The sequence below is a fragment of the Fringilla coelebs genome, assembly GCF_963513975.1.
Source record: "Fringilla coelebs genome assembly, chromosome: 12".
Classification (NCBI taxonomy): Eukaryota; Metazoa; Chordata; class Aves; order Passeriformes; family Fringillidae; genus Fringilla; species Fringilla coelebs.
In genome coordinates, this window is record NC_140038.1 from 20,255,038 (window position 1) to 20,543,395 (window position 288,358).

At 43.7% G+C, this 288,358-nt stretch overlaps 2 protein-coding genes across 3 annotated transcripts; one reads left to right on the plus strand and one right to left on the minus strand.

The window, feature by feature from the left end:
- Positions 1–4,612: 4,612 nt before the first annotated feature.
- RAB11A (RAB11A, member RAS oncogene family) lies at positions 4,613–22,196 on the plus strand. The gene is made up of 5 exons (XM_084213873.1): positions 4,613–4,743; positions 12,485–12,680; positions 13,598–13,791; positions 14,734–14,814; positions 20,516–22,196. The coding sequence occupies exons 1-5, from the start codon at positions 4,704–4,706 to the stop codon at positions 20,653–20,655; spliced, it is 651 nt and encodes a 216-aa protein (XP_084069999.1). The 5' UTR covers positions 4,613–4,703; the 3' UTR covers positions 20,656–22,196.
- Positions 22,197–26,321: 4,125 nt separating this feature from the next.
- MEGF11 (multiple EGF like domains 11) lies at positions 26,322–210,471 on the minus strand. Of its 2 annotated transcripts, XM_084213616.1 has the most exons (22): positions 210,396–210,471; positions 191,166–191,258; positions 117,385–117,631; positions 115,340–115,460; positions 110,194–110,330; positions 105,059–105,271; positions 97,549–97,723; positions 77,424–77,544; positions 75,808–75,971; positions 75,309–75,411; positions 61,486–61,632; positions 58,819–58,953; positions 55,500–55,628; positions 52,387–52,515; positions 51,566–51,694; positions 48,947–49,075; positions 48,582–48,815; positions 43,649–43,767; positions 37,522–37,588; positions 32,829–32,885; positions 26,778–26,984; positions 26,322–26,538 (listed from the first exon to the last, which is right to left on the minus strand). In XM_084213616.1, exons 1-22 carry the CDS (start codon positions 210,454–210,456, stop codon positions 26,378–26,380), a joined length of 3,078 nt encoding a protein of 1,025 aa, XP_084069742.1. In that variant the 5' UTR covers positions 210,457–210,471; the 3' UTR covers positions 26,322–26,377. The 2 variants fall into 2 exon arrangements, with proteins under 2 accessions (XP_084069742.1, XP_084069743.1); XM_084213617.1 differs by lacking the exons at positions 37,522–37,588; positions 43,649–43,767.
- Positions 210,472–288,358: the final 77,887 nt, after the last annotated feature.

Sequence of the window (288,358 nt, forward strand, 5' to 3'; positions counted from 1 at the left end):
TCTAATGATCTTAATGAGCAAAGTTTTACAGCCTCAGCCTGGCTCCCAGTACAGTCGTGCAGCTCCACAACAACATGGCCATGCTGAGCACAGCCAGCCGGCCCCGCCGGTTGTTTCAGCAGAGAATGACTTGGCCACAGAACCCAAAGTGCTTCTTCATTCCCCAGGGCTGATCTTTTGTATCCAAATTAGGAGATGATGGGCCATGTGATAACACCTGCGCTGCTGTCGCTGCTTTTGCCCGGTACCAACTCCAACATCAAGCAAATTTTGACCGTAGATAGGGAATAAACCCCTCTGGCAGGGTGTGTAAGAGGAAGAAGATTTTGAGTGATGATTCTGTGAAATTATATCTTGGCTAGCAATTATCCTGGGGCTGCCAGGGTTATCTTGCTGGTGTCTCTGGAGGCAGCAGACGCAGACAAAGAGATAAGTGATGAGTCCAAAATGGATTCAGGAAACTGATGACTTCATTTTGACAGTCATCACAAGGAACAGCAAGTCATTGAGTCTTGCACTCAATTCCTGTTTCCAAAACACTCTGAAAACTTTCCTTCCTTTCTGCTTACCATAATATTGTCCTAGTGAAAAATGTCTCCAGAAGATGGTTCATTTTTCTGTTCCCTTCCCACTCTTTCTGCAGTGCTGCAGGGATTCCTGAAGAACAGCCAAACCAGAATGAGATTTGATTTTGGATAGAAAATCTGTTCAGATGCAGGTCTTTTTTTTATTCCAAGTTCAAAGTTAGGAAAGGAATGGCTAATTTAGAAATTAATTTTGATTTGGTCTATTTCTTCTTATATCTTTTCTTCTTAGAGCTGTAGAAATCAGAAAGACGTAGCACATGATGGAATGCAAATGAGTTATGAACAGAAAAATTCATATTAACTCCTTGTATTTTCATTATTCCTACCTGTGGCATTGAATTACCTGAAAAATAGAATCCTTGCACATTGTAAACCCTTTAAATTGGTCTAGGGTTTTGAAACAGATTTTTTTTTTTTTTTTATTTCAGTGCATGGATTTTATATTTGAAGAGGTTTTTTTTCTGACTGACATGTCAAACTGGGGATAGTGCGTGCTAAGAGTAGACTTTTCTCTAATTTAGCAGCTGGATTGGAAAGCTTGAATTATCTCTGCATAATTGCAATGATTAATGGATTGTTAGGAAATTGCAAAGTATTGATTGAATTTTCCCCTTAGGAAATATTTCTCCTCTGATAAAACACAGTTCTGGGGCTTTGCTTTTGTCCTTCCTGCTTTCTGCTCCAGGGAAGCCAGGGGCTGTTTTTATCTGGGAAATGGGAATTTGGGTCAACAGTCCTTCAAGGACAATTTTGAATTATTGTGATTTCCAATCCCAAATCTTCTCTGAGCTTTGCAAGGAGATGGATTTGCAAAGTGTGAACAGGGAGTTTAGAGCCAGAAAAGCTCTTTTTTTTTTTTTTTTTTTTTTTTGCTGGGACCAGCAGCAAATACTGGCCATCCCTGTTTCACAGTCTGCCATTTCCATGTCAAATACCAGCAGTGCGCTCTACAAAGACACCTTGACCTTGTTGTGGGAATGCCACAACCATCAAAGATGGTGGCAAATTTTCCACTTTATTAGGCCAGGATTACTCTGGGGGATCTCAGGAGCTGGTGGGAAGAGGGAAGTGGAGAATGAAGTAAGAATTGGATGCAGAGAGAGCTTGATGCACAGTGCCTGGGGCTGGGCAGCTGAGAGCTGGGAGCCCTGACACACATCTGCACCTTAATGGTGCTGGGCTCTTTTTGGCAGCTGCTCTGGGAATTTCCAGAACAGACCCATAATACACAGTTATGAGTGCGACCTCTGCTTCTTTTCTTCGCTAAATTGAACATCCAAGGCCCAGCTGAGTATCATTCCTTGTCTCTGCTCCAGTTGCTTGGGACGTGCTGCCTGTGCAAATGGTTCTGCCTAAGTTAGGAATTATGAGAGCGTGCTAATTCAAGGTTTGCCATGAATTTAGTGTTCCCGCAAGGAGGACACTAATGGCAATTAATGCAGCAGAAATGCCAGTGCTGAGTGACTGTTCTCACATTAAAAGCTGTCAGTTTGAGAGCACACAGTCTCTGTTATTCCAGGCCTGACCTCTGCTTTCTGGCTGTGTTTCCTGTGCACGGCAGGTGTCCCAGGCCATCCCATCACTGCAGCAATTTGCTCTGGAAGGGGACACAGGGAAAGAGCAGAGTAGTCCAAACCAGCCTGTGCTGACAGTGACATTTCCTGATGGTTTGGATGTTCTCCTCTGGGGCTTGAACAGCAACAAAATTAACTCAGGACTGAGCAGAATATAAGACTTTAATTTCTGGAGCTCCTTGCTACTTCAATGCTCTCCTCATGTCTTGCTCTATTGATTGCTGGTTAGACACAGAGCTCTTTCTACTGTTTCAGTTTCCACCATGAAGAATCTGATTTTAAATTATCAATTGCATTTAAACAGGCTTAGCTAGAAGTAATCCCTGCTGCTGCCCAACTGCATAGCAATCTGCACAACTTTTCATGTTTTGCTAAAAATAATTGGTAAAAATACCTTTGCTTTACAATGGCTGAAGTTCAACAAGTGACAGTGCTGCAGCAGTGTGAGGACTGTGACTTTTACCTAAGCCAGAAGAGCCACTGTCCTCACCCTGTGCCCTAAACTCTTGCGTAGGGTAAGTCAGTTCCAGATGAGGAACATCTGCAATATGCTGCAAGAGGAAGTCATGCTTGCACACATGAAAAATGCAAATAAAGGGCGTTTCTAGGCTCACAAACACAATCCAAAGCATGAAAAGGAGAACAGCTCTTACAGGACGATAACTAAAAGTACTTAGTGTGTGGTATTTTAAGGCTTTTTAGCACTAACAGCAGTTCTGGAGGATGAAACCACGTTTGAGAAACATCAAGTGAAAATTAATAGCTTTTTAAAAACAAAGTTCAATGGACAAGTGCAAATAGGATATGAGATGGAAACCTGAGCTCCTGAATTATAAATATACCCAGCCTCTACACAGACAAGTATCTGTTATCCATTTGATGTACTACTCAATGCCAGAGGATTGAGAAAGGTGGCAGGAACAGGATGGGCATTTTCAGGCTCAAGATTTTGTGTGTTCTGGGTTTGGCTGGAGATAAAAAGGATGAAACCAAAGACAACTGAGATTCCTATAGCCCTCACTACTACACCACCCCCTGTGAGGAGCAGGAGGTGCAGGGCACATCAGAGGCTGGCAGCAGGATGTGGGTGAGCCCAGACTGATGCTCCTGGGGAGCCTCTGTCCTCCTGTGGAGGGACACACTGCAGTCACACATCGGGTGTCTCTGTTACTAGTTTTGTTTTCCCCATTCAGAAGCTCTGAGGCAGCAAGAAGTATTTATCTTTAAATGCAGAGGATCACGTTCTGGCTCTTTATGGTGCCAGCAGACGGTAACTGATGCGCAGCACTGCTGCCCGTGCCCTGGGGTTACTTTCCACACACAGGAATGATGACACAGCCACTGACTGCAGCGATGGCAAACATGCTGCTGCTGAGGGCAGGCTGGTGGGAAAAGAGCAGTTTTAAGGGATTTGGTTTAATCATCTGGACACAAGTGCTATTTTTATCCTCTGTTGCTTAGATCTGAAGCCTGCACCAGAAGAAGCTGATGACAATGTTGGTGTCTCCTATGGCACAGGGGCAGACAAGGGGAACTGGACAACCTTTTGGGGAGGGAGAAGCAGGGTGGGCAGGGGTGGCAGTGGGAAAGGGGCCTGTGCTCATGGCTTCTTTTCACCTCATGAGCTGAAAGAGCTTGTTGGCCTCTCTGATACCTCCACCATAAGCTCATATGCCTCTCTCAGCTCAGTTCACAGGAGGAATCTTCTTGGGGGACTTCCCACCATCCAACGCCAAGCTTGCCTGTGCTTGTGGGTGGCTTTAGGGTGAGCCAAGTGCTCACCCCTGAGGCAGGAGAAGGGCACCCACCCCATGGTGGGGGTTAAGGTTAAGGTTGGTGAGCCCCAGGCAAGAGGTGAGGTGAGATTATCACAGTGTGTGAAGAGGCCTGGGAAGCTCAGAGGATGCCCAACCATCACCTGGGCACAGGACTCTTGGGAGCTCAGTGTGCCCATCCCTTGTCTGGGAAGAGGCTCAGAGATGCTGGATGGAGCGTGCCTGGGAATTGTTTGAGCACAGGAGTCCGGGGAGCTCAGTGTGCCTATCCATAGTTCGGGCACACGGACTCGTGCGGACCGCTCAGAGAACTCCTGGTATCGTTTGGGCACACAAAGCCGAAAAGAAAAAAACGAAAGGGGGGAAGAAAAGATTCAGGTTCCACCGAGATTTGAACTCGGATCGCTGGATTCAGAGTCCAGAGTGCTAACCATTACACCATGGAACCGCTCTGTCACCTATTCCTCCCGGTGGCCCCTAATTCCTTTCACCGCGCCCCCGCCTCAGCATGGCCGCTCCCCTCAGGGGTGCCGGAGGGGGGATCCGTGCTGAGGGGCCGCGGGGCCGGGTGGGATCCCCGCTCGCTTTAACCCCGCTGAGGGCGCGGCCGCGGCGCTGCCCCGGGCGCGGTCGTGCGGCGGCGCCGCTGCCCCGGAAGCGCCTGTGGGCGGGCGGGCGGAGCGCGGAGGGCGGAAGAGCTGCGGCGGCTGCAGGGAGGGTCCGGCCCGCTCCGCTCCGCTCCCTGTCCGGCTCCTCCGCCACCCGCCATGGGCACCCGCGACGACGAGTACGATTATCTCTTCAAAGGTGAGGCGGGCAGGGCCCGGCGGGCGGGCGGGAGAGCAGCGGAGCTCGCGGGCGGGGCCGGGGCCGCTCCCTGACGCGGGGCCCGGCGGGTGGGGGGAGCGCTCCGAGAATCGCCGGGCCCCGCTCGGGTGTCCCTCCCTCAGCCCAAAATGTCAGCTCTGGGCCGGGTTTGGCAGCGGGCATTTGGTGTCAGCGCCGGTCCGAGGCTGCCCCGGGCACCGGCTCAGGCGGCGGCCGGTCTGCGGGATGGCGAGCAAAGATCGCCAGAAAGGATGCCCAGGGCTGATAAGGACTCGTCAAGGTTGATAAGAACCCTTTCCAGCTGTTAAGTAGAGCTTTAGAGTGGGTGAGATATACTCAGCATTGGTAGATGATGCGCTAATTTAATCAAGTAGTCCGACTTGCAGCCTTCTGTGTTCAGAGCCCTTGGCGAGGAGTGGAATGTCCCTGCTGCTCCACACCCAGAGATCATAAAATGCTCCTGGAATCATGGAATGGTTTGGGTGGGAAGCGCCCTTAAGATCATCTCATTCCACCCCCTGCCCTGGGCAGGGACACCTTCCACTGTCCCAGGTTGTTCCAAGCCCTGTCCAGCCTGGCCTTGCTCTGTCCTGGCTCCCCCAGGGAAGGGCAGGAGTACCTTGTTTTCCAGGGCTCATGTTCCCCCCCGGTCTGCCATGCGGTGCCTAGTTGGGTTAAACCTTCCAAGTTGTTGTTAAATACTCAATTTTCACTCCCTGCAGAGTAAAACACCAGCCTGCTGGACATGTTCATGTAGCCTGCTGTGAAATGTGTGCAGAAGTGCTGATGTTTTGAAAGTTCACTATCCAGTTTTTTAAATCCCACTGAAAAAGCAAGCAAAGTAGCGTAAAAAAGTCATTGTTTATTGTGATGAGGTATTGTAAATTTGAATTTAGGATTAAGAACATTGCTTGTGTTGTAATGGTGAGAGACTCTTTGAAGGTAAAGGAAAACATTGATGTTTTTTCCTGTACCTTTAAGCTCCTGTAATAACTTTGAGGAATTACATTCTTTTTGTTGTTGGCTGTTTTATCCAACTGCCTGTGGAAAGTGGCATTATTTCTACCTATAAATCAGTCATCTGTACTGCTATGGAAATCAAATCAGGAAGTTCCAGAACAGGCTCTTTTCTCAGCTTGCCGCCCTGGCAAGAACCTTGCTGACCACTGGTTTAATGGCATCAGGCAATGTTATTGTAGGTACTTGTGTGCAGGTTATCAAAGCCATTGAATTACCCTTGTTCATGCACTTCTGTCAGTGGGCTTGTAATTAATGTTTTAGCTGTGAAAGCCTGGGAGTTTCAGTGACACAGGGTTTGTTGGGGGAGCACCTATCTTCATTTGGCCTGCTTCCTTTTATAGTGGGAAAAAACAAAGTTGGAATCCAGTTATAGGGAGAAGTGCAAAGCTGATTTAATTGATTGCCTTTGCTAAAGCTTTTTCTGTTTAGCTTGGTTTATAGAAGCTGTTGGGGATGCAGGGAATGCTGTGAAAATGCTGTTGTGAAGATAAATGATTTGGGTTTTTCCAGCCTAAAGTGGACTGCAGGAAGTTGATGCAATGCCACTTAACTGGGATTGATGTGGCAGCTGAAATAACACAAAAATGCAAAGTAATAAACCGTGGAAACTTTTGTAACTTCCCAGAGGTGATGGTTGTTCTAAACAAGCTGTCACCGCTCTGGAATGATCAGGAAATTATTACAAGTAGGTCTCCGAACTGAATGTCTCCTTGCCAGGCGCTGGTCAAAAAGGCAAGGGATAGGTAAATCTTTTGAAAAAGGGAAAGGGAACTTGGGGACAATGTTAAGTCAGTGTTTGAATTTGAGACATGAGCATCTTGGGAATTGAGGTGAAATGTAGGCATGACAGACATATCCATTTTGAAAGGGATGTTCTAGAATTAAAAAAGTGGAGAAAGACATCAAAATAATCAGAAAAGAGACCTAATGGATTCATAGCCCTTATACTGAATTGATGTACAGCTTGATTAAAATTTAAACAGTGAGTGATAAGGGCAAATAGGGGAAGTATCTCCTGTTTGTCATAATTTCTCTGGATATCTGTAACGCTTCTTTTATTGGGCAGCGGGTGAAAGCAAAAGGACAAAGTCCCTCAGGTGTGTATGCAAATTTTGGAGTGGTGCATTGCCATGCATATTATAAATGGATTTGAAAGCCTACACAAATTCATAGAAGCAAGAAAATCTTGTTTTGGGCATGTCAGTGTGATGGTTACAATACAAGTCTGAAGGCATTGCTTGTTTGAAGATGCAGGGGCTGGCTAGGACAGCGATCAGCCTGTTTGTTGTGATACATGTCATGGGTTTTGGACATCACTTATTTGGAGTCAGACTCTGCGTGTTGGACACTTCATTCAGCAGGACATTTCTGGGCTTATGAAGGGACTGTAGGGGTAGGTTGGTGAGACTGAGTTCAGAGTTTGACCTGGTTAAAACAATCATGTGATATTCTCTAGTCTGGCTGTCTTTTACTGCTCCTGGGCTGAACTGCCACGTTTCTGTTTGTGAGACCTCTGGTTTTGTCCTGTCAGCCCCTGACTGCAGCTGTGTGTTGAAATCTGGCTGACTCTGCTGCTGGGTGTAAGCTGAGCCCACCTGTGCTGCTGTATGGTAAAATCCAGGGACCTGTTACAAGATACACTTCTCCTGACTATGTTGCAACACTTCAGCATATAGGAAAGACTAAGCCTAGCTTGGAAGAAAGCGGTTCCTGTTAAATTCTTCTTGTCCAGCTTCCAGTCTTTGTATTCCTCCATACTTTTGGGGTCTGGCTGAGAGCAGTGCTTGCTGTTCCCAGAATGGCCCCTGAGGAAACACAAGGCCTATGAAGTCCAGTTCATAGAAATCTGGCTCTAATTTTAGTAGGAGGAAAATATAATAATGATATAAAGATATTACTTTATTACTTAATAAATTAAGCCTGGCTTTAGCACAGGAACCTGTTGCTCTTTTTGATCAATGTGCTTGCAATAGACGAGCAGTTATCAAAGGAACCCTCACTTGTAGAAGATGTTGAAATTTTTTTCTATGGACAAAGCTCAGGATGATTATGTCTGCACCTGGACCATCTAGGACTGGATTTGGGGCAGACTCATGTCATAGACCTGACTTGTGGTGATGTTCAGTTTACTGCTAGGAAAATCTCCATCTTCAGCTCTCTGCTTCTTTGCATCATGTTCATTTCTCCAACTTCTCCCTTTGATATTGAGGAAATGCTCTGAAACTGAACCAGCTTGCTGGTTTGGGGTTTAGAAGACACATTTTTGCTTGTGTGTTTAGATAAATGTGTGGCTGCATGACATTTATTGGTTTGACAGTGGTAGAAGCCCTTGGCTTGCACTGCCTCAGATGTGGAGGCATTTTGGTGCTGCAGCGAAGCTGCTGGTGCAGCCTTTTACTGCAGAGCTGTTGGGAGATGTTACTGATTGTATGGAGGGTAATCCCTGCCCCAAAGGCCTCTGGGGTGCCAGTTCTCTTTTTGACAGAAAAAGAGTGAATAAAATGGAGCACAGCTGAGGAGGGTGATTAAAATAAGTCATGACCATGTTGGGTTTATGGCCAGCTATGAAGTGTAGGATCAAGTCATTTTTTTCACATGCCCTTCGAACTGCAGCTGAAGTGGGCAGGGAGAGGTGTCCGTCAGCAGGTTCTTCTGGGGATCATGGAAACATGTCCAAGCTTTCTGTGGATATGTCTCTTAATGGCAGAGCTCAGTGCAGAGACAAGTTTTAGACATGGTGATTTCTTTGTACTGGTGTACTTGTCCTAGATCATGTAATATGTGACTTGTGTAATAACTTTTGCCACAGACAACACAAGCTAGTGCTGCTGGACTCTATTTTCAACCTGATCTCATATTTCATGAGATGATTAAAATATTTTCTGAAAATTTAGACTTAGAGGTTTTACAGAAATAAAAATTGTGTGAGTGAGCTAGAATGTTGGTGAAAAATTAATAATCCTTTCTTGACATAGTTCTCTAAATTGCTTCTCATGCAGCATGGGAAATTGAGTTCTTATTTTGGTCTTCTACAGAAATAAATCTGGAATTACAGAGTGAAATTTATACAGTACTGTGGACTTCATACTCTTTTTTTTTTTTTTTCTCTCTCCACTGAATGCTTGTATGCTTGTCTTAAATGTTTGGAATGGTAAATGCTATAGAAAGTCAAATGCATTGATTGAAAGCACGTGGTTGCAAGTATTGAACTGTCCCACCACTGAATCAGTCACTTGAGGCTGGGAGATTATTTCCATGACTTTCAGATGCGCCAGTACAATTTTCCTTGGTTCTGCAACTTCCTAAGGTGCTGCTCCTGTGGGGGAGGGGGTGCTCCACAGCTGGTTATTGATTAACCTCAGGACTGGGTCTTGTGGCTGAACTGGCTAATATATTTCCTTCAGACCTTCCTCCTTCCAGTGCTGATGTAGAAAAGGAATTTGTGGGTGATGCAAGTTGGGTGGGACAGAGGAAGTGGGAGTGTGGCACTGAGAGAGCTGTGTGCAGATGAGGACTGTGGTCCTCCAGATAAGCTGGGATTTGGGATGTAAGGGTTTCTCCCTGAGGACTTGGACTCCGGTAAAGTAAAAGTTTGCCAAGCTAAAGCTGAACAGTTAGGTCTGATGACAGGTAGATAGAGCCATCAAGGTGAAATGGTCAGGAGAAATAATTCCAGCTCCAGGTGTGCCTAACACGCAGAGATGGAAATACTGAAATTCTTGTCTGCATCACAGGGAAATCTGGCTTAGAACAAGGTGTGCAGTTCTCACTGTGCTGAAAAGAATTTGAAAAACTTGTAGGGAAGGTGTTTGGGGAAATGAACAATGTGTTTCTGTGGAACCATTTGACAAGTTTTTGTATTTAGCAAATATAGCAAAGCCCAGACAAGCTGTGGTTGCTTTCTGTAAATACCCCAGCCTAAACACCACTGGGAGAAGACACTAATAAGCTAATGGAGAATGCTGGCACATGGACACCACCATCAGCTGACCACTAATTCCTTCTGAAAATCAGAAGGTAATTTCTAACCATTAGGAGCGAGTTTCTGGAAGGAAGGCCCAATTAAAGGGATAATGTGCAGGAAAAATTAACTTTATCATGGCCTAGATAACATCATTTCCCTCCTAGGACCTGTTTGCTTGGGGTGTTTAGTATGGGACTTGGCCATCCAGGGTCATTCCTACTGCATTTCTATGTTAAGAATGTAATACATGGGAACACTGTGTAGTATAAAATATCAAAACATGGTGTCTTGATAAGAAAAGCAAAACTGAAATTAATAACACAACCTAAGTGGCTTTTAGAACTGTTTCAGTTCATAATTTTATTTAAAGAGTGATACTTACCCAGACTGGCAGAAATGCAGAAGGTGTGAGGAGTCTTAGGCTCCTGCTGACATTCCAAGCTGTCCTCGTGCCTGTGTTCAAGAGGAGCTGCAATGGCCCAATTAAGTAGAGGAAATAGCTGACTTCAAGGAGGAAGGTATTATTTTCCCCTTATAATTGGGACACATTAATCTGGTGCTGGAAACCATTCAGAACATAAGCAGTGTGGGATTCAGACACGGCAAGGAAAAAAACCTGGCAGAGGAATTAAAGAGATTCTTCTATTGTTAAGTGACTTAAAAGTGGGCTTTGCACTGAACTATAAGAACAGGTTTGAGGGAGTACTTAACAGGTATATGATGCATCCTGTTGGGAAAAGGAAATGGTGAACATGTATTGGAATAATATTCCAACACACTACAACAAACATGGATTGCTTTTCTTGCTTAGAGAAGCTTCTGGCCACTGCTGGGTGATAGCAGGACTGAGCTCTGCAAAGGACTGAGCTGTCAGCCTTTCCCTCCTAGGAACTTGTGTGTCCCAGTGAATACAAACGTGATGTCATCTAAACCCATGGTCCAAACCTGCCAAAACAGTGTTGAAGAAGTGACTTGCCAGTGGCAGAGAAAAGCTGTGGCTGTTTGCCAGGGGTGGTGATGCAAGTGGTGCCCTGTCCCCTGTACTGGGCTTATCAGGATGCAGCATCTCTGTGCCAGCAGAGCTGTTCAGCAGCGACCTGGCACGTAGGAAAGCAGACTCCTGTTTGCATTTAGCGCAGGGCCTTGCCACCTACCTGCACTTGTGATCTTCATACACAGGAGAGGTTAACAGAGGGTGCTTTCTGCAACTCCTGTGCTTGGCCGGCTGCGTGCTGAGTCGGCTGGCACGGGCAGCTGGGAAGATGTTTGTTTTGATGAAGTATTCTGCACGAGGCTGTGCTTGAAGCCAACATTTTCTGCAATTTTCATTTATGGTGGGAGTTTAAAAGGTGCTGCTCTGCCCTTCCAGTCAGAGCAAAGAATTGCTCTGCATTATTTAAACAGAAGCTGCAGAGGGCTGCAGCAGCAGATGGTAGTGTTTCTGCTGCTAGACTGAGCTCCACGGGGGGTTTGTGTCATTGAGTGTGTTTGGTGCACTCGTTGCTTTGTTGTACCACACAGAATCTTTAACTGTGTTGTGGTGTCTTAACAGTTAATGATGTATGTTACTGAGCAAGTAATTGTTTTTTCTAATTAAATAAAGACACAATATTTGTTGTTACCTGATTGTGCACTTTTTTGCTTGGACTGATGTTAATTCACTGCTGATCTTCATTATTGGCCTTTCTTCTCAAAGATTTTATCTTATTTTTCTTCCCTTTCCTTCACTACTGGTTTGGAACCTTACCTGGTTTGGAACCTTATCATCCTTAAGGCCATAGGATCACCTGACGTGACTGTGGTTGTGAGCACATTTCATCCACTGTTCTGCCTCTTGGTACTGAGTTTTAAGTTACAATTCAACTTGCACCTTTCAACTCAGTGTTACAAGATAATGCAGTGAATCCTCGTGATGCTGTTTTTCCTGCAGGAACTGGACTTTGAACCTTCTGTCAGTGTCTTGTCAAGCATAGCTGAATCCTTCCAATTAGTTTGCTTGGCACTGGTGCTGGGATGAGTCAAGCTGAGCCAGGGAATGGTGGATCCAGTTGTGAGGCTCAGCAATCCCCTGGCAGCTTTTTTGAGCAGTTTGTCTGTGGCCTGATGTGTGCAGCACATCCATCAGGCGCAGCAGCAGTAGAGACTGCAGAAAGGCAGAGAGCTGTGGCTCAGCAAATGTTTCAAACTGGCTGGCAGGGTGATGGTGGCCTTGGGGGTTCTTTGGTTCGCTTCTCTTTTCATTCACAAAGTTTTCTGCCCCAGTGGGGAAGCCCTCTTCTGCAAAGGCATGAGGAGTGTAAAATGAAAGCAGAGTCTGCTGCTTGCCCTGTGTTTTGGACTTCTTCAGCAAAGCAGATTTCAGTTGTGTGGTTGTAGGGTTTGTGTTTTGGTTTTTAGTTCTAGTATTGTTTAAGAAAATATAACTGGTCACCAATGTTTGCAGTGACAGCCATGTATATTGTTTCTAAAAGAGTAATGTTGTTCCATGCTGGGCAAAGGAGGCTGAAATATAATCATTGAAAGTCAAATCTAACATCTGTTCAAAATGCTAGTGAATGTGCCAGCTCTGGTTTTCCAGATATATTGAGACTTGGATAGCAGATCCATGACAAGGATGGTGCCATTGACATTCTTTTCCTTCATGCTTCCTTCTTTAAAAGAAATATTTCTTGCATGTGATTTTCAATGTGTCATCTACATCTGGAGTCTGAGTCTGATGTAATCTTTGTCTTGCAGTTGTACTTATTGGAGACTCTGGAGTAGGCAAGAGCAACCTTCTGTCTCGATTCACTCGCAATGAGTTTAACTTGGAAAGCAAAAGCACCATTGGAGTGGAGTTTGCAACGAGGAGCATCCAGGTGGATGGGAAGACAATAAAGGCTCAGATCTGGGACACAGCGGGGCAGGAGCGATACCGAGCCATAACCTCAGCGTAAGTGCAGCCCGGGTGGCTGAGGACGAGCTTTGGCTGAGGAGGGCATTTTGGGCCCTTCCAGTTCCTCACCAGCTGCAAACAGGGTGTTCGTGTTTTACTGGGTAATACCCAAAACCTCTGGTGTTGGGAAGGTTAAATATTATTCAGCCCAGAAGCTCGATCTGGTGTGTTCCTGCACAGACTGATTTCCTTTGCAGTGCTCTCATGACATGTAACTGGGAGCATTTCAAGTTTAGAATGCAAGAGCTTTGAAAGACTCATTTCCATGGATGTGAATGATAAAGGAATATCAGTGTTCCTGGTTGTTTTATCAGTGGTAACCTAAGAGCAGAAACCTTCCTGTAGCAGCCAGGAAAGACTGATCACTTGTGTGCTTGTTTGATTGTTAAAAACCAGCATAGCAAAAGCTGGATTTCAGTAGAGCTGGAGGGAACTGTGGGGTGGGAGAACACAGCCTGTTTCCTTTTGAATGCATTGCTATGGCTCTCACTTGAAAGCAGCTGTGGCCTTTGGTAAAGGGAGTAGATCACGCTGACATTTTTATGACCCAGTGAGTCACTCTACAGTCTTCTTATCACTCTGGGCCGTTCCTGTGCTGCACCCACAGTGATGGGTGGGGGAGAATTTTCAGGAGTGCATCAGAGTTTTCAGGAGCGGCTTCCCACAGAGCTCAGAGTTTCATGTCTGAGATGCAGGGTTCCCCCAGAGCCATGGGGTTTGCCTCACTCCCAGGCTCTGAGCTGGCCCTGTGGCGAAACTTTTTCCCTCTGCTCATCTTCCCTGTGTCCTGTCCCACGGCCCTGGGGAATTGCCCTGGGCACCGTTTGCATAGCTGGCCTAGGCAGAGCTGTTCCCCACCATGGCACGGCCTCCTGTGACCTGACGGTGTCTGGCTGGCTGTCCCCTGTGCCCAGGTACTACCGGGGAGCCGTGGGGGCACTGCTGGTGTACGACATCGCCAAGCACCTCACCTACGAGAACGTGGAGCGGTGGCTGAAGGAGCTGCGGGACCACGCCGACAGCAACATCGTCATCATGCTGGTGGGCAACAAGAGCGACCTGCGCCACCTCAGGGCCGTCCCCACCGACGAGGCCAGGGCTTTCGCAGGTGGGGAGCTCAGGAATTTCCTGCTGCTGTCTGGGGATCTGCCCACCTGGCTTGGGGAGGGTGTGGGGAGGAGGAAAAAACCTGCGGCTGCTCATGTCCCTCAGAGTCACATCTCACATTCAGTCAGAAAGCAGATCTTGTAGAATATGCATGTTGTTTCAAGAATCAGCCAGAGGCACCTGAACACCTTAAACCAGATTTATTCTCTTGGCTGGGCACTGTTCGTCTTCAGAAACTGTGCCTGTGGCTTTAGGTTTGAATTTCTTGTGTGGTGGTAGCTTTTCCTTTAGTGTTCCAACTGACCTGTAGCCTTACACAGGTGCTGAACACTTTTATTAAACTGGCCCTCTGACTTTTGTTATGTAATTAAGATCCGTGAACAGTTGTTCTAGTTTCTGTAAGCCTTGCTTCAGGCCCAGTCTGAACCAGTCTCTGGTTCAGTCTCTTTCATCCAGGAGTGTAGCTGGGTTCCTCACAATAAAGTTTGCTGTAGCTCCACTGGCAGAGTTTATGGCCAGTGAGGATCCCTGCCTGCAGCTGGAGGAGTGTCATTCCCCCTGCTGCTCTCTTCCTGTCCAATAAACTGCTGTGATATATTAGCAGGTGGGAGCTGGAGAAACTTGATGAGGTTGAAGAAAATCTCAGAGACTTTCTCACACAGAGAAACTGCAACAGATTATCCCTTTCAGTGATGCAGGAAAATGTGACTTAAAGTAACACAGCATTGAGCTGATACCTGTGCTTGGGAGTGGGTGTAAATTCTGGTGTTGGTGTCACTTTCCCATCACTTAAGGGGGAAAACCCCACAACTTGTTTTACTTTCTCTTGATACCTGGGTGTCTCATCAGGAACACTACAAATATTATCTGGTACAGAAGCTTTTCCAGATGGGAAACAGATATGTGCTGTACCTCTCTAATTATAGTATTTCTGTCCAAACAGAGAAGAATGGTTTGTCATTTATTGAGACATCTGCTTTAGACTCTACAAATGTGGAAGCAGCTTTCCAGACTATTCTGACAGGTGAGTCATTCAGGGCTTTGTGCTTCAAGGGGGAAGGGCAGAAGGCTGCTCAGATATGATGCAAATAGGCATTTCTTTGCCTATAAAGCGTTTAAAATGTTGCTATTTAATCGTTCTTCATTAGCCATAAGATTTGGAGTCCAGTTTCAAAGAGTCACAGTTGAAAGGCCAGCCTTGAACTGGGGAATGAATCCTTGTTCACTTTGATCTGCCCAGGGTTTCTTGTCAGCCTGGTTTGTGTTTCAGTTTCCATCTCCCATTACAGGGAGTGCCCACGGGAGGGAATTGTCTCATGCTGGCATCAAGTGAGAACAGCCATTGTTTATCAAGGAGAAGTCAGTCCAGTTTGTTTCCACCTTTAATGGTGACCATAGCAGTTGCCAAGGAAAAAGGGATGAAAGAGCAGAGATTCTTCCTTTGAGACACAGTGACTCCTGAGCTGCAGGAGTTGCTGTTGTTGCATTTAAAAGTGCCTGGACTTTTGGCTTGTGTAACATGTGACAGCAGTCAGTGCTGCATTTTTATGCTCTGTGGATAAAATACTTTCTTTTTGTTTAAAACTTTGTTTAGGTAGGCAAAACTTGTAAAGCTGAGACATTCAATTTGGAGAACCTTAACTTAACCTTGCCTTATAAAGGTGGGGTAGGAATTCACAAATTGGTGTGGAAGTCACTCACTGTCATGAGGTTTCTCTATTTTTGAGCAGCCAGGGCACAGTGGGACACTGTGGCCTCTGGTTTTGGGAGTTTTCATAATTCTCAGCTTTGGCAAATACTCTAGTCTGTTTTCAAAACATCTGAGACACTCCTCTGCGTGCTGTGTCTCTGTTCTAGATGTGCCAGGCAGTTTCTTGTTTTTTCCAACTGCCTCCAACGTGTTTTCCAGTTGCAAATTTCAAGTCCCTCCTTCCCAGTGTAGCATGTGCCAGGCTACATGATGTGCTTGGTATGAGCAGTGGCCCCACTTCCAAACTGTCCATAAATCAGATCTGGTTGCTGTGACATTGATACCTAGTTAGTTCTGAAGGAGTTTCTTCTCCTCTTTGGCACCTAATTTAGACATTCCTTTAAAAACGCACCAGAAAGGTCCTGCTAGCTATACTGGAACATGCATGCGAGGATAAAGCTAGGAGGTTATTTACTGTAGTAGAAGTATAAATCCTGTAGCATTTCTTCAGTTGTTTGAAATGCTTTATGGACAGCCTGGCAGTGGAGAAAGGTGTTAGGCTGCTGGGGTATTAGCTGCCTGTGTCCATCTGTTTCTTGTTTCATCTGAGTTGTAAGAGGCCTCTAACAGTTCTGACTCTATTGTGTTCTTACCCTGAGTTCCTAAGCAGTAGTGCTCCTGTGCAGATACCAGCTAAAAGTGTGTTTGTGTTAGATGAATAAAGAACTTTGTTTCCTTTTTGATTGAACCATGTGGTTCCCTTTTAACTTCAGTGTAGTCATTCGGTTGTAATTCCAGCATTGCACAAATTTGTTTCAAAAACAAAGAAGCTCTGTTAGCTCACACATTTGTTCCCTATATGACAAACTGCCAGTGCCATCAGAGGGTGGATGACTAAGGAGTGGCTGAGGTGTTGGGATGCCTGCTGCATTTCCTGTTTTCCTCACATGCCTAAAGGCAGTCCTGTCAAAAATGCACATGAATTTGGGCATGGATTTTTCAGGAGAAAGACATTGCTCACTTGTCAGTGCCAAAACCTGAGACTTTCTCCTTTATGCCCACATCCTTGGTAGCCCTTCTCTCAGGAACACCTCGATTCTGAGGTCAGATTTGGCCAAATGTGCTGTGTGTCGTGTAGAACAAACCTTGCTCCTCCCACTTTCTGTTTGCAGGGGGTTTGGGGCTCTCAGATGCAGGTTGGTTAATTAACTCATATACCAGCACTAATAAAACATCAGATAAATCAGGCAGTGTTTATTCCCTCCTGAGGTGGCTGTTAGGCTGTCATGGCCACGTAGTCTGGTCATCTCACAGTCCCCATCTCCTGCTGGCCTGTTGTGTTCTGTGTGAAGCTGGAGAGGTGGGAAGTTTCCTGTGTGCCCTGGGCTGCCTTTGGAGCCGTGTGATGCTCAAAGGATGCACTGCTGCTGCCATGGGAAGCACCTCACCTCTCGGGCCAGGGGCTGGGCTTTCTTTATCTCTCCTCACATATCTCCCACAGTACCTTTTATTCCAGAATTGTATTTGGATTCTAATCTGTGGAGGTTTGATTTATTTTTCTGGTTTAATATGTCTGTAAGCAGAACTGTCTGTAATGGGTGAACAGGTGATAAAACTTGCTCTTGGTGGGCTCTGACAGATTCTTGAGGCTGTTGCTTTTCCATGGATGTCCGTGTTGCCTGCATGTTGCTGTGACAGAGTTTGGGATGAAGAGCTCTTGGGTCTGTGAACAGGATCCTTGTGATCCTTGTTCAGGAGGGGTCAGTTCAGCTGTGCTGGAAGAAACACTTGTGCTTAGTGGGCACGTGCTCTCTCCAGACAGGGGCTCCTGTTTGGGGGAGATAAAGGTGCAGTGTGGCTCCAGCTGGGCTGTGACCGGAATGCTAAGGAGGGCCGTTCTGGAGCTCACTTCACAGCTGGCTTTTTCTCTTAATGACTTACTTTGGAAGAAAGAGGGGGGGCAGTCATCTGAGGAATGTGGTTTTTGGAGTCACCCTGCAGAATCCTGGCTGCTGTGTTTGGCAGGGCTGCTTCCCAGCTCAGTGCCTGTGGGTGGAATGCTGGCTGTCCTTGGGAGCAGGAAGCTGGGGAAGCCAGCAGGCTTTGCCTGCGGCTGCAAGCAGAGCTGGCTGACAGGGGCAGGACGAGCTGCTGCACCAGCCCTGTTGGTATTTCCAGTGCTGGGAACTGCACCACAGACACCCCAGGCTGCTCAGAGCCTTTCCCCAGCTGCTGGGATTTCTCCTGAACTGGGTGTTGTGACCAAGATCTGTAGCAACCCACCTGTCTTTCCAGCCCTCCTGAGGCTGTTCTGGTTGGGACAGTGATGGAAGTTTTTGAAGGTGCTTCCCTTGGAGGTGTAGCAGGGTCCCTGTTAAGCTTATCCGCACCTGGATTCTCAGATCAAGCACTCTGGGTAGATGGCTTTGGCCATGGGAAATACAAATCCAGTCGTTAGCACAGCCTGAGGATGTGATCTATGGCTACAGGTGGAATAAGGGACAAAAGCTCTTCTTTCTTCTCCCATATATAGAGGACTTTTAGAGGGGGTGTATCATACATGTGGTGGGCTTCCTGTCCTGCTCTGGATTCCAGATGAGGTTTTGAGGACCTTTCCCATCTGTGACTTAGAGTAATAGTCCCTATCCAGATTCTTCTGTTCCAAGATGTCTAGACTGCCAGGGCTGATTGTTGTGCACACAAAGCTGCTTTGTATCATCTGGCAAATAAGAGAGACTGGTATTATGATCCCAGCCACCCTGAGCATTCACAGCAGGATAAAACATCCTTAAAGTAAACTGGAGTCTGCCTCCCTTCCCTGCCTGGCTCTGTGCTGTCTCTGTTCCCACACCGCATTCTGCCTTGGTTTCATCTCTAAGGAATCCCATCACCAAGGAAACAACATCAGAGAATTAACATAAAAAAATCGAGGGATTTCCTCTTTTGTTGCCTCTGTACACCTGAAAATGAATGGAACCCCAGTGCAGGCTGAGCAGCCAAGGCCTGGCCCAACTCCTCCTGGGCAGCAGTGTTCTTTTTCCCAGCTCTCACAGTGCAAGGCCTGTCTCTCACAGTTCCCTATTATGCAGTGATGCATTCTGCTAAATATGCCCTTAATAAGATCCCATTCAGCTCCTGAGCAGAGCCCAGAGTGCTGTCTTCATTAAAAAGAGCACGTCTTCATTAGGCCAGAGCTCTTGGGGCACAGCACTTGGGGTGCAGGCTTGGCTGTTGGGCATTCTGCCCCTGTGAGAGCAGGTTTGGGCTGTTCCCCCTCCCCTCCCTTGCCACAGCTGCACAGCACAGCTCACCAGGGAAAGACAGGTTTTAGTATTTAGGCTTTGGCTGCACCAAGAGGAGGGAAAAGCAGCGGGAAGGAGCAAATTTGGGGCTGTTGACAGTGGATTCACTTGCAGGGCTCTTGGGGAGGTTGTGGAAATGAGGATCATAGGAAGATGTTCCCAGAGTCAGAAGGAGTAGATTCATTATCAGTAAGAGAATTGGTGCTGTTAAGATTATTTTTAAGGCTTTGGGGCTGTTTGCTGAAGATCTTTTCTGTCAGATGAGGCTGTTACCCAGAGGGCACCCTGTGTGAGTCCTGGCTGGTGGGGTGATACGTCAGGGACTTGTATGAACGTGTTCAGGAAATTCTCTGTGAAACTGAGAATTGCTGCTGCTGGAGGTGCTACTGGAGAATTCCCAGTAACAAAGGTGGCCAGAGGCTTTTCCTGTTGATGGGAACAGCAATTGTTCTGCACTGGGAGTGAACTGGCTGCCAGCCCTGAGCACGAAGCTTGTCCTGAAGGTGCAGGGCAGATTTCTCCAGCTCTGCTCCTCCCACCCCACACACAGGCTCTGCTGAGCACTGCCACGGGGCCAAGCTGAACCCTGTCTGCACATTCACACATCAGGCTGCAGGTGGCTTTGCAGGTCTGGTTTTATGGGTTTGACTTATCTTGTGAGGTTGTTTATATGTAAGATGGTTGGAAAGAAGAGTAAGCTTGAGAAGGGGTGAAATCAGAAAATCCTTTAACCTGTTCAGCTCTTGTTTGGTTGCCTCAGTGACTGATCTGTACCCGACTGCCTATGAAAAAGCCATTTTAATGTACAGTTTGTTCCTTCTGAGTTTGAGCTGGGGCTTTTTGTAAAACTGAGCTTTAGCAAGCTTTTATTTTTTTAATGGTTTTCAAATTCAAATTTGCAAGTGAGTTCCCCACATTCTATTTTTGGTGTCCTGTGTTTCCTTTCTGGGGGTGAAGTGCTACACACACTTTACTCTCTCAGCGCAGTTGAAGTGCTGCTGTAGCTGCTCTGAGTTTTTGTGCAGCACCATCAGCCATGACAAGCCCTAGGAACAGGGCAAGGCTCTTGGTGTAGGTGTTTATCCCATGCTTTCTGATTCCTCTGTTAAGGAAGGAATCAGAGAGCATGGGATAAACACCTGCACTTGTTAAGATCTCTTCATCTGGAGCCTATATTTCTCACACAGCACCTTTTGTAAAGGCTTTCTGTGCTGCTGCACAGGCTGAGTCTCCCCCTTTGGGCCCAAATCAACCTTTTCTGAAGATTTAACACTGCTTGGATATGACAGACGTGATGGGTGTGCTCAGCAAGAAGAAATTGCCCTTGCAGTCCTATCAGGGAGAGAAATCTGGAATGGTTCCCTTTAATCCTGTTTGTGGATACATCAGCAAACAGGTGACCTTGTCCCCGGACAGTGTCCTTGGAGCTTAAGAACCTTCAGAAGGAATGGATGGGCACATAGTTTCTCATTCATAGCATGGAGATTTGTGAATTCCGGCCATTTACTGAGTCTTATCTCCAGGAAAGTAAAACAGTTGTTAAAAAAGTAATTTCTGTTGCAAAAATACATTTTATTTTCTGTATCTAGAAAACACCACAATTGAACTTTGTGTGGAAGCTTCCTTGCATTACTTATGTAATTGCAAAGCTATGCCTGCTTTCCCCCAGGTTTAACTCTTTGATGGCATTTTGCTGGTGTGCACGTATTGATCAGCTCTTTCTCCTCTTCCAGAGATCTATCGGATTGTTTCCCAGAAGCAGATGTCTGACAGACGTGAGAATGACATGTCCCCAAGCAACAACGTGGTTCCCATCCACGTCCCTCCAACCACTGAAAACAAACCAAAGATGCAGTGCTGTCAGAATATATAAATTGCCCATTCTTTCCTAAAAGGCTGTGTATATTCCCCAGGTCCAAGATTTAAATATATTTGTAATTCTCGTGGTTACATTCTTGTGTTTAGTTACTGCTTATTCCTTCTCCATGAATTTCTCCATGTCTTAAACACTTTGATTTCAGTGTTTATCAATCTCTTACTTGGATGTGGCTGCAGTATTTTCCCAACACCGACCTGTCGGTTTGGGCTCAGTAAATTGTTTGGAACTCAGCTGATCCCTTCCCAACATGATGCCCACTAGTCAGAGCACTGACACCTTTGGAGAGCACTTGAAGACATTATCCTGCTCCTCACAAAGCAATTACTGTCAGGTTAACAAGGAAAATCTCTCTGGGCAGAATAATCTTTCTTTGTCTTAAGGTGTATTCTGCATCTAAAGCTCGGCAAAGTTCTGAAGTGCAATTTTATTGTAAGTTAAATGTTTTTGGCTACATCTTCAGATTGTCAAGTGAAGTTTTATAGGATATTATGGGGGAGAAAAGATAATTTCTTGCGAACAAGCAGCAGTTAGCAGCAGTTCTGGCTACGTGTGAGTGAGGTGCTGTGGTTTGGCACCTGCTGCAGAGGAGGTTGATGTGAGGCAGAGCTGCTGGGACCCCACAGAGGTGCCCCTTGTGAAGGAAGTGAATGCAGGAGCCACGTTCGTGAGGAAGGGTCACTCCAGCTCTGGAACTTGCAGCATCTTTGTGCTGCTGGAGGCTTGGCCTCCACAGTGCTGGTGGTATCAGGATTTGAGGATGCCTTTTTTTCTTTCATGGGACACAGACTTGGAGGGTGTTGGCACGTATTACATATCACATCTATTAATGCATGCCACATATATTAATATATACAAGTGCTTGAGTTGATGAATGAATAACCTCCACTACCTGGCCTTGGTTTTCAGTTCTGGTTGATCCAATATTTTTAAATTATTCCAGTGGTTTCCTGTATGTTCTTTGACAAAACCCTCTGGAGTAGTTTTCTGTCTGGATGTGTTCCTCCTGTGGTCTGTTGCTCCGTACCAATCCTGTCCAATCTGCCTGTTCAGGGATACATGAACTGTGCCTTCTGTCACTCGCTCTGTGCTGTTCCTGAGCACGCCTGACACTGGCACTGGGGGCCACAGCCCTGCATTCCCACAGGATTTAAAGGAACTCTGTTGTGCAAATGCCTGCAGTTATTTATAAAATTACAGGGAAGTAACTGATTGTAGGGGACGTTTCTCAAACTCTGATATGACCCACTTGGAAGATCCAGATGTGGTTGGCACTTCCAGCTGTGTTCTGTTCCCAACCTTTCTGTCTCGCGGTGCTCATGATGTGTGAGGCACACGGAAGGCATTGCTGTAGTCGGTCACTTCTTGTTTTTTACTCCATTTCTCCTCCTGGTATTAGTTCTGAAGATGCTATTTTGATCTGTTTGTAAATTACTTTGTATTTTATGCATGTACTGTACTTTGATTCATTATTTTTTTAGATTGATTTAAAATATATTCATCCACGATTCTAATAAAGAATTACAGGGGACAACTCACTGTGGTGTTGGGTGCACTTCTTGGGAGAACTGGGATTTGACCTGAAGGTTTTACCTTATGAGCTTCTTGCAGGAGGCAGTGAGAAGACAATGAAGTGGAAGTGTCCCTGGAAGAGGAGCTGAAAAGGTTGTGTAGCACAGTTGCCTTCCCTAAGAGCAGCTTTGAACTTCCTGGGGCTGCTGCAGGGCACTTTGGCAGCTTCACAAATCTTTGAAGCTTAGAAAATTCTGTGGGTTCACTCAACTCAAACCTCTGAATAACTTTTACAAACCTTTTTTTTTTTCCCCATGTTGCCACAAGGAAGAAGAGCCGGTGGGAGACGAACTCCTGCCTTCTGCAGCAGATGGAAGCTTTGGATCCTGCTGTGGTGTCCTGATGAAAGGTGCTATCTCTCCTGAACAGGGTGTTGTCACCAAGGTGTGTGACAGGGTTTTGTGACCATGAGCACCAATGGGGCAGCACTGGTGGCCTTGGGGACTGCTCTGAGGGTGACCTGTGAGCCCAGCCCCTCGCTCACTGCAGGAACTGTTCTTGCAGATCATCCTCTGCCCATACTGGAGCAGATTTTGGAACTCATTGATTTCCTTTGGCAGCCATGTTCTAAATTTGTTAGCTGGAAATTCAGGATGAGTTTCACTCTGCTTCCTTTTCTCATTCCTGTAAGCAGGTGGTTTGACTCTGCTGTCACATCAGTCTGGATTTTGTATGGTTTTAGGCAAAACTCTTCCTCCTGCAGCAGATGGAATTGTAGTGCAGATGGTGGGAGCCCAAACCACTGTGGGAGGCTGAGGACATTGAAAGCAAAATCCAGTGGGGTGTGCCCAGAAAAGGAGCTTCTCACCTGGGAAATCCTTTACCTCCTGTTCTGGGGGTCTGTGCTGTGTTTTCCTAAGGATTGCAGAGATCTGGATGCAGATCCTGGCCTAGGCTGGGTGACACTCCTGGGACAGGAAGGTGCTTCCAGAGGTGTTTTGGGAGAAGCAATGCAAGTAATTACTCCATCTGAATGCTTTCCAATGGGGGATTGTCCTGTTCAGCTACTGATTAATCCTTCTGTTCCATAACTGGCACTACTTGTGTACTGAAGTGTCTCCTCCCTGCTCATGGGAGACAGCTGATGGTAACAGACACTGCTTTGGGCCCTGGAAAGAGCTATCTGAGATTCTGGGAATTCCATACAATGCTTCAAAATGGGCTTTGCTTGCCAAAAGTTTTTGCTGTCATCTACATACTCGAAAGCCCCAACTTTTAACAATTACTCAGCGAGTGTCAGTGGTTCCTGTCTTTGATGGGAGGTTTTGACTCTAAAGCAGAAAGGACATGGAATTGTTCTGATTTAAAGGCATTTTTATTAAGCTAGAATTACTTATTCTATAAATTCAGACCTGATGAATTTCCAGCCTTAAATAGCTTATTGAGTGTGGCTTGTCAAATAAGAAGATTACACGCTGGGCTTTAGTTAACAAGATTTTTAGAAATATGAAGCACAAATATTGAAAAGCTTCAGCACGTAACAGTGGCTGCATTGCCTGGAACTCATTAATTCTGAAAGTGTTTCCACTGCAATCTGTGATTTATTCACTGGGAGCTGCTGGGCTGCCTCGTGTCCTGTCCCATGGCTGCTGGGTGACCGTGGTCCCCAAGTGTCCACCCGAAGGCCTGGGAACCTGTGAGTGGCCCAGGGCAGTGTCACCACAGCTGGTGGGTGTGCAGGGCCTCTTCCAGCTGGGACTGAGCATTCCCAGGAGTCTCACTGAGGTCAGACTGCTGAGGAGCTGGGAGAAGGGTGTGCAGAGCTGCTTACCTTTGGTTTACTTCAACTTGGAATGGCAGCACTGGGTTTGCTGAGCCATCCTGCCAGTTCTGTCCTAACCTGGTGCCTGGGGGGTTTTGGCTGAGGGGAGCAGCCACATCACCCGGAGAGCTCGGATCTGTGCAGGGCTGGAAGTTTGGCTCTGCAAATGAGTACGTTGGAGAACTACATGTTGAGAGAAATTCAATTTATTTTGTACAAGGTAGGATACCTTTGCACAGTGAACAAATATATTACAAATCTGTCTTGCCTTAAAAAAGTATTGCCATTTTGGTGCCTGTTTCCTAAGCTAACGCTGATATACAAGAAGGTACTTTTTATTGTTGGTTTTGTTGGCTTTTTTTTTTCCTGTTAAGCTCTATGCACATCATTGCATTTGGTTTCAAAATCCTGCTTTGAAAAAAAACCAAACCAAGCAACTGAGCACATCTCTGCTCTCTGGAGTCTCATTGCAAACTACAGCAACACACAAATGTGGGTCAGGCCAGCAGCTCAGGCTGCTTGTGCTGGGTGCCAAGGTGGGTCCTAACAAGAGTGTTCCTTATCCAACTGCCTTTCTCTTGATATTTTTGAGGTAAATCTTTCTATTCATGTATGCAAAATATATTCCTACTGGGCCTACAAAATAATTGTTTCCTTACATCTCAAATAAGGCTTTCCTGGAAAACAAAATTGCTATTGCTGATCAGCCATGGCCCCCATGCACACATGCAGCATTTGGGAAACCTCGTGGGCAGGATCCTGCGGGAGCCTGGGGGTGTCCTGGGGTGTCCAGGCTCAGGCTGGGAGTTCAGAGCCAGCCTGACCACCTGGAGAGTCCTGGCTCCAAGGGGAAAGGCTCCCAGGGGCAGAATGCCCAGAGCCAGGGGCTGTGATCCCAGGTGTGAGGGCTGAGCCCATCTGTGGGGACACAGCTGGGTCCCACCATGGTGCTCCAAGGATCCAGGAGTATTCCCAGAGCTGGGATCCAGCTGCTGCCCCAGCTGGAGGGCTCCTCTTGCCAGTCCTGAGCCCTGCAGGTCACTCCTGGGATCCTGCTGTGAGCAAACCCACGGGGCTGGTGTCATCCTCTTCTGCTTCCATCAGACTGTGTATGTGCAACAGAATATTTTTTATATTCAAAAGGCAATCAACTTGCTATTTCCACGTTTGCCTAATAAAATTACATACTTAGAGTCAGTACTACTTCATGCTCAAAATCTACAAGGAACTAACGGCAAGTACTCTACTTTCTAGGTCAATAGAGATTATAAATTAAAAAAAATATCATGGTGGCTCAGTCCAAAATTTTACCATGGGTCAGACCCTTGATAATTACTTCACAAACAGCTGCTGAAAAAGAAAACCCAGTTTCAGCTCCATTTAATGACATTTCAGGTAGAATCCTCAACGGATAAAGTTGCACTACATGGTAATGCACATCAGATTAAGAGGTGTCATCAGTGGCATGCTGACAGTGAATCATGAGGAGATGGTTTGGGAAGATGGGAGAGAGAAGCCGATGTGGCTCAGCTTTGAGAAAGGAAATGAAACCAGGGCTGGTCTGTGCAAACCTGCAGCGTCCCAGGGCAGGAATTGGAGGGGCAGCAGTTTAAACTGCCTGACAGATCTGCTGGATTTAGCTACCAAAAGAGAAGCTGCATAAGGAAAATCAAAGCCTACCTGTGTCAATCAACATTAAAAGTGTGGTAAGTGGGTGTGAGACTCATTACGGAAACTCCATTTGTTAGCAAAGATCAGGGGATGTGTGGAAAGATATAAAAAACTGCACAGAAAGTGTCTGTGTTAATATTCCTCAACTCAAATTCTCTGGTACTGAATACAGAGATGACAATCTCAATGCTAATTACCAAGCATGATCTGCAGAGGTTGCACATGGTGATGGCAGTAAATGAGCTTTCCAGACAGTGAAATGACAAGTTTCCCTGCTCTCATTCAGAAAAATGTCCATTCCCATGACAAAGATGAAAATAAATTCCAGCGTATTCCTAGTCACCTTGTTCCTAACAGTAAAAGGTTTCTTGCTGCAGTCAGTAGAAATGTACAACCTGAAGTCCTCCTACTTAGCATGTTTTTGTGGATTATTTTACAGCAAAGCCAGGGTTAGAACACGCCACGGAGAGTTTTTGCCTGGAGCATGAAGACACCTTCCTGGGGTGGTGTGCTCCAGTCCCACGTGGAGGAGGCTCTCGTTAGTTCCAGGTACCCATACAAAAATGTCTTTATAAATAACATCATGCAGCAGCAGTTGGCCCAAGCTGATGTCATGGTAAGTCCTTGCCAGTCCGCAGAAAAGGAAGGAATGCCTTCTCCTCTGCTTCCTCACAGTCTGTGTTGGCAGCACAGTGCCCAGTGAAGTCCATCCCTCTAGGACTGCTTGTCCCAGGAAGGCCCGTGCGTGGGGCTGTGCCGGACGGGCAGCAGGTCGTAGTGCCCAGGAATGTGACTGTTCCTAGGCAGGTCATAGGGGTTCTGCAGGTAGCTGGCGCTCCGGCTGCGGGCGTCTTGGACTATGCTGACAGTGGGCTCTGCGGGAGCAAGGAGAACTGGCTTGTGGTGACCAGCAGCAATCCCAAAACTCCTGATCCTCATGGGCCCCTTCCAGCTCAGGACATCCCCCACTGGCTCAGCTCCCCAAACCAACACACCAATGCTCAGCCCTTCCCCCTGCCAGTTCGTCCCTGTGCCACGCCAAGCCCAGGATCCGTGTGCCAGGACAGGGGAAAACCAGCCTCTCCACCAACCCCCCGTGCCACCCACTGCTTACCAACTTCGTAGATGTTTTTGTTGGCTGTTGATGAGGTTGGCATTTCGGAATACGGGGACTCCCTGTGACCAGGTGATTTCATTTCCACGTAGCTGCTCTCGGAGTGTTTGCAGGTTAAAATGGGGGGGTCTTTAATGGTGGCGTATGGGTTTTCACTGCTGTTCAGGGAACAAGTGCTGGAGCTGCACACAGATTCTTTCATATAATCTGCAAAACAAGAGCAAAGTGGGTGCATTAGGATCATTAGTTTAATTAGGTTAATTACAACTGAGCCTCTGCAGGAAGGCTGGGGGGGACAAGGGGGCAGGGGATAAGGAAGATCCTTGAAGCCTCCAGCACAGACACCCGGTGCTCGTGCTCTGGGTGTTCCAGACCATTGCATCCACCACTCACTAGCAGGAAAGAAATGAAAACCTGCTCAGTACTGAAGGTTTTCCTGTGAGAGGTCCTAGCTGCCGTTTACTGCAATACTTAATTCTGAGGTGGCAATCCCTTCCCTCCCTCCCCCTCATTCCTACGGAGCCGTGTTCATCCCAGGCGTGGCCACGGGCAGTCGGCTCTGCAGGCAGGAGCTGCTGCTGCTGGGACCTGGGCTGCTCAGCCAGCTGCAGGGTGAGTCCCGGGGCCTCGGCTCATCCAGCGCCCTGTGCTGGAGCGCACGATGCTGCCGCAGGCTCTGAACTGCACCAGTGCAGCCTCTGCATGTGCAGCCCCAGCCGGTTTTGGGGTTATCCAACATCCTACAACTGGGGAATGCTTGGGTTTCCACAGAGGAGGACAAGCCTCCATCTGAGCCTCACTTTTGCTCTGCTTTATTCCCCCCTTTGCTGTAGACATCTCCTGCTCCTCTCCCCTGGGCTGGAGAGGAGGTGACAGAGGCACTACTTGGGGAGAACAAGGTTGGCATGAGAGCTGTGACCACCGGCCTGCCCGCTTGGTGACCCTGGCTGGGATAGGCCAGCCTGCTGCAAGGTACAGTGCCAGTCTTGCTTTAAAAATAAAAAACAATAGAGAATAAATAGGTCTTAACATTGACATTCAAGAACGTGCCATTGCTGCTGTGTGCATCCTGCTGGGCAGTGCCAGTAATTTAGAATTAGAGCGATGCAATGAAAGATGAGGCATTTTCTTGTGCTGGGTTAGAGTACAAAGGCAGATCCTGGTATATATGAAATACTCCCGGTGAAATAGGGGGACTTGCAAAATAGCTGCAATCCCAGCTGCCCCCGCTGTCTAGTATGGGAGACAAAAAGAGAAATTCAGGTTAAGAAATAGACAGACAACACGACATCACTTCTCCAAACCTCGGCTCTGAGCCTGCCAGCCCCGTCCTGCTCCCTCACGTGCCAGGTTTGCTCCACTGTGAGTGACTGTCCCTCCTTCAGCTCTGGGGTTGCGTCTGTGTCTATGTCTGTGTGTCCATCACCCCTGGCCTGGTGCCCCTGGTGCTGGTTCAGCCCTGAGGGAGGTGCCAGGTGTAGCCTTTCTGGGCTCTGATTTCAGTGGTACCAACAAGTCTGGAGAGCCCTCAGCTCCCAGGGTCAGTGAGAGCAGCTCACTGGGGAGCTCCACTGCACACAAATAGCTGGGACCATCAGGGAGGGGGAGGCTGGCAGAGGCCTGGCACCAGTGCAATGTTCATTTAATTAGAAAACTTAGAAACTCCCTGTCTGACATCAGCCTGGATGAGATGAGCCTCCAAGTGAAACATGCCAGGTTTGGTACATGACAGGAGATGGGAACCAAAGCAACAGTGACATTCCCTGGCTGTTGGCTGCAGGGTTTGTCCCTGCAGTGTCACCAACCCCAGCCCAGTACAAGTGAGTGGGAAGCTGCCCCACCCCATCCTTCTACAGAGAGATGGGGCAGCCCTGTGAGACCAAAGGCTTCTGCACATGAGTGAGCTCAATGTTGGCTCTTGCTGTGTATATGACTTAAATCCAGGTGGCCCAGTCTGGGATCTGTTGGTGTTAGAGGTGAGGAAACCATAGACAGACAAATGAAAGGCTCAGCTCCACCTGCCAGCGGCTTACAGCTCCTGGTGGCTACTCCAGGAACATGGAGCTCGTTAGGAGAGCCTGGGCAGCCTCTAATGAGCCAGCTCTGCATTTTGGGGTGAGGGACATGAAGTTTATCTTCAACTTGCTTCTGCATTTCCAGCAGTGCTGCTGAGCAGATGCTGACAGGGTAAAAAGCAGGATTCCCTCTGTGCCCCAAGAGCCCCCGGCAAAGCGTTCCCTGTCACGCCATGGCTGGGAGGGAACAAATCAAACCAGAGCTGGGCATAGATGCAGGAAATGTTGATTATAAAGGACTGCTGGCTGCTACAGCAAAGAGCAGAGTGAGAACTCCTCCTCCTGAAGAGCTGCAGCTGCAGGTAAATAGCTGTGTAGTTTATGGAATTGGGCATATTGGAGCTGGCAAAGGCAAAAATCCCAGCACATCAGCAGTTTTATTTCATCCACCTCAGCTACTTTTATCTCCCTGAGCTAAAATCCACCTGTACTGCAGTTAGGGCTGACATTACTCCCTCAGCTGTCCCTCAGCCCTTCCCAGGACCAGTTGGAAGAACCAGTGAATGCCACTCGGGCTGCCCAGACGTGTCTGGCCTCTCCCAGGAATTGCCTTTTCCCAGGAGATATTGAGAAACAGTGTGAGCCCATTCCTGCTGACGTAAACAGAGCTCTGTGTCTGCCTGGGACCAGACCTTTGCTTGGGACACAATATATTTTCTGGAGCACCAGTGGATGTTTGGGATTCTGGGTACACCAGGGAGTCATTAGCCCTCAAGAAACATTATGTGCAAGATCACAGAGGATTTAACTCTGAAGGCTGTAGAGTTATTTGTTATTAAGGTAATTTGGGGATAATTAAGAAGTCTGGCATCAATTGTCAAATTTTGTTTCATGAATTAATTTAAGCAGAACAAGCATATTTAGAGATTCTCAGCCCATGGTGCTGCAGCCATGTGTGAGCTCTGGCTGTGCTGCCTCCTCATCCTTCCCTGCCACAGGGTCCTGCTCTCATGGAGGTGAAAGCCTTGCCCCACAATGCTGGGGCTCACTGGAAGCACTCAATCAGCTGGACTTCCAGAGAAATATTGGGAATATGCTCTAATTTTGAAGTCCCTGCCTTCTGTGTTGCCTAGATACCAATCACCAGACCTTTGGAGGGTTTATTTTTGTTAGCAGGGACTGTAAATGTCCCTCCCCCAGACTGGGTTCCTCTCTTCTGTCCTGAATTTCCCCTGGCGTGCTGCAGACAAGCCTTGGATGCCCCAGCCAGGTGGAAGTGCTGAGGGGAGGTGCTGTGAACAGGTAGAAGGTGCTCTCCTGTTTAACCCTTGTTGGGATGAAGTGTCTGTGCTGGCTGCTGTCCCTAACCTGGCCAGCCCTGGCTGCTGCAGGGACAGTGACACTGTGAGGGGCCATTGCTGCTTCTCAGAGAGCCACAGGAGTGGGGACACATCCAGTACAACAACCAGGGGAACCCCTCTGAGCCCAGCCCTGCACCCCTGGGATCACTGCTTCTCTCTGCTGAGGTTTTCCTGGCTCTTCTGCAAAGCATAGGTGTTTTTCCTTAAAATGGTCATGCCTGAGGTGACATCATTCCATCAGTGCAGCACTATTCATTTAAAAACCAAATCTCTAAAAACAGAAGGACTCGGCTAAAAGGAAGAGCTCAGGAATGGCATCACTGAGCACCATGCACAGGAAAGAAACTGCTCAGAAACCTGCTCTAAAAACCCTTGTGTCTGGTGAGCCCCTGCCACCAGGTGCCACAGGGCTGGCATTGTGACAGCCAGCCCCTCTCTGCTGCTGTCAGACTCTGGCTGTGACACCTGGAGCCCCAGATCTCTGTGCCCAGCACCTGGAGCTCCACAGCAGCTGAGCCACCACGCCCCTGGTGCCAGGCTGCAGGGACACCTCTCTGCTGGTGCCCTGCTCTGGGCACAGCCCCCAGCCCTGGTCTCCTCAGAGAACTGGGGCAGCAGGAGGTGGCCCAGGCTCTCCACAGCCTGGCCTCAGCCTCAAGCTCCCTGTGCCCCTCCCTGCAAGGCTCTGTCTTCTCCAGGGCCACCAGAGACCACTTCCAACTGCAGGACAGGCTGTCCCCAGGTAGACCACAATGGTGGAAAATACATGGTTTTAAATTGGATGAAAGGAGCTAAAAACCAGGCACCTGCCTGCCAAGGCTTTTTGCTGACAGAATCCAATTGTTTGAGACTGGGAGTTTCTTCCTCTCCATTTTCTGAGGAATGTAGTGAGTCAGGGCCTGGCAGGGCAAGGAGAGCTCACTCTGAGCATTGGGCACATTCCCAGCTCCTCTTGGGAGGAGACTCCCCTGGGACTGGGGGTGCCCACGCTGCCACAGAGCCCTGAGGCTGCCTGAGCCCAGGAACTGACCTTCAGAGGGGCCTTGGGAACCTTCAGCCTGCCTCTGAGAAGGTAAAGCAGCTGCTTCTGAGAGCCCTCAGCTCCTAAGTGCCTGCAGGTGAGCTCCCAAACACACCTGGGAAGCCAGGTGTGCCCCTGTGTCCCTGCCAGTGCCAGCCCTGCCTGTCTGAGGCAGCTGAGCAGCCACAAAGAATTCCAGCTGTGGCTTCTGATTTTTCAATTTACAAAGAGATAAACATGTAAAGGAAATGGTTCAGATCCTAAAAATTAAAGAAAATATGTAGCAGCTGAAAATGCATTTCCCAGTTCTCTGTCACTGTGATTCTTTTTCTCTGCCCCACTGGTCTCCCTGTGTGTGACTGTGCCTCTGGGTGGGAGTTCCTGCTGCACGTGCTTAAGGTACCTTTAAACTTTGTAAACACAGTAAGTTAGTTTAAACTAATGAAGTTAATAGCTCTGAGTAGAGGGAGCAACTAGCTCTATTATAAGATTTTTCTTTTGAAAAAGGGAATCATTGAAGTAGCTGAAACCAGTGGATTGAGTATTTTGTATATCATAAATCATATATATCATGTACATACATAATCCATTCAATATTTTTACTTTAGCTTTATCAACAAAGACTTGGTTGTTGGTTCTTGGTTTCCTTTGGTGATTCTGTGTGGTAAGGTGGTGTTCTACAAATATTGCATCCCTGTCTTTTGAAAACAGCAGCTACAAAGTGAATATTGATCTCTAGGCCTGGCTATAAGCTGGTTAATGTTTTTTATGTGGAATAGCTTTTGATATTCCTTGTTGGCTGTGCCCAAGATGTGGCTCTGGAACACCTGAGCCATGGCAGAGCAGGGGGTCTGGCAGCAGCCCCAGGGCACTGCAGGAAGAGGCTGGGTGGTGTTTCCCTCCTCAGCTCCCTGAGGGACATTCCCAGGCCTAATTCAGATCCAGGACCTCGGCCTGAAAGCTGCCTATTCCCCAGGAGAGAGATTCCTTACTCCATCTCCTGGAGCACAAGCTCAGTGAGCTAAACCCCAGCCCAATCTGCCAGGAGCGCTGTGCCAAGTGTTCCCGTGGTCCAGATGGAACTGGAATATTGAGCATGTAAACGTGGAGGAAAGTGAAATGTAAAACCACTGGGCCCTGTGCTCGTGACTCATCTGAGATCCTGTTTTAGACCTGCCCTGGAGTCAGTGCCCACAAGTGCTGGTGCCAGCAGGAGGGGACCTCAGCCTCAGGGAGGGCTCTTCTCCAGCTCTGCTCTAAATCCCTCTCAGCAGAGGGCACGAGCAGGGGCAGCTTCTTTCCTCAGGGCTTTCTTTTAGCTCAGCATGGCCAGAGCCAAGAGCAGGGAACCGCAGCACTGTGCCACCAGCAGCTCCCCCAGAGCCCGTGTGGCCGGCGGCTCCTACCTGAGTGTGCCCTGGCCAGCTCCACCTGCCCCTCCTGCCCTGAGCTGAGCCCTCCCTTTCTCCCTGTGCTGCAGAGCCCGTGGCCCTGGGCAGCTTTGCATCCATCATCCATGGCCCAGGAGCGCTGGGAGCCAGGCAGGCAGCTGTGTGGGTGGTGGCTCTGTCCCTCCCTGCCAGGCTCCTATCTCACCTCTTCTAGGACACCCTCCTCACACCTGGGCAGGGTTCTGCAGCTCTGGATACCATACCTTTGAAGCTTTTTTCCATTATGTATGTGTTCTGACGTCTATCCATCCCACAAGCACCTGCATAAAAATGATATATAATGGAAAACAAATAAATATTTATGTAAATTGGATTGCTTTGACTACTGAGCAGCATATATTCTTCCCTCTAAATTGTACATCAAGGCCCTCATTTAGGGAGGCTCTTAAGCACATCCTCAGCTGTAAGCACACACTCAGCTCCAGTGGGGAGTCTGTGCACGCCTGGAATTATGCATGTGCTTAAGAGTTTCCCTGGAAGGGAGAGCTCTCTGCAGCAGGGTTACCAAGAACTGCCATCCATCAGGAGATCAGGATAAAAACCATCTGCTGAGACGTTCATTACTGGAATGGTGTGAAAGAAGCCTAAAACGTGCCCTTTCCAATCTGAGTCTGCAGGTTGCATTGCAGCACTCTCTGACTAATTTTAGACTTTGTTTTGTTTGTGGAGAGTGTATTGTTTAACTCACAGCCTTAGATTCTAAGGTGTGCACAATCTTCTTAAATTACCTACCATCACTTTGCTCATGAATTTGCACAGTTCAGTGACTGATGTGACGACAGTCCCTAAATGACCACTGTGCTCTGACAGTGCAGCACCAGGAGCAGAGCTGACAGCCAACAATTCTGCCTTGTGCAGCTCCAGAGGAACTTGCTGTTCCTCACAGAAGCTGAGACAGAAGGGGATGGGGACCTTTTCCATTTTTACTCCTGCAAATTACCCTAGATATCAATCAAAAGGAAAATCTAATGTAAGCCTTTAAATCTTTTTAGCTATAGAGTCTGGTGTTTCCTATTGACTGGGACAATCAATACAGATTTGGTTACTGAGAAATGTCCTTGTGGCCTATGGGATTCCCAGGCAAGCAACTCTGTTACACTGGGGAAAGAGCCCCACAGACAGTGTGTCCCAGAGGTCTCCCAGCTGTTTGTCCTTGTGTGTCCTCTGGTCTCTGCAGAAAAGTTGTCATGGCCATGGACAATGCTGTACCAGCCCCTTTTTCATGACAGCTTCATTTTTTTTTGCTAAATAAGGGAAATGACTAGATTAGACAATAAATGTGTCACTGGCACATCAAAGACAAACCAACCCTTTGCTCTGGTTCTCAGTGCCCGTCCCTGAGCACAGGAAGGGGGCTGGTGGCACCAACAGGCTCCCTGGGATGGGGCTCTTCTGGCCATGAGTGACCCCCCCAGGCCCTTTGAGCACCTTCTGCTTTGTTTTGCACCACGAGCCAGTTCCCAGACTCGCCCTGCTGCAGAGGCAAGGCAGACTGGGAGCTTTGGGCAGCTCTGTCCCAGAGCAGGATGAGCTCTGTGCTCTCTGCCTGCTGTGTTCTGAGTCAGAGCCAGGAGGATGGAGCCTGTTCATCCCTTGGCCCATGGTCACAGGGTTGGGGCTCCCCAAGGCCAGCCCTGGGGATCACACATCCTCCTCCTGCCAGGGCTGAGCAAATCCCCAGGGGCAGCAGTGTCCAAGCAGCACCTGGGGCTCACCCCACAGAGCAAGGCTGGGAGGAGCACTGGAGAGCTCCCAGCTGGGGTCCCCAGGGGAAGGGGCTGTACCCATGGAGAGGCAGTGGCAGGGAGCAAAGGGGACCCAGGCAGACCCTTGGGGAGGTGCATTGCCCTTGGGAGGGCCACACAACCCCACAAAGCCCTTCCCAACCAAAAATTCCCAGCATTCCTCCTTTCGTTTTCTCTTTTATCTGTTATAATACTGTGGGGTAATGACCCATTTTTTTGTATTCACTGAGTGAAATGAATAATAGATACATTATTTTTTAAACTGCCAAAGTAGTTAATGTGGAAAAGTCCTAAACTGGCCATGGATCTGGCACTTCAGGAAAGTCCAGGTTTAAGTTTGAAGCTAAATTATCTGCTGGGGTGAAATCAGAGTCTCAGCTGGAAATAGTTTTCCACACCTTTTGGCTTTGAGAAAAAAGTGAAGTCAGCTGTGAATCAAACTTATAGCCTTTGGTCCTCTGGAATAAATGCAGCTTTGAGTCACTCACGATGTGCTGCAAATCCCACTTTAGTGTCTGCATCCAGGACTGCTGTTAAAAAAGCATCAGAGATAAACCCAGCCCTGCCTGCAGCCACTGTGGCCAGTGCTCCAGATAATGAGACAAGAAACTTTCCTGAGCTCAGGTCAGTGTTTGGGAGTTTTCACCTGCTTGGGATGGCAGCTGGAAGCTGGGCTCTGCCACTGCCCAGTGCAGACTGGACTAGAGCAAGAGGCATTACTCACAGGGCAAACAATTCCAGCTCTGCAGCACGAGAGAGAGAAAATGCAAGGACAAGCCATTCCCCAAAACAAGGACCAAGCTGCCTTGGGCAGGCAGTGACACAGGAAGGTGGCAAAGCCTCTTCCTGGCACCACAGAGTCACCAAACTCTGATGTCTCAAGCCCACGTCCATGGGAATTACTTGTGCTTCTCCCCAGACTCCACTGAGCACAATCAGCTCTCTGAAAACCTGGAGTTTGAAGCTCACAAACAAATGTGCAGCAGTAAAAGTACAGGCTTTGTCCTTGCATTTCCCACTTGGAAAGAACATGAACTTGGCAAACAAAGTCCTGCTAAACAGGTAAAACACCTGCAGTCTGCTAAGATCCACTGCAATTAAGAAAATCCTTATCACTGCAGGTTTGAGGAGATGAGTGTTCATGTTAATTTTGGTGTGGATATTCTTAAAAGTTCCATTCTCCAGCTCTAATTCATGTTTAGGACACCTGCAGTTTCAAACAGGGCTGTTGACATTTCTGGGAGCCTGGCTCTCCCCATCTGCTGGGTCCCATCCTTTGGGCTCACCAGAGGAGTCACTGGCTGAGGAACCAGTGGAGACTTTCCATCCATTCCAAACTTCTCTTCCATTTCTCTTCCATTTCTCTCTCTCTCCTTGGCTGACTCCCACATCTGCTCTCTGTGACAATCCATGGGGTCACAGCAGAGGAGTTGGGCAGTTGTCCTCTGCTATTTTTAACTTTTTAACTGAATCCAGCCCTGCCCAAGGCTTGGCTGCTCTTCCAACACATGAGTTGGAACATCTGTGTTACGAAACGAAGGCTGATCATGGGATCAGAAGGTGGAACAGGTTTTTAACTGTGGTACTTCCGTGCTTGATGTTGTTTAAAGTCAAGATTCCCTGTGTGACCTTATTAGACTTTTATTTAATGTTTATAATTCGAAGTTGAAGATTTAAACTAATTCCTGAAATTTTCATGAGAGGAACCTGCAGCTTTTATTGCACAACAGTAATACCAAGAAGTGAAAACTTTTTATTTGCCTGTAAAAAGAGCCTTGATCTGAGCAAGGATTCAACATTGTGAAAGTTAGCATGAGCAGGCATTAATTCTGGTACTGAGAAGAAAAAAAAAAAAAGAAAAAAAATCTAATTTTCATCAATTAGTTTGAAAAAAGAAAGAAAAAGTTATCTTGGATGCAAAATGCTATGGGGAAAAAATTGAGTGTTTTGCTGGAGGCTCCTTAGCTAAAGTATTTATCACTTCTAGATCATTCTTGCTGCAGAGGCATTTTGCATTGTTTCTGCTAGTAAAATAAAATGCATGAATGCAGAAGAGAGGTGGCACATGGGGAGCTCAGGACAGCACAAGTTAAACACAAATAAAGCAAATAGTGTGCAAAAAAAGCAGCAAAATAATAAAAGGAAAATTAATGTGGTTTGAGAAGCATTTGGAAACCCTCACACACAGCCACCTCCTTGTCACATACAGATAAGCACAACAGTGGTTCTGCAGCTTATTACACAAAAAACATTGATGGTGTTAAGGATGAAAAGATTTTGCACTGAAGCTTGACAGGTTTGTGATTTTCCTGATGCAGGTTGGAGTTATCTTTGGAGCGTGGGCCCGGGGCAGGGGCAGGATGGGATGCCTGGTGCTGCCCTGTGTTCATTCCTTTGCCATGTGAGCTGTGAGACAGTTGACCTTAAAAATCCCATAATACCCCTTAATGCTGCACTTTCCCTCCTCTTGCATATTTTCAGTGAGATGTTACTAATCCCAGGAAAGGAAAGGGCAAAAGCTTTGGGCCACTGACGAGCCAAACTCGGAGTGCTCAGATAGGAAAACAAATAGCATCCAAAGCACTAAATCTGGGCAGGATTTGAGCTAAGAGCTGCTAAAAACCCTGTTAAAACTCAAGCCAGGAAGAATAAACTCAGAACAGGCAATTACACTTCACTCTTGGCTTGGTTGCACTGGCTGGTGGTTCAGAATTGCCACAGAATGATTTACTGGGAGATAATGGAGCATTGCACACCCCAGCTCCCACAGAGGCTCCACACCTTCATCAAGATGCCAGTATTTAGTGCTAAGCTTTATTAAGCATGAAAAAAAAAAAAAAAGCCAAATTTGAATTTTTAATGTCCTGAGTTAGTCCTTAAAAAAACATTTATAGAGTAGATGATAGTGATTCAACAGAGCAACCTTGGAAGGGAGACTAAAATGAATATTGACTTTGCTTTCCCAGTCTGTGGTTTGTGGTAAAGGAAACAATTTTTAATTCTCCATCTTTCACTACTGGCAATTCTGATTGTGAACTAAAGACAACACCAATATTCCTCATTATTGTTAATGCCTTTATGAAAGGCTGATTTGGATTTGGAATCGCTCTAAAGTCTACTAAAGTGATTAAAGTGTTTAAAAATTACTGACCTAGTTCATTCAGATAGCTGTAGGGTCTCCAGTCTGCAGTTTCTCTGTCAAGGATTTTGTTACTGAGCTGTTCAAAAAGTATGATAATGGGTTAATGCTGGAAGAGACAGACAGTTCCCACCCCAGACTACAGCCCAAGGATGTCAGGAATAAAAATGGGAGGTGACTCCTGCCTTGGCCTCACCATCTCAGCCCTTTATCTGTGTGAGTTGGACAGCTGTTCACTAGCATTAGGGAAAATCACAAAGGAAAGTCACTTCACCAAGCCATGAACACAAACATGCTGGAGAACACAGGAATTCCTTTGGAACCACGACTGGGATGCCTGTGGACATGGGGTGACACACTCCAAAATAAACCACGAGATGGATGGCTCAAAGCCCTACACCAGCATGCACAGAGGGGCTGCCTGGAGCCTGGGGCCCTGCTGCCACAGCTGGGGATGCACTGACAGGAGATGCAGGGACACAGGTTCTCTCAATTCAAGGAAAATCACTTTGGCAATGATGGAGCACAAAGGCCCCTGTAAATCTGCCAGCAAAGAGGAGAGCCAGGGCTGCCCTGCAGGTGCTGCTGCTGGGACAGCACCTCCCAGAGTGTGCAGTGAGAGTAGAGGGGGCTCTGCACGGCCCACTGGGCTGGGACAGAGCAGGAGGTGCTCCACAGATGAGTGGTCACAGCTGAGCCCTGCAGGGGGTCTGGGAATAGCTGTAGGTGCTAAAACTGCTGAGCTTTCCTCCTCACATTATTCCCTTGAAAGCCACACCTGATTGATGGAGTACAGCTGGTCCAGAGGAAGTGTCAATTCAAGAGCAAATCCCAACCTTGTTTTTGAAAAGGTATGAAGCCATCACTGCCCTCCTGTGTCAGCTTCCAGATTGGGAAGCCTCCTGCTGTGTTTGGAAGCATTCAGCTCTGCTATTTTACTGTATTTACAAGAAAATGCTAAACAAAAAGGAGGCTAAAATTGAAAGAGAGTATTCAAAATTGCCACAGCATTTAATTTTTCCTGATCTACCATGCCTTTTTGCTTAGTTGTCTTAATAGGTTTTTAGACCTGGAACAAAACCCTGCACTGATGCATTGAAGCCTATTGGGATATTAAATCCCAGCTGGGGCCCAGCACCTTCCAAGGGCATTTTCAGCCCTCCACAGTCCTTCCCAACAGCCCTCAGTGCTGCTGCCACCCCACCTTGGGCTACAGCCTCCCTGTGTTGTCCCTGTGCTCGCAGTGCTCCCACTGCCCCCGGCACTGAGGAACCTCTGCAGGAAACCAGGAGAGCCCTGGAGTCACTCCCTGATCATCCAGCAGCTCCCTGGGCTTCCCAAACTGGGAATGGAAACACAGAGAGCAGGGGCAGGGATGGATGGATGGATGGATGGATGGATGGATGGATGGATGGATGGATGGATGGATGGATGGATGGATGGATGGATGGATGGATGGATGGATGGATGGATGGATGGACAGATGGGGCAGTTGGACAGCCCAGCAGTGGCAGGAGCATGAAGAGCAGATCCATTTGGAATGTGGTCACTGGGAGGAATTTGACCCTTGGCACCATCAGTTCTGTTCAGCAGAGCCCACAGCTTCATTCTTCTCTTCAAAACTTGCAGCCAGAACACAAATGCTGATTTTTCAACCCAGCTGTACTACTTAGAGCACATTTATTAAAGACTTGGGGTTTCTATTAAAAGCTGTGGCTTTGCAGGATTTATAAATCAGCTCACAAACCTAAAATTTTGGCATGAAGAGCTACGGGCTAGAATTGATTTTTTTTAATGAAATGATTTGGGGACATTTCTAAGTTTTTCTGAATGCAATTTTTCTGAATGTGATTATAGCTGTCTCTTTGTGCTACTATCATTTCTTAGCACACTATAATTTGTTAACTTTTTTTTTTTTTTTTAGATAGAAAATATTTCAGTTTTTACTGTGGAGCAAAATTGCTTTTCTGGAGGAAGAAATCCTTCATAGTAAATTTATCCATTAAAATTCCAGGCTGGTAATTTTAGCAATTTGGTTAAAACTACCTAATCTCTGGCAGCTTTTCCTTTAAGATCAACGAGATACCAGCCTGAGTAAACAAAGTCATTATCTGCCTGTCTGAAACAGCTGGATAGATGACAGTGGCCACTTGATCACCACCAGCCATTTGTCAATGCCCAGGTTTTTAAGTCCATGGTGATTAGGCAAAGCAGTGCTGGCAGGAATTCCATCATACCTTTATCCTCCAGGAGTGCAATCAATAATTTGACATTTATTTCCCTAACTACTGACTTCAGATCTCTCTGGTCCAAGCTTGTGCTGCTCAGTTTTAGATGCCCATCCTGAACATGCTGCAGCCATTCTGTATTTGCAGTCCTCCTTTTCCTTGGGCAAGTTTTACTCAGAGGTACTTAAATGGTGCTTTCTGTACTGAATGCCTTTTTATTAGCTGGGTGACATCCAGTCAGACCATTTCCAGTGACCTCTGTTTTGCATTTTCTAATTTTATGTGAAGTCTTTGGTAGAATTTAGGACTTCCTTTAATAGATGGGAAACTGCTGGCTTTAAAAAATCAGGACATCTAATAGCAATTGATTTTTATGACGTCTGTAGAAACCAACACCTGGACTTTTGCTGCAATGCTGGAAGAGAATGAGGGTGGAATTATGAGCTTTGCAAAAGCTCAAGGTGAGAATCCTCCATTTTGCAGCAGCCTCATCCTTTACACAGAGTATTCTTCATGAACTTTGCAGAGCTTCATAAAAGAGAGATTTGTTTTTACTTCATGCACTTAGTTCAAAAACTCAGACACAAAGTTGGCATTGAAGCCCTGAGAGGGGCTCTGTGAGTGGTCCTGCCAAACACCCTCTGAACAAAACAGGTCCTCAGCATCTGAAATCTGGTCTGTGGTTCAGCAATGAGAGCTCTGATGTGAAGACACAGGTACAGAGGTATGTAATCTCCATTTATCTGCTTTTGAAATTTTGGGTAATTCTGTGGCAAGAGGTCACCTGAGTTCATGTCTGACACTCCTTGGTAACTTGCAGCATCATTACTAGCTGGTGATGCACATGTCATGAGAAAAGAGGCCAAACCTACTTGTAGGAGCTCATAGGCAAAGATCAAGGTCTGGCTTCAGTTAAACTCACAGTAAAACATCTCTTGGCCCCAATGGTTCCAGCATTTCCCCCGAGCTGACTTGCCAAGCTGCCTCCTGTGGGAAGAGCAATTACTTGTGGCAAAGTGCTGGGAGTTAAAAGCCTGCACTGAAATGCTGGAGCCTCCTCCTGAACCTCAGAGCTGCAGATCCATTCTCAGGGTCCTTGCACAGAGATGAAGCTCAGCCCTACAAGCTCCTGCTGGCACCTGGCACAGGCTTGGGGACAGGACTGCAAGGGCTTGGATGCCCCAGTCCGTGTGTCCAGCTGCCTTTTACTGCAAACACCCAGGCACACAATCCCTCAGAGTGCTGATCAAGCTCCCTTTCAACAGTAATCAGATTTCTTTGTCCCATTAGTCTTCCTGGGAAGCTATTCCAAAATCTCACTGGTCTGATGGTAGAAATCTAATTTCCAGCTTCGATGCATTCGTGGCCAGTTCATCCTCATTTGTTCTCGAGCCAGCTCTGTCATCTCACTTAAATAGCTCTCCTCCCTCCTCGTGTTTACCTTGCTGTATTTATAGATGGCAATCATGCTCCCCCTCAGCATTCATTTTGCCAGATAAAAGCAGCCAAGCCTTTTTTCAGTCTCTTCTGATAGGCTCCCCCTTATCCTCCCACTTGTTTTCCTCCTGCCTGTGTTCCAGTCTGTGCTCCACTGGCACAACCCCCAGCCCCAAACACACTGGGGAGGGTTTGATGCCTCCACTGGCGCTTGTCTCTCAGCAGCTCCAGTGGTTCAGGACCTGAGCAGTGGCCAAATGTGTGTCTGGCAGAGGGGGCATGAGGAGGTGAGATCCTTCCCCCTGCTGAAACCCAGCCCTGCTCCCATCCTGTGCACACAGACCCGTGTCACAAACTGTCCCCAGTGCAGTGCTGGGCCCTTCAGCTCCTGCTAAAGCCTCACCCAGCTCCTTCCCTCCAGAGGTGCCGCCCTGGGAGCTGCAGCAGGGTCAGTACACAGTGCTGGGAGCCCCCAGGCAGGAATCCTGGAGATGGGAGAGGAGAGCAGGAAGGAAACAGGAATTGTATCTGTCAGTTGGGGGAGAAAAGAGAATAGGAATAGGGACATGACAAATAAAAAAGATAACAGAGTGGAGAGATAACCAAGAAAAGAGGTGAGAAAAGGCAAGACACAGAAAGAAAGGGCAGGGAAGCACAGGAGAGAAAACTCTTCCCAAACTGGAGCAGGGCTCCCAGCTGTCCTGCCTTTGTGCTTTGCCCAGGCTCTGAGAGAGAAATGGCTCCAGCCCAGCGCCTCCAGGCCTGATCTCCTTGGAGCACAGGGAGGCAACACATCCCGGCTCTGGCTCAGCACTTCAGACATTCCTCTGCCATTGGTTTCTCATCTTGCATCTGTGCTGGCTCCTTTGTGACCCCAGCTGGCACTCTAAAGAAATGAATCCTCCAAGTACAACTTGTGCACATTTCTCTGCAGAAAGTGAGAATGGCACCAGGCAAACTGATTTGGAAATGAACTCGTTAAGGCAGCTATTAGGGCTTTATATGCTCCTTTGTCTTACTTGGCTGCAGAGCTGCAGACAGACAAAGTGTATTTTTGGCCATCCTCAGCTATTCAGCACTGCAAAGCATTCTCATTAATAAGTGAGATGGTGGGAGATCAAAAGGAAATAACAGGCCATATATTTTGATAAATACCCTGAAAATACCAGTTCTATTGGTCTTTCAGTGATTATCAGGACAACCTGACTAACTACAATGGCCAGAGCTGCAGCAGGAGGAGCAGCTTCCAGGCGAGTCCCAAAGCACCACTTGGGGATTAAACCTTTCCAGCAGCTTAATTTTTGAAGTAGTTCTGTGAGAAGATGGCACTGCAGGCTGGGAATCCAGGATAGGTGCTGGCTTTGACCTTTTCTGAATTGATTTAAATTTCTGCAAAAGGATTAGTGGTCCGGATGGACACTCGTCCTAAATTTGACATTATGAGCATTTGCACTTTCAATTTGGGGAGCAAAAATTCATGATGCAAAGGGACCATCTACATCAAAAAAACATATTTACACATCTGTCTAAACATTTCTCTGAGAAATCTCTGGAGCCAGCCTTTTTATTACATTTTAATGAGATTTTCTTTTAACAACTAAGAAATTACTTACAGGAGCACATGTAGAGATATTTTTGCCAGTCCTGTACAATGCTTTTTTTGCATTAATCTTGTTCATACGGCATTCCAGTGAATAGTTACATTTGGATGAAGGTGACACAGCCTGAAATACCATCATTTTTAAAGCTGACAACCTTGACGAAATCAACTGCATTTCCTTTTTCCTGTGCTCCCTCTGCTTTGCCCCACCTTGGCTTATTAAGGCTCCAAAGGAGGAGCTGTTTTACTATTTGTCACATCTAAATTTACTGCTAAAGTTCTGAATTGAGTCCCAGTGTTGTTCATGAATGGTCTGAGGGAATCAATTGCAACAAATGATAAGGAAAGTGCTCCTGGATGTTCCAGTGACAGGGCTGGAATAGCTCTGCTGGAGAGCCAGGAGTGACAACAGAGCTCCCAGAATGTCCCTGCATGAGTCCTCAAAAGCACCCCAGGCACCTTCTTGCATCTTTCTGCTTGTCTGTGTCAGCAGGGAATTTGTGTGTCTGATGTGGGAAACAATGAAACAGCAAAGAGAGATTACTGATTAATGCTTCATTGATTTACTGGTGTTGTGTTAGTGGATAATTATATTTATTGAGTTATTTATCTCTTCTGAGAAGCAAACATGCCTCAGAGTTGCTAAGACACCAAGCCTTGCTGACCCAGACAGGCATGAGACCCCAGTTCCCATTCCCAGGGATTGGGAAGATACAGGGAGGGGAAATCCAACCTTTCAGTGTCTGGGACATCAGGAATGCTACCCTGCAGTTTGAAGTAGTGCTGGCAGACAACAGGGCCCGAGAGGCATCGCTTTGGTTGATTTCCTTGAACTGATAAGAACATTGCTACAGTGGGGTGGGGTAATATCTACCTTACAGGAGCTGTTTCCATCCAGATTACTGGGGAAGAAGCGTGAAGTCACCCCACATGAGAGAGTGTGGTAGCTTGGATTGGAAAAACAATGAACACTGCTGCTACCCTGGGATATATCTGGGAAGAAAACAAGTCAGCACAAAATACTTTGGAAGCCACAACAGTTCTTAAGAAACTGAAAACATGATAGAGACAATCTAGTTAAGAAATCTTTGTCGGAGTACTGGGTGTTCTAAAACATCTGCAGATGCAATCTATCCTGCATTCTGGTGTGAAGCTCTTGACTGGTAGCATTAAATATTAGAGAAAAAACAAAAATACTTAAATAATAGAGTGTTATCTTCTTGAAGGTGTTAATAAAGTCATTCCTGACAGTCCAGCTGCTTTGCAGGTGAGGGGAGGGAGGCAAAACTCAGGTAATGCATGGGCTGCAACACAGCTGCCTCCTTAGCTTAACCTATGGAAGAGCCCCTGGGCAGTCTTGGAGTTGAAACAAATGAAACCTTTTTGTTACAAAACCAGGAGTAATGTTAGAAATCAAGGTGCTATAACTGTACCGAGGAGTCCAAAACGTTTTCTATTGTGTGCAAAAAACCAAAGCTGGAGCCCTGAAAGGCAAACCTGGGCAGTTACATTGTATGCTCAGAGACATTTTAGCTATTTCCTCAATTTAAGTTATAAACACATTTACCAAGCAGAATAATTTACCAAGAAAGGCATCATATTTATAGTGGCATTTCTAATGAAAACATCAATCCCAATCTGGTTCCAGCTGCAGAACAAATATATACATATTTCAAAGTACCATCAGGAGAAGAGATGGAAAATTCCAACTGGAACAGCATTATTTAAACAACGAGGCCCTCTAAGGAGCAAATGAATGGGCTTTGCTAAAGCATGGGCTCAAGCTGCAGGCAGAGAGTTGGGTTGTGGGGAACACCTTCATGTCAAAGGGAAATGAAGTGCTGGGCTGGCTGCTTGAGCCCATCTCCACCTTTACTGGAGCCTGGCAGCGATGGTGAGGAAGGACAGGGACCTGGGGTCCCCAGCCACCATCACCTCCTCTCCTTGCCCTCTGCATTTGCTTCCTTCTGAACATGCACTTTCCTTTGCTGACATCTTGTGGAGATCTAGATTGAGCCTAATTTACTGCAGAATATCCTGTTTCCAAGAAGTGGGGTTATCTGCAGGGTGTCTCTTACATAAGGGCTGTGGCTCAGGGCTCAGGGGAAGCTGCTCCTGCATGTGCAGCTCTGACCAAGCACTGCTTTTCTGCTGAAATGTGCAATGAGATCAACGAGATTTTCGAGGTCAGCTCTGTTTTGTGGTAAGTGCAGAGCCTTTGAGTCCCAGCTGTTTTCCAGAGTTGCTGCTGACAAATGATCTCAGATCAGGATGTGATTCCAGAGCTGAAGTCTTTGCATTGAACATCTGTCAGCCAGGCTGCCAGGGCTCTGCCATCTCCCCCAGCTACAGCTCTGTGACACTTACAATCAAACCAACAGGAAACACATCTCTCTTGGGGTCTGCCAGTGGGCACTGGGGCTGGAGCCCACCCTTCATGTCAGTGTGTGCCCCCACCAAGACAGCCTTGAGCCTGCTCAGGGGGCTTGGCTCAAGGGCTCGTCCTCCCTCCCCACAGCCCACGGTCCCAGTTAAACAGGACACTTGGATCTGTGTCTTTCTGCTCTGAAAGTGTGTGTGGAGTCAGCTCTGCCTTCTCCCTTCCCTTACCCACTGGCTGTGGGCCAGGAGCAGCTGGGAGGAAGAGCAGGACCCTGTGGCTCTGCAGGGGGATTTGAGGCGCCCACCAACGTCACCGGGAGCCCCCTGGGACAAGGTGAGCGCTCACCCAGCTCAGCTGGCTGGAGCTTGTTCCCTGCACCCAAAATGAGCTGAAATAAAACTACCAGAGTGCTCCACTACTTAGCACAGCGTTGAATTAATGGCTCTGAGCTTGTACACATCCCCCAAAATCCTTTTCTTCCCCCCCTTGCACGCAGCACCCTGAACTCAGAATTACTCCTGCTACACAGTTCCCTCTGGTCGATACTTAAGTAGCCACCCAGGCTGATTTACCTTGATAGCACAGTCCATTTTCTACACATTTATTCATGAAGCTCTTGTAACTGCTGGCTGGAAATACATCAAATTCAAATCTAATGCTATCCCTGTTTAAAAAAAAAAACAACAAGAAAAATCCAACCCACAAAAAATCTCTCTCTTCCCAAAGGTGAGAATTTTATTCAGGTCTGAGCAGCAAGGAAAGACTTAAATGCCTAAAGGAAAGGGAATTAGACTGAAGTCCTGCTCTGAGCCTGGGCTCTGGGGTGCCACAGAGAGCATCAGTCCCAATCCTGCAGGACAGGATTGTGGAAATGGCACCAGCCCAGCCACAAAAAAGGGAATAAGTGAGCACTCTGCAGTAAATACAAACCCAGACTTCTCAACTGCTAAATGGAGCTGCTTCCTTCTCTTTGTGTGGGTCTTCTCTGCCCACACAGTGTCAGGGAGACGGCTGAAGGCTCCAAACAGGAGGGTTCACTCTGCCACCTCCCACCACCCATCATCTGCAGATCATTTCTGGAAGTGCCTTGTCTAGGCTTCAGGATCCATGATGCTTTATTTGTGTTAAGCTTTGCTTAGCTCTTGGCTCTCAGCAGAGGATTCACCCATACCAGAAAGTTTGCTAAGACCTTGACAAGACCTCAAACATCACTTCAGCCCATGGCCAAGTCTTTGTGAAAGTCCCACTAAGAAATCTCTGCTGCTCTCTGGCACTACCACACAGTTTTCCCTTCTGGCCCCATCTCCTTGAACTAAACAACCTGCACTTTAAAATCTTTTTTGGATGTAGTGCACTGCTCTCAGGCTGGGTAGCACCATTTTGATTTCAGGCTTATTTGGGAAAGTTTGCTCTTGGATCCATGTGCTGTTGATAAGCCTTCCAGAACAGGTGGTTTTCTTCTCCTCTGGCTGCTGGGCAAAGTGTGTGTTCTGCTGCCACATCCTTCATCCCCAAATGCAAAAGAATCCAAGGGCTGCCCAGGGGGTTCCCTTTCCTCATAATCTCTCTCACACATATGCATGGATTATCAGCCTCACAGGAGCTGAGGACCTAAAGACCAAAAACATCCTCCAGAAATAAATGTGCTGGAGGAAACTGCTGCCTGCAGGAGCTGGGGATCTGTGTATGTGACTCTATTCAGAAACAACACCACCATTACCCAAGTAAGAGTAAACAGGCAAAAGAACACCTGGTGATTCAGGAGAGCCATAGTGTTACAGCCCACAGAGGGCTGGATGCTGCAGCCACCCAGGTGGAATTCTTGCCAAAGTACATGGGTTTACATGGGATTACATCCATTGGACAAGCACATCTCCATGGCATTCTGCCCTTAATCCACAAGCAAACCTGCAGGTGAAGGTTGGAATCCCTGTTCCCTCTGTGCAATATTGCTGCTGATGCCTTGAGAATCCTAACCTAGAGCAGAGGCTGGACAGAGCTAAAGAACAAAGTAGGGCTTTATTAGGAGGCCAAAATGGATCCACCTGGGGCAGCACCAGAGCCCAGCCAGGGCTGCACCCAAGATGAACCAAAATGGTCCCAAAATGCACAGCCGGGCACGGGGTCTCTCCCTGGGATCAGTTCTGCTCCATTTGCACCTTGCAGTTCATGTTCCCATCCCAGCTTTAGCCCATCCAGTCCCATCCTGTTTGTTTTTCTCTCTCCAGCCCACGGGGTTTGTGCTCCTGGGCTGAGATTTGGATCATTTGTCCTTGGTCCCCAGCTAGAGAAATTGTTTTGTTTCCCTGCTCTGTGAAGAGAGCTTACCAACACTTAATGTGAAGCTCAGAAGTACAGACTAAAGCAGCACAGAAAGTGAAAAATATAAAATCTAAACCTTGGGGCATCACTGCAGTCCTTTCTCTGTAACACACCTGCCCTCAGCCACATATTCCTTTTCTGGCAGGGAAGTCCATAAAAAGCTTCCAGCTGTGCCACCATGAGACAGCAGAGAAGCCAAGAGGCCTCATAGATTAGAGCAGAAAGCAGAAAGGAAAAGGCACTGCAGGCCTGGGGAAGCAGGGGCCAACCTCTGCCTGCCAACCTGCTGGGCCAACCTCTGCCTGCCCCAGGGGCTTGTATTCACCTGGACTTGGAGTTTCAGCCATTTAAAAGGAAGAGAACGAGTCGGAGAGCAGTAAACCCTGAGAACATCCCCACTGAGACGGAGAAACCAGAAGGAAATAAAGCCAGCCCCTGCCTGGCATCGTCCCTGATACTGGCCAGAGAGGAATGAGTAAGAATGACAGCATTGAAAAGGAGATCACATCCTCCAAAATGTAGACAATCTGTTAAGAAAAGCTGTCCTCCACAGCAGGAGAAGAGGATAGAAAGAAGGAGGAATGCTTTGACCCTGAAGAGCCTTCCTCTTTCCCTCTCCTGCTTTCCTCAGCTCCTGGGAAGATGATTCCCACCAGCTGCCTACATGACAAGGACTGGTCTGCACACAGCAGAGAGTGACAACAAACAGACACCTCAAATCACAAAATGCAGCACAGACAAAACCAAAACCTTATGACTGACTCAGCCAATCCTATTCCTCAAACCAAAAAAGGCTTCCCAAAGTTTCACAAAGGGAAACATCTCTGCACTGCAACAGGAATGCACATGACTCAAAATTCCATGCAGCATATTTCCTGCCTAGGTATATCCCATATCAACTTCCACACAGAAAGCAGCTTAAATCAGTTTTATATTTCCTTTCCTGTCCCATTTATGTGTTTAAAGATCACGGCATTCCGAGGAAGAACGGAAGTGTCATTATTTTTGAGGCTCAATAACACGTTACACATCACAGAAACTTGGATTTCCCCAACAGACAGGACTATGAGTCTGGATTTGATTAACATAAAAAGACCCTTACCAGAAAGTGAGTAATCTGTATTAGTCATCCTCATGGCTGGGGTGTAAGATACACTTGGCATGTCATGGCCCTTCTCCTTCTGTTTCCGTCGATACCACACAAAGAGTGCCAGCAAGACCATAATAATTAGAAGGAGAATAATAATTCCAATGATTGCTCCCACTGAGTGCCTCTCTGATCCAAGAGCAGGGCTAATTTTAGTATAGGGGTTTAATTCTTCCATCATAAGAGCCGCTGTTAAAAGTAATTCATAACACACCGTAAATTGAATCATGCATTTCATTTTTGAAACGCTGTATTTTTTTAAGTACATCGTTGGAGAGGGGGAGAGAGAGAGGGATTTTACAGAGAGAATTCCACTGTACCTTGATCACATCGGATTCCTTTGAAGCCTGGACTGCAGTAGCAAGTGCCTGTGACGTGGTCACACGTTGCATTGTTCATGCACTCACACAATTGTTTGCAACCATAACCAAATGTTCCTGGAGAGCACTCTGGGGAGCCAAAGAAAAACGTTGGAAAGAATTCTACTGTTTTTGGGAATGGGCACAACACGTGCCGTGGGAAATTCAGTAGAGAAGTCTCCCTGGTTTAAGGATCTCTAGGATAATACCCTAATGTGAAATTATTATTAGTCTGAAGCAGAAGCTAAATGCATTCTATGTGCAGTTTGTTACTTATTAAGCTGTAACTTTCTGGAAGATTCCTAGAATGAAATCAGTGATAGGTACAAAGGCTTTAGAAGACTTGATGTATATTACAAATGTTCAGAGTTTAACAGAGCTTGAGCTCAGAAGCTGTAGACAACAGAGCTCAACATTCTTCACCAACCCACCTGTTTTATTTTTTCACGGGGGAGTTGCAAAGAAAAGTTTTAATGAACCTTTATATGAACCCTACAGCCTTTACCAATCAAACCCCACATGCTCTCCTACTCATCCCTAGAGTGCCAGGATGGGCAGTGGTAGGGATGAGTAGGAAACAGAATAGGATAGAATAGAATAGGGATAGAACATTGCAGGTGGAATTTCAGAACTGAGCATCTGAGTGGTTTGATTTGCTCTGCTTCAGCGTCAGGTTCCTAATACAGAAGGAATTTCTATCCTGTCTTTGTGTTTCTATCAAAGACTGAATGGCCAGCTGAGAAATTTATTCATGCAATTACCATGATGGGCTATTACAATAAATCTGTAGGCAGCTTACTGTACTTCTGGAAGCTCTGCTCAAGAATAAATTGAAAGAAACAATGTCTGTCACTTACTTCCATGGAGAAGCTGCATTACTGAGAGCATGCACCCTTGCTAAGATCCTGTGGAATATATTGCTCAAGATGTGACTCCTTGTGTGTCACTGCAAATGTTTTTCATTGCATAACATCACCTCCCCAATGTCAGCCTCAAAGTAGCTTCTGGTAGCCAAAATTTAATATTAAGTACAGAACCATAGCCAGTATCTGTTTATTGATTTGCAGTGTGCATTAGAATTGTATATTTAATCTGTTGGTACTCAAACAAAGAAAAAAAGAAAATTATTACAATTAATGCTCATTCTTTTATTAGCCTGCAGCCTACTTAAAATGAATAAGGCCTAAATTTTGGGACTGCACCACAGAAATGATGCCTGCAATTAAGCATTTCATCTGCAATGCAGTGTGACTGCCCATTCAGCAGGATTTGGAGAAGGAAGGAGCCTTAATGAAGAGATTCTTTTAGATTAAATAGTAGAAAAACAAGTAAATAAATACATTTGTAGTTTGGATAGAAAAGAAAGCCTCAGGCTTTATACAGGGGTCAAATCATAAAGCAGCCCCTTATATAAAATCTGCTATTGTGCAGTTCTTTGTGGGATTCTTTAGTTTCCTATTTTGATTGTGGCTGCAGTGAAGAGCATCTGCAAATTCACTAAGCTGGCCACTTACAGAGTTACAGTGGTGCCATGTGCAATCCCCCAAGAGCACACAAATTTGGCCCTGAGATATTCAATTTTGCTGAATGCAAGTGTGTGCAAAAACATATTTATGAATTAAGTTACATGCACAAATACATCCATAAAGGTCCACGTAGCAAGCTACAGTTCAAAAGCTTTCCCTTGCAAATCTGTCAGGAATGTTACTGAATTACCTTAGTGCCAAAAAAAGGGAGGGCACCCTGTGGAATTAATGCCTTGGGAAGATGAGGTGGACTTCATCTGTGTTTAGAAGCCCAGTAAGTGGGTGAGAATTTCCTTGTGAATTACTGCACTGGACAAACACACACACAGAGCACATCCACTTCCCAGGACCCTCACTCTGTGTTCTTCTAAGAAGCCATTTGGCACAGCCTGCTAAATATTCCAGTGGGACATGGACAACAATTCCAGGAAGACATTTAGACCCCTTGCACGTGAATTGAGGCTCATTGGGAAACACTCACTGCTCAAGCTAAAGGCAGACCCTTCCCAAAATGGCAAGCAACCTTGTTTCCCTTCATCTGCTTTCATTCTGCTTTCATTGTAAAAATGAATCATTATTTGGTCCATGTCTACATCATAACTTTTGTGGGAAAGCCCCATATCCCCAATATTCTTTTGAGAGCAGAAAGGACTTGTTCCTTTTAACCCTTCTGTGTTTCTGCACTGGGAAACCTGGGGCTGCTGCTCTCAGCAGCATTAACAAGGCTGAGGCAGCTTTAGGGCTGGGTGTGTATTGATCAGGTACAAGTTGTTTGGGAAGGCCCCATCCAGTCAGCACTGAGTGCAGTGATTTGCTTTCTCTCACCTAACTTTAGCCTGGGAATGTAAGGCTCAATTTGGGATTCACTGAATTTCTTTATGCTTAGACTGTCCACTTTTCCAGAGGTGCCCTCTCCTCCCTATGGATTACATAAGGTGCCTGAGGTCATTGTCCTGCTGACATCAACACCTCGTTTAAGAGCCAGTTTGTGCATGAATTATGAAACACACCCCTCTCTCTGGAGAAGGAGGGCACTGGGGTCACTGGTACTCACTCTGCTCGCACTGTTTGCCTGTAAAGCCCGTCCTGCACGTGCACTGCCCGGTGATGTGGTCACAGTCGGCTCCGTTCTGGCACTGGCACACGTTGGCACAGTTCTTCCCATAAAAAGCAGCTGGGCAACCTTTCAGCAAGCAGAACAAGGAAAGAGTAAGAAATAAGCTGAAGTCAAACTCAGATGTGTTATCAGCACAAAGTATGTGGGCACATAAATCAATGGATTTTCAGCCTCTGTATATTTAATGATATTTATTTGATGGTCTAAATGCAGAGATACTGTGACAGACAATTTTCTTGAAGTAATGTTTCTCATCTTTACAGAATTGCCTCTTAAGTGTTTCAGAAGAATGGAAACTTGACCCATCTATACAAACTACATTTTCAAGAAGTGAAAGAAGATGCTAAACAGAAACTCTCTGGAAGACCAGGGATCAATCAATTATTTGCAAGTGAAAGAACCCTCTTAAAAGGCTCACCAGAATTGGATCTCCTCTTTCATACCGGTAATTTGGCACTAGGGTGAGAAATCTCTACCATTTTCCTAAATCAGACCATAAATACTGGGGCATTAACAAGCAGGGACACTGACTGTGCAAATTCTAACAATGAATCAATAATCTAAATGATTTTCCCCTCCTTTACTGAGTGCCAAAGGCATAAAAAACCTTGGAAAGCTTCAGGACTATTTTCTTAGGGGTGATGTGAGGTTATCAGGAGTAAGGAGCATGTGGTTTTCCAGGGAAAACTGCAATACTTGGAAGAGACACGAGGTAGCAGCACATACTTTGACAGATTCCCTGTCTCTGAAAGGCTTACGCTGAGTGCAGTAGAGCCCGGTCCAGCCATGGGTACATCTACATTCTCCATCGTAGGGGCTGCACAGTGCTCCGTTGTGGCAGTTGCATGAATGAAAGCAATCAGGGCCCCAAAACCCAGTGGGACAAGCTATGAAAATAAAAAAACATTTGTCAGCTGACAAAAAAGAAAGCAATGATACTGTGTTAGTGCTGTGGAGGAGCAACAATACAGGGAGAACCTCTGAGACATCAGCAAGGCAGAACTCGCACTGCTGAACTTGGCTGTGACTCCTGGACAGTGACCAGTGCCCCTGGACAGTGACCAGTGCCCCCTGGACAGTGACCAGTGCTCCCTGGACAGTGACCAGTGCCCCCTGGACAGTGACCAGTGCTCCCTGGACAGTGACCAGTGCCCCCTGGACAGTGACCAGTGCTCCTGGACAGTGACCAGTGCTCCCTGGACAGTGACCAGTGCTCCCTGGACAGTGGCTGGTCCTTCCAAGCCACCAATTGCTCTCCAAACCCTGGTGTCACCCTGTAACCTCTCCCTGGCACAGGGATTTCTGGCAGCAGGTCAATGGAGGGGATTTTGCCCCTCTGCCCCGCTCAGGTGAGACCTCACCTGCAGAGCTTCCTCCAGCCCTAACAGCAGAAGGATTTGGGGCTACTGGAGCAAGTCCAGAGGAGGTCACAGAGATGCTGCAAAGGCTGGAGCTCCACTGCTCTGGAGCCAGGCTGGGAGAGAAGGGAATGTTCAGTTTGGAGAAGAGAAGGCTCTGGGGAGACCCAAAGACCCTTCCGGTGTCAAAAAGGGCTCCAGGAGAGCTGGAGAGGACCTGGGACAAAGGATGGAGAGACAGGACCCAGGGGGCAGGGATAGATGGGATACTGGGGAGGAATTGTTCCCTGGGAGGGCAGGGAGGCCCTGGCACAGGGTGCCCAGAGCAGCTGTGGCTGCCCCAACCCCTGGCATGTCCAAGGCCAGGCTGGACAGGGCTTGGAGCTCCCTGGAATAGGGGAAGGTGTCCCTGCCCATGGCAGGGGTGGAATGGGATGGGCTTCAAGGTCCCTTCCAACCCAAACCATTCCAGGATTCTGTGACTCCATGATCCTCTGTGTGGGGCAGGAAGCAGGATCAGCTCTATTTGCTGCTGTTAACCAGTGACTCTCAACACGACCCCACTCTGTGCTGTGGCACTCCATGCCTCACTGCATTATCTGTGAGGACAATTTAGGCAGGGTTGCAGGATATAGAGGTAATTTAATTTTCTTTTTGACATGCTGGAATTCTTGCATAATAAAGCCCAGCTATTCAGGTTTACTTTGCTATGCAATCAACCACTAAAATTACCACATCCATTTGAAGCACAGAGTGCTACTCCAATCATGAAAAAAATGTAAAGAAAACTTCTTCCAGTATGAATTCCCATCCACAAATTCAAATTGCTATTGTTGTTGGGGGGCTAATATTAAATTAAAATCTCTGGGTCTACTTTATATTTCAACAAGTACAATATTAATACATTAAAAAAAGTTATTGTAAGCCTCCCTCCAAAAATGAATGCAGTAAGTTACTGTTATTAGTGCCAGACTAAAAGATCCGAAATTATGATAGGCCTTCAATATAACAACTATATTTTTGCTTTAAAAAGCACTTTCCATTGCTTCCTGCTAAAGACTTGAATTAATAAGGCACAGTTCCCAGGAAACCTGAAAGTACAGACACCAGGCCTATTTCCATGGATGCCAATGGCTCCATGGATAAGAAATGGAAGTTTCTGGCACTTGACAGACGCCTCTAAAGCCAGAATGAATGGCCAAAAAACCCTGCCATGACGTAAATCAAACAAAAGGTCACTGGACTCACACAATGTAAAGCTGAGCAGGATTTGGCCTGAAGTGTTTGTGCTATAAGCAACCAGAAATACTTTTGCAATGCTGTTCTAAGGCAGAGCTGCAGGGGCTGTTAGTGAATCCAGAACTGGCTCTGGAGTTGGAGCTAAAATTATCTCCTGAGCAGCTCCAAGTCCAGGTCATTCCAGGTTAATGGGAGCACAGGGCCAGAAATAGCCTGGGAGGGGAGGCCAGGTGCCCAGGGAGCCTGGAGTGGGACAGGGTCACCTTGGGAGAGGTTCTCTTTGTGTGCAAGGAGTAACTGAGCAAAGAGCCACGTCCCCCTCTGCTCATGCAGAACCCAGAGTGCCCACAGCCAGGTGCTGCCTGCTGAACTGCTCCTGCTGACCTGCCTGCCTCGCTCTGGAAGGAAAACCATCTTTTTTCAAGGTTAACAGACACTAACAGACATTTTCCAATTAGATGGCTAAATATAATGAGGAATATGTGCAGCTTTCTGTCTTTTTTCCCTTTTTTTTCTGCTGTTTTTGAGTGACAGCAATATTCTGCCTGTGGAAGACACACAATAAAAGCAAAATTACAGCCGTCTGTTTTTATCCGATTCCTGCTTTATCACTTGGAGTTTAATATATTTTACTCTGGAATGCTGTCTAATATGCTAGTTGTATCCTGAATATGAAGTAACATTTCTGAATGATCGGATATTGCCTCCCTCTGTGATCTAGCTTCAATTAAGGGATGCTCTCAGGAAATGACACTTTGGGATCAGCAAATGCCAATCTTCTACCTGGGCAATTTTCAGAAAGAAATCCTTCATCCCTACAAGGCCACATTGACTTTTACAATTAAATTACATTTAATAGAAATATATCAGCTACCTAATTTCTCAATTCTAGGGATTTGGTACATGAAAACATTTACTGGTTAATAATGTCTAAATGTAATAGCTGAAAGAAAATTATTTCAAAAAAATAAATAAAAAGGAATCCAGCTAGAAATTAAAAGGGAGCATGGAGCTTTCTTTTCTGATAAGAGCTCGTGACCTCCCTTTCCTGGAATAAAAGCCAGTCAGGGCTTCTGCAAACTCCAAATGCAGAAACTAATTCAATCCAAAGCTAACTTAGATTAATTAATAGAAATCTGCTTTAAAGAGAGTAAGGCCCTGGCTGTAATACACCAGGGATTTCCCTAGAATCTGTCTTTAACTTTCAGAAAGCACTAAACAAACACAGAAACAGGATACTCGAAGGCAGAGGTGGAGCATGGCCCTTGGCTTACTCTGGGAGCAGTCCATGCCTATCCAGCCCGGGAAGCACTGGCAGGATCCGTCGATGGGGTTGCAGGTCCCGTTCTCGGTGCACTGGCACACCTCAGCACAGTCCTTCCCAAACTTCCCACTGGGACACACTGCAAACACAAGGCACTTTACTGCAGCCTCTTCAAAGGGAACGGGAGGAAATCACAGGAATTAACATTTAGCAATTAGAGATAAAATTAATTACAACAGTTTTTCTTTGATGAAGCAAAATTCCTCTGGAAAGCAGGAAAAGTGTTCGAGCCCATTTTGCTTGCATCCCAGGAGTAAAAACAATAGGGAAAAGTCATATCAAAATCCATTTTTCTGCTGGAAAATTAAGCTAATATAGTCAGAGGATTGCAATTATCGAAGGGCAATATGGGAGGATTACAAGAGGAGAGACAAAACAGAGAAGAGGGGTCATTAGGAGAGGAAAAGAACTAGAAAAGTTTAAGAGAATTCAGTGAGTAGCAGCCACAAGCGAGTGGCTGGGACTGATCTGGTTTCCAAGGATTTTATCTATATTTATATTTATGTATGTTATATATCTGTTTGACTGAGAGCTATTTCACAGATGTGCTGCATCCCAACGAAATCAGCACCTCTCCCTGTGTGTCCACCTGAGTGAAGGTGGAAGAAAAGAAACTCTCAGTTTTTTTCCAGAGTCATCTTCTCACATCCTAAGCACAGTGACAGGAAACTAATAGACATGTAGATCTTCAACCTCCCACCAAATTATTGGAAATCTTTAACGTTAAAGTTGATGGAAAGCTCTGCTCAGTAACAAATGAAATGTTTCATTTCTGGGCTCTTATTGGCTGTGTTCCCTGACAAAAACAGATGTATTTTCAAAACAAGATAAAACATACAGTCCATCTTTGCAAAGAGTGTAACAAATGGAACTGGACTTGGATCCTGGTAAATAATAGCGATGTCAAAAAAGTGATTAAGGCACTTCCCTGAATTATGCAGCTGTTTCACCACTTCAGCCTCTCTCACTTTCTCAAAAGTAGTCTCTTCAGGTGACCTCAATCTATCCTGACTGTGAATCAGCCACAGATTGAAATCCTGAGCTGTGATTCATTGGCTTTTATATAATATGCCATCCTCTGCTCCTACAAGAGCAGAGTATTGTTTTCTGCTTGTGTTTCTATAGACTATGGACTTATCTGTAGGAGTGGATAAAGTTGGGTTTGGCTTTCACACTGTGTGCTAAACAGAACTGTTCCTAAGTGAAAAGAGATAAAACTGAACACAATACAGAGCCAGGATGGAAAGAATACACAAAGAGAGGAGGAAAGCAGAACCCTCCTATCACAGACAGCAAACACTGAACTGATCTGTCAGCCCAGGCTCCTGGACAGGCCACACCATCATTCCCTTCCAGTGCTCCAGGCACTGTTTTATGGCATGTTTGAGATGGAGATAGGCAACAGCACCTTGATGAAGGCTGGGGTTTGTATGTACAAAAAAATGGAACTCTCAAAGGACCTCCTTTGAAGAGGAGCTGATTTGTTCTGCACCATGGAATACTGATGGATCAGGGCAAGATCTGTGATCCAAACAGAGCTGCTGGCAAAGGGACCAGGTTACACTTTGGTGCACACAGGTAGAGCTGGCAGAGGGGCTCCCTCCACAGGAGCTCCCCTTGTCTCTGGGAAATGGGATGATGCCCTCTGGAATGTCAGCACAGAGGGATGGCAAAACGGTTCTTCTGCCTTATTTAAACAACCTGGTTGTGGACTGACAGAGAGACTCTTGTGAAGATGTGAGATCCAAATCCAAGCACTTTTTAAATGTCTCAGTCATTTTTAGAGAGCTGTGAAACAAGGCCTAATGCTGCTTTCTTCAGCAGCAGCCTGAGTGCACAACACAGACTGGGATGTTAATTAGCTCAGAAAGCTCTGAAGTGGGACTCCCAAAGTCCCTGTGGGATGTCAGGTGTGTTCTAGCAGTGATAACAAGTTATTATCAACCCATCTCGCTCTGGGATTGTGAAAGATATTCAGAAAACAGCTGTTTAGTTGTTTGCAGCTCAGAATCCTTGGCACAGCTGAGTCAACCTGTGCAGTTTTGGGGGTTACACAGCTCCTCACATGCACATACTGCTGGTGGAAGAATGTTCCTGCTGCCAATGGCACAAGGAAATGAAAATTCCAAAGTGAAATCTTCATTTCACGTTTTTCTAATGGAAAATTAATTAGCATTTTTCTTTCTACAAAATAAAGTTACATGTTAACTCATTATGACAAACTGCAACACAAATTGATTTTAATTAGGACATGAATATTTTAAGATTAATTTGCTAGATAGATCAACATTTCAAAGTAAAACCAGAAGTGCTGAACATCTGAGCAAAAATAAAATAGTTTTCTTAAGAGGATAATTAGACCTGCTTATGCTTTGAAATCTGGCTAACGTTTCACAGAAAATGGACAAATTCACTGAAATACGTTCATTTTAATAAATTAATTGGTCTAATGTTTAGTTGACTATACAGCACAGGAAAAAAACCCCATGGTTATACTTAATCTATGTTTAATGATTTTGGGTAACTGCTGCCTGCAATCCCAGCTTACTGAAAAGCAGAAAAGCAGGTCATTGAAAGTGTCATTCAGTTTTGGCAGGGATGGTGACTGCACAGGGGCAGTGGCCACTACAAATCACTTCTTTTAAATATCTGTGTAGAAAATACCCACTGCAGTATGCAGCAACTGAGAGTGCAGAGGGCTGAGGGATTTTGTGGGTATTTGTAGGATGAAAATGACATCCTGGAGTTCAATTTGAAAAGCTGAAAGGTGATGGGTGTTTGGGGGAGCTGAAGTTCCTCTTCACTTGTGAAAATGAACTCCTCTGCCTCACTGCAAACTTTCCTGTATCCTGCACTTGTGTCTGTGGTTTTGGCCATTCCCAGCCAGGTCCTGCAAGTGTCAATGAGGTTTTGTGCACAACTGGGTGTTTGGGACTGTTCACCCGAGCTGGCCTTTACCTTAGCCAGTACCTCCCTGCCCTGCTGCAAAGATCACAGGAAGGTGCTATCAACATTCAGGTGAGGACAGGCTGAGCAGCGAGAAAAATGAAGCCATTGGCTGCTGATGTATTTACAGCAGGTGTCTCATTCCACAGGCATTTCAATCCAGGGTGGCAGAGCTGGATTATTTATGAAACCAGGAGCACATCGTATTTCCAAGAGGGTGACTGAGTACCTGTTTGCATTTTCCCTCGGAAGGAAAGATTGTTTTGGGTTCTGAGCTGCAGAACCAAGGCAGGGGAGCAGGGAGGGGCCGGCAGGGAGGGTACCTTGGTTGCAGAGGGGCCCGGAGAAGCCCGGCAGGCAGTCGCAGAGCCCGGACACGTGGTGGCAGGGACCATTGCTGTGCACGCACTGGGGACACGGCTGGCTGCAGTGGTGCCCGTAAAACCCGGGCGGGCAAACTGGAAACAGAACAAACCCAGCTGTCACAGGTTTTCCAACGTTTGCTCATCGCTCAGAGCTCAAAAATTCTCTGTCTGTCTTAATCCCAAACCAATATTTCTTAATTTATCAAGCACAATTTAGTGGACAGCTGAAATGATGAGGCCTGTTGGATTGTTCCATGTTAATAAAGTGCAGGCTCTGGTAAAGCTGCTCCTGTGTTCAAACATTCCCACCTTCCTTCCTCATGGAAGTCCTTGGCTGTTTAATACCACAGCAGAGTTCTCAGCAGCCTCTCTCTCTCAGGACACTCATTTGAGTCTCTCTCACCTGGACTCTTTGACAAAACAGGAGTTCAAGGTGTTTGAGATCTCCCAGCAGATATGATTAATAACACACATTCCAAAGATTTTAGGACAGACAGGAAAAGAAACACTGGCATACATTTACAGACAACAGAAACTCAGAAAGAAATGGAAATTGAGTCAAGAAATCAGAGAAGGTGTATTAGGAAACAATACTTTATGTCAAAACCACTATGCCAAAAGCTGATTTCCAAACCTATCTGGGGCAATGCCGTGCTCAGCTGGGAGGAGCAGCAGCCATCAAGTGATGAACAGAAGCCAATAATGGTAATTATGTTACACCACACAAAATCACCTGATTTGAATCAGTAACCATATCAATAGCTGAGCAAACTTGTAATGAATTGTGTGGTTATTTTGCCTAAAACCTGGATTGAAATTATTGTAGAATTTGTACATCCGCTATGGAATCAGGATTACGGCTCAGTATCTCTTCTAAAAGCAGACTTTTGCTACAGAGCATGTAGAGTGAAAAAGCATCCACTGTCCAAACATTCACTGCAATAGATAACACAAAGAAATGTTAAATTGCAGTAAGTGACAGTAAAAATAACTTTATATGTTTTTATTTTTACTCCTGTGATTCTCTGTTCTATAGTTCTGGCTCAGTGGTTACTAAATCATGTCTGTTCTATTTTTCCAGCAAATGAGAATTTTCTCTTGGACTGTATGTTCTCAGAGGGTGTCAGGCTCTTACCCCACTGCACATTTCCAGCTGGAGCTTAGCTGACAGGTTGGTTGATGATGCAGTAGCTATAAAACAACCTGGATCATTCCTGGAGACATTTCTGCAGGCTTAAGAGCACTAAACCATCCCAGTGTCTCATGTAATCCTGATTACACAGACAGAACAAGTTGGCTGAGTATCATCTTCAGTATCATCCTCAGCTCTGCCTTGTAATAAAACAGCCTAAATCCTGTTTCTAAATGAATTTCTAAGAGAAAAATGTGGATGATTTTGAGAAGAAGCTTAGCAAGGTCTCCTTTTCACCAAATATTCTTGAGCCTGAATCCCAGAAAAGAGCTGGAAGCAAGCTGGATTCCCAGGCCAAATACTCACAGAGGCAAGAGCAGGAGCATCCACAGGACCCCTCTGCTGTCACCCCAGTGGGGAGGAAAAGTTCTCCCCATTAGATCCTTAGCAAACATCCTCAGGGAGCAGCCTGATTGCTGGGCTTGCAAACTGGGCACAAGCTTTGCTCTTGCAGCCTGCGTGCCAACAGCTGATAGAACTAAGCTGGGTTTTTTCATCTCAGAAAGGTCAGAAACTATTAACTTCTGGAAGTTTTGCACTCTTAAGGTTTCAAATTTGTAAAACATTTTCTTCCTCATCTCCCTGAAGCTCTGAGCTCCACATTTTAGCCTTGGAGAGAGGTTTTACAGCTACACAGATATGCTGAAGCACCTGGAAATTGGGGTTTATAATGGAAATGCTTATAGGCCATTAACTACAGCAGTGCTAGAGGTCATTGTTATAATGGCTTTAAATAAAAACTGTCAGCTACAAATTATTTTTAGAGATGAGTGTGTTCTAGTGTCAAATGTAACTGGTGAAATCAAAGGGGATGTATGAACTGGGCATGCAGAATGTCTTACAGCAAGAGGAAGAAGAAATGCTGGGCAGAAAACAAAGACCAATCCACTTCTTGTTTACATGGGAAGATGGTTGGTGTAGGTTGGATCAGTGAATTGGGGTCCCTATGGGGCACATGCAGCTTCCCAGATAAAGCAAATGAGAGGATTTTTATCTGCTTGGTACATTTTAATATGTAGCAGCAGAGCATCAAACAGGAGCTATTTTGGGCTGCTGTGTTTCTTTTTCTGGCATACAAGAAAACATTGCCTTGTTATTTTGATGCCAACGCTCATCCACTTGTCATTATATCATGGGTGGTGGCTGACTATTTAACAGGTCTGACTTACTGCAAACCTGAGTCCTGCCAGCTTTGGTTTGTAAGGGTGCTGCTCCTCCTTCCAGGTCACCTGTGACCTCCAGGTGTGATCAGAAAAAGAAACACAAGGCACAGCTCAGTGCAGGAGAGTTCTTGATGAAGGAGCCTTTTCCAGGCTCTTTTGCCCTCAGGAAGTCATGAGCTAAAGCAGCTCAGAAACTGTGGATTTGTCTGTCTGGTGTCATAAAGGAGCATTTCTACCTGCCCTGCTTCTGCCAGCTATGGAAAACCTTACTTCTCTGGCACAAGGGCCCTCTGTATCCCGGTGCACAGTCACAGGTTCCATCCTCAGGGGAGCAGGATCCCCCGTTCTCACAGCTGCAGGAGATGGAGCAGTTGGGTCCCCAGCGGCCCTGGGTGCAGATGTTGTCACAGTGGATGCCTAAGGACACAAAGGCACACGTCAGGCTTCCCACAACTCTCACTCTGCTCATTGATCAAAGACATGCTTGGCTGGACTGATGCCTCACAGTCCCCCAGAGCCAGTGAGGGATCTGGGAAGGAAACAGCTCCTCTTTTATCTGCTTAATAAAGTGAAAATTAAGAAAATGCCAGAGAGGTGAATTCTGTAGGTGTTGGTGGGCGCCTGTTCAGTCCTCAGCACCATTAAAGAAACTCTGCATGTCACCCAAGAGATGAAGGTCAGGAATTGCTTTAAAGTCACAAAATAGCTCAAATAACTGGTCTGGAAATAGGCAGTTGATTGAAGGCTGATTACTTACCTGTTGTGAATTGGACGACCATAAAAAGAAAAATCAGGATTTTGCAAAAACATGTTCAGTATTTGGATTCTTGAACACAAGGAAACTAAACTCTATTTTGTGTTCTGTTCCCTTCCTGGCTTAAACCCCTGTGCTCTGGTGTTTTGTGCACATAGCCCACATCTACCCAGAGCTCCCCAGTTCTGTGTGAATGAACTGAGTTCTGATCCAGCAAGTGGCCATATGTGAGCACAGGCTGAGCATTTGCATGTTAAATGGAGACTGAGACCTGCCAATCCAGCTCCCAGTGCTTCCCAGGGTGCTTGTTTGATATTTACTATTGTGAAGAGCAAAGCTTGGAAACTGAAAGGAGCACACAGCCAGGAAACTTAACACAAGGCTTCTGGCATGGTTTCAACTGGCTTTGTTTAAACTGGTGACTTTTAAAAACAACCTTGTGCCATGGCTTGTCACATATAAATGAGATTGAAGGAGCTGATCCTGCACACTGTGTCTGAGAGGCTCTCACTCCACTGGAATAAAGCAGTACCAATACCTGCAATTAGCAGGGCTATTTGCATGATCAAGGGCTCCTCGGATGGGTTTGCAGAATCATGAACTAAGAGGGACACTGAGCAGTGCCAGCTGCAGGGAGTGGCTCTGACAGAAACATCAAAGAACAGCAGAAATGGATCAGAGACTGGCTTGGAAATTTTTCTTAGAACATGTCCCCATTGGGAGCCTAGCCCTGAGATTGGGAGGTACTCACACATCCCAGATGGGCTTCCAACCCCAACCTGAGATGTTCCTCATCATCCCCAACCTGAGATGTTCCTCACCATGCCCAACCCGAGATGTTCTTTATCCTCCCCAACCTGAGATGTTCCTCACCATCCCCAACCTGAGATGTTCCTCATCATCCCCAACCTGAGATGTTCTTTATCCTCCCCAACCTGAGAGTTCTTCTCCATCCCCAGCCTGAGATGTTCTTTTCCACCCATGCACATGTCCCACTGCACAATGGGATCAAAGCAGCCCAGGGGTTGGATTTAGGGCAGCTCTCTGCAGAAACACAATCCCAATCCTTTCCTCCACCTCTGATAACTTCATCTGGATGCTGGAGGTAATGCACTGCATTTGGGGAGCTGTGATCTGTACAGTCACCAAATTCTGAGCATTATTAAATCAGCTGAAAGTCATTATAAATACACTTACAGTGCAGTTTCAAGTTGGTTTTATAAATCTCTGAAGTTAACACAGTAAGAAATACTGCAGAGCCAAAATTTCCCTTTTCTGAAGATTAATCATACAATTCTAACGTCCCTTCCTAGAAAATCTTAACCAAGTCTGGCAAAAGCACAGTTTGAAATGTGATTTCTAGTAATACATGATCTTAGCTTTATTTATAAAGAAGCATGGACCATTCTGTACAGCTTAATAAAAACCACATTAAAATACAGTAAAAACTTAATACAAGCAAAAGTCTTTCATATCCAAGTAAATAAATCTGAAAAAGGGGATTGTGAAAAGAGACAAGGAACATTTGTATTAGTAAAATCAAGAAAAACCATTATTTTAAGAAATTATTTTAAAGTCTTCTGTGCTCCCTTTGAAATCAGATATATCCTTGGATTACTTAAACAAGTGCTTTATGTATGCATTTATGTCCTCTACCCACAGTGCTCTGTAATTAAAAAGTCAGAAAATAAATTGCAAATAAATAAACAAATAAATAAATGTGTTTTGTATTTATAAATACATATATATGATCATTTATAGCCTTGAGTCTCAGTGTGAGCTCCCTGAACTGAAATTCAGACACAAACACAGAAAAATGTGCATTTTTTTCCTCCCAACTGCAGCATTAAAATTACAATTCTGTCATTGTGGATGGTCTATTTATAAATGGGGACAATTAAACAGCATTATTTCTTGTCTCTTTTGCCAAAGTTTGGGGAAGAATGACACTGACTCTTTTCTTGTGGAAGGCACCTGAATTGGAATGCCAGGGCTGTTCCTGCAGCAGCAAAGCCCTTCCTTTGGTAATGAGTAATGAGGGATGTCTTCCCTCTCCTAACGAAGGCAATGAGTCATGGTGGAGCTGATTGCTGCAGCAAAAGGGGGAAAAGGAAACTTTCCAGGAGCCACTGGCACCCATTACAGCCCTTCTTTATTTGTACATTTCCAGAAGACAACCGAGATGGTGCCGCAATCAGGTTTTATTACTTTTTATTGCTCCAAGTTAATTCTCATGGAAGACTTCATTTTTGAAGGCTCCTACAAGCATTGAATTGCAAATATAAATGAGAAGTTAAAATTGCATCTGGACATGCAAGTCTTATGGAATTGTGCTGGAAAAAGCACCTTAATTTTACAATTCCCTAACCTGACAGCGTGTGAAGGGGGAGTCTATCCCTCCCAGCTACTTTACAGTCAGAGTCAGTGAAGCAGCAAGATTCTGTAATGTAAAACTTTAATATTTATTTAGGAACTTGCTGATGAACATTTCTGATAAGCAATTAGTTTTCAATTTCCAGAACTACAAGAAATGCTGAAGTTGACACACCTCTGTACTACCTCATGTTACAACCACAGATTCCTAATTTATGAACAAAGTCCTGGTTTCACATGCATGGTGTAGAAATTAGAAAGACAACCATCAGAAGTCCTTGAAGCTGCAGGAAGCAGTTCTATACATAAACTCTATTGCCTGGATACCAGGGAATTATCTGCCAGCCCGAGGCTGTGGTTCACAATTGCAGACACTGGTATAAAATTACACTTCCAAGACCTTTTTAAACAATGTTCTGGGGGTGAATTGTAAATGAAATCCACAAAACTTATAAAATTGTAGTTATCCACTGGACATGGGTAAAAGACCTGCACTTTTGCAGTAAGGCAGAGCCCAGGTAAGAGCAGAGTCCACTGTGGCTTTAATTCAGTCTGTGAAACAGCAGCCACAAAGTCTCCACAGCCCAGCAGGGATTTGGGGTATTGGATTCCTGCAAGCCCTGGCTGCTCTCCAGTGGGATTCCCTTTGGACTGCTCTGTACATGGCATTTAGCTGACAGTCCCAGGAGTGGCTTCACTCCCTTTTCCCCAGACCAACCTCCTTTGCACACATGGTGGGCAGGAAAACCAGCCCTGAGGGCCTGAATTACTGTGGAAAACACAAACTGGGCTCAACTCAGCCCACCAGAGTAGTCACAACTGCACTGTTCCAAGGGACAACCGCACAGGAGAGCTGCTCCAAACTCCTGCCCCTCCAGGACAATTTCCTACCAAGTGTCCAAGCAGCTGCTGGCTGGGACATGGGGAATATCTGGGGTAACTCAGGCCAGACTTCCCAAAGGTGAAGCCATTTGCTTGGGCAGGGATTTCCAACATGGAGCTGCAGACAATCCTGATAAAGGAAAGCAGCAGGGAGAGAGGTAGAGGAGGAAGAGAATCCCAGAATCTCAGAATGGTTTGGGTCAGAGGGGACCATAAAGCTCATCTTGATCCACCCCCTTCCATGGGCAGGGACACCTTCCATTGTCCCAGGCTGCTCCAAGCACTGTCCAGCCTGGCCTGGGACACTGCCAGGGATCCAGGGCCTGCCCATCCTCACAGGGAAGAATTTCTCCCCAATATCCCACCTAACCCTGCTCTCTGGCAGTGGGAAGCTGTTGATAGAAGCCTGTGTCTGTCTTACATGGAGCAGTTTCAAGTTTGACCAGATGAAGTCAGTCCTTGTATTCAAATTTACAAATCAACTGTGATGCATTAATCCAACATCCACATAAGCATCAGGAAAAGGAGCAAGAAAAAGAAGAGGAAAAACCCCCCCAAGCCATACAACTGGGATGTGAGGCATCTATTGAAGAGCTCCTTCACAGGCTGCTTCCGTTAATAATCGTCAGCGGCTCCAAGTTTGTCAAAGTAATGCAGATTTAGTGCTGCCCAAAACTACATCATGCTGAAGGACTTTGGAGGGTAAAATTCCTGAAAGCCAGACAGAAGCAGAACTCCCTTTTTTCCCTCTCCAGCTTCTGCAACTGCACTCGTGCTTGGGGATTACGTCTCTGGCTCTTAATAAAGCTGCCATTGTTTCTCTGCTGTGTCTCTGGATAGTTGGAAACTAATACTCCAAACACAATAAAAGAGCAAGAATGGATGGAATAAATGAGAACCAGTGGCCTGGTTTTGACCACTGCTATCCCCCTGACAGTAGTCTCTGCAGCAGTGCCCAGCATCTAATTATTTTTCAGGAATGTAGGAATTTGATAAATTATAGGATGTAGTTCCCTCCCCCCCAAGTACTTTAATTTTACATCTACCAGCGTATAACTGTAATTATTTCTCTGAATAAGATCTTCAGCTTTTTTTTCCCCTCAATAGTCCCAATCTAAAGACAGATGCAACATCAATTAGGAATGACAGGAATGATTTCAGCAGACATTTGAATCCAACACAAACATTGTGCTCTCCTCCACCTGTCTTTCAACATGACATGAAGTCATAATAATCTCTTATTTCTGGCATTTGAATTGCTTTGGAAAGAGCTGCTTTTTATGCAAAAATAGGCACTGGATTCATGCAGGCAATGCTGTGGAGGCCTGAGGTTTGGTGAGTCACGCTTGGCTTTGATGTGGAATGCTGGTGGCTCGTGTCTCTGGCAGGATGGATCCCCAGGGCTGGCTGGTACTGCTGACAGGGCACCCCACCCTGCACACACCCTCCAGCCGATGCTGCAAGGCTGGCTGGGGTGGGAGGGTGTGGGCAGGGGCCAGCAGGGAGTTGAAGGTACTGGGAACAGGTCTGGGAATGTCTCAGCAGGTGTGACCTCTGGAATGGGCTGCTCCCTGGTGGGCACCCTCCCTCTGGTCTCTGTCCCACCTGCAGGGACCCCACTGGCAGCACCCCCCACCCAGCCCAAGTGGCCGTGCCAGGGGCAGAGCCAGAGGCCACCCAGGTCACCCTGAATCCTGCCTTGGCCTCCTGGTTTGTACATTTATTTCTGATAATGACTTCTATAATCACACATGCATGTTTTCTTTAACCTTATTCTTTTGTCTTTCCCTGATACTCTTATTGGTGTTACACTTCTGTTGCCCCTATAAATTTTATTTAAATTGTACTTGAGGTTAGGTCCATGTGCTTTCCTAAGCAGACACTCTTCTGCTGCTTCAGTCTCTGAGAGGTAAAAGACAATTCACTGAGAGCACAAGGAAGAACTGTCCAAGCTGTGGATCAGCTGCTCAGAGGGGCCATCACAGAGCACGAACAGGAGTTCACAAAGAATTCTTGATGCTTTTCCATCACTTTTTGCATCTTTGTATTTATTCCTACCTGAGGCAAACCCTGAAGTATTTGACTCAGAGCCAGTCAGAAGCACCACAGCACAATTCCTGACAGCTCAGCATTTAAGAATGCTGAAGAATGAGAAAATCAGTGTGGGGAGGGCAGCAGATAGAAGAAAACATAAAGGGATCTCTCATAAAATTAAATGGAAACATTAAGAATTGATGGCTGCTCATCTAGTCTGCAAATAAGCTATTTTTGTTTTTATATAGTGAAACTACTCAGCAGAGAACAGCAGCCACACTCACATACTTCTGTGGTGCTCTCAAATGCTTTTTTTCACTGATTTTTTTTCCAAATTGGTGCCATGGAGCCCTTCCTTCTCTTGCTGAGCATCATTCACCAGTGGATTCAGAGGGGCAACTCCTGAGTGTAACAGCCCATCAGTCTAAATGAAAGCTCCATGATCTGGTCCTAAAAAAATGAAGAATAAGTCCTTTCCTGAAACCAGTGAGAAATTCTGCATCGTCCCTTCTCTCATGTGTGCAGGGGTGATTTATGCAGCCATTAATGGAAGTGTTTTTCTGCAAGTAATACACTTAGAGCCTAATGCACCTCTGTGGAGCTCTAATCCTACCCCTATTTTTAATTATCTAGAGAAATCTCCAGGTATGAATCACCCAACCCAGGGAATTCATGCAATAAAAGCTTTTGAGGCAAGAGACCTACCTCACAAGAAATTAGGTAAGTCAAAATGTTTGCTAAAGTAAAAGATGATCCGGTTCCCCTCGCTCCAGGGTATTCCCCAGGGTGTACTCTTGCAGGGGAAGAGTTGCCCTAAGTAGGCAGGGCAGATCTGCAGAAAATGGGGCTACAAGGAGTCAAGCCCTACCCAGCCCTGCTTCATCTTCAGAGCTTTCCTATTTCTCAAATGCTGGGAACAGCTTCAGGCCAGGAGGGAGGAGAAAGCTGGGGAAGATCCGAGCAGACCATCAGCGGGCAAAGAGGAGGAACTGGTAACTGGGAAAAGCTGGATTGTTTCCCTGCTGGAAATGTTCAAGCTCCTGAGCTAAACCATGAGGGAAGAACAGCTGAGCAAGAGCTGGGGCATAACCAAAGCCTTTTGTGGTCAATGGTGTTGAAATGCCACCCTTTCTCCCTGGTGTGGGAGGGGAAGGAAGATGGTTACAACATTTTTCACTGCAAACTCTTTCATAATGACAGAATGTATCATAGAATCATGGATGGTTTGGGCTGGAAGGGACATTAAAGATCATCCCATTCCCACCCCTGCCATGACAGGGACACCTCCCCCTGTCCCAGCCTGCTCCCAGCCCTGTCCAGCCCAGCCTTGGGCACTGCCAGGGATCCAGGGGCAGCCACAGCTGCTCTGGGCACCCTGTGCCAGGGCCTCACCCTCACAGGGAAGGCAGCATAAAGAATATTTCCACTTTTTCTCCTATCCAATCTAACCCTACTCTCTGGCAGTGTGAAGCCACTTCCCCCTGACCTGTCACTACCTGCTCCTGCAAATAGTCTCTCTCCACTATATAAATATATAAATACATACACACACCTCATTTTAGCTCACAGGCTGTTTGCTGAGCACTCTTCCCTCCCCTCTTTCACACCCAGCATGCCAACAGCCAGGATTTAGTCTGCTGAAATGTGCACAAATAATTTTTCCCCACTTCTCGCCCACATTTATTTATAGGTGACTATTGTACACACAGCCAGGCTTATATATAGAATGTCTGTACATGAAAATGGAAAAGGGTTGGGTACCTCTAACGTCAAGCCTCATGTTGTTAAAGCCCATTAAATTGGCATCACCCAGGATGCCATCCAAGCTCTATCTTCTCTCACAAATTTAAAAGCTGTCCTTTATTAAGCAAAATTAAACCCCAAAAATAAATACAAGGATAAACAAACTTGTATCTTCTGTTTATAAGATTATTACTGCAATGATTTGCATACATGCTGAAGTTTAGCAGTAGCCTTACTGCAGCTGCTAATTATAGTCTGAGGGTCTGATCCAACTCCCACTGAAGGAGTGGCAAAAATCCAACTGATTTCACCAAAGGTGAAATATATACAAAATCTGTCACAGGACAAACACAGCTAAACCTCACTCAGATGAAAATCAGGAGCCCCCCAGACACCTGCCAAGGAAGGCACAGACATAATTAATGTCAGGACATCAATGAAATCTTTGATATAACTTCAGAATTCATATTTTTGAAAATTAGCCCTATATCAGCAGGAACCATCCTTAAAGGTTTCTGTCAAAGAGAGAATTTTTAAGCACAGCCTGACATTAAAATCTTATCAACTCACTTGAAATTAAGTCAATGAAAAATTAAAGCTAATTTCTAATAAGCTTATCTTACATTCATAGACTAAAGGGCACTTGTTGAATCCAGAGAGTAAGCACACCTTTCACATGGAAAAGATTTTCACACTGGAAAGGCAGAGGCCAGGACAGAGGCTAAAATGCACCATTTTAGACTGACTCTAGAAATTTCTAGTTTTCCTGTCCATTTAAAGCTAATGTAAGGATACAGAATAATCACAGAAATAAATTATTAATTTTAAAATCTGGGATAAGACTGCCAGAAGTGATAAATGCAAAATATGGTGTAGATAATGGGACTAGACATCTAGAAAATGCATGTTTAATAGGAACTTACTATTGCTCCATTCTGGTATTTTAGGCTCTGTCTTACAAACCAATGGTATGAAACAATCTGATGGAAAAAAAAAAGTCAACCCATGACATTGTGAATTCTAAACCACTCTGGATTTTTAGTTAAAAAGCTGCAGGGGCATGAAACAATTCCTAGATTTTTTTCTGGTTTTAAATAGGCATGGAAAAGCAGCTCCCAGTTTTATCATCACATAGGTGAGGTTGATCTACTAATGACAAGAGAATTATTTAGGCTTCAACCCAGTAAGGCTGAGGACAGGATCTGGCCCTAAGATGATAAATTGGATCCAGCTGCAATGAAAGAGAAGTCATATTAGTACAAACAAAATACATTTTATGGAAAGGGTAGGTTTTTTTCCTTCAAGGATTTTTTCCCTCCTTGCAAAGAACTAGAGAAAGTGAAGTTAAAAATACCTTAGAGCTCCGCGTCAAAGTGGTCAGTGCTCCTTTAAAATTCAAAAAGGCTTTCCCTTGAGTAACAGGCTTATCAGTTTTCCTGAATTAATGTGTCCACAGGAGGCAAGAAACATGTTTCTGTGTTTGAGTGACAGTGCAGATGTCACTGCCAGCCTGCAAATGTTCCCAGCCCTGCAGCCTCGTCCCTTGGAGCTGCCCTGCTCTGTGCCCAGCAGCACCTCCTGCCCCCAGCCCTCCCTCCCAGCCCACAGGTGGGAATCCTGCAGCTCCAGACCCCCAGGGCCACTGTGCTGGAGCTGGACACGAGCAGAGACCATCAGGGGCTGTGTTCTGGCAAAGTGGGAAGGTTTGGGAGGTTGTAAAGGACAGTGAAATGAGCATTTTGATTCCTGTGTAACAGCAAAGAGGGAGGCTGCTCTTGTGAGCCAGGAATGAAGCCTGAAGGTGTAAAGCACCAAGGTAATAAGATGTTTGTTCCTCAGCAGCATGCATCATTTGCATACCTGTGTTTGCCATCCTGATTAATTAAGGAAAATCTATACGGACTTCTTTTATGATTAACTACGGGATGCACACTTTTATGTTTCCCATCTCACATCTACAGCACCAGGCTAATTTTCCCCACACAACTTTGGGATGTTAAGATATAGTGAATAAACTTTGGCTTTGGGTACTGAGAGAAGCCTCAGGGTAGCCCAGCTCAGTGGGGAGCTGAGATACCACTGCCACAGCAGCTCTGCAAAACCAGAGCGCCGCACAAGAAAAAAGGCAGAACAAGATGCAGATAAGACAGCATTTCAGATTAAAGGAATTCAGATAAACAGGATTTTAACTGACCTTAGCATTTAGAGGAGTGGAATCTATCCCCCTGCAGATGACTTCCCATTTAAACCCAGTGTAAGAGCTGAAAGGGTAACAAAACACACACTGCCACAATTAACCCGGAGCAATTGGCTCATCCCAGGGAGGAGCAGAGCTCAGCATGAGGAGCTCTGTGGCTCTGCCTCTGGGATCAGTCTGGGACTGGGAAAATGGATGGACTGGGGTCTTGGGGGCAGGATGGGCAATCCCTGGGTCTGCCTTCCCAGGGAGCCTTACCTGGCTCTGGTCAAGCACCTCCAGAAATCAGAGGACAGGCCAGCAGCTCTGATTTAATTATTGAGGTGTTACTGAGGGAAGCAGCTAAAGGCTACACAGTTTCAACCAGCTGGAATCTGTGAGAAAGCCATTTCTGGTACAAAACCTGCTGCCAGCAGCTGCCTGAGGTGGGACCAAGCTGAGGGGGTTTGAAGTTCATCCTGCATCCCACAGGGGATGCAGCTGGAGCTGCCATCTCCAGAGCCTCAGCATTACATCTGGCACAGCAGCACTCTCATCCTGTTCACCCAGCAAGGCCGCCAGGGCAGCTGGTCCTTTCCTGTCCACTTGCAGATCAGAGTAATTAAGAAGAGCCTAACTGAAATTTATGACCTTGTCCCTTGAGCATCCAGGAGAGGAGGTTGCACCTGAGACAGATGAATCTCATCCTGCTTCTCCAGGACCTGTTTGCTTGCAAAGGACTTCCAGGAGCTGCTCTACCACGCAGCACTTCTGTGTTTCCATTCCCTCTGTGGATTCAGTGTGTGCAGGACCCCTAATTAACCAAATGTAATTAGCACTGAGCATTTTCATTTCAACCTGAGTGTACATAAAGTAACACCTCTTCCACAAATGTCTGGTGTGTTGGGAGCTCTAAGGGACCTGTGGACTCACGCAGAGCTGCAAGCACAGAAAGGTCTGTACCTAAATGCACAGCAAAGGCAGAGAAAGAGAGCCTTATTAATCCTTCAAAACAGCCTGAGCAATCAAGACTCAGTCCTCTGAGAGCAAGACTCTTCCTTTTTAACCCAGCAGTAGAGATGAGCACCTCCTGTTTGGATTTCCAGGGTACTCTTTGTATACATGAAATTACAAATGTCCAACCTGGAGAACTCCTTCCAGTGCAAGGCTGAGCCCTCAGTGTCACTGCATCCCACATGTCCTTCCTGCGGAGGGAAATTCAGCCCTGCATGGCATCAGCAGGTCACTGATCTGATTTTGGCCAACATTCCAACAAGTTTCACTTTGTTTTTACCACGTGAGAGCATTTTGCCAATGTAGTTTGGGGTTCTGCTCCTCCTGAGCTATCTCCAAAGCCCCTGGTGGCACCACGTGCCCCTGGGCTGGGGGACTGGCATGCAGGGACAGCAGGTACAAGTGTCCCCAGAGCTGATCCAGCCCCTGCCTCTGGCTGCACAGGTGCAATTCCCAGGGAGCTGACAGCTTGCTGCCTCTGTGCTTATTTATGCACCCAGCTGGTTTGCACAGCTTTGTGATCTCCTGCTTGAGACGTGGGAATCTCTTCATCATCTTCCCATCTGCTAGGGACACTCAGCTCCTGGAAATTACCTTTCCCCAGCTGGTATCCACAGAAGGTCATTGTCCTGAATAATAGTCTTGGGTGGCAGTCATGACATAATAAAAGGATGGTAGAGTGCTATTACCTTACATTGTATGCTACTCTGGACATGACTTTTTTTCCTTCTTTTGCCAGTCCTCCTCCATGCTCTCACCATCTATCAGTCCCTGAAGGTTTATATCAGTAACATCTTGAAACCACTTTAAAGAAAATGGGTTCAATCTTCCCCTTGATCTTTACATAAAACACAGACATCAAGAGGGAGTCCCACGTCTGGGATGAACATACAGAATATGCTGTTTCAGATGAAGTTTTGTGGCTATTAGGATCAGAAAGCCACGTGAATTCTCTGTTTGGTGGGAGTGGGCAGGAGAACCTTCAGAAGTTCCATGATCCTGAACTTTTCTGATATTTTTCAGGCCATGCCTAATTAGTACCAAAATCAGAAAGCAAAAATTTCAGCCTGAATTATTTATCACCTCATATTAATAAAATGCACTGCAATACACATCATGGCCCAGTTCACAACAACTGCAGATAAGATTAATCTTTCACTGATGCCATACTCCTTAATATGAAAATATAATTATCTAGCTGAAGAGTTTCTTAAATGACATACTTTCAAACTAGTAGGAGCAGAATTTATCCTTGTGTCGGGTGCCAAGTGGAAAAAGCATTGGAACAGAATTGACAAAACACGTGTTGGTTCTGTCTATCAACATTTCCACCTTACAGGGCCCTGTCACCATTTCAGCTCCAACCTGGTCTCAAATATGGGTGTAATATTTTCCTCCCTAAAATGTGATCCTGAAGAGAATAATTCCAGAACTGCAGGAGCACACTGAGGGATAAAGTGCTTAGGCTGCAGCAAACCCCCTCCAAGTTAATATACACTTACCTTGCTCAATATGGAAATTAAAAGCAGGACATCAGAAACTATTCTTACTTTTAATTAATTAGTATCTGCACTTGATGTCCATTTACAGATGTGCAAATGCCTTTGAGAAAAAGCCACACCTTCAGTCTGCATTGTCTGCAAAGACCAGTCCCTGCAGTTTCCTCTGGAATGCTACATCCAGAAGATGTGCAATAAACTTTTAGAGTAGGTGCATATAAATATCTCTCTTCAAATTACTCTACTTTTTTCCCCTGAAGAAGCTCATAGTGACTACAGGAAAATCTACCAGCTGTTTCTCTGTTGATCATCAATAATGAACAGTAGAGTTTTAAAGCCTGATAGATGGATATATTGATGGCAAGGAGGTTCAGAGAAAGATAAATGCTGCCCAGCCAGTGAGGAAGGCAAGAGAATGAAGGAGGGGATGCAAGTGAGCTTATAAAACGGATTTTCTTGGGGGAAAAATGTCTATTTCAGGGTTACATGCCCAATATCTTAGAAAAGTAGCTTTGCTGTACACAATATGTAGAACTTAGTATTTTTACATTTTATTTAATTCTTTAAAGATTATTTCCATTGTATGTTTTAGGCACAATTTCATTGCTTTTGCTTCATGCTCCTGGGAGCTGGACTGTTGTGGGATGTCCTCTCCATCAGAAACAGAAGGTGTGTGTTGGTTTAAGGCATAAATCAATGGGAAAGGTGACACTATCCCAAATGCTGGCTGCCTGATCAGCCTGCCTTGCTCCATGCATCCTTCCAACTTGTACTTGTTTGAAAAACAATGAAATTTTCCAAATGACTTGCTGTTAATATAAATGCATTTTGACTGTCAGTGCCACTGGTGGTTCTGCAGTATATGGAACATAACTTTATTTCCAGCCAGGGCCTCAACAGAGAGCAGAGAGAGATTAACCAGCATTTTAGGCAGCAAAGTGTGAAATGGTTGGGTCAATGACTTGCCCCCTACTGCTGTCAAAAGCTGGAAAGAGAACATCAGTGTGGAGTCAAGTGCAGGTCTAATTGTACTGAGAACTCCAGCCTGGACTCTCCAACTTCACTGAATATTCCTCTCTGTTGCTGTGTAATGACAACAGCTCTGTCAAACCAGCATTAATCTGCTCACTGCAACTACCCTGTGACAAGAACCATTGGAAAATGGGAAGAATCAGAGTTTTGTGTGTTGGAGCAGCTGTAATGACTCATCAGAAATGCCCTGTCTGCATCCCAGGTATGATGGTCCTGGGATTCACTGTCCCACAACTGCACCCCTGTGCAAAGGACAGTTCAAGGGGAAAAACTCTGCAGGATTATGAATGATCTGCATCCCTCCTGAGGATCTTTCACAGAAGGCTAACATCTGGCTGCAGGTTTGGAGCCATCTTCAACTCATCTGAATACAAATTTAATGAATGGCAATTATTGTCACCATCACGAGTGATTTAAATATGGGCAAGTTCAGCTGATCGTGTCTCAATCTATTATTTAGAAGTTTGCAGTCCCAGGTCCAGGGTTATAACTGATGCAATAGCAAACCAAACAAAACCAACATAACCCCCCAAGCCCCCAGATGAATGGAAGCCCCAAGGTTTACACAGGGAGCTGCTGGTTGTACCTGTCCAGCCTGCAAGGCAGCAGCAGTAGCCGGTGACAGGGTCACACCCGTCCGCGTGGCTGCAGTCACAACGCTCGCTGCAATTCAGGCCATATGTTCCATCCTTCAAGAACAGAAATAAAAAATCCTCTCAGTGATCAGCTTTTTGTTCTGAAATGAGCAAAATCATCTATCATGTCCCTCTTAATGCTGAGTTGCATTTTTTAAATTAACATACAGAGAAGACAGAAACTCAGTGCCTAATGTTTCTATACAGAACCAAATGAGGAATCACTTTAAAAAATGACATTCAAGAAACTGCAGATAACACAGCAATAGCTCTGATAAAATACAATGCAAAGTATAATACATCCAGTTGACTGCTAGAACCCCAATCTGTTATTTACACTTGATTTCCTCAGACATCACAGAGATCCCCCCCTGCTCTCTGTTCAGCAGAGCTATGGGGACTGTGATTTAAAGCAGTGGAAGACCACCCCAAATTGTGATTTGCACTCACAGGACAAGGCTGGTCACAGAACTCCCCCTGCCATCCTGGGGAGCAGAGGCAGAAGCCATCAGCTGGCCTGCAGGACGCTCCATTGCTGCAGGAACACGTCTGGTTACAGTTGAGACCCCAGCTCCCACTTGAGCAGGGAATAGAGCAATCCACTCCTTGCCACCCTAAGGAAACAGGGGAGAAACAGCATCATGAAAACAGAGGGACGGGCAGCTGGCAAGCTGCTGCTCTTTGCTTCTAGGACCAGGTTTTTGGTGTAAATTAAGACTAACTGGGGGTCAAAGACTGACCCTTTTATTGTGACCTCCCAGCTCCATCTCCCACCATCTCTACACACAGATGGAGGCATCAAAGCCTTGGCTGTAAGCAGATTTAGGTGTCTGATGCCTTTCTGGGAACTTCTGGGGCAGTCCCTGTCTGTCAGGCTTGAGACCTTCTCACCTACAGGACTGCAAGAACTTTTCATGTGATGCTGCCTGTTTCTTCCCTCTTTTTTTTTTCTTTTTTTCTTTTTTTGATAATGCTATTTAATATAAAGCAGCTATTACACCTAAAATAAGACCAATGCCATCATTTCTAGCCATTAAGGCTCAAATCTTAACTACCAGGAGCACAATGACTTTCATTACACTGCAGCTCTGTGTCATGGAAGTTGAGCAGTAACTCATGGTTTATACACCCTCATTAAATGGGGTTCTACAGTGATCCATTAATTCATGTTTGAAATGCCAGGTTTTATTGTTATTTGCCTCACTTCTGTTTTAGGGCTTATGTATGTCATACAGGCATAGCTCATGCTGGGATTTTGGGGGAACAGAAGAGCTGCTGTGCCATGAAGCAGTGGAGGAATTCTCAGGTGGTCACTGGATCCATGGAATGTGCTCACCACCACATCTAGGAGGGAATTATGGACATGTGTGGGAAGAAAAGATGTCAGTCACCTTGGAGCAGGCAAGACTTCTTATTCACTCAAATAAATGAGCGCCGCATCCTCAGCACTGTGCTATCTCAGGAGACAGAGGACACTTGCACAAAGCTGGGGTGCCACCATGTCAAGGTACAGGAGGATGGCAGCTGAGAATGGCAGCAAGGGTAGAGAGCCAGGGACCACTCCACAATGCCCAAGGGCAGGGCTGGCAGCTGGGATGAGCCAGGAGCCCTGGGCACCGGGAATGAGACCAGCCCAAGGTGGATACGGGCAGGCAGGAGCCAGCTCAAGGCTGGAGGGGATGACCAAGGCCAGGCACAGCCCAGTGCCAGGGGCTACAGGACACAGAGGCAGGAAGCTCCCTCCACTCCTGTGCCCAGTGGCTTTGGAGTCTGGGAGAGACAGGGCAGCAAAGGCCTAAAGACCCAGCAGCCAGGGGATTGTTCTGCATTTCCCCTGGAGAGGAGCAGTGCTTCTGCCCCCACACCCAGTTCTGTGCCATGTTTCTGCAGAGCAGGGAAGTCTGGCCCCTTTTCAGGGCAGGGACTGGACTTGTAGTCCAGCCCCTGCTGAACTGGGATACCTGGGAGGATAAGAAAGGAGTGAAGTTCCTGACTGCACAGCTGTGTCACTTTCAAAGGGGACAGGCATGGATGGTAGGGAGCTGTTAAATGTGAATTTTGTTTACCTTCTTTGCAGTAGCACAGCCCGTCCACAGGGGAACAAGTGCCATCGTTCTTGCAGTTACAGACCGACGAGCAATTGGTTCCGTAGGTCCCTGCCATGCAGGGAATGGTGCAGTCATCTCCCTGCAACCCAGAAAAGTCAGAGTCAGCTGAAGAAATCTGGCATGCAGGAAATTCCCAGCTCGGCACAGGGAAGCTTTCTCTCTCCGAACTGCGAGCAGAGTGTTGTGAGTTGATTGCTGAGTCTTCAGCACTCGAGCAGTCACCGCTGCTTCCCATGATTATGATGCAATTAGTGCTTTGATTGACTTGGAGGAAAGGGACAAGTTTCTGGCATTCATTCAGCAGGAGGTGGGGAAGTTACAAAAACAAACCTCCTAGAGCAGATGTTAGATCATTAAGCAAAACATCACTTACGAAGCACTAATCACAAAATATACAGTCTGAAACCGTGCAGAGATTGCTCTGCGGTTCTTGGAAAATATATTCTAAGAATAGGGCTGTTAAAAACCAAAAGGATCTCGTACATGCTCATCTTCCACAGGTTGGCAGAGAGGAAAACGACATGGCAGGTGCATCAGAGCTTTTTGATGTGTAGCTGGTACCTGCATTTGTTTTCAATTAATTTGCATGAGATTGTGACTTTGGGAAGAAGGCAGACCAGGAGTGATGTGGATGTCAGAGACAGGAGGCACACAGCAGAACACAGAGACGTGGCTCTGTCCTATTTCTGCTCCAGGGGTGGCAAAGGGAGGGAAAGGAGAATAAATACTTCTACTTTATAGAAATACAGAATGCTCTAACACTACATTCTGTGTGCTGTATGCACTGATCAGCTTGTGTGGTTGAAAGGATAGACACAGTTCTTACTAATACTGTTCATCTGATACAACAAGGGAATTAAAATGTGAGCACAATAAGGTTTAAAGCAATTGTGGTTTAACCTCACTAATTGAGGTTTAAGCCTTAGTAAACTTACTGAGTCCCACAGCTGGGTCTACACATTAACATATACAAGGTATTTTGGCTTCCTTTTCCTCTGTGTGTAATCCTGACTTTCACATTGCAAATTAGCTCCTAAATTTACTACTTCAGTGAGTCAAACTTAAATAATTTAGTTCTATGCCAGGGAAAGTGAACCTACTACAAGTTAAAAAGTAACTCCATTGCATGGTGTGTCCTGTGCCATAGCTCAGGGGAAAAGATATTGGTCAAAATGTATTTTTGCAGGTGAGAGGCTTCGCTGTTTGATAGGAGGATCCATTTATCAGGAGTGAAATGTGCACCATGTCAGCTTCCCTATGCTGTGACAAGTACCTCCAGGAGCCTGTATATCACACAGCAGACACCCAGACAGCACAAGGAAATATGAACAGATTTCTGAGCACCATAAACCCCCATCTGCTTTGCTGGAGCAGCTCTGCCTCACACCAGTGTGACTCATCCTATTTTAGACCTTTTAGAAAAGCTTTGTTTCAGGGGGAAGGAAAGGAAACAGTTAAAATATACCGCTCACAAGTAAATCCTGCAAGTGTCTGATTTTTGAGGGAAGGCACTGTTTGTAAAAGATGCTATCTTTGACCTTGGTGGAGTAAAACAAGTGCCCCTGCAAAGGCCTGGCAGGAAAAGATGCTGCCTTGACAGCCAGCAAATCCAAAGCAGGCTGCCCCTCATTACCCTGCCAGCATGCCTATGGAATGAGCTCCAGGAACCCGGGCTGGCAGAGGGGCATTCAGCCTCCACGCCTAATCAATCCTCTGCCTTTCTCCTGTGTGTGACAATTAGACAGCCAATTAGTGCCACTTAGGAGCCCTTATCCTGTGTGAATGAAACTCCCAACTCATTTCATGTACTACACAGAACTGCTGGTACTGCTAATAATTTCTATGACAACTGACCTTATCTGGATTTGAACTAGTGATCCAGAAGGAAAAGAAAATTCCTTTGAAAAGGAAAGGGGAGCAGAGTGATGTGGAGTTAAAATACCCCTTGGAGAGTCACATTAACCAACCACAGAACCACAGAATCATCAGGGTTAGGAGAGACTGAAGATCATCCAGCCCAACCATCAATCAGCCCAAAACCACATCCCCACATCCTGACACCTCTAAAACACCATCTGGGCCAGGGCTGGAGGCAGCAGGAGGATTCCAAGTGCCTCAGCTGAAGTTCTGTGACTGCAGAGCAGCTGCTGTTGGGGGCAGTGCTCCCTGGCCAGGCACAGCTCGACTGGATTCACTGGTTTTCTGTGATCCCTTTGAATTATCCCAAAGAAAAGGGGCACAACTCCCTGAAAAAGGGTTGCAGAGATGTGGGTGTCAGTCTCTTCTCTCAGGTAACAAGGGACAGAACAATAAGGTGAGGAAATGGGCTCAAGTTGCACCAAAGGAGGTTTAGATTGGATATTAGGGAACATTTCTTCACAGGAAGGGCTGTCCAGCACTGGAACAGGTTGCCCAGGGAAGTGGTGGAATCATCATTCCTGAAATCTTAAAAAAGCATGTGGATGTGTTACTTGAGGACGATTTAGTGGTGAACACAGTGGTGGTGCTGGTTGATGGTTGGACTTGGTGCTCTTTGAGGCCTTTTCCAACTTTAAAGATTCTGTGATTCTCACAAGCTGAACATCAGGCTGTTTATTCCGAGCCTTTGAGTGTTGGCATTTACTTTAATGTACTTGGCTTTATGGACTGACAGAGCTGGGCATTCTGGCTGCCCACCATCCACTCATGTACTTTGCAAACAAACCTTAACTGAAAAAAAAATACCTGGTTTAATGAGATTTCTATCCCCAGGTTTGACAAGTGAGACCTTCAGAGCTCTCTGAGTGACAACTGCCAAATACACTTAACTTCTTAATTACATAAGAGGAAAATGCACTTGAACTATAGCACTGGTTCTAAGATTTTATTAATTATAAATGCACACCTTGTTATTAACATTTTGAACTTGATTTGGGAGAATGACCTCTGAAATGAAATGCATTCAGGTACTGTTAAAGATATGTAAATTCCACCTGCCTCTCACCACCTGCCCAAGTGGATAATGCTGCAGTGTATGCATCCAGCTGTTAATGAGTTATATATTCTAATAAACTGATTTCAAATCGTGTGTATTGAATCTTCACTCTTGCAATATGGTACTTTATATTTCTATCCTATTTAGTAAAATTAATCAACAGCTGTGCTCCTTATCTTGATTATTCTTTTTTTTTCCTATTAAGATTGGGAGGTTAATGAGGATAGTGCAATGCCTGGATGTGGCACCCATGCTAGGAAGGAGTAGCTAATTCAATCAAACATATACTCCTGGAAATGTTAAAGCTATATTAGGAAATTGAGCTATAAATAACTTGGTATTTTCCATCTCTATGTTCCAAATCAGAATGACCCATATGGACATCACAAACTTTCACAGGTGTTTAATTTTCAATATTTTCACTTACAAGGGCCAGCTTATCAAAATATACCCCCAAATCTGTCCACTGGATTATGTCTAATTTCAGGGGTCAAATCTGACTTTAACATAAACAATGGAAAAATTCTTTAGGGAATGTGGGGTTAGGGCCAGCTGTGGGAAATGCCCTGCTCTGTGTGGAGCAGCACATTCCTGCTCTCTGCTCTGCATCACTCCAGCCTGGGAGAGGCCACCTGAGTGCTACCAAGGACAGGGTGTCCCATACCTCACTCTGCTCAGAAATTACCACTGAGCCTCTTCTTGTTTGAAATCCAGACCTGAGGAGAGCACCCCAACCTGGCAAAGACAGAGGAGGGAAGCAGTTCCTAAAAGTCCCCTTGAAATTAGAATGAATGGTGGCAGTGACCTAAGCAGCCCTGCCTATGACTTTCCATGCCTGTAAACACTTCAGAAACACCCATTTCTGCTGGAACTGACAGCCCTTCCCAGCACCCTGAGAGCTTTGGGCATCCAGTTCTCATTATGGTTAATTCTCCCCCATGGATTGAGGGTGAGGTCCAAGGAACCAAACTCCATTAATAACTCAGGCTGCCAGCTCACATCCATCAGCATCAAATATTAATAGACTCTGAGGGCCACAGCATCCATCTTTCTAGATGGCAGTCAATAATCTGTCTTGTTTCTGTTCAGGGAGAGGGGAAGATTTTCCTCCACCAAAATTATTATTGTTCAATATTAGTAGAGCTTAAAGACACAATGCTGCCTTAGGTGTTGGCTGTGTTAACAAGCTCTGGCTGCTTCAGAAACTGTTTTCCCTGGATTAATGTTACCCTAACAGGTTACAGTTCTTGTTTCTTTTCAAGATGCATTCCTGCTATAAGCAGCGATCAACTCCCTTAAAAATCCTTTCTGGTGATCAATACACAAATTTGTATTTATTCTTGTGCATTTTGGATTAGGACTTCAAGTCTGTGAAATGCATTTTGAAAGGGAAAAAAATAAAGGGTATCCCAGACCATAAAGAGAGTTAATAACCCAGCAATGGTCAACGACATCCAGCAAAGTTTGCACCCACACCTGGTCTGTCACAAAGTTTGCTATTTAAGGATGTGAATTTAAGGATTTCAGAAGTAGCTACAATCTACAGGAATACAATTCCCTTGGAGGGCTGAAGTCTGGTTCCACTGAACTCGGTGGCAAAACAGAAAATCAATTTGCAAGGTTTCCGCAATGCAGAAGAGGAACAGGATGTTATTGAACCTGGCCTCAAGTTTGCATGACAAAGACCTGGGTGACAGCTTTGCTCCGGAGGCTTAATCTGCCGAGGTGCTGAAATTCCTCAACTCCCACAGGCTACTGGGGGCGACTGACAGCGCTGAAAGGAAAAATATTGGAACCTTTGGTAATCTGCAGTGGGACTCCAGCTAATCAGAGATTTCTAACACCCCATCTGATCCCTCCCTCGCCCCCTCCTCACCGGGCTGGGCGGGTGAATCAGAGGTGCAGCCCCTGGCAGCAGCCCAGGGACGCTCCACGCTCGGTGCCCAGAGCGCAGAGCGGAAAGAAGGGCACGGTGCAGAGAGAGGCTCCTGTGTGTGCTGATCCGCAGATCAGGGAGGCCAAGTGCTGCTGCTGTTTGTACCTGAGGCCCGTGTGTCCAGATAAGCTGATCAGTATGGATTTAGCACCTACAAATGTGCATTTCTGTGTGCACACGGCACGTGGGACACCGGTGTGCTGGGACACGGCGTCTGCGCGCTGATGCAGATCACAGATCCGCTCCTCTATATTTACTTATTTAATTGTGACATTTACAATTAACCCAAAGTGGTTCTCCACAAACATTCCCTCAAGGTAAACATATGGTATCCAGCAACACAAACTGTCAGAACAAACTAATTTCCTTAATGGTGTTCAGTGGAAATTACTGTGCTCTTCATCAGCGGATCAGCAGCAGGGGGAAACTTTGTACTTGCACCGGGCTTGTCCTCCACCCTGGACTCAAACAATTTATTCATGACCTTACTACACAGCATCTTTAGTTTTCCAGACATAATGATGTCCTCTGGCAGAATTCCTCTTCCCTCTGGGTGTTGCTAATTACTCCCTGCAGAGGCTATTATTGGTGCTAATGAAAAAATGCAGTAAAACCTTGGGGAAGGCTCCTGTGCCAAGTGCTCCGTGTGCAGGTGATTGCTGCGACTGAGCACTGAGAAAAGTTCCTTTGCACACCTCGTAACACGATGTGATGGAGCTGTGCTGGGGTTTGATACACATCTAAAAGGACAAAATGAAACCACAGTGATCTTATTCAATCTCCTTTTCCCTGTGCCCTTTTCATGGGAAAGACAGGGAAGGCAGAAAGGATGGGAAAGAGTTTTCCTACCCTTAAAAAAGTGACTTTACAGCTCATGACTCATCCAAAGACAGAACCATTGGCAGCCTGAATGCCAGAGTCTTTCATGAAATCATCAACCCCTCCAAGAGCCATCTGCAAAGCTTTCCCCAGTCTGCACCCCGGTGACACTGCAGCTCTCTCAGCAAAACACGGAGATGCCAAGCACGGATCCCTTTGGGAATGAGCAGAACTTCCTCTTTGCTTCCTATAACCTTACAGGGATTCACAAACCTTTACAAATGGATGTCAGCATTTTATTTCACCTCTGAATTTGTGCTAATATGCTAATTCATACAGTAAATTTCACAGTAAATGCCAAGTCCAGAATTACTCAGCCTGATACTAATTCTTAAATTTGATGACGGATCAGAAGTATTCAGCAGAACATGCATACAAACAAAATGGAAACTTCATTTGTTATAAAGAGAGAGTAAGCAAAATATGATAAATAATGTCAGTTTTAAGTACCTACAGTACTTTAATAAATACAATTTAATTTTACTTTACTGATCATAGTCTTTGCAAGAAGAGCTCTGAGCTGTGAGTGAGAGGGGAGTAAAATTTACCACAAAGTAACTGTAGTTGTTATTTTCTGAACTGTACAAAATCTGGTTAAACTTCATGGATTCCTATTTTATAAACCCAAATATGTTCGCTGTGGGCTGTTACAGCATAAGTCACATTACTCCCTGATTAAGGCCACCGAAGAACCAGGACCATTTGTTTTAATTTCTGGCCTCTCAGTCCCCAGAACCTCTCACTCCCTGCCTGGGTTGCTCTGTTTCCCAGTGCACAGCCTCAGAATTGATCTGACATGCATTAACAGTACATTTGGGTTACTTTTATTAAAAAAAAAAACCCAAAAAACCAAAAAAACCCGAGTACTCACCCTATGGTCCCTGGGCTAGAATGGGTTTCAGAGCAACACTTATCCATCCATCCTGCCAGAAGGGACCTTTCCCAACCCACTGCCCAGGCACCTTGGGGATCATTTGTCACAGCTTAGGAGAGCCTTTGGATAGGATTTGGCTGCCTGGGGAATAATTTGAACCTATCAAGATGGGAGAACTTGAGCAGCCCCCCAGCGTGGGCACTGTGCATGTGAAAACTGGAATTAACTGGACAGGGCTCATGGTTTCCAGTCCAGCAAATCCCAGCTGTGAGGGATTTTTTGTGGAGGATGCAAGGATTTGTGCATCTCAGGAGTCAGGCACTGCCTGTTGGCTCAGGGTCCTCTCACACTGGGACTCCACTGGAAATTCATCTTTTCCAGTGGAGGGTGCACAGAATCTCACCACTCTCCTGCCCTCCAGCAGCTTGGCTCCAATGTGCTCCATACAGCCAAAAGGAACAATGCCCTGGCACAGTAAAACTCATGAATAAAAGCAGCAAATCCTGGCTTTGGGAGGGCTTTTTCCCCTCCATGAAATCCAGTGAAAACAAACACAAATAAAACCTTCATTAAAAAAATTGGATTTTGCATACTAAAAGCCAGCAAACCTGGGCTGGATTTCTGTCAGCAAGCATTATAATCCCCCTCACCACCAGGGAACAGTTTTCTAGTTTGCACTAAAACTATGCCCAATACCAGTCAGTTATCTGCAATTAAAAAATCCATTCCTACAGTACCAGTTACCTAAACATGGTTATTAAAAAATGCAAAGAGAATTCAATAAAGAAAGCAGGCAAGAAATCTCACCCTCCCTCCCTCCCTCTTCCTGTAAATCAGAGCAGCACTAGCTGGCAAAAAAAAAATCTAGACTGACTTTACAACACTTGAATATCTGCCTGGTTTAGTATTTAGGCTTAACTGCAGAGCCCTTTAGTGTCAGCAAGGCAATGAATACAGCATCATATAATTAAATGTATTCAGAAGGAAAGTAGTGAGGAGAGTACAAAAGATGATCATCAACCTCTGAACAAGAATATTTTTTTATGCAGTCAGCACTTTTCACCTAATAGCATATCACAAAACACATTTATCCAGGAGGGACCTCTCCAAACTCAGGGAATTGGATTTAGACTGGGTAAACCAGGTAGATTATCAAGGCAGGTAAATCATGTCTGTACCAGAGGGATTTCTCAAGTCCAATGTGGGGCCACCTGGGAAACCAGGTCCTCTCTAGTTAAAGCAATTTAAACCTGGAATTTAAACCTGGAATAAGGCCACTGCAGATTTATACAGGTGAGGCAGGGAGTAAACTCTCAGCATATTTTAAACTAACTCTGGGGAAGCTGTAAAGAGTCAAACATCTGTGGGGATCGTTGCTCTCACTACAAGCAGCTTTGATCAGCTGCTGTTTTAAAATGCTCCAAAATACATGGCCAGATCACAATTAAATATCCTCAAAAGTAAAATGGCCCAGTCATCCTGTGCATTATTTCAAGTTAGTGGGGATTATTTGCATCCCTGAGAAGTACATCTCTGGCACATCTCCATGATGTGCCCAACAAGTTCCTCATGTTCAGACTGGGGGTGGAAGGTGGCTAAATACCAAAATACCAAACCCCAGTCCTTGAATACACTGGTAAAGATTAAAAAACCCTGGTTTCTGGCCTTTTTTAAAAATGAAGGCATCAAAATCGGGGTTACCTCTGTGGCAAAGGAAAGATTTTGACACACTGTGTGCAGTTCCATCATTTCCTTCCCCAGATTTGGGCAGAGCAGATCAGTGGCTAACAGGAGCCTTTTGGAAATACAGATTAGCATTTCAGTGCCAGACAGTGACCTTCAAAGTGAGAGTCCAGAGCTGCCTGTCAATTCTGCCCCAGCTATTTAATGGAAATACCTTTGCCTGGAAATTTAGGATGGTTTCTGGTCTATCCACACAGCCTGAGTGTCACAGTCCAAGATCCACCTTGTAAAACAGCTGTGGCCACCTGACTTTTTTGCAATAATAAATGTGGGTTCTGGCTGTCAAGTCTGAACAGTTCTGCAAAAAGAACATCAGCTAAAACAGGAAATAAAAGGCATCATTTATACCTTCAGCCTCCATGATGTTTTCTGGCAAGAAGATCCACAGTTTAATTATAAATACAAAGGAGTAGAAACATCTTTATCTGCTTGCTTCAAACCCACTGCCTGATTTTTAATTGGGAAACTTCTTATACTGTGATAAGTAGCAAAAATGCCTTCCTTCTTCTCCTTCCCCCATGGAGTGAGAGACCTCTCACATCCCTACCCTCAGTGACCCCTTCTCTAAGCAAAACCATCCCACTGTTATTCCCATTTTATGGGAGCCATTTCACAACTTAATTACGCATTCTGTGAAAAGCACTCTCTTTGTTTTTAACCTGCTGTGCAATCATTTAATTGGTTGGCCCTTGTTCCTGGGTTATTAGAAATAGTAAATAACCATTCCTTGTTCATGTTCTGTGCACCATCCCCAGCTCCACAGATCTCTATCGTGTCCCTCCTCAGCCATCTGTTTTGGGAGCCGAGTTCCGCTCATGGAGTGACTCTCTATAGAAAGCATTCCATAGAAAAGATGATCTTTGTCACCATCTCCATTCTATCCTTTGTGAGCAGGAATCAGCCGAGCTGGCTGCAGTAATTTGAGACTTGGATATATTATGGATTTACACAATACCAAAAAAATGGCTTTTCCATCCTGTTTTATTCTCATCCTGATCATTCTAACTATTCTGTCAGGCGCTCTGGGTTCGTTTGAGTTTTTCAGACTCACTGAGGGGTTGAGTTTTTCAGAAAACTATCCACAGTGATTTCCTGATCTCTTTCCCTGAATAGCAGGAATTAAATTAGAACTCATTTTTTTGTGTATTTACTTAACATTATTTTCCTATCATCTATTACTCTACATTGTTAAATACTGAATTTCAACATACCCAGTCATTCAGGAACAGGAATCCTTCCCCAAATTTGCTACTGCCTTGACAATCCCAATATTTTTGCATTATTTGCAAACTTTCTTTTTGACTTCTTCCACAGCTGTATTGTACAATTAAGGACAATGTCCAAGCACAGCTTCAAACCAGTCCATGAGCGCACACCTGACCTCGTGTCCACACCCCAAAGGACTGAGTCCAGGAGGAGCTAAAAGGGCTGGAAACAGCAGGAATTCTCCACTGGCCCCTTGCTATGAGCACTGGAGCCATGGAAGTAGCAATCTGGATGGAAAACACAAAGGAACAGGGCTGCTGCTGCAAACAGCTGTGGTGGACCTTGGTGCTGAGCTGCAGGATCCACAGCTGAGAGGATCAAAGCCAAAAAACCAGCATCTAAAAGGGAAAAGATGTCAAGTCTAAGCTAATGGGTTTTGTGATGTAATTCTGAAAAGCTGGTTAATAACCAGGTGACCACACACAGGCAGATAAGAGAGATCCCCTTCAAACTCTCACAGATTCCTAAAGCAAAACCCTATGGCAAAAGAGTTTGAGATCTGGTAAAATTGCAGTTGCTCTTTGGCATAAGAAAACAAAATCAGGATTTTTCATTTCTACATGTCTGATTGTGAAAGACAAAGTCTTTGACAGTACAGTTGCACAGAAAATAAAATGCAAAACTAACCTATAACTTAAATCCTGTCCTTAGGAGGTTTTAATGAAGTCAGTTTGCAATTTGAGCTACCAGGAGAGTCAGCTACCAACACTTTCATGCACAGAACCATAGATAGTGTGGATAAAGATATATACATTTGGAAGCCTAATAGATGAAAGGAGGCATTGCTATTGGCAAGCAGTTCATCCCTCTGCAAAATTCAGATCAAATAACTCAGTCTGAGCAGAATATTGAGCTCCACTGGCTCTGAATGAGGCTACAGGAAGAGAAATGCAATTTGACACAGCCACATTGCCAATTAAGGATAAAACACATGAAATATGTCAACTAGCAACAAAGGCAGAGGCTTTCAGGCTTTCTGTACCAAGTTGGTTCCTTTGGACCCACTTAGGAAAACTCTGGAGTTATTCTGGTAAATAAAACTGCAGCAGAGCCCAGTAAAAGTAAACATAAGAAGAAAGAGAAGACCTGGGACTTGCTCAGAGTTCTTATCAAATTATAAACTCTGTGTGTGAGTGAATACCTTCTCATTAGTAGAGGTAGACACGAGGCAAACCCCCTTCTCGTGTACCTGGGACAATCCCACTGAAGGCAGCACTTGTGTTCAGGTAAACTTGGGCTGGCAAAGCAGAATTTGAGCTGTCACAGACAATTTCTGGAGCTTGTGCATTGACAAGAGAGTGAGCAGAGCAAAATGAAATGGAATAGCTCATAAAAGGCTCTGAAAAGTTCCACTGAATTCAAAGAAAGGGCTGCAGTTTGCACAGCTGAGCGGGGGCCACCGTGTCCTGTGCACTCAGTGACCTCGTTAAACACTGCGGTACAACAGCTCACCGCTCTAGAGCATCCCCCAAATGCCCCGAGGCGGGAGCAGAGCCTTTGTTCCTGCTCCTGCAGCCGGGTGCTGACAGGGGCACTGCAGGATTTGGGAGAGCACAGGGCACTGCAGGCACTGGGAGGGCACAGGGCACTGCAGGATTTGGGAGGGCACAGGGCACTGCAGGATTTGGGAGGGCACAGGGCACTGCAGGATTTGGGAGAGCACAGGGCACTGCAGGATTTGGGAGGGCACAGGGCACTGCAGGATTTGGGAGAGCACAGGGCACTGCAGGATTTGGGAGGGCACAGGGCACAGCAGGATTTGGGAGGGCACAGGGCACTGCAGGCTCTGGGAGGGCACAGGGCACTGCAGGATTTGGGAGAGCACAGGGCACTGCAGGCACTGGGAGAGCACAGGGCACTGCAGGCTCTGGGAGGGCACAGGGCACTGCAGGATTTGGGAGGGCACAGGGCACTGCAGGATTTGGGAGGGCACAGGGCACTGCAGGCTCTGGGAGGGCACAGGGCACTGCAGGATTTGGGAGAGCACAGGGCATTGCAGGCTCCAGAGCACTATGGCTCCTACAGAAATCCCTAATTGGTCCAGAGGAGCTCAGGGGAGAACAGCAGCAGGCCTGACTGACAGCACTGATATGAAAACCTCTATAAAACTGATATAAAACACTGATATCAAAATCAATAGGGGAGCGGCTTGGTCTGAAAGCCTGGAATACACAGGTGGCCTCCCCATAATGATCTTCCCTGTTGGCACTGGAATGGAGATTATCTCCTCCTGTAATTCAGCAGAGCCAGGAGAATACATTTGTGAGTAGTTACTGAAATCCTGGCTTAGCCCACATCCAGCTCCCTTGCACTGAGGTGGTGTCCACTGTTCCCTGAACGATGTGTGGCAGTGTCACCTCACAGCTGGACCGAGTTTCCAACTTCACCTGCCATTTGGGAAAGGTGCAGGACAAGCTGGGTGGCTCATGAGGGGTGCTGCTCCAAAAGCTCTCAGTACCTGTGCTCTTTGTCCCCAGAAAAGGCCCTGCAGGGACCTTGAGATGGATCACACAGCCACACCACCAGGCTTGACCTGAAGCAATGGTTTGTGAAGGGAAAATGGTAAAAAGGCTCAATGTGCCAGCAAATTTGCTGGTGGCTGCTGATGGAAATGGGGATTGTGATGTACACACTGATCCACAGGGAGCTGGACTGAGACCAAGTCATTCCATGCAGGGCACTGCACAGCCTAGGGAAGATCATTCTCAGTCTGTACTGATCACACCGAGTAGTTCTGGGATGAAAAATTTCATAGTTTGTTATTGGCCCAAATGGACTACAAAAAACTCCAAGCACAGCCATTGCATACACACAAATATGTTCTTTTGTATGCTCTGAGAAGTGGGTAAGAAAATTCGGATGCCATCAGTGAAAAGGGACATAAAGAAGTGATTCAGAGGCAGGTTTCATCTGCTCTGTGACGATGCAAAAATTTTGGTAAGTGCAAATGATCTGTGATCAGCTCTATTTATGTGGAAAACTACCTAAACATTGTGTGTGAGATGTTCTGATTTCTGTTTGTAAACTCAGACCTTCCAACTTGCAGCCCAGATGACAGAAAAACTTCTGTCCAATGGGAAAGTGTCAGTTCCTTCATTCAAAAAACATTTTCCCAGCTCACTCTTGGGCTGTGTGGAGCAGAGAGGCTTTGTTGCCTGCTTGAGATCCACTTCTTGTTCCACATCCACTTGTGGAGTAATCTGTAAGCTTCAAAAAACAATCAGCTGAGCTTTCAGACTTATCTCTATCTAGAAGATACCAGAAAATGCAAATTCAAAGGAGAGTGCATTCCCCAGAGACCAAAACCAGGAAAGAGGCATCTGGGATGCAGCCATAGTTAGCGTAAGGGGCCTGGTTTGTTGTTCTGACTGACTGATTTTTATCTGTATTCACTTTTTAAATACCAGGTGAATATAATTTTTGACTTCCATCATGGTTTCCCATGGCACAGCTACATCTTCAATTTTCTAAAGTTACTTTAGTTGAATTTCCCATATCTCTGCCTTTCACATCACCTCCAGACCTAAAACTGACACTGATATCTGTTATCAAAGAGACTGCATGTCCTTCTTGCTAGCTTTGACAAAAAGAGCCTCTCAAACCTGCTCAGAACACTCTGAATCTGCCAGGTCTCTTTGGTGACTCTTCAGCTGCATCTCACTGCTCCCTGTATCCGAGCAGGGACTTCCCCTTTTGAGCTGTCCCTGGGATCCCCAGGACAGTCCTGCTGGCTTGGCCCTTCCCCTGTCTATGTCTCTTTACTTCAGGGGTGGCTGAGGAATTACTCAGGACTACAGTGGGATACTCCCAAACTTCTTAAGATGAACTCTGCTAGGAACTTTTGGATAACTGAGATGAAACAAAGTTAAAAAACAATAACCATGAAAGAGTTCAAAGGCTGGGAGAACTGGAATCAGGTTCTTCTATGTCCTGACTTAATATTCAACTTTTGCTCAGGCAAAACCCTTTTCTTTTTTATGGAATGTGATCCATGGTACTTTGAAGCTGGTTATGCAGTCAGGGGATTAAGTGAGTCTGAGGTCCCTGAGCCCACCTGAAGGTCCTTGGCCAGGTAAAGCATCAAAGGAGGCCTGACAGCGTTACTGCAGCAGGGCAGGAGAGGCTCTTGTAGCAAACAGGGCTCTTGTAGCTCCACAACTTCTGAGACAGCTTGTTTTACTTTTGTTATCAATTAATAATTCACGCCCTGCCAGCTGCAGGCCATGCTCAGACCCACCTGCACAGTGAGGGTTCCTCCCCTCGTCACCTCTGCGGGTTTGAGATGTTGGGGCATGGACACAAATGGGAAACCAGAGAGGAGAAAATGCATCTTCCCCCTGCACCCGGGTAATTCATGAAACCAGACCCTGCAAACCATTCCTGTTGCCTGTGATACTCCAGTTAATTGGACAACTGCTGTGCCAGGAAACCTCTCCCCCACCTACAGCAAGTAAAATTTATACTGGTGGCTGGTAACAAGAACATCTTGATAAAATGGTTGAATTTATTTTATACCTGGAAATGAAAAGAGCTCTTAACAAAGGGGGGTAACTGATATGCTCGGTAAATCAAGGATAAAAGGACACAGGCTCTATTGAAGATTTTTTCCCCTCGTCTTTTCTTTTTAAACCTTTTGATGAGGTGCCCTGTTGCTCTGCGATGAGCTTCCACTGAAGTACTTTTGGAATTATCTCAAAGAGAAATGGATCATTTAAATGAGTTAAAGCCCCCAAACCAGATCCTCTATCGCCAGCCTTACGTTCATTTTTTATATTAAGAATTTTGTGAAATTTATAAAATAATTTTACTACCGAACCACAGGCTTATAACACAAAGAAGTCTCATCCATTTTTTCCCCTGCTTCCTTGTGAAGCGGTGAAGAATGATACATTTGAATAAAGATGAAAGTTAGCATGTAGAAGAGAGGGAATACTCTGATAAATTTGTACCTTGTGTTTAGAAAACACCTACAGGCAATGATGCTTCCAATTTCTCCAGACCTGCCTGGGACTTGGGTCCTTCAGGGAAAATTCAATTGAAGATAAGATAAGGTGCTCCTCTCTATTTACTCTGTTTTTTTCTTTTAGACAACAGAGAGAATTTTAAAGGTGTAGGACAGGAGAACAGGCTTCCACTTTTCTTAATATAAAGATAAAGATTGTTTTTTCTCTCCTGTATGTTTTTTTCCAGGGAACAAGAGATTTGGAATGTGCCAGAAGGAAGCCTGCTAGGGCTGGAATATTCTACAGACTGGACCTCTAAGTGTTTATGACCTCTAAAGGACCATAATCATGGTCCTTCTCATTCTATGGAACAGTAAATTGGTCATTTTACTCAGCGAGTAGGCACAGAGCAGGCTAAGACTGGTCTGAGCCTGTGCGTGGGTGTTTGTACTGACCAAGAGATTATCCATTGCAAAATTTGGTGTGCATTTGCTGTGCATTTGAATAGCTTCACAGCACTATAATTTATACTTATTTTTACTAAGTGCTCAAGCTACTGTTCATTGTGTGCTACAAGGGCTGACTTTTACTCAATGTGCAGGTAGGTTGTAAAGTTTTACTCTGATGTAAACTCTGGGAACAATTTGTACCCCTGTGGTAGGGAAAGCATTATGTTGAGAAATTCAGGCGTGCCAGACAAAATTATGGACTTACAGACCCAAATGAAGCCTGTGTTTCAGTACTTAAGTGCCCAGATTCCCACTGAGCCCAGCCAGAGATCCATACACGTAAGCACCTCTATAAGGATATATTTGAAAGGCATTAATTGTGCTTTTAAAATGCAATTTTGATACAATGCAAACGGAAGATGCAAATAGCTACAGACGCACAGCACTGGGATAAATCTTGGAAAGCTTCAGGGAATCCAAGAGCCATTCCAAAAGCTGAAAACTTTTCTAGCAAGAGATCACCACTGCTGTAGTTTCCATACTTTGCAGCATGTGATTGGCTTATGTGGGATCTACCAATATAGTGAAGAAATAGAGAAATGTCAAAATGGATTCTTTCATTTTGGTGATGAAGTGCTTGCTCTGCTTGCCAGCACGCAGGGTTCAATAAAAGCAGACAGGTCTTCAAAAAATAGCAGCATAAATAGATGAACTCTTTAAAGTAATATAAGTTCTGTCATCTGGATGTGAAATATAGACCTAAGTGCCTGCCGAAGTACAAGCTGACCACACATTCCACAGAGAAGTGTTAAAAGTTTTCTCGGAGTGTCTTGGGCTGAGAAATGTTTTAACTACATCTCTCCTTGCCACAACACACAGAATGGAAGCATTTGAAGTTAAACCCATTTTTCAAAAGAAGAAAACAAAGCATCCATAAAGAAACAAAGGCATAGCAAGGGATAAGGTCTCTAGATAGCCACTGCTTTCAGGGAAGCTGCAATTAGCTGTGCAATGGAGGAGGTGAGGGTGCTTGTATCTAAATAGCATTTATAATGATTTCAGCTGCTAAAATGCTGATAGGTACGTGCAGGGGGTTGGTTTCAAGATTTCCTTGTGAGACACAAGGTCAGGATTCCTGTGGTCTCCTGTCATATTTAATTCATATCCTCTGGCCTTCTCCACCACGTTTATTGAATTACAGGAATAAAATTCAATGAACCAAAAACAAAAGAAGAGGGAGAGGACATGGCAAGTCCCGCTTTCTTTTATGTCCCTCCTGCACACCTGAGTTCAGTGGACTTACAGGAGAACATGTTGGAGCAGAATTTGAAAGTAGGGGGAGGTATAAGTTAGTATAACCCCTCTCACCATCCCCATAATTGCATCCAGATAATTTATTGCAAGCAGCAGCCATTTCCACATGGGAACGAGGATCCAATTTCTACCATTCAAGACTCTCCCCTGGTGCTTTTTAGGGCTGATCTGTGCACTCCCTGTGTGTGTTTGCCAGGTTCCTTCTGGTCACAAACGAGATGGCAGCAGAACAGCTTTACAAAACCATTCTTCAGAAGAGCATTCTGACAATTCATCACTTCAGTGCTAAGAGGAAACCCTCAAATATGTTAAAAGTCCCAGTTGGAGGGAAGTGCCCTCTTGGTGTGCTTGTAATGATGATTCCCTGCAATCATCTGAGTTAAACTGATACAGCCTTTATACTCCTTTACAAGTGGGATGCAGGAAGCAAAACATTCCCAACAGGCCTGTGGAGCAATGGGGAGTAGGTCTGTGATTTTGGGGAGGATTTTATTGTGTCTCCTCTACCATTATCCTGTCCTCATTGCCCTGTATGCTGCCTCCAAGAACTGCCTGGTTTGGGCTGTGGATCCCTCAGTCAAATCCACACCCAGTTCTGCACGGTGGTTCAGAACCTGCAGAGGTAACCAGAGCCATCCCCCCAGAGGATCACAGCAGCACCTCACACAAATAAATACTCTGATACCCAATAACAGCTTTACAACATTGTCATTTGGGTTTGGAGCCAGACAAATGCAAATATGACTGTTGAGTCCGACCCAAAACATCCACAGAAAAAATAAGACAGAAGATGTTTTGAAACTCTATCCTAAACTGCAAGCTCACCACTATTTGTGCATTTTAATTTTTGGAAATGTCACAGCTAATAAATAATGTATTTTCTTTAAGCTACCATATACATTTTTATTTTACAACTTGAATCTTCTTAAATTTCTAACAATTAAGTGCTCTCCTCACGTACATGGCAGCCTATGGGATGGCTGCCTTTTCACTTAATACATTTAATAAAGGTGACCAGATGCTTTGTGTTTTTAATGGCTTGTTCTGCATCCCAACAAAATGTCCCTGTTTTGGCTGCAAGAGCAGATGATTCATCCTGAAACGCAGCCCAGCTGCCCTGACACAGGCAGGGTGAGTTAAAAACCCACCATCTGTGCTGGAGGAGTGGGCAGGAGGAGTGCTTGGTCAGGAAAACGCTGTCCTTCCTTGGGCACTGCATATTCCAGGCAGCCAGTAACCCCAAAGTCCTGTGGGTCCAACCCCTCTGCCTTTGGATAAATTCAGCAGTTATAATCCCATTTCCCACCATTTTTCCTTCCTCTCCCCCTTCCTGAGCAGCCCCTCAGACTGCTCCGCCCTAGGGCCACGTGTAGATCAAACATTGCTATAAAATGTAAGATGCTGCTCCTGATTTTATTCTTTACAATTATGTGGCAAAATTCCTGCCCGTGTGGCTGCCTCAGCCAAGGCTCATACTTGAAAAAGCAAGAGGGATTCATTTCTGGCTTTTGTGAACAATTAGCTGTGCCCAGCTCAGCGTTAGCAGCGCTGCACTGCCAGCTCTGCCAGAGGACACATCCTGAGCTGGGAACCGGCACTCGCCCCATTCAAGGGCAAAGCTCGACCCCCAGGCAAAGCTCCCCTGCTGCCTCAGCAAGAGCCAGGCAAGAATATCTGAAGGGAAAGCCTGCCTTGGAGTGTGTCATGGGGATAAGGCACTTCCAGCTTGGTTCTGGCCCCACAACCTTTTCCAGCTCCCTCCTCCCTGCCCGGAGCATCCTGGCAGGATAACGCCCCGGGGTGGGAGGGGAAGGTTCCCAGCAACTTTTCTGCGCAGCCTGTGTTCTGCAGCACTTGAAAGAACCATTGCAGCTCATCTGGCATGCACACGAATGACAAATATGCTTCAGAGGCAATAAATTAGCAATTTCAAGGCTTTACTTCCCCTCATGGACTAATTGCCAGAGATTATAGTATATTATGTGAGAGCAATGATACTAATGCCTAAATATGCTTCAGTGATTATAGAGCTATCCTCAATAACCAAGCTGTTTAAATGTCAATGCAAGAAAGCTCTTTATTATGAGATTAAATATTATTTTGAAGCAATGCAATAGGAACTTCCCAGGCTTTCTGCCTCCACTAATGCTGCCTTGGGGCAATGTATATTGGACAAGGTATGCTTTTTTAAAACATGTACAGTAAAGGGTCCCTAAATGCTTTTGTGCTGCCAATTTGGACAGCATTCCTAATAAGAAGGAGGATCTTGGCATCTTTTTATTTTGTAGCTGTTACTAACATGCTGCTGCCTTTATCCTTCCTCTACTTGTGTATCAACTATTGCATACAGAAGATAAATTCTTGTTTTCTGTTTGTGGAGTTGGGAATCAAACCTCAAAGACCTTTTCTTTCCCCCCGCCCCATCTCTAAGCACCATTATCTTGCACAGATGCTTTTGAGTCCAGCCTCTCACACCTAAATAAATCTGTTAATACCTGGCATTGTGACAACCCCTGGAAATCAGTGGAAGCTCCAACTTTCAGGTTCAGCTGCTGACATGAGGCAGACAACAAAAGTGTCTTTGAGCCATAGCTCCAATTGCACAGCTCTGCAGATACCAGTTGGGGATCACAAGCTCCCCAGGTGTGAAATTAGAAGGAAGAGAGGCAAAAAAGTCTTTGGCAGCCCACTAATCTCATACAGGACCTCCCCAGGATCTGTCCCAGCTGTGCAGCCTGTCCCTTGATTTCTAGTGAACTTAGTAATTATAAATCATAATTATTATAATAGTATAGAAAACTAGTAAAATAGTATATAATAGTATAGAGAAAATAGTATATATTACTGTAGAAAGTATAGATAGGCCTGTGGGGACAGATCATGCAGAATGAAGGACAGACAAAGCCAACTTTTTGTGAAGTTTGGTGGAATTCTCTCTTTAAAATATTTTTTTTCCTTTAGGAAGTATTGCTTCCTAAACACAGCCTGCACGTCTCCTCTGTGGTGTGCTCCTGAAGGGGAGGAGTTTCATGTACAGATAACCAGGGAACTCACTGGCAAAAATTCCATTCTGCCCAGCCTTAGCAGGGCTGGACACCTGGATCCATGTCCCAGTACTTTCTGCTGCAGCCTGACAATTGTTAACTCTGAAGTTTTGATGTTTGCATCTTGGCTGGTTTCTTCAGCCATTTTACATCTCAACTATAAAGTGCAATGCTTGTTTACCTCAGAATGTCTGAAGCTCTTTCTGATGCTCGGTAAAAGACACCTGCCACACAGGCTCAGAAAAGACATAAATTGCTCTATCATTTGTAACATTTTAAAATATCTTCATCTATTAAAATCACAGTGTGACTGACAAGGAACATGCTGAATGGCCATGAGAATTCTTTCTCTGCTCTTCCAGGCAGACAATAATCTGACACCTTTTTTGTTATGTCTTGACTTAGAATATACTATGGGAAACCATATCTTTATCTTTATCTTTCTAACAGTAATAAAGTTAGAACAGAGATGTTAACTAAACAACCAGCAGCCACAGACTGACACTGCTCAAAGGACAGCGATGTGGACTTAGCACAGGATGGGTGAAAATTACCCACGTTTGGCTGCTTTGATGCAAATATTATTTCAAATCAGATGAAACCCCTCTTTTATTTTTGCAGCCACTTTCTGAAAGCCCTCCCCACACCCAGCCCCACTCACCATGAAGCCTGGGGCACAGATGCAGCTGCCAGTGATGCTGTCACAGTCGGCCCCGTTGTGGCAGGGACAGGGCACCTGGCAGCCCTCGCCGTAGTAGCCCACGGGACACGTCTCGTTGCAGTAGAGCCCAGCCCAGCCAGCCTTGCAGCTGCACTCCCCAGACAGAGGATGGCAACTAATGAAGAGACAGATGTTAATGAGGTGTGGGCAGGAAGGAAAAACACAGCCCAGAACATTTCCCGTGTCACACTAAGAGCAGGACAAGCCTGGAAACTCTCTACGGTGGTGGATATGAGCAGCTGTATAATTTGGGATGTGAATAGAGAATCTGGTGCTAAACAGCCCAGAATTTCCAAACATCTGGGAATTTCCACAGCACTGGGTAGTTTACACCTTGAAGTTTATGCTCTTCCATTCTCAAATCAGTGTGACTTGGATTACTGGTATCAACCACACCATTAATCCTTACAAGCTGCATACACGTACGTGCTGCACTGTTTGGCTGTCATGCAGCCAGCTAAAGATGTTCAGGGATAGGAGAAGTTCCAGTGGGCGGAGGAAGGCAATCAAGACAGCTGTGAAGACAAACCTGAGTTCAAGGGCACAGTACTTCTAGTTCTATTCTATTCTATTCTATTCTATTCTATTCTATTCTATTCTATTCTATTCTATTCTATTCTATTCTATTCTATTCTATTCTATTCTATCCTATCCTATCCCATCCCATCCCATCCCATCCCATCCCATCCCATCCCATCCCATCCCATCCCATCCCATCCCATCCCACTGTCATTTGTGTTTTAAAAGTGAGTGCCACCTCAGCAGAACTTTCCAGCAGGCACAGGTAGAAAGGAAGGTGCTTTGGAAGGGAAAACTTTCCTTGGAAGAAGAGTTTTGCTGGGAATATTCAGCCTTAGTGACCAGAACTGGTCAGCACCTGAAGCCTTGGGATTTACTTGGGATGGGAGTTAACAGGAGCCCTTGGACTAAGTCACAGCTGTGCAGGGAAATGAGTCAAGTTCCTTTTTGCCGCAAATGAACAACATTCATCCTCTGGCTTTCATTTCTATTCAGTCAATTCCACACTGTTGTGAGAGCACATGGAGAGAAAAGGAGAAAGGAGAATCGAGCTCCAAAGAGTGGACAATGCCTGGTCCTTCTGCATCCCTAGGTGGAACACTCACCCATCTGCTCCTCCTGCCTGAAACTGTTTCTCTTTATTGGGCATTTTTCCTCCTCGAGGTTTCCTCTGGGCACCACCTTCCCACAACAGGAGGCTGGGGCTGGGAGAGGAGAAGGAAGGCTGGAGATGGGTTAACTCCTGGTTTGAAGGGATGCAGGTTCCTGGGGGATGTTATATGAGGCCAGCTGGGAGTGTGAGGCTTCACCGGAGAGCTCAGCATGCTCTGTGGCCTCTGCACCTCAGCACTGCACAGTAATGGCACTGTGCGGTCCTCAGTGAGAGAGATGAGAAATAACATTGCCAGAAATCCTGTTTTCTTTACTCTCAGAACAAGAAGAATAGACTTCTGCAAGGTGGGATCTCTCTCTGGGCCTGTCTCCTGGTTTTTTGCATCCCAGAAACAATTTAATTTTCTTTACGATTATTTATTGTTACAGTTTAAGACTGTAGACATGGCTGAATGGGTTTCTTTACCCCTATAAAATTAATATGGTATATGTTAATTTTCAAGGTAACCTCATAAAATGTAATTTCCAACTATGTTTCAGGCAATTTCTGTTATGAGAGGTTGGTCATATAGTGTTGCAACTAAAAAGGATCAAATTTTCTAAGTGTCAAATGTTTCATCATAAATAGTGTTTTACTGACTAATTAAAACAATTCATCAGCATAACAAACTACCATCCATGACAAAGCAGTCTGTGAAATTATGGTTTTCACAAAGCACCTCTTAACATTCAGATGAAAATAACAAAAGCTCATGTTTCCCCCGTGTCTATTAATCATTACCTAATAGGAGCAGAAAACTCAACATTAAAGAAGGATTTTGAAATGAATTTTGTGTTGCTCTCTTTCCACTACTACTACTACATGTATCATGTGCTTCCATGAGAACTGCATCTGGTGGGTAAATTAAATATTTCAAAGGTAATATATGACCAGGGAAATTAGAACCAGACTATGACAATTCAGCAGAAAATACTACACTCAGAATTTTCACTCCGAGGTTGGCTCCCCCATCAGCATGGGCAGCTTTTTTGCATGGGATACAAGCGATGTATTGAGGGCCAAACTCATCCTGATGTGCACTAAAACAAGAATCAAAACCAAACAGGCTTTCCAGAAGAATCTACTGGAGACAGGGAACTTGGACTCCAAACCAAAGGCCAGTAGAAATTTGAGGGCAGATTCTGACTCACCAAAGCTTTGTCCACATTTCATGGATCTGTGAGCCAGAAAAATCCGATGCAGATGTTTGGGTCCCTCCATCCACATAATCTTCCCATTGAGGGAAGGATAATTTTGTTATCAGCTTGAGCAGATCAGGGTTTTGTTTTTCTTCTGACTCCAAAGCACTTGTTTGACAATGCAGGTGCCTGATGCAGTGTTAACTTCAGGAGGGCTGAGATTTAGATGCTTTCCCAAACTGCACAAGGCAGCTGTTCTCTTCCCAGTCCTGCCAGGGAATCTTGGCCACCTAACTGACTCTTCTGCCTTCATTTTTCCCATTTCTAAAAGGATGCCTTTCTCCCTTTGGAAACCCTTTCAAGATCTGCAGCTGATATCACTAAATAGTACCAAGTTTTTCTATTAATTATTTTTTCTCTCTGGTTTGTATGAACTATTCCCCTAATTAAAGTGAGCACAGTTACATACTAAATATATTGCAGCTTATGATGTAGGAATAGTGTGTGTGTGTGCTTTAGGAAGGTTTCTCTTCTACTGGCATTTTGTACAACCACATTCTGGTCAAATTATGAACCTAGATATAGAAGAGAGCCAGGAAATTCATCTATCACCCATCCAAACACCCATATATCCAGACTGCCCAGTGAATTAAATGCTATTTGGACTGAAGCTGTAATGTTTGAGGCAGAATAAAGCTTGAATAGGAAATACAGCTAGAATTTTTTATAAATATCTGTATAATTCCTCCCCTCTGGTTTTGAGTGCACCTTCCCAGGCACGTGTCCATCTAACAGCAGGGGTCCCAGTGCACGTGAGGCATTTCTCCAGCACCCAAAAGCCTGAAATTAATGAACAATTCCTCTGCAGAAGGATCACTGAAGGATGGCTGGGAGAATGGGAGGGTTCCAAAAGGATCCCAAAGGCAAACCCACCAACATCTGTTTTCCAACCCTTGCTGGGAGCAGCGAGAGAACCTCACACTCTTCAGAGTTTGGCAGTGTTATCCTTCATAGTTTGCATTGAATCTTAACAACTCTTATTTCTTCAACTCTCCTGCATTGCAGGAAGAAGCAGAGTAGAAACCAGGAGTGAACACAGGCAGCCAAGTGTTCCTGTGGCTCCAGGCCAAGCAGAGGTGGATCAGAGCTGTCCACAGACACATCAGGGCTGACAAGGAAAGGGTTCCAGGGCTCCTGCTGTACTTTGAAAGCTACTGTGCAATCCCTGGCTTTTGAGCCACATTTACAGCAATAAAAGATTTATTTTTAAAAAATTTATTAGCTGAACTGAAAAGCATAAGGGCATTTTTGACCTTTTAAATTTTTAAAGCATCTAATTTTGAGGAAATCTGAGGAAAGCAGGTAAATTTCTCAAGGCAAATAAGTGTTTTAGACAGCACAGTCTGTTCCAAATTCTGAATTTGTTCTCCACACATCTTTCAGCCAAAGCAACACCTTCCCTGTGAATTTTCTGATTTTCTGTTTATACAGCAGCACCATCCTCTCATTTTTGTTATCAGCACCCTAATCCTTATTTTACAGCATTTTCTGTTTTATGGTGTCCACACTACATCCAGTCTCCCTTACTAAAACGCCTCTTGCTTTAAAGCAGTGGCCACAGTGAGGCTCCAGGGCTGCTCCTCCAGTCCAGCACATCTTCAGAGCCAGCCTTGTCCAGCATTATTGACTCAGATCAAGGCAGAACTTCATGGAAGCTCCACAGGGTTTGGTGTTGAGGCAGTAACTGGAGCCTCTGGAGATCTGCCCATTCCATTTGCCTTTGTCCCAGGGGCTTCCTTCCTTCTCACATCTCTGACCTGGGAAAGACATTACCAGGGGCACATGGCTCCCCAGGCTGGCTCCACACCAGTGCTCAGGAAGGGTGGGTACCCAGGACAACTCCAGCTGTTCATTTCCCTCCCTGCCTGACAGAAGAACAAGCCAGGATTATTCCCTTCCAGTTATTGTAGGCTGTCTCAACATGGACTTTTTGCAGAGGGGAGTTTTTTACAGGTGTATCCTTTCCTGTGGAAGGACAGTCCAAGTCACCACCACATTCTAAATCACCTAATTGTGGGGTTGTTCAAAGTCCTGTACAAAGTGCCTTTCAGTGTGCTTTGATGCAGAAATTATTGGATGGTGTCCTTCAGTCATTACCATGCTGGAGGTTAGACTAGATGATCACTCTGATCTCTTCAGACATTAAAATAGATAGATCTATGAAAATGGAAAAGCTGATTGTGTATTTCCTACTGTTCCTCCTCAGCTACTCCTCAAAGCCCTCAGAACTTTCCATTCCAGTCAAATCTCCAATAACCAGATCAAATGTGACAAATCCAGGGACAGGAGTTTCCTTCACCTTCTACAGGTGTTTGATAATTATCCTCCACACTTGGGGACCACAGCAAGTAGCCAAGAGCTTAAATTGCTCCTGGGGAAAATAGATGGCTGTGGGTAAATGAGTCACTTTGGAATAGCCCAGTTTCAATATGAACAAACACTCAGGGAAGAATGGGAAGAGGTGGGTGGGAAGAGAAGTGCACTGTATGGGACTGGTTAAACAATCAGCACATAGATTTGTTCAGAATTTGGAGTGCCTTTGGAAAAGGTCATTTTCCACCAACTCTGACGCTCCTTGGCTCAGCAATTGACAGCACTCTGCAGAGCTGGTGCAAAAGAGGAGAGCTGAAATCCCATGGATGAATGAAAGAACATTTACTGACCTACAGCTTGCTGGTATCTCTTTGTTCCATAACAGCAGTGATAAGATGTAGGAAAAAGAGAGATTTTATCAACAGAGAGACCAGACTCATTTATTAAGGAACCAGAGATTCCATCTCAGCAGAGGATGCTGCAAGGGACGCTGACGGAGCAGTGTTGGGAAGGAAGGAATAAAATGTTCCCATCAGACAGCAAGCAGGCACAGGCAGGGTGTGTAGGAATGACCACGTGCCCAGAAAAGAACTGGGAGAGGATTCAATCCTCCCCCTTTCTGAGCTCTCTCAAACCTCTCTGAGACCTCTTCTTTACTCACAGCTGGAAGGTGCAAGTCTGTTCTTTCAGGAAAGATCCTCTGGCAAACTCACAGAGCACCTCCCAGGTAGTTCTGAGTAACACAGTGAATTCTTTCACCCTCCAACCCACGGTCTTACCCCACCTAAAAGACTCTTAATAAATTGAGCACATAGCTGAGAAACTGCAGCCAAGCTCAGCCTTGCCTGTGGCCTGCAGTCCTTCCACTCTATTTCTACATTTATGGAAACAAACAGGTTTCAGCAGGCTCAGGAGGAGTGAAGACACAAGTGTCAGCTGCTGACCATGAGCATATTCTCACCTTCCTGTACACCTGAAGAACAGTTCCCACTGAGGAGCAATTCAGCTTGGATTTAGCACAGGTGCTGCAGTGATGTGACACGTAGGAATCTATCCCTCAGCTCACTCTGCAGTAATTCCTGAGGCATCCCCATCCTCAGTACCACACAGCACTAACCTTTTGTGTATAATGTGCAGCTCTTGCCTCAGGGATGGTATTTTTGCAGTGATTTCATGATACACAACATAATCAGAAGCGATGGGAGACTCTTGTACAGAGCTCCCTGGAAGCCTCAAACCCTTTGGATCCTGGCTGTCAAACCCAATTGTGCTGGAGCTCTCTTGCTGCACAGGAGTTGTATCACCACAATTACAAGTTTTAAATAATCCATTGCGGGCTCTGACTTCCAGTTAAGCAAAACCTCACCACTCACAGCTGAATTCACAAGGAAAATCACCTGTTTATTTCCAAGACTGAGACAAATAGGGTCTATCTCAAGAGCACAGACAGATTTGCCTGAAGTGTTTGTGTGTGTGTCTGTGTGTGCACACAAATGAGGCGCCATTTCTTGCATACATAATTGAGTGTGTTTTTATTTTAACAGCAGCAAGATGGCAAGGTGGGTTTGTCAGCATCAGCAGGACAGTCAGGTCCCCACCTGTCTGGTTCCAAATTGGAGAATGTCTATCAAGGGCATTTTTGCCTGGGCATCAATTATCTCCACCTCCCCCTGAATTGGCTCTGCCTGCTGAACAGCAAGGGGCAGAGAAAGGAGGGAATCCAGTGGGAGCTGAGGGGCTCAGCACTATGCAGGTGAGGAAATGTGGTTCCAGAACATCAGGCAGCTCAGGCCAGGGGGTTTGGCTGTCCAGGCTCCCTTTACTGCAGGACAGGGAGTGAGGATTCTCTGAAGAGCAATTCCAGCAGTCAGTAAACAAGGCAAGGAGCTACTTAAGGTAACAAAGAGGATTATAGGGAAGAGTGTTAAATTCTTCCTTCTTTTCAAGGTTTGGAAAACTTATTCAAGCCTGCAATGGAAAAGTAAATTCAAAGTGCTCAAGTCTGTTTGTGGCTCTGTCTCAGAGTAAAGAGAACCTCAAGAATCAGATCTTTAAAAAAAGCAAAAAAGGGAATAAAACATCAAACTCTGACCTTTTAAGTGAGACTCTTTCCATTGTAGGTATAATTCCCTGATATTTATTTTCCTGAATATTTTCCTCATACACAAAGAGAATGAAGAACAAAAATGGGCTCACATGAGGAGACTATTTTGACAATGTCAACCATGTTACAGTTCCACAGTCTGACTCAGGGATATTGATTTCAGTCTATTTATACATCGGCCTCAAGTGTTTCCAACAAGGTAATTTGCCATGAGACATCAGCTGAAGCAAATTAGCTTTCATGTTGAAAGTCCCCTTGCTGTCTACAGATCTAACAAGCAAACCCATGTCATAAAAAAGAGGGAAAGTGATGGATTGGAGTAAATATATATCTATTTTTTAAATTTCATTGGGTTATTATCCACACATACGAGCATCATCTGGTGGTTCTTATGCCTAGAGATTTACAGGATAAAGCTGTATGTCAGGCTGTTTCAGGTGTTACCAGAACTGCAAATAGATCCATGCTTAGTATCTGGCTGGACTGAGGCTTATGGTTCCAAACCTGAGGTTGTTTAAATCAGAATTTTGCAAACCAGAGAAATTCTCTGTGTTTGTACTTAAAACTACAGAGAAAAGGACAGTAGGTGTAGTTAGCTGGATTTTTTTCCCAATGCTTTTATTGTACCAGTCCCTGCACTAGAATATTGCATGAGGTACATACCTGAGGGTGTTGGTAATATTGCAGGGGCATCTCTTGTTGCACTTGAGGCCATAGAACCCTTCAGGACACATTCTTTCCTGGCAGTGGATGCCTTTGAAGCCAGGGTCACAGATGCAGGCCCCGTTGACGTGGTAGCACTTGGCCCCGTTCTGGCAGGCGCAGGTCTGCGCGCACTGGAAGCCGTAGGTGCCGATGGGACACTCCTCCTGGCACCTGCCATGGCACGGGACACGGGAGCCAGTCACACCCAAAATCTCAGCAGGACATTGCTTTCACACAGCAACCTCTTTGCTCATGAACTGAATACCACCCAGAGCAATCCCTGCTCATTTGCTGAGGTAACACTGAGCCGATGGGATCACCGGAGTGATGGAGCATCTTGGGTGTGCAAACTGCTGCTGGGGGAAACTGCGCTCGTCTCTGCCCAGTTCTATCCTGCTAAATTTGCATCAGTTCATGTTACCTCCATTCACAAAATGCATTCTTCTTTCCTGGACCTTGACAATTGTGTTTGTCAATCGTAAGAAGCTGATAGGCACTAAAATATTTTATTATAAAACCCCTCACCTGTTTGACTTCTCTTTATCACAGGAGGACTGTGCACCTCCCTTGAATGGCCCTCTCAGTGATGAGGAGGGATAAAAGGGAAAGTGTATTTAGCAATATTGAGCAAAATGATCTCCAGCAACGTTTTAGTTTCCCTTGCCCTCTTTGTTGACATTGCATCAGTTTTATACCAGCAAGGAGAAATGAAACCCCTTTGTGTTTTGAGTGTGTTCTGAGTAACTAAAAGCTTAAATTTGCTTTTCTTCTCCTACTCCAGGGTAGCTCAGTAGTATAAAATCTCCATAAAAATCACTTTCATGCTCCTTAGTGGAGAATCTTCTTAAAATTTGCCAACATTTTAATATTTGATGCTCATAAAATTGGAACCTGCAAATACTTTACACAGATTGTTTTAAATTGCACCTTCCATGCACTGCTAAAAATATCTTCCTACTTGGATACGTTCTGAGATCTACCAAAAAGTCTGTTTCCTTGTCCTACACAACCAATTTAAGAGTTCAGATTATTTCCTACTTGGAAAAGCTCAGCTAAGGTCCTGAAGAAAGCAATTGATTGTGTGCTTGACATAATTCAGTGGTTTCAGAATTCTGCAATGAGTCAGTACCACAGTTTACATGATCCACCGTGAAATACAGATAGGCCTTTTCAGTTAATAAAAACAGAAAAAGAAGCCCAGAAAAGCCCAATTCCCTTATCACATGGATGCCAGGCATTGGAAATTGCCTATCAGCATTAATTTAAGCCTGAGCATTGATTAAAGTGTATACTGTAAACTCAGTGGATGGAGGCAATTGTTAAATGTCTTTCTGCAGGTCATTTCACAGCTGGCAGGTGAGAGTTAATATAATGATCAGTAATAAAAGATTAATGTGTGATGCAAGCCAGGCAAAACTGCAATGAACACAGGCAGTATATAAGAAGGGCATTACTTTTGCAGCTTCAGATTATCACGTTTTACTAAAAATAAATGAACACAGCAAAGGGACTGGCTGGTGATTTAATTCCAGCAGGCGCCGACGCAGCTGCTGGTTGCAAATCCGAGTTGAGGAGTTCATACGAGCCCTAAAGTGAGAGGAGTTTGGGACAAAGAGGAAAAGAGTCTGGAGAGGCACCAGAGAGAGAGAGTCCTGCTGCTCTCAGGGGGTTCAGCTGCAAAGGAAAGAGCCAGCAAAGAATGGGAACAGTGGGGCTGGAACACTCCCAGCAAATGAAATGCAAGGAGGAACAATGAAGCTCCTCATGTCCCCACTGCTGCACAGACCCTGAGTGAGCAGGAGAGCTCTGAGCTCCACGGGGTGAATTCTTAGTCAATAGTGCACTGTATCATTCTATATTTATAGAAGATGAAGCATTACCTAGCAGGGAGAAAAGCATCTGGAAATGAAATATTGACGACCTAATCCATTTACATAATTAGCCTTTTTCTACTAACAATTTAACCAACTTATTTATTTGGAGATCAAGCAGCTACCGCTAATGAATTTTATACAAAGAATACTAATAATGACTCCTCTGGAACATGAGAATAATCACAGCAGGAATTAGCTTTCTACTTAAACATCTTTCCTTTGCAACATATCAATCTAATGTGTCCATAGCACCATTAACAACCAGATACATTGTTCAATTAAATTACAAAATGAGCTGCTAAGCCCTAGTTATGTTTCTTGTTTAATTTACATTGCTTTCTGCCTATCTGGGGAGATTCGTATTATAATATCCACTGAACTTTAATATGTACCATAATTATTTGGGTTGGGATAGGATAATATGGCTGTCACCTGTAGAATTAATGGAAGCAATTTCACAAAATATTAAACAGAAGGCAGCATGCTTAACAGATGAACTTAGTACATGCTCCTACATTTTTACCCACAATTTTCTTTTCTTACGGAATAATGCTGAAAAGTTTTTTAGGCTGTCCTCTTTGTTTTGGAACAATGATCACGTTTATGTAGCACAGACAAATATGAATAGCCTTTCAAAATGCACTAACCTGGAGATAAGAGCTACAAGTACAAACACAACAACAGGAGAGTAAATCTGCCCATATAGTTCTAATAAATGTGAGATTTATTCTGTTAAGATTCAATCTTTCGATTTAAGGGCAATATGGAAAACAAAGCTAAACCAGCATGTTCACTTTTCCTGTGAGCCACTCAATTCTGAAACACTCCATTCTCAGCTTCTAACTGTGCCTCTGCTATTATTCCTTTCCAGTTTGTGAAACACACATTTCCATGACAGATCCAGTCATTTCAGTGAACACAAAGCATCCTGCAGTTATTAACAGTGCTGCCAATTTCCTAGAGATTTAGTGCAGTGCCACTCTTGGAAAACAGGTAGGGAACAAAAGTGTGGCAATTACATTCACACAGACCTTTATGACCATTTCATCTCCACAGATATTTATCTAACTGTGTGTTATTACCATCTGCACATGATGATGAACTGGAGCATTATATAGTACTTATTGACAATTTTAAGGTGATAGTAGGTAAAATGTATTTATGTCTTTATTGCTGTTATTCACAGTATCTGTCATTATTAAGATTTTTTTCAATGCCTTGTAAAATGTTAAAGCAGGCAGTGTTTTGTTGTGCAGCAGATTTTCCTGCTCTCCTTTTTGCTGTGACACTGCAACAGCTGCAGGAGATGCAGAGGGTAAAACAGACTCTGAGCTAGGCTGGAGCTGCCTGGTCTGTCCCATTGTCTCTGTGGTGTGAAAACAAAACCAAGGAAAGCCACTCAGACCCTTTGAAGACCTTGTCCCTCACTGAACTCAGTGGGCCCCCAGGCAGGTGAGGCAGGTGTGTGCTCAGAACAAACCAGTACAGCCAGTACGAACCAGGGCTGCCCAGCCCCAGGGAGCAGCAGAACTGCAGCTGGATACAACAGACCTGAGGTTCCCCTCCCTATGGAAGGGCGATGAAAGGCTGAGAGATGAGCATGTTCTGATTTTCCAGGAACCCGTTGGAAAGGTGGGAAATTCTCAGCTAATCCAGTTTTACTCTGCTGCAGCAGAGCTTTCCTAACTGCCTGTTTACCTTTTCAATCCTCTTCTCATTCATCCTTTCACACAGCTGCATTTCTGCTCTCCTGCTTCTCCTCTCAGTGTCTTTTACTTCCCTGCTCTGGGATGGGGAAGGTGAGCCATTCCCAAGGGTTTTGCTTGGATGCAGAATGTGACCTTCCCTCACTTCTTTTCCAATCAGCAGTAAAATCCTCCTCCCATCTCCTTTCCTCATCCCCAACAGGATGCAGGCTGCTGGCTGGGAGCTCCCAACAGCTCCAACACTTGATTGGATTGATCCATCCACAGCCAGGAATCCATCAGGGTGGGCAAAAACCAAATGAGGAGAGCAAGAGAGGCTCTGTTGGCCTCCCCCAGCATGGCCAGCACTGGGAGCAGCTTGGGATTTAAGTCTGGTCCCCACTATAAAGGCCCAGGCTGCACAGCTGCCTCCTTCAGTGGAAAAGTCTCCACAAAGAGAAAGAGAAACAGGAATTATATGGTACCACATGTCTGGAAACAGTCTCCGTGGAGAATGGGGAAGAGAGGCACACTGATGCCTTCTCCTCTAAATTACTTGGAAATAATTAGTATTTCCTCCATATTCAACCCCATGCAAATCCTGACATAAACTCCAGAGCCCCCTCCAATTATAATTGTCCATAAAATGGAAACAGGGAAGCTCCATGTGTAATGGGGAGGAGCAGCCTTCTGACTCTCACACAGGGTTGAGGGTTGGATGCTTGTGCTCCAACAACATGCTGATTATTCAGTGAGGGCAGAGATGAGAAACTCCAGCTTTGTTGCATAAAAATATAATTGTAGCATATGTCAGTATCGAGCTAATAAAAAAGGGAATATAGAGGAGAAAGTGCTTTAGCACTGGTGAGCTGTGCATCTCTGCAAACCCTGGTGCCACAGGCCCCATGCAAAGTGCTCCTGAGAGCTGCTTTAACTGCACTTCCCAACCTTTGTTAGCCAGGATTAGCTGCAGGCTAAGCCAGCATGTGCTGCAATCCCTCATTGACTTTGCTGTGTAGTCATTTTGCTGAATCCATGACACCTTGGTAAAACAATATTATCATCTGCTCTGATCGATTCATGGGTGAAGGCTCTCGTTTATAAATTTTGAGGATTTATCACCTTTTGCTGGTGGCTGAGATGGATCAGTGCTACAGCAGCACACAAGAATGAAGGAGACATTAAACTGCAGCATTGCTTACTCTTGAGGATATTAATTTGTATAAAGATAGTTCATTTACATATCTTGTAAACATGTAATGCTCTCTATTAAATTTATCACTGTAAATATCTAAATTAAATTTAATCCATTAAATTTTAAAAGTTATATTAAAAACCCCTGTAAATGGAGAGCATTGCCAATAAAAAGTAATAACATTGCCACATTTATATTGCTTGAAGTGCTTCAGAAGGATGAACCTAATTGGAGCAATAGAGACATAACACCATTTTTCAGGGAGGAAGATTGTCCTAGAAGGGATATAAATATTGACAGTCCATGGTTAAAATGAAAGGCTTGGGGGTTGATTTTTACCTGTCTCCTATATAGCCAGCTGTACACAGGCATTTTCCTGTCACGGGGTCACAGTGCCCTCCGTTGTGGCATGGACAGTCCTGGCTGCAGTTAATTCCAAAGGTTCCAGGAGGACAAGGCTGTGCACACACCAGCCCCTGGTAAGGTTGTAGAAAGAGCAATATTTCAGTCAACATTCATAATACAATAAATTTCTCTATGCAGCTTGGAATTTTATTGTCCTTCTTGCTAAAACTAGATGTAAGTGTAGCAGCAATATTTTATCTGCATAAGATGTGCTAACGACAGTCTGAAAACTCTGCTACCACAGTAAATGCCTGCCTGGCCTGACTCCAGAAGGGATTTTTCTCACCACTGCACACTCAGGGATAATTCTCTTCCTTGGATCTCCCCCACAAACTGCAGCTGGGCTTGCACTGCCCCTTGAACAGCCACACGAAGATGTGGGAAAAGTTGAAGGCAACCAGAGAAGTCTGCAAAGCTGCTTTGTGCTCCTGGGGTTTTTGTGAAATGGCGAGCCTGAAAAGCTGTTGGCTCTCTGCTGCACAGAGAAGGTTTGGGAAGGAAGGGATTGTTGGAAGGTTTGCACTGGGAGAGTGTAGCTGTGATGGTTTTGATGGTCTCTGATGATCTCTCCTGTTCAGCCAGTCTCATTCATCCAACCCAACTGGAGGCTGGAGATTCCTCTACTGCCCTTCACACCCTTCACTCTGCTCCCTCTGCTCTCTCCAGCCACACATCCATCTCTCAAAGCAGCACAGAATGGATCTGTCAGAGCTTTGGGAAAGCCACTGGAACTTTGCAGTGGAATATCCACCTAATCCCTGAACAGTGACAGGATGCAGCATCCAGCATCCTCCCAGCTCCTTATCCCCAACCCTGGAGCCACATCTCAGTCCCTGACCTGCCTCAACTCCACATCCCATTTTATGCTCCCAGTCCTCTGCTTTCCTGCCTCTTTATTCCAGTCTATTCCAAATCCCTGTTGCAGCCTCCCTTTTAATCCTCTCCTCCACTCAGACCCAAATGCTCATCTCTGAGATGTTTCCTCCTTGCCCTCCCTGCTTACCCAGCCCTGGGGGTGAAGCAAAGCCAGACTGTCCCTGCTGTGCCCCTGGCACTGCTCACAAGCAAAGCAGCTCCCAGGTAATCCCTGCTCCAGCTGCTCAGCCCCAGGGCAGGGAATGCTCACCCTCGTGTGGGGCCGTGTCTCTGGAAAATTTACCTGCCAGTCTCCAGTGGCTTCCCCCCAGGTATCCCATAATGTCCCTGCCAAGTATCAAGGCCTTACAAGGATTTCCCCAGACTTTCTTAGAAGTTGTATGAATGTTTTTCTCCCTGTGAGCAAATATAAAGCCTGAGGCTGGCATCCAACTGAGGAACTTCAGCCAAAACAAGTCTGGCAGTGCTGGGATCTGAAGTTGTGGTCCTATAATGGAAAATGTTTGGCATCTGCAGCAAGTGGTGCTGCTGCCAGTGCCACCACAGTGCCCAGCGTGAGACAGAAACAGTGTCTGGCCACAGGATTATTTGGGTTTAATTTCGCTGTTTCCCTAAGCAAGCCCTGGGGCCTCTGGGTTTTGAACAAAGCACGTTATCAGACACAACTTATTCAAAATATAAACCAGGAATATAATGGCTGCTTTCACTCCTCGGGGCTCGGGAAGTTTAGCTGTATCAACAGCCCCAAAGTGAAGAGGCTGCTCTTCAATGTCACCATAAAACAGATACTTTGAGCCTTTCCCAACCAGGGCTATGTGACTCCTTGGCTGTAAAACAGACAGGTTGGCCTCAGTTCAAGAACTTTCAGATTACAGAGTTAAAAACTGGTGTCTCTGGACTTGAGTAATACACAGCACTATATATCTGAAAACCTAAGTGTCCATTTATCTTGATAATAAATACTTTCTCCCTTCATGTCTCAAAAGGAACAGGATTTCTATCAACAAATGATGAGAAAGCAATACTCTGGGAAGCATCCCCCTGGAGCCAAGAGAATCTTTAGCTGTACTTTCTGCATTAATATGTACTAAGGGAATTCAAAACATCCCTCTCTAGAGGATCAAATGTCAGACCAACATTTCCTGCTACTTATACATCTAATCAGCAAAGTTCACCCCATCAGCACCTTTTTAAGGCCCTGATCTCATCAGCTTCTGCTTTTGACATTGTTTGCTGTATTTTGTAGAACAGAAAAGATTTTTTCCCTGCTCCATTTTCTCAGACACCCCCCCGTTTAAAATCCGCAACAGAAAGAAAAATAGACAAAAATACAAATTTTGCTTCACAATGGCCAGAATTAATAGGAGAGAAGTGATGAGCAGAATGTGCTGTATTACCACAGCACCACCATGCCTTGGGAAGGGGGTCTGGGGCCAAACAGGAGGAGTTACCAGTGACAAATGTTCTGTCACATCAGGAAATACAGCTGCTTTCCTGAGCACAGAGATCTAGTCCTTCAAAAGGGCTTCTGAGAAGCATTGTAAATGCTAAATTAACTTCTCTCCCCACTTCCTGAGAGTGCTTGGAGAATTTAATATTGCAAATGAGAAAGATGTATAGAATTAAACCTGTAAATTGTTAATGAGGCCCTAAAGCAGCCACCCACTAAACTCCACAGCCACAAAGGCACAGAAGTGGAAAAAGCCCAACACTGTGGGATGCTGGAAGCCACGTTCTGTTGACTGCTCAACAATAGAGGCTGTTGGCCACCATCCTCCTGGTGAGGAACCCATGGGGCAGTAAAGTCCCACAGGACAACATCCAAGGAACTCCTGCTGCTGGGAGATTCAGCACTGGTGGGAGGAAAGAAATTACAAGTCATAAAAGAACCAGGCTTTGAAGATGGCAGATCCAAAGAAGAACCTCAGAACCCCAGAACTTCCTCCTTTAAAAGTCAACTCCTTCCCTTCCCCATCCCACCAAACCCCAAGGGAGCTGAGCTCCTGGTAATAAGCCAACCTAGGAAAGGATAAAAGTTGCAGCTCATCCAGCAGCAATAAAGTCCAAGTGGATTTGCACTTGTATAAATCTAGGGAGAATTCTCTCCTTCCAAAATGATGGTATATTCAATATATATGTGCAGTCTCAAGCCTAAAAATCAGCAAGTAAAATTCCTGGTGTCACAGAAATCCGTGGTGTGAAATAAAATGAATGCTGTCTAGCAATCCCATCTCGCCTGCTCCTTTACAGCCCCCTCATGTCTCACTTCCCAAACCATTCCAACCACCAAGAGTTAAAAATATAGCATGAAAACACACTTGTTATCTCTCTCTGTATGCTGAATTACCAGCTTTTCATTAAAACCCTGGAGAGACCCTTCATACTTAAAATCTCAACATTTACAAGCTGAGTGCTTTTACTTATAATTTCGGTTTCGTTCTGCAGAATACTTGATCTTTCTCTACAATTTTCAGTTATGCTTGTTTCAAACATCAATTGTTAACTCTAGGGTTCCTCCAGGGACAGAGCAGCCAACAACATAGTTTTCAGAAAAGTCTCTCTGGGCTCCTAAAAATGCATAAAAGAACTCCAGGCTGTAAGGAATTGGGCAGGACTGGGCCAGAATACAGCCACAGCTGCTGTGCAGTGCTCTGGTTCTTCTTCGGGTCTGTGCTGCATCCTAAAAGACATCTAAAAATTCCTCTTCTATTCTGCTATTCTTATTTGTTTAGTTATGGTTTAATTTTGAAAAGAGGAGAAAACTCCTGATAAAATACAAGTAAGGAAGAATACAGCAAAACACCTTAGATCCTGAGAAATCTTGGCATGCAGGAGGAGAGATGAAAAAAGTAATATTTTTATGTGAATCACTTTATTGATCACTTCTTGGGGGTAGTGCCAGAATGGACTGATAGCCCTCAGAAGCATGTGAATTGCTTTCCTGATGCTCCAGCACTCAAGGAAAGAACCTTTTCTTTGCTACCACTGGTTGCCAGGTGAGGGCAAGGGGCCATATTCATACTTCTGACAAGTTTTGCCTTTGTCATTTGAAATGGAATAACCTCATCACCACCCTTGCCATGATGGGTGGTGTTAGAGAGATTCCAGCTCTCTAGTTAGAGATATTTTCCACCAAAAATTAAGGACAGCAATGTTCTCCTACAGAACATTGTTACTGATGTACAGCAGCATCTCAGAGCTGGTGCTTTTGAACTCAAAGCAGTTGATGTATAAATGGAAAGGAACATAAACCTTTCTCAGCTTTTGTATGCTTGAACAGGTAGAGGGTCCCCATCAGAATTCACCGTTGTGTGATGATCTGCAGGGCTTTCCACGTAAAAATAAAAAATTCAGAGTACTTGCATGCTTTAAAATCCAGCAACTTTGCCAAGAGACTAATTGTCAGATACAGGAAAAATGCCAGGAAGTTTAGTACAGCTAAATGGGTTGAAGGCCTGTGAGACTTGGTATGCCCCAAGAGAGTTCATTATTACATTATTGATAAAGTTGAGGACTTTGAAATGCTTGGCATTGCTTTCATGACACGAAGGATTAAAGGTTAGGGCAGCTGTGTCTCTGCAGTGCAGGCCCTGACACAAGCAAATCTCTGGCAATCAATGGCAGTGGTGCCTGGGCAAGGCCACGACACTGAACTGTGCCCTGGGCTCAGCTCTGCTGCCTGCCTGAGCCTCGGATTCCTCCTGGCTTTCCCCTCTTCCCTGAAGGGGAACAGGACACTTTGTGCCTCTGACAGAGCTGAGCTGGGCTTTGAGCTTTCTGTCCTGTGTGAGGGCCCTGTCTAAGGCTGCAGGGAATATTCCAAGGAACAGGAACTCACAGACAACTCTCTTGCCTTGTGGCATGCTGTTGTTTTAAAACTCTGTGATGGCACCTACCAGTCAGAGAATCACAGAGCCACCAAGGCTGGAAAAGCTCCCCAAGATGATCAAGTCCAACCATTCCCCCTGCACTGCTAAGCCCACCACTAACCCCTGTCCCCAGGTGCCACACCCACACATTTCTGGACGCTTCCAGGGAAGGTGGCAGGTCCCAAAGTGGTGGCCTGTCTGTGCAGGGGCTGTGCACACCCAGCAAATGTGGTTCCAGTGTGGGAATTGTCAGAGCCTGGCTGGCACACATCAGCTGAGCCAGTGAACAATGAACACCCAGCTGCAGGCCCTGAGTGAGGAGCAGCAGTACCCACCATCCATCCAGCAGGACAGGAGCACTCCCCAGTGATGTGGTGACAAACCCCCCCGTTCTGGCAGGGGCAGCGCAGCTCGCACTGCGCTCCGTGGCTGCCGGGGGGACACAGCTCCTCGCAGCTTTGGGGAGAGAGAACAACAGAAACAGAGATCAGCTTGCAGGGAACAGCAATTGAGCAAAACACACAACACAGGTCATCATGGGAGTGCTCATGCAAATGATGAAACCTCAGTAAGGCTCAGCTGGCACTGCCAATTAGCTGAGATTCCTTTTATTTCTGCTGGGGTTGTTTATGTGCCCTGGATCCAGCCCTGTAAGGCTGATGCATGTGTGTGACCTTTCTGCATGTACCAAATCCCACCCATCTCCACAGGGAAACCCATAACCATTAAAATAACCCAGGAAAATATGAGTTGCAGGATGAAGCCTTCAATGTGAATTATATGACATGGCAATAAAAGAAGCTGCAAACAGAATAAAAGGATGGGATTAAAAGGCTTGAAATTCCTCCAGTCACTACTGAATGTTAACATTTGCAGTGTATAATGGACTGGCAAGGACTCAACATCATTTAAAGACTATTTAAGCTCATTGAGTCTCTCTCAGTACTCATGGGGGGCAATGTGGGGGTAATCCCTGCAAACCCAGTTCTCCTACATCTGCACATCAGAGCTTTCAGCATCGAGGTTCTGAAACTACAGGATGTTGTCCCCCAGCTGACTGTCTTCTGATGAGGATGTTCCTACAACAACAGGGGCTGGCCCTGCTGGGAACTGACTCCTGATGTGAAGGGGAACACTCCCAAGAGTAAGTGGAGTCCTTAGCAGTGAGTGCTGCCATGACTGAGGTCACAAGTCTAGGAGGAAACCAGGTACTAAATTAAATATTCACAAGGCCTATCACTTATTTATGAGGGTTAACTCTGTCCTTATTTTTTACCTTCCTCTTCATGCAGGTCAACAAATAATAATAGACTGCAAAAGTATTAACTCACCTACAATAGATCTCCCACCAAATTCAGTGACTAAATTCTCTTTTCCCCTTAAATAATTCTGAAAAGCATAATTACTTTTGAAGCTACTGAAAGATCTCTAATGAGAACTGATGTTACACTGTGGGCAATTTTAAACAAGAAACTATTGCTTGCTGTCCTAAAATTAATATGCAGATTTTGTGAATCCTACTGGTAAACTTTCCGTGTGGTGGATGGGGATTTAGCTACATGATTCTCGTTAAAGTTAATAGGAGTCACACCGCTAAATCCCTGCTCTCTGTGCTTAAAATTTACCCCCTAGATACTAAGCTGATATAGTTAACAGCAATGCTTTCTCAGTTAGATTGAAAGTCAAATAAATTGGGGATGGAAAAGTCCCATTTGATGCTGCACTGGACTGCTAATGAGGAGAGAGTCCAACTGCTTATCAAAACTCCACCGTAATTTGGATTGTATTCAAATTCTGAAATTAGGAACAGGTAGAGTTGTTGTACAAGTTGGAACATATAAATTATTTTTAAGCTTCTTTTAGCACTATATTTTATTTTAATAGCATGGAATCATAGAACTCCAGGACGGTTTGCGTTGGAAGAGACATTGAAGCCAGATCCAACTCCCTGTCATGGGCAGGGACGCCTTCCTCTACCCCAGGCTGCTCCAAGCTCCATCCAACCTGGCCTCGGACACTTCCAGGGCAGCCACAGCTTCTCTGGGCAACCTGTGCCAGGGCCTCCCCACCCTCATAGGGAACAATTCCTTTTCAACATCCCATTTATCCCCGTTTAAAGCCATCACCCTTTGTTCTACCACTACACACCCTTGTCCTAAGTCCATCTCCAGGTCTCTTTGAAGGCTCCCTTCCGGGACACAGGTATAACCAGCAGCAAGAGCAGAGGTTCCCTTTATCCATTCTCTCTGAACTCCCGTTCCATGATTTCTACAAAGGCCAGTGTATAACAGGGTGTAAACTCTGCCAGTTACTCCTCGCGTTACACGCGTCCGACCCAAACCAGTTCGAGGCAGTCCCAGCGCGCTCCTGCCGCACTTACAACACGCCGGTGTATCCGGGCGCGCAGTGGCACTCTCCGGTCTGGTGGTCGCAGGTGGCGCCGTGGTGGCACTGGCACTGGAAGTGGCAGCCCTTGCCGTAGGTGCCCGGCTCGCAGAGCTCCTCGCAGCGCCAGCCGCGGAAGCCGTCGGCGCACACGCAGGCACCCGTGATGGGGTTGCAGAGCGCTTCGTTCTGGCACTGGCAGCGGTTGCTGCAGTGGGGCCCCCAGTGCTCGCTGTCACAGCCTGCGAACGCACACGGAGTGACCGCGGGGCACGGGGGCTGCCTCACCCCACAGCCCCGTGTGCACCTCGGCCAGAGCCTTCCAAAGCAACCCCGGCTCCCAAACTGCCCCCCGACCCGGCTTTAACATCTGCCCGCCCCGGCCCCAGCTTCAGCATCTGCCCACCAGACCCAGGTTCAGCATCCCCCCAGACCCAGGTTCAGCATCCCCCCAGACCCAGCTTTAGGATGCAAGGACACAATGGCACCACTGTTATACCTAAAGTTGAGGACTTGTTTAACACCTTATTGGATCAGGCCTGAAATCTTTTAATATCCTGTTTCTTAGTGCTCTTAGATTGCTGGAAGGAATGAATTTATAGTGGAATTAGATGCAGAGGGTCACATCCTGCCTGCAGTGCACTTAATGGCAGGTGGTGCTGCCAAGCAAATCCTGTCGATTTAATAATGTCATCAAATATTGTTTCTTTGTTATGTTCCCATAAGATAACATACAAGATAATCTAAAGAAAGCTTTCTCCTTGGTGTTGTTTTCTGATTTATTTATTTATTTATTTATTTATTTATTTATTTTCGTTGTCTGGACTAAGTAGATGGGAGGAAATCACACTGGAGACAGGACGTCCTGAGGCTGCCCAGGCTCAGGGATGAAGGTATGGAGTGAAGGTATCAGGTAATTCCTGTGCTAATAACAGCAACACAGAAGGACCCCAAACCCTCTGGCCACTGCCATGGAGAGGAAGTTCCCTATGGAATACTTTAAGGCACAGGGAGAACCCTCACGTGATAATCCTGCCTGGTCCCTTCTCTTTTGAAGAGCATGTGGAGGATGGGAGGGGGAAATCAGCCCTACAGGAACAGTTTCTCCTGATTTGCTCTTGAAACAGCACCTGTACATCACCTCTTTGAGCTGCATGCACTGAACAGAGCTCAAGCAAACACCGGAGGTGAAGATTTCCTCAGCAAAAAGTCTGCAGGAAAACAAGGGTTTCTTCAGCAGCCCTACCCTCTGCTTACAGCCTATAGCTGTGGCAAGGATCAAGAAAATCCTCATCCTATTCAGAGCAGGCTACTGGGAAGGACACAGTTACTGATGGCTTTCCAGGCACAGCTGGCTGTGCTCAGAACTGGTTTCAATTTCACCACCAACCCACTGCCAGGCAGGAAAGGAGAGCGGAATCCCAGCAACAGGGCTGTCTTCACAAACTCTTTTATTTGCAAACATGGAAACTAATCCCAGGTGACACAGGCTGCTTCTCAGCCCTGGATCTGTTTCCAGGATTAGTGAGGCAATGTAAAGCTCACTTAAGCCTGTGCTTTTGTCCTGGAAATTTCATAGCCCTCTCCTTCTACAGTACTTGGCTATAAAGCCACACTGAAAAATTGCTTCTATCCAGTAATTTTGGCAATATTTTTATTTATTATCCCTCATTTTGAGAAGGAGGATACTCATTGGTCAATGTGAGGATATCCAGCAGAAAAAGAAGACAGCTCTTAGTTAATTTGCACTGCTGATTACCAGTTTACAAATTTGTGTGTCTTGAGCAAGTGTTAAAAGCCGAAATAAACCCCCAGAAGACAAATCCAAGGTCTCCAAAAGATCTGCAGGGTGTTAGGGGATGCAGGTGCAGAGGATTCATGTCCTGCAGGGAGCAGAGCACACCATGTCCCCCTGTGCACGATCCCACTCGTGCCTCATCCCGGATCCTTTATTGCTTTGCCTCACTTCCCCCCAGCTGTAAACAGGGCTGATAGCTCCTCTCTAACACCACTGGGAGCCAAGCAAACAAAATCTTACTCTTTATAAGACTTAAATTATTACTGAGAATCTGTGGGAAGAGATGATCTATCTTTATTTCACATAGACACTTGCTAAGGCTGTGCGAGCCTTCTGGGGCAGGGAGCAAAGCTGCTGGAGCTGCTGGAGTTCCCCAGCAGTTTCCATTCCAGAAACACTGATTTGTTTTCTGCACAACTTGAACATCAAGGGATGCAGTTCTGCACCTCCATAAAGGACACAAACCTGAACCACACAAGCACAGCTGATGTCCCTCAGCACAGCAAAGTGGAGTTCAGGGATCAAACTGCACCCTGTGTGCTCTGGGGATTGATTCCTGCCTTCCCACACCTCACATCAGAGCCCCAACTGCAGACTGTGGCTTCTTCTGAGCTGATACAGCTCCAGTTGCAATTAATTTCCCTAATATGAATAAATAACAGTCATTACAAGATATGATTCTATCCTTGCACTTTCATGTCTCAGGTGGATGCTCCAAGCATCTGATTTGTCTGATGGGTTTCTGTTTTTCACTTTGAAAGGAAGTGAAGGAAAAAGAAAACCATTTGTAGGAAGGGAAAACCATTTCCCATCATTAGTTCAAGCATCTTGTTTCAACTGTACAGTGCCTGCCCCAAGCACAGCTCCTTTTCTGCAAGTCCCTCCTGTTTGAACACTTATTTACGAGCAGTATTTGGTCACGTTTGCTTCCTCCCTGTAGCAAATTTCACCCCACAATCTCACCAAAGGGAATTCAGTGAAATTTGTTAGCAATATATCAGTGTAAAATCTGGATAATGAAATTTCATCCTCACCTGATTTTTTACACTGCAGTAACCTCCCATGAAAATAAGATCTTTGCTGCTCAGAGTTTACCGGTTGCTGTTGCTTTTCATTCCCCTTTCCTCTAAGTCCCACATTGCAGTGACTCCAAGGACTCCAATGACTGTGGAGTCATTTCACTGGAACATGGTGTGATATTTATATAATGATATAATGATAACTCTGAGATCTGCACTGTGGGCACTTCTGTACCTTTATCAAGGTAGATACAGGAATGATAAGCTAAAATCCAAGTACTTATTCATACAATTAACTCCATGGAGCTCAGCAGGCTCGCTCAGGTGTGAGACTAATTGAGTGTGTAACTGACTACAGGACTGGGATCTAGTAGCTCCTGGTAGAGAATTATAAAACACAAGAAGCAAAAGACTTCAGCAACCAAAAGGTATTTTTTTTCTATACATCAGTGTGGCAAATCCTGGCTGGTGTGTGACGGTGACTCCGGGTTCTGGGACAGAGACAGAGAGCAAAGCAGGTGCAGAGCCACGGGATCCTGCTGCACTTTGGGATCATCAGCAAGTCCTCCCATGAACAAGGAGAGACCATTTTAAACCCCAGCCCCAGCCTAGCACAGTCTGATCCTGCTCTTGTTGATTGCCTCAGTGAGTTACTGTAATAGAGATAAATAATAACAGCAACAACGTGTGAACAGAGAGCTGATTAAAGCTCACACGAGCGCTCTGCTGTAAATGCAGATGCCATTAAAAATGTCAAAATGATACAGAGACTTTAACCAGACCATCAATAAGGAAAGCAACCTGAGAGAGGTGATGTCAGGGAGGTACAAATGCTCCCCTTAGCTGCATGTGGGGATGTCAATACCGTGAGGGATGAGGCTGAAACAGCCCCTGTTCTCCTGGGAGAAGCTACATTGAAGGGAAGCGCCATATTTCAGCTACGTGCCCACATTCCCTGGCAAACGTGCTAACTTCCTCACTTTTTCACCTTTGGAAATGTGACTGGAGATGAGCTGTCACCAGTAAAAATGAATGTGGCTCTGTGAGGGATGAAGCTGGGTGCCCAAGCACAATCACACTGGTGTGCACAGGGTGCTGTGACAGGGGAGGGATTCTCTCCTCAGAGGAGACTGGTCAGAGCAGCACCAAGAGTTTTCCTTCTATTGTCATCTCTTCTCCCACACTAAACCTCAATTCCTTCCTGAAGTGAGGGCTAACTCCTGCAGGCTCTGCAAATAGAATCATCAAATCCTAGAATCCTTAAGGTTGGAAAAGACCTCAAAGATCACCAAGTCCAACTTCAACTGAACCCCCCCATGCCTACTAAACCATATCAGGAAGTGCCACATCTGCTGGTTTCTGAACCCTTCCAGGGATGGTGGCTCCACCACTCCCCTGGGGAGCCTGTTCCAGCATGCTTAGCCACTCCTGCACTGAAGAAATGCTCCTGCTGTGGCTGTGCATGGCATCCTGTTGGCAGCTGTGTCCTGGTAAATAGACACTGAGGGCACAGGGGAAGTGCTCCTGTGCCCTCCAAGGGCTGCTTATCCCTGTAGGGCTGATGAGGGAATTGCTGTGTTCTGGGTCAATAGGGAGACCCAGTGCAGCAGCACAAGTCAGGCACAATGAAGCAAACACAGGAGTTTGAAAAGGTAACAAATGAATAAAAGGACTCCCAAGGAAGGGGTGACATTTGTGGAGTGACTTATCCCAACGAGAGAGGGTCAAAAGTGCTATTCCAGAGCTTTTCTATCACTGCACACACACCATTCATATGAAAACAGAATCTTCTATCACAGCAGCACCACTACCTGTGGTCTCAAGGTCTGAGTTTATTCTGCTCTCAGCATCAGCCTCCCTCTGGCTCTTTTATAGCCAGGGCCAGTTCTGTATTGCAGGTCTGCAAAGTCAGTGGGATGTTCACAAGCATCCCGCACAAGGCACAGCTGAAAAAACCCAGTGTCTGATTTCCTTGGCCCAAGGACTCAGGACCATATTGGGCTGATGGGGAACTTCCATTAACCCACACTTTAAAGCAGCTTTCTACAAATTTGCTACAGCACAGAACGTGCTCATATTCGATAATCAATATTCTGGAATATTTCCAAATTCAGTTTGTAATGTTTAAATGAGATACTAGCTCTTAAAAATGCAAACAGGAAATAAAACTAACTTATTAAATCTAGGAGGACATGGTTTAAGAGAGATTATTTTAGAATTTACTTTGAAATTAGGACTAGATTCTCCTCTTAATGTAACCGTAGTGTTGTAAAGTGATTCTGTGCATACAAATTGAGGTGAAATGTGGATTTAGCTCTGGGTGGGGTTTTTTTTGTCTAATTCAGTTTTGGAATCTGATGGTTGACCCAGCTAATGTAAAGCAGGCAAAGAAACACCAAAAGGTAAAACATATATTTCCTGACTATAATGAAGGATAATTTAAAATAATCAGTTAGGTTTTTATCCCCTGCATTTTATTCAGCAGAATTACAGCCCTGTGTTGAGCTGGGTCTGTTCCCTGCACAAACATGACTCCTTTTGGGACAGTTCAACACCTTTGCAAACAGCAGACAAGCAAAAGGTTTGGAACAAGGTCCATGAAAAGGGAATTCCCCTACAATGACACCTCCCAGCACTTCATGCTGGCTCTGAGCAGAGCTGAGCCCTTCAAGTGACACCAACACACTGCTAAAGGCATGAGCCAGGTCACTGACAGGTCACTGATCACCTGCTGATCTACTTGATTCCAGCCCAAAAAACCTCATAAGACTGATCACCCTTGGAACGTCCAACACATGTCAATAACACTCAAAATAACCCAAATTTATAAAAGTGCCCTTCAAAAATGTTTAATCTCTGTGCAGTAAGTGGCCCACAAGGAGGGTGCCAGCCCTGTGCTCTCAGTCCATCACCCACGTGTCAGGGCTTTGCTCTGTCCCTGCTGATGAACCACCTGAACATCAGCCTGATGACACTCTTGAAGAGATTTTTCTTATTCTTCATTTGCTTTCATTTGGTTCCCCAAAGCAAACAGGGAGCATCCCATGTAAATAAGCCATTTGACTTACGGAACTGGTGTCACAAAAATAAAATGTCAGATGAAAGGCTGGAAGGACAGCAGTAATTCAGTACTTGAACCTATGAATTATGATATTTTCTTTAATTATGTGAGCACAGGGTACCCTGGCACTGGCTGACTTCTGAGCTTGTAGCTTTGCAGCCTTAAGGTTCCCAATCCCGGATTCCTTTTATCTCCAAAGCCAGACTTTCAGTCACAGCTCACACAATTATAATGAAGAAAATGCCAGTCTCAGTGTTTACCACTCTAAGACTGCCCAGAGAATGTATTTTGCATATGTAAATATGCATTTGTGTATCCACCCAAAAGGAAAACCCCTGGGGTTAATCTGAGGCTGGCAGGACTTGCAATCAGTCTCATCCTCCCAGTTTATGGATCAGTCTTCATCAGGTAGAAATGGAAAGCTGGGAAGGAAACATCAGCTGATTTTTCCCAAAATGAATAAATTATTACTCACAGGAAGAAATCAACTTCATTTTGTTTAGGTTTTTTTTTTTTTTCCCTTTCTTAAGGACAGGAGAACAGATTTTCATCCTTCAAGAAAGATTTTGCTGATTCTCTCTGAAGTTCCTGCTCTGAATCAGATACAGAACATGTGGCTGATTGGGTCCTGATTTAATCTTGGATGATGATCTCATTAGTCACTGACTCTCTAACATGTGGTACCTAACTCAGGCTCAGCAGTTTAGAGACCCTGCAGTTTATTTAGTATCCTCTGAGGAAACATTTGCTTTCCAAAGTAATTCTTGTTTAAAGAACATTCCTCTGGTATTCTGCAGAATGCTTACAACAGTTACCTAGCTGAGGTTTGTCTTTTGGATAAATGAAAACAAAACCACTCCAAGTCAAAGAAAAGTTAAGTATTTGGATGTCAGCCTCATCAAATCCTGTAATGAACTCAATATATTTTGGAACCAGTAAGAAGGAAGAAACAACTTCTACTCCTGACAGATATTGAAGTGTGGCGTTTACAGAATTTCTACTAAGAGTTATTTTGACAGACGCTTCAAAAGAAGTGAAAATTAGAACATTAAAAAAACCTGAGAATATTTCCTATTTCTTTTTGTAGAAATTACTGCTCTGTTTAATGAGCCTTTAACTCTACTGACACTCTGGATCTTACAAGGAGTTTAAAATCATGAAACGCTTCATAAGGGAGCGACAACATTCTATACAACACTGGCAGCTTGTCTTCTCATTATAATTTTTGTGGAGAAGATGCTGCATTCTTTAAAATGTTTTTTTTTTTTTAGTGTCATATTAATGGGAAGCAAAGTCTGTTCTTTAATTAGAATTTTACTGTGGTGAATTAAAAAATACATGGGCAGAGTATCAAGAGTCTAATAAAACTAAATGAAGATACTATCTTTCCTCTGTATGAAACCCAGCAGTCTTTGCTCTGGCAAAACTTCCATCAATACTTCATTATTATTGTCTAGGACAGGCTTGCAATAATAATATCTGCAAGTAACTTACTTCCAAATTCAGTCTTCCAACTGGGTAAAACATTCTCTCTCAACATCTGTAATGGACTTTGGATGTTTTCATTGACTGGGTAATGAAATTTTCTGGCAATGCCTCTGCACAGAAGTAAAATCAGTTTTGCCTGCAAGAAGGGGTAGAAGTACACTGGATATGCCTAAAACACTGCAGGACAGGGATAGGGAGGAGATGCAGCCTTCAAGAAGTTAGTGTTGGAGGGGCTCAGGGGTGGTGGCAGCAGAGCTGCTCAGAGAGGCTTCTGACCCTGGAGATTTGGAGCTGTTGGCACAACAGCAGTGCCTGGTGTGTAAAAGCCACATGCGATATCCACACAGGCTCCTTCCTACTCGAAATAATCTAAGTAAACAGCCAAGGCAGTTGTGGGAGCAGAAGCAAACCCTCCCCCCCAGGTTCAGTAATTCCAGCTGACTTTGATGCAGTTTGGAGCAGACCCACAGGGACACTGGGAGCTGCAGAAGGCTGCCCAGGCTGGCTGCCCTTCAGTCACATCCTCCCCAGCTCCTGCAGCTGGCCAGGACAACTTCATGCTTCACCTGGGGAATCCAGCATGTGGAAAGCAACCTGATCCAACCCCTGGAGTCACCTTTCCAGCCTGTGTGACTGCAGGGGATCGAGCAGGACCAACACTGCCCTGCCAAGCTCTGGAGACGCGCTCAGCTCCTTGTTTTTCACAGAGCACAAAGCCAGCCTTGCTGAAGGTCACCCTGCTGATATTTTGCCAGATAGGCAATATCTCTTTATTTGCAGTTAAAGCAGTGCTTAAAGGAGAAAAGCCTCTTGTCACTACAACAAGGGGTAGAGGATGTTCCTTCTCCCTGTCCTTCCTATTCAGGGATGTGTCCCTTCTCTTGCAGCTGCTGAGCAGAGGGAGCAGAATTGAGACCTGGATTTGCTGATCAGGATTGGCTGAGCAATGGGGAAAATCAAGAAATGGATATGGAAGAAATGCTGGATCCACCTCAACAGCTGCAAATTGTACCATCAAGTTTCCCCTTCAGGGGGATGGATAAGCACATCCTTCATGCATAACATAACTCACAGCCCTGACTCATCAGTCATTTTTAAGATGGTCAATAAGCGATTTATTTTATTGTGTTGATACTAAAACACAAAGTAAACACTGTGGATTGTTGTATTTGCTTTTATTTCCAATAGTGTAGCTAGAGAGTAAAAAGAATCACTTATTCTCTTTGCTACAATTACCTCCAAATGACTAATCATAGAAACCTGGAATGGTTTGGGTAGGAAGGGACCTTAAAGAACTTGTTCCACCCCTGCCATGGACAGGAACACCTTCCACTATCCCAGGTGGCTCCAAGCTCTGCCCAGCCCAGCTTTGGACACTCCCAGGGATCCAGGGGCAGCCACAGCTGCTCTGGGCACCTGTGCAAGGGCCTCACCACCCTCCTAGGGCAGAATTCCTTCCTACCATCTAAGCAAAATCTCTTCTCTTTTAGTTTAAAACACCTCCTCCTTGTCCTATCACTGGGTCACCTGTGCCCTGCTCTTCAACTGAACAATATCAGCTTAAAGGATGTTCTGCCCCAGCAACTGAATCTAGGAAAAATCTTACCTTTTCTAGTGTGAATTCTGTTACTTACAGACATTCAGAGAGAATTAGAGCAGCAGAAAGCCCAGTGGCCTTTGAAAAAGGGGTGTCTTTTATATCTAAAACAGTTCAAAGGCTTACAAAAAGCTGTGTGCAGGTATCCACACCAGCTACTTGCTGTTCTCTTTTCTTCTGGGCATACTTGAACCTTCACATGGCTCTTTAATGTTACCTAATGTCTTCAAGATATCTTAAATACACTGCTGCCTTTCTCTTATAAACCATTAATAGTAATGTCCCTTTCAGGCACAGAAAAAGAAACAGTTTTGTAAAAAAGTCTTGCCCTGTGTGACCCAGTAAAAACTGGAACGTTCACTCATCTAAACACATTGTGAGACTCAGCACAGTTGCTGCAAACCTTTCTGATATTTATCAACAGAAAATAGCAAGTCTGAAACTACTGGCGGGAAAAAAAAGCAAAAATACTGAAATATTAGAATATGACACTCCCTTTTCACATCACTCAGGCAGAGAGACGTGGGATGTGCTGTTAATAAAGAGATAATCATGAGGCAGACCAATACTGCATAGCAAAAACACCAGGAGCCAAAGGCTGCATGTCCCTGGGTGTGTTGGGAAAGGCAAAGGACACAGAGCCCAGCATCAGGAGAGGTTTATGCCAGAAAAAGCCCAGCGTCCCTAGAGCAGCTCCTTAGACTGCACCAGTGCTGCAGCTCTCCTGCACCACTTCTTTAGGATGCAAATGCTGAGAAAGCAGAGCAGCCTCAGCAAGCAAAGCACCGGCCCCGAGTGCTGGGCAGAACATTAAGGCACCTCTGCCTATGGCCCTTCAGCTTCCTTTGTCCACCAGTGGGGTTTGGGTTTCCTTCTGGAGAGCCAGGCAGGAGAGGAAAGTCTTGTCTCATAAATTACTGAGATTGGATGTCTAAACCTTGGTATTTTATTTTGACTTCCCAACATGTTCCAATGTTGTTCACAGAAGCGTAAATTAATGCCAATTTCTAAAGCAGAAGTTGCTCTAAACTGGGAAGTGAAACTTTTTTGTTATGATGTTAAAAACAGACAATTCTTAAACTGTTTTACATTCTGAAAAACAGGCTGATCAAAACTGTTCATGCTCACAATCAGTTAGGGGTGTACTGAGCTGAAATGTTTTGACAAAATCCCAGCCATATGGAAGCCGGTGCTTTCGGAACAGTTTCCCCATTGTGGATTCCTGCATTAAGCCATCAAGTGTCAGGCAGGCAGAAACACGAAATCATCACTCCACATGTTTTTCCTCATTGTTTACAAACAACCTGGTTGTGCCTGCAGCATTCTCCATGGGTCAGCCTCACAGAAACCAGGACAATCCACACAGCAGCTCCACTTCCCAGGCTCGGGGTGTCAGTTCCTGGGGGTTCAGCTGCAGCCCAAGGAATTGTGGAACAGCTTCACCCCGGGATTAATTTAATTTCTCTGCTTTTTAGTGACAATTGCCACTGACAAGGAAAAAGCAAAACAGACACGTGACTTCCTGGCTGGATGGCAGCGGGGAAGTGAATGGGATTTTGCTGGAAGAGAGCACAGCACCTGTGCATTAAAGGTCTTAAATGCCAGACTCCCTTAAAGGTTCAGATCTCTACATTCTCCTAGTGGCAGCAGAGAAATACCTTAAAAAAATCACAGGGAAAAAGAGGTTGTGTGATGAGACCATCACCTAGATTGTCCCTGGCCATGCTGCACAGTGCCATCAGCAGCACCTCGGGCTCACCCCAGTGCCCTTTGCAGCCAGGGAATTTCTTTCCATCATCTGTAATCATCTCTGATAAGGGCTGGCCTCTGTGGGTTAAGTGAGTGCCATCTGGAAAATGACACTGATTCCACAACTTTGCTGCTTCCTTGGCTAAGAAAGGTGCCCTGCTCCCTGCAGAACCTCAGAGCAGAGCAAACACCAAACCCCCCAAATATTAAATGATCAATGAGCAGAAGGAGGCACGAGCCCACAACAGGAAGCACCCAGGGAAATGCTGGATGTTCCTGATGCCTGTAGGATGGTGACTGTGTGGTGGGTGGTGATTTAGGAATGCTGCTGACACACATGCACAAATCTGATGACACAGGAAATTAGCATCCGTTCCTCTCCCCCTGCTTCAGAAGAATTACTAAATATAGCTCACTCTTTAAATATTAAGGATATCTGCAGAATGTTGTTGTTTTTGAAAGGGTTCTTTCCTGACTGGATTTTCCTCATCAGGCTTAGTAATCAAGTAGTTTTATTTGGAATGGATAATTATTCGTTGAGTGATTAATTATTCAGAGTACATTACTAAAGAAAATTCAAAGTATGCTGGTGTAATAAAAAAGTGAAAATATGCAACTATTTGGGTTCTAAACTGTGCAATAAGAACAGAACATGTAGGGTCTGTAGGTATGTAAATGTGGTTTTGCACATTTAACAGAATTGCCTCCATCACCAGAGTCCCATGCAAACACTGATTAATTCTCAGGGTCCATCTATGACCTGGAAAATGTATTTAATCACCATTTCAGAGAAGGGAAACTGAGACAATCAAATTACATTAAACTACAAAACTCCCCAGAAAGGAAGTGATAGCACTGAGATAGGACAGCTCCAAGATCTAAAGTGTCAATTTATGCTCTAAGTACCTTGTAGTATATTTTTTCACTACATTTATAGTCCTGTGCTGAATTAAACAGATAAAAAATGACTCTTTAATGTATACAGAGATTAATTAATAAAGTATTCCTTCTGTTTCTCATCAATAGCAGTGTTTAAAAAGTGGAAAGTTGATTCAAAGAGCATCCCTGGGATGCAAACTGCAGTGGGATGTGGCTGGTGCAGGACTTGAACATCCTGGGGAAGGAACCCAGCCCCTCTGTCCTGCTCAGCCAGGGCTGGGACACTGAGTGACACTTCCTGGGATTCTCCCTCCTGGTTTTCCAGGTCCCAGCTCCACCACTCTCTGCAAGGAAATCTGGGATTCTCCAGAGTTGTTTCTCTCCATTTGCTTCCATCCCCATTAACCCTGACAGTGTTTCTTACAGACCTGTTCTGATCTTCTCCCTCACTTGCTCTCTAACAAACCAAACCCAAGTTACACAATATTTGCTGCAAAATTTTCCATAGACTGTGCTGGGCCCTGGAAGGTTTTGTTTCCCTGCTGATTGCCACCGTTGCACAATTGGAATTTTTGCAAGGCAAGGGATCCAAAAGGCAGTAAAACTCCACAGACAGAAACTGCTGGAGTTTCTTCAAGTATTTGTTAATTAAAATTGTTACAAGTAAATGAATTAAGTTCATATTGCACCAGAAGGACTTGCCCTTACAGAGACCTCACAGCCAGCAAAAGGGGGAAATTGTTCTGCAACTCCCATCTATGCAGTCTCCTCTTTTTGGCACAGCCTTAATTTCTGTCAAACTAAAAGAATTCTAACATTTTCTGTCAGGGAGCTGGTGTAAAACTTGAAGAAGGCTTAAAAAAACCTCTACTGTTGACTCATTTCACTCATTCCTAGGCAGATCTGAGAGAAAGAAGATTGAAAGCAACATTATAAGCCCAAGAATTATCCTTGACTCTTGAAAGGCGCACAAAATTAAACTGAGGGATCAGGATCAAGGTAGTGGAAATTATTGGGTCTGTGCACTTAAAAGCTGAAGAAGGTGACTTCCCACAGAGACTTGAGAACACAGGTGCACATAATTTTAAAAATCTGCATTTTTAACCTTTCAAATTTGCTAGCAAAGCAAGGAAGTTGTTGAGAAACTGCAGTAAACATGGCAATTCAATCAGCTCCTTCCAGAGTCTACCTCACTACTCTGTGATTCCTCAACACAGCAGGTCAGTGGATCACAGAACGACTCCTTGGGAGCAGCTGAATGGGGCTGGAGGCAGCACAGCAACATTTCTTTAGGGACTGCATAAAAAAAAATCTCTGAATTCCCAGCTGTGGTGGCTCTGGCCACCAATGGTCAGTGCTGGAAACCAATGTCCTGGTCCCTGCTCCTTCCTAGGAATGCAAGAGGAGCTGTGGAAAGAGCTAAAGCCAACTTTCTAGCAGCAGTCTGGGAAAAGATTCAAGTTTTCCAACTTTGGTATCAGTTTCTGTACATTTTTAAATGCTGGCCTCTACAATCAACAATTTACAGGTGATAACAGTATTTTTTTCAAGTTTTTAAGCATGTCAGAGGTGAACACAGATTTCTAGTATTACTTTTTCTTGAATCAGCCAAAAGACTTCAGGCTTATTCTTACACCCATGGACTTAAAAATAATTATAACCTCATAATGCAAATACTGTGAATTTCATTAAAAATCAAAACAGCACTTGACTGCCAAGAAACAACAAGCACTTTCATGCATAAGCTAACTAATTCCATTTTCAAAGCTTCTGGAAAAACAGCAATTGTAGCTCATCACGGCTACACCTTGAGAGATAACCTTGCCCTTGCTCCTGCCTGCCCTGCAGTTTCAGAAGAACCACTGATGGCTGTTTACATCTCACCTATGGCAACAGGACCCGTGGTGGAGCAGGGCCACAGCCGTGACATGTGACAAATGCCGTGACAAAGATTTATAAAGCTGAAACTCTAATTACCCTGATCCACAGCGCACTGAAAGGAAAGCAAGAGACACCACTCGTTTTCCCAGTGTAGCTTTATAACCTGATTTCTCCTCAGATTTGTCCTGGCAACCGAGCATCGAGCTGCTGCCCACAAAATACTGCCAGGTGGAATCTGAGCAAAAAAGATTTGAAGCTGTCGATCCAAGTCCTTGTTTTCTCAAGTCTCAATTATGGGACCATTTTCCTCGTGGGAGCCCTTTATGGCTTCCATTGGGAGCACAACTCACCCCGAGCGCAGCTGCCAGAATTCCCCTCTCAGGTTCTGACTGCTCAAGTACATCCACCTTATTTTACACTATTTACACAAGTGCTGTAAAGATTTTTATTGATGCCCAGGTTTTACAGCTTAATTTTAAGGTACTCAACAGTTGTGCTCAGATATAGTGGATGGATCCTCCTGCTTCCATATGTTGTCCATTGCCAGGGAGGTCCAAACTGGCAGCTTGCTGAGCCTGCCTGAGACATGGCCATAAGTCTTTGGAATTGGGACTTTTAACAACTCTGCTTTTCCTGATTCTTGTGCAAACCACTCAATCTGTCCCTGGCTTTTAAACTAAAGACATTTTTATTTGCTCTTACTTTTGACTGGTCTTGGAAATACACGTCGATGAAATACTGTTATTGTAAAACACCTTAAAAAACAGGTTTAGGACTAGAAAAGCTGTATGAATGAGATCATAAACTCCTGCAATGCTTCGGGCTGGAAGGGAGCTTGAAGATCATCAATCCCCAGGCCATGAGCAGGGACACCTCCACTATCTCAGAGTGCTCCAAGTCCCATCCAACCTGGCCTTGGACATTCCCAGGAATCCACAGTTTCTCTGGGCATCCTGTGCCAGGGCCTCCCCGCCCTCCCAGGGAACAATTCCTTCCCCATAACCCCTCTATCCCTGCCCTCTGGCAGTGGAAACCATTCCCTGTGTCCTGTCCCTCCATCCCTTGTTCCCAATCCCTCTCCAGCTTTCCTGGAGCCCCTTTAGCCCCTTTAGGGGCTCTGAAGTCTCCCGGAGCCTTCTCTTCTCCAGGCTGAACAATACAGTCCCAGTGTACCACCAATGATTACTAAAAGATCATCATATTACCCAGCACCAGCAGTGACCAGTCACACATTTACCCAAACCAGTTGTCCTTTCTGCCCTCACATCTTTCATAGGTGTGAAAGCTCAGAGAAAATATTTGGCTGTAGGTGAGCAAAACACAGGAGTACAAAGACCCAAAAGAGTCCTGCACTTTCCTGCTTTCATGTGTGCAAGCAGAACAGGGGGAAGAAACAAGGCATGGAAAGTATTAGACAGAAAAAGGGAAATCACTAAGAGTAGGAGGAAACAAGGAGAAAGAGTATGTAGAAAAAGAGCACTGAGATATGTTAAAAGAAGGAAAAAACCCCAACTACATAAAATCCCAAAAAATCAGAGAGGAAAATAAAGAGCTGAATGAAAGAGCGCATGAATTCCTGCTGTCCCTGCCTTAGTGTCCCACATAATGTGTCCCTGAAAATAATGAAGGTCACCAGCACATTATAGGAAGTAGTCAGGAATGAGAAGCCCATTAGAACCAGCACAGAAATGATCAATTTGTTTATCCTTGTTATCTGAAAACAGAAAACAACGTGGGAAGGGGATGAGTTCATCTTGCTCCCCAAGGCTTTCGTTCCCCAGCTGCTTCCCCTCCCCAGTGCCACGCACATGACTCCTGCTTTTTACTCCTGGATAGGCAGGGAATAATGACTGACTGTAATAAAATAAATAGCTGCTTCTTGCACACAAGACATCTCCTGTGTGATTTCCTGGGAGCTGCATTAGCAGGGTTTATAAGTCAATTTTTAAAACTCAGGACAGCATTAAAAAACTGACAAATGCCACTTGGTCACGTCCCTGTTGTCACAGTTATTGAGGCCTCTGGAGAGAGTGTCAAAGAAATAAAGCAAATTTCTTTTTTTGCTTAATTTGTGTCAATTGATTTCCTATTTTTAATTAATAATTCTAATTATGATGCAGCAAATTTACCCAACAGACACAACTGGTTTAATCAGCATGTATTGATTGTAACAGTAGAATTATCCCAGTGTTCCTGACACCATTGATTTTCTGTTGTGTGACTGTAAGAAAACAGCAGCTGGACAGACTCTGGTGTCAGCTCACGGTGCTGATGATCCCTGAGCTATGAATTGGTGCTCCTGACCTGACAAATAAAAACACGGACATTATCTACTGCTTCAGCACTCCAGAGGAGGAATCTGGTGATTACAGTGTGGTACAAATAAGGGGTTTAGTCATAGCAGTAGCAGCAGGAACATGAAGGTGGGAGACACTGATTTGAGGCAAAAAGGCAGCAGTCAGAAAAGTCCTTGTAAAACTGAGCTAAATCATTTGGTGTAAGTTCCTAATTTGTCCTCATTTTGGACAGCCTCAAAATGTCTCTTTAAGCACATGCCTAAATATCCAGGATAAAGACTTTAGGATATTTTTGAGCCTGAATCTTGCACTTTTTGTAGAATCACAGAATCAGAGAATGGCTTGGGATGGAAGGGACCTTAAAGCTCCCCCAGTCCCACCCCTGCCATGGGACACCTTCCACTGTGCCAGGCTGCTCCAAGCCCTGTCCATCCTGGCCTTGGACATTCCAGGGATCCAGGGGCAGCCCCAGCTGCTTTGGGCACCTGTGCCAGGGCTTCATCTCCCTCCCAGGGAACAATTTCCTCCTAAGATCTAATCCAAACCTCTTCTCAGTTTGAATTTCCAGTCCTGTTTCATTTTTTTCCCTATTTTTACTCCATAGCTCTCCTCTGATGAAGCTCCCAGAGGCTGTAGAGTGTCCAGGCCATCAACACCTGGTACAGCCTGGGCTCTCTCAAATGTCACTGTTGTTCCCAGCTTCTCCAGAAGCAAAGCACTGGGCTGAGAAAAGAAAGGGAATTTACAGAGAAGGCACAGTGTGACCTAAACTACTGTTTAGCCCTTTTGCTGGAGTCGCTGAGATTTCTGCAATTTTCTGCTCATCGAGTTCCAGATTCTGCAGAAATTATATTAAAAGCCCATTGGAGCAGCATAGAGAATTCTGATCTATTTGCAATTTGAACATTCCAACTTAGAAAGTGTATAAAGGCTTTGCAGGAACAGGGGGGTTTGAACTGACCCTCTGGAGCCAAGATGTTCCCAGGTTTGGAAGGAAAAATGATGAGATCTGAAAGCTGGGCCAAGCCAGTACAGATGGGAGAAGAAAAACCGAGGTGGATGGTACTGCCTCAGCCTGGGAAGGCAGAGACATGCTACAATTCCCAGAGGGCAGAGCATTCCTTTACCTGAGCTGCAGCCTGGGAATGGAACCAGCCTCTGGCAGAGGTGTGAATGGGAAAGCCTGATTTGTTTCCTTGCAGAGTTAATCACAGTGGAGCAGAAGATAATTCCCCAAGTTTCCCCTCATTTGGTTTTCCACAATAACTGACAATATGAGCACATTTAGCAGAAAAAGCTGCTGTGGTAGAAGGGAAATCACTAGTAATAGAAAAATTATAATTTTTCCTGAAGCTGTTAATTCATATTAAACATTTTCACTTCTGCTTACTCAAAGTATAATGTGTCAGGAATAAACATGTGATTATACTAGTTAGCTTTTTGGCTAAAATGTTTGGAACAGTAAAATTGATAGCTAATTACAGTAACAATTATTTGTTCCCTGCCAAACCTGCACTAAGGCATGTCTGCCTGCAGACTTACGCCTTTTCAAGCACAAAAAGATAAGCAGTACACATCATACATTTTGAATAATGAAAAAGATATCCTATGGCCAGCATTTCAGAAGTGGAAACAGACTGTGGTTTGATTCAAACCATATCTATTTATGTAAAATGGGATTTTAATTGGAGCTACTTATCCCCATGATACAAATGGGGCAATGAAAAATGATTGATGCACTCGGGTAATTATTGTTATAGCACCTTGCAAAGTACAACAAAAAACTTTCATGTACATAATGGCTGTTTAAATTTTAATAAGATACAGAACTGCTTGTCAGTAGGCAAAATATTAATGCTACATTTTGAACAATATTTATATTTAAATACAAACAATATTTAACTGAAAAATCAGAATCCATGAGAAATGCTGGGTGGGTTTGTTTAAGTGATGAATAGATTTATTTTGGAAACATATGGAAGAAATTTAAAAAAGGCATTAACTGGTTATTTTTCACAATGGGGACATCCAAGGATGATACAGCACAAACTCTCTGTCTCCCAAAGTGTAAAAGGAGGCAGTGAGTGTGATAGTGCAAATTTATCTGGTCTCATAAGAGTCACTGTTGCTGCTTCTCCATTTCTACCTAACAGCAAAGGTTAAGAGTGCAAACCCAGTTTTTGTTCATTATTATACAGCATGAATAGCAATATAAATTCTTAATAATTGTTATACCTAGGGGGGAAGTAAAGTAATTCTGCTCATTTAAATGAAATGAAAGCTGAGTGCTCCAGCCATCCTTTCCCTCTGCAGCCATGGAACGCTGCCCCAGCAGGACGTGAGGCTGCCCCTGCTCTCTCCATCACAGCCAGATCAGACTTCCTGCAATACTGAACAGCCAACGAGGCTCAGAGAGCTCTGACAGAGCACAGGACTCGGGCAGTGCAGACACCAAGAGCAAGAGTCCTGCTAGAGATGAGTCTTCTGCAGATAAAAAAAACTGCAGCAAAGAGTCTGTCCATACAATCAACTCCTGTCATTTGTCAGGGAGGGAAGGTCTACGTTAGCCTGAAAAAAATGCCAAGAAGCTGCTTATAAGAGAAGAGAGTATTGAATAACAGACCAAAGCAATCAAGACCTTCTCTGGTTATAATCTCATTTGTGCATTGACAGTATTTCAGTCAATAGCCTGTCATGCACTAGCCAAGAGTTGTATTGCAAAAATGTTTGGGCCATCATCTCAAATTTCATAGCTGGTGCCCTACAAGGTCAGAGAGTGCAATCATTACTCTTAATAGGGTGAGTGATCAAGCCATAAATCCAGCAAAATCAAATTTTATTTTGGTATTTCCTATAAAGAAAAATAATAAAACTTCCAAAACATTAAATTTTAATATATCATAATTTTGAGCATCCAGATCTCATTGCATCAGGAAAATCAGAGGCCCCTGCATATGAAGCATGATCTCACTTTTACTGGAATCAATCATAAGTTCTCACTCTCTCTTTCAGAGAAGTAGGGGATAATCACAGAATCACAACTGCTTTGGGTTGGAAGGGAGCTTGAAGATCATCCCATTCCACCCCCTGCCACGGGCAGGGACACCTTCCACTATCACAGGTTGTTCCAAGCCCCATCCAACCTGGCCTTGGGTACTGCCAGGGATCCAGGGGCAGCCCCAGCTTCTCTGGGCACCCTGTGCCAGGGCTGCCCACCCTCCCAGGGAACAGTTCCTTCCTAACTCCCGATGTAAATCTCTCTCATTTTTCGTTTAAAACTAGTCTCCCTTGTCCTATCACCATCTATCAGTGTAAAAAGTTACTTTCCCTCTTTTTTATAACCTTGTTTAAGGTTTCCGTGGGGTCTCTTCTTCCCTCCAGGCTGAAGAGATATTTCATAATTCTGTGTAGTTCTGGATGCAGATTATCACATTCTGGATGCTTCTATTGGGCCAAGCAAATGCAAAGCAGAAGAGGGAGCTTGGCACATCCTCTCCCACTCCAGCAGCTGCAGTTCCATCCCTGCAGTGGGAGTGTCCCTGCAAATAAACACCTTCATGGAAGTGGGGTCAGCACACAGGATCAGTTAAACTCTGTCACTCCAAAGATTTCTTTTGTTTCCTGAGCCTCTCAGTGAACCTGACTCAAGTACAAAACCCCAGATGAACATTCAGATCGTGGCATTTGGTTTGGTTTGCATGGTGGAACAGCTGCCCTGTGGAACGAGGGGGGGAGTGGTGCTGCTGACTACGGACAGGAGCAGTTGGTTTAAGCCATGACAGCATCACTGCACTGCTCATTTTTGTATCGCATTGCAGCTTCAGAATATAATTGAACTGTTTGGCTTTTGAGTGCCTTTTCATTGGAAATGCAATATTAATGAACCCTACTGAGCTTCCCCAAACAATAACAGGGATATGAATAAAAAATTACCCCTAACTGTCCTGATTCTACATGAACCTTCCTAACCCAGCTATATTTAACACCAAAAAAGGGGAAAAATATCCAAAGTAGAAGACATGAACAAATTGTGAAACATGGATCAAGGGCATTTTGCTTAAATCCCTGATTTGATCAGTTCAAGATATGTCCCTCTCATATACCAGTAATCACCTGGATACAGGGTTTAGCAACTAACTCTAATTATAGAGATGTTGAGCAGTGATTTTTTTAAACTGAGAGTTAAGCTGAGAAGAGCTTCTTGACTAGGAGCCAGTGTGCTCAATCAATTAAATTATCATAAGAGAAGAAGAATCAGACCAAGGGGGAATGCGGATGTGGATGTGATGCTGATCATTAGCACAACTGAACTGTCACCTCGGTGTAGGCTGGAATGTGGCCATGCCAGGAGATTGATGGATGAATTTTGCTCAGCAGAGAACAGCCCACAGTGAATTGCTGATAAGATCTGAAAATAAATCTTACAATATTACAAGGCAAGGTGGAACTGCAGCCTCTGCAGCCTCGCTGTGGCCCACAGGCTGAGCAGCTCCTCCTGTCTGCCTGCTCCCAGGGGCCTTTCCTGGGCTGAAGAAGGTTCTTCTCCCCATGTTATAGGATGTTGTACCCATCAGGTGTCACAGAGCAGCTCATTAATACTGGAAGTGGATGAGCTTGGAAAGATTTGGATGGGTTTGTGTGGCTCAAGGATGCAGGTTTTCCCTGTAACTCCTGTTTTTCTAGATGACAACTCCATGTCTGCCTATTAGAGGAAGGAGAGACTGACTGGAACCACAGCAATTCAAAGCCAAAAGGCAACGTGAGATGGAGGGGGTGTAAGGATGAAGCTGTCTGGCAGGTTGGTTTCTGGGTTCATGGAGGTATTATTGACCTGCAGAGTACCTGTGAAGAGGGGATGGATGTCAGACAGCTCCCTGAGAAAGGTTTCTTTGCTGTGTTCAGCTATTTTAGTCCTCACTGATCAGGGAACTTTGCTTTAAGCTCCCTCAGTAGAAGGAGAGACAAAGACTGATCTTGCCATTTCGAGCCAAACCTTAAACAGACAGTGGGAGATTCACAGTGAATTCATTAGGTGCCCACAGAGTCCTCAGAAAAAGGAGGCCTGAGCTACTGTCACGATCCCCTGGCTTGCAAACTACGGCAATGTGACTCTGGAACCAGAAATCAGGGTATAAATCATGAGCAGATGTGAACTTCCTTCATTCCTCACTTAGAAAGTTTGTGCTGTAAGAGATGTGAGGCTCATTCCTGTCACTCCTCCAAGGGAATGGCTTTACAAATGATTATAAATATCATTATTTAACTCCTGTGGGAGCTCAAAGACTCCCAGATCTGCACTATTCTGAAAAGGTATGAGCTGTGTGTGAGACTTGAAATGTCTTGTTTTGATACTTTACTGCAAGTAGATGTTTTTGGAACACAATGTCCAAATTGAGAGACTTTATTCCCAAAACTGCATCCTAGATAAGAGTCACACTGGCTGGTTTCTGTCTGGCTTGGACAAAGCTCCCAGATCCCCCTTAAGAGTCCAGAGCACTCTAATTAAGACTGTGGGTAGTGAGCTGCCTTTTTATAGCGCGTGAAGTCCATAAAGCAAAGCCGTTTCTACGGCTGCCCACTAAACCTCACACCCCTTTAAGGGCATGGTGAGATCTTTCCCAAAGCTTTGTAATATTCCTGTTCCAAGGGTTTTTAGTGTCAGTGACAGATGGCCAGCTGAGAGCACAAGGAAGAGCAGCTCTTAACTTATCCATAAAGTTTGAGCTGGCACAAGGAGAAGTATAAAAAATCCTCATAGTTACATGTCTCCCTGAAGAATGAAGGTCTCAGTTCCTCAGTGTCCTTAAGCCACAGGGAAAGGGAAGAGTTTGTGGCAAGCAGGGCTGCAAAGCCCAGTATAAACTTCACTAAATAAATCAAAATCTTCCCACTGACCTAAGATGACTCTCTGCTAAAACTGAAACACTGAACTGAATTCAGATACATGGAAATGAGGTGCCGACGCTTTTTATTTCTGGAAATAATCCAGGGCTCTCTTCTGCACTTCTGGGGTCTTCAAGCATTTGAGGCTCCTCTCATGCTGCCCTCTCACCTCTGAGCTACCTCATCAGCAGAAAAGGGATCGCATTTGTTCTTCCTGGCGCCTGCCCGGAGATCAGCTCTGCCGCAGAGCTCCTGGCAGCGGGGAGGCAGCAGCTGTGCGGAGCGCCGCTCTCATCATCCCTCCTGCCGCCGCCCCGGCCTCGTTAGTTCGGCTGCAGCGGGAGAGCTCCGGGGAGCGGGGCCGGGGCCGCCCGGACCGCCCCGAGGCTCCCCGGCTGTCATCCCAGCAGGAGGCTGGGCAGCCCGGAGCGGGGAGCGCTGCCTTACAGGGATTCGGCACCTCCAGTTATCCCCAGGGCAGAAAATCACCTGGCCCAAGGACAGCTCGCGTTTCCTTGGCTCCTTTGCTTGGCAAACTCTGTCATCTCCTGACTGACATGCAGATGTTTTGGTTCCCAGAGCCTCCACTGCCTACAAAAACAAGCACAACTCCTTGCAGGGAACAAGAGAATCCCAAAAATTATAGAAAGGCTTGGGCTGGAAAAGACAGAATGGTTTGTGTTCACAGGGACCTTAAACAGTCTCGTTCCAACCCCCTGCCATGGGCAGGGACGTCAATAATATGGAGATAAATTTCAGCCTTCCTCTAGAAATGCTAAAATAATTTGTCAGCTGGTTTAGATGGCTCTGTGTGAACACTCTGTGCCCATCAGCACTCACCACTCTGCTAGTTCTACTGTCATTCACAATTTTTTGCTGCAGTGATTCCATATTTACTCCTATATCAGTAATGTAAATATTTATAGGAGTAAGTGAAATAGCAGAAACCCACCAGAAATACATTTGATGTTTATTCCACATTGACAGCTGTTTTTTGAGATCTGTCATTTAGGTTTTATTCAATTATTAATACATGTTGTTGATAATTGTATAGTGCTGATTTTTTAATCAGAATATCCTTCAGTACTGAATCAAACATGTCAAAAAATTTATTTTATTTGCACAGCTACTCTAATAGAACTTGCAACTAAATCTGTGATTTCATCACAGAATGAAATCAGGTTTGTGTAGAATGAACGATTTCTTGTGAAATGCTAAACCTTATTTTATTATTTTGATTTTTCATTGATTGAATCCAAATAGCACCATAACTTATTGGTTTTCCTCCTGAAGTGAATGACATCTTTTTCAAAATTGTGAAAACATTCAAGTTTCTCTTTGCTTTTTTCTTAAAAGACATTTTATAGAATTTTCTTAAAGAGATTTTTGAGAACTTGCAACCAAGGCACCCAGAAGAGCGACTTGGCTGCTGGGCTGGTACTGCAAGAAAGCCCAGGGGGAAGAAGGAATGTCTGAGTCATCCTCCAAACTCTCTTTTCCAGGTCTCCAGCACAAATCAGAGAGCAGCAGGGAATTGTTCCCAGGCTGCTCCAGCGCAGGCAGAGATTGATTTGAAGCTGCAGGATGTTCCAGAGGCCTCGTGCTCTGCACAGGGCAGCTCAGGAGGGACAGGGACTCCCCTCTGCTCCCAGGGCAGGGCAGGGAATTGAGTGTTGGATGCTGGCTGGTTGCTGAGCATGAGCAGCAAAGCAGCTTTGGCTTCTCTCCCCTGCTCCCCTCACTCTTACCCTGCTCACAAAGGAATATGATTAAGATGTGAGTTGTTTAGATCCATTTTTAATATCTCCTGATCAAAAGTGGAAGCTTAAGGAGCATGTAAGGAACGACTTTGATATTAAAGAGACAGAAAGAAGAACAAATAGTTTAATTTGCTTCTTGTCTTTCTTGGCTTGGGAATTTGAAGCAGATGTTCATATGCGAACACAAAAAACCCATATTCCATCCAAGTCTGAGCACAAATTGCCTGGATCAGAGGGAAAATGTCTGGAGAGGGATGCACCAGGGTGCTGCCTGCTGGGAGGGGTGCAGGGATGGCACAGGAAACGACTCCTGGGAATGTTCTGAATTGTGGGACCAAGAAATGAGGGAAGAAATCCTTAAAATGGAATAAAATACTTGCAGTAAGCCCTCCTCATAAAACAAGTGTGTGTTATTGCAGTGTATCCATGGATCTGAAAACTGGGAAAAATGCAGATTGAGTATTACAGTAAGATTTTAATGGAGATCTTCAGAGACAAAGAAGGATGTGATGGTAAGAGAAAGGGGCTGATTTCTGCATCTTGAACTGATGAGAGCATGGGGTGGCACATATGAAACCTCTGATTAGTCATAAATAGGAGAAACAGACTCTCCATGTCATCCAAATTCTAAAGGGCTGCAATGTCAGATTTTCAAGAGGGTTTTGATTCATTTTGGTCTGTGCACGTAATGAGGAATGAGAGCTAAATCGTGGAAGCCAAAGCCAGGCACAGGAGAGAACCCAATCAGCACAGAATCAAACAGGAGGGTGTGGGATGGTTCTTTAATCCATCACCTGAGAGAAATGGCCCCATGCAGCAGCTACCACCAGCCTTCCCCCTACCCCACAAAGAGGCACTTTGCTCTCCAGCACAACTCCCTGCTCTCCGGGCTGACTCCAAACCTCGGGAAGAGCCAACCACTCACCTCAGTGTTGCCAGGAAGAGAAGGGATGTGCACATAGGCACAGGCAGAGAACTTCCCAAGGGTAATCCTGCCCCATCCCATTCAATGTGGAACCACCACAGATGGACATTATCACTGATTCCAGCGTTTCTTTTGGGTTCATGATGTTTAAAATGCTTTTTAGACAGTTAATCCCCACCTCTTTTACAAGAATCTCAGGAACACCCCCAACAATGTTCACAATGAAGATGGGATAAGAAGGGGATGAGTATGAACAAAAAAAAAAGACTTCAGGCTTGGTTACAAATCTGGGATATTTGATCCCACAGCAAGACAGTCCTTGAGCTCTTAGCATTTAAAGCCAGATCCAGAGTGTGCAGGTATGAGTTCCACATGTACATCTGGGCATTCCAGTGGAGTTATGGAGACATTGCCTGTTATGTATCTGGAAGTTTTTATCTGAAAGTGTGTCACAGGGACTTCTGTACCTCCCAGCTCCCAAGCACACCTCATGTCCTCCCCCTTGCTGAGTTCTAGTCGCAGCAATTGCCTTCACCACCATGTTGTGCTACAGACCAAATATGCTTCCATGTGTTCTGTATGTTCAGGTTTTATGTAGGAAATGGAAACATTTCAGAATGTCTCACTGTGCTTAGATTTGTATTGGTAGCACAGTATTTACCTTGCATTAACTGAGCATAAACTGAGTGCAAAATCTGGCCCTTCCTACAATGGGATAATTTTGGCACTGGGCCCAGACAAGAACAAAAAAACAATTGTCTGAATTTAATCAGTTGGTGTTACTTGGCAATGCAGGAAGTCTTTATGCAGGTATTTATTTGTCCCAGCAATAACAAGAATATTGGTATTTATATCCAGGAGATAAGCGAGTACCTTGTCACTCAAGCACAACTAACAAGGGAATTGCTATTTGGTGCAGACATGTAAATGCCAAATACTTAGTCTGGTTATTATTGTAAATTCCATTTTTACAACCTCTTGTTTTTAAAATGGTCTCTTAATTGATTTTTAATTATATTTTTCAATGACATTTAACTACACATGCTTTGTAAATAAACCCACACACATCCCAAAATATATTAAAGGAGCAAATACCGACACAGTTGAGGTTCTCTTTTCCCTGCCTGCTCTGAGTGCTCTCAGTAGATGTTTTTCATAAGGAAATGAGATCAAAGTGGTTCTGGGTAAAAGGGAATGCAGTTCTACCATAGGCAACTGATGCCAGAAGATTTGGTCCTCAGAGTGTTACTGATACCCAAAAGAATGAAGGGGATGAAGCATAAAATGAGCCAGAACATCCAACCCTGTGCCCTGTGATTTACCCAAATTGAAATGTGGCCAGGACATACTGACCTAGAGCTGGTTTAATGTAAAACTCCATGAGGTCTTTAGTGATCAGAAGAAGCTTTAACATCTCTTTAACCTCAGAATTCCATATTAAGGGAGAAGCAGAAGGAGTCTCGTGTCCCCAGTGGGTGTTTTGGAGGTGTCAAATAGCCCAGGTGAGCACCAGGCAGGCCTGTGGTACAATGTTCAGCATTTAAGGACATGGAACTATAAATTGCATCCATCCAGCTGCCTAAAGCACAGGTTTGGGATGAATCTAAAAATCTGACCCAGTTAAATGAAACACTACATGAAACTACTGAATTCCCTTCAGTTTCTGATTCAGCATCCCTCAGGTTCAGGGTCCAGATCATGATGTGCCATTGAAGAGAGAAACCATGCCCAGGGACAGGCTGGCAGCAGCTCCCTCCGATCCCACCACCCTACAGGAGCCATTGGATTTGCTGGAAACCACTCACTGTTGTAGTTGCTGTTTCCACCAGTCTCTGCCGAAGAGGTGCTGGACTCCTCCAGCCCATCAGAGGTGGCCAAATCTTATGGAAAATCAAAATAATAACTTGAAAATACCACTTCCCATGCATTCCTGAAAACACTGTATAACCTTGATGAAGTCAGCAGGATAACAACAGGTGAGGACTTGCACCTTTTTCACTCAAACTTGCATTTGCTGACAATTCCCACATACCTTTCCCATGGCTGGGATGTAACATTGTAATTAGCAGGGCTGTAATATCATTAATGGTCACAAAGAAATGGAGAACACTGGAAACCCAGAATTTAGTATTTATCCAATTCCCAAGCTTAGCAATTATGGCAGAGGCATAGTGCTTTTGTTGGGGAAGGACCTGATTCCTTTATGCTGTGGCACTCATAAAACCCACAGGGCTGGGGAATGACTCTATTGATCTTGGGTAAGATTCACTCCTGTGCAGAGATCCAGCACAAGCCAGCATTTCCCATAAATTTTGTTTAAGCCCCATCCTGTGGAATAAAGCAGCACGCAAATCACACATTACTGGGACAATGATGCTTTGTTCCTAAATATTGCTACTCCTGAGGAGATTACAAAATGCTTCCAGAGGCTGTCAGAAATGAGATGTGACTTGCCAAAGGTCACCCAGCAGGGAGCAGAGGAGCTGGGACACATACAGGTGCCAGAGCAGAGATCTCTGTCCTGTCCTCTGCCCTTCCCCACGGTACCAACACGCAGTGACAGCTTCTGCCCCCCAGAATGTCTTATCAAAAATGCCTCGTGTAAAGTCTGCCTGCACAATGGGAGCTGAGTGTTCCTCACAAGCTGCATTCATTAATTCAGGCTGTTTATTTTAATTTCAATGAAACCTGATTTAATTAGGTGTTGTATGTGCTCTGCATTGATGACTAAAGCTCTTCTGATTTTTTTTTCCAGTGGGTACATATTTCACCTGCTCTTTTTTTTTGCAGAGGCAGCTGTTGCTCACCCATACCTCCTCCTATGGGATCTGAGGAAAAAAGAATCCAACTGGCATTCCTTTCCACCCCTTAATGAAAGCAGGGTTCAGTTCCTGCCATAAGGTGAAGACTGGTAAAACATCTTTGCTGACAGTTTAAAAACTTTCAGAACACAGAAATTAAGCAAAAGGAGTTGGAAATCTCAGGGACAGATTCCAGCAGACAAAAATGCACACTCAGTTCTTTAACTGACTCGGAAGAAATGTGAGTTCTACGTTTCATATGCGTCACGAACTCTTAAGAACAGCAAGTGTTCCTAATGGACTTCTGGGGGGAAAAGAAGCTAAACCAAGTGCAAAGTTCTTCTGCACTTCTGTGCCTCAGCAAAACTGGCTGTAAAATAAACTGTGGCTGTATTTCAGGGAGCTACAAGTAAAGTTTCAGATTACTCCATTCCTGAACTTGTGCTGTTGCTCAAAACAGTAATTGGAAAACAATCCTGGTAAGGTTTTGTGCAGCAAGGATAAAAATCCTTCCTTCAGCACAAGTCAGTCCTCTTATTTCCTGGGGAAGGGAACAAATGTTCCTCTGGGGATCCAATAATTGTTTGTTGTTTCTTTTTAAGCAAACACACATGCACCTGTACTTATGAATAGTTATGTTTTTATTTGGCCATAAACTGTCCAAGTGGTCCTTTAAGCATATAATTCCTCACCTAATTGCACAGCCCTGAGTATTCAGGGACAAATTGTAGTTACAAGTGCAAGTTCATTCTGCATGGACAGTCTCTGTTTTAGTATTTTTAACTGCCAAAACACAAATGGTTTCAAATTATAAGAATCCCAATGTTTCCCATTTTACATCAGCACAAGACAAATTTAATACCAAATCTTGAAAGGATCTTGGAATTCAGGCTGGTCCAGCAGCAGGTGCTGTGAGAAATCCCCCTCTCTTCAGACACATGAAGTGAGAGAAATGCAAGGTAGCCCAAAAAGAATCAATTTGTCACAACCAGTAAAAGGGAGCTGGAGCTTCTGTTTTCATTTCTGATACCTGAACTGGCAAAGCACTTCAGCAGTGACATTTATTGATTATGTAGCCTCAAAACAAAGCTGGGCAGGTGCAGAGCCTGGACAGGCAAGAGGTATGCATTAAATACAACAGGGAAGTTCCAAAAATTGCTTTGAATGGCAGAAAAAAAAAGATAAAATAATCCCATTTATAGAACTGGGAAGGACGGGAAGCATGCAACCACTCTTACCAGCAAGAAAGTGTTGGGATTTTGCTATTACATGGCTTTTCCTGTCATGTTTGATCACTGTTTTAGATGCAGAGGGGACATTGTGCCTGTTAATGTCACTGGCCTCAATCATGCAATCCTTAATCAAGCAGAAATCCCTGCAGCTTTGCCCATAAAAGAATTACAGACTTAGTTATAGGTTTTCTGGAACAGATTTGACCCCCGCTGCCTCCGTGCCACAATAAAACTCCTAAACCCTTTTGGATCATTACTCCAACAACTTGCCTGAGGGCACAGGGGGTGCAGCATCCATGGGGCTGTTTTCTGGTTTAATCCAAGAGCTGAGGATCCAGCCAGGGATTGTCCTGGCCAACAGACAGCACAAGAAACCATCTAAACCAGGGCCAGGGCTGGGAGAGAATCCTTACCCTGCAGTAAATCATCCCACTAACTCAAATTCCCTACAACTTTTTCATCCTTCTTCAGCCATTGCCAGAATGTCTTTTATTTAGAATAAAAAAATAGGCTTCTTTAATGGCCAAAAAGGTTATTAGGATTGTTTATTCTAAGCTCTGAAATATTTGTTCAATTCTTAATTTGCTTATATGTCTTCTAATTACATCAACATTGGGGTTCTGCCTTTGTAGTTGTAATTGGAAGCTGATATAAAACCAAGACTAGAAAACATTAAGCACTGCAGTGACTGGAGCTGTTTTTTGTGGCATTTGTCATCTCACTGCTTGTTTACCAGAATGAAATTTCCAACGCAATTCTCTTTTTAACCTACAATATTAGGTGACAATATTAAACATGTTCACTGGCACATGATTATTTATCTGAGACAAAGCCAAAAAAAGCCATACCCTGCTCAAGGCAGAGCCTGCAACTCATTATGTTACATAATTCAAGGTTAGAGAGGGAGGAAGAGACAATGCTTTGGATGGAAGGCACCTTCAAGACCATCTCATTGCACCTTCCCCTATCCCAGGCTGCTCCAAGCCCCATCCAACCTGGCCTTGGACACATCTGGAAGTGCACACAAGAATTCCTACAATGTTGGTGGCCTGGTTGTATTCAAAGGCTGTGATTTCAACTGATCTTAAAATCCACCCCAAGATCAATAATAAATTCTTCTAGATTTTCATTTTCAAGTTTAAAATTGTGCCAGAAAACATTGATGACAAACCAATCTAAACGTATCATCACCCTGTAGTTGATTGGCCTCAGCCCTGACAAGGGAAGTGTGTTCTGAGGTACAACCAAAGGTGATTTTTGGGGTGCAGTTCAGTCTCCACGGGATCTGTGGAAGCTGCTGAATATCAAAAATGATTCAAGACACCTGAAATTATTCTCCATTGAGATCCACAGGAACATTTTGATAATGCCAAGGGCCATACATCATCAGAGCTCTTTATTCAAGGTGCACTTCATGCTTTGCTTGCCATATTATAATAGCAAATAATAATGGAATAATAAATGGGGGAAAATATTTTTTCTATTGTCTTTGTTTGAATTGCTCAGTGTGTGAGAGCAACACGTGTCTGATTTTTCATCTCTCCTTGAACAGCCTGAACTGACAGATTGCCCATAATCTGTTCTGCAATCTCAGTGCCAGAACATGACAACAGTCAGCCCCATGGAGCGGCTTGGGAATCTCTAAGGGAATAATTTCCCACTAAGCAATAGCTGAAGGGTGACCCAGTTCGGAGAGGCCTGGAGAGAGACACATTGCTGGTGGCTCCAAGCATGTGTGGCTCCACGCAGGCACAGTTAAAAGGCAGATTAATCGGCAGTCAGGTGTGAGGAACAGAGCCAAGGAGCCCTACCGGGGACCACACGGCATCCAGCCCCTTTGGAAAGCGCTTTATGAATTAACCTAGGCTGGGGTTTGTTAAACTGTGAGCATCCAAAGATTCACACCAGCATTTCTCCAGCCTGATCTGTATTCCAAAGCAGTGCTGCTCACATAAATCTCTGTGCTGTTTTTTACTGGAGAGTGAAAGGGAGAAAACCCGCCGTTAAATCAATAGGCTGCGTTGCGCACCACAGTATATGAAAGTCCTGGTGCTGTGCTTATCACTTGTGCTGCCACCAACTAATTGCTGTCCCTTGCACTTCATTATCCCCTGTAATATGGTTACAATAACAGAGGATGACAAATAAGAACTGTTATCTTCTCCAGGCCAGTCTTTCCTCGCAGGGTGAGTTCTCATTCCAATCCATCTATCTGGATGAATAAGATTTACCAGATTACACATGGACTTAAAAGGTTTAACACGAGCAGTGATGGAGAGCTGCCTTAGGAAATATTTTTACAGGCACACTTTGGGGATCTGGCACAAAAAACTCTTTACTGCTGCTTTTGTACCCACCATGGTTTCCCTTAGCTCTCCCTGCATTTAAGGCAGCGATGCTGGCAGACAGAAAACCTGGTTCTATAAAATACTAAGCGTGCCTCATGTTCTCCCTGAATCAGGTCTGCCAGTCATTCACACACCAGAGAGGTGGTCTGATTCTTTTGATGTTAAATTAGATCCTGGAACTAATAAAACTGCCTACCTTGATTATGAAGCAGAAACAGGTGAAGAATATTATGGATAGGAGAAAAGAGTTTGTGTCTGGCAAGAAAGGATAAAAGTATCTGATCTTTAATGGGTCGCCTAGTTAAAGGAAGTCCTTTGTTGCAGCGATAAAGAGGAGCTGTAGAAAATGTGAATGAAACCTCCAATAGCCACGTTAAGGCCGCCTGGTCTCAGGTGAGGCTCAGGAAGGGAAGAGGAGCCTCTTCTGTGGCTTCCAGAGTCTCTGCAGGAGATCAGTTTTTCCCATTGGATGTAAAGGACGTGCACGGTGTCAGAAGGAAGGAGAGGTGGGGAAGCCATTTTTACAAAGTCTTTGTTTATGCTAAAGATCCTCAAACCATCAGTGTGGGGAGGCAAACCCATATGGGCTACAGGAGACAGCAATGGAAACTCAGATGTATCACCAATCAAATGCATGCATTTATAAATTACATTTCTTTAATCCCATGGCAGCTTCACATGCGTCTCTAAAGTCAGCCTTTACCCCAGGCATCCACAGCACTCACAAATATCACCAATATTTGTCTCCACAATTGTGTTAATGCACACATTTGCATAATTAAAGACACCCATAGGTGAAGGAGCACAAACAAAAGCATAACAAAGAACCCTTTCTTTTCCAAAGCCTTACAAACCAAATTTGAGGTAATAATTGTCCAATATCTGGTGCTGGAGGTAGCTCCCACTCTTACCCTGTGCTGAGCTCTCTGTAAATTTCTGCATTTTTCTAACTCCTTCTGGAGATATTGTTTCTTTCCTTTTGGTGTTCTAGATGCTCTTTTTGTTTTCTGTTTGGTTCCAAACTAGTTATGATCAAGAATTTCTCTCAGAAAATAGCATTTAATAAGTGTCCATAATTCTGTGTAAACTGGCTCTAAATACCTAAGGACCCTAAAAGTCCACAAAAATAAATCTGAACATGCCCATGAATCATTGTCTCATTTGTATTATTTCAAATGCTCTGCTAGTTAATGATGTCTTGAATTGGTTTATTATTATTATAACCTCTCTGATAGTTAAATCAATCAAATAATCAGTGCTGCAGTTCATCAAATATACACCTCCAGGAAGATGCTGCTTCCCTTGCACAATGCTGAGAAAAACAGCATTTCTTTATTAGACACATGATTAGTTTGTCTTAATATCCTAGAAATGTGGTGAAATAGTGCCTTGGAGGTAACAGTTAACTATTTTTGCATATGTTTATAGCATTTCTGTTTTCCTTAGAAAGAAAAAGATGCAAATTGCACTGCACCAGTTCCATGGTGAAGTCACTGGTGTGTCCTGGCTCCAGGTGTTCCTCAACACTGCTTGGTCTCAGACCCCCTTCCAGAAACCCGCCCAGCACCTTTCTCCTCACAACTGTGCTGCATCACACCGATTTTGCTTTTTCCCTTGTATTAAGGCAGTCTTTCAGGAGCCTTGCCACATCTGTGTGGATATCAGCTTCTCTGTGAACAGCATTAAAAGGAACTACTTAGCACTGCATTGACATTATCATGGCAAATTGCTTTAAAATATCACTTGTAACTGTAATATTAGCACAATAAAATATTTTAAATTTGCCTACTGTGTCTCAGAGCTTGCCCTGATGGTGAATTACTCCTCATAGTACATTAACAACGATTCTAGTAATTGTCAGGAGCACTGATGGACATTTTGTTCTCCCCCGTGAAGGGAGATCACAGCTCCAAGGACACAGGCAGTTTATTAAATTTCATAACTCTTGCTTTCAGGTAGGTGATGTGGAAGACTTACACCTATATATCAATTATAAATTTATTGAGCTAATAGCTGGTAGGATTAGAGCATCTGCAAGCTGCAGTTTTATGCAGAGCTCAGGATCAAGGCTTCCCGTGCAGTGCCTCCCATTACAGCCTAATAAAGATGAATGTGGCCAGTGTTGCTCAGAGAGAGCTCTCACTAAATGAAGAAAGCAGCTCAGTGAATGTGGAATCTGTACAGAAGCCAAACCCAACTCCTTTTTCTAACTCAGAGATGCAACATTTGGGCAGCTGCCCAAGGAAGGGAAGAGAAGGAAAACTAAGTCTGCATGCATTTTTATTTCTCACTGACTCTAAGCCCACAGTTATAAAACCTAACTAAATTCTTGATTTCTTTATATGTGCTGTTCCAGACTCTTTAATCCATGATTATAGGAATGTAATTGATATGCAGGCCATGTTAAATGCATTATGGTAACTCTGCAGTTAGGGAAGTAACATATTCCCACTAAATTTCAGTATGATGCAGTCCAAAGTGAAAACAAGATAAAAGGAATTCAGAAGATGAGAACTCAGTGGGGTTTCATAATCCTCAGCATGTGCACAGTTGAGAGGCAGAGCTCCAAATGACCTGGACAAATCTGCATAAAGTTTTTTAGCAAACATAAATGAATTCCTGAAGTAATCACTCCATCAACACATGGGATTGTATCTCCACCTCTCCCACTCTTCACTTCTGCTTGCAAAAGAAGCCTTGCATAATAAGTAAAAACTGCACTTGCAATGTGCTATTTTTTGAGCCTTTAGGATGAACACTGCTCAACCTGACTACCAGGTGGATATATTTAATAATTTATCAAAAATATCTATGCTATGCCTGATTCCAAGGAGAGAAATAAGGAATGATAGTCTGTAAACATTAGTTTGTTACACAGCTTTCAGAATCTAAAGGCTGAACTCCAAGGTAACCTCTGCATTGCACAAGGGAGAGAATTTGGCATTGACAGTGTTTCAAATTTGACCCATCCCTCTGAGGAAGGTTCTGAAAGATGGGATGGTTAAAAAGTTAGCTTGGAAAGGAAGTTCCATTTGATAAGCAAAAGTCAAATTCTGGTCAAACTGAACCAATGTCACACAGTTGGACTGGATGATCCTGTGGGTCTCTTCCAACACTGATTCTGTGCATGACTTGACACACCAGACCCTCTGCAAAAGGTTAGCACAGCTGGGAGTGACTTCAAAGTGCTCCTGGACAGTGGGGAAGCTCGTCACTGGAGAGCACCCCCCAGCAGTGCCATTCCAGTCCTGCTCTCTGTACTGTGCTGTTCTCTCAGGGTCCTGGGTGCACAGGACAGCCCTGCCCAGCCTCCCCTGGTACCACCACCCACAGCCCAAGGACCCAGAGGCTGCATTTCAGCTCACCCTGGACCCTCAGCCATTGCCTGGGCTAAGCTGGAGCTGTGCTGGTCTCCAGCTCTGTCCCAGCCAGGCCTCTGCCTGCCCAGGGACCCTGCTGATCCCAATCCCACCGACTGAGACCCAGCCTCACCTCACAGCAGCCTCCTCAGCAAGGACCTGCTTGGTCCTTCTCACTTTAAACAGGGTTAAATTTGCACATTTCTGAAATAATGGATTTGAAATCATAGGTCATTTGTTCACAGTAATTAGTGTGTGACATCACTCCTGCTAATGTTCAACATATGGTCTAATGCAATACTACATTATTTATTGCTACATTATGTTACATAAGTGCAAAACATACAAAGAGTCAAGCAGCTGAAGCCTGCACTTGGTTATGTTAATCCTCTCAAGTACCACGGTATTTCACAGCACCTCTTAATAGCCAAATCTTTTCTGCATCTCTACTGCCTGGCAGTCTGGCTAGGAGAGATGTGGGGGATCCATTCCTGTAGCTGAGATCTCACCCTGCCTGCAAGTGCCTCACCAGATGGTCAGCATATTGCATTTTCCCCTTGGTAACATCCTTTTTTCTCCCTGCATCTGGAACTCAAGTAGGAAAATACTTCTGTTGTTTCCTGTAGTGCTGGAGGTAGGGATGTATCCTCAGCTCCTGCAGGGTGCAGCTGCCCATGTCTGTACAGTGTTTTAAGCTGAGATACACCTGAATTTTGGTGCCTGCTTCCCTCTCTCATAGCCTGGTGATGCAGCAGGCAGGGAACTGCTGTATCTTTGATCAAGAATTTCCACAAAACAATTGCTTATTCGATCTCAGGTGCTTGAAGTGTTGCTTATCCTATTCCAATGCTCTTTTGAAATGGCTTTTAACATTCATGGCTTTCATCCTAAGATGCCTCTGTTAGTTGATCAAAAGGTATTCTTATCCCGTTCAAAGTTCTGGAGCTCCTCCTGCCTATTGTCTCCTAATTAGAGCCCCAGCCCCAGCCTGGTGCTCTTCTCCAGGGAACACTGAGTCACACAGGAGGTCACTGGCATGAGGCTGCAGCCTCTGCACTGTTTCCTTGCTCTCAGCACCAAGGAATGGAATGGCTTTTTAAAAAATCCTGAGTTTGCATTAACTGGTAATGTGTTTGGGAGGGAATGACTTTTTTATTGAAACATTTTAGCAACAGCTCAGAGCTTTGAAAAGGCATCATTTTAATATGCACCGTGCTCACCTCCTCAATGAGCTGATACTCCAAAACATTTTTGAAAAGAGTTACACACATTACACAGTATTTTAGGAGTTCATTTCCCAGCATTTCCAATTTCTTTAGAAAACAACATCCTGAAATCACCAATCATTCCAGAGCCTCCACTAACACGACAGCTTGGCAAACAGAGACTCCAAATGTGCTGCCTTGGCAGTGCCTGGGTGGGGTGTCCCTGGTGGCACCAGGTGCCCTCCAAAGCCACTCTGTCACTGCTCTCCTTGCCTGGACAGGGGACAGAAAATACAACCTTGGGGACTGCAGAGCTCTTCCTCTCACATGTTCTCACTCCTCCCACCAAGTGCAAATGCAGTTTGGGGTTTTCCCCATCTTAAGTCTGTTATTCCACTAAACCCCTGACAGGCTCAGCCTTGGCCAGTGGTGGCTCCATGGGACACGGGGGAACTTCTGGCAGCTTCTCACAGAATCTTCTCACTCCTGTGGTTCCCCACAACCAAACCTGGCCCTGCAAACCCAATGCAGTGACTGCCACTTTTTAAACTGGCCCCAGCAGCCAAAGGCATCATCCACATAACCCAGGAAAGAATCTTCAGAAGAAGAATATTCAGAATGAATCTTTCTGCAGAAGAAAACCTTCAAAAGTTCTTCATATCAGGAATCTAAATCTTACTTTCAGAAGTGATAGAAAGTTTAAAAGCTGATGTGTGACTGGGTTTAAGTGTGTAAACTGTTGATGCTGCATCAGATTTCTCTGTGCTGTCTGAGGTGGTTCTGGCTTTGCTGGAGCACGTGTGGGGCATCAACAAATGCAGGCCTGGCTGCCAGGCCCCTCGAGGAGCAGCTGCACAAAGCTCCTTGTACTTGGGCATGTTCTGGCACCACAGCTACACAGATCCTACATCCATTTTCAAAGTGCAATGTTAGAGTTTTGAGAATTTCCTTCCAGTTATTTCTCACTAATGTCTCTCAATGAGGTCAAATTCCTCTTCCCCTTTTACAAATGTGTAATACCTGCTTTTCTCTCCAGACTAATTTTGTTTTATAAACTATTAGCTTCAAGGAGTTACTGCAGAGTAACACTGTTGTGTGATCAGAATATAAACCAGAGGGAATTGCCTGTGTGTGTTCTGATCTATACCATTCCATCAGTCTCTCTTTTTCCCTATTTTTCACTCTCTGCTAGTTATCCCTCCCAGACATCTTCCAAATCCCTTTACTGGGTTTTGTATTTAACAAAGAAGCAATGAACCCACAGAACTCTCCCTTCATTACCAGAGTATTGTAATAGCATCTTCCTTTACCCATAAACAGCATTACAGCACTGCGAACATCTGCACCGTGGGAAGAGAAAGTGGAATTGTCAACGGCCTGAACAACATCAGCTCAGAGACTCCTGGCTAAAAGACCTTCCAGTCATGATATTTTGCATATTCAAAAGCACAACCATATCTGGAGAGCTTGATTTGCTTTAAGACATTTAAGATTCCTCTGATCTCTCTTCAGAAGGACCGTCAGCGCACCTAAAGAAAATTTACATTTTCATGTGCCAGGACATGGAAAATTGTCTCAGGAATATGATATAACTCTGCAAACTTGAGTCAAATATTTTTTTCCTGTGGATCTATCTAGAAGAGACATTTTGACAGTGTAGGGTGAGGAGTTTATTCACAAGCACTTCCTAACCCACTTAATTCTCACCTGGCTTCCCTGCATCACCCACACATTCAGCCCAGAACCACATCACATGGCTCAGACCATGTCCCTCGTCCTGTGGGACAGCTGAAGTCATAGAAATCATTGAAGTCCTTAAGGCCTCTCAAAGAGCAATGACCAGGTGCCATATTCCACTGACTTTCCATAAAGGCATTCCCATGGAAGTCACTGGGATCTCACATAAAACAACCAGTGCTGGATGTCTTCCCAAGCAATTCTTCTCTTCAACCACAGGTTCCAGCTTTGGAGGTGGATATGAGTTCTCATTACTGCCAACAATTCTTACATACCTAATTAATTCTCTGAGCTCCCTATTAAAACTTAGCGCAAAGTTTGGCCAAAGCCTAGATGTGGCCTTTTTGCTGGAGAAAACTCCACCTATTTGATATGAGATCCTGTAAGATTTTAAGAAAATTGGAACTAACCTTGACATTTGAGTCCCACAGACATTTCATCCAAGAAAAACTGGATAAAGATGACAGGATTTGGTGTCAAGGAGTGTTTTTTCTGTACAGGATGAGAAGAGCTTAGACAGCATCCTTGGATAAAAACAAAGTCAAACTTGACTCATACTGATTTATACAATAGTCTAAACAGAACTCTGGAAGGATAAGGAGACATGGAAGAGACAGGGATGCAGTTCTCTATTACTGATGATGCTTTAGGCTGTGGATAAAGCCAGAAAGCCCAGAAAGCCTTCTGCAGTGTCCCTGGGATCCTTTGCTCCCAGAAAGCCTTCTCCAATGTCCCTGGGATCCTTTGCTCCCAGAAAGCCTTCTCCAATGTCCCTGGGATCCTTTGCTCCCAGAAAGCCTTCTCCAATGTCCCTGGGATCCTTTGCTCCCAGAAAGCCTTCTCCAATGTCCTTGGGATCCTTTGCTCTCAAATCAGAGTGCTCTGCGTGGGGATGCTCAGGCCTTAGGCACACAACTGATGGGTTTTCCAGAGCTGCTCATAACAGCAGCACTGACTCCAGCCAGACACCCATAGGATTCAATTGAAACTATTTGAAAGCATGAGATTAATGTTAAACCTTGAATGAATGAAAAGCTTTGCTGAACTAGGTTTAACAGAGCAAGGAGAGCAGATGTAAAGGAATTCACAGAGCTGGAGGTGGGCAAAGCCAAGCAGAGTCAGGTCCCAGGGGCTGCAGGAATGGGATCCCAGCCTCACACAGAATATCCCCAACCACAGTAATGAACATGCCTGAAAGAGGTTCCAAACAGGGCTTTGCTGCTGTTGATGTGGATCTGCCCCCCATCTCTGCCTCGTTCCACTTCCTTTGTTTGTTCCCTGGCTCCAGGGAAGAACACCTCACCTGAAACAGTTTGAACCCCAACTCAGGGCTGGCAGATCCATCCCCACCAATCCAAAGAAGACTCCTTTTGATGTACAGTTATGTTTGAAAGCATGTTTGTGATAGTTTTTTTGGTAACTCTTCCTTCTGAAACATCCAAGTGGCACCAGGTCTGAGCCAGAGCCCAGGAGAGCCCTGAACACCCCAAGGAACTCTTATTTGGGGGGTCAGTCTGTCCTGGGTGCACTAAAGGGGCCAGGGAAAGACTGGATGCTCCAACACCAAAAGTTGCTGCAATGTGTAAGAGGCTGCCTCTATCTCTTGCCTTTCCTTGCAAGGAATGAAGAAGAGGGACATAAAACCTTTCAGTCAGTTGCTGAAGTCTTCACTGTTGCAAAGATAAAGTAGTTGGAAAGGAGCTGGAGTCATTTAGCAATTAAATGACATTTTAAAAAACAATTCTTTTGCAAGATTCAGGCAACTCTTTTTATTATCTAGTTAATGGTAGCACTTAGAGAAGCTAATTTTATGTGTAATAAAACTTCATTACTATCCCCTCTTTGGAGAGAAGGGTGCAGAGGACAATTGGAATAAGAAACATATGGTTTCTTGTACTTTCTCAGTCATATACGTGCATGTGGTGCACTATAGGTACCTAAAACTGTCTCCTTTATCTTCTTCCCCTTCTTTCTTTCCCTTTCTGGCTGTGCACTGCTGTATTCTTTCATGTCAGAGGTCACCTATCAAATCCTACTCTGCTCTTTTTTTTCCAATCACCAATCAATGATGAGGACAACAGAAGGTTAGAGCCATTTTAAAAATAGCATTGATGTTTCTGCTTGCTTATTTGGGGTCTGGTGAGTCTCCTACAGGCAGAGATTCCTAAGGAGAATGTTCCAGAACAGCAAAAATGGGATGACCCCCCTACATGCTGCAGCTCAGGGAACAGGGATGAGCTGCCTGGTCAAGCCCTCTCCAGCCTCTGGATCCCTGTGGGAACTGCCAGAGCAGCAGTTGGTGCTGAGATGGAAGGGAAGTGAAGGCTGAGCAGGGAGCACTGTCACACTGCAAGGTGACAGGATGGCATGGCTTTTAACTCTTTTTCAATCAGTGGAGTTTTTCAGCTAGCCCACCCCAGTTCCCATGGAGCTGGTTTTCTACCAGTCATTGTTATTAACCTGATATAGATTGTATCCAGAGTGACAAAAGTGGACAGGTTGACATTTCATATAATATAGATTTTAAAGCACAGGATGGAGATCTCTTAAGGAAAGTGCAGATTTGCAGAGTACATCTACTATTTTCTAACACAAGGAAAGGAAAGAGCAACAAACCAGATCTGGGGCTGCATAATGGCCACTACAGCAAGCAGGGACTTCCTCAGGGGGAAAATTCCAGCCTGTGTCAGGTCACTGCATAATTCAGGTGCCTGTCACAGCTGCTCCACCAGCCCCACCTCACAGTAACAATGCTGTTGGCTACAGGTGAGGAGTTACAGATTTGTGCTGTAAGAATTTGTCCATTTCACTGCTGAATCACCATCAATTGACCCCCACTGAGGATCTGCTTGTGTCTTCCCTCTGTAGGCTCAAGAAAAAGTAGCTGGACTGTGTGAAAAAGGCACTTATTAAAATCCAAACACTTCTATCACAAAGAAAGATCATCTGGAAAGTGCTGGCAAAGGATATTTTGTTCTCTCCTTTTCCTATTTGTTCTAGCAGGACGAGCCAAACTCAGCTGTCACTTGTAATGCTGCAAGCAGAACAAGCTGGTGGAAACCACAAAACTCCATTTGGAGTTGTAAGTGCTAATTTACATCGAGGGAGGAGCTGAGCCACTGGCAAATTCTACTGGTGCTGCTCAGCTTTAACCAAAAGCAGGATTTTTCTCTGTATCTTTCACTTCTCTTAGAGTTGGAGGACTTTTATGAATATGTTTAACAATGAGCACCCCAGGGACACCTTGGTAAACCAAGCAAGAGGGAGAAGAAAGAAATTATAGATCTGTTTTTCAGACATTACCATGTATGCTCAATGAGTGCTCGTGTCTTTATGCATTCCAAATCCTCGCTGTGATGGGAGCAGACCCCTGCATTACTGCCGAAGTCAAAGGCAGGAGCAGCGATTTTAAAAAACCTTCTGATTTGGACCCAATTGTTTTCCATTCTTTGTAATTACTTTAACTTTCAACATCAGCTTTTCCTGTGAGCAATTCAGTAAGCAAATCAATTTTCCCTATTCCTAGGAGAGATTCTGTCTAGGTTTAACTTCAGAAAAAAATGCTCTGCGACAGGGTATTTCAGAAGTGTGCTCTTCATCTGAAGACAGCCCCTTCAGTCATTATTTCAGCTGCAGCTACAGTCTGTATCTATTTCCATCTAACTTTCCACAGACAGGTACATTTCCTCTACCCTATCTGTGATAGTGATAGCCTTTAAAAGTACTGGAGGGAACTCAAGGATCCCTGCTCTTCCCTGTGATATACAGAACTTTCTTCTAATCATGGGATGGTTTAAGATAAAAAACCCTGTGTAGAAACAGCATTGCTATCTCAGTGATTTGCACTGGTGGATTCACGACAACTTTGGTCTCTGCAGTAATTCCAGTAAAATGATGCCGTGTGTCTTTTGAATATCTTCAGAAAACACTTTTTCTGCAAAGCAGTGGCACAGGGATGCTGTGGGGCAGAACAGCAGGGAAGTGTGAAAGCACTCAGCTGGGGCAGCCAGAGGCCTGGGTTCCACACCACTCGCCCTGCTCAGTCTTGCAGCCATGTCACAGCATTGGATGTTCCCTCATGCGAGCTGGGTTCGGTCTTACAGCATTTGCTTTGCTTCAAGCCATGCATATGCATATGTAAACTTGGCCTGGGATGTGCTAAATGCCTTTCTAAATATGGATGAACTCCTGAGTCGAGCAGGATCAGAGTCATATTCCCACCTTTGTGAAATGTAAGAAGCTGTGGGAGGTGGTTTGTGCTTTGCAGCGCCATAAAAATACAATGTTAGATCTGGCTCCGAGCCCATTGTACAGGGAATGATCTGAGAGCCCGGGGTGGAAAGAGAAGAGCCTGACCCACTGTGAGACATGAATCACAGCCCACATTTCGTGCCTTGGTCAGCCCATCAGAAATCCTGCTCTGAGGTTTTTGTATTGTTTTTGTATTTCTTCGGTATTTCCAGATGAAAGGCGCTAATGTCCCAAACATCATTATTAACTGAAATTCATTGCCTAGTCAGAATATGTAAGAGCCTGATGTTATCTGAGACACACTGAGAACTGTATTACTACATAAAAGTAACTGTATTACACTTCACAAAGAATCTCGGCATTTGCAGAGCTGGAAGAATGGTTTGAAAAATACATTTGTAATTTTAAATTAGACTTCCTTAATCAAAGTGCTAGATTGCAGCTGCTACTCCAAACCTGGGTGCATGACTCAGGTCCTAGTGAGGGTGTTCTTCAAACAGATGAGCAAAGTTTCAGGCTGAAAAATGTCCTTACAATTACCAGTGCCTTCTGCAAGTATAAACTAGAAAGGAAACCTTAGGAATGAGAATTTAATGCATATTCTTTAAATCAAATGGTGCTTAGTTTTTTCTCTTCTTTTTTTTTGCTGTTTTTGCTGGACATTTAGAGCATCTGTAGTCAGTTTGTTTATGAATTCACTCTTGACTGTCTGGGTTTTCTGACTGTCAGAGGCATCAGTAAATATTTTTTCCTGTATAAATTTCCCAGCGAGGCAGAGAAGTTACCCAGTGCTCACTGGAGAGATGCACATGGAATGGCAGAGCTGCTGCTACCAAGGAGGCACTTGTGTGGCATCACAGAATCCCAGGATGGATGGCCCTTGGGTGGAAGGGACAGTATGAGGTCTGTTTGTCCCTTTAGTTCCACTCCCATGCATGGAATTGCAGTCCCCAGGGCATCTCTGGGAGTGAATTTTCTGCTGGCTGGCTGTTACACTCCTCCTGACAGGTGAGAGAATTACCTGTTCTGCCAGTAGCACACATGGGCATCCCCAACACCTCACACACCATTTCCACCACTGGACTGGATCCTTTATCTGCCCTTCTGCCTTCTCCTGACTGTTCATTTCCTTTACTTTTTTGTCCCTGTTATCAAGTGTGTGATTACTTACACCAAGAAGAAATTATCAAGGCTAAAAACCATGAACTCTATTGTATAGGGCATCTTCCCAGTTTATTCAGGTGCTCTGATGCTTAATTAGTTACTTAATGAAACACTTGGAACAAGAAGGTATAGAGGCCTACAAATGCAAGGATCTGTTATTTCTTGTTACATAGTGTTAATTAGGGGCTAGCCTGCTAACACAACCAGAACTCTAGTGTGTGCTTCCACACACCGAGCAAAATTCATCAGAAAAAACCAAATTTTCTCTTTGGTACCTTCACTAAATCTATTCTAATGCTGGGAAACTGTACTGAAGAGTTTTGCAGCTGGACCACTGTATAACAGTTTTCCAAATGCTGCCTTCAAAAGTGCTAATTTCCTTCAAGCAAAGCTTGGCTGATCCAGATATTTTAACATTTATGACCCTTGTAGTCTCTTTCAAAGTCCTGATTGTTAAAACATTAAAGGTTTCTATACAGTGCTAATGGAGGGAAGGTGAGCTGGTGCGAGACATCTGCTTCTTGATAATAATTATCAGAGTAATTAAGTTTTGCCATAGCTGCTACAATAAGGATCCAGTTTTGACATTTATAAGAGTGGCATTATGAAAAGCTGAACTCAGAATTATCTCTTTATCATACGACTAAAACAATTACAGATGTTCTATTGATGGATGCTGTGGTCCTCTTCTCAGCACAATAATTATCTTTTAATGAGCCCACATTAATGTAAATTGGATTCATCAGGAAATAAATTTCCCAATGAATGTGAGGCACTCTACAGGTAACCTTTCATGAAAGCAAAGCAAATACTAATCTTGATCATTTGTGGACTAGAGAATTCTTTTCAGGTCTGAGACAAGGCAAAAAATCCAGGTGGATCACATTGTTTCCTGGTATTCCAGGCAACTGGAAAATTTAATGAAAATAAATTGAATTTGTCACTTTTGTAAAATTTGCTGTGGATACAGGATGGATAATAATGCATGTTTTATGTGGGCTCCTATTTCCATCATTCCCTAATTCAGCTCAAAGAGTCACCAGTGCCATGGTACAAATAGAGGGAAGCTCAGTGCCAGATCTGTTGGATTATTCCAGCTGCTGTGTTTTAGGAATCCCTGCTGCCTGCCTGCCTCTGCTCCACCCTGCACCACTTCTGCCATTTCCTGGGTGTCTTGAGTTCTTTAAAAAACAAGTTCCACTAAATAAGAAACCTCCCAGCTCATATCTCCTAAAAAACACTTAAAGAACATTTTTTTTTAAATCTTATGAATATATAAAATTACATATTATGGAGATATGTGTATATATAGTCACAACATATGCAGAGTTGAAAGGGACCCACAAGAACCATTGAGTCCAGCTCCTGGCCCTGCACAGGACCACTCCCAGTGTCAAATTTGGAAGATGCTGGATGGTTTTTGCTGGAAGCTTTCAACCCAAGACTATATCTACACTAAGCACATGTATAGACAAGAAGTTGTGTCTGCTGCATTCACAGGATGGAACATGACTGTATTCAACTTCCTAAACCTCTTCTATATTCTTTACTCTAAAACCAAAGTTATTGAAGGAAAAGACGCAGTTAAAGTTGGTTTGTAACAGAATATGGGGAGAAGCAATTCCTGAAGGATTTGGCTTGGGGTAGACAAGTGTTTGCCCAAAGTGTGAAATGCTGAGAGTCCAAGTCACTTATCAAGGAAAAGGGTTATGTGGGGAGCAGCTTTCTAGAGGAATTTCACCTCATCATTGGTTGTGTTCTCCTGTCACTGAGCTGGTCACAGCGCCAGAGAGATACAGGGGCGACCATGGAGCCGAGGTCTGACCCCGAGCTGTGGGGGCAACGTGCCCTAATCTGGGCAGGTGAGGTCCCAAAATTTAGACATCAACAGCACTGCTACACCTGGGATTTAGCCAGAGTCCTGGGTGGGCTCATGGGGTTTATGCTAAAAGCCTGCAGGTCCAGGGAGAAGTGCTGAGGTGCATGTCCATGACTGTCCCTCACAGGCTGTAGGGCAGCCAGAGCTGGGACTAAGGCATGGATCAACAATTCCTAAAGCCAAAAGACAAAAGGGACCAAAGAGATGTCCCAGTCAGTGACAGGCTTAGCAGTGTCCTGGATCCATCACTCCCATCAAGCCTTTTGAGGGACTTTTATTTGTGCCAGAAGCCAAAAAAGTCTATGTATTACTCCAGGACTATTTTGAGGACTGAAATGTGATTTCATAGGTACACAGGCTCACTTTGGCCTTCTGCAGAGAATGGTTTTCTCCCACATTAGAATATTTAAAATAGACTTCATTCAATTATGGTGACTACATCAGCTATTTTTCCCCCTGAAACAAACAGTGCCCTGAAACTCATCAGGAGATACACATTGAAATGCATGCAAATTGTGTACACACATTTGCTCTCTCCCAGTGATGGCAGAAGCCTCCATTAAAAAAGCATTCCCTTCCCTACTGCAGCATTTGTCTGCAGCTTCTAAATGTCAATATTATCCCCAGTGAGAGGAGGTGGGAAGGTTGGGAGCATTAGGGAGCTAATTGCCACCCAAAGCTGGGAGTTAGGAACACTCCATGCCTTGTGCTGCAGGGACCCTGCTCTGTCAGGTCTCACTGCACAGCCCTGAATTTACAGAGCCACCCTTTGTGTTGCCACGATCATCACAGGAAATGAATTCATGGCAACGAGAAGGTGCAGCAGTAGATTAAAAGAACGTTATTTACAATTTATTAATAATAGGAGCCTTTGAAATAAAACACAGAAAAATGCCTGTGTAAAACCGACTTCTCCAGATCATTCCCTGTTTTCATCAAGGACTTGGCGAATGGGATCTGAGAGCTCAGCACTAAAAGACAAGCTTGAAGGGATTTTTTTGTGAAGATGCCACAAATAAGAAATAACGCTCTATTTGAAGCAGCCGCGATCACCAATTTGACTCCATATGGCATTTTTGTTGCACATCAAAAATGGATGTTAGTCAGAAACTCCCTCCCCCATCCAGTGCCAAGGAGAGCTGAACACTGAACATCCCTGGGCATAAAGACAACATAGTGGATGGAGCAGTTCAAAGGTTCTCACTGAATGTCACCTGTGCCTCTCTGAACAAAACAAAACCACCAAAGGACACTGCTCTTTATCCAAAATGACTCTGCCACTCCCTTTAAATATAGCCATCTATCAAAACATTTCACAGGGATATTTATTGAAATTAATCTTGGATCTTTAATATTTTCTAATATGCCCCTCTTACTTTTTAAGTTTGGCTTCTGGAGTAGACTGCCAATAAATAAGTGATTTTTTCCCACCAGCAGGTTACCTCTTGAAGACAGTTTTCTATGGATGAAGGGAAGGGATGTGTTGACAGTCACAGATACCAGGACCATATGCTGCCTAATCTCATCTTGAGCACATACTCTGAACCTCATGAAATCTATGTGATATTTAAATGCATCTACACTACACAACTCCACATCCATCAGATCCTCTGTGCCATGATCTCTCTGCACACAAACACCCATTTCCTAGGTGCTCTCCAATGGCAGATCCTGTGGGGTTGGGAGTTATGACAGTTTGCTCTCTGGTTTCAGTGGATTTGCTGATGTTTTCCTGACTTTGTTTGACATCAGAGGTTTGATTCACCTTCTACAATTCTAGCAAGTTTTACCTTGCTTTACCAAAGACCCTGGGCATTCAGACAAGAACCTGAGCTGAAAAGTTACTGGATTGAAGGCACTACTAACGCACAACATAAAAGTAAAAGATCAGGAAAGTAAAAAGGAAAAAAAATCTGGTGTAAAGGATCCCTTTTGTTTCCTTCTTTAAACAAGATTTATATTGTCTCTGCGTGTCTGTTTCTGCCTGTCTCCCCCTCCTCACTAGGAACTCATTTTAACCCACCAACAGCCTTTGGCAGACTGGTGAATATCCAAAAATACTGCAGTTCTCTGGCTGCAGTTAGACAATGAGACAGAAAAGGATGATTTTATTACTGCCCTGAGGAAAAGAACCCTTTTTTTAAGCATCAAAGGATGCATATGGGACTAATCAGTTGGAGGCAAAGGCTTTTAAATTTTGTCTCCTGACAATGCCTATCACACCAAAGTACTGCTCCTGGGTGGGGCTGCAAAACACCTCTGTAAATATGAATCCCAACATGTCCCTCCCTGTCTCCAGCCTAGGAATAGCAGAGGTGTGGTATTTAATAAAATAGTCTTTTTGTAATTACAGAGGGATCACTGCTACAAGTGCAGCCCCGACACCAAATCTGTCTTTTGCCTCTACTGAGATTACAAGTGTGACAAGTGTGATTTGGAGAAACACACCATGATGGTACAATTTCATGCTCAGTTTGCCATGCTTACAATAAGGCAACAGGAAAAAAAAGCCTTCAAATGGTAAATGGAGTAAATTTGCTATGGAAATCACTGAGAGAAGATAAATATAGAGTCCTACAATGTCATTTTTACAGTCAATTTTCTCTCTGTATCCGAAGTTTATCTCAAAAGAAGGGAAATTACATAAACATTTCATCTGGACTGTAATAGTACTAAATTAGGGGCTCTAGAGATTATTTATATGCTGTAGATAGGCTGTCAGTGGCAAGTATGAGAAGTACAGTAACACTGAAACAGAATCCTCTCTAGTTCATGTACAGGAGTAAGTGGGAGCTTATGCAACTTCTAAACAACTGATTTTTACAGATATTTAAACCAGTTTCAGCTGAGCCATGTGTTGGAGAGATACAGTGGTTCTTTCCCCTCAGACACAGACTTCCTTTTGGGAAAACCTGGGGGGCTTTAGGGTTAAATCTTGCATGGACTTTTTTGGTCCCCAGCATTTGAGTGAGGAGACTGAGTGTATTAAGGTCCATGGTCAGAAGGAGCTACTGAAGTGGGGGGAGGTTTATCTCAATCATGGGAGTCAATCATTTGCTCCAACTCCCCGAGACATTCCCTCCCAAACTAAGGCACTGTGTGGAAGTTCCTCAGGACTCACATCTTCTCAACCAAACATGAAGGAGAGCAGCCATGGATCATCACAGGAAAGTCACATCTGCTTCCCTCTAGAAGCTGAACTAGAAGCAGAGCTAAAAGGTGGATTTTTCTCTTTGACATACTCCCCATTACAGCTCTGTAGGAGCAATGGGAAAGCAAAACTATTTGAAGATCCTACCAGATACTTTCTCAAGGGCGAAGGCACCAGGAGATGTAAATGGGGTACAGCCAGTGCCTCTGTCCCTGCTGGGAAGAGGGACAGGATGGCAGCCAGAGTCCAGCTCCCAGGGATCTCAGTGGGATTTACACTCCTGCCTGTGTCCAGTGGATCAGGGCCTCAGAGTTTCCCATCTGTCCAGCCCCTCAAAGCAGCTGTGAGAGGGCACCCAGCTGGCCTTTCCCTGGGCTGATGAGGGAGGTGGGTGTTTCCCTGGATCCCCTTCTTACAGCTCACACCTCACCTACAGAAACCCCCTTGGTTGCAGTCCTGCCCTCCCTCCATGAGCAGGATGCATTCCATCACCACTTGTCAGGAAAAGCAGGGAGTTCTGCTACCTGCAGCCACAGAGGGAGCAGCAAACCAGCTCCTCCTGCAGCCAGGACCCACTAAGTCTTGTGCTTTTACTCTAAAGTGACATCTAAAGCATCTTTCCCCCATTAGCTGGTACTGCAGCAGTGGCAGATGCACAACAAATAATACATTATAGAGCTGTACTTCAAAGGCCTGAGTAGTGCAAGTGCAGTATCTTCCTCACATTCAGTTTATTTAATGTTTTCCATAAAAAAGGTGTGTGATATTTATTTATTTGTTTTCCAACTGAGTGCTTAGACTGTGGTTCCTTTCAGTTTTCATTCTCCTGCTTGGTGACCTGGCTGCTCTGCTGAGTGCAAAGGGCATTTCAGAAATAAAATGGAGAGAAATACAGTTATTAATCAGCAGAGCTTACCGAAAATGAGCATTCTGCACAGGGCCAAGCTCCAAGGAAAGGAAAAAAGTCATGACATTTCTAGGAATGCCATTGGGAGCAGTGTGGCCAACCTCTGAATAATGAGATGAGAAGGTAAAATGATCATGGTTGGGTGGCCTGAGGGGTTAAAGAAACATAAACCCCGGGCTGAGAGTGGAAACTTCCACAGGACTTCACTGTGTGTTGATGTTTTAAAGGTGTTCTCACAAAGCTCCTGTTTTCATTTCATTCCATTTTCTCTTCCACTTAGATCTTTTCTAGAGCAGCATCCCAGGACACACCAGATGCGAGAGGGAAGGGTGGAAGCAAAATCTCAGAGGGTCCCAAATGAGCTGCAGGGAGGAGGCACAGCCAAGAAGCAAATTCCAGGGTCATCAAAGCACTGTCCACTTCTGTCTCTGAGAGAGCTGGCAAGGAATTACAATTCCCAGAGCAGCCAACTGGATGAGATAGGATGAATCCCTCACATGGGTCTGCACTCGACAGGCCTGTGTGGTGAAATGACCCTGGGACAGGACATTTAACTCCCAAGCAAACAACCTGAGCTGTGGCTGCCCATGTATGACTGATTTTAGGGCCACTCTGTGCCTTGAGCAGGACAAGTGACTGTTCCTGCCATGAGGTGCACACCAGGGCAGGGATTGTGTCTCCAACATCAGACCCAAGGTGTGGTGACATGCTGGCAGTGGCCCTGCCTCATCTGCTGGAGAAGAACATCTCTAAACACCAGCTGCAATTAGAGATTAAATTTTCAAATTAGCAGCCAACTGATTTAATCCCTACCAGACCATCCCACATCCCAAAGCTCCTGGAGGTTTGTATACACACACACATACATGAATTGATTCCGATATTTAGATGAGTTAATCGGGTCTCAAGTTCCATGCACAGTAAATTTTCTTTACTGTATCAACTGTACACTGCAATGGAGATTAAATTAACAATGTTGTAGCAAAGCACAGAGCACAGTTTGTAATAGATTTATAAGTACTGTATGGACATGTTTGTCTTTTCCTTTATTTCCTCATAAGCGATGCTGTTATGACAGCCATAATTCTTACTTACTCGACTTGCAGGCTGCTGGCAATAGCATAAAAATAGATTTTGAGAATTTATATCATACATGCATCATAAGAAGGCAACAAAAGAACACAGGTAAAATTTATTTCGGTTTAGAGCCAGTGTTCTTCATATTCATTTTCCCACTAACCCTGTTCCCCTAAGAGTCATCAGCTCTACTTTCCAACAGCCCAAGGGCCTGACATTCCCAGCAAGACAAGCAGGAATTGCACTGCAACTGTCGGACCAACTTTGGGCTTAGAGCTCATATAGAAGTTGGAAACAGCACAAATAAATTCCCCCAGGAGCACTGCTACAGTCTCAGAATATTCACTCCTCAAGCTGAGGAGCTTGTTTCTAATGCAAAATGCACCACGTGTGGCATCTCCTTTCAGCTTCACACAGAGGAGTTCACCCAGCAGCACCGAGAGAAACCACCACTGACTCTGGGAGGGGATCAGCAATACACTGCTGACTCCTTGGAACAGCACTGGTGTGGGATCTGGACACCAGGGCTGGAAAAACACCATTCCAAATGGCATTTTGCAGGAATAACTCCACAGGACATTGTTCTGCTTGTGAAGAATCTTGCAAGCAGAGAATTTTAACATCACTTCTTTTCAAGGGTGCCTGTTCTCAATGGCAATGTCTGTTCTCACACTGGGCAGATGCCAAATGTGCACTCCCAGTGTGGTGCTGGGAGCTGCTGGAACTTCTCTCACCGGGGCAGAGAGGCTCCCAGGGACTGAGAGAGCCAAGGGAGGTTGTGGAAGGGACCAACAGGCAAAACCTGAGCCCTCGTTGTACCCAAGTCTCCTTTCATGTGCACCTTTGTTTGCTCAGTGACAAAGCAGGAACTGTTCATTACCTTCATGTTCTGGGATGTTTGCTTTAACAGGACTTTCCTTCCACCTATTATAAATGTTCAGTGAAATATTCAATAAAAAAGGGAAGATTTGCAGTTATAGAGAAGAGCTCAAATAAAGTTCATGGTTTCTAAGTAATGCAGCTTTCAATTACCATACCCTTTTTAAACTGGGAAAGATGTAATGTTAATCAAACATGTAATTTGCAAGTGTTTTTCTTTAGTAAATGTCATGTACAAGTAGATATTTAGGATGTAATGCAAAAAGTAATTGCAGTTGGATAACTTTCCATGGTAATATTTATTTACATTAGAGCAGACATGAGTATTCCTGAAAAAGGAAATTAATATTGTGCATAAAATCCAAACCCCACTGAAGTCAATTCCAAAACTCCCTTTGCCTGCCAGGACTAGAATGTCACCCTTTCTCTAATGCAGTATGTTAAGTAATCCCTTTCCTGCTGCTTATTAAATAAGAGTGAAAAATGGAGTCAGCAAAGGGAGTTCAATGGAGGAAATGCTCAGACTCCTTCCAAGGTAAAAAGTACCAAAGGAGAAGGAAGGAAAGTGCCTGGAAATCAGAGAAGTGTTGAATTCCAACATGAACTCTGATAGCAGAGGTTCCACTGGTTCCATTCCATGCTCCAATTTGGTGTCTACAGGTGTATCATGCCACATTTCAGGATCCCAGGATCCTTACAAATTTATGAGAATTTCTTCTTCTGGTCAGGTATTTACATCAGTATTAGAGCAGCCAGACACTTCTGTGGGTCACTCCAAATATCTAAATGGTTGTCAAAAGTCAGTTCTTATCTTGCTGGGGCATGCCTCCTACTGCCACCAGCCATAAATAATAATGAGTTGTTTTATGAGGCTAATAGCCAAGTTCATTTTTGCAAACAAGATACATTTCTGCTTTAATAAAAGAGTGTTCTCTACCTGCACCAGCTGGAAATTGCTTTATCCAATATGCAGGGGCCAACGGGAGAGGATTTTAAGCTGAAATGTTGTCTGACAGGGAGGCCCATCAGGGCAACTGGGGAACTGTCAACAAGATGAGGAATTGGATACACCCAGTAGGAAAACAATCTTTACATTCATGGGAAGAGGTTTCACAATGGGCCCTCCTGGCTGTGAGCTGCAGGCTCTCAAACCTCCCCAGAGGTCAACTCTGGGCCTGAGTTAATGGTTAAAAAGTAACTGTGAACTCCTAAAGAGGGGCTTTCATCGGGAAACAGATGTTCTTTCACGAATTCTCTGCCAATGGCACATCTCAAACTTCAGCTACATCCTCTTAGGAAGACTAAAGGCTCTGTCCTGCTCTCCACAGTTAAATATACACATCCCCCCCAGCATCACCTCTGCCCTGCCCTGAGCTCCCACCCAGACAATTGACTACAGCTCATTAACTCCAGAGCAGGCTGGACAATGGAGAGGGGTGAGCTTCCCTCCAGTGCCAGTTCCACAGCCCCGAACGAGGGCTCCTCCCTGGCACTCGCCTGCCTGGGCTGCAGGGGTGGAAACCCCACCCTGGCCGTGGAGCCCAAACTTGGCAAGGAGGAGGCAGCTCTGAAGCAGCACACACGCTGTGTGGATTCCCAGGGAGTGTTACCTGCTCCATGCTGGTATTTTCATACAGCATTTTTTCCTGACCTCCCACAAGCTACAGGATTCCTGGCAAGGCAACGTTTCCAGGGAACCCATCAGCCAGCAATTTGCCTCCACTTGTTTATGTTTACAAAGAACTTTGCACTGTTTCCTTTGACTGGAAAATTGGTTATGTTATCAAAGAAAGCTATTAGCTGCCTTTTGTACTATCTACCTTAGATAAATATATGTTCTTTTAAAATCCATTCTTCATTTACTTCTAGGCAATTGATTCTCTCAGTTCCTTCAAAATGTATTCCATGATGTTTACATTATTGGGACTGGAAAAACAGGTCTCTAGCTACACACGTTATTTTCCCACTCTGTTAAATGTAGCAACTATGTTTTATTTTCTTCAGCTACACAATACTGTGACCAAGGAACAAATATGTGTCTTTCTGAGTTTTCTAGACCATCATGGGGAGTGCAAACCTGGCTCAGCCCAACATGGAACATAAAACATAAAATGTTAAAGATAATGAAGATAATTTGAAGGGAGCAGTGGGCTTGAGTGGGTTTCAATCCACCAGGTCCTTCCCAGCACCTGGGACACAGAGTGTCAGGATGGTGAAGACATTTATGGAGAGCAGGGGTGAAATGTGTGTTTGGATTATGATTCAGCTGTGTAACTGTGATTACACTCTGCTGAGAGTGATTTGTGTGTAGTTCATGTGCACTGCTGCCTCACTCTGCTAAATTCCAACCCTGAGTATCTTCAAATAAGTAAACTTTGCATGAAGCATTAACCCCTTCCACATGCAACACCTGAAAGAACCTGGGCAGCACATTCTGGGCTCTGACAAGTCCCCTTTTCACCTTGGCAGGATTCATTAACCCCTCCCTGCTATCAGGTCACTTTTCCTATGCTGCTGTTTCAGAGCATGGCTGGCAGCTGACCCACCTGCTCTTCCAGGAGCACATTAATGCCTTGAGATTGGGCTCCTGCCTCAGTTGTGGCTGTTTCTTTCCCCTTCACTCATCGTGACCCCACTTGCAGAAATCTACAGAAACGTCTGTCTGGTTTTGATGATGCCACTGTCCTGCTCTATTTCCCCTGAAGCAGGACTCCCCCATCCTTTTCTTTGTCTCTTTTTACACACACAGCTGCTATTTCTGTTAATAGGCATAGCTTGACTTTTGGCAAATCTTACTTTGTCCCTAATGTATTTTGACTTCTAAGTCAAAATAGTTTTGTGTGCTGTTCAGTTCTGTTTTCTATTCCTTACTACATATCTGTACTCTCTCTACTTATTTCAACGATCTTCCCTTTTGATAACTAATATGAAATTGGCTCTAATGTCTCCAGCTACAAGTTTCTGCCTCTTAAGTTTAAGTTGCTGATTCCTGACAGTTTCCTTAGAACATGAACTTTGGAGTTTTTATCACACAAAATTTTTGGGTGTTCCAATCCAAAACACATTCCAAATGGATTTCCTTCATTTTGAATGTTTGTTTTATAGCTGTGCAATTCATAAATGACTGATGGTATTTTCTACGGCCGGGTCATTTATTCTATCTTCATTACCTACAATACTACATCTGAAATAGCATTTTCCTGCTTCAGTAATCTGTTGGCAGGAATATCTACTATTTCAGTAACACTTGTTCTCCAAAATATATCAGAGGAATTAAAGCTTGGAAGCGATACAAGTCCTCGACGTATTTCTCTCTGTAGTAACATTTGACAGGCCTCAACACGGAGCCAGCTCAAGTGCTAAACCTGCAAAACAGATTTCCAGCACTACACCACTCCAAACTTCTAGCAGCCTCTCCCACAGTGATTCTGACCTAAACAGATGTTGATGTATCTTTACTATCTTTTATTTCTCTTAAGCTGATCACAGCCCTACTGAATAATGCTACTCTGTCAGCTTAAGTGTCTTTTGTACATAAACCAAGATAAAGTGGCTCTGTGCATTTTTATAATCATATAATTACAGGATTTTGTAGAGGAGTTTATGCTTTCACAGATAACATCTCTTTGCAAGCAGCATGTGATGAAACCTTTTCAGCTACAAACTGAGAGGTTTTGCCTTCCTAAATGTTTAGGACTTGAAACACCAGCTCTGTGCACAGACAGTGTCTCAGAAACAGAAGGGACCAATTAGATCTTTGGGTGCAGCTGAATTACCAGGTTCTCCAGGATGGAAAATTTAACTCTCAATTCCTCATACAGCAAAAGTGATTTGACTCTGGATTCTTCCAGCTCCCATTTCCTCTCCAAACTCCACCAGGTGTGGTGAGGGTGCTGGCTGGATCTGACTGGTTTTGACAATTTTCCTAAAGATGCAGTGCTCCTTTCCCCAGTCACCTGCCCTGCCGGGGATCGATCCCATCACCAGTGTGAAGGCAGCCCCACCACAGCAGGGCATCTCCTCACTCACCTCAGGGGTGCACAGCCACCCCTTGCAGCAAGGGTTTGCAGAAAGCACCTGGACGGGATTTGATGTGGCATTGCCTTGGCAGAACCAATCCGAGAGGAGGTTTTTAACTTTGATCAACCCAGGACAACATCCACAAGAATATTTTGATCAAATTATATCAAATTTATATGATTGCATGGTGCAACAGTTTATAAACACAGCAAGAAAGAATATTCTGATTTTGTGAATGCAAGCAAAACATTGCTGTAGAGCCTCTGGGACATTTGCATGCCCATGAAATACAGGATCAATCTGCTCCAGAGTCTGACATACAAGGACTTTATGTTTATGCTTAGGCTGATGTTTAGCATGCTGCAGTGCAGCAAACAGAAAAGTGTAGTTGAGCTGTCATGTAAGATAATTGATTTTGACTCAACTACAAGTTAATTCGTCACTATTTTGCAACTTATTTGAAAATTCTTTGCGGCAATGTCCCAGAGGACAGCGTGTAATCGCTTGTAAACTGAAATTAGGTCCAGAGTTAAATATCATTAAATCTCAGGTACAGCCCGAGCTCAGCATGTGCCTACTAATGCGTTACCTTCCCTATTACATCAAGGACACAACTGTAGCAAAGGTTATGAGGATTATTGCTCAAGTTGCAAATTGCTTATAACCAGAGAATTAAGTTGAGATAAATTTCCAGGCAGAGTAGAAATGGGTGGAAGAGAAAAGTCACCAAATGGACACCTGACAATCACCAGTGTCCTGTGCACTCACATTTTCTTGCTTTTCTTTTGCACCCACCAACAAATAGCCCCGTGGGAAATAAGGAACTCAGAGAAGTTATGGCTGCCCCATCCCTGGAAGTGTTCAAGGCCAGGCTGGACAGGGCTTGGAGCAACCTGGGATAGTGAATGGCATCCTGACCCATGGCAGGGGGCTGGAACTGGATGGTCTTTAAGGTCCTTTCCAACCCAAATTATGATTTTATGTTTCTGAATAAAATAAAGAGGAATATTAAAGCTCATCTTTGTACTAACCATAACCAAATTAAATCACCACTCACATTAGCCCTTCCAGTCTTTTATTATAATAGAGGATGAAGGATTGGTAGATATTTTAAAACTGTATTGTGAAAACCATATTGTTTGACAGTTTTATTTGAGACTGTTAAATATTAATTGCTGAACAAAAGGGTGCATTAAAAAATTATGTGGAATACAAATAATTCAACTCCCGACACCCAGAAAGAATATTTGCATATTCACCCTCTCTTAAGCCACAGGTAAGGATCTCACTCTGGGTAGGTTGAGGGGGGTGATGATCACTTCTACCAGAGTGGATGCATAACTGCATTAGCATTTGACCCACAGATTAAAGTGAAGGTGGTGAGCACAGCTAAAACATCACACATCACCTTGTAACAGCAATTTAAGCAGTGCCTCTCAACAACTGCAGAGGTTTCAGCCTGAGACCAGTGTCTGGTTAGGATCTTTTGGGCTGGTAGGGAAGGAATTCTATGGCAGCAGAGCATCCAGGCTCCCTGGGACTCCTCACCTACACAAGGAATGCTCTGGGGGTCTTGGGCTGTTGCAACTTCTCCCTCAGGTGCACAGCAATCAGAGCTGCCTGATGGTGGCTGTGATTTATGGAATGTCTGTGTCCTGGAAGGGCAGAGGGAGCAGCTCCCCACCTTGCACTGCTACACAAAGTAGGCTGAGAAGCCACAGGCTCTTCCTTCCCCAAGGCACAAACCCAGAGACAAACACAGGGACCTGGCTGGGCATGTTTTGATCCCTGGCATGGAACACAAACTGTTGTGCCAGGAATTAAATTGAGATCCTTCACCAAGATCCATCTTGTTCTCAAACAGACAGTGTATTACAGTCAGAACTCCTTAATTTCACTAATTACTTTTTAATGACCATAAGCAAACAAAAAGAGGTAGGTGCCATGTGCCTGGAGACTCAGTGCAGGGTCTGGTCAGAGTCAGAAATCCAATCATGCCCACCTGCTCTCCAAACCTGCCAGCATCAAAGATTGGTTTGGGTTCAATTTCTGAAGAAATGGAGACTCTGTTCATTCTAATTAGACTTTTGGAGCAGGGACACCTGAACTGAAAAGCCATCTGAGAGCAGGCTCAGATGGTGACTCTGATGCTTTTCAGCAGCAATCACTGATTTTGCAGAAACAATTCTATTCCCATTACTAGGACTAAAAGGGTGTTTTATAGACTCTTATTTCCAAAATTTTAGAAAATGTCTCATAAGCCTTTATGTATGTCTGTTTTTATTCCTCTCTTCTCCTCCCCCCACCTAAAGTTCAAATATAGAACTACATTGCTGAAGTCCCCTGGGGTGGCAGCCTGGCAGCTTCTGCAAACGTTGAATTCACAGAATTAAATTACATTAAATAAGTGTTTCTGATTGCCTGTCTCTGTTTGTGAGAGGGAGACCCCAATGTGATACCAGTGGCACACTTGGCAGTTTCCACTTAAATGAGTGACTGGCTAAGACAGTAACCCCACAGAATAACTGGTATTTAGCTGAAAGGCAGGCTGGCATTTTGAAACACATTTGAGGAATCTTTCTGTGATACAAAATGGTGTTGCATCTCAGCCAGGCTACCCAAGCAGCATCAGAGCAATCTAGGGAAGCCAAGGAATAACAGAGAACTCAAGGCACTAAAATCCTGTCACTGCTCTGCTTGAGAGCCATTTCCTTGCTCTATTCCAATGTCTCACTGTGGTGAAGCCATGGGCAGCTCCTTGAATCCCACTTTACTCCCTGCCTGCTGGAGAAGGCAATCAGGAGGCAGCGAGCAGAGCTGCTGCTCAGGAGGCCCTGGCACAGCCCAGCCTGTGGGCTCTGAGTGCTGGGGGAAGCAGGGGGATCTGAGCCCTTCCCACCCAGGAATGAGGAGAATTAAGGGCAACAAGGGAGGGAAGCACAGGAAAAGAATGGAAAGAAGCAGAAAGCAAGAGCAAAACGACACAGGAGGGAGAGGGTAAGAGACAGAAGGGGGGACATGGGGGCAAAGAGCCTCAGGTCTGGGTCCAGCACAAAGGACCATGACTTAACTTCAGGCTGCTGTGGCAGTAGCATCTCAAGACCAGGGTGTTCTAGGCTGGTGATTCCAGCTGTGCCTCAATATGAATCCCAGCTTCCTCTCCAACAAGGAAAAACCTGTACCTGCTTTCTGGCCTGTATTTGTTTGAGAGACAAAAATGTTTTAGTGATGTGACATTGGTCACTGTGAGTGAGCTTTTCAACAAGATACAGGACTGCACTCAACCAAAATTCATGTCTAATGTGTCCAGAGAATCCCTGTGTTGAAAGCCTGACATAAAAGGGTGGATGAGTGAGGAGACAGCAGAAAGCCTCATTTAATGTGCTGGTTTATATTTACCATAACCCCCCTTTGTTAACGGGGGGGATTGTGTATAAAGTGTTCTGGTCAGGGAGATTTTGGACCTTGAAAAGTCTGGCAGCACCATCACCCAGGTGTTTCACAAGTTGTCCCTCATGCAGAACATGTAACCACCCCAGCTACCCGGAAAAACAATTTCACGGATCACACAGGTGATGTCAGTGGGAGCACTACAAGCAAAGGACAGGGAGGAAGACCTTTGTTTCCTGGCTTTGAAATATTGTTTCACTATCTGCAGGTCAGGCCGAGCCAGCCATGCATTGATTCTTGCAAACTTAGATGGAAGTGCAATAACTAACCCACACAAACCTCTTTCTTTTTCTTAAAAATAACAAGTAACCCAATTGTAACTTTCTTTGTGATATACTTAATTTTTATGGAGTTTAAAACCTCTTACACACTCACAGAGCTCTGGTAGCTTTGTAGCACTGACCTCTCATGGAAGAGTTTGTTCTTCAAATCCTAACAAAATAACAAATATCTGCAACTCATTTCAGAATTGTGCTCTGCATTAGAAGTTAATGTACTGATTAATTTATCTAATTACAGTAAACCAAACAATCTTGCAACTGAGGCTGCTCTGTTCACTTCCTTAAAATGCAATTACACACAGTCCCTGCTCAGATCGAATCTGCTGCTGGATATCTGAGGACTGGGCCATGATAAAATTTTAAATATTTCTTCTGGTCATGTTTCTGTTTTTCAAGTCTGACTCTTTTGAAATATCAGAGCCTAGTTTGACATTTCATTTCCATTTCTGTATTGAAACCAGGAAAATGTGTGGCTCTAGAGGAAGACACTGAGAGAAGCAAATATAAGCTAATCAGTCATGGAGCTGGGGGTGGTGATGAACACTTTTGGATCGTGGTGTCCAGCGAAAGAAAAGTCCAGTTTCTGTTCAGAGAGCTCACACCAGATCAATTGACTCCTGAAATCCCCTTTAGGAGGGATAGGAGCTGGATTTGAGATCTTCACTGAAATGTAAGTGGCAGAGTAACCTCGTCATTCCTCCCCCAGAGGGGTGAGCAGCACTGTAACTGCTCAGTGGACTTTCACTGACAAAGGAATTTTGTCACAAATGTGATTTATCCCAAACAGACTGTGTTCTCTCCTGAATCCCACTGTAATGGCAGTATAAGAAAAAATTCTCGGTTCAGAAGAAAAAGAGGACTTTCAACCTAATTTACTAGAATTTTAACTCGTCTTTCTTGGATGTTATGAAAGCCTCAATTTCCTATACAAGCTGCATGACCCATGTACCTGTCTTGATCATTGCTTATTTTATTAAAAAAACTATTCAATTTCAGTAAAGAAATGGGGAAAGTCTGTGTTGTGCAAGAAGCATGGGAGGCACTACAGAAACTGCTACTGACAGAGTCAGAACTGATCAAGACTGGACCCTGCTCCATCATTTCTGTTTGACTTTAACATGCTCTGCTGTTATTGCTGGGTTTTAATGCGTGAAAGACTTACAGAAAAAGGAGGATTTGGATTTTGATCTGCATTAGAAAATAAAATATTAGAAGAACCATGTAACTTGGAGGGGAAGCAGCCTCCTCGTTTCGCAGCACACTGGCCACAGTCCCATAACTGGGATTTCCAAAATGCAGATGAAATGGCAGTTGCAAAGATCCTGAGAATCAGAATTGAGATGTACATTTTAGTTTACTTAATGGAGCATAATGTTTCCCTACAGAGAGGTCTGGGTTGTGCTTCCCTGCTCTCCTGCTATGGCAATACCAGCCCAACCCAGAGAATTCTCTGTCATTTCATTCCTCGATATTGGATGTTCCTCCTGTTTGTGTTCTCCCTTTCACACCTGCTCAGGATTAACAGACCCTTCCTGGGATATCCAACCCCCAAAGGTCACACGTGGAGTTTACCTAAGGCCCCTTCTCTAATCAGCATAGAAGGAATTTCAGGTGAGAGGAGCTGTACCTGCTATAAAGAAAGCACTCAGAAATGTTAAATACTGAGTTTAAACACCTGACAATGGCTGAGTTTCTGTTATCATTTCTATGAAGCCAGAACAATTCCACTTGTGTAGTTCTGTATTAATAAAGCTGTGCTCCAAATGTGATTCCGTGATGCACCACATCCTTTACAACAACAAAGCAAATGAAGCAAAAGAGAATGAAAAGTGAATTAAAAAAACATTGATCTTGCAGATACAAAACAAAGTTGGGATAAATATTAGCATTGATGATTTCCATTTCATTATCCACAATGTGTTTTTTCCCTCAAAAAAAAAAAAAAAAAAAAAAAAAAAGAAAAGAAAGAAACAAAAGGGAGAGGTTTAGTACCATCTATCACTCATGGAAGGGATGGAGCATGAAAGATGCCTGGGAGCAACTTAACGCCTTGGCTGTGCCTCAATTTGTCATAGTCATCCACAGAGCAAAAATGCACCTCCTAATGCATTCCAACATGTTGCATCCTGGAAGAACAGCCCAACATCTGGACATCTCAAATACCCACTGCAGCATCATGACTGCACGTCAGGGTAATTAATTACCATCATGTCTTGCTGTCAGATGGAGCACATGCATCCGCCACACAATGCACAGCAAAGGATCTCACTCATCTGAGGAGAAACATCTATTTCTTCTGTAGCAGTTTTCATCCAGAAACTCCAGTATTCACCCAAATGTGGTCAGGCTCACCATTCCATAAACCAGAAAATGAAATACAGAGGGAAAGGACGTGTCCAGAATGATGCAGCAGTTGAGAAACAGAGTTGGGAACAGAGCCTGAATTCCTGAATATGAGCAAGGAATTCCAGTACTATTGAATTTACTGATGAAAATACATCCTGTCATAAGAATTTCCATGGCATTTCAGGACTTTGGAGTGAGAATTACCACATAATTCTTTGGACAGGCTCACCATAATAGAGTTCTCCTCTCAGACACAGGAGATTCCCAGGGGCTTTCCGAATGCTCTGACCTGCTGCTTAGATATTCTATGTTTTCCACCACATCCAGCAATCCACTAAACCTCCTGCTCTGATTCAGAGATCACTAAAGTTACAGGAATAAAATAATTCATAGAATCATAAAATTGTAGAACAGCTGAGGTAGAAAGGACCCCTGGAGATCATCTAGTCCAAGTTATCAAGGACTGTATCGAGTTGAATTTTGAATATCTCCAAGGACAGGCTCCATAATCTCTTTCAGAGCCTACCCCAGTCTTTAATCACCCTTACAGCAGGGGGGCTTTAATGGCTAAATGGCACTTCCTGTATTTGATTGAGCTCTAAGCTGTGAACGTGAGCGCTCTGAAGAGCCCTGGAGGCAGAAGCTGAGGATGAAGGGTGGTGAGACTCTTACCAGTGTCATGGATGGGTGGTTCCCAAGAAACCCAGGCCTGGGCTGCCACCATCGGATTCCATGGCTAAATAACAACACCCTCTTCCCGATGGATTTGTGAATAAGCTCTGACAAGAAGAATCCTTCACCTGATGCTGAAAACAAATTCACTGAGCTTGGTCCTGCACCTCCTATTGCCCATAGCCCCACCAAGTCTGCAAGGGGGAGGTACCATGCTCTACTGGTATCTGGGGAATTCCACTGGCTGGAATTTGTCCTAGAAGAAGGAGATAATATTTGCAGAAATGCACGTGTTACTGCTATGCCAACTGGAGTGGATGCCATGTAATTGGGAAGCACTGACAGGCTAAAGAAGATGAGGAAGCACAGGTTATTCTGGATTCCCAAGAATTCCTCGAACTTCCAGCTATGTCTCCCTATCTCCCACCCTATCAGCAGTGTGCAATCTCTATAGAAAAATTGATCTTCCATATGAATCCTCATATCTTCCTGCAAACCTGCCTCCTTCTGCAGTTTGTTTCCAGGATTTGATCTTTATTTAGGAAATTATCACTGCAATGTAGATAAGTCAGAGAGGACATCAGACTTTGAGCCTTGGCTAAAAACTCTCCTGTAATCAATTTTTATGATTTACTCACAAAACTGCATAATTGGAACACTGCAGCTCTGTACATGGGGTTCAGAAAGGTGAGATTTAAGCAGGCAGTAGGAAGGTTGAGAAACTCTTACCTCTAAATCACCCCAAGTGTCTGCTGTTCCATGTTCTAGCTGCTTCTGCTAAAATTTGAATTTTGCTGGCTAATTTCACCCTCTCCCCTGAATTTGATGCAGATATTTTTAAGCACCCTAAGTTATAAAACCTGGCAGCCTCTGGCATTCACATGAGCAGGCACTGTGTGATATGCAGAGAAGCTACTGAAAATGAAAATGATAAACAGCAGAGACTTTTCATGTTGAATGACCACCCTCCATGATCAAAGAATAAGTGTTTTATCTCTCTTTTTTTCTGGTGGATGCCCATAAAGCTCTTCCTGATATAAAATAATCTCAGTAACAATACACACATCATTTCCATCTGGCATTTACTGTTTTTCCTAATGGGGCCTAAATCCTACCTGCACAGCACACCCCAAAGCCATGAAAGTGGATAAAACCTACTGCTACAAAGTAGTTGTGGATGGAAACCTTTCTCACATGCTTTCTTTCCCTTTTCCACCTTTCTCCCCTGTTGTTCTTCAAGCAGAAGACTCTGTGTACCAGCAGGTTCCTTTTGATTTCCCTGCACAACCCAGAAACTTATTGTGCATTGTTATTCTCTGACTTTACTCATCTTTTAGGTCACTGATCATATTTCTCGAGTTCTTGCCATTACAAAGACAGAGACACCCCTATCTGTGACACTTGGGTCTCTTCCCAGCTTCCCTGACAAATGGCCTTCACTGGGCTTTTTTGGACAAGATTGAAGTCTTTAGAACTCTCATTTTCACTCCCAAACATACAGATATTCTGCTGGGCTAACACAGGCATGTTTAATAAATAAAATCTTGCCATTTCTCTGCACTGAATCAGGTCTTTTGGAGGTGTAACGAAATGACTGGAAGATGTGCTTGTTATATAGCACACATTTAAGGCAATCAAATGGTGTAAGGAAAGGTCAAGACTAAAGGTGTAAAGTATTTTCATGAGTACAGAAATACACGTGAACTTTTGACTGTATAAATTTTCCCTTATGTGCAAAATTCCTGGTGTTTCACCTCTGCTTTTTTCAGTAACAAAATAAACCCTGTTTATTGAAAGCTGCTCTTTCTTTGCATGCATGATCCTTCCAGGCCAAGAAAAGGCATTTTTGGCAGTTGAATGCACTATAACTTCCAGCATCCCACTTCAGTACATTGTGTTTAAACATTACATAGTGTTTATTGAAGACATAGTGCTGTAAAAGACATTTACATCCCCTCATAAACACTTCAACAGGTTTCCTTGCCAGCACCAAAAAAAGACAAACACCACTTAAACCTGAGCACTTCATCCCTAAATCCTTCTGTCTGGACATCACCTGGTTCAGATTCTTGTCCTGATTTAAGTTCAGGCAATGAAGTCCCACAGAGCCTCTGCTCACCAGTGGGATGGGGAGGAGAACTGGAAAAGGCAAACTCACTGGTTGAGATAAGAACAGGAATAATAATGATGATATAGAAAGAAGAAGAAGGAGAAGAAGAAGAAGAAGAACAAGAAGAAGACCAAATTGTTGCACAACACAATTGCTTACCCCCCACCGTTGGATGCCCAGCCCATCCCAGGCACAATTGGTGCCTCCCAGTTTATTCACTGAGCACAACATTCCATGGTATGGAATATCCCTTTGCCCAGTTCTAGTCAGCTGTCCTGGCCGTGGTCCCTCCTGATTTCTTATGGGCTCTTCCCTGGCAAAGCAGGAGAAAATGGAAAGTCCTTGACTTAGGGTGAGCACTGCTGAGCAACAGCTAAACATCAGTGTGTGATCAATATTATTCTCATCCTAAATCCAAACCACAGAACTGGATCAGCAGCTAGGAAGAAAAATAACTCTATTCCAGCTGGAAACAGAAAAATCTTCGCCCTTATTAACCTGCCTGTGGCATCTCCCATCACCTTTCTATCCTCAGTCCTTCCACTTCACTTTCTTATTTTAAAAAAATCTGTAATTTCTCCTTGGTAGAAACAGCCAGTAAGTGTCTGCTCACAAGGCTGAAATTGTAGGTACCCAACATGCATCACAGTGTTCATGTGTAAAACATCCAAATTCAGCTATGTATTATCTCAAGTCAGTTACCTGCACGCTGACCATTTTTGCTATCCCCACCTGCTTCTGCCTTTTGTCTCACATTGATTATTTTCCAGCATTTCCCCTGAATTCCTTCTCTTTCATGTCTCAATCTTTATTTTGCCCTGCTTTTTTATTCCATGTATCCATGCATATCACCTTCCCCTGCTTTTCTTGGCTTTGGTCTCTGTTCACAACTCTGTTTGCAGTCCATGGTTATGCTACAACCACCTCCTCTGGAGTGTCAGGTATGATGCTGGCACACCATCTGCTCATTTATTTCCTCAGGTCACGACACATTCCCTCATTTTCCATGCTTTTCCTTCTGGAGAGCTGTGGGCCCGCTCCTCTCCCTGCCCGAGCTCCATTAGCGGTGAGAACAAAACGCTCACCTGCGAGCAGCCTGCGAGGGCTCTGATCTGCCAGCCCCGCATTTACAGCCACATTTGCACTTGTTAAAGTCCTCTGCTATCTCATTATTTCTCTCCCCAACAACAAGGCAGACAAGCTGTCAACAAACACTCATTTCATTGGGGACACAAGGTATCTGCTCCTATGGCAAACACTTTTTCAGGGTTTTTTAAGGACTACAAATAAGTATCAGAGTGTTATTTGAGGGGCTTAAGAGAGATTCTTGTGAGTGTAATTTAGAAGAACAGGATTTCTCAGAGAAACTTCTGAAAATATTTCACTTCAGAACCTTGCTATCAAACTCACAATAGCACAAACACTGGGTAAAACAAGGAAAACTCCCTGAAACTTTCTCATTTTATGCAGAGTGATTAATGATCACCATGACCTCTTCCTGCATGGAGAAGCTACCAGAAATGCAAGTGATTTTAAGGCTAAAGAGAAACTCCAGAGTGTCACCTGTGCAATGACAGACACATCTCTAAAGAGGTCTCTTATTCCTACACAGATATTTTATTGACATGGAAAGAACTTCAAAACCAGTAGCAGAACACTCCACTGTGCTGCCACGTCCCCATTAGGCGTGGAGGAGCTCGGTGCCATCACTCTCACTTCAAACTGCCGTGTTTCATCACTTCTGCGTAGTCTCCTGCAGATGCAACCATCACACATCTCTAAAGTTAGCAAAGCTGCCTCCAGGCTGTATTTTAAATGCAGCCTACCCAAGACACCAAGGGCAGCTGTACATTAGAGCCTCCCTCTCTTTAGCACAGATATTAACTGTGGCTGAGCTCCTCCCAGCCCACCACTGCCACCCCTTTTCAGCTCCAGCATGGGCCCAGTCAATCCAGACGACAAATATACTCAACTCCCACTGAAATCAAGGATAAATGAGGACTTCCCGCCCTATGGAGGCTGAGCTAAGTTCACACAAAATTAGGGTGAAGCCTGAGGACAAATCTCAGCATGTAACACTTTCCCTTGGAGCAGACACTGCCCACGTTGAACACCAGGTTAGTGGGAGGGGACATGGACGATGGGGACTGCTCAGTGCAGCCAAAGAGCAGCTAAAATACACCCAGCTGCTGTTTCCTGAAATAAAGTATTTTAGGATCTTGGTATGCAGACTCTGAAATTTAAGCCTAAACAAAGAAACCCTTGGTACCAGGGAAAGCTGTGTGTGCATGTGCCTGCCTCCCATGCCTGGGCACACTCCCTGATGCTCTTGCAATGATTTCCTGGCTGTGCCTTGGCTCTCGAGTATCCCCACACAGCCAGGCTGGTGTCTAACACTGTGTGATGAATAACTGCCATTTTCTAGCAAATTTTAGCTGCTGGAGGCCAGATATAAATTTCAAGTCCAACTTTTGAATGAAACCTTTGGTTTCCCTTTTTGATTTCAATCCTTGAAGACTGCCCAGGAAATAGTATTTTATCTAAGAAGAACAGCAGCTTTTAAAAAATCCTAAGAGCATGGGATGGAGCAGTAGGGCCTTTCCCAGTTGTAGCACTTGTCTTTGGGGACAGTAATTCATAACCCAGCAAAAGTCAGAACAGGCCTGAGGCTTCTCAAGCTTCAGATGCCTGAAATAGCTCCTGAGGGATTTTCTGATACCTTAGTGTTAGACAGTGAGCAGAGCTCTGCCCTCTCCAAGCATGCCTTGGAATGTCTCACCATGTCTAACAGAGGGAAAAGTGGTTTAGAAGCTTTCCCAAGGACGACTAATTTTTTTGTGTGTATTTTTTAGCAAGCAAAAACCCCAGAAATACTTTTGAGTGGGTGTCCACAGTAGAGATTTGTGCCAATGCTTTGCAAAAGGAAATTTTGCTCTTTTTTCCGAGTGACAGCTCTTAGTGACCAGGCCATAAAATTATACCAATGGTACTTTTAAATTGATCTAAAGTCTGTTCATTTGTGTAGTGCACATTTAAGGCCACATTATTGTAAGATGCTCCAGCAATGAAATTCAGCATTAGCAATTCAGTTCATTAAAGGGGATATTTTAGTAGGTTCTTTCTTTTATAGCTATTACTCTGTCTAAAGTGAGAAAAACCTCAGTCAAATTAATAAAACTAACAACTCGTCACACATACGCTGCCTCTCTGTGAAGTCTGCTCTGCTCTCACCAGTTTGGCAGCCAAGGAAAGATGTATGGGAGCCAAATTCCCTCTTGCATAACCACACGAACCTGCACGGGAATGTGTTTAGCCCGTTCAGTGCTTGTAACCATGGTTTCATTTACTGAAAGTTACCGTGAAAATTCAAAGTTTTAGTCAATCATCAAGCCATTCCCCAGATCAGAGAGCAGCCACACAGTTCAGTTGTGCTCCAGGTTCAGAGGGGCTGTGCTTTGGGAGGGCTTCACTGTTGCTCTGTTACAAACACCTCATCAACGCTGAGATGCTCTGGGACACAACTTCCCCGGATAGCCCTGCCTGCTCCCAAAGCATCACACCCAGCTCTCTGCTCCAAAACCCAAATGTCTTTTCTCACTCCCTTCTGTTAGCACCAGTCCCTGACATACTGCCCTGGTGACAGGCAATCTAAGGCTTTAAACAATAAGATTTGCTCACAACTTCCCTTTTTGGTTTCAGCAGGAATTCAGTGTTGGATTCAAACTGATTTTGCAGAGATACCCAGCATAAAGAATTGCAGTTCAGTTCCATGGAACACAACTTCCATCCTGCTCAAGGACAGCTCACCAGGGGCTGTGCCCAGGTGGTCACTGGGCCTTACCTGTCCTCTCGCCTCCCGTTTGTCAGCTGTGAGACCCAAGCAGCGTTCATGCCCTTGCTCATCCTGGATGACACTCAGTAACTATTGGCCCCTATAAAAGAGATCCTCACCAACCCGATTTCCACCTCATCTCATGAGTTCCCATTCAGGTAATGGCCTAAGCATTTACCTAACTTAAAGAAGTTAAGATTGTTCCTTATTGACTTTAAAAGCACTATTCATATGTATGAAGTACAAGGCTGGATCAAGCCTTGAGAGCAAGGCACGAGCTGGAAGACAAAACTCCAGGGACTAGAACAGACAGAGTCAGGTCAGCTCAATTGACTCTTCAAATCATCCAAAAGAGGGAGTCTCAGAGGAAGGCTGGGAGTGCTGGGGAAATGATCTGTCACTACCTTGGCTTTAGACACAACCAGCTGATTTAGGGAAGGAAGAACTCTCCCAGACTCTGACAGGGAAGATAAAGGTGAAAAGTAAAAGGACACAGGGTGCTGAATTTCTATTTTTCACTCACTTTAGTACAAGACTTAGAACAACTGGCAGCTGATCTATTCATCGCCAATGAATCACACAGAAGTACAGAAAGCAGTTCCTTCTCAGAGTAAATCTTGGATCTACTTTTCCTTTTTCGGGATGAACCCTTGCCCTTTGCCCAGCCCTGTTACTGTGGGAGAAGCCCCGGCTCGTATGACTCCAGTACCTTCCCATAAGTTTGCAGCACCTCCCAAGTGCTGAGAGGAGCTGAGAGGATACAGGATACACATCCCTCACAAAGTGAGGAGAAGCTGCCACAAATGACTGGGCAGATATCAACAGCTTCAGCAAGAGACAAAATATTCCCACCGAATGAAAAGTGACGGATCATTCCGGTTTAATGCAGCCAAATTATCTGTGTAAAAATACATGCAGGACATGCTGCTGTGCCACCAACGGCACTGCACAGCAGCTTGTGTTTACATCTCCTTCCCTGTCACAGGCTGTCCTGCGTGGGCTGGGCCCAGGAAGAGCTGCTGCCACAGAGCCTGGGAACACATGAAACCCAGGGCCTGAGCCCTGGTGCGTGGGCCCAACATCCAGCAGAGGCAAAAATTAAACACAAGCTGTTTACCTGATTACACCAGTTCAGCAGTGATTGAAGGGAGATGGGTGTTTTTTAAGTTTAAGGAAGAGCAAATTGTTAGAACTGAGAGACAGAAATCAATTCCACTCTGTAATTGCTATGGAAAGATCCTTCTATGAGCCTCGCTGGAGTTTGATTTTGTACATTTGCATCTCTTTGCATGATGCAGTTGTCACTGAATCTCCAAATCACATCAAAATTAAGCTGTAATTTGAGCTTGGCTTAAATAAAAAGTGTGTTAAAACTTTGAAGTCCACATGCTATGGATATGAAATCCTGTTTCAGCTAAAGCAATAATTAAGACCGGATCGTAATTGCAGTTTAACAACTTCAAACAGATCTTTAGAAACTGCCTCTAAACCCAGCAGCTGGAATGGCAAATGAAGCACCAGGGCTATGGTGGAAACAGGGACATTGTACCTGGTTCTGTGACAGCATCTGGCACTTGGATGCAGCAGTCACTGAGGTACAAATCCCACAGTGACAAATCCCAGACGAGCCATGGACAGGTGTCCCCCAGGGACAGGCTCTGGATCTAAGCAGTAGCCCGCTAACATCTTCCAAGAGCTGTGGTCTTGCACCTTCACAACTCTTTGGTGGACTCTGGTGGTTTCCTGGTCAATCCTGTCCTAAAAATCTGAGGATGAAAAATCAGCTAATGATTCTGGCAGATCAGCCTCCCACATGAATTTTGTTTGAGTCAGAATTCATGAACCAGGAATCTTTCCTTTGAACTTCATTTCCTCTTCAGAAATAGTTCAAAGCAGTTGGAGAACATGAATGCCAAAATCAAGCCTGAAAACCACCACAGCCTCACTTTAAAACACTTCATTTTTCTCCTGAGAGTTCTGCTGTTGCTTTCCATGGCTTGTCAAACAACCCCGTTCAGATTTAGCACAGAATCTGCTGTTCCCATTCATCACGAGTCTCAGGACTAAGGCACTCCAGCTGCTCCAGGGCTATACCCTTAAAAGTGATCTTGCTGTGATTTTACAACAGCCTGTTGTTATGACCTTGTCTATTTTTGACAAAGAGATAAAGATGAAATAGGTTCTTGTTCCTAATGACAGCTTGTACAAAACATCCTTTCCAAGGAAAACTATGTTATCCATATGTATACCTTATGGATCAGGCTATGCCAGACAGCAGCACTATAATCTCTCTCCCCCAGGTGACACAGCAAGAAAAATGGTCTGGCTTTATTATGCCAACATCTCTTTAATTGCACTTTGGGAAAGTACTGTGTTTTCTCTCAAAACTAATAACAAATCAAACACTTTGAAAACCACTTTATTTTTTCACTACAACCTCTGTATTTGTTTACTTGGAAATTTCTCAACCTGGCACACACAATTTTGGAAGATTTTTGCTTTTAATTTGGGGTTCTTGCCTGGAACTTTCTTTCTCCTACCTGTTGCCCCTTTTTTGAGAATGCCCTATTAACCAGAAAGATTTCGGTGACCTTCCTCACAATAAATAATGCTCATGAGAGTCAAAATGGTCTTCAATAAAATTACCTGATTAACATCTTGAAAGAAAGATCACCTTATTCCTCACAGGCCCGCTGATTTAAATTAAAGCTTTGTATTAACTTCATTGAAGTTTTTTAGTTGTTCCTTCAAAACTAATTTAATAACCACCAAAATACTTAAAGCAGATGACAAACTTATCCTATTTGTGTAAGGATAAGCTTAAATTCTTTGTTGGATTGTGGCCTAAGGGCCTGTAAATACAGATGGCTGTGAGCAAGACTCAGAAGAGGCCAGGTAGCCACCAACAGGCAATTATATCCCCCCAGAACTTCAAGCCAGTATTTCATACTGTTTGAAGCTAATTGCTTTGGAATAATTGGAAGGTGAGCAGGTAAGTTCACACAGAGCATTTGCAATCTTGCTTTGTATTTAAAAAACCAACAGTCCAGATTGCATGGACAAAACAGGCATGATTCAATAAAACAAGTTAAAAGGGAAGGGAAAGGTATGAAGTGGTCTTTAAAAAGGATTTTCCTTTTAATTTTTAGCATCATTAAAATGCTGAAAACATTTTGTTCAAGAGCTTCTTTAGTTAATACCTCATTACTTCTCTTTTTATTGTTATGGTAATCAAGCCTTAATATATTGCAGCTTTATAGCATGAAATCAAGGCTAGGCCTGTGGGCATGGACAGATGTACAACAGCATGCAGTAAAACACAGGTACAGAGACATGCAGAGCTGAATATGGCACTGGGGTTTTTTATAATTGTTTAGCAATTCATCTGAAGTTATTTTAACCTTGACAACAGATGAACTCTAACACGTACCATGATCAGTCACTGGAAAGCTGCACTGAAAAGCAAGTTTTGTAACTGTTGTCTTACAGGCTGGATTCTAGGAAAGCATGAAACCAAGTCTGAGCAAGATGATTAAATTGTTTGCATGACTACAGGCTGTAACTGTAACTATCCAAAACATTTAATTGAGAATATTTTAGCCAAGGGAGAATGGTAACCCTGGGGAACTGCATTTTACACCAGGACTTTGCCTCTCCACGGGAAATTGGGGCTCAGTGTCAGTATTCAGAGCCCCTCCAGGCATAGGCACACCAAGAAAGAGGAATATTCGGATCTGACTTCTGGTTCTGAAGTGAACTTGGACCTTGTGCTGGAGCTTTGCTAATGGTTGAATTTCACCCATCAAATCAAGTGAAAGTTAGAAATAACTTTTAGAAAGTTATAATGGCTGAGTCTGCAGGGTGTTGAAATTGTATCTCAGGAAGAGTGAGCATCCTTAGATCTTCCCCAAGTAAATGACAACACACGACCCTCAGTGTCAGGGAGGCTCCCCTTCTCAGCAGTGCTTTCAGGAGAGATCATTCAGGAAACCATTCCAGCTCCTGGGAGCTTTGCTAAATTTAAAGGGAGTGTTTTGGCTGGCAATCCCTCTCCCAGTGAAAGCGCTTCAAACAGCCAACATGAAAAGCAATATGCCTGTGACTGCATCAAACCCCTGATCCTGAGGGATGCTTTGGGAAGTTCTCGAGCCCCACAGGTTTGAGGTGACACCATTGACACCAGCCTCGGTTTGTCCCGAGCGCACCGTGCAGGAACATCCCAAACAGCCTTTGGCTCTGCCAACACCTGCCCTGCATTGGTTAGCAACAGTCATGAAGGAGCAGAAAGAAACTAGGTACAGGTGACACATTATTCCAGTAGAAGTGAAAATTGTTTTCCACATTATAACTGGATAAGAGTAAAATATGATTTAACACATGGAGCATGTATCAGAAAAACATGTCTAACCTCAGTTAGGCAAAGCTTCCAGATTCCCCCTTTCTTGGAAATACTGGCAGTAACAATGTGCTGTATTCAGCTGAAATCTGTTCCTTTAAACCTTTGAATTTAAACAAAGTCTCCTGACAATGAATAGTCCAGTCACCCAAATTTCTAGTGTCAAGCACAAAGGCGAGCAGCTCTCAGTGGAGTAAAACTGACTTTCCCTCCTAGGAGCATGTCAGTGGGCAGAGCCTGTGGGATCAGACCCTGGGACAGGAACACGTGTTACCCAGCATATAACAAGTGGAATGAAAGACAATGGGCACTATAGGCCAGCAAACACACTAATTATATTAATAAAATGAAAGCTTAAATTTTGAAGCTAATCCTGGGCTATCATTTATAAAAGTTAACAGGGCGTATTTAATTTTGGAATTGGCTAACACTTCTCTTTCCACCACTGAAACCTCATAAATGAAATATACTGGATCCCTGCCCAGTGCGGAAATAAAAGTTATGAATAATGTTTCTATCTCAATCATTGTCAGTGCTTTAATATTCCTAATTACTTTAAAAAGCTAAATATTCAATATAGGAAAAACCTTCTTTTTCTTTTATCTCCACTTGCAAGATTAGAGCAATTTAATAAGAGTCACTGGGTAGTTTTAGTCCACAAGACCATTTTGTACTTTGACATCTTATCCTTTCTTGGCCGTTTTTACACAGAATGAAGTGCTTTCTACTCTGTGAGTGCATATGTGTATAAATGGATGATCTGTATCTGTATGTCCTTATTGTCATAGTCTTTTTATTATTATTATTTTTAACTTCTGTTCGTGCTCATGTACTGTACAAATAGTAGTAGGATAAACTAAATCTAGTACTATGAATAATAAAAACATTACATGAGTTCCTGAGAATCTATACAATATCTCACAATTGATTTTTTTTTTTTTTAATATTTTTAAAGACAGATATTCAATATATCATGATGCCCAGTTTTCCCCTTGTCTGCCTTCCAGGTAATCCCAAAATGTTGCTTCAAACCCCATAGTATGGCCTTTGTCTCCATCCTTGGAATCATATAATCCCAGAATGGTTTGGGTTGGAGGGACCTCACTGATCATCTCATCCCAACCCCTGCCATGGGCAGGGATGCCACCCCCACACCAGGTTACTCAGGGCTCTGTCCAACCTGGCCTTGAACATTCCCAGGGCTGGAGCTTGCACATCCCCTCTGGACTAAAGTCCTTCCTCCCTGCTCCTTTCCTATTCCCTTTTCTGCTGGAATCGAGGGGATATTCAGCAGAGCTGCAGACAAAACCCCAGGAACCCATCCAGGCTGCCCCACGGCTTTCAGCCTCTGGCTGGGTTCACCCGCAGGCACATTTACCTCCCATTCCCTTCTAACTCCTCCCTCTATAGATCCCTCCTCTGTTACCTTCTTTTTCTTAAGATCCCAATCAATTTGGGAGAAAGGGAGGAAGCCAACACAAAACAAAACACCCATTCAGTTTCATTTCACAGCATCTCTACCCATGCAGCTTTATTTACTTGCCTGATGCACAAATTGACTCCATTTATCAAGCTTATTCCTGTTTTGTCAATAATGTCTCAGGCCTGTGTTACGTCACACTCGGATGTTTGTGCTCCCCGTTCCATTCCAGCATGAACCAACCACTCCAACTCACCGTTCCCAATTAAGAGAGTTTAACAAACACAGCCTTGCTAGCTGAAAGAATTGAAAGCCTCAAGTGTGGATTAATTTCCTAGGAAAAGGTGCAGAACTCCCAACTCCCATTTCCCTGACTTTGGCAGTATGGATTTAAGGAATGGATTGTAAGTCAGAGGAGAGAATCTGGGCTGCCTGAAAAGTCAATGGCAAAACTCCCCCTGGCTTGAACAGGACAAGAATTCTATCTGGAGAGAGTGTTTTCCAAACAGCTCCAACACTCCACAGAGTATTTAATGAAGAATGTGCTGTGTTAGAGATTTGAGAGAGAAAAAATTCTTTATAGAGCTCTATTATCTGTACTGGTATCCTAATAACAGGACCAAAAGCATTAACAGCATCCTCCACTGCATTTCACATTTCTTTGCAAAATACAACCAAAAAAGTCCAATGTCATTATCCTGGGAAAAGGTATTTTCACATATTCATAGAACCACAGAATGACTGGGGTTGAAGGGACCTTAAAGGTCATTTTATTCCAACCCAATATGAACTCTTACAAAATAACGAGCAGACAACCTTCATTTTTCCATTCAAAGCATCCAAGTTCTAAGGCCACAGCTTTATAATACCTGGTTTTAAGTAGCAACAAATCTTTTTATCATCCTTTAGTATCTTTACTCACCACTTGAGCAATCAGTCCCTCCCCAGCCTGGTTCACAGTGGCACGTGTCAGGAGAGACACATCTTCCATGCACACACTCCTCCGTGCACAGTGCTGTTGAGAGAAAACAACACACAGCATTGTAAACATATTAGGTGGTTGCTAAACATACCCTAAACAATGCCTTAGAGAGCAATATTTTGTTTAAAAATATTAAACAAAGCAAACACACAAAAAAATAATTACTCATAAGATTTAATTATTGCTAAGTGACCAAAATAAAATATAGGTCTCTTGACAGCAATAAATTCATTTGTCACTTCAGCCCTGTAATGAAAAACTCACACACCAGAAATTCCTTTGGTTAGCAGTTTTGCTTCATAATAAAGTTTTTACCAAACTGACATTTATTATTATTGTATTACAGAACAGCAGCTTCTTATATCGCACTCAAATTGCAACTGCTCATAAGACAAAATGGAGCTCAGTCTTGAAAATATATTAAGATCCCAAAAAGATTTCATTTAAAAAACACCTCCTGGAAAATAAATAATTTTACTCCATGATGCAGTGGTTGTAAGTGCATTTTTGCCTTTTCAAGGTCAGCCAGTGTTCCATAACTACAGTTCTCTGGGCCACTGGTATAATATGGAAGTTTGATAGCCTCAAGTTCAAACCAAGACAAACAGGTTGGCTGAGGAGCAGCTCATAGTTTTTTGGATTCTCTTTTCTTGTGCTGTTTCAGTGTCTGACAGTTTCCAGTGTGTGCCCATCACATACTAAAGAACCTGGAGAGCACTGAATAACTGCTTTAAAGACTGAACTTTGTTGCTTACCACCTTGTTTCCATTTAACCACTGAGGACACTGCCAGAAACTCCTTGTGCCAGAGATTCAAATTGTGTGGTTAAGCTGGAACACACAATTTCCATCTGGACCAACATGTATGGATTATTAAAAATGTGAAGCAGTGGCAATGAGGTCACTGTATTAAATTGTATGTACATATATATAAAATACATTATTTAGATCATATATGATCTCATATATAATCTATGGTCGTATATCCTGTGTTTTTATATCAGATGGAAATGTGGGTATTGAGTTTACTTAACCAAAAACTGCCTGAAGCTGGACTACAAAAGATTATCCCAAGACAAAGATAATTCCTTCCTGTTTAAACCAAGGCTAGCAAAGCTGATTTGGGAACTAGCTTTGGGGTGCTGTAGTGAAAATGGAGCTGAACCACCCAATTCCTTTGAAATCATCCAGCAAAGCTTCTGGGAGTTTCTGTGATCTGCAGGTGGAATGAAAGCTGGAGCCCTTTCAGTTCCCAGATCCCTCCTGCACCAAAAGTTCTCCACCACTGCCTTGTCGCTTTGAATGACTCCTGCTGCACCTGACGTTCTGGTTGGACTCCCAGACTGGATCACACCTTGGACCCACACCCAGGCTGCCCACAAAGCTCATGGAAACATTTTGCTGCCTATTCCCTGGTTGGGTCATTGCAGACCAAACCCATGGAGCTGTTCACAAAATATTTGAATCCAACATCAAAATGCAGGAGAACTTAGAATAATCCTGTGGGAAAAACTTTCCTGCTCTTTATCCAGCAGATCCCATGTGACCAGTGATGAGAACGCTGCCTCGTTAAAACGACTGCAAGATCTTTCTAAGTTAATCATTTCCTTTCTACGTTTGCTGCATGTCAAAAATGCAATTTATTCTTATTCCATATCTTGTGTTTAGACAGTATTGCAGTGGGCATGAAATATTCATAGCTAATCTCTAGTCACTAATTGTCCTAATCTTTTGTGCATTTATTTTACTCCAGTTAGGCTTTCTGGAGACAGTGAAGCATCCTACTCTACATCTGTGGCATGAAATTCAGGACAGGATATTAGATAAACAGGATATTCCAATAAAAATGTACACACCTTCCTACAATAATTTGAAAATGCCTGGTTATCCAGAACAAGGAGAAGTTCACATATAGATCAGTCACAAATTTATAGGTTTTTATTCAAACTACAGTGAGCTAAAAGATATAGGATATGCTGGGATAGGGATACCTTGGGAATTGTGTCCTGCACAGCTTTGGCTGAGAGCACGTTTCTCATTGAAGTTCATCCTTGTTTCATAAGAGATGTGGAAGTCAAAACTGAGATTTTGCTGTTGCATATATGGACATTTGCAATAATAAATCACTCTAACATGTGAAATGTGTAGCATTTTTTTATCCTTTTAACTCGGGTATGTTCTCATCTCAAGGCAAACAATGTGAGTAAGAAGGTTCATGGGGGACTGGTTCTTTACTCTTCCAAATAACAGAACTCCTGCACGTTACTGTTCTAAATTTATTTAATTTCCACACAAATTTATCACACCTCTACTATGTTAACATACATATGAAATAATAGTAACTAATTAAGCTATGAAGTTCCCTTGATCACTTGTCTAGCTGCAGTCCTATGGGAAGAGTGCAACATGAGACTTAGCAGCAAGACTCAAGAGAGAACTCCTCATTCTAAAGTACTCAGACACATGAAAAATAATAAAATATATATTATAAAGAACTGTATCCTTGTTTTCAGGTGTTCTGAAGTCCCACATCACTGAAGATGACGATGTTTAATGAGCAATTAAAGATTCAAGTAAGGTGAAGATGCTTCTTGGAACCGTGGGCTGTCTCATCTCTGGTTGATTAATTGCTAAACAAGTAGCTGTGAGCTCAGAGCTCACTAGTGACTAATTCCAAATGTGGGGGTCACAGAAAACCCCCTTTTTTAAACAGAGAAGCTTTGACAGAAGTAATTTTATTTAAACTGGCAAACAATCAGACTCCTGCACTGACTGATTTAAATCAGGCTTATAAAGGTCATATTAGGGTACAGCTCTAAAGTTTTACCATAGCAAATAAAATTTGGAATTTCTCCTATAAAAGGCAAGTCTTGCCTTGCTCAAGTCTTTAGAGTTTAAATTAATTTTTCATTCTATTAACATTCAACATAATAGGATACAATGGTCCCCAAGGCATTCTTCATAATACACTTTGTACAGTGGTTTGCAAATGATCCTACTAGTTAATGGAACTATAAAAATTACTTGCACATAAAGGTCAAGAAAAATAAAGATAAGTATATACTTTCTGACAGTGTCCTGTTCAACACTCAGCTAAAGGCCCCTGGAGTAAAGAAAACTTGTCCTAATGCAAGGAATATAATTCCTCCCAGTATAATAGCCCAAGCACTTCAACCTTTGGAATTCCAGACTTTTTATGTCTGCATTTTCCCTCGACCACTTCACTTGAGCAATCCAGCACCTCATTGATCAGTGTGTTATTAGCATTCTTGGCATGAGTTTGACATCAGTTTGTAGTTTGATTCAGCCTGGTAATAAAATGACCTACATCAAAGCCCTGCCAAAATGCCATCTTTGTCGCAATGTGTTTAGCATGAGTTATTTGCCCACATTCAAGGTTACACAGCAACTGCTCTTTATCATGCAATAAAGGCAACAAAAGGGTTCTGTAACAATCCATTTGATGCTTATCACTTACTTTATAATTACAGACTGGACTTTTTTTAACATATAAGGTCAGTCCTCAGGGAAATAGACCTAAAGATTAAACTCTTTTCACACCTGAAGTGGCTGCACTGAGGAATGGATGTTAGAGAAATGGATTCCTCTAACACTAGTGCTTATTCTTTAATTGTTGCCCAGAATTTGAATTCAGATATGATAAATGGTTTGTCTGTGTCTCCTCTCCACAAAGGTGTGAAGTGCCCAGAATATTGCAATGAGGAGAAGAGCTCAGTGGAGCAGACTGCAGAATATTTCCACTGCAGAGTTCCTTCAGCTAAGGGGCACCACAGGGAGCTCATCCAAGATAAAATCAGGGATGGAGAATTGCTCTGTCTTCCTTGATGCTGCATTCCTCTGTATGGACCCAAATTATGACGTTGCTGGGTTTAACTTTCTTGTTACACCCTCTGTGACACCCTGCTCATCACATCATCCACCCACTGACTGCTGGCACCCACTGAGCTCCACAATCAGCCTCTTTCCCAGAGTTGAGGTGCATTTAGGGAAGAGTTTCATCCTAGAGGAACAAGTATGGAGTGAAAACTTGAAAAATTTTCCTTGTCCAAAAATACAACCTGTACAATTATTTCACAAAAGACAGAGTCACAAACAACCTAATTTGTGCTTGCACTGGAGTGTGGTAACATTTGTGGCGATCCTTAGAACCTTTGGGAGTTCACAGCTACTGACCCAGGAACTTCCATCTGCCATTGTCCCACTTTGCCATGCCAGACAAGCAAAATCCCTCCAAAACAAAGAGCAGGGTAATTACGAAGTGTGAAGGACCCAGAGCAGAACAGAAATCAGGCTCCATGAGCTGTGCTCGCTCACAGCAGCGCGTGCTGCAGGAGAGCCGTGCCGGAGCATTCCGTACACACCGGAGTTTCCTGGGCTCTGTGGGACGCCTGCCCAGGATCATAGAGCAGCCAGGAGGTGACAGAAAGCATAAATAACTGGAGATACATTATGATAATGGAAAACATTGCTAAATGGAGACACGGATGCTGCTATGAGACACAATGAGAAATTCAGGCACTCGCCTGGAACTGCACAGAATGAACTGGTTTATTTGGACTGCACATGTGGCACAAGGTCATTGCCTCAAAACATCTTCTTTTCTCTGTCTTACCTCTGCCAGGTTTTCTTCACTATACACTGATCTTGCCCAAACTCTGACCAATTTCATTTATTTTCTGTGAACCAATGGTAAACCTGCATTCTTTCTTTTATGTTGCTGGTATTTTAACTTCAGATTATTTACCCAATTTGCCCCATGCTTGATAGTTGTTGGACTAAACAAAGCAGAAATTTAATGGAAAAAATGATGCTTTTCCTTCACTATTTAGGATGTTTCTCTGAAATAATTTGGGTCATTTTAGCCCATTCCTCCATTCCCTCGTGCCACTTTTAGGGTAAAAGTGATTTTGTTAGGTGAAATAGCTGTTATCCTATGTCCAGTGGTTTCAGATAATGCAGAGAGGTCAAAGTAGATGAAAAAAGATTCTCGCTCCTTATCCATTAGGAATCTGTTCACTCAGGGCCTCTCTGGTGCTTCCATCTTAATGTACTGGCCTGGGTCCAGCTTGTGCTGAGTCTACAGTATCAGCTTCATTAGATAAGCCTGTAGTCAGCTTTTGGCTGTGCTCAGGAAAGGGAGGTTGGATAGCACAAGAAAGATGACTACAGCTAATGCATCCAGGTAGGTTTTCCTCATTCTTAGATTATTGCTTATTTGTGGAATGGATGATTTCCTCCCTAAATCACTGACTTTCTATCAGGAATCAAGCTGATTTGATGGTTTCCTGGATAATTGCTTCAATGAAGTGGGATAATAGCTCTTTGCATTGCTTAATGTCTATTTCTGTGGTCATCACTCAGGATACATCCATTAATTTATCACCTTGGAAAGCACTTTCATGCAAGGTTTAACAACTTCCAAAGATGAAGAGATCTCAAAGCCTGCTCAGGCTTTGAGGAATTTATTGTTTCAGTGCATAGCAACCCGTCTTTTTCATCTTCCCATGAAAGTACCAGTGAAAAACACAAACCCAAAGAGATCAATGTGAGCAAAGGAAAGACGAGACTGATGCAGAGCAGATAACATCAGTGGGTCACAAGATCAGCTCCTTTTCCTGTAGCTGCAATTCCAGCACTTCTTTTGCAGGTTTGGCAGTAGACACTCTGCATCAATGCAATCAGAACAGAATCAATGGTCTTTTTGTTGTCAGGGACATGGGGATCTGTGACCATTGCCTCAGTGAGGTATTGATCTGTTCCGGGTTGTGTTATCCTCAGTCTTAACACCCGGCCAAAGCTCAGGGATTAGGCCAGACATGACTTGTGGATGTCTGAAGTAAAAGAACTGTGGAGATCCATTCTGAGGATTTTGTCTTTTCCCAAGAGCAGAATTTGACATGTGTCGGTGTCATCACTGCCAATAGATCAGTCAATCCCTGTATCCATTTGCTGGGACATGAAGATTTGTTAATAAGCATAAACTCCATAGCAGTTTTTTACCCTTTCTATCAGCAGGTAAATAACAGCCTGGAGTTCTGGTCACTATCAAGGTGAACACAGAACCTTCCACATTTTTGAGTGTCCCAGGCTTGTGACATGGATTAGTTTAGGGGTCCTGGAATAATTCCATCCAGATCTCAATATTTCAGACTCCAAGGACCCTTCAGTAGGAATGCTCACAGTTTACTGTCACTTAAGGAGCTGGCACTGATGAGAACCTCCTTCAGGCCATGCTGCAATCTGTTGCTTTAGGCCTTACTCTAGGGAGTCAATAGGGAAGTAAACTGTGGAGGGAAGGGTAGGGTGGGAAAGAGACTGTGACTTATTCTGTGTGCCCTGAGACTGGTGGGGCACTGTTTGGAATCCCAGTCTGGTTGGTTCTGAGGAGCAGCTGAGCTGGAGCAGCACATCCCTGAGACAGGAATGGCATCGCATCACTGACCATAAAATAGTGACAGTGACGGAGAGGTTTACTGCCTGCAAAAGGAGAGGTTGGAGGAATCACACATTTTAGAGTCTTTGTGGCATTTTGATGCCCCATTGGTTTCATCTGCTCTGGTGGAGAGAGGGAATGGGAGATAGCACTCACCATTTAGTGCTGTCTGAGCGAGAGCTGCAGAGCAGCCTCCTCATAGCAGCAAATGTCAGAGAGCACGACTAGGGTCAGGAAGCTGAACTCTGTTGTACCTTTGGCTGTGTTAATAAAAAAGTGCAGAAGTTGAAGGCACAAAAAGGGATGGTGGAAAGGCACTAAGGGACTCTGATCACTCAAGTGCTTCTGCCCTGCAAAGTGGAAAAGTTACAGGGCTGGCTAAGAGCAGCACTGATCCCATAGTCTGGAGATAAAGTCACAGCTCAGCCCCAGCCAACGGAATGGGCACAAAGGCAGGAGGAGTTTCAGTGTACGAAGGAGGCAAATCCTGCAAGAAAGACAATGCCTGATGCAAACAGCTCCTGACTAACTGACACCTTGGGCCCAGGTCAGACACATCCACACAGGGACTCCTACTCAGCCCCAGGGCTCCACAGGAATCAGGACACACCAGAGCCTGGGCTTGACCTTGGGGCAAAGAGAGATATTCCTCCTTCTGGTGAAATCCTGACCCTCTAAGTTGAGTTACATTCCCAAATCCCTTACCACTTTGTTGGGGGTTAGGATTTTTCCTTTTGTTCCTTTCTTTCATGGAATTTTGTCCCATCTGTTGCTAAGAGACAATAATGACCAATATTTAAGACTGATTAAAGAAATGGCCAAGATAGGAGAAGGGTGCAGCTGGTACTCTCTTACCTGGGGGGTTTTCTCTTCTGTCAGATGGGTGGGGAGACAGGCTGCGGCCATTGTGAGGGAATTCACCACCACTGTGAGGCTCCATCTCCTGCTGTCTGCTCCTACAGCGAGTGAAGCTCTGCTTGTGGGAGCAGCTGTTGCACTGGAACCATATTATCACCCTACCTCACTAAAAAAAGGACCCTCACCATCTCGGGTGCCTCAGGGGAAACTCCTTTCCACCTCCAGAGGAGGCTCTCCCGGCCTTGTTCAGGGGCTCGGCTGCCGCTGCCCAGCCCCGCCATTTCTCTGCCACTGCTCCGGGTTTTTTGGGTTTTACACTGCCTGCCAGACACCCTGCAGTACCTGCTACAGCTGCAGAGTTTCTGATACATTTCCTTTCCTGCTCTGGGGTCTGTTCAGCCCTGCCCTCCCAGCGCTGCTCTGAGGTTGCTGCCGCAGCCCATTTCGCCATCCACCTCGCCCGCCATCGCCGCGTGAGGGAGAAACGCGGCCGAGCCCGCGCCACAGCGCCCCCCGCAGGCTGGGAGGAACCACCGCAGCGCCCCCCGCAGGCTGGGAGGAACCACTGCAGCGCCCCCGCAGGCTGGGAGGAACCACCGCAGCGCCCCCCGCAGGCTGGGAGGAACCCCTGCAGGCCCTGCCTGGCCAGGAGCCAGCAGCGCCCCTGTGGCTGTGCCGGGGATGCGGCGAAGGGGAAGCGCCGAGAGCGGCTGCGCAGGGTTTGTGCTCTCTCGTGTCGCTTGCTTGGCCGAGAGCGGCTGCGCAGGGTTTGTGCTCTCTCGTGTCGCTTGCTTGGCCGAGAGCGGCTGCGCAGGGTTTGTGCTCTCTCGTGTCGCTTGCTTGGCCGAGAGCGGCTGCGCAGGGTTTGTGCTCTCTCGTGTCGCTTGCTTGCCTCGGCACACACACGCCAGTAAAGAACTCATCCCTTTGCCCAGCTCTTTGCCTGAGAGCCCCGTGATTTCAAAGTTATAATAATTTGGAGGGAAAGGGGTCATGTTCTCTGTTCCAAGGGAGGTTCCCGCCTTGCTTGGCAGACACCGGTCTTTCAAACCAAGACGGTTTTAAGGCTCAGTCTTTCTCATTGACTTCAAAGAAACTGAACTGGAGCCCAGAGAGAACTCATCAGGGAGCAGGTAAATATTGATGATTGTTGATCCTTTGAGGCCTGCAACCAATTTTATGCATTTTCTGTCATTGCTTCAAGTAGAAATGATCATTGTATTCTGCCATGTTGAAAGGAAAGAGTTACACTGAGATCAATTCTGCTGATCAATGTTCTAATACAATATTATTCTGTGGGACAATTTCAGCATTTAACATTTTCTGGTAAATGATTTCCCATTGCCTCACTCAGGGTTCAAAACAATCATTAGCACTAGTTCAAACTGTTAATGAGGTTAAGGGAGATCCTGAATCAGCAGAGCAGAATCTGTGACCCTGGAAAGCTTTGCCCCTCCTGTGCCCTCTGTCTGCTCCTTCCATTTTGGTAAATTGACCAGCTCTTCCCAGCAATTTGTAGGAAATACATTTTCACTTGTTAATTTTCCACTGGAACTTGATTCATCCAACCAACAAACTTAATTTGTCTGCAAATTGTGCTCTGTGTGGCACCTTCAGAAAGAGCAGCACTATCTTTTTCTAAGCAATGCAGAAATATTAACATTTACTTTTGGCACGGTCCTTCATTCTCTCTGTACACAGCCTAGGAGACCTCACTCCAAAACCTAATGCAGTCCAAATGGGCTTTGCCTGCAGAAAGCTCCAGGTTTTGTGAGGACAGAAGTGCCAAAACCAGTAAAAGCTTTCCCCAGTAATTCCATTCTTAACTTCAGGGGATTTCTTTGTTGTTGCCTGAGGAAATTAAATTCTTGACAGGTTGGGAATAGAGGAGAAGCTTGTACATAAGATCCCTGGTCCTTCTGGCAGTTTTCCTGCCAATCTCTGGAGCAGCAGCCAAACCTCCCAGAAGAAGAGAAAGTATAACCTGGCCTATTAAACCACCTGTGAGAGCAGGTGGCACCAAACCAGACTCAGCAGGGAGGCAGGAATGCCTGTTCTCCACTCCTGTGTAACTTTGCCTGCAGTCTGAGCTCTCCTGGGAGTTGTGCTGGAATGGAAAATAGCTGCCAGGTGTGAAGAACAGAGCTACAAATTCACTAAAAGTGGTAAATCACAAACATTTCCATCATAGAAAGACTGGAGGAAGTTGCAGTGCCCTGCAGGTGAGGAAAGTGAGACGTAAATGACAGATGGACAGGGGAAAGGTGTGGCAGAACCGGGTAAAACTCAACTGCTGGGGGATATTTCCAGCCTCACCACAGAAACTCCACCAGCACAGTGCCACTGCTTTGCTTCATGCCACAGCCACCCCTGCCTTGCTCCTGTGAATGTAGCAATCCAAGAGACCAGGAACTTACAGGTTCTAACACTGGCTGAGGAGCTGTTTGATTTAAGCAGTGAGACAGGAAACACATGGGAAAATGTCAAAGAAAATGAGCCATTATCAGAAAAAACCCTCACACATTTATAATTGGAAACATTTATATCTGGAAATCACCTCAAAATCACAGCACTTGCATATTTTGCTATAGGTTACCCACTCAGGGCATTGAGTGAATTTCTGTGTGTACAAATTCCATCAGCCTGTGATATATTTATTTTTAAATCTGGTAGCCTTGCTACATGTCCGTAGCTCTCTGATTACTGACTCGACCTGAATTGTGGGTCTCATGCCAAGAAAATTCTATTTTCTGACAGCAAATGACACAGCTCCACTGCTGATTGATTTCCATAGGTACAGAGTGTGTGCTGTGTGTTAGAGTGAGGATTGAGGCATCAAAAATGTTGTTCCTAAAAGATCAAAAGTAGATCGATGAAGACATCTGGACTGCATGACACTTCTGGCTGTCTTTGCTAGGCAATGCAACACTTAATAAAACCAAATTACACAGATGTTCCTAGAAAACTTTCAGTCCTGTAGCAAATTGAATAAACTATCGATGTTTCAAACAAAATCTTTCTTCATTCTTATTCCAAAATTTTTCAAGTGAATCTAACAACAATCCTCTCTTTGTTTCTCACCAAAACAGGATGAATATGGACAAATTTCTAAAGGCAAACTTGTCCTTGAGGCCAGGCACAGGCCCCAAAGGGCCAACACATTTCAGATTTCATTTCAAACCAAGGCCCACAATGCAAGTGGAGGTGACCCTGCCGAAATCAAGGACAGACTGTGCTCTGTTTGAAGATCATGCTCGTGTATAAGCTACACTAACGTTCCTGGGGATGGAATATTTAAATGCAGACTCCTTTCACTTTTCTCACATTTCAAAAGGAATCACAGCAGTGTGTTTCACAGCAGCTTTCTGAAAAGAACTGCAAAAAAGACAACAGAGGAAACTTTTTTTGTAATGATGGGGGCTGATCCTCACCTCAAGCCACTCGTTTAAACTTCCTGTCACCTACTCCAGATTGCAGAATTTCAGCTGATTTAGGATCAAGCCCAATTTCTGGATGTTGAATGTCCAGAGAAACTTTCTATTAATGACACACAGTAAAATGCACTTTCCAGTTCCTGGGATTCACACTATGGCCTGGAGATAGAAGATGGGAGCTGGAAACAAAAGCTTTTCCCTACATTATCTGAAACTATTGAAGAGGGCTGCTGTTTATATTAAGGCAAATATGGCACAGCATTAGCAGTATTTGATGAAAAGATAATTTTACATGCTTTTAGTAATGCTTTTAAAAGGAATTCCATTTAAGCTGGACATTTGTCAAAACATGACACCCGTGACTGCAGGTGTGGTGACATCAGATCCAAGATCTGCACCAGAGAGCTGCTTCAGCAGAGCTCTTGTGCACAGCACTGCTGCACCTGAAAAGGTTCCATTTCTTCACCAGTCTCCTTAAAATGTGTGTCATAGACATTACATTCCCACCAAGCAAACCCATTCCCAGAAATTCCCTGGCATTTGAGAAACCAACACCAATAACCACAAGTAGACCAATAGAATCATAGAAGCTCAGAGCTGAAAAGGAACACAAGGATCATTGAATTCCAGCTCCTGCACAGGATCACACCATGTGCCTGGAATGGTATTTCTTATGTCAGGCTCACGTGGTATTCCCTGTGTGAATGCCATTGGTATTGTTCAGAGGCACTGCTAAAAGGATGGAATAATTACAGACAGGCGTTCCAAAAGTTCACATAAAAGAAATGCACATTATGCACAGGAAGATGCTGAAAGCACTGCATACTCTGGGCCAAATTCCATCTGCCAAATGCTTCCACCTCTCTCTTTCCTGTGCTGGAGGAGATGGGGAGTAGCTGAGCTGTAAGTAAGTGCACCCAGGTAGCCAAATGCCTCCTCCTGCTTGGCCAGGTTGCTGTATTTATGGCATCCATGGCTGTTGCTATAAAAGGCTGTGGGAGCAGAGGGAGGCAGGAGCAGGGCCCACAACGCCTCAGCCAGCACAGACAACTGCCAGCACCAGCTCGTCCTTCCCAACCCTCTGAACAGAGACAAAACCACTTGAAAAGAGTGGCTCACTCCAGCTTCCAAAGTGCTCCCCTGCCACTACTGAAACCAAGAGGTGGAAAGACAAAGAAAAACCATAAGGAGATTTCCTGTGGATCATATTGATGAGTGTTTTATTATCAGCAGCATGGCTGGCTCTACTGGGCTGGCTGGGATGGGGTTAACTCCTCTCAGCTTGGATCATGCTGTGGTTTAGGTTGGTGACCAAGCCAATGCTGACCATGCTGACATTTCAGCTACTGCTGAACTGTGCTGGCACAGCACCAAGGCTTGCTCTGCTCCTCAGGATCATTCACACTTGTTTTATCTCAATCCACAGGTTTTCTTTCTTTGGTTCTTCCATCCTCTTCTCCCATCCCATGGGACAAAGGGAATGGGAGTGGCTGCAGGGATCAGTGAGGGGGGAGGCACTGGGTTAACCCACACCCCTGCTGTGTTATCATGTGTCATCATATGTTATCACATGTTACTGTGTATCATGTGTTATTCACGTGTTCTCATGTGTTCTCATATGCTACCATGCATTATCATGGTAGCCATCTTCAGCCATCCTTGCAGTGCCAGTAATCAGTTTTATTTCTATTTTCAGTCTGTAAGATGCCTAGAAAGGAGAAAGGGGGCACTGACACCTGGCAGGAGGTTGCAGTAGCTCTTTCCTGTAGACAAGAAGGAATCTGCCTGCTGATGTTCCCCCACATCTGACTCGTGGCTTCCCAGACATCCAGAGTTCGTGTGGGAACTGCTCAGGGAAGGTCACAGCCAGAGGAATACAGAAAGGAAGCAGAAGGAGATGCTATCTCAGATTTTGTATGCACAACAGGAGCTCTTTCTAAAGGCCATCTCGATTTAGATAACTTCTTTTCCTCTCTCTACCTTTCCTTCCTTTTCTCCTGGTCTTTCTCTTCTCCAGAGTACAAGAGAAATCTGTTAATGGGAGAAGGATGTAAAGGAGTGATCAAGAAAACAACTTGTGGGCTGGAACAAGCTGACCTTTAAGGTCCTTTCCAAACCATTCTATGATTCCAATTTCAATTTTAAACCTGTTCCATTTCACACATTTGTCTTCTTTCTGACCCTATTGATTTCCATGAGTTAACCTGGCTCAGCACATGCCTGGACTACTCATGAACTGCAAAGTGCTTTGGAGGGGAAAATCTTCTGGAATTTTGTGTCCTCCTACTTCCATAAACAGCAAATGCTCTGTATGTCCACACCCTCGTTCATCCCAGGGATGCCCAGGACCCTGTTTGTGTTCTGTGCAAGCATCCCCAGCTGCATGGGAGGCTGGCTCACAAAGGCACTATGGAACAGCCCTGGTGCCTCCAGGCCATGCAGGATCAGTGCAGCCTGCCACCACCCACTGTGAGGTGCATCCCAGCAGGAGCAGGATTTGAAAGGGCATCCAGACACATCCTGGTGGAATTGTGCTGATTTAGAGCAGCTGGGGACCAGCCTGACTTTGCTAAAAGAGGGCAAATTAATGGACTAAACTTTGCATGGCTCTTTCTTTGAACTCAACAATGAATCACACCTATGGGTTTTGTGCTTTTTTCTGATCCTGCTGAAGCTCCCAGCCATCCAGGCCATTAGCATGAGCACCATGAGGAGCTCTGGATCCAGTGCTTCCTTCTGTGTCTGCAGTCCCAGTGTGCTTTTATACTGATCCAACAGAGACTGCCTAAAGCAGCCAGAAAAGCTTTTTCTGCTACACTAGCAACAGACTAAATCTTTTTCCAACCATAATGCCTGCATAATTTTTTCTCTAATATTTATTAAGCCCCTTGAGACATTATACAGCTTCAGCATTCCCCCCTTTTTAACTTTATGCTATTTTCATTCCTTTATATGAGCATTTTGTTTCTCCTCCTTCTCCTGCACTGCTTCCAGAAGTCCTTCCCATATTTCATTACTGCTCCCCACCAGCATCTTTGCAAATCCTTCAGCATCCAGAGGCTGAGAGCAAACACAAAATGATGGATGGGAGATGAGAACTGACCTTTCCACCTTCCCATCCAGGGTGTCTCTCCAGTATTTTCAGCCTAAACAGCCACCCACTGGCTTCATCTGTGTCAGCAGCTGAACTGACCTGTTCTAGGGCTGGTGTCCCTCTGCCCTCACACTCCTGTGTCCCAAGAGGTTCTCAATGAGCAAGCAAAGGCCCATTTCCTCTCAGTTCCCCTTCAGATGGGAACAAAGGATTCAAATAATTTTCCCTATGTTCTTCACTGGCAAAAGATGTATGGAGTCATCTACAATGCATATAAAAGGAAAAATTTCAAAGTGTCTCCTACTGTCATTTCAATTCTATAATTAATAACGATATGCAGAAAGGCCTTCCACACCATTTTCTCGCTGTCACACATCCCAAATCAGACAGAGAAAAAGAATGTCCCCTGATAGGAAGTATCTATGTCCTGCTATAGCATTTCCCCTAATTTAGGTTGCATTATTGATGTACAGGACTCTGTACTTGAATAATGTAACAGTAAGGCTCTCACAGAAAGCACCAGCACTGGCTTTAATGTGTGTCTATGAAGATAAGAAAAATGTATTCTAAAAGTCCAGCAGCTTTCAAACAATATATTTTCAAGTTACAGGAATACTCACTACAAGGAATTTAAAATTGAGGTGAGAAGGGGGGGGGGCAACATTTCTTCTAAAATGCTAATGAGTTACTGCCTTATAAAGTGAAAAAAATCAACAAATCTGACATATGAACAAACAGTATGAATATTCAGGAAGTTTAAGCCGCTGATTCAACATTTTCTAGGAGTGGACAACTTTTGCACTGATCACACAAGCTATTCTTTTTCTTCTCATCATGAGCACACTTGACTGTGATGTCGGTGTGCTGCTGGAACATATGTGTGGAATTGCAGGGATTGTAATTCATCCAGATGGCAGGAAGCTCTGGAATTGTTACTCCTATGCTACAGATGTTTAACAATCCAACCATATGGCTCCAATAAGGCAGCCTTGTCAAAGAGTACAAAAACTGCACTAGACACAGAGCCCTGTAAATGGGAATGAAGTCCTGAGGTGGGAATGTTCATATGGCTGCACTATAAATGCACACATCACACTAGGAAGCTGGCATGGCTATTGCAATTACAGAATTTATGAAACATTATTTAAACTCCTGAAAACAATCAGGCCTCATATTTGCATAATTTCCCCAAGTCAGCTATTAAAAGAACATTCCTCATTTGTTTTTGAAATTCATTAAAGGCATCAAACAAAGGTGAGTTGAAAAGCTGGGTAAATAAATACGTGTTAATACAATAATGTCCCCAGCCTCTGGCCTGAGGGAAATACCACTGTGGGTAAAAACTGAGATTCAACCAGTGAGACCCACAATTTCTCTAGAAAAGGATTTGTCAAAGTCAGGGAGCCCTGCTGATGCTTGTGACAATTGTAATGTGGAAAGCTGAATGTTGAGAAACAATCTGAGATCAATAATATCTTGGCCAAGAAAGGAAAGCACCATGAAATGGTCCATCTATAACTCTACTGAATTTTGGCAGGTTTGAAAGACAGATAAATGGCAGCAAATCAGATTGTTAAATCACTAATCCTGTCATTATTACATCCTGTCACATTGCATAGATTTAGACATTAGAAAAAGAGCGTAAGGTAGGAGAGTGAAGAAAACACTTAAAAGCTCAACTCAATCTGTGAAGAAAAGGTGAATTCCCAAATTTTGTTTCATGGTTGGTGCTTTTCTGCCCAAAAGTCGGCTGGCAGTAGCTGCTGCTCAGAGTCCCTTCCCTCTGATGTCAGGTCTCTGACCCTTTGTTCCCCACAAGAAGTGTCTCCTCTGTACAAATCTGTTGTGCAAGAATAAGATTAAAATGGACAGACTGAACAAAGCATTGGTCTCTCAGACAAAAACACGTCCATTTAGCACACAGGGCATCTTTCCACCTGACATATTCTTAAAGGGAACTATTCAATTACCATCTCCTCACAGGCTAAAGAGCACAAAAGAGCCATGTAATATTCTTTCTCTCTTTTTTTTTTTTTGAGCAGCAAAGTATTCAGAGCTGCTTTATCTACCACAGATACTAATCTAGGCAATATAATTTTAAAACATCCTTACAAAAACCTTGAAGGGCAGTTGAACCCTGTGGTTGTTTAAAAAAAGATTTTCTGCAGTTTATGCATTTGCTCTGCCAAAAGCTTACCTTAGCATACAAAGTACAGTAAATCATAGCTGCTCTGATTTACTGCCCAGACTGTGCTGTTTGTTTTCAGGGACAGCTCAGGGAAAAGCTCTGTCAAGTGTAAGAACATTCAGAGAAGGGGAATCGTTTTGCAAAGCTCCCACAATGGTAACAACATTTCTAAGATATCAGTGAAGGGGAAAAAAAATGCAGATGTGCATTTGCAGCATTTTTCAGGGGGCATTTTTTGAATACCACTGCAACCCCCAAATATTTCAGGCCCTTTGGAGGCACAAAGACAATTTCATACCCCAAAACTGTTTAGCCTAAGCATTAATGGGCTGGCCAGTTGTATAATTTACCAGGCAATCAGTTAAATTATTGGACCTTGTGCCTGAATTCCACATTTTGTGGGGCAGCAGCACATACAGATGCCAAAAAGGCAAAGAAGACACCGGAGAAGTGGCAGAGCAAGAAGTTTTGGATCAACGTGATTATTTAGAACTGAGGGTAGATTTTATTTGATTTAATATATTTAGTAAGCCCCAACAGGAGGACAAAGATAAAACCATATATCTGACATCCTTTTGAAAGTTAGTAAATGAAAAGGGAGAAGATCAAAACAGTAGCTGAAAGCCTTCACTTCTGTTTTAAAATCCAAGAAACAGTCATTAATAAAGATTTAAACTCAGCCCTCTCTAGTCTAAACATGTCACTGTTAATTACAAAGCCATTTAACTTTTGCAAGAAATAAAGACTGCTATTAATGAAAGAAGAACCAATTAGCCTTTAATCTACACACTGTTTTTTAATCAAACTTTCTTTTGATCATCAGACTCACTGCAGGATGTATCCCTCCTCCCCATGTTGTAGTGGCTTCCATGATTGCTAATGGAATGGATTTTAAAGGGCTGGCTGAGCAGGGGGAGCCCTTTCTGCAGGGCTGGAGTTTCCCTCCCTTCCTGCCAGGGACAGCTCAGGAAAAGCTCAGAATTTGGTGTCCTGACCACTCTTGGAGCAGCTGCCTTTGGAGGAGCAGCACTGAATGTGTCTGGAGGAACGTGGGACACGAGTACTGGATGACCTCGTTAGGAAACAGCAAAAAAATACCAGTGTAAAGGGAAGTAAGAAATGGGATGGGAAAAGGCAAAAGCAGAGAAGTGCCTCCAGGAATGAAAATGGAATTCACTGCTGACTGCAAAGGATGATGAATGAGAGAATTTGCTTGTTGGCACAGGAACATATTGTGGAAAAAGAAAACAAAACAAATGGGATCAGGGCTTGATGTGTTACACACCAAAGGGGTGACACGAAAAGGATCCCATTAGCAAAATATTGGGCCTCCAAACTGTTGCTTGAGGGCTCAGAGAATTTCAAGGAGGTTTTCTGTTTGGTTTTGGGGTTTTTTTGCTGTGTGGCTACTTGTAGTAGCAGAATAATAAATCCAAGCATCTGGAATCCATCATGATGGAGAACTTCTTCCCTGACATCATTTCCCCCTTGGCCGCTGCTGCTGCTGTGATCTCCGGGAAGGACAGAGAGCAGATGTCCCTGAGCACACACCAGGCTGATAATGAAATACAAGAACCTGACTCCTGCACATGTAAACAGCAGAGAGAGTGTAACTATTATCTGCTCTGTGTCAAACACGGGGCTCTTGGTCTGACCAGATACCTGCTGCCTGCTCTGCATTAGCAAAATTTCAGTGTATGCTGTTCTTTCTCCGCCACAGAAAGATAAAATTTGCCTGGCAGCAGCAAAACACTAAGTGTTAATACTAAAAAAAAAACACCTCAAAACAAATGTTAATATCCTCAAAGAATCAGAAGGTCTGGAGAGATTTATTGTTGTGACAGTTTGGCAATTAAAAAAAATTAAAAATAAAAAATCAATAGATTGCAGGGAGAAAAGTGATAATAAATATGCTCTGTGACAGACAGGATTCTGAGTCATGAAATTCAAGACTGTAATAAAAGTATGTGGAACAAATGCTGACATGGTATTGACACCTGAGATATTTGAAGGTAGGTACATACTTACCATAGGAAGGATTCCAGCAAAGACAATAGGTTGCAATAAGTGTTTTTCAGGACTTGACTAACAGCATTTTGCACTTCAAAAGATCAACTTATTACACTTTCTGTAAAATAATTCTAATGCCTTATCTCAAAGGGCTGGTGATTTTTCACAGCCCAGACCCCTTGAATATAACTGTTTGGCAAAAAGGTCACTGAAAATGAGATCAGGGTCCATTCATGGTTTTCAGCTGCTCATGTATTACAATATGAGTTACAGGAACTCAGATAAAAACATCAACAGAGCTAAAAAGAAATAGCTGTAAGCACAGAGCCAAGATATTTGAAGTTAGCTAGATAATTGTATCATTTTCACATTTATTTCATGGCATTATAAACCTGTTAATAAAATTTGGATTCTGATGCTGATCAAAATCTCTTTGTGTTTTTCTGGTGTCATAATCTCACAACACAAGATTTAGACAAGAGGTCCCATCTCCACTCTCCTTTTGAGCACATGCAGAACACTCAGAAAGCTGCAATACTGAAAACATGTGACACTAATGTACAGGGTATTTTTAATTAACAAAGCTCCTAGGCGTTGCTGAAAGATCCAGTTTGATTTTTGTCCCCCCTATATTGACCTAAAACACTCCAGAGCTCTGTATTTATTTATACAGTACAGTTGGGATAAAGTTCTTCTGACATTTGAGAAGCTTTAAAAAGTTAAATTGTTGATGGGAACCATTGTGAAAAAAAATGAGATTTTAACTCATTTAACTCTTCAAGTAAGAACTTTCAAAGGTAAGAGGCAGAACCTTTACACTGTTGCTTAAATTATGCGGTAGTTTATTCCTGAGTGCTCTCAGTTCCCCTAATTCCTTAACATTGGTGAGTACTTGCATTAATTACTCCCCAAAGTAAGCTCTGATTCAAGAAGGCACTAAGGGACTTCATTAACTCCGTCCCCAATGACTTCAGCCAAATTTTCCCTACTTACTTGAGATGCACATATCCAAACCACCCTGAAATATTCCATCCCCGCAATTCTGCCTGCAATCAACCCTAATGCAACAAATGTTTCATTGATCTCCAGCTGCTCCCGAGCCCCCTGAGGGTGCCAGGGCCCTGGGTACGTACGGATGCAGTAGTCCCCGCTCTCGTAGTAGCCGGGGCAGCACTGCGAGCGCCGCCGGTACATCGTGCGCAGCCCCCTGCGATAGGCGGTCTTGTAGCTGATCCTGCAGCACGAGACACAAAGCCATGGGACACCATTGAAAATCAATGCCTCCTGCTGCAATGATATTTGTGTTAAATTATAGTAAGGCTAGCATTCAATAATTATTTTTAAATGCATGAAAGGTTTTTGATAATAAACGCCACAATAAGGGAGGAATCGATACTTGTTTTGAAGCTTGAAATATGACTCGTGTTATGAGCACCGTGCTCGTGACAGCCACTGGAGCTCTTCCTGGGGCAGCTGCTGTCTTAAAACATTTTCCCAGTCCTGCTGCAAGGGCAAGGAGTTTCTTCAAGAATAAATGATTTATTTTTGCACATCAGCAAGGTCAGATCTCATCAGTGGAAGGAACAGAGTCTTCTGCAGAGACCACTGTGTCAGCTGCTACACAAAACCTTACCACAGTGGCAACTGCTCTCAATACAGCTTGAGAAGTTAACCCCAAGTGAATTGTTCCTGCTTGCTAACCCTCCCAAGGCACTCCTACCTTGCAAAGTGTCATTATAGTCCCAGTTCAGTATTTAAATCCTGTTTTCCTCACCACAATACTGTAGTCCACAGAAATCAAAAGGTCTTTAGCATTCTGAAGCATTCCTACATTTATTCATAGCTTAACAAGGATACCGCCATAGAAAGGTAATATTTAACTGCATATTTAACAGCAAACACTTCAAAACAGCTTTGCTAGTTTATGGAAATTACCTCAATTGAACAGAATCTATTGTCCCTCATGTTGGATAAACTGATCGAATTTACTCTGCTGCATTCCAATCTATACAATATTCCAGAAAGCTCTGCAGCTCTGTTCACTTCCAAACACTGTAACACAGCAGCCAAAAAGCCAAGTGCCACAGTCCCACTGGGATGGTACTGAACAGCCAACTTGCAACTTGAATTCATGAGAGTTGAGATAGAAAATGGCCTCTAAAACCCCTTTGAAAGATTGTGAATATTAGTGGATATTTATTAGGATGCTTTGGAAGCAGAATGAATAGAACAGAAATATCCTGAAGCCTGGGAAAAATTAACTCTTTGGTACAAGTTTTCATTCAGTCCTAGAAACAGACCCATCTTCATTTTACCTGATTTTCAGTGCAGATTTTGGTGCACTAATTCTAACACAGATCCATTTCTAATTATCACTAACCCTCAAATGCCTGATTATTCACAACTTAGGAGGTGCATGGACTTCCTTTTATGAACCTGGACATGCACTGGTCACTTGGAAAAGAGAGTTGGTCAGGGAACAGACACTTCCAATCCCATGGCAGGGCCAGTGGAATAATTCATTCTCCTGGATGGCCCCACAAGGGACTGACTATCACTTATCTCACCCAAACTTCAGGCAAAAATCTCTGTATTTCTACTCAGTGCCCTGGAATTCCAAACACACATCTTTGTGTACACATCTATATTTTAGCACCACAAACATTTGGATAAACAAGAGGTGTGTGAGGAGATGAGAAGGCAGCAGGAATCTCAGGTTTCTGAGGATGAGCTCTTACCTGTGCCTGGTGCACTTGAACCAGTTGAGGATGTCTGTGCATCGTGTGTAGTAGATCTGGTCAAAGGGGTGAGCGTAGGATTCCTGCACGGTCACGGCGTAGCTGAGGGTGGACAAGGAAGGAGGTGAGAGGCTGTGAAAAGCTGCAGTTCCCTGTATCTGCTGCTCATGGAACTCCAGAATGAAACATATTTACATCAAGAATCTTTGAAATTTGGGTATCAGCAAAGAGCAGAAAAGGGCTTCCTTCTGCTAGACCTCTTCTTGAAGTTTGGTAATGTTTGGCTTCATTAGTGATATATCACTGTGAGCTATAAGCCATTCTCTTTTAGGAAAAAAACCAAATATTACTAAAATTCATGGAAATTAAGAAGGTGAAAAGTGAATGGATATGGACAAAACCTGGGCAATTTGGTGAGAAATCACTGAGCTCCAACAGCAGCAAGAACTGAGCAATCCTCCCAAAACACCACTTAGCCATGCAACAGGTTCTATGTTCATTATTGTTTGGGCCTCTCACATGATACCAAAACCCAAATCTCATTTTGGGGCCAGTGGTGGCAGAGCAGTGCCCCACAGCAGGTGTGTGCAGTGCTCAGGGGACTCCTCTCTCAGGTGCTGATCTGGACACAGGGCCCGCTTTATCAGACCTACACCATCTTTGGAGAACAACACACAAATCACCCCAGGCAGGTCAAGACCCAGGAATTAGATCCTCTAGGTCACTCATTATATGGATTGTCTTAATTCTGCAGCTGATTTCCCTCTCATCAGCAGGACTGCAGATGTGATTAAGCCCTGGGAGATTGCACCCACAAGGCAATACCAAGATATTTGCTTGGAGGGGTTGAGTGGCTTGAAATCGAAGATTGGGCTGTTCCTGCCTGGCTTGTCATGTCCCTTCTAGACAAGCCAAGGCTCCCCTGGATGCTGCTTTGCCCTCTGTCGCTGTTTGCTGGCTTTGACAATAATGTTTTTACTTCTGCTAATGCCAAAATATAAAATATTTACATTGCTCATTATTAATGTAAGACAGTAACACTTGCAAATCTCAATTATTATTTTACGATCCCGTTTATTATCCAGCAATAGCCCTAACAATCTTTTCCCTTTGATTTATTAACATCTAACTAACAAAGTCATCTTGGTCAGTACAACCAATCAATTTTGGTATTTAATTTTTGTTTCTCCTTGATTGGGTCTCTAGGTTGCTGACTTTCTTCAGACAAAATCAATATTTTATTCCTGTGCTCTGAATGCACTTCCAGCACGCAGACTGCAAAATCCCTTTCCTGTACAGTTTTTGCTTTGCAATTGCATTATCTACAATGAGTTAATTCTCTAATTAAGGCCTCAAAACATAGTCATTAAAGACAATTCTATTTTTACCTTTGTTAAGGGGTGTATTTTGCTGAAGTGTACAGCAATTCAGATTTGTGTGGAATTGAACCAGAGAGCAGGACTGGAAATGTAGCAAGTTAAACGGAGAAGTACAGGACCTTTAGCCTCTGCAAACAGCCCCTGTTGAGCGTGAACCCCATCAAAGGCTGTGGGTTTCTCTGTGCTCACAGGAACTGGCCTGCTCAGATCCACTTTTAGGACCAGGACACTGGAACAAGAGAGAGAACAAGAAATTCCAGGGCCTTTCATGTTCAGTGCTTTCGTTCACTCTTTGATGCCAACATGAACTTGACAGGAAGAGCCCTGAAGTTCAGGCCAGACAAAAACAGCCAGGATTCTGCGGCAGGAAGAGCTTTAAACTTTCTTGCTGGACAACAAGCAGAAAAAAGCAGGACAGAACAAGGCCAGAATTTCTGTGTCTCTCTCCATGATGGATGCAAGCACTTCAGCGCACTCCTGTCGCTCAGACTCTGGAGGAGCTTCCCAAAGGGCACAGGGGGATGTGGTCAATAGCTGCAGCCTTAGAACCAATTCCTTGGGATGATCCAAACCCTCCAAGGCACTCCAAAGCACTATTTCTCTAAAGCAGATCTCTTTTCTGAGATGTGGTGGTATTTACCAAATAATGGCTCTCAGCCTTGCTTTCTAAATATAAGAATATGAAATGGATGATTAAAAAAATAAAAGTTGGCAGGTTACACATTACCTTTCCCAGTGACTACAAACATTTGGATCATCTGGATTTAGGGACAGAGTAGTTTTGAGCAGGAAAGTCAGAATAAGCCCTCTCAGAATCCACTGGAACAGCACAGGTGCCACCATTGTTGTACCTAGAGAAAGAGAAGAAAGTAGAGCCATTAGAGACAATTTTGAAGAAAATATTCTTCTAGGCCTTTTCCTCCTTACTTTTGTGCAAATCCAGATACTGTGGAGCTATTCAGAAACTGGAATACTTGAAAAAGCAATCAACTAAACAGTAAAATGCTTTAAAAGTTCAAATCCATTCTAAAAGGAATTTATACATTTAAACCTAATAAAAGCAATGAATTTGATGATTAAGCCACCCAAGATATTGATAGCCCAAATGATTCTTCCAAAGAACATTTCTGATACTGATTATTTTTATGACAGGCTGTCTGTACTGACAAATAAATCACTGAGGTATTAAAGCAATCTATTCTTCCATCAACCTACAGGCAAGTGGGAGAATACCCAAATGCCCCCTTTGATTTATTTAAATGGGGTTTACAGGTGTCAATATGGTCTGGATGTGAGGCTCGTGCTTATCGCATGATGGAAAGAAAATCAATGCACTCCTCAAGCCCTGGATGGGGAACCACTGAGAATTACAGAGGTCAGTGCATTGGGGCACATTACACAGAATACTGAACATGAAATAAAAATATTTGCATTGAAGCTGGCAAGAGGTTGTACAAAATTCACTGGGTGTGGTCTCTTCATCACCTTCCCGTTCATCTGTTAAATGTACTGACTTACATCTGCTTGGGGCTTTGAAACCAAAGTTGTGGTGTTGGCCTAGAAGTCTTCAATGACACTAATCAAAAATTCAAAATAGATAGAAAATAAAATTGCTTTTTTTGTAACAGCATTAGAGGTGTTAATCTGTAAAACATTAAGTCAGGAAAAAGTATTTTTAAATATCCATTTCAGGCATTTACACGGACACATAATTCACCATTCAAATCAGAAGTCCTAGAAATTATTCCTGGCAACAAGATTGCCCTAAAAATAGATTGAATCTTCATATGATCATCAAAAAAAACACATGGCTCATTGCCTCAGGGTCCAGAACAGCAAAGGGATGCTAAGAGGTTTGCTCTGCAGGGCCCTGATATACAGCCCAGCATAAAGAAGCCATCACAAAGCAGAATGAAGAGCCAGGAAACTGCTCAGAAATTGCCTCCTGACCCAGAGCCTTCTTAGCCAGTTCAAGGACACCCATTGCCTTTAGTGGATTCAAGTCAAAATCCCAATGGGAGCAATAGCTCATCTTTTAAATTATTCCTAGAGCACTGCTAAACCCAAAGATAGGTCTTAAGCCATGTAAGTCATATTAATGTTAATTAACATGATTTAATGCTAATGTTCCTCATGAAATGGTTTCAAGTCAAGGAGTGATCATTTTTTACCTGTGGGCTTTTCCAGAGTCCCACAGCAACAATGCAAAAGCTTAGTCTGGAAATCCAGAGGGCTGACAAGGCAAGGATGTGTTTGTGGAGAAGCCAGTGCCTATCCCTGTCCTGGGCACTGTATGTCCATGGAGGAAAAGTGTCTGCAGGGGCTGAGCTGCCAAAAGTCCCAATGTTCCAACAGTCAGAGCTGTGGGAGAGTAAAGCTGAACATTCCCTGAGCACAGCATGGACAATGGATGTGAACAACCCAGGGATGAGGCTGCACAAACTGGCAGCCCTTTAACACAAATCCCTCCCAAAATGCCTTTAATTGTGACACTGGGCAGCACTGCAATAATGCCAAAGCACAGGGAGAAGAGTGTTTTGGCACTGTATTTCCAGGCTGTAATTTACCTTTACCCTCCTTCTTCATCCTCTGCACCTTTGGTACAGGGCAGGGCTCAGCAAATGGGGCTAAAGGAAAGTTCCTTCTGATGGGCAGGTGTGGGCAAAGCTGCTCCAGGAAATGCAAATCTTCAGAGAGGGCTTAAATCTGAACACAGCTCTGTGCTCAGTTTGTTAACTTCTGGAGAGCATCAACAGCCTGGGTCTGTGCTACATTAATTACAGGCAGAGAGGCAGCCTGACTTTAAATCAGTAATTCATTGCCTGCATTTGCTTTCCATCAGTTATCAGGAACTGAAAGGTAAATAATAATTAATTCAAGCTAGAAATCAAACTTCTCCCCCACTCCAATTTTTTCGCCTTCAGTACCAGTGAAGCCAGTGCCCTTGAGTTTAGGAGAAAGCAAACCTTCAAGAAAGATTTGCTTAGACTACACCAGATGCTAAGAAAGAGGCTCTTAAGCTCACTCATTCTTGCTGAAAACTACCCATTCTTTATATTGAATTTTATATATCCTTTATATTAAAGTCCTCCCTACAAAATAAAAATAAATGAGAATAGAGCCCTGCTGCCTCACTCACTCTAAAGAGAATGAGGTCTAAAGCAGCCCCATATTAGAATTCTGTAGTTCTCAGAGACCTCAATTTGTTCTTAAGGAAATGATGCCTCAGTTTAGTTTTTAAATCAAACAAATGTCAAAGAATTATTTATAAGCCCTAATAGCACACAGAAATTTTTTTGCTGTGTATTAGAAAGAGGTTCCAAACTGTTTTCTAAACTTTTATTGCTAATGCTCTGTTATTATCTGTTTGTGAGGGAGCTGCTTTGTGTCATTAATTTCTTAACTTTGTAAGTCAGATTGAAGATCAGAACCATCCAACTCCCCAAATCCAGCAGAACCTCATTCATCTCAAGTGTCTCTTTTTGTAACTCAAGTGAAATATTTCACTTTGATCACTGCTAATAGAAAAGCCCTCACACCAAAATGGAATAGTTGCTATTAAAGGAGTAGGAATAAAACTCTAAAAATAGGAGCACACATATTAAAAACCAATATCAAAAAAAGAATCCAGTAATGACATCTAATGCTGGGATTTCAGCTTTCACTGCTCACCACAGCACACAGGAAATTCCTGCCTCAAATTCAGTGTTTGGGGCAGATTCTCCAAGGAGGCAGCACCAGCCTTGAGGGGGACAATGCCTGTACCTTCATTAAAGCTGCAGCCAAATTATTGCAAAACTCCCAGTGTCTGCCACTCTCCCAGGACAGGCAGCCTGGGGGGCTGAACACCCAAATAAAAACACAAAAGTTGTCTGTGCAATCCCCACAAGGACTCGGAACTTTTTGTCTCTCCAGGCCTGATTTTTCTTTTCAGAAGTGAAAGAAGTCAATTTAGGTAAAATTTGGGAAGAGTCTTTCAATTCAAAGGACAACCAGGTGGTTATTCACAAGTGTCTCACTCTGTTAATTATAACTGATGAGGTATCTGCTGCTCCTTAAGCCATTTTCTCCCATCTTCCTCCTTTCTGAAAAATTTCACTAGTTCACCTACAATATTGATACAAGCCATTGGTTCCATAACAAAAGAAAGCTCCAAATCCTTACTACAGAAAATCTAGTGGGTGGCAAATCATTAATTTATTTGTCTGTGGAGTCTCTTTACACAAAACCTTCTTTGAGGAAACTGCTGGGGTTTGCAGAGACCTCAAGATGCAGATGAGCCTTTAAACTTCATGAACATCAGTGTGGAAAAAGCAGTACCCCTGAGGGTAGGACCTACCTGCAAAGAAAATAAGATCTCAAAGAATCCTTGCTAGGTGAAATAAATATCCTGTAAAGCTTTTTCTAGATGTTGAAGACTTGGTTTTGGTAATGTTCTAGTGAAAAAAAGACCAGTGTGTAATTTAAGTGGCTGAGGGAAAAAAAAAAGAAACCCAAAACTTACAGGTTCAATTTGTCCTCTACTTCCATGTCTGACAGGCTGGAAAATCTAACTAAAAATGACCATTGGAGACTTTCCTGTTCAGGGCCTGAAGTAGTGAAACATTTCTTTTTGACATCTCTGTCATAAAATATTTCATAACATGACTTTGACATGAAATTCAAAAAGAATTTCCAGTCCATGACAGAGTTCTAAATTGAATGTTTTTCCCTCAATTTGGGATGAAGTGAGCTCTAAACCAAGCAAAAAAACCCCCAATTTTGTGTCTAGCTGTAAACAGAGGTGTCTTTCACTAGCAAACACCTTTCTTAAATCCTTCTGTACTTTTGAAGATCATAAAGTTGAAATGTTTATGCAGTCAGTTAACCTAGGCTGAATTTTCCCCACAAATTTCCAAGTGACTCATTTAGCAAAGAGTCATGCTACAAAGTCTTACCTTAAAGTGCTAAAAATTCCCAGTGGATCCTGTTTTTACAGATCCCCAGCACATGGAGACACAGGGCACATCAACGGGAGAGTGGGAGAAAGCTCTTGGGAAGTCTCTTGGCCCTGTGAGCAATCAGGAAAAACAGAAAACTGGGTCAGAGGAAATGAGTTTGGGAGTGTGAAAAAAAATCAAGGCAGAAATGGGACAAAACATTCAAAATAATTAGATAACAGAACATAATTGTGCTATTTCAGACCAATCCCACCATCCTGCTTTCAGACAAGAGTAGGAAACTCAGAGAGTGGAAGAACACATCCTTCTTACACTCTTACAGCCTCCAGAAATTTGTTTCCTGTCATTTCCTACCTAATTTTGTTCCCATATAGACTTTTCCTTCTTTAACATCCTAACCAGAAAGTCCAGTTTCTTTCAGGAAGTTTGATGTGAGACCTTGCAAAAGTCTTCTGGAAATCTAACTGCACCTTCTTGATGCTCATGTTTATTTTGATGGGCTTCTGCAGGTTAAGAAGGCTTTTCAAAGCCATGCTGATTCTTCAAAAATGTATTACATGTGTCAAGATAAATAATTCTGTTCTTAACTCTTGTTTCTACCAAACAAGAAAATGAGGTGTGCCAAAATGAAAATGGATCCTAGTATTTGTGTGGGAGCAATTGAGGAAAATGCAAGAGAGTGGTTGAGCCAGGAAACAAAAGTTGGATTTCACTGGAGAAGCATTAAAGTGACGGAGTGTTTGCTGATTACACTATTTTAGTCTCTAAGTAGTAGCAAGCTTCCAACAAGCTGCCCTTAGTGGCATTCCTTCTTCTCATCCCATCTGAAATTTTCATGATAGTTTAGGCAAGGGATCATTTAAACACACACTTCATTTGGCTCCACATCAGATTTTGTTTGAAACAAGCTGTTATGAAAGCTAAATGAGGCCACGAGTTTCAAAACTGATCAGGGTTTTTTGGATGCCTCCATTTATGATTAATAACTTGAGATACCATGAAAGGACTGGATAATTTGCAGAGCTCAGGATACCTGCTCAGAACAGCTTGTTTTAATCTGGGCAGTCAAGAACAAATCCATTCAACCTCACTAGTCACCTCTAAAAGTTGTTGTCATGACCAACAGAAATATTGCCAGTGACAGGTTGTGGTTTTGTTTGTTTTTTAATGAAAATTTAAAGCTGTTTTAAACAGATAAACACTTCCAGGAAGGATCAGGTACTGAATACAAAAGCACTGACAATGTGATTCTTATCATGTGAGCACAGAGAAATTCAAGTGATGGAAGAAGTAGCAGAAACAGCAGCCTGTGCCCTGGGCTGCTCTGTTCCCTCTGCTGGCACCTTGCACGATTAATGCGGGAGACAGGAGACAAGAATTAACATGTAATTAACACGACTTGGGAAATGAAAGAATGAACACAAAAGTCTCAGATTTTCACAGTTTATGGGGAAATCCTGCATCTGAGTCCTGTGTGCTCAGTCTCCACAGCCATGTCTGCTGCATCATCCTGTGAAGTGGGTGCTGTTCAGTACCTACACAGGAGCCAATTCCATTTCCAAGCTCTCATTTCAGAGGCTCTATTTTAAAGCCTGAATAAACACACCAGGGTCATCATTGCTGCAGTGCCCTCATGGCTCTCCCTTACACCCTCTGAGCTACAGTTGCTCAGTTTTCCAAAACTGGGCTGGGGGGCCGATTTCAATGGAATCTGAACATCCAAAACTCTTAAGTTGCTTTAAATTTCTAAGCTCTAAAATATATCAAGTGTGAGTTGTGCTTGTTGGAGAGAACATTGTTACAGTTCCAGGGATAACTTATGGAGTCTGCAGATCTGCTTCAGTGCGAACGCTTTCGGAGCTGACTTCTGGAGTCATCAGGAGCTTGGCCACGGCTAAGTGAGAATAAATAATGAAGTAAGTGCTGCTTAATCTATCAAGTGTTATTTTTGGAAGCTCAAGATTGTTCCTTCAGTGCTCTCAGAGGAAAACTGGGTCAAAATACCAGTGATGTGTCAGAGGCAAGGAATCTGGGCAATTACTTCAGTTATGGCTAATGAAATATGTTTATCAAGACAAAGGCTGCTGGAGGTGTCTGGGCCTCTGCTTAAATCCCACTGGCAAAGATTCCAGGCCTGACACTGGCTTAGCAGAGTGGGCTGGGCTGAGGTGGCTCCAATTCCCCCCAAGTTCTGCATCCAGTGTTTTCCCTCTGAGCACACACAGAGCACTGGGCTCTGGAACTTCAGGTGGAATTAAGGACAGGCAAGCTCTCAGCGTCTCAGGATCTTCCCCAGGGGAAGAGGACTGGCCAGCCTGCCAGGTGCTTTGGAAATAAGCTTGTTACAAGCTGATAAGTGTTAACACACTGAGGCAACAACGTGCAAACATGTTTGGCACTGCCCATCCCCTCCATGAGATTGTCACCAGCATACAAAGAGGTGCAGACTGGATTTTGTCAGTTCTTACACGAACTCCATGAGCACTTGTGCAAAGCACTACTACCTATCCAAAAAGCTATTATTCACCACAGTGCTAAACTTCTTTTTCTTAAATAATTGAACAGTTAATCAATAGTCCAGCAGAAATATAATGAAAAAATTGCATTAACAACACCTAAAAACACTGCTGAACCGGTGCCCAAATCCACATAATTGCTGGCTCCTTTTCAGAAAGGTCAGCTTGGAAAAAGACTTTCTGTGATTTTCTGCCCATAATTTTATACTTGTATACTCAACTACCAGTGTAAAACTGGAAGCCAGCCCTTTGAACATTTGGCCCTTGAAGTTATCAATGCATACTCAAGCCCACTGAAATGTTGGTGTTCTTGGGAGGGCCTAAGCCTGAGTGTCCTTCCAAGCCCTGCCAGGGACAGGGGCTGACCTTCCTCTGGCACCCTCTGCCCAAAGCAGCTTGGTGCTGCAAGGCTACAAAGGCAAAACCCTGGGCCCTGAAGGATTTCACCACAGACATTGTCCTGCAGGCTGGGACACCCTCCTGGGGCAGCTTTCTCTGAACCCCCTCCACTAAAACATGGAAAACAAGGAAAGTAGAAGAGGCACTTTGTGCCTTTGGCTGCTCCCTGCACCTGAGAGCTGCAGCAGGGATGGCAGGAAGGGGCCAGGCTCCGTCCTGTCCACTGCTCCCAGAACTCTCACCCATGGAATGTTAAAGCTGCTGGAATCTGTGTGGGGAGTCACTCTGGCTCCTGATTGAACAGAGTATTTATATTCCCTGTCCCATGCCTTTTCAAAGATGCCTCCACAGACATTCCATCAGGAAAGAGTCTGACACTCATCTAAAAGCTCATCACTGAGGAGCCAAATGAGCCTGAATTGAGCTCACACCCAGCCACCCACCCAGCCCATGTGCAAGATGGCAAACAATTACAGCATATGCCTCCTGAGCCACTGAGAGCAACAAAGGCCTTGAATCCCCAGAACACCCAGGATAAATAAAGCAACCCAAGTGCTACAGCCATGCCCAGATGAGGAATAATGTCTCTAAATATTTCATTTAAAAACCTCAACTATTTATTCCAACAGACTTTGTTACAGCATTTAAAGAGTGCACATAAAGTTGACCTGAAAACCAGAGTAACAAGCAATAAAATAAAAGGATGTTCAATAGACACACCATGAAATAAATTAACTGTGATCTGTGAAAGTGCTGTGAAAGTCAGAAAAGAAAAAAAGCCATTTGAAAATGCAAAATATCCTTTACGGTTATATATTTTTTAAAATTACTTCTATTTGTCAAGAACAATTGACCCTTTCTTTTTGTCTTCATTTATCTCAGAAGAAAATAAAATGAAACAAACAGCAAAAAAGTCCCAAGTACAGTGAACAGCTGAGCCAGGGACAAATTAAGCAACACAGATTGATGGCTGTTGATCTACAGCAGTACCACCACATCCCAATGCTACAGCTCATATTTCATTTAAAGACCCATCTCTTCTTTTCCAGAAACAGTGCAGTATTTATGGCAGAAGGCTGATTTGCAAGCCTTGGAGCTGCACTGAAAATCCAGATTCAGTTTTTCCAGTGTGGCTTTAAAGTTGGTGAATTTCTTGGACTTTCGAGGTACCAATCCAACTAAAACAAAACAAAACACTGGAATCAAATTAGCACTGGAACTAAAGATGTATTTTTAAAAAATGCTGCAGACAGGGAAAAGCTTTTTATCTTCACTATCTTCACTAGGCAGAAAGGAAATAATGTTTGCTACCTCTGCATCTCCACCTTTATTGACCCCAGTGGTCCAGCTGCACATTATCCTCAGCTTCAGCTCTTCTCCTGGGGCTTTTCCCAGAGCTTTATCTTCCCTGGCACTCCCTATTACAGCAGCACACTGGATTCCTCCTTCTGAATTCCATTCTTCTCTCAGCCTCTTGAAACCTTAATCTAAGAGTTTTTAATTTCATAGCTATTAAAGACATTGATATCCCAGACAGAACATAACTTTTTCTGTGGATGTCTGGTGAGTGTAAGATAAACGTTCAATCAATTTTTAGATTTCTAATGGCTTGAGAATTAGAGTGGCCACGTAAAAACTGCCAATTTTACTTGAAATACAAGAGGTTTCCTCAGAAGCTGCAATAATCCTTTGTGCTTTCTTGTGTTTCTTACAGACACATCTGGAACACTGTCAATACTGGAGGATTGATATTTGGTTCAATCAAAGCCTCAAATTAGAGGTCCACAAAATTTATCTGGTTTCTAGAGCATGCACAAATCTGTGAGAATCAGGCTGCTTACTCGGGTGCTGGCTATAAACTGCCAGATTCAGGCATCCAACATGGAAAACAGGCTGAACAGATGTGCCCTTTGCTAGGACACAAAGCTGATGCCACGGAGAAGGTGTGTGAGGAAGATCTTTGGCAAGACGAGTGCTGCACATCAAGGGCTACATCTGGGCTGGGGAAAGTCGCTGCAAGAAGCAAAATCTCTCTGCAAGCCAGACTAAAACTTGGATCTCTCAAGCACCCAGCATGAGGGTGAGCCTCAGGCTACACCACCACAGAGGCCCCGGATCACTCTCAGTGCAGCAGCTGCACCTGAACTGAGAGGGGTCTCAGTGGGTTGAGATGGGCAAGAACAGCAGCTGCAAATGCTCTCTGATAACAGCCAGGTCCATCAGTTCTGTGATTGCTTTCTCCTCTCTGTGCCCCAAACTCCCAGCAGATCTAAAGAGCCCTCCAAAATCTCCTCACCTTTCCAGGAACCATCACAGACCCTGTTAGAGCAGTAACTGCAGAGATAAACGAGAACATGACCCCAGCTTTATTTAATTTTACATCACCATGCAAAGCTCTCGACTCTGCTGTCTCCATGACCTACTTTATCTATTGTTTATTTTTTTTTTCTTTTTCCAGGAAACTCTTCATTAAGGATAAAAGCACCTGGCTTACAGTAACAGGGCACTGTGCAACATGTCTGTCAAAAAGTCAAGGGAGGAGCACTCATAAACACATCAGAAAGAAAAAACCCACAGAGAACTGCAGGATTGCAAGGGAGTATCTTAGGTGGAAGAAAGGCAAAGAAGATGCACGGGCCAAAGTCTCTACTGGTGTAAATGGCTGAAGTCCATTGAGTTCTCTGTGCCAGTTTGAATCTGAGGAGAATTTGGATGTGCCAGCTCAGTCCGATGCAGATGGCACTGGAGCTACTCAGGTTAGAGCCAGAGTCTGTTTGCTGGCAGGAAAACAGAGCTGGGAAAACCACTATGGACAAAACCAGACCTGAACAAATGGTGTGTGCAACTGCCTTGGCTTCCTCTTCCCCCTCTTCCTAAATTTGACACTAAAAACTTATTTAGCTGCTTTGAGAAAAACATTAATGAAAATTATAAAAGAGAGAGTTTATGGGGAAATTTTAGGACTTAATTTTCTTCATTTTCAGATGTACTAATTAAGGCTTTTTCCTACCAGGTAAGACAAGCACAGTTTTCTCTGTGTTCTTTTCACATCACGCATGTACCATCTGCTGAGTCCTCTTACTGAGCCCCCTCCATAGCTTGTTCTCAGCTCCACTACTCTCAGATGACCAAGGAAAGCACTTCATTACCAGCTCTTCATCAATATCTCAGCAGAGGCAAAAAAATCAGAGCTTAAAAATTGCTTACATTGCTTTGAACTTTGTGTAAAGTTTACCAGAGCTCAGTGTGTGTTGAGGTTCTCTGAGCAAACACCAGTTATCCTGCTAACCAAACCCATCCTCCTCTCCAAAAGTGGGCACAGGAGGTGCTGGCTGGCAGGAAACAGGGGAGCTCCCCATTTTCCTGTCCCATCAGATACCAGCTTCAGCACAGTCAGGAAAAAAGCAGAAGCCTTGAGACTTTTGGCTTTGTTAGCACCACACTTGTGGAAAACTTTAATTTGTGTGAGCTGATGCTGATCTCCCTTGCAGAGCACAGCAGCAATGAAGGCTTTCTAAACTCCCCACAGATTATTCTCCTCCTTCACCTGTTCCAGTTCTTTAGGTGCATACTATGAGTCCTGTTTCCCTCTTCAGCCATTTTTTCTGACCATCACCTTCTAGGTGTTGCTATCTCACACACTGCTGTCCAAAACCCCTCCGGAGAATTCCACTTAGAATTTTATGGCAACTTCTTCTCAGATCAACAGCCACTTGCCACATCTCCTTCACAGAACTCACTACAGGCAATTGTATCTCTATTTATTTAAACTTCAACCCAACTCAGTCTCCAAGGGAACCTGTGCAGTTTCCACGCTCTCAGCTATGAATTCCAGCACCTGCTGGGACTCCAGGAGTGCCATGAGCCGCAGAGTAAAGGGTCAAGATTGTATAATTTAGTGATCCCTCCTTTGCCACAGAACAAACAAGTTTTCTCTGTGCATGAAAATGTTTGAGTGGAAGCAGGACAGGTGATTGTAAATTCTCCTCTGGCCACTCATTGGAATCTCAGTAGCCTGCACACCACTTTTGTGTCTTACCACCTCTTCCTCCTCCTTCTTTCTTCCATGGCACTGCTTCCTTTCATGGAATTCCTTTTTTCAGATATGGAGAAGCTAAACTCCAGCTCATCTCCTCCTAACCCAACTCTTTCCATGATTTACTGCTGCTATAGCTGGGCCACACAAAGCTGGAGATGTTTAACAGCTGTGTATGAGCCAGAGAAATTACTGTCCAATTAAAAACTGCCACAAGGGGTAAACAGAAAAACACAACACCCAAACACCTGAATAAATCACTGATTACTAGTTTATAACCTGGGCTATCCAAAGAATCACTCCTTACACTGATTTTTGAGGAATGTGCTGTTAATACACCTTGAAATATCCTCTGGGTTTCCTACCAAATGGAAAAGATCCCACAGTGTGTCCTCCTCATCTGCTGAGGAATGAAAGCCCTCATCCTGTGCCAAAGCAGGCTCAGGCACAAACAGATGCAGGGAGAGGATGTGTTTTGCTCGTCTGTTTATTTGTTTAAGCTTGGAGCCCACCCACCAGCCCAGACATTCATTTCTCAGCCTGTTTCAATTCTTTGATTTGCTAACTAGGAAGTCAAACAGAAGGTGGGAGTAGGAATGAGTAGGTGGGAACAGAGCAGTCAGAAGTTTTTAGAATGTTATTCTAAGACCTTAAAATCTGAAATCGGAAGTTGATTTTTAAAAATTACAGTTAATTTCTCATTGTTCAGACCCTTTCTTTTTCTCAGAATACTGACTCTGACCAAGACCTTTATCTGTCTGTAAGTTACTCCTCTGAAGGATTTAGTCAAAATCCTTTAACACCTCAATGAAAACAGGCACAAAAAGGCCAGCTGGAGTCTGGATAGTGGTTTAGCTCTAAAAGATGTTCAAACTTCACAATCTAAACAAAATATTTACGAGTAATGTCTCACCTTATTATCATGAATTGAGAGTAAATTGAAATTTCATGCAACTGAATAGGCTAATCACATACACAGACACATACTTTAAAATCTAGGCTTTTCATGTTCTTAAGTATAAGCAATTAAGGGTAAGAGTAATGTTTCATAATTATGTCATTGATCTCAATTCCTTTTCATTTTCCTATGAAAGCAGTAAACTTACATAAGACACATCTGAGGTTGCTCCTGTTGCTCAGATCCACATTTGTTCTAATCAAATATTCACCTCATGGCTTGTTTTGGGTTTGGGTTTTTTTTCAGTTTTTGCCTTCACATGAAATTAAAATTTGGAAAGTCTGAATGTATCATTAACTTTGAAAAAAGTACTAAAAACTCATTTAAAAAATAAAAAAGTCACAGGGAGCTATGGGAAATTCTGTCTTAAGCTGGCCTACTAATTAAAATCAACTATGCCACATTATTTCCACTGTTCAAAAGTATCCGCCTACAGATCTAAAATCTTTTCTGAATGATTAAAATCAGGAATAAAAAACCCCAAATCTCTTCCCTCTTTCATGTGGAGGCACACAGAACACACTTTTGCAGCTTTCAGAGTCCATTAAAGCATCACCTTTGAAAACAGATGCACAAGCAGGCCCAGGAGTGATTCATGCGGGCGGGAGGCTCAGAACTGCCAGCGACTCCTCATGTTCAAAGCACCCCCAGCAGGCTCAGCAAGGTCCACTTTGGATCCCTTGTAATGAGGATGCTTCAGACCAGAAAATCAATAATATAATTAGTAAATGGTATGTTATTTCTCAGAATCTTGCTGCAACTTATCTGCCTTTGATCAAGCCGAGTTGACTGCTAATGACATTTAATATTAATTAATGAAAATGCATGTGATAAAAAGTCCTTTGGAGAATCATCTAATTATGTACCACAAAAAAATGAAGTCTGTAATAACTGCAATTTATGTTTAGATCAATGACTATTGTTTAGGCCACTCTGAGAAGACATTGGGTTATGAGTTATCTTTAGCTCTGCTTTCTCCTGCCTGAAGGAGCCACTTAGAGCAGATGAGCCACGTCATTAATGAGCTTTGTCTCATTTACAATGCCAAGGGCTGCAGGTAAATCCTTCCTCAGCTCTGGGACAGCACCTACAGAATATTTGATGAAATTCACTTGTCTTTTGACAACAGATGATTGACAGCAAACCATCATGACTGAAGGTACTGACAAAATAAATAACTGTGGAGATTAGGCAGGATTTCAAAGGAACAACTGCAATCCTTAGGGAACAGCGATTATAGAAAGGCAAAGTATTTCATTAACTCCTAGAAATGCAGCACTTTGCTACCTCTCACTTTGACTGCCTGAGACCCCAGCTACTGAGAAACATTTACATTTAAAAATATTCCAGTTTGATATAACTTGTCTAAGTAACTTCTCATGATTGTCAGGCACAGAAGAAAGGCAAAGGGAAATTTTTCATTATTATGAAACACTGCAGGATTCACCAGAAACATCGTACCTGGTTTAACAAATCTGGTTCTAAACTAAAAAGGAAGGGTGGAATAAATACATTGTATTAACAGCATAGGGCAGATTCTATTAGGTCCCATTTCCCAAGACATTTTGGCTTTGGGGATAAATATATATAAATTGGGAAATATATATCCTGATACTCTTGCTTTATATCAGCCATGTATATTAACTGACCCCTGGGTTTGGTGAGATTATTCTAATCCATAATCTCAGTACACACCTGATTTGCAGCAGCCTTTTCTAGCCCAAGTGAGTAAAAAAGGAACAGCTGTCATATGATCTCACTCTTCTCTCTAATAACCATACAGAGAAGTAGAATAATCTTCAGAAATTGTCAATATTCTTACAGCAGCTCCGGCAATTCCACATTGGACATTGCCTGCTGTTCACTGGCACATTCTTGTCAGTGTGAGTGGGGAACACTGAATTTAGAAGTAAACTATGGTCTTCAATGATCTGAATTCCTGGGGGAAAAAAAGATAATCTTGCTTCACCTCTCCCAGTTTGGTTTATTTTGCAAGACAACGTGTGAAATTGCTGAGAGCAGAACATTGGCTAAATAGGTGCCACTTGTTCTTGCCCCAGATGTGAAGGAGCTGGTTGCTCTCAATACAAAGTGATTAATGATTGCTTGCAATCAGCCCTGGAAATCATTGGCATTGAGTGACAGAATGGTTCTGTGACATCACACAGCCTCACATCTGATGCTTGTTCTCGGCCACGTTGCTCCTCGTGCTCCACTTTTGGCACCATGAGTGAGCTCAAAAAATGATTGCCTTTACGGTGTTCATGAATAAACAAGTTTTCACATGAGAGAGGTTTCTATTTCTTTCTGCCAAATTTATTCTTCTGTTCACTCGTGACCTCTCCCATTCCCACTCTGCCTTGTAGGAACACCGCTTTGTACAAAGGTTCTGACATTTTTCCCTCTCTGCACAAAAACACCTCATTGAATCTACCCTGGAACACTTGAGTGCAACTAGATCTCTGTTCTCCTCTGCCACTCCAAATGATGAGCCTCTACCTCACAGCAAAGACTGACATTATTTTAGTTAATTGCAGTTAATCTTTGTAGTTGCTGTATTAAATTTCTTGCTGTTTTTACAGTGCACAAGGTCATCCAGTTCTTCCTCTATTAAAACCCACTGATACTGAGAAGCTCATTAGTTCCCCACATTAATCATGGAGTGCCATTTGAGCAAGCAAGGAACAGGCAAGAATTCTGATATCTGAAAGCTTTCCCAGCTGAAACCCCCAAAACATAAAAAATAAGGGGGAAAAAAAAATACAAAGGATTCTAGAGTCAAGCATTCAAGTTACCAAATTCTTCTCAATCCTATCAAGTTGTCTTTTATCATCAAAACTTTACATCTAGAAAATAGAAATGCAGCCTCTGGGTTCTGCATTCATATTAATTAGAGGCTAAAGAGAATTTCATGAAGAAATAGCTGAATGCTCATAATTCAGTGTATAAAAGTGAAACTCAGCTTGATAAACCTGCTCCCTGTATTTCATTATTTGTGTTTTGCTTCACTGTAAGGTGTTCAAGCATAAATAACAGGGAAGAACTCCTGCTTGGTAAATAATCTGTGGAAATTGTTAGAGAAGTTTTTTGGCCCAGTCTGCAGTGGATCCTTGTGCTCAGTGCCCAGCAGAACCAGTATGACCAGTATGACCAGTATGAGCAGCACAGGGCAGGCTGGTGAGTGCTGGGAACCACGGCAGCAGTGACGCCTTGGAAGGAAATGATGTTTAAGTCTGGAACGACATCATAACTGTCAGAGCAATTTTCCACCCTGGTAGCTGAACACCTGAACTGTTGCTTGTTTTTGCAGTGGGATTATTCCCAGTTTCTCTCTGCTCAGCTCTGAATCAGCTCAGAGATGTGTCATAAACAATGTTTGCCTCAAAGAGCCACATGGGCTGGCACCGAGGAGGGACTTAATGAGGAGACAGTAGTTCCATAAAAAAAATAAAAATAAAGACCTTGGTTCATTTTCTGTAAACATCTGGGTTGTAAATAACTGTAGGCAGGATAGCATTAGACTGCCTCTGACTTAATGTCATAAAGATTGAGTTCTTAATTTTAATTTAAACCCACCATAATTTTCAGTTTGCATGGGAACATGATCTTACAGTCTGTTAGCAGGTACCTCAGAAATGTAGCACAAATTACAACATTCTTACACTTTTCAGAGGAAAAACTGAGTAAACATCTGTATTTGTCAGATATTGTTAAAGGATTTTCCTAGTTCAGTAGCAGTGCACAAAGAAAGTTTGATTTCAAAATAAAAACCCAAGCATCTTATATAATATATCAATTTTCCACATTCAAAACAGTTTGATTATTTTCATGGTCTAAAGGAAATCTTTCTAAAAAATGTGAGGTATAAAAGAATTATTTGTTTCCAATGGTTAATCCTTCAAAAAGCCACATGGAAAGAGACTCAGGATGCAGAAATCATTAATGGTGGAGCAATTGCTCAGTTCTATTCCTAGAAACAAAGAAATAAGGCTGCAGCTGGCTCCCAGAGGCAGGTGAGCTCTGGCTGACCTGCCAGGAGGACTCTGAAAAGGTCCATTCAGAATCCAATCAAACTGCTGGTGTGGGGAAGATAAGGCTTGAGTATAATTTTCCAGAAAATACTCTTTAAATGGTTCCAGTCACATTTTTCTACTTGATGTCTTTCTTCAAGCTATTTTGATTCCTGTTTTCATTTTCCTGGAACTGCCCTGAAAGAACCAAGTGAGTCAGTCCCTGACACCACCAATCCCAGTGCCCAGGTAGGGATGGAGGTGCAGGAAGAGGATCTGTAAGGAGCTGCCCTCTCTGCAGGGGTGGATGCTCCCCACACCCCACACCTTGCTCAAGCCCAGGTGGGTAAAACCCAGCCCTAGCACAAATACAGGGCAACACAAGGCAAGGAAAGCACCAGCTGCCAGACCAACCTCTAGGGAAAAACCTATCCTTCCAGGAGCCTAAAGTGTCCCATGGCTGTGCTGGTGGGAGCCCAGGCTGTCCTCACTCCTGATGAGAAAAATTCCTTGTGGATCTGACATGGAACCTTAAGGATGCTCAGTGCTTCTTCATTTTGTTGGAAAATATGCAGAAGAAACACAACTCTAATACAATTTTCCTTTGCCTCACTCCTAAGGAATCCTGTGGAGCCCTGAAAAAGCAAGTTCAGTGTGTGAACTCTTTCTTTCTCTGATGTGGGTGATCAGCCAGAAGGTTGTTGGGCACCAGGCCAGGGGCAGGGACAAAGAAATGAATGAGAGTAGAGGTAATTATAGCACTTATTTCGATTAGGTGCAGATCACCAATGAACTCTTTTGCCACTTGTTTTCTCCTCAGGGAAATCTCACTTTCCCAGCTTTAATTTAATCATGGGAAAAATATGTCAAGTATTGATTATAACTAGAAACTAAAGTCTACTACAAGCATGTTCACATTAACACTTTCACTCAGACATGACCTGGAAGAAATCCTCTGTTTGTCTTTCTTCATTCCTGATTCCAGAACAGACTGTCTTACAGAGAACAGCATGTTCAAACTTACAAACATCAGTTTGGGTGATGAAAAGTCCAGGAGGGAATTTGTTAAAGCACTAAATTTACGTTGCTTGTGATTCTAAGTGTAACCAAAAGAAACATCTTCAGCTCTGAGAGCAGAACACAATAAAGCCTCTGAGGAAGTGCTGCATATCAACACAGATTGCAATTTATTGCAGTTTGAAATAATATTCCAGACAAGTCCAAAAGTCAAAGAATTTGTCAAAAACGCTGTGAAAATCCTAAAATGGGGCTGTTTGTTCATGACCCTTGAGAAATGAAAGGAACAAGTAACACACAGTCACAATGCATTTAGACTGCGAAGCAGGGACAGGAAATTAATGGATGGAAGGATCTAAAAGTGACACTCTGCCACTTCTCCACAGCTGCCCACCCAGGCCACACTCTGCCCTTTGCTCTTTTGTCCATTCCAGACTCACATGGATGGTACATTTTGAAACTCACCAGTACTAGAGAAAGGCAATAGTTTCTAGTCCTTGAGAAAGTTCCCAAGACGTCAAAGATTTGAAATGAATTCAGACCTTTTAGAGAAGTAACAGTGAATGCTTTACCACACACCTGTCTGTAACAGTTTATGCTATACTGTAGCCCCTAAACTCATTTTGAGAGGCAGGGATTAAGGCCCTTGGCCTTAACCAAAAACAGGCCTGTGAAACTGAGTCAGGTCCCATCCAAATGCTGGCACCTGGAGATGGGCAGCCCTGCTCCTGTGAGCAGGAATTCTCCCTCCTCCAAGGCAGTGCACCAGCTCTGACAGAAAGGTAAGTTCATGTTTGATATTTTGGGGTTAAGGAATCACTGCCAATTGCCTGTGCTCAGCCAGCCCTCACTGATGGCTGTGAGCCCAGCTCAGAGCTGGTGTCAGGGTGACACTGGGCTGTGTGTGCTCCCAGAGAAACCTGCACAGCACAGCCCCTTCCAGAGCTGCTCTTGCATTCTGCAGGTCATGTCATACAGCCTTTTATTGCTGTATCTGTACCTGTGTAAGTAAAAATCTCTCAGACCAAACTCAAAGGAAAAACAAACCAGCTTTGCAGAAGCTTACTGAAGACATTCAAAGGCTGAACAGTTCTACTTAGATTAAATTCACTTTATACAGCCTGGTTTTACTCACAAGTCCTACTTGATTTAGAAACAGCCAGGATTAACAGTATTATGCCTAAACCTCTAGCTGTAGAATGTGATCTCTATGCTCAGTTGGAGATGCCTCCCAAGCCTCAGCAACTACAGAAAGGAAGTGAGAGAGCTGATTTCAGGTAATATTTGGGTCCCAAATACAGGAAAGCTCAGGAAAATTTCTCCAGAGACACAAAATAACAGCCAGTCACAATTCTGATTTTACAGACATAGACTTGCTGGAAACCTCCTGGAATAACAAACATTTTCCCCCTAACCACTCCAGTCACCTGTAAGAAGAACTAGAGAAAGTTCCTGAATATTCTGCCCATGGTTTTGGTTTGAGTTACTAAGTAATGACATTGTTAGAGAGATTAATGTTAGAGCTGAACTGCTCCTTTAGCACCTGTCCAGTCCACGCCTGACAGAGGAAGATAAATATATTTATAACACACAGCAAAGTGAATAACAAGGGGTTTATAAAGTTGTCTCTGACAAAACTGACAAGTTGTAGCTGGCAGCTTTAATCAGCTCCCAGCTGAGCCTGGGAAATTGGAGGGAACTGAGCACTGACCTTTCTGATGAATCTCTGAAGGAAGGTTAAAGTTTTGTTTACTTTTTTAATGGGCAGAGCTATCAAGTTCTGAGACCTTTGGATAAAAGGAGGATTCCTGTGCAAGAGCATTGTACACTGTATTTAACAAAGTTATTACTGGGTTAAAACTGATTTTTTCCAGTGAAGGATATGGCCTAGTGTTCCAGGGATGAAAGTTCCTATAATGCCACAAATAACTGCCAGATGCTGGGAATGTACCAGATATGTTTTTCATGTCTTGAATGTGAAAAATGCAGTAGAATATAATTTAAATTTCATTTTTACAGATCAGTGGTTCTTAAACCACCAATTTGATTTCTTTTTCAACAAGTATTCAGCTCCTGCTTCTTTAGTATGGAAACACTGGGATCTTTCATGTACCTTTACTTAACTAGTACCAAGAAGACAAATTCTTGGTAATGACCAATTATTTGATCAGCTTTTTCAAAGTAAGCTATAATTTATTACATTGCAGTATGTATAAAATCTCTGGGTTTAAAAACTCCTAAACCATCACTCTCTTAAAAATGAATTTCTTGGAGCCTATCTAAGCACTGACAGATCCAGCAGCACTTCCCAAATGTTTCACCTTACAGTGCACACCCCACTGCAGCTGCTGCCCAACTGACACCACAGGGGACTTGGTTTTTCCAAAAGCCAAAATTGTTTTCTGATTAACAGCATCCTATCACAAAAGTGTCTGCTCTTGTTGCTGACTCAAGTGTCTACTCCACAGGAACAGCTGATACAGAGACTTCACAAGAATTTAGGAAGGCTGGTAAATCAGGACCAAGGAGAGTTTTGCAGCAAACGAGCCGCAGGCCTTTTACTTTTTCACAACCTAATTCACTGATTGCTTTCTGCCCACTACCTTCTAAAAAATGAGCCCACAGCTCTAAATCAGCAGCACACATGGACTCACAGCCCTCCAAAGCTGTTTGTGAACCAGTCACTGTGTCAGTCACTGTACAATTTTTCAAGCAGCACTGAAGGAACTTGGGTATTGATTTTTTTTTAGAGCTGTACAGGATACACCTGAATGTCCATCAACAACACTTACACCAGTAAAATACCCCCATGTTTGAGTTTGCTTTTTTAATTTTCCTTGTGGTTCTGCTTCAATGGTTTCTCCCTGGCAGCAGTGGCAGACACTGAAATTTGGTTTTAGATCTGGGCCATCCAACTTCATGAGTACAGTGTTACATGAATGTTATACACACCTGTAATGTATAAACATAAATATGAGCATGAAAAAGACACTTCCTTCTGTTTGATGTCACTGGAATTGTTCAACTGGACCAGGTATTTATTGGGAAGATGACAAAGAACCTCACTGGCACGCAATTGTTGTAATGGAAAGGTCCTGACTGTAATTAAACCTTTTCTATTCTCACCTGTGTTGTTCAGAAATGTTTCCAGGGCATCTGTTTAATGCTGAGGGAAAATAATTTAAACTTCCCCTGTGAGACAAGGCTGTGCTGTACTCTCAGAGTGAAGGGATATGAGGATCAGGGCCAGGCTGGATGGAGCTTGGAGCAGCCTGGTCTAGAGGAAACTGGGGTTGGAACAAGACGGTGTTGAAGGTCCCTTCCAACCCAAACCATTCCATAGACTCTGTGACCATCAGGAGAAAAAAAAGCCATAAATGAAGGCCAGGTCCTGCTGCTCTCAGAGAAAGGCTCTGTTTCCTCAGCAGCAGAAAACAGCCAGTGAATGATATCCTCCCTGCAAGCATGAGACAACCCACACACTGCTGAAAAGTTTTTATAAATTGTGATGGATGACTCTGGAGCTTCTTCCACCTGCTCCTGCACACGAACACAAGGATCAGCTGATGAAATTAAAAGGGAACATAAAAGTTGCATTAACAAAAAATAGATGTTTGTACTACTACAAAATTAATATGTTGGCATTGCAGATCTATATCCTCATTTAGCTGAGTTACAATCATTAAAATATACAAACAATATTATTAATATCATTGTGGGATATCAATCAAAACCTTTCCCACCACCTAGAGCATAATAAAAATCAACAAGTGGATTTTACACCAATAAATCTCCTAGAGTGTGGGTCAGAAATAATTTATATATATATATAATCAATATATAAATAATTAGGATGCTGGTTTATGGTTGAAGGAATTCACATCCTGATAGAGAAATGCAGGAGAACTGGAGCACTTCTTCAGTTGATAAAATATTGTCACTATCACTGCTGGTTCAGAGCACCTGCAAAGCTGGAAATATTATAGAAATAAAAAGAGATTTTAAAAATGCTACATTTAGTCAAAGCAGCAGTCCCAGTAGTTCACATTCCTTACTGTCCACGTACTGGAGGCATGCAAGTGAATCTGGACTAGAAAACAGTGGATAATTTTTCTCATTTGCATGAATGCCTGATTTTTCATACGAATTCTGCCAAATGAGGTATTCACAGCATCCCACTGAATCTCACCTCTGAGCTATTCACAGCATCCCAGAATGGTCTGGGTGGGAAGGGACCTTAAAGCCCATCCAGTGCCACCCCTGCCATGGCAGGGACACCTTCCACTACCTCAGGCTGCTCCAAGCCCATCTTGGCCTTGGATGTTCCCCTTCCTTGACCCAGGCACAGGACCTTGCACCTTGGTCAAGTGCTGTTTCACATCTTCCCTTTTCATCTTTGTGTAACTTAAATTTCATTGGAGTTACGAGAGAAACTAATTTGAATGTCTGATCCATGCACTTCAGACTGCTCATCATTTATTATATAAATTTACTACCCATTTCTATTCTAATGTGAGCAATTTCTAGCTCTTCAACAGGCTAAAAAGCATTTTGCTACATTTCAAAGCATTCCTGTCACATCTGTAAGACTCATTCAGCTTCTAGAGCAGCAACATTTTGAAACTTTATTTGCAAAATAGATTTATTTCTTATATAAATTGTGTTGCTCAAAATGCATTCAAATGCAAAGAATTTTGTGATTCTAATTGGACTTTTTAAAGTGTTAGATCTGCTCCTAAATCAGAGCATCACATGCTATCCTTCTCACTTGCCTGAGGAAGTGAGCAGATTCCTTGGATTGTTTCAAAGCTTCAGTGGAATGAGTGATTCAGTTAAGCTCAGGGTCTGAATCCAAGTGATTTACACTGCAAGGAAAGCACTTGGAAAAGCTCCACTCCTGTAGTCACAGAACAATCTCATGGTTTAATTCATTACTTTCACCCCCTTCAGGCTGGAATTGGCTCCCTGACTGAAGGAGAGCTCCTTCCTGGTTAGTGAAACCAGAGGCAGGCTCCTGAATCTGAGGATGGATAGGTCACCTCGCATTCTGCATGGAGAGCACATTAAATACATGTACATATATCACTCTGGTGGCAGACTCGGGGAACAAAAGCAGTAAAATATTTCCTCAGGGTAAAATACAGCTCCCAGGAGCGAGGAAACCTGAAGCAAAAGGTTATTCTACCCAAGACAGATGCTGGATGTTTTATTATTTTGGGGGGGATGCAGTGGTGTTGTTCTAATATGTGGTGCTCCAATTCCTGAGACTTCATTCTAGCTGCCCTTTGAAGACTTTGGAAGCAAAAATCCCTTAATGCCACTGATGGGCAGAGAGGGAAATGGAACAGAGAAGTCAAGACAGCAGTGCAGAACCATTCCATGTTTAATGAAACACAGGGAAGGATGATGGATTTAGATAATTACCTGCAATTTGTATCTGAGACAATCTTGGAGTAAAAACACCACAGAAGGTTTTAAAAGTCCAAGGTGAGATTGCAGGTGGTGTAATTAATGGTAGGCAAAGCAGTCTGTACCTCTGGGGAGAGGAAAGGGCAAGGGCTGGTCAGTGTTTCAGGGTTACCTGTGTCCACATAAATGGGGATGATTTTTAGCACAGGCTCCAGCCTTCCTCAGGACACCTAACAAACACCTCCTTCTGCTTGAAGGTGTCAAACAGCAAGGAAGGAAAAAGATCACACAGCACTAAATCAAGAAGAAATTAAAGTAAAAATAAATACAGTGGAAAATTTTCAAGAAGAAAATCTATGAAATGTATGGAAAGTTAATATAAGCAGCAGAGTCAAAAGACAGAACAGTAGAAAGCTCAGCAGAGCAAAGGCCCACACTGTGCATAAAAGGCCCAGTTGGAAAATCATAGAATCACAGAATGGTCTGAGTTGGAGGGACTCAAAAGGATCATTGAATGGCCCATATGAGGACCAAACTCACAACCTTCTTCCCCACCGTCTAAAACTCGTGTTTGGAAGGACACTGAGCTCCCAGCTGAGCCCAGTACTCACAGCACCAGGCAGAGCACATTGTGTGTGTGCCATTTCCAATCACTGATCCATTGCTGACTCTCTTGTTATGTCTAAACATCCTGAATTTAGACATTTGTATCTCTGCTCCCATGCCTTGCTGCAGGCACTGCTCACAGGAAATATGCTGAATTTTTGGGTATTTTGCCAGGAAGGGCTGAGGGGCAGAGCTGAGTGGCCAGGCCAGCCTGGCTGGGGACTGCTCAGTCCCACAGCCCTGTGATTCCAGACTTCAGGGGCTGGGAGGGAAACATTCATTCAGTGCTTGTCTCCATGGGCTCTCCATGTGCTACAGCTCTAACAGATCCCAAGGCAGAGTGTGGGGCATTGACTCATCAAAGTGGGGAAGAATCCAAACACTGTAATAGCATTTTTCTCTCTGGGGAACTTCACAAAAAAACATCAGTTAGGGTAGAGAAGAAAATAACAGCCCAAATATTTCAACCTTGGAAGTGTCCTATTAATGTATTTCCAACTTCTCTTTGTGTGGAATGACTTGCATACAAATCCAACAGAACTAGACACAGCAGCTTCTGAACATGCATACAGAGGTTTGGGGTTTTTTTCCTTCTTTTTGAACTAATGAAAGGACTAAATATTGAGGGTTTTCTTTTTTCTTTTTTAAATTGAGATTTACTCCCTGCTGTCTGGAGAGCCTCTGATAAAGCCACATGGACCCTCAAATGCAGAAACTACAATTTAGGAAGCAAAGGGAAAACAAGGACTTGAATGCTGAGACAGGAAATCATCCACAGAAGGTGAAGGATGGAAGAATTTGATAAAACACTTCAAGGGAGATGACTTGGGTGTAACCCAGGTGAGGAGGCTTATCCAGGGTGAACTGTGCTCTTATCTTCTCCTGTCCTAGACACTGATACTCCTCATTCCTGGGCATGTGTGCACATGACAAACGATAGCCCTGTCTCAGGGGAAGGTGCTGAAGGGAGAGAAGACTCTGAATTGAGAGCTCAGATCCTGTTCTCAGCCAGCTCACAATCAATAGACTTATTCCTGCTTCATTATTATTTATATGGTGCAGTGAGGAAGGGATGGAGAACTCCCATGCTATTCCATAGGCACAAGCACAGAAAATTCTTCTTAGCCAAATTTATAGCAAGTTTCTTTTCTTCAAATGCCTCACTCTATGTTTACACCTCTGTAACAGAGATAAAGGTGTCTGCATCTGGGATTTTAACAAGATCCTTCTGTTCTCCTTGGTCTAGACACAAATTTTAGCCAGGGGGAAGGAAAATAATTTTTAAAAGCAGGCCAAGGTTGCCCAGCTGAGATGATGCTTCAGCCTGTTCCATCCCCTGTCAATAGCCAGGAGCAACCAGGGGCAGCTCCCTGAACCCAGAGCCCGGGTGTCCTACACGTGCTATTGTGGCTGTGGAGCACAGAAAGCAAGGACATCTTCAGCTCTCAGTGAAAGCATTTTTTTTGTTGAAAAATCATTCCTCACTGTTTGGAATGAAACCCATTATTACCAATTAACCTGCTGTGAACCCATATCACTGGCTGAATTGAGCATAATTATTCATCCATAGTAATAGCTAAAGTAAATTCTGGCAATCTCAGCTAACATTGACTTCTCCTTTGGGAAAATTTTCAATGATGCCGTGTCCTTGGTTATGTTTCTAAAACCTTTTTTGTGTTAAACTTCAACTGAAATTGTATCATTATGACTCATTTCTTCTTGTTTCGTAATGTTGTTTTCTTTTTTCTTGCACAAACATCTACAAGTAACTCTATTATCAACTGAAAAATTACCTCCACATGCTCAGAAACCTGATTTTACTTAAACAAAGTTTTAGCATCAGTAGCCCGTGTAGGTTGTCTAAAAATAAATTTTTAAATTAGTTGTTACTTTTCATAGCTTTTTAACCACACAGTCTGATGAACCACAGCCCTGTGAGCAAATGCAGGCATAAATTTTGGTTTGAATTTATTTCAGGTTGTCAAATGTAATTTACTAAGAGAACGCCTGCCAAAAAAGAATCCAGAGGCAAACTTAAGTTGTCATCTTAAATTAAGTGTGGTTCCTTTTTGTTAATCTTTCTACATAAAAGGTTGTAAAGCAGTGCATTAAAGATGCAGTCCTCTTTCCTAATAAAAAGGCAGAGGTGGAAAAACAGAATAAAGACAGAATGTTTCTCTAGCTGAGGGAACGTGCTCAAAACCATTGAGTAAACGCTCCCTTGCTCTCTGAGAACTGCAGACTGCTGTTTATTCATAGCCCACATGCAAGGTGTGGAATGAACAACCTGACCACTGAAGAGGAGGAGCAGCAAAACATCTGCCTAAGCTCAGCATCACCTTTTTGCACAGGAGAATTACTCAGAAGGGCAAGAACTCCTACTGTGATAGCCCTGGACATGCTGGAGAGATCACGTCCCCTCCACTGGAACTGTGGAACTCATTTCATCAAAGACAGGATCGTTCTGGCTCTCACTGAAGAAATGTTTGACTTTCAGAGTCAAGAAACTCTGAATTATGAAACCATGTCCAAACCTTTGAGCCTTCACACCCATCCCCTCCTCTCAGCACAGGAAGGTTGTTCTTGCCTTCAGGGTCTGAATCAAGCAGTTACTGCTCCTTTCCTCCCTGTGGGTTCCCATCTCCTCCTCATCATCTGTGTCCCAGTTGTTCACCTTAACCACGGGCAGCTCTTTGTATTTCCTCCATACCCTTCCCCTGTGTAAAACTGTCACAACTGATGCCCAAAGTCACTTCCAGATCCTGCAGGAAGTTTTCTACCACAGCTCCTTTACTTTAATCTGTGGCAGAAAAGAAAAATTCCAAGTTTAGGTTCCATATTGGGAAAAATTTCTTTAATGAAAGGGCTGTCAAGCCCTGGCAGTGTTGGAGGCCCCATCCCTGGAGGGATTTAAAAGCCCTGTGGATGTGGCACTTGGGGACATGGGTCAATGTCCCTTGGCAGTGTTGGGAGAATGGTTGGACTTGATGTTCTTAGAGGGCTTTTCCAAACTAAATGATTCTGTGAATATGAACTGAAAAAACTCAGATTCAACAGCCCTGCTGTCTGAGACATTCCCATACCCCATTGCATTCAGATGATACAAACTGAAATGGAAATAATTATAATCTAAACTAGGCAACCAAGTCTTATTTAATGCCATACAATAACGTGCCTTTGGTACAGATGGGTATTTATGACTTTTGTTAGCCCAGGTAAACTCGTGTGCAATAGAGCTGGAAGGTCCCTTACCAGTTTCTATGACAGGACTCTTCTCTGTGCCCAATTCCCAGATTTGAAATAGGTCTGGGAATTCTCATGGGCTGGAGACACTTCTAATGGGCCAGGGAAAGGTAAGTGAGAAAACCAAGGCTTCTCACTTGCATTTGACTCACTGGCATTTGACTTTTATTTGCTATACAGAGAGCCATCCCTAAATCTGAACATGTCCAGGAGTCACAAACTGAGCTCAATAAAGCAGATTTGTTAAAACTTCTATCTAAAAAGCCCAACTTTTTAGCTGAAACTCCTGAAATGTTTTTCAGCCCACAGGTCACTCTTTTGGCCTTTGATATGCCTGTCAGACACTCCTTTGCTGATCAAGCATCTCCTTTCCCTGAGTAGGAGCTGAGGCCTCTATTTTTGGAGACCTTTCTATATCCCCTCTGTGGGCAGAATTTTCACCAACAGTATTATCACCACTGGGAAAAAGGAGTGTCCTACATGATTCCTCTGCCTGCAGTGGTCTAAAAGCCGGGGTTCAGCAAGTGAGAGGCACGAGCACTCTGGCTTTAGTCAGATTTATATGCACCTCTGCTGTACCCTTGGCTCTTTGCATAGATTAAAAGACAATATTCTACACAACCCATTAAGATCTTATCATATTAATTGAACTGCCATTATAGCATTACCACAAGCCATCTAAGTAATCACTATATGATAACTCCTTATAAACCAGTTCAGTGACCTCCCAGATGCCTGCAGAAACCGTGGGGCTGGCAGTTTGCCCTGAAAGCTCAGAATCTGGCAAGTAAGTCCTAAAATAAAGGAACTTTTTCACCAAAATGAAGCCTCCGAGTTCTCTGTATAGGAAATGAGAATAGGTGGGGCTTTTTTCTTCATGGAAACATTTTTGAAGGTTTAAATAATATCTAGACACTGTTGAGAGGGAAAAAGGAAAAGATGAAGCTGACACACTTTGAAGATACATCATTATCCATCGTTTGAGATCAAGAGGAAGACAGCTTTTGCAGGCTAAAGATCCAGCTTCTTATTTAGGGTGGGAAGAAAGAGTTTTCCTTTACCCAGTAGAAACAGTAGGACAGTGGCATCAAGCAGACAATCCACCCTCATTTTGAGAGAATGTGAATTTCTCTTGGAAGAAGAGACTTAGGAAAGAATATCCTGGTGGACAGAGCACTGGAGCTGTTCACCCTCTGCTTCTCACTGAGCTCTGCAGTTTAATCCCAGTGGTTTCAGGCATGGATTGGCAGGCACTGTGGAGAGCTGTGCCATGCTCCAAGGTGGAACACAGGTGAGGAAACAGACAGCTGCTTTCTGCTGCTCCCAAAGAGTTGTGCACATCTCCAGCATGCCATGGTGATCACTCCCTGAGTTTAATGGATTTAAACCAAACCCTAAAGATAGCTGTGGAAAGCCCAGCATACAAAAGGGACATTCTTTGACAGCTCATATAAGCAACCCATACCTTCATTCTGTGGGGTATTCCCCAGTGGGTCATAACTACACCAGGTGAAATGTTATAGGTAAATTACTAATTAAAGCCTTTTAAATTTTGGCACCACTAAACAATATTTTAAAAACCACCATGTGGTTTCAAACATGCCCCAACTGATGGCTTGAAGGTTTCTTGAAGCTGTTTACAGTTGTCCTGCAACACACTGAGTTCCTGGGAAGATTCATGAAGCTGAGACAATCCAAGTACTTAACACTTTCTAAGACTGTGAACCTGCAAATTTTCTGTCAAAATCCATAGCAGCAAATATGTCAGTAGCTTCCTTCAGCTTCACCTCAACCACACAGATTAAAAAACAATCTTTTTTCTTTTTCTTCTTTTTTTTTTTTTTTACATGTTGTACCACCCCTGTAACCAATTCAAATACCCAATGTTAATGTCCAACTAAAAGTGTTCAGGGAATATCTCACCTCCCAGGCAGCACAACCAAGTACCTGTGAATGGAGTGAGAGTGAAATGATCCCTGCACTTCCTCCATCCCAGTTTGTCTGTTGAAATCTGACTTTTATATTATTCATAGAAGAGCCATTATCTGAATTTTCACTTCTGCAGTACAAAATCTTCAGCTCTGGTCAAAAGCTGTTTAATTTACAATCTCCAGTCCAAGCCATCGATTTTGGGTCAAGTGCTCCTGCTGAATAAGCCCCTCTGTTACACACAGGAGACTTCACAATAACAGACAGGAACACCAGGATCTATCAGGTCACAGTAATAACGCTCTGCAGTGATGCAAATCTCAGGTTCCTCTGATACAAAACGGATCAGGCCACTCAAAGAACCTGTTTCTTCTCACCCTCTCCTCACAGAACAGCTTCTGCCTCCATCTCTCTCCTTGTTTCTTATTTCCCATTTCAGCTCCTCAGCCCTGGCTCAGTGTTCTTTCTGCTCCCTGCCTCACAGCTGCTTTGACACGTTAACCTCCCAGCAAACCAGACACATTTTTTGTTTCCTGGCGCAGAGGATTTTCTCAGTGCTCTGTCATGCAAAGGCTCCTTGTGTTCAGGTGGAATGTTCTGTTGCCATCTCCTGCCTGTTGCCCCTGATCCTACTGCTCATCACCCTAAGAAGGTTCTGGCTCCATCCTCCTGCCCCCCATGCAGACCCCTGTGGTCAGATCCACAGGGCCTCACTATCTCACATCCCTAGTATCTCACTCAGGTGGAAGCCATTCCCCCTTGTCCTGTCACTACAGGCTCTTTAAAAGTCACTCTAAGATGCAGCTGAAATGGAAAAACCACAAGTACATTATGGGAACTGTAAGAAAATTTAAGCTGGGTTGTCCCTAGACAATGTAATACCTGAAAATCCTATAATATACATTAAAATAACAGCTAAATTGCAGCAAGGTTTGTATTTCATTTTGTGCAGGTTCCCCTTTTACATAATGCATGCTGTCAGCAATCACTCTCTGCTTAATATGCATAGCAATTCCTCTTCTGTGTCGCTTACTCAATATTTTTTCCCTTTCTACCAAAGAAAAGGCATGTGAAGCCCTAATCTTGCTCCAGGTCGTGCAGGCAGGGAGGTGGGAAGCCAAGCAAATGTGTCCTCCCCTGAAGGAGCCCAGGCTAGCAGAAAACTCATGGAGAGAGGGACAGGGGAGATGATGATGGGCTGTGAGGGGAAGAGCATTTGCAGGGGAATGAGGCACAGCTAAAGCTGGCTGACACCACCATCAAAGTTATGATGCATTCACTGCTCCTCACTTGCCTAAAATTCTGCCTCATATATGACCACAACTCCCTTCAGCTCCTCCAGGTCTTGCTACAAGCCCAATCTGTGGAGAGGAAATTTTCATATTTATTTGTAGCCCAAAAAACTTCCTGACTTCCCAGATGAGCTGGGTTTCAACCAAATGCTTAAATCCATGTTCAAGTACAAGCCCTTCAGCAGGACCAATGGACCTGTTTCAAGTCAGGCACGGAGCAGGAGATCTGTGCTGCACCCAGCCCAAGAGCAGGAGTTCTGTTTCAGCCCTGGAGGTTGTGGCCACTCCAGGGACACACTGCATTTCCTGATTAACTTTCATTGCTAATATTCTGGCTTATTGTTATTAAAGTAAAAGTTATGGCACCAGGGACTTTAGAGGAGGTTTTATTTCAAGATGCTGCTGAAAAGAATGTGGATATTTCAGCCTGAATAAGTTTTCTTTAAAGAGGAAGAGATTTACCATAAAAAATACTGTCCAACACTGTATCTGAATACAGCAGATATTAGTAAACATTATTGCATCTAATTCTGTATCTGAACATAGGAGATGTTAGTAAACATGAGCTAATATTTGTGAAGATAATGCATTAAAAGTTTCAAACTCAGGACTGCAGGAAGCAAGAGAGAGCTGCAGCTCAGAAAATAACAGCTACAGAGCTTGATAGTTTCCTTGCTAAGAACAGCCACAATGGAATTTTACCCTTCCCTTCTTAATTTTTTTACTCCCATAAATCAAAAAAGTCTTGCATTACGAAAATTGGCCAGCAATCAGTCCGAGCAGACTAATTGCTTTTGCTATTTAAAAAGAACCTCATTTTAAATGGCTCAAGTGTTGTGGTGTAAAGTAGCTATTGTACGTGTGCATTAATTAATTTCCTAAGGATTTTTATTACATCTTCATGACACAGTCTAATTATCTGATAATGCTTTTTCCCATGTAGAGGAGAACGACGTTGCTCCAGCATGTACTTCAGTTGTACTCCAGGAGCCTGGGAAGTGGGAAACCAAATGACTCAAGGTCTGTCTGTTCTGCTAAATAACACGTCAGGAAGCCCAACTGCAAAATCTCTTCATTCCCAAGGGATGCCAGAGATAATCTGTCAAACATCACTGTCCAGCTTATGCATTTTTCATATTTTTTCAAAGACACGGAGAAAAAGTGAGGGAAAGCAAGTGCACAGTACTTGATTAAACATTTCCCTTCTTCCTGAATGAAAAATGCAATCCCTGGTCAGCATAAAGAATGAGGACAGTGCTGGCTGGCAGCCTCTCCCCCTCTACTCCCACCTATTCCTTGAAATGCTTTTTGATAAGTGTGACTCCCCATCACTGGAGGGATGTCCTGTCAGGCTCCCAGCTCAGGTCTGAGGGCTGGTGTGGAACTCTAAGAGCCACACAGAGCACACCAACTTCCCAAAATCTTGAAGGCATTTTCAAAAGCTGAGGAAGAAATCTCACGAGGAGAAATGCAGAACACAAAAATGTACCCTGGTCTCTGGAAAGTTCCAAATAGATTTTACCCACAATATGCCACAGGAATTTGCAGTTTTCCTCTGTGCTGCTATTCCCCAATGAATCACAATAAGGGTTGGAGGATCCAGGCTAGGGAGGGTTCCAGTGGGACTCTCATTCCTTACAACACAACGGGAAGATTCTTTTTATCAGAGTACAGGAGAGATGGCCCCAGTTTGGAACAAACAGAAGGGTGTATAAATAAATACCACCCCCTATCCAATATTCATTAGAAGGAGAAGCCAAAGTCTATCAATTTCAAACGAGAAATAAATAAATGTCAGATTGAAATTAAGAACTTGATAAAGGCTCAGGAATCTGTTCTTCCATTAAGTCACTGCAGCTGGCAGGTGAAAGAACTTGGATGTCAAAAACAGCAATGGGGAACCTGGAAAAATGCATGATAAATACAAGCCTTGGGAAAAAAGAATTTCTGTATGTTTGTCTTAATTTTCATTCTGTTTGGGAAAAACTCCAGTGAACTCAAATCTTGGCAATGACTTCGACTTCAAATTAATTTAGACTAAATAGAGTAACTAACAGTAGTGGAAGGTTTCCCTGGGTTTGTTACAGTGCTCAGGATGCATCTGGGCAGGGATTGAATAATTAGAGCCCTGTGTCCCCTCAGACTGCATTGAGCTTCATGTGGAATCATTAACACCCCGTGAATACCCCGAGAGCCTCGGCACTGGAGACATGATCCACTTGCTGGAGCCCAGGAACCAGCCTCAAATGAGCACAGCCCCGCTGGCCCTGGCCTTGCAGAGAGTGCTCCACTCTGTTTGTGTGGGGACAAATCAAACAAAATTCTCCCAGCATATGGAATATGACCTGGGGGAGGGAGAGCTGGAGAGACAGCAAACGAATTTGTAAAGTCTAATCTGTGTTTGATGCACACAAGTTGCTCCCATTAATGTCAAATCAAGTAATATCACACCAAAAAGAGACTGCAGTCCCAAAGTGGCTGTCTGGGCCCATCCACCCCCTCCTCTGCAGCCTGTGCTGCCACAGAGCAGCCTCCTGCCAGCTGCTTCTCCAGATTTAACTCCTTATCCTTGTGCCAAAACTGGCTGAGGGTGAGCTTGGCATCATTACTGGGTGAGAAACACACACAAATATTCAGATGCACTTAAAGGTTAGCTCTTGAGCTTCTGGGCCACAAGTTGCAGCTTAAAGAAAAGCAATGAATCCAGCAGACAAGTCACCAGATCCCATCCCTGGTCGGCTTCATTGCAGCAGTGCCAGGGCATTTCCCCCGTGCTGGAATTCCATCCCTGCCCTCTCCCAGCCAGCAGCATCAGGCCCAGACTGCAGGGCTGGGGATGATATCGTGTCCTCTTGAAGAGTGCAAAGTTCAAGTCCAAACCTTCCCAACACTGAGCACCCTTAGGGGGATTCCTGCTCCCTGGGGAGACAAAGCAGCTCGGGACCTTGCCAGAGTAGGATGGGGAACGCAGAAAGGAAAAGGAGCGTGAGCTGTGCATCATTTGTAGATGTTCCCTCTCTGTTTCCTTGTATGCCACACGCTTGGCATGGCCCTGGGCCCCATCTGGCAGGGGAAAGGAGACTGGTTGGAAATGGGTGAGCAATAAAACATGGCAGCACTGCAGGCAAACTGCAATTTCCATTCTATTGATCCTCTCTGGACATCAGTGACACACTGAGTTTATTTGGAAAATGAAATTCTAGAGTATGTTGCTGGAAGATGCTCTAGTTAAGCTTGTTAGACTGACTAAAATTTAATTACATTTATTTTTCCATTCAAAGATACAGCAAGGAAATATACATTCACAGCTAAATAAGCATATAATTTGGCTGTATCATATAGAAATAAAACTTTCTGGGATAAAAAGGTGCATTTTATTAGTGGTTTATAAGATTAAAATTTCATTATAAATTATTACCAAAACTATAGCATCACAAAATTAAATTTTAATTAAATTAAAATTCCCTTAAAAACAAAACCTTGAGGATCTCTTTTGCAGCAGCTTCAAATGGTGCACAACACTTTCCAAACAACTTCCCCCAAAGAAACAAAAAGAAAAATCGTCACTTCAAAAAACCATTATGTAAAAATGGATCTTTAACACTATCTGTCTGTAACATGTAATTCCTGACAGGAGTAAAATTCAGATATTAATTTGCTCCTTTCCAGAATGTACATTCCTGACAGCAAAGGTGCCAAGGAACCTCCATGCAGGTTGTTGTAAATGCACTGGGGGCATCAGCATTGGATAGAAGTGCCTGGCCTCCCTTAAGTGGAAAAATGTCAATAGGGAACAAAAGAAAATCATTCCCTGATCCATAAATGATTATCTGGTGGTGGGATTTTATCACCCTGTTCAGCACTGGCTGCAAAATCTGGGTTTTTAAGAGTCCTGAAAAAAGAAAAAAAAGCCATTTTGCCCTTCAAAGTGCAGAGCAGGAACCTGAGTCAGCCTTTCTGTGCCTTTGTTACCCCCCCTCGGAGTGTGAGCGCTGCTCTGCTGCAGCAGGGATGACAGCACCGCTCCCTCTGTCCTGGAAACTTGCTTCCCAGAGCCCCTCGTGGAGTATCAGCCAGTGCTGACTCATGAGCTTTCCTTGTCAGGCTTTGTTCCTCCCCTGCTGTAAACAGACTCAGTATTTGCCATTCCAGTTTTCAATCATGCATTTTTAATACTTTTTAGGAGAGCTTGTCTGCTGTGAAATCTGCTCCAAAGATTTCTTTGATTCTTCCTACTCCTGAATATTAAGAATATTTTTTCTATTTTTCTTTCTTCTTTGGCACATCCCACGTGTTCCTCAGTCCTGCTCTTCTGCTGCCATCATAATGCTCTTCAGACCTCTGTAACCAGGAGCTCAGGTGGGTGATGGCTCCCAAGTAAGCCCAAAGCCTTGGAGGAACATGGTGTATTCAAATCCTGCCTGTCCTTATCCCACAGAACGTGGCAGAGTTTAGATAAGAATACATTAAGGATGATGTATGAACTGAGGTCCGAATCTTTCAATAAGTATTGTTCCAGATGAGATGAGTGAGCTCTTTAAATGAATTACTTTCCAGAAGAAAAGACTTTACCACTGTGTTATCATAAATCTATATTTCCACGGCACAGACACTGTAATTTAATTATGGTGTTTAGCTTCTGTAAGTTTAAGGTGCAAGCTTGTCTCCTTTCAAATCTACGTGGACAGATGTCTTTTCTACCTCATGGAATATTTCATTGAAGTATTGCATTGGAAAAAGCAGGATCTGAAGCAGCAGAAGTACTTTTTACTAAGAAAATGATCAAAACAAACATCCAGGAGTTTCTGGACATGACGAAGAGCAGACTCACTTCAAGCAAGTAGTGTGGTTTTTGTAATAATGCTATTTGAATATTAAATCACTTGGCAAAACAATATGTTATTGATTAGGAGCTTTAAAGAAAATTACACTTTCTTGCCTTTTTTTTTTTTTTTTTTTTTTTTGTTATCTATCACTTTAAGCCAAGTGTGTAAGAATATTCAAACACCCAATACAGCATGGTGTGGAAAGAATCCTTCCCAGAGCCCCAGCAGGAGGAATGACACATTCTACAAGAACAATTTCCCACTGAAGTAATGAGGAGGCAGAAAAGGTTGTTTTTGTGACTTCTTCACCTGCCAGTCACTGTCTAATTGATGGAATCAGGCAAATGGAACAGGTGAGTGTCTTTATCTGCTTGACTGCAAAACTAAAACTAACTAAAACACAGGCAAAGCTGTCCAACTTTCTCTAGAGTTAATACTAAGTTAACACTAAAAAGTATCAATTCACCCAGATCTGCTGGAGATAGGCAGTGTCTTAGAGCTGTGACATGCTCAGGAACATCAACCACATCTAGAAAGTGTCTCCAGGGCCTGACCTCAGTGGAAGCCATCAGGCAGCTGAGGGAGGCTGCACTGACACCCTTGTCCTAAAGCCATTTATCCAGCAAAGGCTGTGATCCAGAGCTCTGCTGGGGACAGCTCACAAGGACATGGGCACTGTGAGGGTGAGACTCAGGGACAGCTGTGGAGGAAGGAGAGCAGGGGTACCACAGGAGAAAGGCTGAATCTCCAGGGGTATCACACAGCACCTGCTCTCTGCTGCAACCCAGCAAAAGAGAACAAAGCTGTGGCTATCCTGAACTGATGCCTTAAGGTTTAGCTTTTCTATTTTCCAGATTCTATTCTGCATTAGTACATCATTCTGAACCTCACACAGAGTGTTATCAAGTTCTCCTCACAGCTCAGTCAGACAAAACAATCCTTTTCCAGCCCCAGAACCAATGACACCCATTGCAGCTTCAGGCCCAAAAAGTGCAAACAGCAGCAAATTGAGGAGAGCAAACTGGGAGGGTGGGACTGCATCACCTGGAGCTGGAACTGGATAATTAACCCCAATATGGAAATGGACCAAAACCTATACAAGTGTGAAAATGTCTGACCTGCTGTCCATCTTGGGTGTAGCCTCAGCCAGGCTCCTGTGCCTGGCTGCCCAAGGTGTATCCTTTGAAGGCCTTTTAATAAATCCTCACTTTATTCCTTTAGCACTGTCTCAAGGCATCATAATCACCCAACTGCTTCCTCTGCTCAGTGCAAACCTGGGGTGAAAACACAAACCAAAATCAGCATAGCTTTTTTTCTGGGGAAAAACAAAATTACATTTCTCACTGAGATGTCACAATCTGAAATTTTAATTTGTTTTTTCATCTGAGGGCTTTACCAAGGCACACTGGGATGTCCACATGGTGTGAGCTCCATTGGCAGTTTATTATTGGAATTATGTCTCTGATTGTGCACTGCTCAACCATTCTGAGAATGGAAGATGTGGACCTTTGCTGAGGAAATGCATTCTTCTAATCATGTTGCTCACTTTCCATTCATTATTGACCAGCAAAATCATATTTTAAACCCAAATTATTCAAAATCTTGCTGTATAGCAACATGCAAATCCTCTAAATAAAGAATATATTAATTAGATGCATAACTAGATTAATTAGATGAAAAGTCCTTGAATATATTTTCATGTGGGAGTTGAAAAAATATTTCTTAGCATAATGTCAGATTTCCCTATTTTCTTTTTCTTGCTCCTGGGTTGCTTTTCTTTCCCGTGTCCTTCACAGCTCCTTTCATTCTTTTCAGGTAGACTTCCAGTGGGACAGATGGAGAGCTCTGGGCAGCAACTCAGCCAGCACAGGACCCACAGTACCCAGTTTAGCTCAGGGCAGTAGGAAATCCTTTTGTAGTTTTTTCTCCAGTCTTAGGAGAAAAAAAAAAAAAGCAAAGCCTTGTCTTTCACATGTTTTTACACTGCCTACTTATGTCAGCACAATTCACTGCTGAGAAACTTAGAATCTGTAACTTTTTCTGAGCAAGTCTGGCCAGCTGCCATTAGACAAAAGAGCTCCACAAAACCATCCCATATTTCCAAAGCCTGGAGGTGAAAAATACTGAATATTAGGAGCCTTGTCCAACCCCACTGAAAGCTCTGATCCTTGCCCTTTGGTTCACACTGGTGATCAACATTTAAGGCAGTTTCTGTGCGTAAGGGAAAGCAAAACTGGGGACTGGGGACAGTGGGGCTGATCCTCTTTGGGCACAGAGCACACCTGAGTGTCTCTGTGCCTGAGATGTTCCAGACAAAGCTCAGGAAGCTGTTCTCCCTCGTGGTCTGTGCTAAACCACAGATTTCACCTTTCCTCCAAGTACAGGAACAGATCAAAGAACTGGAGAGGAAATGAGGCCCCCCTGACTGACTGATTGTGCAGGGTAAGATGCAGAGTGGCTGCAGTAAATCTGCATTTTGGCCACTGCACAGAGGTGCTCCAGGTAATCCCTCCTGCAGCCTGAGACCACGGCTGGGGCAGGAATTTGCTCTCTCTGTTCCCTGGGATGTGTGGGGCAGCTCACAGCCTAAAGCCAAACACATCCCAAACAAAGATTTGCTCCAAGCCCTAAACTTGGACATTTATCTTTTCATGCCCTTTTCTTGCACACAACACACTGAGGTGTTTTTATCATCTCCAAAATGTTTTTCCTTGGTCCTGTAATGCTGTACCTGTGTGGATACCAGGTCATCCTACTCAAAATGAATTTGTGGCATCAGCAGAAGAGCTGAGTGCCAAGGACTAAAGAAGTTGGATTTTGCCTTCAGAAGGAGAAGGAGGAAGAAGTTCATGGCACTTCTCACACCTGGCAGGGTCTCCTTGGTCCCCTCTTTGCTGTCACAGCCACTGCTGGCTCTGGTGCATTTCCAGCCCAAAGGGAACTCAACAAGGCTCATCCCAAGGTGTAAATTCCCCACACAGAAGGAAACCACAGGAAGAACCTTTCTGCTGCTCAGAGAATCTATTTTAAGATATTGGCATTTGATATAAATAAAACAAAAGCTGTTCAGGATTCATTGTTCTGCCTGCTGAGTAATGAACACCAACATGATAATTACATCAAAATTGATTGGTTTAAAAATGTCTACTCTAATTAATTTATTATAATACTTATAGGACAGTTTCAGACAAGCTCTAGTGCACCAAGGATTAAATGTCATTCACTTGCAGTGCCTAGGAGGTTGCATACACACCCATCCGTAGAGAATGGAAATTAAAATCCGAATCATACAAATCATCACAGAGAGGCTTGAGTTGGGAGATGACGTAGTTCCAACCCAACAAATAGGTTTCACTTTTTTATTTCCCAATCCTAATTTTCTTTGCTCATAGTATTATGTGAACTTTTTTTTTTATGTTTAACTTTCTCCTTTTTTTATCTTTTTTAAACAAGGAAAGGGAAAGATGAAAGATCTCTGAAATCTCAGCTCATAACCTCCTTTTTTCAGCCTGATGGGAAAACCTGACTAGGGATTTCCCTGTTTATCCAGGCTGTGGAAGGACAGGTTTTCTGTGAGGTGGGAGTTTGGACACAGGCAGTAGCTAGAGAAAGATTTTCTAACCCAGCAAGTAATTGAAACATGTTGATTTCTTAATTTTCAGATACTTTGCCAACTAATCTAGACCACAAGAACAAGTTATAATTTCTGCATTTAGAATTTACGCGCTCCAGCTGTGATCTGACCACACTGAGCTGAGCTTCTCAGAACAAACACTTAACTCTGGCTCTGAGTCACAGCCCACCCAGCCCAACTGCTGACATGGGAAGGGTTCATTTACAGAGTATAAATATGCCCTTCTACTCAAATATATTGGCTGAGAAATAAAAGGCAAGTGGAGATTCAAGGCCAAAAAAGATAAATCAGAATTCTCAGAATATTTGATCATTTGTCTGACTCTTATATCGGTAACCTTGACTCAGTTTGGAAAGTAACTGCACAACCCACTGTGAGGGCAAGAGTTTTCCTTTTAGAGAAAGTCAGTTTACATTTCATCAAGTGAACACAAGCTTTATTTCTTTTTTGTTTAGAAGCAGGAAAGCGTAATGCCACAAAGACCAAAAGCCCTCTGTTGGTTTATAAAAAACTGCTGTGCTCTGAGCAAGAGCTTGGCCTGCCTCTGAGTCCATTAATAGCTATCTGTACCAGAAAGACAGTCGTGTATTTCTGTTTGTTTCTGTTCTCCAATTCCTCCCCTCCAAAGGCTAAATTGTGCTGCTTCTAGTAAAGATTAAATAGCAAGCAATTCAACTTCTGGCACTACACTTTCAAATACGAAAGAGGTTATGTCATGCAAGAAGAAAAGAGTTTTCTTTGGGATTGGGCATTCTTCTTCTTTCATGACATAATGAAAGGGAAGGGGGCCTTTTAAAGCTTTGTGACATTCTCAAACTTTGCCACAGACGCGCTGTGTGAAAGCCCCGCACATCACCGATGCTAAGGGTAGACAGGAAATGATAATGAAAAAATCAGCATTAATTGCTTGCAATGCCAGGGTCTGCTCCATCCCCGTGTACAAATAACTGCACAGCTCTGCCTCATTGCTTGTGGTACTGGAGCAGGGAAAAGTCACTTTCATACCCTGGTTGTTTACTCTGTAGAGTTACTCAGTGAATAGTAAGAAGAATCTGAGGCACAGCAAGTCAGCAAATAAATCACAACTGACAGGTTTTTTATTTCAGTCACACTGTGGTAAATTCAAATAATTCTAATGAAGTCAACTGTGCTGCTCCAGACTGACCCATCATCACAGAGTGGGACAATCACTGTGTTAATGTAACAGAGAGAAAAGATACACTGATAAATTTTTGCAGATCTGGTGATAGGTAACTTATATCCTTCATGAATGGTTTCTATTCAAGGCATTTAATTAGCATTATGATAAACTAACCAAACTGCCCACAGTGCACCAAACAATCTGAGCTGAGGCTGAGCAGTTAAAGCCCTCTGACAGCTCTGACCGCCTGCAATCCTAATGGCCAGTCTGGCAATTAATGTTCACTCATTCATCACTACTAATTAACTTCATTGATTTTTAACACTGGGATTTCCACATTAAAGCATGCTGCAAGAAGCACCACATTTGTTATGATATAATATTCAGAGGAAATGAAATAAAAGAAGTGCTGTGTCAGGAGACAAAACCACCATTTAGGCCAGGATGTTAAGTTACACCAAAAATTATGCATTGATCTTCAGTGGCTTTTATTTTAACCATCTGCTCTCTTGAGAAGGAAATGGCAACTATTTGTTACATGGACACGAGGAAAAAAAAAGACAAAGTTTAATGAATGGACTGCAAAGTTGCTTTGCAGGTACACTGCTCTTGCATAAACTCCATCACTTCAATGCAGCCTGAAATCCCCACAGCTCCAGTATTGGAAGGACCACGGAGAAGGTAAATAATGCTTTTAAGAAAGTCTTTAAAAGGTGTTAAGGTTCTGCATTTGCCAAATCTGTAGGAATGAAGGGGAAGAGGGGGGAGATAAAGATTTTACACAGTTTCTCTAACAGGAATCTGAAGTTTCCACCATATAAGCAGATAATATAAGAATTACAATACTAATCGGGCATGGAGACTGAGTCTCTGAAGATGCATAGCCCGTCAAGAAAGAGCAAACTATCAGAAGGAATTAAAGTTACACTGCATTGTTGGACTGGCTTGTGCAGGTAGATCAATAGAGCATTGACAACATATTCCTATGCCAGGAACGTCCACTAAAAGCACATGGTTTCATTGAGCTGGAAGATCTCAATAAAATATAAACTATCACAGAGCAAAGAACTGAAGGAAAAAATATCCTGCTTATTTCTTTAGGGAGTATTTGAATAAACTAATGATCTGGACTGATTCTAGTGAATTAGAGTGGTCCTGCTTGTCACTTGACACTGATTTACTGTAGAAACTTGAGCAAATCCTGTTCCCCACAAGTTTCAGGTTTTCCTCCACTTATAAATTTTAAAAACTGCTCTTGAAGATTTTTCTTTTTTATGAGAAAGGAGGAGAGTATTTCAGGGTGCAAATGAGGACATTTTACAGCATAATAAATCATCAATAAATGCAGAAAGAAATTGGGTGAGGAAAAGTTTTGTGTCTGGAGAACTTCTAGATCCTTTTCCACAGACCAGTTACAGATGGTTTGAAGGTGACACCACAAAGCACATAAAAGAAGAAGATACTTTCTCCTGAATTTCAGTTTGAAATACAAGCTGAAAAAGTAGCAAATTCATGGTGCACAGGAGTCACTGAAGCTCTTCCAAATCTCCCATGAAGGCTGTGCTTAGCTTTCTAAACAGGGAACACAGGATGTGCTGCATACAGAGCAACTCAGTGATGGTGCAGCAGCCATGCAAGATTTTATGTAAGAATCACATAAAAGCAAACGCATGAAGATTTGCAAGATCAAAAGTTGTTCATCTGTGCAGTAAATGCCCAGTATTGTCTCTCCACTTCCTGCCTCATGCCTTGGGATGACACAGCCAACAAGGCTTCCTTTGTGGTTTAAGTTCTGCTTGATTGTACATTAATGCAGCAGATAGGACTGAATCATCTGTTCTTGTCTGTGAGTGCTGCTGAGGATTTATAGCTCTACAGTGGGAAGCTACAAGTGATGTGTATGGGCACAGCTGAAAAGAAGAAAGGCAAGGTCATCCACAAACAGCAGGCCTGAAAAAAGGGAGGCAGTAATATTTTAAAGAGAATTAATTCTGGGGAAGATATTAATAAATATATCACAGAGTTTCCATTATATTCTGATCATCAAACCATTATAAGGCATGGAACAGAAAGGCTTTGGTCTAGGATCACTTGGTGCATAAGTTCAGGATTAATTTCTTTAGTGTCCAAGAACTGTCTCAGTCCCAACCTGCCCCTTTCCCAGCACAGGCTCCAGAATCCCCTGCTGGAGGGGCCTGGGGAGTTGCTGCCTCCAGGCTGGGCATATGAAGGATGGAGAGGAGCTCTCCACAAAGCAGGGATTGTGTCACAGCAAGAGGAATGTGAACTCATAAATTAATGTCCTTTCAACATACAGAGATGGAGAGATTTTGCAGGAAGCTGCTTTTTATCATATAAGTGCTCAGGCAAGCCAAGGGTAGATCAGATCCTGAGCACAGGATAGGGCATGTGAAACAAAGGATAAACAAACTTCAAGCAGCTTGGTGACACAGTTACCATTACTCAGTTAAGATTAAGACATTGTCATTTTAAAGTTACATCTTTTCCAAATCTTTTTTGTGGTCTTGAGATTTCTTTATGATTTTGGATGGCTCAGTTTTCAAAGATCTCTCTCAAGGCAGATTCTGCGTGGATGAGAGTTCAGTTCAGGAGTTCACAACACTTTTCCCTTTGACATTGACTGACTTATGGGTCTATTAAAAATAAACACATATTGAAGTGCTTTCCTATAGACCTGCAAATTACAAAGCATTGCCAAGGATCCACCCCAGGAGAGCCCCTTTGTCAGGTTCACACTCCTGTTTTATTCACTTAGACTGGACTCTCCTCAGAACATGTGTGGACTAATCTAGGAGTAACTGAGTATTCCCCATTCTGAAATGAAGAATAATATAATAGTTATAAATAATGTAAAATATTCCCCACTTTGAAACGGGGAATAATACTGAGAACATCTGCTGAAGAAGATAAAACAAAAAAAGACACCAACACACTTTCCTTTGGTTTTTCTCAGTTACATTCCTTTCCCTGAGCTGCTGCCTCAATGGAAGTTTTGCCCCAGTGAAGATCCACTGAATTTCTTCTATCCTTGTTCCATGACAAAAAAACCTCGTGGGACATCCTACCTGAAGTCTCACCCCAATCTCAGAGGTTCATATTGCATCCAGCCTGCTCAAGCACAGCCACATGGCTTTGCCTATTCCTTTGTTCTCATCAAAGGCATTTTGAGGTGGCTTCCACAGTAAAAAGTGGGACAATGGTGCCTCTGACAGACTGGAAAGCAGCAGAGGGTGGGATGAGCCACGCCTGCGAGCTGGAGAGAGACACACAACAGCAGCTTTTGCCAATCCTACACAATGTGGTGCATTTGCCCCAGGAAAAAAAGATGCTTCCAAACAACCCAGTGCAATCTTTGCTGTGCAGTGAACTGAATAGAGATCTGATATTGAATGACATTCCATCAAGAGCAGGAGAAGCAAAGAACTGACTGAGCCAGGCAGGGCGACTCAGCCTTCTTTGGAAGCTCCAAACATCTTGTGGTGATTATCAGAGGAGGAGGAGGAGGAGGCAGCTTTGTCTAGCTCAGAATAACACAAGCCCATCAGCTGAATACAAAGAGTTCCAGAGAGCTCCCCTGAGCTGTGTCTGTGCAGCCCTGGCTGCCACATTCTTCATGGAACTGTTTGAGGGCTCTGCAGAACCTCCTGGCTGTGCAGGGGGCACTGAGAGAAAACTTGAGCCTTTAGCATCATTAGCAGCTTCAAACAAGGAGCTTTTGGTAACCAAAGAAACATTTTCATGATCTCAGCACAGCTTTGTCATATAGATTTGAGAAATACTCTCCCTATGATCTGAAATGACTGGAAGTTGTCATGGGCAAATTTACCTTTCTCTGCTACTTGAGAAAAGCACACTGCAAAGGTCATCAGCTCCTCACACAGAAGTTTAGAAGCCTTCAAAACCCAGAAAATTCCTACTGTTTATGGTAAGGTCTCCTGTGGTAATTATAACTTTTAGGCACTGGTGTAATTTGGGGTTTTTTTATTCTGTTATATGCTTAGAAAAAAGACATGATTTTACATTAATCCTACAACTGAATACTGACCCCAAAATCTACAGAAAGCTCCTGATATTGCCATTGCTGTCAGGTGCATTGTACCATCTACACTTAAATATATACCCACTGTGAACAGTTTTGCCAGCAATGTGGGAAAATGGCCTTTCTTTAACCAAACAAAGGGAGTACCATGGAATCAAAACTCCAGAAAATAAAATCTATTGAATAATCTATTTTATATATATATATATATATATATATATATATATATACATACATATACACACATACACAGAATTTCTTTTATATATAAATGCACGTGTGCTTCTATCTCCTATTTTCTCCCTAAACTCCCCTGCTCACAGACCTGAGAACAGGCCTTCTAATTACATTAAGAACTTACAAGAGTGTAATTTTCCTGAAGATTTCTCTCCCATAATGGAAGATTTCAATTTGAAATATTTCCTAATGATGACCAGAAAAGCATCATTCAAAGTATTCCAATGTTCCAGCAGATGGTTCAAAGATAATTCAGTGTAAGCTATGCCTACAAAGTGTGTTCTCATTTTCAAAAGAAACTGTAAATGATGCAAATCAGAAGTGCTCATCTTGTCATTTATATCCATTCTACATTTATATCCAAATAATCAGTTGTTTCTTAAAAACATGAGGGTCAATGAAGCCAGCAGGTACACTCAGACACAGTTTGACTGATGTATTTTAAATGAGTGAAAAATGTGCTTTTCCATGTTCTGACACCAGGCAGATCCATGTACAACTGCTCCAGGAATGTGGTTTTTAATACTGAAGCTGAGCTTTTGAGAGCACCAAGTGGTGTCTTTTCCTCTTGATGTGCTGCTGTATCAAAAGGAATTATGTATGTGAACTTGGCCACAGCAAGAAGAGACCTCATGTCTTGTACTGGGCTGGATTTGATTATTGAGATAAAGCTTGTAATAAAATGAAAGCAGTGTCAGGAGAAAAAAATTGTAGCTCCAGAGAAGAGGAAGACCTTCAGTAATGACACGTTTCCACCTGTAATTTTACACCTAAAGCAAGTGGAATAGTCCCTTTAAGGTCCCTTCATTATTTTTGTCCTAAATGCTCATTTCCTCTGAAGAATTCAGAGGCAATAAAATCACCAAAATAGACCAGGACAAAAATCTAAATTTTAAAGACCCTTGTAAAGCCTGGGAATGCTCAGAGTGTGTGGGACACAAGGAAGGAGGAGTACTTGGAAACACAAACAGTATAGGAATATGTACAACTTCTTTTGATAAACTTAATGATAGGCTGGGAATTTGTAGTAAAAAGAGGTTAAAATACAAGCTAAAAACTAGAAACACCTAAAGTGCTTTGTAAGTTCTGTAAGGAAGTGAATTAAGAGGGGTAATGGCAGAGTTTCAGATTAAAATGAATGTATTTTCTGAGACAAAGCCATAGGACATGCTTTTACCACTGGCCAAAACCACATACCTTGTATGAGGCACAACATTTTCTCCAGGTACAGGATGTTCAGGGAAGGATATTTCTGGCTATTTCTAAGTTAGAAGTTATTCAGTTGAAGAACAAAGATTTTGCATTTAATTTGGAGCTGACTGGAAAATGTTATTGAGTTATTCCCTAACCAGATTGAAAATACAGCAGCAAAATCAAATCATGGGATGAGTTTCATGCTCTCTTACAGAAGTGCTTTAAATTTGCTGAAGTTAATGGTGTCTCTGCTGAATTACATCAGCTTTTTAGCTCTAAAAGAACATACTAGTATAAACTAAAGCATTATCAACTTCTTATCAGCAATCTCCTTGTCTCCTCCTGGCTGCAGGGCCAGAAAAGAAGATTCTTGTTTTAGACACAGTCTAGTGAACCAAGCAGACCCCTACATTCTCAAGAAGCCAAAGCTCAAAGTAATAAAAGGCCTGAAATCCTACCTAGATTCCTTGCCAGTTCTGAGAGTAGGAAACAAAAAAGTCCCTAGAAATTATTGCTTTTACTTTCAAATGTTCTGAAACCTGTGATTATTCTTCTTAAACATAGATCTGTCATCTGGATCATTTCCATCCTATTCCCTGGCCTATAGCTCTGGTGGTGCTGAGCTAAGAGATCCCTGGAAAGCACCCTGGATCTGCCCATTTACACACGGAATTCCCAAATGCCACAAATCCTCAACAGTCCCAGTCCAGGTCTCAAATTCTCTCTGATTCAGTCAGTGCCAAAAACTACAGACTCAAGGGCTGGGAATCAGAAAATCTCCACATTTAGAATTCTGCTTTCTGGAGCTCCAGCCAGATGATGAGCAAAGTCTTCACATCTCTGCTTTCCATTATTGGCAAGCACAGGTTTTCCCTGGTATTTATCCTTGTGCTAACTGCCTTCACAGGATTCCATGATAAAACAAGTAGGCTACTGCAGGGATTTGACACATATGGATGTGTGTACCCCAATCCTGGCACTGCTCTAGTCTTGCCAGAAATAGAAAGCCCCTGGCAATGCAATTCTTTCAAAAGTAAATTTGGAAGGCATAAAAAGTGGTAATTAATTGCCCAATACAAATGGCTCTGGACTGAATACAAGCCAGTTTGATTACTTAACAAATAAAATCACCTTCTGAGGTGATAACTCAGTTCATAAAGTTGGGCAGAAAAATATTGATTACTAAGTCCTTGCTGGGTGCACCCTTCTTTCCTGAGAGCTGGATGTCACTCAGGCCATGGCTTGAGCTAAGTTACACAGGCAGAGAGACAAAACCCAGCTCAAGAACACCCACCCTGGCCTCCCTTTGCTGACAGCAAACCTTGGAAGCCTTTTCAAGGAGGAGGCAGGGATGTTCCTTCCCTTCACTTGTGCCTCACAAGGGAATGGGTTATGGGAGAGGGCTGACAAAAAGGGAAAGCCCAGCTCCTGCTGCTAAGGGACTGAGTTGATTGTTGCTGCAGGCACTGGAAGGGCAGATGAAAAACGAGCCCCTGAGTGGGGACTGGGATCTGTGCAAACACCATGGGAACTGAGAGTTCTGCTGTTGTCTCAACAGGTTTGTTGTTACAAAGATATTTAAACATGAAGTGTCAATCCATGGACAGTTTGGCTTTCCTCAGCAGCTTCCCTGAGCTCTCGTCTCCAAAATCCCGGGGCACTGAGGCCATAGGAATGTCACATGTCCCTACATCTGTCCAGGAACTGTCCCCATTCCAGTGCAGGGTGTCCCACAGGTACAGCCACACCTCCTGTGTGCTCCCGGAGCGTTCCCAGCCAAACAAGTGCTACAAGAGAACATCTGCCTGCTCCTGCCCTTTTTCCTGCTAATTTCACCCACACAGCCTGGTAAAACCGCTGAGTCTCCAACTTCCAGAGAATGGAATTTGGCTCAATCATTGTCTTTTCTGTTGAACATGTTTTGTTTGATCATAACAAATCAGCCCAGTGTGATGTAAACGAGCTGATCTTAATCAGCAGTGTACTAAATATCCATGTGACATCTGCATACATTGTTGGTTCCTGCCTGCTCTGCATGCACAATTTAATTAGATGAGTAATAAACGTGTCAAATTTATCAATGGTGTAAAACATTTGACTGCAGTGAATTTACGTCCTTGATTTGGATTGTTCACAGATGCCTTATTATAGCTAACATGACTTACCTATTTATCCTAAAAAATTAATAATTATCTTTTTGCTTTTACATTGATTTGTCCAATTTTCCAGGAGGGAAATACAATTAACCACAAATAAGAAAAAACGCCTCAAAGTTGACTGATGAGAAGTTGTTTAAAGACACTCAGTTCAATTAGGCTAAAAGCATTCTTTCTTTGTGGCAGCAGCACTTTCCAAATAAAACCTGAATTGCAACAGGAGGAAAGTGAAAACTCAACGAAAAGTTGAGAATGGATTTTCCATAATTTCCTCTATTGATTGTGATTGAGCCTTTTACATAACCAACATGAATTATTTGTTAAATTCTTAAGGAATAAATATATTTTCTCAAGAGCTCTTTTACTTAACAGAATTTTAAAATGTGAGTCATAGATACTGAAGTGGCTGTACGTGAATTTGTTTAAAACCCTGTGCTTGGGTTCCTAAAATGCTCATCCCAGCCACAGCAGCTGAACAATTCCTTTGAATTGAGTTGGGTTGGAATTAGGCCCAATCAACTTCTCTACTTCCAAAAATCATAATAGATAATAGAATTGACTTGCACCAAAGTTTATTACACAGCCACTGGACATAAATGCACTCAATATAATCAAGTTGCTACTTCTCATATTTTAATTATAGGAAAAGCATTGTGAAAGTCAGACTTCCATTAAAAATAGACAGTTTAACAAGACCTAATAACAAAAATTTTTACCAATAGGAATATTCAGATTTAACTTTCTGTGTACAAATTAGATTTCAAATAGCAGGTTCATTTCTCTGGTGATCTAATTTAGGTTTTGGTATCAAATAATGTCTCAAACACGTAAAAAAACTCCTATGGTAAATTTTCCTCCCTAATGTTTTCCAGCTGGTCTCTAATAACTATTCCTAATTGTACTTGTTAAAAAGTGGATTTATGAATCTCAATTAGACTGGTTTTACTTATGCTACAGCAATTTTCAGTACCAACCAAGACTATTTCAAGATAGAAAAAAGTTTTAAGTGGATGAAAGAATAATTATGAAAATAAAAAAGAAAATGCCTTTTATACAATTTAATTCTCAGTAATTCTATTTCAATAATCCAAAACAGAAAATATAGCATGTAATAACCATTCTGGGAACTTTGTTCATTCCACGAGTTACAAGGTACTTTTTTATTACCAGGATATTCACTTTGCTTCTGTGCCCTACTGTGAGCATAAAGATTTACATCATTCTCAGTGAATCTATTTTAATTTTCTTTGCAAACTTAATATCCTGATTCAGCAAAGTGTTGAGATGGAAGCTTACCCTGAGCACACACTGAAGACCCCAGTCAGTGTAAATGATCCTGGAATTCGTGCAGGGCAGCTTCAGCAAACTCATCTTTCAGGTGAGTCAATCTTCAGCAGGTACCCAGGTACCCTTTATTTCATCATTTTGCTGACCAGTGTCCTCAGCTGTGGAATAAAAGCTTCAGGACAGCCCTGCCAAGCCCTGTGCCCCTCCCACGACTGGCACTGACTCCAATCCCAGTTCTCTCCCACTCTCATTACAAACACCCCATGCACAATTTTCTGTCATCTTCCTGTGAAATGGATTCCTTGAGACCCTTCCCATCCCCTCAGCTGTGGGACTTCATAGAATCACATCAGAGAATCCTGGAATGGTTTGGGTGGGAAGGGACCTTAAAGCCCATCCTGTCCCATGGGCAGGGACACCTTCCCCTATCCCAGGCTGCTCCAAGTGCCCCATCCTGGCCTGAAGCACTTCCCGGGACCCAGGGGGAGCCACAGCTTCCCTGGGCACCTGTTGGTAAATGTGACTCTGTGCCTGCCATGCCATGTTTATGGCAAAGCCAAACTTCCACACTTTGATAGGAAAAAAAATATATAAGTGACATGAACTGTTTTAGACCAAAATACCCCATTTATGGGCAGAAACTACTGCTACAAACACTTTTTTTGTTACAGTCTCCTCCACCTTTCCCAGATGGCCAGATAGTGGCTATTCCTTGGGAGTCACCACATGTTCTAAAATTAGTGACTCACATCTCTAACATTCAGATCTCTGAAAAATGCCCAGGAAATCAGAGCTGGAGACCAAGACCTTCCTGCATCAGGGAGAAAAAGCAGGTTCTTCCATGACAAATTCTGAAGTCCAAGGTCATTATCCCTAATGGAATAACCACAACCACTGTCCTGGAGCACCACTGTCGGCCCAGACAAGGGACTGGACTGGTTGATTCCTGCACGTTTCCTTCCTTGTGAGGCTGAATATAGACAGAAGAATGGTATTTTTACAACTTTACAACACTGGCTGTTGTTGCAGCCAAACTCTTTGGCTTGAACATTGGACTTTAGATATGTGTTAAGCAATGCACAATAAATTCTCATCCAAAAGAAAGAGAAATACAGGAGCACATGCAAGACAGGCTCTGGGCACAGAACAGTTAACACAGGCCTGCTGTCCACTCCACATTTTCCTTAAAAGCTGCTGTGAAAAAATCCAATTTCTCCCCAGAAGTATCATGATTGAAAGCAGCAACTTGAAAACAGCAATATTTTTATGGGCTCCTGTGAAGAGGATTCTCCAGTGCTCAGTAGGGTGAATCCAACCTTCTCAAAAACACTGATCCCATTATTCAGTTTTGGTAATTAAAATGTTTTCTAAATGATTGTTCCCCAGCAGGAGGAAATTGATTAATTTTAATGCATTATTGTATTTTAGCATGGAACAACGTTGTCTTTTTATTCCTCTCCTCTTGTTCCCACCATTTGCAGATGAATTATTTAGATGTGAAGATTTGTCTACTGTGTTTGACGTGAAGCTTTAGGGAGCAAGTGGAGAAACCCAAGGAGTGCCTCATCATTTGCAAGTTCAATTTCTTTCTATTTGGATATTGATTAGCACAGCACATATCATGAGGAAGTGGCTTGACTAAGGAAACATAAACGTGACTTTAACAGAATTTACATATTTAGAAATGCATTTAGGAGTTCCACTATATGCTGCTTTTTAAAACTAGTTGTTTCACTGTGAGAGAATAGTTTGGGTTTTGTTTTGGCTTTTAAATTAGGCAAAAGAATCTTATTTAATTTAAATATATTTTAAAGACACTGAGTAGCATTTGCCAGCATAGTGCCTCTTTATTTAGGTGCAAATTCTGAGTCCTTTGAAATACACTCATTAACTTCAGCTGGTTTTCAGTGAGGCTGTTAATGACTTACAAGTTTTAGAAAAGCTGAAGCAACAGACACCTGACATCAAACACTGGTTCAAAACCAGATCCTGTCCCAGCTGAAGAAAAGAGATATGTGTCTCACAGTTCTATCACAGCAAGCAATATTTTAAATAATTAGTATTATTTTGTGTTTGTGTTCATCTTCTGGGCATTTTGAGTGGAATCAATGCTGCCACAGATGACCTAAGATGAAATAGTTTCTTGGAAGTGTTTCTCCTGCTCACATATTTTTTTCTATGAAAGCTTCTGCTTGATTAGAAATTAAAAGAGAAATCCAATATGATTTTATCAGAGAAGAAAAGTTTGTTTACATATCAAGTTCTATTTTTAAGCAGACTTCAGGTGGCTGAGAAAACAATCAGATCTTCTGGAATGAAACAATGATCATCCAATAATGCACAAAATACAGCAACAAACTGGAACAGAACTACTTGGCTTTGGACTTAGCAGCAACTGGCAGCAGTCACCTCCATAAAATTAAGAGAAATGAGCAGAGCAGACTGATCTATAGCTAATGCAGGACTAATTTGCCCAGGGATGCCTACAGTGCTCCCAAGAACTTTGCACAGGATCTTGGAGCACTCTACAAATATGTTAAGATTTAAAAAAATATCAGGAGCATTAGTATGCCCAAAAAATAGAAAGCACTGGTATTAGAGGCAGCCTTTGACACAGCCAAGGACAAGCTCCTCCTTTCCTGATCCTATAACAAATCACTTTTTCTGGCACTAGGTTTATCAAATAAACAACATTCGTTGTAACATTTATTACTTAATATCAAATTTACTAAAGTGCTCAGGGGTCTCAAGCAGAAGGAAGGCCCCCATATTTTATGTAAAGAAACTGTGCATCCATAAATACTCACTGTCCCACATATTTCTGAAAATCTCATCTTCAAAGAACACAAGGCTTCAGTGCAGTTGAATATCTCAGCTGCCAGCACTTCCCACCATCATGGACTTGGTTTGAAATTCAGTTTGAGAGAGCTTTAAACAACCAAAAGCGTTGTCCTCCACACAGCAAACTTCTAAAGTGTGTTGAACACACCAGTGAGCAACACAGGATAAGTTATTGGCTTACATTGTATAGATTGAAATCTCATGTGCAATTGAAAATATTACAGTAGGAAGGAAAATGGCACAAGAACACCTTATCCTACTGCCAAACTCCTCAGTTTCCCATCCCTTGGAATAATTAGCTTTAGCTACACAAGAAGAATTTTTTGTCCCTTATTAATTCCTACATAATGAATGACAAGCTACTATGCTAATATAAGAAAATACTTGTATCAAAGTATATTTTTTCTTGTATGACAGGCAACATGCAACACAAGACTTCTTTGAATTTCTACACAGATGTCCAAGATTTTAGCTGGGAAGAGTCCAGCTGGCAGCTGGGGTTCAGAGTGAAATGCAAACACTGCAGCACTGCTCTCTCCTGGCTGGGTCAGATGGCCTGAACAGGGAACACATCTGCTCAAACATCTTTCTGCCTGTGGCTGGAGCATTTACCTGAAGTGACACAACTTCTAAAGGCTGCATTCCTCACACTGCTCCCCAGGATGATTCAGGAGAGCAGATGTGCTCACCCTCTCACACAAGGAGTCAAGCTCACCCCTCCCTCCTAACAGGGCTATTTTTATGCTATTTTGGGGTGCCCTGTGCAGGGCCAGGAGTGAGACTTCAATTATCCTTGTGGGTCCCTTCTAATTCAGAATATTCTATGATTCCATGGCTCCCAAATGGATTCACTGAAGTAAATCCAGCACTAATTCAGGCATCGTGCTGCCTGTTGGCAATGGCAAAACCAAGCAATGGCCAAACTGAGCCCATGTTCCATCACCAGGAGGAAAAGCAGCACAGACACACCAGTCCTTCCCTCTTTGGGTGCTGCTTCGAGCACAGTTCAGCAGCACAGAATAATCAGAGCCCAGCATTTCCATATCCCTTTGGCCAAACCCACCAGGCTATGTCACCAGCATTTGCATCCCAGCAGCACCTCTGCAAGCTGAGGATATTCCCCTTCAGCAGCCTGCTCATTGCTGGGCTGTGTGTGAGCCCCAGAGCCTGTTCCATTCTGAGTACCTGTGCAAACATGTTTCTCTTACAAAAGTCAACAGAACTATGAATTTACATTCAGATTCCAGTGCACATTATTTTAAGTAGATCTCCTGCCTTTCAATGCCTGCATGCAAAAGAAAACCCCAACCTTAGCTCTGTACTACAAAGGGAACATAGACACTAAAATTCTCCTCTGGTTAATGCTCTACCAAGCTGTCCTTCAAGTGGAAAACTTAATCCTTAAGAAAGCCTAAAAGAAGGCTGGGGAGGACAAGGCAAAAGACCAGCAGGACAATAGGAGAGCAGGAGAAAAACCCACTTGCAAAAAATTGGGAGGATGCTTGGATTGTCTAGAAACCATCAGTGTTAGATGATGGACACTACTCAGTGCAGCAGCATCCTGCTAGTTATTTCTCTGTCTTTCTGTCAGGCAAAAGGCTTTTGCACACCATACACAGATCTGATTCCTCACTTCACATTCTCAAGTCAGTGATTCTGAGTGAGCCTTTAATCTGTTACTGAATTTTATTTAGTTGTCTCTTTGTCCCCTCTTGTTTATTTTCTGAATTGTACTTCTTTTTCTCACTTTTTTCTATATATAAGTGACTTTCTGTGTCCTTCCTGCCCACACACCTCTGCCTGCCAGGCTATTTCCCATTGCCTTTCTGTTTAACATCGTTTGCCCCTTATTCAGATTTCCCACATTTTTTGCATCTTACAGATCAGAGCAAGAGGAACAAGCTCAGTTTCCAGGCTGGGCTCAGATCATCCACAAACAATCCCACGGAACATATTTTGAGAAATAAATTTCACTTACATCTTCATGAGCCAGAGTGGTACAATATAAATCAAAATACAGTAAGAAAAATAAAACTTTCCAGATTCCTGTGGATTGGAATGGATGTAGCATCTGCCTCAACTGTTAAGAACACCTACTGCATTCACTCATTTGCTACCTTCTGACCACAAGCAGCAGATGGTATTTTGTCATTGCACAGACCTCAGTTCCCATAAATCACAATTTCTGCCCTGCAGAATTCATAACCCAGTGCTGGGTAACAAGAGGATGGATCCTCTCCTGCAACAGGCACTGCAAATTAGTCTCTTTCCATGTTCAGTTCCTCACATATCTTTCTGTATATTTGACCACCAGTATTTATTATAAATGGATATTTTGTAAATATATTTTAATAAATTATAGAAACAAATTATAATAAATATAATTTAATAAATAGAATTCACCACTCTTGTCATTTTGGTGACATTCCCAGTAGCCCTCACTACCCAGACTCCATCTAATTAATCCTTAATTACTATTAACGCATCCTATAGGCTACTGAGGCCTTCCCTGTCCAACATATAATACATAATTTAAGACACTATAATAGCACTAAAGAATCTAACACAAAAGGACTTCCTGAGGTAATTTACACTCACCACCACCAAAGAAAACTGATTTGTTGGAGTATTTAATTTTCAAGTATTTTGCAGTGTTCTGGCACAGTTATTACCTGTAGTTCTGGTCAGTGACTGCAGTTACTGTACTTTGCTCCTCAAAACAAGTTCAACATAACTCAGTGCAATGACATTTCCAGCTGAAAGATTACCTCCATTAGTTAGGGCTACATCCAAAAATCATCAGGGAAAGCTTACAGAAAAGCAGCAAAACCATTGCTCCTGCTTGCTATATCTCAGCTCTGTCATTCTGGAACACTACAGCTATCAAAACTCATCATGTCTAAACTGAAGCTCAGAGTTACAAATGATAATTTTCAAATTTGTTCATTCATTCATTTATCATAAGGTTTTTAGTCTTTCTTCACAAGTAAAATGAAAACCAGGTATTACTATGAAAGGGTGGGATCCATCTCTCCAAACTGAAGTACAAAAGTTGGATGCCTGGCCTGGTCAGGACCAGCAGACTGCCAAGGACTGCTTAGACCCCCATGGAGGAAGGGGACAGGTGTAATGCCCAGAAGGCACTTGTCCTAAAGGTGAAATCCCCTGCCAAAACAAGCCTCCAAAACCCCAACCCTTTGCAAATAAATATGGGCATAGAACTCTCTCCTTGGAGTTCAAGGGCATGACTGGTCACACAGTGTTTGTTGAAAACATTGCATAAGAACACCAAGAATTACATTTTTTGATGCTTGAATTGTATCTATAGAATAACTGACTGGACCTGTTTGGTTGATAAAATGGCTACATGGAATTTGCAAGGAAAAAGAAATTAGAAGTTGAGAAGGGGTGAAGAATATTGCTACTTCAGATATTTTTCCTCAGTCTGAGGAATATGGAAGGTGTTATGACTATAATGGTTTTGATTTGCCATTTCCATTTTAACACACAGAAGTTAATATAAGTTCAAATTAATCAGCCAGCACTTCTTAAAAATGATATTTACAGCTTGTGCATTTAAATGAAGGCAAACAAAAGTAAAATTTATGCTACAATAAAGTATTATTGTCTTAATTCTTTAACAGAATTAAGCTAGCTGTGGCAAGTAGATAAAAGCCCTTTGAGAAGTGAAACATTGCTGCAGTTTGTCTTGTCAAGGCTCCTGCTTCTAAGAATATTTATGGTTTTCCTGTTCCTCGAGAACCATAAATGACACAGCAGGTCAACGAGACGGTTTCCACCTCAGTCTGGATATTTCCATCCAGAACTAGAGGGTAATTCAGTCTCCATCCCCAGGTAACCCCTGCCTCTCTCTTTCCACTGCTAACAAAGGGCTTAATCTGGACTTCCTCCTGAGAAACAAATCCCATAGCTTGTGCCAACCCCACCACTTGGCCGGGGCAGTGGAGTGAGAATGAAAGCAGCGTTTCCTGGTGCATTGAGAGCGCAGGAATCAGCCCCAGCACACGGGGCCAGGGGCACTCCTGTGCAGTGACTGCCTGTCAGTAGGTACTAGGCTGTGATGCACAGCTCATGTGACACACTGTCAGAGAAGTCACCTCCCAGTGTCCTGTGCTGTGCCAACAGCGTGCTGGCTGCTAAATGACTTTACATTCTTCTTTATTTTTCTGCAGAGCTTATTTTAGAAAGGTTGTATATCAATCTGGAAAGTGCTGTGAACATGATGTTATCATAATGGTACCATATGCCAGTTGACTACTTACAAATCTTCCATGCTCCCCTCACTTGGTAGATTTTAAAAGCATGATAAAGAACTTGATTCTCCTCATGCTTACACTGGATTTATATCAGTACACCTCCATGTTTTATACTGGTAAAAAAATATTTGTATCAAAACCTTTACAAAGCTTTAAAGGCTCTTAAAACAGCAATGTCCAAACAATAGTTTTTACTATTCAAGTAATTCTCTCAAAACCAGATGTGAGTGTTAAAGACTCAAACATATTAAAAAAGTAGGATATGCTCCCAAAACACCTTATCCGTCCCTACAGTCTACAGAAATAGGTTATATCCTTTAACTTTAAAGCTCTTTAAAAAGCTTTAAAGCTTTTGATTTCCCTTCCCGGTTTGGCCCCTTTAGGAGGCCACTGTGAATTCCAATACTCCATCTGATCATTTCTCTATAGCTTTTTCCTACTATCTGTGTTCCAGAGAAATCAGATTTTCATGTGTTCACAACACTCCATAAACCTTGCAAAAAATTAAGTTCTGTAAGACTTGTGATAAAGCAGGAGGTTAGCAAAAGTCTAGATCTTAACAAGGAATCCAAGATAAAAGGCTAAGTAAAACTTCTGAATATCTGAGCTTAGGAGAACCTGAACCTATTTCCACTCTACCAGTTAAATATCAAAAGAATAAAAACCAAAAATAAAACAAACCAAGGAAAAAAAACCCCAAGAAACCAAAAACTAACAACACAAACTTGTTTACAAATTCCTCACTTGGACAACCTGTCAGCTGTCATATTCTGGCAAGTTTTATGGTGCCTTTTTGACCCTTTAAAATATTTTTGGAGTGACTATTAGCCCTTATGAAATGTTTTTGGTGAAAAAAGAACTAGAAAATGGACTAGGTGAAGTTAGAGCACAGAACAATTTTCACTCAGCTACTCTCTCTTACTCCTCCTCCAGGCAGAGCACATGTTTTGCAGTGAATCTCATTTCAGCCTCGTGCCTATTCATTCATTCATTAGCCTTTGTTCTCAGGCTGGCACCAGGAGAAATTCTCAGTGCTAGTTCTTACTGCAAAGGGAAAAGTGAGCCCTAAAGTTCTGCTCTCGTTTGCAATCTGGTGTGAGTTGGGTGAGCTCTTCATTCCTGCTGCATTTCTGTGAGCGGGCTAAGTGGTGACCTTCATCTCGTACCTCTCTGCCTCGCTCAGAAAGAAGCTTTCATACAAATTTCAATAGCTTCCCTTTAGAGCAGCAGCCAGACTAGGAACCTGCCTGGAGGGCTGAGCTCTACTGGTCAGATCCAAGTGTTTGTAAACACACTCATCCCAGAGAATTCTGCACTTGTGTTTGGTCATCTTGAGTGAATGCCTCAGATTCTCTGGGCTGCACCCACTCTCACAGCTGCTGAGTCTGATCTTCACAGCAGTGTGGATATTGTCTCTTCATGAATTTGGTACTTTATCTGTAATTCATAAGGCAACGGTCACATTCTACAAACTCTCAAACAAAATTCCTCCTCTCTACCTGCACACATCGATTGTACATTACTCACAGGATTCACAGAGAAGTGTCATAGAGCTGAACTCCTCTGGCAATCTCAAACTGATTCTGTCTGGGATTTGTCTCCTCTGAGACTGGCTCTTTTAATTTTCTACAAGCTTTTTCATGTCTCACTCTTTAACATACAGAACTTCTCCACTGAGGTTTCAATCAGTTTTGTGCAAAGGAACATATGGGTGGATCTGGCAGCATGGTCAGTCTGCAGGGCATAGAACAATGAGGGGGAATTTTTTTCTATCTTTTTCATTAATATCTGAACAAGCCTTTCTGGGGGGAACTCATTTATTCACAATGGTAATTGTAAATATTTCATTGATACAGGGTTTTACATATTAGCCATTTTTTGTAATATGTGAGATAGGGCAGGATGCTGTGGCTTTACAGGGATCCCAAATGCTATTTGAGACACATGAGGAAAACCAAGATATCTGCATTGGGCACCAGATCCAATGTGTGTCTCCCAGGACAACGGAATTCTAGTGGAGCAGCAGCTGGAGACCAGGCAGGATACCCTGGGGAGTGTAAGGGAATTGTGAGACCTGAATCCTGCTTCTACAGCATCTACAGCATGGTCTTAGGTCCATCACCATCCCTGAAGAAACTCCCAGGGGCTTTGGCTTTGAATTGGCAACAGACTCTGCCTCTTGCAGCCTCACAGGTTCCTTTGCATGGAGAGGCAAGGCAGAGAGGGGCAGTGAAGTGCCTCCCATGTCAGGCACTCCTCTGCAAGGTGCAAGCAGAACAGACATATTTGGATAAGGTGACAATATGACAGTAAATGTGTAAATAGGTAATTCAGACCCAAAGGGGACCAACAGATGATGGTTTAGGAGACCACACCACTCTCCATGCACCTAGGAGTACACAAAGGCCAATGGCAAGCATAGATGCTGCAATAAGAAAAAGGTAAAAAACAGTGCAGGCACCACACTCCACACTCCCCAGGGCCTGCAGCCCCCATGTTTCTAGAAGGAGACTTATGGCTTTTCTATAAAGTAACTGTGAACTCTGTAAAATCTCCATTTAAATTCCCGACCCAGAGATTTGCACAGCAGTAGTGCAAAAAGTAGTAATTACATGGAAGCTTTTTAATATGCAATGGTGTGCAGCACTTTCCTTTTTAAGCTGAACAACCAAAGTAGTATCATAAATATTATATTCAAATAGTAACCCAAACCACATGGTTTTGAAAACAATAACCAAGCACATGCTTTGCAGGAACACAGAATTAGAAATGATTTCACATACAAGGATAAAAGGTTTGCAAGAATTGTGATCATGCTAGAGAGAAATAGTTTATGCTATTTCAGACTGTACTCGAAGGTATTTTCACAGCTCCAATATAATTAACTGTTTTCAGTGATTTATAGTTTTGCCGTATGCATTTGCTTAAATATTAATTCTGCTGCCTGGTGTTTAAGGCACGATGGATTGTTCAAAGTGAAAATAGCTGAGTGCCTCATTCACAGTAAATATGGGACTTCTTAAAAGGGACTGTTGGCTTCTGTTTGATTCTTTGGACAATTAATTTATATTTTTTAAAAACCAAGAGATCAAATTAGGCCTTTTTCATAAGTAAAAAGCTGGAGCAATGTAATGCAGCCTACTAGTGAGTATTTAACATCAGCCAATTTGGTTTTTTTAACTAAAATGACAGAATTTTTTAAAGTAGGTGACTGGGAGTGGAAATAAAGACAACACTGAGACCATTTTGAAAAACAGATCATGGCCACAAGACCACTTTCAATGTTTCATATGTTAAAACACTTTTACCATCAAACTCTTGCAATTCTGTAACAAATTTACCCATGTATCAACAAGAAGCAGCAATAAAACTGAAATCAAGAGTTGAAACACTGAAGAAGCCTCCATAGGTTGTTACTGACAAATAAGCCTTGAAACTGATTATGCAAACATATTTCAGATATGCTTATTAGCATTTATAAACCTCATCAAAGACAATTTCAGGTGTCCCACACCAACTTTAAGAGACTCCAGAGCAGGGCCCATGAACATCAACTTGTTCATAAACAAGAACAGATCCATGCTGTGTAAAAGATTGGCTAAAATCCAACCCTGTGGTGAGGCTCTTCAGTTGGTTTGGTCACCTTTATTTAGCAGCACTATAACCAGGGCAATAGACCTGAAAGGATCCATCCAGCAGGCACTAACTACTCTGAGAAGGAAGATTTGTGGGATTTAATAACAATGTAGGCATGGGAGGAAGGTCCAAACAGCAAGAGGGACAGCAAAGCTCTAGATGGACTCTAGGAGACATCAAAGCATGGAAAGGATTCTGACTCAGACTTGGATATCCCAGAATAAGTCTTCTCTGATTTCCTTAGCCCAATGATGTGAAATTGAGACATAATCTCCAGTCACATAACCCTGAGATTTCTATTACAAAATACAGGACTGAGCTTGACAGGGGGTGGGATCTCTCCCATCTGACAAGTCGTGGAAGGCAAACAGGCTGCTCCGTTCTGGCTAATTTATGTGTTACATACTTCTGTTCTAAGTCAGGGGGCAATAAAGGCATGAATTGTGGCGTTCCTTTTAGTTAACTTTCTTCCTGCGAGGAGGGAGGACGGGCTAAGCCCAGCCTGCAGTGATCACAGTGACCACAGGAGATTTATTTACGAGGAGCGACGGCTGCCTTGGTTTCCCAACTATGGATGCCCTGCCCACCCCTCTGGATCACTCAGGTGCCCCGTGCTTGCGCTGAGGAACCGGCACAGACAAACACGGGCACCAGAGCTGCGCGCTGTCCCTGCGGACACCGCTGAGCGCCGCGTTTGGGAGCCGATGTCCTGACACTGCCAAACTTCTCTCGCTTTGTTAGGAACCATCTGGCAGCGTGGCCTGAGTCCTGCCTAGGCAAAAGGCAATGTTTGGCAGCAGCGAGTAGCATCAGTGAGAGTGAGATTCCACCCCCTTCCCAGGCTCTAGAAACGCAGGTGTCGCTTACACACTGCATCCTACAACTTCTCCCTGCCCCGAACACCTTCTCCCACCAGGATCCCCGGCAGGTACACGCAAGGGAAGCCACTACAGCCACCACAATCCGAGCAGCGAGGCGCCAGCCCGAGTCCGCTCGCCCGCGCGGCGCAGCAGCCCGAGGACGGGGACACGCGGGGACACGAGGGGACCAAATCTGTCTCCTGCAACCAGAAGAAAGTTCGTACCGATACAACACCCCAGTAAACCACGCGGGGGGCAGGAAGCGGCTTCTGAGAGAAGCGCTGATAGGGGAGAGTCCTAATAAAGCCGTAAGATCTCACCCACGCGCACATCTCCTAGCTCAGCACTTCCAAAAGCACCAACGAGAACGCAAAGATTGAGGCAAGGGACTGGAGAGAGACTGCCTCCCCCCGGCTCGTCCTGGCTGCCTGGGCAGTTCCAGGAGGAGCAGGGCAGGGGCTTCGTCCCTCGCAGCCGGGGGTGCAGAGGATGCTCCTTGCCCCGCAGCAGCGCCAGGAACAAACGGGGCGCGGGGAGCCGCAGCTGCGGGCACGGGGCTCCGGTGCCGCGTCCCCGGCAGCGCCCAGCGCTTGTCCCGACTCGCACCTACCTCGGCGGTACCCGGGTCCGGCTCCGCGGGACTGCGGCGAGGGACGACGGCTGGAGGCGGCGAGCGGAGCCCGAGCAGCCTCGGCCGAGCCGGGGCCGCTCGCACGGGGGCACCGCGCCGGTGCCGCTGCCCAGGACGGGCGGGCGATGCTGCTGCGGGGGACTCCGGGCGCCTCTTTGGCTCTGTTAGGAAAGTTACCGCGGCCACAAGACCCACCTTAAACCCGCCTCCCCGCAGGACCCGGGGGAGGGGGAAGGAAGAGGAGGGCGGGAGGAGACGGGGGTGGGGGCTCGGAGCCGTTCTTTTCCCGGCGCTGAACCAAGTCACAGCAGCATCTCTCGGGCAGTCGCTCCGGGATGCAGGGCTGGGCGCACCAGCGCATCCCCGGCTCTCGCAGGCGCTGGGCTGAGGCTGCGCTCCGCTCCCCTCCCCCTGGATTCTCGCTTTGACGTGCGGTACCAGCTTCAGAGCGCAGAAACTTTCCCGTTTCCTGCGGCGCTGACGCTGATTTTTGGCTTATTCGTTTGGTGATGGTTGGTTTGGCATCTCGTTATTTATTTAACCGTTTGTTGTTTCGAGGAAGGGGGATCTAGTCCTGATGCCTTGGGCTTTGTGTATGTATTTTGGGTTTTTTTCTCTGCCCGATTCAATTAAAATACATTCAATAGCCTAGAAGGACAAGGAATCAGACTGCCACTCCGGCATCCCAAGGTTGCCGCCCGAACATGTGGGAATGAGGAAGCAAACTGTAGCAGAGGCAGAAACACTTGGTGGCTCAGCAGAGGCAGGAGATGGGGGGAAAGCACGGCTCCCTGCCTCCTGCGGCTGAAACACCGCGATCTCCCGAGCAGAGACCTCTCAGACTCCGCGGATATGCTCAGAGGGAGATCACGCAAACTTCTGGACCCATTTCAAGGTGCCGGGTTTGCAAGTAGAGGCACGCACGCAGCTGGAGGAGCGGGCACACACGGGCAGGCACACGCGGCTCGCAGTGCCTAAAGCAGCCCCTGCACGGGGAGACGCTGGCTCGAGCTGATACCACGCGAGGTTCAGGGGATGCTAATGGGGAAAAGCGCCGTGGAAAATTTACCTCTTCTCTAGCATCCTCTACCGTCCAGAGCACCTGCCCTTGCACTGTCACATCGACTGCATCGCTGCTGCTCTCGGGTGGCTCAGTGCCACTGCATGCTCAGGGAGGCATCAGCCAGGGAATGAGTCGCACCCCTCAGTTACCATTTTCTTCCTGAAAGATGTACCAGAAGTTACAAATGCATAATGATTAAAATCATTAGACCAAAAGGATCATGACAGGTGATTTGAACACCTGCACTAACTTAGCTCTTAGCCAGCAATCTTATGCTTGGCACAGGCATTTCAAGATGAAATGCTCTACTTGTGTTAGGTACTATTACTGATTATATTCTAATTAGAATAACAATATTGGCTGTGATCCTGCTTTTTTAACATCTCAGTACGCAAGAAACACAAGACCAAATCCCTTTTTGATAAAAGACCAAAAGGATTAGCAGAACTTTTTTTGTCACCGTAGCCACACGATGAATCCCCACATTGTACAGTATTTTTTGTCCATATGAGGCTGCCAAAATCCTTTGTCCTGCACTGTGTGTTTCTTGGTCACGTGCCAGTGCATGACTGCAGGCGATGGCAGTGTTTCAAAAAGGACATGGTTTGGGCCAGGACTGGTACATTGGCTCCATAAGGGACTCCCTGCAACCTCCCAGCCTCCCAAAAAACTCCTTCACTCCAGCACTGCTTTCATGCCCCCAGGTTCCCAGCCTTGCCTTGCCTGCCAGTGCTGGTTTGCAGCACTCCTGAGACCTTGCAGCAGCCCCCTGAGCCAGCAGCATGGGGCAGTGGAGAATCCCTGGGTGCTGGAGCAGCTGCTGGAGAGATTCCTTCTTCCCTACCTCTTTTCCAGGCCCAGTTCTGCTCCCTCCCTGGCTTCACAAGCTATTTTTCTTCATTACCCATGGCTAAGGCAACCTAAGCAGGTTCTGCAGCAGTACTGGTACCTGAGGTGAATTCCTCACTGCCTTTCTCCACCTGTTTCAAATTATTTTTTACCAAAATCCTAATGATGAATATCAATAATAAATTAGCAATCGTGTTCATTTATTAAATTATTTTCAATATTTAATACAATTCAAGAGATCAAATTTGAACTTGATTTATTGAATAAATAAAGATAATTAGGTTTTGTTGTTTGTCTAAGAATATTAAATACCACCAGTTGCTTAATACTGATGGCATTGTTTAGAACTCAGTTTTGTTACCAGTTTCCATTTGGGGAACTATTTAGCATCCCTGATTTTCCCTTTTAAATGGTAAGAAATGCACAGAGACTAAACCAGACTGCTTAAAATGAATTAGGCAAGCCTGCTGCGACATTTTTTTTTCTTTGTCTTTCAGTGCTCTCTGTAAAACTTTCCAAAGAAGTGGCCTGTCAAACTATGAGTTCTCTGGACACCAATGAAACCCAAGATATTACATTCTGCTGTATGACTTTTGACAGATATTTGAGGCAAAGCATTCAGCCCCACTCTTCTTGCTCATATAAAATCCCATCCAGCTCAGTAATTTCCCATGGAAAGTTCTGGCAGTCTCTGCACTATGGTTATCTGCTTGCAGGGGTGTAGATGTCAGTAAGTGCCAAGGAATGTGCCTATGGATGCTTCTCCATTTGAGGCTGACTACTGGAATACTCATTTCTTCTTGGTGTCTATTTAAATGCAGCCCCTTTCTAAAACATATTCAGTACAAACAGCACTAGATTGCAGCACACTGGTTCTAGTTCAGTGCTTCTGTTTTTAAAATGTGTCGTTTACAAAAAAGATATATAAAAAGACCAGTTTGGCTCCTTTCTTATTATTGTTGACTCAATGAGTCTAGACTAGAGTTATAACTCTGTAAACTCCAGCTGAATCTTCAAGCTAGCCAGATTCTTTCATAAATCAGATTGAGTTGTTGAGATTCTGAAGGACAAAATAACTCTCAGTTATGAGTGCACAGCTTCAGTTTGGTGAAATGATATCTGGTTATCCCCAAGAAACCTGAGCACCAACATGAAAATGAGAAAAGAATTTGAAAAAAAAAGGGGAAAAAAAAGCAGGAGTATATCACAAGAGTGACTCTGCACAGAAAACTGCTTAATAATTCTGCTGATAAAGTGTGAGCCAGAGAAGAATTCATTTCCCTCTCCCAGAGCTCAGCTGGGGTGACAGGAGTTTAAAGAAGAGCAGCTCTTTCATAAAGGTGAGCAGGTATGTCCTTCACACAGACAACAGGAGTCTGAAAACACTGAAGTCACTGCAAGCTCTGCTGTTGACTTTTGGGGAGGTGGAATTTTACCCTTTGAAAAGATCTGCTGAGTAAAACCAGGCACTTGTACAGGTTTTCTCTTCAAAGTCCATTCAGCTTTCAAGAGCATTTTGCTGCTTTCATTTGCTTGCTCCTACATGTCCAATTCAAAACTAGTTCCTCTCCACTTTTTCATTTTCCATATGTTCTTTCTGCTTAAAGGGGAAATTGGGCCTCAGGAAACAACAGCAAACTGAATCCTGCTAGTGTTTGTAAAAGCACAAGTTATCAACACTGGAAAATTATTATATGTTAATATCAAAGCCCAAGAAATTAAATATGCATCATTTGTGTCTGAATGAACAATTACTATTGAAAATAATGCCTGAAAAAGAAAAACAAAGCTTTTCAGACATAACATGAATTTTAACTTGTTTTTTTTTTAGAAAACCAATCAGGGTTTTAGTTTATGCATCATTCTGTTCCCCACAATAATACTCTGTCTGTGCAATCAGTGATGATAAATGGTACATAATTGTAAACTTGATATTGGTTTTCAATATTGAATTCATCATCCTGTCCTCTTAACACATATTAAATACTTTAAAGAATTTATGTATTTGTTTGATTTATCTGTGATTTTTTTCCAATATGTAAAATTTATTAGTTTTCTAGTTTTTGAGGAACTAAGAGTAGACAACATCATTAATAACACTGAATAATAGTGTTGGCCTCATTTATGCCTGACTCCCTTTTACCAATACAAAGTGTCCAAATCAAATACAAACATATTAGTTGTAGGCAGTGTGGAAAATACAGTCTGAACTAGAGCCAGCTGTGCACAGGTTTTGTTTGACTTTCCCAATCCATCCCTGATCTCTCCAAATAAGGACAGCAAGAATCACGTTCATTTATCTTTTCCCACATGATGGAACCATTACAAATACAAAGATTCACTCAAATTGTCTCAGTGCTCTCAGAGAACAAGTAATGAAAACATGATCAGAAAACATTAATCCTGCATTACAGTAGCAAAATATACAGGAATTGTTCATCTAATTCCAACAGATACTAAGCATTTAGGGCCTGGTTCAATCAAGCCAATTGTTTTTTTCATTAACACAGCTTTTAAGTCTGCTCTCCAATCCTAATAAAAAGGACACTCAAAATGAGTTAAGAACTGGCCAGTGACCAAGTGGTTTGTGTAAATCTTGACCTGTAGGAACTCAAATTCCACTCTTAATCCTGTGTGTATGACCATCATTCTTAGTGTCTGCTATTTCTCTTAATCATGGTTTCTGCACTGCTCCAGGCCATGACATTATTTTCTGCTTAGCATGATGTAAATTTAAAAATAAACAAAGGATTTGGTAAGGCTGAAGTAAATAATTATGCAATGATGCAAATGAAGGCATAGCCTTCATTCAGCTGAACTGTAGCTGGTTATTTCAGGGAGGAATTTGATCCACTAACAAAAACAACAGAGAAATTCAGATACACACAGCTATTACTCCTTTTATTATAAAGGAAACTGGATAAGAGACCAGCCTTCCACAAAAGGGATGAGTGGAACTCTGTGCTGCAGCATGGCTGTGACAGCTTTGTTGCATTAAGACATCAGCTCTTTGGACGGATCAGAATGGACTGAGCATGTAAGAGAGCTCCATGGAATCCTGGTTGGCTCCAGGAGCTTCAGGGTGTAATTCTGTAGGAAACAGGATCCCAAGTACACCCTGATATCCAGAATGACATTCTGCCTTTATTTGGAGCACATGACCCTGGTAAGTATTGGGGAATGATATCAAAATAGATTGACAATCACTCTAACAACACCTAAATTCTTATGAATGTTAATGAGAGTAATGCATATGAACTGAGAAGCCAAGAGGCCCCTCCCAATGAAAAAATAGGAAAAGCAGCATATATAATACATAATTAACAGCAATGTCATATAGGTCAGACTGCAAGTGTTGGCTTTTTAGTGCAAATTCCTATGTGGAAAACTGCAAGATGAGATTTTTTTCTTTTATCCAGAAAATTCACACTGCAATTGAAGCAAGAAACCAATAGCTTCCAAGCACACCTTCACCTTCTGGTTCTGAAACGACAATTTACCTGCCGTGTTCCTCTGTGTCTGCAGGACATCCCTCCTAGTACTGCCTGAGGTGGAATCAAGGCTATGGGAAAAACCCAACCAATTCCCAACTTTCCAACACCAACCACGCATTTACAGGTTGAACATTATCAGCTGCATTTGTGGTTGAGTCAATTATTTGAATATTCTCCATCTCCTGAGTTTGTATCTCTTTGAATTTCTCTTTCACCTCCACCTAAACCCAAAGGCTGGAACAGCCTTGAGCAAGTACAGACCAAAAAAGGATCATAGACTCAGAAGATAAAGAAGAATCCTGATTCTCTCCATCTGCCTACACCAGTGCAATGAGGTTTCCCAAAGTTCTGCTCCTTCACAATGGAACCCAAAAGCTGCTCTCCCTCAGAAAATTCCCATTTGGAGAAAGGTGACCAAACTTCCAAGTGATAGCAAACCAGAAGGAGAGGTAAAATACAGACTGAAGCAGACCAAAGTTGGTGCTTGGTATTCTAGAAGAAGTCCAGAGGATAGATTCATTCAGATCTTACGTACAAATACTTCTAAATATGCTGGGGCAAATTTATGATCAAGCTTAGCTGTTTTCTTCAAACAGCTGTCTCCAGATAAATGGAATATTAAGGAGAGAACTTAAATCTGCAGGAAATGTAGTGTTACAGCAATTGGCATTATTTGGACACATTGTGGAACGATGCTGCTCAGCTCTGCTTTTATCAAAAGAAATTTTGAGTTCACTGCTCTTGTACTCAGTGAGGAATGGGTTTGATTACAGAAAGAAGAGAGAAGCTGAAAGAAGCTGTGAATTTATCTTTAGGATCGATTTCTGCAGAAATTTTTACCCTGAAGTTTTAGGAACTAGTTGAATGCCAGCACTGAATATAAACATCTCTGCACTGAACCCCTTCTCTGCAAAAGACAGTCCTCATTCCCAGACCAAAATTCTGCCACTTGTGTATCTCAGTGCTGTGGTCCCTCTCTTCATCTGTAATGGGCTCAGCATGAGACCTTAGGAAAGAGGATCATTTGAAATTTTATCTGCTCTGGAAATTTTGTTACTGCTTTTATTCATCACCGCAGAGATGAGCAGCCTGCAAAGCCAGTCCACCTGCACAACACCTTATCCTGTAGCAGTGAGATCTGAGGGTGCACTTCAGACTGATTGCAATGGCCCTTGGAGTGGAGCACACATTATTTCATGCCTCACTTTCCTCCCTGCAAACATGGAAACAGCATTCCATGTGCTGGATAATAGTGACTTCTGCCCAGAAACTGTTTGTTTTGCATGTGTTACAGAGATGAAAATTAAAATGGACATTTTGAAATTTTGGAATGTCAAGGAATTATGTTCATTGACATTTACATGTAAAAAAGAAACCAAGCAAATCCTAGCAGAAATTCCTGAAAGTTCATTCCTGTTTTCAAAGAAAATCTAAGAAAACTTGACTGCAGGTATTTCTTTTCATTTTCATCCAGCTGCATAGTCATTCACAGAATTCTAAGTCAGGATCTAGCAGGAGTTGTACTCAAAATGACAGCCTGCCGAGATGCATTTATTTCTCTGGTTTGCCACTTTACAAGGGAAAAAACACATTTCCAAGATATTTTTGGTAACGTATGACTAAGTAGCAAAATTAAAACTAGGAAATTAATAACTACATGGCATTTCAATCCCATCAACTCTAATCAACATAAATCCATTCTAATTAAAACCTGCAAATCCTGAGGATACCAAAGAGATAGCCCTCTGTTAAAGGGAGGTGGCAGCAACAGGTATATTCCATACAAATGGAGAGGATGCAAATTTCTGAAAGAGGCAAAGATGAAGCTGTACTAGAAGTTATATTTTTAGAATACCACTAGACCCTAATAATCTCAAACTGGTGAAATTTAAAAACCTCATAAATTTTGCCCTTTAAAACTTAAAAAGCACTTTGACAATCTAAATGAAGGAGTGGACATATTTCAGGCTGAAAAGGGTCACTAAGTTTATCACAATCATTCCTATAGTTTTAGAATAAGATTAGCCCCTGGTAATCCCTAATTGGCAAAAACAAACACAAATTTTGTCCTTTAGAATTTAAAAAGCACTTTCACAAGCCTAACAGAGGATCTGAAGGAAGTGTACAACTTCACAGCCTGCAAAAGGTTACCAAGTTTATCACAATCATCAAACCAGAAATAGGACAGAGATACAAAGCATGTTCTGATCAGAATGATGAATAACACACACCAGTTTAAAGAGAATAATAGAAATTATATAATTGCACCAGGGCCTTTGTTTCAAAGTCAAAACATCTCAGCTCTTGAGTCTGTCTTTAGGACTTGATCAAAAGCCCATAAACATTAACAGGATTCTTTGCACTGACTCCCTTGGGCCTTGCACATGTCCTTTGTACAGCAGCTTGGTGCATCTTAAATCAGCTCAGGAAGCTCCTCGTCTCTCCTACAATCCGTTCAATCTTGCACTTATGGGCGGCATCAGCTTTTAAATACAAAACTACAGATGCCAAATCTACCTGATCCTGCTAACTTTTCAGATTATACCAAGATCAATAGTTACCCCCTCCTCCTACTGATCCAAAGTGAGCTTGGGTGTGTGTTATTTGTGCACATCCAGAGCAGCTACTATGGACACCCTGGGGTTTAAGGGGAGAACCCATCTTCGCCCAGCTCTAAATGAGCTCTTTTAAAGAAGGCCTCTTTTGTCTATTGGTGGTTTATATCCCCAACCAGCAGAGATTAAACAAATGCATGTGTTTGGCAGGCAGTGGCTGTCACCCTGCCAATTAGCTCAGCAGGAAGCAAACAACCTGCTGACCTTCCTGGGCCAGCGTCTCTCCAAGGCAAGCAAAAGGGGCTGTGCTCAGTAGCTCAGTGTTGTTATCATCATATTCCACCACAAGCTTACCCTACCATTCCCTGGAGCCACAGCAACAGTCCTGAGCCACAGGAGGGTAGAGCTGCAGGGAACCAAAGCCATCATTATGTCTGGTGGTTTCCAAACTCTATTTGTGAAACCATAATGAACCTTTATTTATTCTGTTTGCAACAGCCACTGACATTGAGGGGGTCTGGGGGTCTGTGCAGGAGTCCTGAGGGCTGGCAATGATTTGCCAGATGAGAAAGTCTGGGAATCACTGATTTTACTACTGTGGCAACGAACAAGTTACACCGGAATACTCTTAACATGTTTATTTCACATGTTCTTACAAATTGCCACATAGTCTTTTAATGCAAACTGTGCCAGAATTTAATACACTGGTGTTGTTCAAGAATATTTAATGCTAGCTGTAGTTTCCTTTTCAAAACTGCAAGTTATGGTTTGGTTGGTTTTTTTCTTGCAATGATAAAAAAATAGAACATCCCATATATAAATACTTGGACAGCATGATATTTAGAAAAGCAATAATATAAAATTCGTCATTTTTATCCATCCTGTTCTGTTGTGATGTCCAGTGGTGAAAGCTTAGTAAAACACCTACTCCTTCTATGTTTTCAGTGGGAGGCAACAGCTGCAGCTGGCCTTTGCTTTAATATGGCATGGTCTGCAATCAGGATCCAGAGCTGCCAGAGGACTTTGCTGAATAATGAGGAAGGCAGCTTCAGTAAGGTTCCTCGGCTCTGAGCACACACCCTTTTCAGGTGTAACTTTCATCTAAGTCTCCCCAGCATGTCATTCCATTGGATCAAATCAACAGGAGAAGCTGAAAAGCAGGTTGAGATAAAAATGTGTTGGGATACAGAAAGATGCTTTAATAGATAAAAAGCTACAGTCTCTTTTAGAAAGGATTTTTCCACTTTGTATTCCTATTGTCTGAAATCAGGCATGAATAGAAGAAGATGACTTGATAAAATATAGGCAAAAAAATCATATAAGGAAATAATGGAAATGCTGTTATGGATTTTTGTGAGTATAAATAGTTTCAGAAATGAAACTGTCAAGCCCAGCATCTGAAATGCCGTAGAAATAAAGTCACTTTAATGGTCAGCCTGCTGCAACCACATAAACATTCCCTAGTTCCTTTCACAGCCCAGTATCTTGTAAATTTTTTTTTTTAATCTGACATTAGTTGGAGACTGAAGGAGACAGAATCTAAAAGAGAAGCAGAAATGGATCAAGAGAAGATAAGGAACAGAAATCAACAGGAGATATTAAATTCCAAAAATGAAACTTGAAGGGATAGGTCATTCTAGAAGGAAAAAAAAGAAAAAAAAAAAAAAAGAAGAGTGGTGAGATAAGCTGAAAAATAACATGGTGAACTCAATTTTAAGCAAAAATATTAGACAGAAATAATCTGAGACTGCCCCTTCTCTTCTTCCATGCTTCTGAAGGTATGGGCTGCTGAAGGTAGGAGCATTCCTAACTGCAAGTCCAGAACAGTTCTGTCCCGCAGCTGGGGCTGCTCTTTGACTTTTCTGCTGCACCAGAAGAAAACCTTTCCCTTACCTGCAGCTGCACCAGCTCATCCAGAGTGGGGACACCTGCTCACACTAGTGCTGTGCACTCCCTCCACACACTGCATTCTGCAATGTGTAGCTGGGGAAAAAGTAGAAAAATACCTAAAATAAGCATCAGTGTAAAAAAATCAGGCAGTCTCTCACTAAGTTAAATGAGCATTTTGGTCTTCAATTACCATTCTATTGTCCTTCACATCCTCAGAAAGTTCCACATCTTATCAGCTGCCACAAACTACTAGTTCAAGGTCCAATTTCTTCCTCTGGAAACATTTTTTGTGTCTTGTTTTTCTTAAATTTTATTACCCATTAGACTATTTCCTCATTATAATGGCAGCTCAGCCTCTTTCAGAAATATATATTGTATACAATCCAGAAACATAAAATGTATAAAATCTGCCTAGTATCTTCATAAAGCAGAATTAAATTTCCTATTTGCATTCAAGGGTGATGAACCAAGAGAATGGATCTTTGGCTCAAACCCTGGCTGAGCCACTGAGCTGCCATATGACCCCAGGCAAAGAATCTGATCTTCTTTAATTGAAGCAGTTAAAAATTTGGCTAAGAAGCAAGACCTTTCTGAAAAGCATCAGCCTTTGACCTCAGCTTGCAGGAGTAAATGCACCTCCAAAGTCTCAGGCTGAATGATGCAACATGTTTTTTTCAGTTATCTATCCCTAGAAGCTATGTGGTTGCTCACATCACTTTGTATTTTCAGCATAATAAGGAACTACACCATTTAGTGAGGTGGTAACAAGCAGAACTTTGGTGGTTCTGTCAAGGTTTGAGACCTAGAGGACAGTTCTTGACCACCTGACTTACTTCAATTAGACTTGTGGGTGAAAGCAGTGGAGAAGAAGGAGCCTTGCATGCAGATCCTGCTGCCAGGAAAGCAAGTGAAGAATAAAGGTGTAATTTAGCTTGCAGGAGCTCAGCCTAGGTAGAAAATAAATATCAGCCACTGTTTTTTGTTTCCACAGTTGATGATCAGATCCTTCCCATCACTAAGACACAGAGAGGGATAACTGGAGTCCCTGAGGCCAGGATGAGCAAGGCCATTGGGTATCTCAGCTCTTAGCAAGGGCCAAAGACCTGAGTTCCTTTGACTCCACACTAAACTCGGTAGTCAGTATCACAACAAATTATTTTTTGCCTCATTTGTAAAAGCAGCAGGCAGGTGGTGAACACACTCTCACCTTGCCTCTCTAATGAACCACTTTAACCATATCAAGAATGAATTTTGCATAATGACTGCAATATGAAGTCGTAAGGAACCATGCAGCATTTGTGATGGAAGCCTTGAGGACAATGACAAAGGCACCCATTAAGAAGACGCTCAGCAGCTGAGTGTCCCAGTAGAGTTGGGCAAACACTGAAATCCATTTCCCTTGGATATTCATTTGAATTTTTAAATGAGTTTCTTTGACTGTTCACATCTCTTTTGTGCTCACTTTCCATGAATAGCAAATGAGCTTTAATAAGGGGAATAATCATGAAAAACACATTTTAAGCTTGAACATTTGCCAAATGAAAACCTCCAATTGCACAATAAGTGGTTAGCAGTACATGTGTCATTTTATGACTTTTACATCAATTAAAAATATTCACAGTTGGTCAGTTATCACACAGGGACATCAAGGAAACCCAAATAATATCACTAGATACAGAACAGGGCAGCACAGGTTAAAGGATTATTATGCACAACTAGGTATTCCTGAATTACTTGCTGGCTGAGACTTAGTTCTTGACAATAATCGTGAAAAAAAAATATCTTGAAATCTTGTATTCTTTCCTCTGTAATTTTTGTTTTAAAGAGTAACCTGTTATTTGCCCTGCCCTGCCAGGCAATATGATTTGCCAGAGGACAGAGCAGTTATGGGCATAAAATCTTTGCTCAAGGGCTTTTAGTAAGAAGAATTTAAGGCACCTAAGATGCACAGCTGCAGCCCAGAAATGCAGTGTAATACATTTTCCTTTAGTTTCCTTTTATACATCATTGAGCTCTCAAGGAAAACCTCTTATATCTCATTTGTAGAGCAAATCACAACTGCAGAGTTCCCCATGAGTCAACCCCATTTAATTTCTGCTGATAGGAGCCTAAGAGGGAATTAATCAGCTTCACCTAGAAACTTCTTGTTTTTTTGAAAGCAGGGGGGTAAAAAGTCACCCTTGCTATTCTGTTTTCTATTTACTGGGGTATATAAATAAATAAACCTTGGAGCATGATATTGTGCAGCACTGACCCCAGACCTGAGCGAGATGTACCAGAGGGAGCACTCCCAATTTGGAAGTAGGTGGAAAATCTGACCTGTTGGGTCTTTCCATCTCTGACCACCATTATCCTCTGAACCCTGCAGGAGCTGCTCTGGGGGCTGAGACAACCCTGAGCATCATCTCAGTGCAAGGATCCCACCGAATCAAATGCATTTTGATGACAAATGATTGATATGGCGGCCTTCTCCTCTGATCCAAATTGTTTTCGTAATTTCTAGCATAGCAAATATAAGCATATTTTATGAAAGCAGAAATTCTGGACTACTGTCTTGGATACTAACCAAGTTATTATCAGCTGCAAACAACCTAAAGCTCCCTGAAACAAACACTCTAATCATCTCAGCATAAAGGCTTTTTTCCCCTTTAAATAATACTTAGGATCTCTCATCAGTAAATACAGAGGGAAAGCCTTGCATAAACTAAGCCAAGGTACAGAAAGTAAAACACCAAGAGCACACAGCTTTGCATTCCTGTGCTGTAAACTTTTGAACTGCATCCATGGAAGAAAAGGGTGGGGGAAAGAAGATCAAATGCATGCCATAGTAAATATCAGGTATTGTGATAAATTGCTTTTATGCTTCCAATAATTGTAAACATCGTGTAGTTTCATATTCCTGACATGCTTGAAGAGATCTGCAAGCCTTTTTTTTTTTATTTTATTATAGAGCAGCATCCCTTTCTAGTTTATTTTGTGGAGAAAATTGTCTCTTTATGCTATAAACAACTCCAAGCAGTTTGTTCACGGAAGCTGAAAGGTGGGATTTTAAAAGGTCCGATTTCAGCCCAAACTCGATTCCAGAGCGTCCCCCAGCGGGGGTGTCCGGTACTGCGAACGCAAAGGACTGCGGGGGGTTTGCACGAACGGACATCCACGGAGAGTATTCGGAAGCCCAAAAATGCAATCAAAAATCGTTTTCTTTTCGCTAAAATGAGAAGAAAATTAGCATTCTCTTTGTAACGCTGTATAAATTATTTTAAAGGATAAATGAGATGATCATCAGTCAAAGTGCAATCCTAAGCAAAATAAGAGTCTAATTAACATGAGATCTGACAAAAATAATTAACAGAGGGTGACATAATTAATGCCAGTGGACACGGGATTACATAAAACAGACATTGTTAAGATCATCTGATATCTTTCTTTTTTATGAGTGCAAGGAATGGCATATTAATCCTGAAACCTTTCTAGGTGTGGGTGCAATTTTTACAATACTTGGCTTTTACTGAGCCAGCGATCCAGGAGAAGGAATCTCCAAGAGAAAAGAACATTTATCAAGTTTAGGATGAGTTAGAAGGAGATGCTGAATTGCCAATTGCTCCACAATTGCTTTAAGAATGGGAGAACCAACTTCAAAAATATGCTATAAGATAATCAAATCTTGCATCCTCTACCTCAGTCACAGAGTACTCAGAGGAAAAAAAAAATATATAAAAAGGCCTTTTTCAAATGGAAAGATACAATTTCTATTGATTCCACGACTGTGTGGATCCAGATTTATCTTCTGCCCCTTGTTGGTGGCATTTGTCAGATGAGTCAGGCTCGGGAAACTTGAGCCAATTGCTGGTATTCTCCAGTGACCTCAGATTTCTTTGCCCAAACACTTCTGTTAAAAGTTAACACGCTGAAATCTGTCCTGCATCTCCTGACAGGGTTCTGCAGGCAGGGAGAGCTCCTGAGAGGCTCCCACTTCCCATCCCAAGCAGGCAC

What these genes read in the sequence shown, in the direction of transcription:
- MEGF11 (XM_084213616.1), bottom strand. Translation starts at nt 210,456, where the DNA reads ATGTACCGGCGGCGCTCGCAGTGCTGCCCCGGCTACTACGAGAGCGGG. An exon ending in CCCGGATACACCGGCGTGTT is followed by an intron (nt 115,461 to 117,384) that starts GTAAGTGCGGCA and finishes CTCTCCCCAAAG; the next exon opens with CTGCGAGGAGCTGTGTCCCC. An exon ending in CGGGCCCCTCTGCAACCAAG is followed by an intron (nt 55,629 to 58,818) that starts GTACCCTCCCTG and finishes TTGTGTTTGCAG; the next exon opens with TGTGTCCCAGTGGGAAGTTT.
- RAB11A (XM_084213873.1), top strand. Translation starts at nt 4,704, where the DNA reads ATGGGCACCCGCGACGACGAGTACGATTATCTCTTCAAAG. An exon ending in GTACGATTATCTCTTCAAAG is followed by an intron (nt 4,744 to 12,484) that starts GTGAGGCGGGCA and finishes TTTGTCTTGCAG; the next exon opens with TTGTACTTATTGGAGACTCT. An exon ending in CGAGGCCAGGGCTTTCGCAG is followed by an intron (nt 13,792 to 14,733) that starts GTGGGGAGCTCA and finishes CTGTCCAAACAG; the next exon opens with AGAAGAATGGTTTGTCATTT.